General features: G+C 37.1%; 3 protein-coding genes across 5 annotated transcripts; 1 reads left to right on the forward strand and 2 right to left on the reverse strand.

Moving 5' to 3' along the window:
• Window positions 1-6,121: 6,121 nt before the first annotated feature.
• On the reverse strand, window positions 6,122-173,171 carry LOC149822191 (ubiquitin carboxyl-terminal hydrolase 25-like). 3 transcript variants are annotated; one of them, XR_016425999.1, is made up of 10 exons: window positions 172,720-173,171; window positions 171,513-172,002; window positions 170,609-170,684; window positions 170,429-170,521; window positions 70,370-70,456; window positions 69,451-70,268; window positions 64,460-64,582; window positions 28,855-28,975; window positions 28,643-28,736; window positions 28,342-28,478 (listed from the first exon to the last, which is right to left on the reverse strand). XR_016425999.1 is itself a non-coding variant. In XM_089980907.1 (9 exons), exons 1-9 carry the CDS (start codon window positions 172,880-172,882, stop codon window positions 6,158-6,160), a joined length of 1,971 nt encoding a protein of 656 aa, XP_089837033.1. In that variant the 5' UTR covers window positions 172,883-173,171; the 3' UTR covers window positions 6,122-6,157. The 3 variants fall into 3 exon arrangements, 1 of the variants encoding a protein (XP_089837033.1); XR_016425998.1 differs by having other exon boundaries at window positions 28,643-28,739; XM_089980907.1 differs by lacking the exons at window positions 28,643-28,736; window positions 28,855-28,975 and adding an exon at window positions 6,122-6,168 and having other exon boundaries at window positions 28,369-28,478.
• Window positions 173,172-199,954: 26,783 nt separating this feature from the next.
• On the forward strand, window positions 199,955-229,562 carry LOC149822192 (Transketolase family protein). Its single transcript, XM_089981473.1, has 4 exons — window positions 199,955-200,267; window positions 200,419-200,519; window positions 200,918-200,961; window positions 228,295-229,562. The coding sequence occupies exons 1-4, from the start codon at window positions 200,150-200,152 to the stop codon at window positions 229,265-229,267; spliced, it is 1,236 nt and encodes a 411-aa protein (XP_089837599.1). The 5' UTR covers window positions 199,955-200,149; the 3' UTR covers window positions 229,268-229,562.
• Window positions 229,563-256,207: 26,645 nt separating this feature from the next.
• Window positions 256,208-256,966, reverse strand: LOC149822193 (uncharacterized). Its single transcript, XM_089980227.1, has one exon. The coding sequence runs from the start codon at window positions 256,964-256,966 to the stop codon at window positions 256,208-256,210; it is 759 nt and encodes a 252-aa protein (XP_089836353.1).
• Window positions 256,967-288,358: the final 31,392 nt, after the last annotated feature.

Genomic DNA, 288,358 nt, shown 5'->3' on the forward strand with positions numbered 1-288,358 from the left:
TCTTGTTAATTTGTTGATCTTTTAAAATTAGAATAGTTAAGTAATTGTATCTGAGTCCGCGAATTTAGAATTGTTCATTCTTTGATCTAATGCAATAAATCAAAGTGTGAAATTCTGGAATTTCATTTTTTTAAATTTTTTATAGCTTTTTGTTTTTGTTATAAATGGAGATTTTAGAATCCAAATCACAATCCGTAAATTGAATCTAATTTGTCCTTGAGTCCTCTTGCTCTCTCCAAAAATTCATCATGAGGGATTTTGATTTATGGTTGTTCTGAGCTTTTTTTGGTTGTATATTCTGGCATCTCCATTTTCTGCAAGTTTTATTTCCTATATTTTTTCTAGTTTTTTTTTATATATCTGGAGATTCATAATTCCAAATCCAAATCCGTAAAATAGATTGAATTCATAAATGAATCTAATTTTTGCTGTAATTTTTTTATTAATTATTTATTTATTTTGCTAGACTGAATCTGTTAAATATCGAAAGCTATCTGAAATTTGTACAATAATTTTTTGAGAGTTTTGAAGTTGTTGTTCATTTGTTAATAAATCAAGTTCTACATTGAATTTTTATAATTCTCTAAATTGGATTCTCTTCATTCATGTTTTAAGAACATATCTAAAATTTTTTAGAAGGATCTGAATTCAATTTTTAACTGATTTTGTCAAATTACAGAAACCTGTTTTGATGAGAAGTTCTATAATAGCTAGTGGCAGAATTATAATTTCATGTAGCAATTCAAATTAGTGTTGATTTTGCATTTCATGTGTTTTTGTTATTATTTTTATAAAAAATGATGTCATTTGTCGTTTCCATATTATTGAAGTGAAGTGGATTTGAAGTTTAAGTGAAGAAGCAAAGGCGAATAAGCTCAATTTTTAGTTTTTTTTAGAATTTTCAATTCCTAGTTAATTAGGGATTTTTTGGTCACTTTTGAGCTTTGTAATTAATTTCAATTTCAGCATTGTTTGGGGTCTATAATAATCCTTTAATTCTCATTTTATAATTATTTTTAATTAGTTTATTTTTTCTTTTTAAGGCAATAAATAAATTCGCTTTGAGTGGAATACGAAGTTTTATCAACCCATTCATCGAGTTCGATCCCGATTTTCACTACTTATAAGTGTTGGATTTTGGTGACCAACTTTCATAAACTCTTTTCATAAAAACAACCTTTAAAAATATATTAAAAAAGGTTACACCAATTTCATTTTAGTGTACATTTTAATTCAAAGATAATTATAATTAATTATGGACATTGTGGATGTTTGATTTCATTTTGTGCTTGGTTAATTTTTTGTTAAATTTTAAATTCCATAATTGTATGATTGCAAGTGATGTATGAGCAGTAGCATGCCAAATTTTAAATTCAATGAGTTTTTCTGCTATTATTTGTTAAAATTTTAACAAGTATTTCCAAAAAAAATTATTTTCAACACTTCTTGGGTTATAAAAATTGGGGTGTTACAAACTTGTCATTGGAGAAACTTTTTATTAGAATAGCTTATCGTCACCTGCCTTTTACCACATGCCTCTTTGATAAGATTTTCCTCTTCAGCATACCAAACTCATAATTGGAAAACTTTCAAGTTCCAAAAACCCCTTTCCTTTAAGAAAAAACCTTATCTAAGGTAATAAATCTTGGATGAATCTCAGACTTTCATTCTAAAATAACTCATTTAGAGGTATTTGGATCCACCTAAAAACTATAAATAAAGAGTTACTCCCTATTTCAGGATATGGAATCGAAGATCAGGAATATATCTGGAGTTCATTTGTGTTTACTCCTCACTCTATCTAAGTCTTTACAAGAACTAGCCTAGCCAACTTAGCCTAGTCTAGGTTCCAGATCCCTTGTCTCACCTCTTTTTTGGAGCTCAAACCTAGCCGAAGTGTTGCTTGTGCTCCACTGTGCTCGTCAATCGTAGAAAGGGATACCTAAGCGCGAGGTGAGATGTGGTTTTCTAATTTTTGCTTGTATTTTTTTTGTTTTGTGTGTTTAAGTTTTAATAGCCCTCACATTCGTATATTGTTTGTTTTAAGTTTTGGTGGTTTTTGCCACTGAACTCACCTTTTTTTATAGGATTCACAAATGAGGTTATGGATCCCTCCTAGATTTTGAAAAACAAAACAAAGGGTCCTCACTTTGCCCTGCAAGACCTTTCTACGTTGGTGAATGAGGAAGAGCACAAAAGGCACTTCGGCTAGGCATGAGCTTCAAAAGTGGTGAGATAAGGGATCTGGGTCCAAGGCTAGGTCTTGCAGGGCAAAGTGAGGACATAGAGACAAATGAACTCGAGATGTTGAAATAAGGGGCATGTGTAATGCCCAAAGATTTTAAACCCAAAAACACATAAAATATAATTTTTTTTCTTTTTGAATTATCAGCAAAAACTTGCTTAACCTTTTTAGTCAAAACCTCGGGTGGGTTACAGAATGATCAATCACAATAATACTGAATTTAAGGCAATTAATATTTTCTAAAATGATTTCATTCCATAGATAGAGTAATTTACAAAATTTGGAATAACAGTAATGTTTTCTAAAATAACTAGTGAAGTTTATCCAAAAACTCAATTCCTAATAAAGGAAAATGATTGGCTCTTTGATGCCACCTGAGCTTCCCGCAACTGCTCTATCTCAGCTACTCAGTACCTAGAATTGTTTTAGTAGGAGGTCATAATAGCCCCCATCAGGAATACAATAATAAAACATATATGCATAAAAATATGCATACATGAAATAACAGTTTTTTTATGTAAATAAGCAATTATCAGTGCAGATAAATAGCAGTTCAATATTATATGCAATAATCTTACTCATGCATGATCATTCAATTTATGCATGACCTACCAGTGCAAGTAAAGCAATTATCATAGGGATGAATAACTTATAATTATTTTCATTTATATTTTCTTTCTTAGATGGTGCATGTCATGCTTCACTATATGCACAAAACACTTTCATTTCTCTTTCTTTATATTATGTTAGTACGATGCAAATAATACACAGATTAGAGGCTCTACCCAAGAGTATATTCAATCAATTTGTATCTTATTACCCTGGCCTTTCTTTTCTTCTCTTATTCTCTAGTGAGGGGCAATTTGATGAGAGAGAAACCCCATCACTTGCATCCTGATATATCAAACTTGATTTTCAGCTGAAAACAATCTCACTACCAACCTGTGACACTGGTGTCAGCTATCTCCTTATATCCATGGTAGTGGAAGAAACTCTTTGTACTTTAATAAAATCTCACAGAGCATAGTGTACCCACTTACTCTCTCATTATAAGCTAAAAGAAAATTAATATACACATTCTTTATCATTTGATTAATTCTCTTAACATACATGCTTTAAACAGTAATTAATCTTTTACATATTCAATAGCCTCTAACAAGCACGTATGATTTCATTAACCCATCCTAAGGTTGTCAGCCACCCATTTGAGGCACTAACATATATCAATCCAATTGACTATGTGCAAGGTCAAGAGTCACTCATTTGGGCTCAAGCCATAATAAAATAATAATTGCATAACATGATTTTCATCATGGATATTCTAAATACATACATGCATCATGTCATAAGCATAAACATCATGCTAACATGCATCGTAAATCAAGATTGTACTCACGTATCAAAATTCAATTTTTATTCATACACAGGCTTAAAATTGTGTAAACATTCTTAAGCATGCATATTCAAAAAGCCTGAGTCATATGTACATCAAAAAATCTGAATTACACAAATTTGCTCGTAAACTTAAACATATACATATTTCCATTTGAAACATATTCAAAATATTCACATATGGATAATTTTGAAACCTTTTGCACACATACATATTTTTGCTCGTAAAATCCAATGGTTTCATAAATATATATTTTTCTCATAAAATGTGCAACATGAACAATTTTTTAAACTATATATATGTGTGTGTATTTAATTATGTAAATATGGAAATTCATGCATTTCAAATAACCTAAAACTATGCATGTACATAAGTGATTGTAAACCTACCTTGAACTGAGTGTGGTCTTACAAAAAATAGAGAAATTGCAAAAATACCCTTGGGGATTCTCCTTGATAAGTGCGATATGGATCACACTTTGCAGATGATCCGGGTATCAGCGAGGATACATGTGCTTGCTTTGGATTTTGTGTCACAAGTACAGGAGTGTGTGTGGTCGAGCACCACAAACGGGTCCAATGGCAACAATATAGGCAATTTAATCAAAATAGAGAAGAATAAGGAGGAACTGGGCCTGACCTGCACCACTTGTGGAGCCGAAGAAGCGGCTTAGCCAACTAGACTGAGTATGTGGGTTAGGAGGCAACAGGGTGGGGTCTGCCCACTTCAGTTCTGCCAGAAAACACACTGAGAAAGAGTGAGGCCGTTGGCCACCTGCTGAACCAAAAGGTGTGTTGGTTGCCAGTTGTTAGCAGAAAGCAAAGAAGAAGGAAAGGAAGTCGTCTCGCCACTTACAAAACTAGCAGGTGTGCTAGTGGCTGGTTGTCAAAAAATAGGGAAGAGAAGAAGGATCGGCTGGGGGGTTTGCAGAAAAAGGGAAAATAGAAGAAGTGATGGTGGCTGGGCGGTAGTGGCAATGGTCGTCCGGCCACTGTGTTTACACAGTGAGGAAGAGAGGGTGGCATCCGGTGAAGGAAAGAAGCAATGGAGAAGAAGGTGGTTTGGTTGGCTAGGGCTGGCACAAGGTGGATGACGGTGGAAGTGGTGGTGGTGCAAAGTGGGTTTACATAGTGCTATCCGGATCGGATCGGTCCACATGGTAAATTATTTTTTTTCTAAAACCACTAGCACTTCAATGATCAGCCCTAGCATGACAAGGGACTAATCCAGAGCCAATTTACATATATACGTAGGACAGATCTAGGTATAGATCAGTCCATGCATCGATTTTATTATTTCTCTATTGATTCAATACATTATAGGTCTAAACTTATATTGATTCCACCATTAATTGGGATTGATATTTGGGTTCAAATCTATATGCATCCAAAGTATGTTCATGCATACAAATCCAGCCTACATGTATCAGGTTAGAACCCCCTACCTTGAATGTATCAAAACTGCAAACCATGATATGTGGGCTGGTTTTCGTGCTTCGCGGCTACTCCCTCGCTTTAACAAAGGTCATTTCTTTAGAGAAGAAAATGAAGAAGGTCTCCACCATAGATGGAGAGAGGAAAGAGCAAGGGAGGAATAGAGAGGATTGGAGAGAGTAAAGAGAAGAGAAAAGGCAAACTATTCCTTAAACCCAAAGTTTTAAGATTTCCTTTTCCTTAAACCTTTTCCAGCCCAAGCTTTCCAAAAAAATTATTTCAACTTTCCAATCGCATGTATATTGGTATTTTGTATAGTTTTTTTATCATATAAGATATTTTATACTATAATTACCTATATAGTGGCTTGTCTCATAAGGAGGATCCAGCCATCTAGATGAGGCCCACTAGGGTGGGAGTGACCTTTTTAATTTAAGAAACAAAAACTTAGACACTCTCTAAGTTTTTCACCTAAGGCCCCTTCTTTCCTAAATTTCAAATTGGAATTTTTTCAACTTCTTTGACTTGGTTTTTATGAAAGAAAAGTTTCTAAATCAAATTTTTCAGATTTTTTTATCATTGTTGGCAATGTAGGAAGAAAATTAGGTTGAGCCCACATAAGGAAAAATATTCAACCCATTGGACTCCTATAATCCTATAGATTGTAATCAAGTGCTAACTTTTATTTCATAAAATTAATTAACATTAGATTTTTTTCTAATGTAGGTTTCTTGTAACACCCCAAATTTTGTAACCCAAAAATTATATAAAAATGATTTTTTAAGCAGTTTTATAAAATTGCAGTGAAAATTCAAACGGAACAAAAAATCGATGTGTTACTTCATGGATACATTATTTTACTTCATGGATACATTATTTTTATACATGCGTTAAATTTAAAAATTAAACATCCATAATTAAATAAATATCCATTACATCTCAAATTTAAATAATAATAGTCCATTTAAAATTAAATTATAAATCAAAGTCTTGAGCATTATAGAATGCCTGTAATTCAAAACAATCAAAGGAGTGAAAAAGGCTTGGCTTGATTCCCATTGCAACATCCCGCCATCGCTTGTGAACTTATTTGCTACCTGAAAATAATTAAAATCAATACGGTCAGACAATTAAGTCTCAGTAGGGTAGAAATATTCAAAACACATAAATTAAAATAAGTAGACAGGAATTACTTCGATCTTTCACACATTCAAATAAAACTAAATACATCAGAATTATATGCACAAATCTCTAATATGTCATTTAAGCATACATTCACGAAATCTCTTTCAATCAATCATGCACTTAACTATGAACAATTAAAGATGCATGAACAACTAAAAATGCATGCACTTACCATTGCAGAAGTCGACTGTATGCATGAGTCATTTATTATCTTTAATTAAGTTTTTTTTCTTAGATGATGCATGCCATGCCTATCTAAATGCACATTCAATTAATATTACAGTTCTTATCGATGTGGGTACAAACACATAAAGTAGTCCTAGGTCATGGTCATGGTGCACACGGTATTTCAAACATGATGGCTTTTGTAACGCCTCGAATTTCCAAAACAAAGCTAAGTTACAATTTTCATGAATTTCTTTTTTTTTTTTTGCAGTGGAACTTATAAAAGCTTTTAGCAGTAGAATCAGACGATAATGAGTCGTCAGTTTTAGAAAAATCCGGGCACATTGTAGGTATGTGGCCAAGCAACTCATTGACCACCAAGGTGTTCCATTTTATCGAAAACCACATGTTTATTACAACATCACTGCTTGGAAAAGCAGCATAGGTTCAATAAAAGGAAACAGTACAACTCTGTCTAGAGAAACCCTGGAACTCGATGGCGCCTTGCTCAGCATATCGTCATGCCAGTACAACACCTGAAATCCCCATTAAACGGGGTCAGAACCACTGATGGTCTGGTAAGCAAGCAATCATATGTCCATTCAACTCAAGTATATACGATGACCACTCAGGGTCGCAATCCGTAATAACGACGCTCAAGCCTCGAAGACTTAGCGTATATCGCAAGAGCCTCCTCAGAGCTATGAGTTGAACGTCCACGCAAGTCTTCATGACTTCGCATAAGCCTCTCTAGAGTTGTGAGTTGGAATAACCGCTCAAGTCACTACGACTTAGCCTTGACCTCTTCAGAGTCACGGATGGATGTCTAGCTCAAGCCTTTATGCTTGGCACATCTATATCCTACGAATCTAAGGACAACTATCCGAGCTTCGCTTAATCGTACGAATATCAATGGGATTCTTTCACAATCGGTTCAGTAGTATACCGACCATGACACATTCACAAAGGTTATGCGGGACTGACTCAACAACGTTCATACACGCATACATTCAAAGTATCGTTGTACCTAAGTTAATGCTTTGTTTTGATAATTGCACCAACCTCTGGGCTTAGGGGACTCATATCTGGGCGACAACGCGACGATCTGGGGGTTGATTATTTTATGTATTTTAGATACCCCAGAGGCCTGTTGACCCCATCCCCCTAGTAGGATGGTACAACATACCAGAAAAGATCCTTACTAGGTATTCGAATGCATTCTGCCACTGCAGTAGTTGGGTTCAATCCTTAGATATTTAAAGATAACCACGACCTCCATACCTCTGAGTGACGGAGGCCATCAATGAACTCTATCAGGTTCGGGTGAAATATATGTCACTCAAGGCTGCGTCATCACCATCTTCCTCGGTAAGAAATTCTGAAAGGGGCCTACCGGTCTTACAATTACTTGACGAATATTGCATGCCTATAGGGCAGCCTTTGAGAAGTATGTACCCGACCCCAATCAACCACACGGTTTTCAGCGTGGAACAAAGGTTTTATTCATATGCATGCTTAACACTGCTCTCGGCACATCGGCCTTGACGAGCACTTCACCTCTTTCGGTGGAAACAACACACTCCGGCTCAGCGGCCCTTACGAGTCTAGTTGTCTGATAATTCTCCATGAACATGCACATGACTCGATCTCTACGGATCGGCTACTCGGCGTATTTTTATGCAACGAGCTCAGTACCTTGTCAAGGCGCTACCACTACTTTGGCGGAACGGCTCTTACAAGTATGGTGCCCTTGCAGGTGCCAGGGAGACGAGTCATTCTGACATCGTTCCAACAAACGGCATCGTTGTGCCACTTAACTGGTTCTGGCAACTCTTTTGCCAACCATTCTGTCAGCACCTCCTCTGCTCTACCGGCAGTGGTGTGACGAACCTTTCTACATTGTAGAAGGCGTTCCATGAACTGGGTAGCACTCATGTTACGTTTTTTCTGAGCTATTCTTAGCTCCTTCAGGAATTTCAGAACACTTCCTCTCTTTAACGGAGAAAGCGTGTGTTTTCTTTTATCTATTTCAGCGGCATCTCCTCTCTTTGGTGGGAAATTGCTAAGCTTTAACTCGGGAAATAGATGCGCACCGTTGTGCATACTTTGCATCCATCAAGGTTGCAGGAACCCTGGGCCATAGACAGGCCATACGTAATTGACTTAGTCTTTACGTCAAGAGAATTTTGTCAAAAACCGAAGCATTTCCAATAGGGGCTTCATTCGTCAAGCAGAATCTTGAACGAGGAGCGGTAAGGGGATCGCATTGGCGATTTGGAGTTGATCTCCATTTGAGCGCTCATTTATGCGCCATATATTTAGTATAAGCAGAAGTTTGTGCTTTATACAGCGGCGGCGTAAAGAAATGCATATACTATTGTTCAGGGTGTGTAACTGAACGAAATATTCTACATATATATTTGCAGAAAGCAGGAGCCTTGGTGTCATTCAACACAACGGTGTAAGTAAATGCATAATCGGAAGTGCAGTAATTGGAAATTGCAAAAAGCAGGGAGACTTGGCATCATACGACGCCACGACAAAGGTAAATTATATAGCCTGTGCGATATAGGACGCGTCGGCAGAATCAACAGATATACACCTAGATCTGCATCTAACGATAGTTACGAGGCGAGCGGGTGAACACCGAAGTGTTCTAAAGGACTCAACCAAGAACTAAAGCGAGATATCATTTTGAAGAATGCATATACCGTGTATTTAAATATATATATCCGACAATAGTTACGAGACGAGCGGGTGAACACCGAAGTGTCCAAAAAGGGCTCAATCAAGAACTAAAGCAAGATACTACTTCAGAAAGTATATGCTATATACAAACAATCAAATACTTGAGAGAGATGGATTAATGAAGCGAACTTACTTTAATTCGTGGAAGAAACGACTCTGAAATGCTTTGATGCTTCAAACGAGGCTCGACTTTGAAAAGGATCAACTCTGGACTTGGGACGAAAAAGGACTTGGACTTTGACTTTGAACCAAACCAAGTTCAAGTCAAGTCAACTGGGTTTAGACTTAGGTCAGGTAAGTTCAGACCTAGGTCAGGTGGGTTAGGACCAGGTAAGGCAGGCTCAGACCAGGTCAGGTGGGCTAGGTTAGGTAGGGGAGGTTTTTCTAGAGAGAGAAGCTAGAGAGAGAAGGGGGGTGGTGATTTTTAGAAAGAGAGGGCACCCCTATTTATAGGTTCTGAAACTTGAGCCCCAAGTTTCAGAATTTTCATATTAGTCCTTAGCTTTTTCATAAATTACTTTTGATCTTATCCATCTGACTGTTTGATCTTATCTAGAAGGAATATTCCATAGAATATTCCTTGGAAGGTCCTGGAATATTCTAGAATATTCTAGAATATTTTTTGAGGAATATTTCTGTGGGTCCCACCAATATTTTCGCGGGTCCCGCAAAAAAGTTGAGTTTTCAGCATTTTTTTTCGAAAATTTCTGAGTAGGCCATTATCTTCGTATTGATGTAACTAAGAAAGTTGGCTCGTAGAAATCTTTTAATTTTGATCAGGTAGGAAGTTATGACCTCCAGAGGGTTTGAGCATATATTCGTGAAGATATGAATATCCTAAGTATATTTGGATCATAGGAATCGTTTCGATTCGCTTTACGGTGAAAACACTATTTTTCACTGAAAATGCCTCAAGAATTTATTCAGAGTTGAACTGAAAAATTGCGGGTCTTACATCATTACCCTCTTAAAGGAATTTCGTTCGTGAAATTCAGTTAAGAGTACTAAGCGAATAGCTTAGGATACTTATCCCGCATATTGGATTCGGGCTCTCAAGTGCAGTCATCAACTCTGTGATGCTGCCATCTCACTTTAACAAGTGAAATGACCTTCGACCAAAGCACTTGCTCCCGTCGGTCCACGATCTCAACTGGTCTTTCTTCCACAGTCATATCTTTCCGATGTCGATGTCTTCATGTTGGATGACGTGGGAAGGGTCATGAACGTATTTTCTAAGCATTGACACGTGGAATACGTTGTGTATCTGTGTATACTGCGGTGGCAATGCTACTCTGTAGGCAGTGTCTCCTATCCGGCTCAAAACCTCGAAGGGACCAATGAATCTGGGGTTGAGTTTCCCCTTCTTTCTAAAACGAAAAACACTCTTGGTTGGAGAGACTTTGACGAAGACCTTGCCTCCAACCGCAAAAGTGAGTTCCCTACGTCGTTGATCGACGTAGCTTTTTTGTCGACTCTGAGCAGTCAGTAGCTTCTTTCTGATCATGTGGACCTACTCAGTGTAATGTTGCAAGACAATGGGCGAGTCCAAGGTTCACTCACCCACTTCGTCCCAATGGATTGGTGATCGGCAGGGTTGTTCATACAGGACTTCATATGGTGTCATCCCAATACTAGCGTGGTGGCTATTATTATAAGAAAATTCAACCAACGCTAGATGGGAATCTCAATCACCTTTTCATTCCAGCATACAGGCCCTCAACATATCTTCGAGAGTTTGTATGGTCCGTTCAGATTGCCCATCTGTTTGGGGATGGAATGTTGTACTGAACTTGAGTTTTGTCCCCAGGGCTCTCTGTAAATGCTCCCAGAAGTGGGAGGTGAACTTCGGGTCACGATCAGATATGATCGTGGTCGGCACTCCGTGGAGTCTGACGATTTCCTGAACATAGATTTATGTCAACCTTTTTGTTGAATATCTGGTGTTGATTGGCAGAAAGTGATCATACTTGGTGAGTCTGTCCACAATCACCCATATGAAATCGTGTTGTCTCTTGGATCGAGGCAATCCAACGATGAAATTCATCGTAATGCCTTCCCATTTCCATTCTGGAATCCCGATCCGTTGCATCTTTCCGCCAGGTCGTTGGTGTTCGATCTTAACTTGTTGGCAAATCAAACACTTCGAGACAAACGTAGCCACGTCCCTTTTCATTCCCCTCCACAAGTACTTTCTCTGCAAGTCTCTGAACATTTTGGTACCTCTAGGGTGGATAGTGTACTTGCTACTATGAGCTTCCTGGAGTACTTCTTCTCTTAGCTCAGAGTTATTTGGAATCCAGATCTTTTCTTCCATCCATATTCGTCCATTTTCTTTTAGATGGAAAAAGGTATCATCTTTTTCAGCTCGAGCCTTTAGCTCCACGTACTAGGGATCTCTCAATTGTTCGACTACGATCTGATCAATGATTTCAGGCTGTATTATCAGGCTTGACAATCGTATTCTGCCTGTATCAGCCAGGAATGGCTTCCAGTTGACGAAATCCTCCATCAACTTCCATTGTCTGGTTAGGCTGGCCAGAGTGCCAACAGTCTTGCGACTAAGGGCATCTGCTACAACATTCGCCTTTCCAGGGTGATAGGAAAGTGTGAATTCATAGTCCTTGAGGAATTCCAGCCATCGTCGTTGCCAGATATTAAGTTCTTTTTGAGAAAAGAGGTATTTTAAGCTTTTATTGTCCGACATGACCTCAAATTTCTCTCCATAAAGGTAGTGTCGTCAGATTTTAAGTGCGAACACTACCGCGGCAAGCTCAACATCGTGGGTTGGATAGTTTTTCTCATGAATTCTCAACTGACGGGATGCATAGGCACTTTGCCATGCTGCATCAATACGCAACCCAGACCTGTTCCTGAGGCATCGGTATAAGCAACGAAGCCTCCCTGACCAGAAGGTAAGGTAAGGACAGGGGCAGTGGTATGCCTCTATTTGAGAACCTCAAAGCACTCCTTACACTGGTCAGTCCATTCGAACTTGACTGCCTTTTTCAACAATTTTATCATCGGTACGACGATTCGGGAGAAGTCTTGTATGAACTTCCGATAATATCCGTCAAGTCCAAGGAAGTTGTGGACCTCAGTGATATTTTCTGGCTGCTTCCAGTTTATCACGGCTTCGACCTTCGCAGGATCTACTGTGATTCCATCTTTTGAGATTACATGACCAAGGAACATCACTTTGTCTAGCCAGAATTCACAGTTTGAAAACTTGGCATATAGTTGATTATCTTGAAGGGTTTTCAAGACGATTCTCAAGTGCTCCTTGTGTTGTTCCTCATTCTCTTAATACACGAGAATGTCATCGATGAAGACGATGACAAAAGTGTCTAAGTATGGCTTGAACACTTGGTTCATCAGGTCCATAAAGACAGCATGCGCATTAGTAAGTCCGAAGGGCATTACTACGAACTCATAATGGTCATATCTCGTTCTAAAGGCAGTCTTAAGTATATCCTCTTCCTTAACTTTGAGTTGATGGTACCCTGACCTGAGGTCGATCTTGGAGAACACTCTCGTTGTTCTGAGCTGATCGAATAAGTCCTCAATTCGAGGCAACGGATACTTATTTTTAACGGTTGTCTGGTTAAGCATCTGATAATCGATGCATAACTGAAGGGATCCATCCTTCTTCTTTACAAACAGCATCGGGGCTCCCCATGGTGACATACTTGGTCGGATGAACCCTTGTTTCATCAGTTTCTCCAACTGACACTTCAACTCACTGAGTTTAGCTGGCGCCATACGATAAGGGGCTTTGGATATTGGTGCAGTCCCAGGTAAGGATTGAATTCCAAATTCAACCTCACAAAGTGGTGGAAGTCCTGGCAATTCCTCATGAAACACTTCGAAAAACTCCCGAACCACTTCCAAACTCTCAAGGGATGGGATATTTGAGCCCTCAGCTGAAAGGCTAAGTAGGAAGGCTACACAACCCTTCCTAAGGTATTTTTGTACCTTAAGAGCTGATATAAGTCGCTTTTGTAGAACTGGCTTGGATATCCGGTATTCTATCTTAGGCATTCCCGGTCGTGATAGAATCACCCTGCCCTCTCGGCATAAGATCCTGGCATGGTTCTGGGCTAACCAATTCATTCTCAGAATGACATCGTACTGTACCATATCGATTAGAATGGCATCAGTAGGCAAGTGTTGCCCAGCTATCTCTATATCCAAATTCTTGATGCAATGGATACATTTGGTGCGTGAACCCAACGGGTTGTATACTCCGATCATTTTATCCACCGGTTGCACCGAGGCGTGGAGTTGTTCGGTGAAATCATCGGAGATAAAGGTATGAGTAGCACCACAATCAAACAAGACGTAAGCTGCATGTCCATTAACAGGTACGGTGCCTTCAATGAGGTCACCAGTTTCAACTTGTTCAGTCGTTACAGCGTATACACGACCTGCAGCAGGCCTTTGTTCTACTCTAAGTGGAGGTCGTTGGACTTACATTCGTTGTGGTATTTGTTGAGAGGGTCCGGCAGATCCGGCATTCCTCCTTTGCTCATCTGCAAGCTTCTTTCTGCACTGCCTTGCAATGTGGTTTACTTTGCCACGGTAGAAGCAACCACCTGTGTCACGTGGACATGGTCCTCTTGCGTGATTCACATGGCATTTTGGGCAGTTTGGGTTGGACTGCAGATTGTTTGGAGCCATGTTCTGCCTTGGCCTCACGACCTGTTGAGTAACATTCCCACCTTGGAACCTTTTCTTTTGAAAGGGTTGTTGTGAACCCTGACCACTTGGGAACGTTCTCTTCTTGTTTCCACCATCAACTACGGGCCTCTTTGCTATGATCACTTTTGATCGCTCTCAATCCACTTGTATTTTTGAAGCTGCTGCCACAGTAGTTTGAAAAGTTTGGGGCATGCTGGTGATAACCCGTGACCTTAGCCCTTCTCGCAGTCCGTTGATGTACTTGTCGGCACTTTTTGGTCGGTCTCAAATAACCGGGAGCAGTACCGCTCAAGGTTTTGAAATTTGATGGTATAGTCAATCAGACTCATGCCACCCTGCTCTAATTCCAGAAACTCCATTTTCTTCTTGTTTCTGGAGTGTAACGGGAAGTAATTATCCATGAAAGCTCTCCGAAAGTCAGTCCAAGAAATGACTTCAACTTCCGAGAACTGGATAATCTTAGTGGTATCCTACCACATCCGTGCGTTGTCTTTCAGCCTGTACGTGCCAAAGTTAGTCTTCTTTTCTTCTGGTACTCCCAGTACCAGGAAGGCATGTTCTGTCTCTTTGACCTACCTCTCTGTCAGTTCAGGATCGGCTCTACCGGCGAAGATTGGCGGATCGAGCTTAAGGAATTTTTCATAGGTTATTCCCCCAAGGTTCTCGTTTCGAGATACGACTGGTTCTGGTTTTGTTTCACAGATGGCAGTAACCAGATTGTTGAGCGTTTCCAGCAGGAATCCTTGAGTATGGGACTCCTCGCTCGGCATGGTTCTCCTCGTCGTAGGAGCCATTTATCTATCACATACAAGCAACATGTTTTAGTTTCTCAATGTATATACTTAAGCAAAGCTTTATTTACTTAATATACATCATATTTACACAAGCATCGCCTTAAACAAAATGTCATGCCGCACTGGCAGACGTTAGGCGTTGAGAAACTATATACATGAGTCTATTGACTCCAAAACATTACCAGTCTCTCCTAAGAACTGGATTTATTTCTTGACCCAAACAACCCGAAGTATCATTTGCTTCTACATTGCTTTGGTGCAGGCAGAACTAGTTTTGGCTTGGGCGGCACTTCCGCACTCTCAAGCGAATCTTGTGGGTAGATCAGTGATGTCGGTCCACTTGCCCATTCAGTATCATTATGACTCAGGGAGTCCGAGATCATAACGGGATAATAGGAGTTGTATCCCTCTCCTTGGACATTCAGGCTCGGCGTTTGTGAAGTCGCTCTGTTCCCCCATATAATAGCACTATGATTCGAGGAATCCGAAATCATAATGGGATTATGAAAGGAGTTTTTGCATCCCTCATCCCGACTGTGCAAGCTAGGCGTACATGATGCTTGTTGATAGCCTTGCGATTGACTGAATCCCTCAAGAAAGTTCAAGTCAAATTCTACCAGAGATGGTAGTTCATCTGAAGTTGCTGGGGTACGGCTACTCCCCCTACTGGAGTAATGTGGTCTACTAACACGCGAGGTCTCGTCCTTAAGACCAAGCGATCCCCACTGACCCATATCAGTGGTATGTTTCATTTGGCATTCGTTGGCGGAATGCCCCTTTTCGCCACAAAACTGGTAATCTTGTACCTCATATGGGCACACCCACTCATCGTGCATGATCCCGCAACGATAGCAGTAGCCTCGTGAGTCGTGAGTTGCCATCTATACAAATATGCACCCAGATTAGAACAAGAAGTATAAATATACTTACAGTGCGATATCGTGAACAAGACGGATCTCGAACCAAGTTCCTCAGACTCTTGCTCTGATACCAATTTTGTAATGCGTCGGATTTCCAAAAACAAAGCTAAGTTACAATTTTCATGAATTTCTTTTTTTTTCTTTGCAGCGGCACTTATAAAAGCTTTTAGCAGTGGAATCAGATGATAATGAGTCGTCAGTTTGAGAAAACTCCGGGCACGTTGCAGGTATGTGGTTAAGCAACTCATTGACCACCAAGGTGTTCCATTTTATCGAAAACCACATGTTTATTACAACATCACTGCTTGGAAAAGCAGCATAGGTTCAATAAAAGGAAGCATTACAACTCTGTCTAGAGAAACCCTGGACCTCGATGCTGTCTTGCTCCGCATATCGCCACGCCGGTACAACACCTGAAATCCCCATTAAACGGGATCAGAACCACTGATGGTTTGGTAAGCAAGCAATCATACGTCCATTCAACTCAAGTATATACGATGACCACTCAGGGTCGCAATCCGTAATAACGACGCTCAAGCCTCCAAGACTTAGCGTATATCGCAAGAGCCTCCTCAGAGCTATGAGTTGAACGTGCACGCAAGTCTTCATGACTTCGCATAAGCCTCTCTAGGGTTGTGAGTAGGAATAACTGCTCAAGTCTCTACGACTTAGCCTTGACCTCTTCAGAGTCACGGATAGATGTCTAGCTCAAGCCTTTATGCTTGGCACATCTGTATCCTACGAATCTAAGGACAACTCTCCGAGCTTCGCTTAGTCGTACGAATATCAATGAGGTTCTTTCCCAATCGGTCCAGTAGTATACCGACCATGACACCTTCACAAAGGTTATGCAGGACTGACTCAACAACGTCCATACATGCATACATTCAAAGTATCATTGTACTTAAGCTAATGCTTTGTTTCGATAATTGCACCTCCCTCTGAGCTTAGGAGACTCATATCTGGGCGACAACGCGACGATCTGGGGGTTGATTATTTTATGTATTTTAGATACCCCAGAGGCCTGTTGACCCCATCCCCCTAGTAGGACGGTACAACATACCAGAAGAGATCCTTACTAGGTATTCGAATGCATTCTGCCACTGCAGTAGTTGGGTTCAATCCTTAGATATTTAAGGATAACCATGACCTCCATACCTCTGAGTGACGGAGGCCATCAATGAACTCTATCAGGTTCGGGTGAAATATATGTCACTCAAGGCTACGCCATCACCGTCTTCCTCGGTGAGAAATTCTGAAAGGGGCCTACCGGTCTTACAATTACTTGACGAACATTGCATGCCTATAGGGCAGCCTTTGAGAAGTATGTACCCGACCTCAATCAACCACACGGCTTTCACCGTGGAACAAAGGTTTTATTCATATGCATGCTTAACACTGCTCTCGGCACATCGGCATTGACGAGCACTTCACCTCTTTCGGTGGAAACAACACACTCCGGCTCAGCGGCCCTTACAAGTCTGGTTGTCTGATAATTCTCAATGAGCATGCACATGACTCGATCGATACGGATCGGCTACTCGACGTATTTTTATGCAACGAGCTCAGTACCTTGTCAAGGCGCTACCACTACTTTGGCGCAACGACTCTTACAAGTATGGCGTTGTTGCAGGTGTCAGGGAGACGAGTCATTCTGACATCGTTCCAACAAACGGCATTGTTGTGCCACTTAACTGGTTCTGGCAGCTCCTTTGCCAACCATTCTGTCAACACCTCCTCTGCTCTACCGGCAGTGGTGTGACGAACCTTTCTACATTGTAGAAGGCGTTCCATGAACTGGGTAGCACTCATGTTACGTTCTTTCTGAGCTATTCTTAGCTCCTTCAGGATTTTCAGCAGCACTTCCTCTCTTTAACGGAGAAAGCGTGTGTTTTCTTTTATCCATTTCAGCGGCATCTCCCCTCTTTAGTGGGAAATCGCTAAGCTTTAACTTGGGAAATGGATCTGCACTGTTGTGCATACTTTGCATCCATCAAGGTTGCAGGAACCCTGGGTCATAGCCAGGCCATACGTAATTGACTTAGTCTTTACGTCAAGAGCATTTTGCCAAAAACCGAAGCCTTTCCAATAGGGGCTTCATTCGTCAAGCAAAATCTTGAACGAGGAGCGGTAAGGGGATCGCATTGGCGATTTGGAGTTGATCTCTATTTGAACGCTCATTTACGCGTCATATATTTAGTATAAGCAGAAGCATGTGCTTTATACAGCGACGGCGTAAAGAAATGCATATACTATTGTTCAGGGTGTGTAATTGAACGAAATATTCTACATATATATTTGCAGAAAGCAGGAGCCTTGGTGTCATTCAACATGACGGTGTAAGTAAATGCATAATCGGAAGTGCAGTAATTGGAAATTGTAGAAAGCAGGGAGACTTGGCATCATACGACGCCACGACAAAGGTAAATTACATAGCCTGTGCGATATAGGACGCGTCGGCAGAATCAACAGATATACACCTAGATCTGCATCTAACGATAGTTACGAGGCGAGCGGGTGAACACCGAAGTGTTCTAAAGGACTCAACCAAGAACTAAAGCGAGATATCATTTTGAAGAATGCATATACCGTGTATTTAAATATATATATCCGACAATAGTTACGAGACGAGCGGGTGAACACCGAAGTGTCCAAAAAGGGCTCAATTAAGAACTAAAGCAAGATACTACTTCAGAAAGTATATGCTATATACAAACAATCAAATACTTGAGAGAGATGGATTAATGAAGCGAACTTACTTTAATTCGTGGAAGAAACGACTCCGAAATGCTTCGATGCTTCAAACGAGGCTCGACTTTGAAAAGGATCAACTCTGGACTTGGGACGAAAAAGGACTTGGACTTTGACTTTGAACCAAACCAAGTTCAAGTCAAGTCAACTGGGTTTGGACTTAGGTCAGGTAAGTTCAGACCTAGGTCAGGTGGGTTAGGACCAGGTAAGGCAGGCTCAGGCTAAGTCAGGCAGGCTCAAACTAGGTCAGGTGGGCTAGGTTAGGTAGGGGAGGTTTTTCTAGAGAGAGAAGCTAGAGAGAGAAGGGGGTGGCGATTTTTAGAGAGAGAGGGCACCCCTATTTATAGGTTCTGAAACTTGAGCCCCAAGTTTCAGAATTTTTATATTAGTCCTTAGCTTTTTCAGAAATTACTTTTGATCTTATCCATCTGACTGTTTGATCTTATCCAGAAGGAATATTCCATGGAACATTCCTTGGAAGGTCCTGGAATATTCTAGAATATTCTAGAATATTTTTTGAGGAATATTTTTGTGGGTCCCACCAATATTTTCGCGGGTCCCGCAAAAAAGTTGAGTTTTCGGCATTTTTTCCGAAAATTTCTGAGTTGGCCATTATCTTCGTATTAATGTAACTAAGAAAGTTGGCTCGTAAAAATCTTTTGATTTCGATCAGGTAGGAAGTTATGACCTCCAGAGGGTTTGAGCATATATTCGTGAAGATACGAATATCCTAAGTATATTTGGATCGCTGGAATCGGTTTGATTCGTTTTACGGTGAAAACACTATTTTTCACTGGAAATGCCTCAAGAATTTATTCAGAGTTGAACTTAAAAATTGTGGGTCTTACAGCTTTGGCCTGGTTGGGCATCATTCACCAGTGTTAGGTGAAGTACGTCAAGAGTGAGAGAATTTTCCACACTATCATCTCGATGCATCAGACTTTACTCATGAGATTATGTACCCCACGTTATAGTCTAATATAGAGGGTTCTCTTATCTTCGTGACTGAGGAGAATCAACCTTCTGTGCTCAATTATGATACTCATAAAGTCAAACTAGTATCACTTACCTTCTCCTTATAAGTATTGATCTTTAGTGTTACATGTTTAATCTTTGTAAATTAATTTCTTTTTTATGCAACACTCACATAGGAATCTGATTAAGGGATTCGGCCTCTACAGGGCCCATGGCTGCATATTTTGAAACATACAATTTGGTATCATTGCATATGTCGTTCTTTTATTTCAAACTTAAATATATATACATCATAAAGCATCGAGTTTTTTTACATCTAAATGCATTCAATCATTCACATCACCATCATGTACATGTCAGTCATATAAAAACAGTATGCATGGTTCATTAACATTTGTATTTAATCCATAAGGTAGACTCTTCTGCCTCATTCATTAGCGAGAGGCCATGAAGGCAAGCTACTGCATTAGCACATTATTCAGTTCATGCCTTATAAGTGGCACTTAGTTCCCTACATAAAATTGATTTTTAACAGTTCATAAACTATATAAAGTTCATTTGCAAAAGAACACACAAAATACATAGAATTTACAAGCATACGCTAACCGGGTCTTGGACCGGTTTAAAACTCATAAAAACTTAATCTTATCTGACTGTTACAACGGTTGTAGAAAATTTTTACATCATTGGACAAAGCTGAAATTTTTATAATGATAGAGAATTTTGCCAGCTTTTTTATGCCACAAACAGTTCGTAAAAATTCTTCTGAATGAGGGAGATGTGATCGTTTTAGTGCGTGGCTATACTTTTCTGTTCTGACTATCACTATTGAGTGCTCAATTTGAGGACAAAGCTCAAAATTTCACAAAGCTATAAAATTTTGTTGGTTTTCCAATGCAATAAATCGTTCATAAAAATTCTTTCGAACGAGAAAGATATGAATGATTTATCGGTCAGGTGTTAGGCCAAAAATATATAGTAACGGAAAATATGCATTCGAGTGGACCAAAATAAGCCACCCGAATTCATATTTCCAAAAAAAAATCACATGTTCACATTAAATAAAACCTCAAAACCAATATCACGTTAATTTCTAAACTATCTACCATAGACCAATCTCATTTTCACAGTTGTTAGGTCAGAAAACTGATGTCTCTTCGAACTCTATTTCCTCATAAATGGTTTTGGTATTTTTACAATAAGACACACCACAATGCATATCTTTCCATGACAAAAATAATGAAAAGCATGCTAAGCACCATAGTACATGTATATGAACATTAACTATAATTTCTAACTAAAATTTTACAAGAAATAAGAAAACATTGCATGTATTTCAAGAAATTACATTTTTTATTTCTGACAAAGTCCATATCATGCATGGCCTTATTTTATTTTGTTTTTAAATTTCAGTAATTCAACCATTAGGGGTTGGAATCGATTTCTTTTAGGAGAAATCAGAATCAACCCCCTTAATTAAAAATTCAATTTAAATTTTTATAAAAAATCCCTTTTTAACAATAGCTCGAATCAGGTTCAAAAATCGATTTTTGATAAACACGATTTTTTAGAGGAGTTTTCTTCTGAAAACCCTCTCTAATAAATTTTTTGACAAGCCCAAAGTCAATCCCATGTATCGGGAGTTTGGTATAGGACTTGTTTCTATTACAATCGGAAGAACTCGTGCCTACGAGTTTCAATTTACGTGTAGAGAATAAAAACCCCTTCCTCTTTTGCAAAAATGCTTCCTTTGATTGTAAAAATGAACTTTGTATACAAACCGGTCATCCGCTTCATATGGTGACCACGTCAAGACCAAACTTCACACTCCAAGCACGTGCATAGGGTCACCCTCTCAATTGGACAAGAGAGAAACCAGAAGGTGATGGAAGAAAAGAGAAGAGAAGGAATAGGGAATAAGAGGGAACAAGAGGGAGAAGAAGGCACAAATCCAAGAGAGGCAAATAAAGGGGGTGTGAGCCCCTCTTATGCATTTATGGGGTTTGAGTATTAGGTCAAGGGTTAGGTTAATCTCAGCCCTTGATCTCTCCCATGCTTTTCTTTTCATTCTTCTCAGTCTTTTACCTTCTCTTTCACTACAAGAAAATTGTGGATTAGCGACGACTTATATCCATCGTTAATCTGTCGCTAAACAGTTTAAAAACGGATTAGCGATGGATAGAGGCCATCGCGAATTTTTGCTCGCTAATTAGTGGAAAAACTTATTTGTCGTTAATTCTGTCGCTAATTTGCGACAGATTAGCGACGAACATTATCCGGCGCTATTCTGTCGCTAAATTTTAAAAATAAAAATAAAAATAAAAATAAATGATCCATGTCGAGCGGTATTCCGGCAGCAATAAGCCGGACTTATACTGCACCCGACAGGCATTGCACAGAATGATTGCTCTGCCTCGTCGCCGGACTTGTATCGTCCTCTGTGAACCGGTGCTCTCCGGCATTGCCGTCCTCCGTGAACGGGCGTCGTCGTTCTCCGTGAACCGGCGCCGCCGTCCTCCGTGAACCGTCCTCCGTGAACCATCCTCTGTGAACCGATGCTCTCCGGCGTCACCGTCCTCCATGAACCGGCGTCGTCATCTTCCGTGAACCGGCGTCGCCGTCATCCTCCATGAACCTGCGTCGCCGTCCTCCGTGAACCGGCGTCGTCGTCCTCCGTGAACCGGCGCCGACGTCTTCCAGCGATCGCCGACCGTCCTCCAGCGTCGCCGTCCTCCGTGAACCGGTGCTCTCCGGCGTCGCCGTCCTCCATGAACCGGCGTCATCGTCCGCCATGAACCGGCGTCGCCGTCCTCCACTCTCATGTACATGCTCTCCAACGTGCTCTCTGACGTCGCCTTCCTCCGAAGAAGTCAGTTTAAATCGAGCGCGATCGATTTAAATTTCGAACGGGGAGAGAAGGAAATTTTCGCGCTCGGTTTAAAGCGAAAATTAGCGAGGGATTTAGCGAGGGAATTTTTTCATCGCTAATTAGCGACGGATTAGCGAAAAAAAATCTCTTGCTAAATCCCTCGCTAAAATATTTTTCTTGTATTGAGAATTAGCGACGAAACAATTTTTGTCGTTAATCCGTCGCTAATTAGCGACGGATTAGCTAGAGAAAACTTTCATCGCTATTCCGTCGCTGCTTAGCGACGGATTCATGAAGAAAGTTTTCTCTAGCTAATCTGTCACAAATTTGCGATGAAAAAAATCCGTCGTAAATTTTCGTCGCTAATTAACATTTTTCTTGTAGTGTTTTCTCTCTTTTAATTTCTTTCTTTTTTTTTATTTAGCTTAGGTTTTATAAAGTCCATATATATTTTATAATACATAGGGCACACAATGTTAATGAGGAGGGAATAGGTTGGTCAACCCCCATGGGGTTTCAACCTTTTCATTTCCATGTTTTCAAACTTGCTTGCTTGGCAAGTAAGTTTGACTAGTCCACTTTTTTATTTTTTATTTTTTTCAATGTCACCTTCCACATTCTTCTTGTTGTTCCAGCCTTCCCATCCTAGAAGCACGCTCACCCCCCCCCCCCCCCCCCCCCCCACACACACACACACACTCTTGGGAGGCTTCCCTTGAAATATAGTAAGTTTTGACTTTTAAGTTTCATGTTTGATTTTTGGAAACTTTTAAATACCTGTGATTTTCAAGTTTTAAGATTATTTTTATCTTTTTAAAGTTGAAAAGGATATGCCACATAAGATGGGGCGGCCCACCTATGGACTCCTACAATTTTATTAACTTTGGTTAAATCATATTTTTCATTCCACTTAATTATTTTCTAATCAATTAAATTTGGCATTTTGGATTTCAATTCTTTCAAAACTAGAATTCAGATTTAAGTGAAATAACTCTAAATGAAGTTCAAATTCTTTTCAAATGTATGTGAATGCTTCTAAACTAAAATTTTGGCTACATTCATTATTTATTTTTCTTTTCTAACCAAATTTGGATTCTTTATAAATGACTTTTGAAAAAAAGAATTTCACTAGGGTCGATAAAACCCCTTTGGCATGTGAGTGTATTTCTTGCATTCATTTTTTTTTCTAAGTCTTACATAACCTGTGGTATAACACTTAATACATATCATCATTTTAAATTTATCACATATAAAGAAAATTGTAAAAGTTTATAAAAAAATCTCAAAAAATAGCGGGTATTACATTCCTCTTTTGGGTTTCAAATCTAATTAGGATCCAAACTCATGAGTTAATTATCTGCCATCTTGTGGTTATTATGGAAGCTTGCCTTATCTTCGTGGTTTGGGAGGAGCTACTTTCCGTGCTCAAAACTTAGTTTCACAGTACCTAGAGTTTCGGTTACCTTTTCATTATAAACCTCACTAGAATTAATGTTTGCATAATTACTTTTTTAATTACATTAATTCTATTATTTTTCATGGACACGCATAATGAATCTATCTCTAATATCAGTGTCTTCAATTTGAGCTGCATAACTCAATGCCAGAATTATTTTCATGTCATGCGTGCTACATGCTACATGTAACACATTCACATTTATTTTCATATTCATACATAGGCATTGAAGACCATTCACATCATGCATTTACACAATGTTACATGTCACACACACTTTAATGCATACCATACTTCAGATTAAAAGCGAATATTCAATTGACATTCAAAACAATGCATGAGCATAAGGGTTCCATAGTAAGCATAACATAATCAGTTTTCGATAAAACATGTGCACTGTCTACTTAACTTTTAAATGCCACTTTGACTACATGGATATAGATTTCTCTAAAAAATATTTTTTAATAAAACAAATATTTGGACATTAGTTTCCACTTCTGTTTTTGTTGTATGAAAACTGAATGTTGATGGAACTAGAAGTATGTTTTTAATAACAAAATTTAGAAAGAGTCACTTTTGAATGGAAAACAAACTGTTGGAAAACTTTTGGGCAATAAAGACTCGGCTTCCTTAGTAGGATTGGAATCTAATTAATTGGATTATGTAAAGCAAATAGGACCCTATTAATAATTTGATTCAGATATAACATGCTGTTGCGTCCAAATCCGTTGGATTACCCAACCTGATTATACATAGATATATAATCAGATTCAAATACGGTATTATTGTTTTCCTACCCGAATCTGATTCCAACTATGATTAAGCTAGATCCAATAAGATTGAATTCAGTAAAGCTTATATTTGACCAGAATCTGAACCATTTACATCTCTACCATTCGATGAAAGTTTTTTTTTAATTGGGCAGACCCAATCCCAATGGGGACTGGTCCGACCCATTTTACTTCATTTTTGGGTCTGACATCTGAAACAGGACTGACCCAGTTCTCGTAGGGCCAGGTCTGGTCCATTTCAGTAATACAGTCCCATGACCTATAATCAAAAGAGTATTGTTGTTTGTGTTTTGGTACAGGTCTGATCTGCAAACGGATCAGACCCAAAACAACCATTTTTTCTGTTTAATATATTTTCTTTTTTTTTGTCTGCAACTGACGTCAGATGATGGACAGACCCAGTCCCAAATAGGGATGGGTCTGGTCCACTTAGTGACTCGATTCTGGTCTGATCCGTAAATGGATCAGACCCATGAACCGATGTATGTATAATATATTATATATATATATATATATATATATATATATATATATATATATATATATATATATATATATATATATATATATAGTGTAGCTCATATCAAGACACGACGTTTCCACACAACATGCTTCTTATTCCAAGAAATGGATAGAAAAAAAACAACAAACAGGGACATACAACAACAACTTAAACAAACAACACGCTAAGTTTTGAGAGGAACGCAAGATATCCACCAAAAGGACCTTTCAGTTAAAGACAAAAAGTTTAAGACATTAAACCCATGACTGTTCGATACTACTTAGTGATTTTAGCTCCTAGTTGTATTGGTATGAGATTTTTTTTTTCGTACTTAGAACAAGATTAACTAATAACGATCCGACCCTTATCGGTATTTAGTACAGGTCTAATCTACAAATGGATCAGACCCACGATAAATATATATATATATATATATATATATATATATATATATATATATAGAGAGAGAGAGAGAGAGAGAGAGAGAGAGAGAGAGACTGATCAGTCCTAGCGTTAGTGATTGAAAGTCTCCTACACAGCATCCAGCATTGATCCATAAATAGATCAGTGCTATCCAGATCGGATCGGTCCACATAGTAAAAAAAAAAATATAAAACCACTAGCACTTCAATGATCAGCCCTGGAATGACCAAGGACTAATCCAGTGCCAATTTAGATACATATGCAGCAGTGACGGAGCCAGGGGTGGGCATGGGTGGGCGGTCGCCCACCCCAGAATGAGAAACCGAGGCAAGGGGGGTGGGCATGGGTGAGCCAAGCATTTCTTCAATTCCTTGTTTACCACGACATCCTAGACTTGATTCTCGTCCTCATTATAATTTACAATGACAATCTTCTCATTTGCATAAACCAACATTGAGAAAGGTCAATATCTTAAGAAAGGCTTTGTGTGTGCTCGCAGGTGCACACACGTGTTCTCACTTGTCAGTCACCATTCACCCATATTGCTATCAGCAACATTCTTAGTTGAAAAATAGTCACTCTTTTCAAAAGATCCTGTAAAAATTTTGGCAAAGAAAATTTAAAGACAAATACCTTTTGTCTAGCTAGCTGAAGTACTATGCATCAACATCACAAAACATTTTTTAAAAATTAAGTAAAAACCACACACAAAATAGATACATGATACAAACTACTAAATATGCAATTTGGGTACAAAGAGGATATTTCCTATACTACTTTCACAAATCTGACGGCACATATGTGTTCCACATAGCACATTTGCTAGGAACCAACACATTCCAGACAAAAAAATATAACATTTGAGACTTAAATATTAATGAAAGTTCTAGGCCATTTATTTTCAAACCCTAAAAAAAACTTGCTCGCATGTTATAATTATACGATCCAAGAGCCGATTTCTAAAAAATCAAGCATGGGTGCCCCCCCCACCCGAATTAGAAACCTTGGCATGGGTGCCTGCCCCCCTTGCCTCTGCGAGCCCTTCCTGACAGGGGGCTTTGCCCCACTGTCCCTCGATTGTCGACAGGGGCTCTGCTTTCCCTGCCTCCTTTGATTGCCGGCCCTGTCCCTCGAATAAATGGATAGTCTTTCAAGACCCATAGTATTGTCCTGAGACCCGAAGTCTGCCCACCCAACGAAAAACTTCTGGCTCCGCCACTGATATGCAGGACCGATATGGGTATGGATCAATCCATGCATCGGTTTAATTATTTCTCCACTGATTCAATGCATTGTGGGTCTGAACCAATATGGATTCCGTCATTAATTGGGATGACATTCGGGTTCAGGTCTATATGCATCTGAAGTATACTCATGCATACAAATCCAGACTACAAGTATCGGGTTAGAACCCCTTACCTTGACTGCATCAAAACTGAAAACCACAATGTGCGGGCTGGTTCTCTTGCTTCGTAGATGCTTCCGGCTGTGAAGTTGTTTTCTATTGGTGGACCTATAGTGGAGCCATTATGTATTGGTGATGGAATGGAGTGTTTGATTGTCTCCTATGCAGCCTACAGTAACGATAAGGCAGCCTACAGTAACGATAAGTTATTGTTCACTGGGGGGGGGGGGCTTTAAACGCATGCATGAGATCAAGCCTTTAGAGGAAGACTGTTGCCATTATTTCAGCGAGAATTCAGCAGGGTCGCGAGTTGATGTTGTCTCCAACAACAAAAGGTTGTACCAGTTGGTTTCAGCTGCAATAAAAGGACGTGGGAATTCTACCTGTCAGATTTCTTTTGTCCAATTTTAGGATTGAGTATCTCTTGTAAGGGCACCGTTTTGGCCATGGGCTACATTCTTCTAATGTTAAGCAAGTTTGATTCATTGTATTGGAAGGATAATTGGATACCCACAATGGGGTGATCGATGGTAAATTTTAATCATTCATATTAATAGAATCTGGGAAACCCTCAGCATCTTCTTATGAAACAAATAAAATAAATAAAGATAACTATTTTAATTAATTGTCTTACAACTATAGATGATTACTCTACCTATATTATTTAGGATTTTTTTCATTTTTAGATAATTAATTTGTTTTATTTCTCATTTACTTAGTTTATCATTCCCTCATTTTATTACAATTTGCTCTCTTTCTCAGTCTCTGGTCATGTTTAGAGAGTCGGCAACTATTTCAAATAATTGCTTTACTTATATCATTTAGGGTTTTATCTCCCACCTAAACTTAGTATACAACCCACCTTATCACTCATCTCCTCAATCATCTTCCACAACTAGGTAAGCTCATATACCATTATTTCATGTTCCATATGAATTTTGGTGGATTTCATAATGGATAATCCTGAACTGTTAATTGTGTTTCACTTTTTTAAAGAGATTGAGTTACTGCATATGGATTACACTATCCAAAAGAAGCTTGACTCTTAATTATAAATGTCTCCTGTTACATGATGAATGATGCTGTCTCTCCATGCTCCCATTGATTATAGTTTAAAGGTTAACAGGCGATCAATAGAAGACTTCTAAATTCATGAAAGGAATGATTTATTTTGTACATGATAAATGATCCAAGTCATAACGCATATATGGTGTGCTTTAATTTCTCAGTTCATTTATTTTCATTCTTTTCGGTGCAAAACCTTATGTATGGTTCGTATATCTAACTCCCACTAGTTCATATAAAGGCTAGCATTTCCCACCCCAGGCAGGAGGAATGCATGACGCATAGCTACTTCCATATGACAGCCAATCATCGAAAAATTGCACAGGATTCATGTTCTTTGTTGGTGTAAGACCGTATCCTGACCTTCCACCAAGCAACATAGGCAAACCACACACAAATAAAAAGCCTCTCTCTCATGCAGAAACTTGCAGCCAATAAGAAACCGTCAAACATAGCCATCAAAATCCAAATCTGGGATAAGAAAAGAGAATTTTGGCACAACAAAGAAAACCTCAGATAGTGTCAAAAATGATATCTAACAGATGATTACATTTTGCAAAATATCTCCTCAACCTCTTCCGTACTGCAGAAAAACCAACTGGCACAGCATCGCTCTGGATGAGATTCACAAGATCAATTTTCAATCTTTCTGATGCTGACCTGGGAAATAACATAGCAGAAAAAATAAAAACAGCATATTATGGCAAACCAAAAGAGGGATCGTCAATTTTAAAAACCATAAAAAATAAGTGATTTAATGCCATAAAAAAATCAATGCAAAAAAAACGGTGTGAAAGAAGTGCTTAATGGGTTAGGATGTGTACCAGTGATGTACATCTCAAACCAGGTATCAATGCTGTGAAATATTTCAAAGAACATAATACAAAGTGGGGAAGACACCAGCGGCTATATGCCTTACTACTGCAAGCAAATACAAATGCATAAGAGCTGAACATTGCTACAATGATTGCTGAGGGCTACTTTCTAAAGATGCACTGAAAAATGAGAAGGAAAACAAGGCATAAGGTTAGCTAACCTCAGCATCAAGTCATTGTTTCCCCAACATGAATGATTTTATGCGTTCAAGTAGGTGTGCCTTCAATGCTTGTGGAATTTGTGAATTAAAGGTTGCTTTAGCATCAGATATCAAGAGTGGCCTGAAAACAAAGTGAGGAAGTATATGTTAGATATATGAATCTGATAAGCCATTGATGACTCTTACCATAACAAAAATTATGAGATCATCTCATATTGTAAATTCATAAATTGTTATCTAGAAAGATACAAAGTTAGGCACTTTTCTTCCAAAGCCATTGCAGAAATAGCAGAACATCACCAAAAAGAAAAGTTGTTTTAATCTTTAAATGACAAAGAAAAAGGGAAGAAAAACACAAAAAAATCAGGTTATTTAAAGTTTAAACAAAGAAATACACAACTTTCTGCAGATATTTTCGCTAAAAATCTGATTACTTCAAATTCTCCTTAGAAATTGCTTTCTGATAGTTAGCAATAGTAATATTGGTGAACATGAAAACCCAGTATGTGTTGTACCTGAAACCAAGTATCCACGTGCCTTAGACCTAGCATGGCATGTTGTGAGATAGAAGAATATCAAAATATGCTTACTCTTCATTTTACTTACCCTCCGATATTCTTCAGTGCTCGACGTGATCTCACAAAAATTCCCATTATCTTTTTGTTCTCTCCATTGACACAAAAAATCCATTGGAGATCAAGAAGATGCAAAATGATTGCAGACGCATGTATGAATTTTATATTCTTAGATATTTTAACCACTTGGCTTTTCATACAGTAAACTTCCAACTTCCAATTTTATTATCAATCTTTTTCTTTTACTTCCAAGGTTCCATCAGATCACCTACCTACAGCCTTATGTCACTTTAAAGGACCAAAAGGTAGCAATGAGATAGTCTATGTAACCGGGACACGGCACACGGGTACTGGTACCTGGACACGGCAAATACCGTGTTCTATATTATATTATATTATATATTTTCAATATATAATATATATTTTAGATATATAATATATATTTTCAGTATATATTTTAGATATATAATATATATTTTTTAGTACATATTTAGTCATGTCCCCATACCCACTTTTTTTGGAATTGCCGTGTCGTACCTCTGTACCCGTACCCGCACCTGTACCCGTACCTGTACCCAGGTGACATAGGACATACCACTCATCAAAACTTTACCAGCAGACAGACATTTCCATAGGTTGAGATTTGCATGTAGAAGAATGCAACTAAGTCAAGTGGTGAGATAATATAGCTTGAAGGAAATAGGGGCAGGCAGACCAAAGACTTGGAGAAGACAAGAGGCATGAAAAACTACAGATTGATTAAAGCCTTAGCTTTAACTAGAGATGAACATAGGATAAGAATCATCAAGTTGATCCTGTGTGCCTGCCAGGCAGGCCTTGATAATGAAGATAGTGATGATGGCAGTGCATAAGAAATGAAAGAAATATTGAGGTTCCCCAAATCCAGCCTTGTTAGAGAGTTTGCAACTTTTTTTGTCTCCAAAGACTACAAAGTCATCATCACAGTCAGGAAGTCCAGTTCACTCTGTAGCTTGCTCAGCATGCTTTGATGGCCTATTAGATCGTAAATATCCAGCTGAGAATTGTAATGAAACTAGGAAAAGAAGTGCACACACAAATCCACTATGGGATAATGCACATAAGCCACTAGGGGCTAGAACAAGCACTAAGAGCACATACAAGCCACTAATGGGCTTAGCACTCAACATAAAAAAATATAATTTTATTAATCAATAATGCTCAAGAGAAACATGCTAACACAATGGGGGAGCTCCCATTTAAATAGCCAAAAATAAGAGAGAAGAGGCTAGACCAGCTAGCCGTTGGACTAGCCCAAAAGCAATAAAAAAGGGACCAAAAATAATAATAAAAATAAAAATGTATGAAACTGACCCTAATGGGCAGGACCTATTAAATTATGTAAAAGAATCAAAATGCCCCTAGAGGTTATTCCAAAAGGAGAAATAGCAAATAACAAATAACATACATATATATTATATATGTACATATATGAACTATATATATAGCACCCCCCTCAAACTGATGGTAAAATAATTGAAAGTTTGTTAAGGAGGAAAGAAAAACAATGCATTGGAAAAGTTTTGGTGAAGAAGTCCGCAATTTGATACTCAGATGTAACATAAGGGAGTTCAATAGTGCCCTTGAAGAACTTCTCCCGAATATAGTGGCAATCCAACTCTATATGCTTTGTCCATTCATGAAAGGTGTGATAGGCTGTGCAGCTAGTGTTCTTGATGTTGCAACACATCTTCGATGGAATGGAGATGGTGACACCCATATCTTTTAATAGACTTCTTAGCCAAACGATCTTTATGGTTGTTGTTGTCATTGCCTTATACTCGGCTTCAGTGGAGAAAAGTAACATATTTTGTTGCTTTTTACACCTCCAAGAGATAAGTGAATGACTGAGAAACACACAATAACATGTGAAAATTGTTAAATTATGTATATATAAATATATATATATACATATACTTATATATATATATACATTAGTATATATACGTATATATGTATATATACATAATTATATAGCTTTTTCCTATTTTGTATAAACCAAAAACCCGATAGGGGTGTTTTGGTAATTCCATATGTACTTTTTTGTTTTTTACTTTTCTTTCTTTTTTCCCCTTTTTCTTTTTTCCTTTTTTATTTTCTGTTTTTGCTTTTTGGAACCATAAAGGGGCCCCACCCATCTAGTCGTTGGGGCCCCAACAGTCATATTTATGACCGTTGGGGCTCCCAACGACTAGAAGGGAGCCCCCTTTATGGTCCTTCTAAAGTGCTCTCCTCCTCTATAAAAAGAGGAGGTTCCCCCTCGTAATGGTATGGGTTTTTACACCCTTCTCTTCCTTTCTTCAATAAATCCAACTTATGACTTTAAGTCATTTTCTATATTTTTGAGTTTTTGTGTGTGCACATTTGGTGTTTGTGTTCTTGGCTCTTGTAGTCACTCTTAAAGAGTGACTTTTGCCCTATTGGTGCTTCCGCCTCTTTTTATTACATGGTATCAGAGCTCGGTTGGTGATTGGGCTTCTTTTTTGTCATCTTGGAAAGCGTGCCTCTCAAAGTTTTGAAGAAAGGAAGTATATTTGGTGCCGATGGAACGTGACTCTAAAGTGGAGCTCTCTTTCAAGCTAAATGGGTCCAACTATCTCATGTGGGCCTCCGCTATGGAAAATCATCTAAGAGGTAAGAAACTTTGGGGCTTTGTTATGGGAACTACTCCCGAACCCTCTCTTGTTCTTACCAAAATTGAAAATGAAGTTGAAAAGGCTTTAGATGGCGATGAGCGCATCAAAGCCATTAATGAACATCAATCCAAAATCGAGGATTGGGAAAGTAACCATGCCAAAATTTTGGCATGGTTTATGAACAATGTAGATCTTAAAAACTGTGCTAATATTGCCAAGTTTAGAAGGGCCAATGAAGCTTGGTTTTTCCTTAAGGGTATGTATACCCAAAAGAATCTTGCTCGGCAATTCTTTTGTCAAGAAAAAATTCGTTCCACCAAACAAATGGATATGAGTGTCCGGGACTATTTGAGCTCTCTAACCCCTCTTTGGGATGAGCTTGCCCTTCTTGAGCCCAAATGGGTTGCTCCACAAGATATTGAACTAAGAAGGGAACAAATTGAAAAGGAGCACTTTTTTCAATTCCTTCATGGACTTCGCCCGGAATTTGAACAAGTGAGGGCATCTCTTCTCCATTTAAGCAAAGCCCTACCTATTGAAGATGCTCTTGCCGAGGTATGTCAAGAAGAAACTCGACTTGGCTTGAGCATTAGAAATGATGAGGTTTTGGCCGTTAATAGGCCCGGATCAAATGTTAAAGCGTATAGACCTCCTCACTTTAACAAAAATATCAATGGGCCTAGAAAGGGAATCATATGCCACTATTGTAATGAACCGGGGCACATTAGACCGGTTTGTCCAAAGCTTAAAGGAAAGATTGCCGCGGTTGGAGAAAATTCTCCAAAGAAGGAAGAAAGTACCAAAGAAGGAGATATCAAAGAAACTCTTAATCATATCTCCGAAGTTCTCCAACACCTTCTCAAGTCTTCTCCTTCAACATCCGGAGCCGCCATCGCCTACTCTTCATCACCTCCAGGTATGTGGATACTAGACTCTGGTGCTTCTTTTCATATGACATCTCATAAAAACTCCCTTTCAAATGTTTTTTCCGAACCCATGTCCTCCTATGTTTCAACGGCCGATGGAACGTCATTAAAAATTGAAAGTATTGGAACACTTGACTTCAAAAATTCTCAAAACTTTTTTGTTCCTAAAGTAAGAGTTGTTCCAAAAATTAATTTAAATCTCTTTTCCGTTTCCCAAATCACCGACCATGGATGCCAAGTCTCTTTCTCACCTAAAGATTGCATCGTGCAGGATCTCTAGTCAGGGAAGCTGATTGGGCAAGGCCATAGAAGGGGTGATCTCTATTTTATGGACTTTTTGACGCTTCCATCTAAGTCATCTTGCAATCTTGTTAAAGACAAAAGTATTGGAATTTGGCATGAGAGACTTGGTCATCCAAATTTTGTAAAAATGTCTCTCTTCCCTTTTTTGAACAATACTTGTAAAGACAATCACATGACTTGTAAAGATTGCATTTTTGGGAAATCTAAAGCTACTCCGTTTCCTCAAAGAAGTTATTTTACCACTCGGCCATTTGAACTTGTTCATTCCGATGTGTGGAGACCTTCGCCAATTTTATCTAAAGGAGGTTTTTCGTATTATGTGGTATTTATTGATGACTTCACTAGATTTACGTGGATATACTTCCTAAGTCGCAAATCTGAAGTCTTCTCTTTCTTTAAAGAATTTCATGCAATGGTTAAAAATCAATTTTTGGGAAATCTATCTATTCTTAGGTCCGATTCGGGAGGTGAATATATGTCTAATGATTTTCAAAATTACTTAAAAGAAAATGGAATTTGTCATCAACGTTTTTGTCCCAACACTCCGCAACAAAATGGTCTTGCGGAAAGAAAGCATAGGCACATAATAGAAACTACAAGAGCATTATTGATTTCAAAAAATATCCCAAAATCCTTTTGGGCCGAAGCGGTTCTAACTTCAACATATCTCATCAATAGAATCCCTTCATCCTCTTTAAAAAATCTTTCTCCATTTGAAAAACTTTACAATATGTCTCCCGATTATAAAAGATTAAGAATTTTTGGATGTAAATGCTTTGTTTTAACTCGCAAAAATGATAAACTTTCTCCTAGGGCTATTGAATGTATTTTTTTGGGATATGGCGAAAAACAAAAAGGATATCGATGTTTTGACATAATTAAGAATAAACTTTATATCTCAAAAGATGTCACATTCCTCGAAGAAGAAAATGGTTTTTCGCATCAACCAAATGAAAATATTGACTATTCCTTTTTATTTGACTTGTTACCTCAAGAAAACATCATAGATGATCATATTGATCTTAATGAACCTCTTAATGAAGATCTTGTTGAACATCCAAATAATGATCAAAACTTAGAAGAAAATGCTTCGAGACAAATACAAGTCTACTCTAGAAGGAATGAAAGAAATCCTCCTTGTGCCCTTGAAAGATTTTCTCAGAGTCGATAGAAGAAACCTCTCAAAGAAGATCAAATCGCATTCCTAAGATTCCAAATAGATTTGTTTCTTATGACTTTTTTTCCCCTAATTATCGAGCATGTCTTCTTGCTCTTCACTCCTTTTATGAACCATCTCATTACAATGATGCTAAACAATATGCTCATTGGAATAAAGCTATGGAGCTTGAACTTAATGCCCTTAAAAAGGCGCAAACTTGGGAAATCATTGATCCTCCCAATGGCAAGAAACCCATTGGATGTAGATGGGTGTTTAAAGTAAAATCTAAGAGTGATGGTTCATTAGAAAGATATAAGGCTAGGTTGGTAGCCAAAGGTTATGCCCAAGAGTATGGGGTAGACTATGATGAAACTTTTGCCCCAGTTGCTCGAATGACTAGTGTTCGAGCCCTTATTGCTATAGCTTCTGTTAAAAAATGGCCCATCTTTCAACTTGATGTTAAAAATGCCTTCTTGAATGGTAATTTAAATGAAGAAGTCTATATGGAACCACCTCCAGGTATGAATTTAAATGGAAAAGTTTTAAAAATTAAAAAAGGCTTTATATGGACTTAAGCAAGCTCCTAAAGCTTGGTATGACAGGTTTAGTAATGTATTAATCAATTTAGGTTTTTCTTCTTGTTATACTGACACTGTTCTTTTTGTCAAAAGGACAGGTCCATTATTATGCTTCTGTTGTATATTGATGATATGATCATCACTGGGAATGACAAAAAGGGAGTAAATGATGTCAAGTCTATGTTAAAAGATACTTTTGATATGTCTGACCTTGGTTATTTGAGATATTTTTTAGGAATTGAAGTGGCTTATTCAGCGCGTGGGTACATCTTATCTCAAATGAAGTTAGCTGCAGAAATTTGTACCAAATCAGGAATATCTGATGAAAAGAAAGTGGAGACTCCTGAAGTTATCAATGCGAAACTAAGACTTGAAGATGGTGTTCTTCTTGAAGATCCAACCCCCTACCGTCAATTAATTGGATCCCTCACCTATCTATCCATCACACGTCCAGAAATAGCTCATGTGGTTCATGCAGCGAGCCAATTTCAGCACGCTCCTACTACGGTTCATATGGCGGCCGTAATGAGAATTGTGCGATATATCAAAAATACCATCTCCAAGGGACTCTTCTTATCCTCTTCCTCATCTCTTGAATTGACTGCTTTTACTGATGCTGACTGGGGAGGAAATCCCAATGATCGGATCTCAATTACGGGTCTTTGCATTTTTTTAGGTGAATCTCTCATCTCGTGGAGATGCAAGAAGCAGCAGAAGGTCTCCTTATCATCTACTGAAGCTGAATATCGGGCTATGGAGATGACAACTATGGAGATTGTGTGGCTCAGAAGTCTTCTTGGTGACATGGGCGTTCCCATTTCCACTCCCACCAAGCTCTGTTGTGATAACAAGAGTGCGATATACATTACCAGCAATCACACCTTTCATGAGCGGACCAAGCATATCGAAATGGATTGCCATTATGTTCGAGACGAATATCTCAAAGGGACCATCACATTGTCATATGTCACTTCAGAGTATCAACTAGCTGACTTCTTCACCAAGGCGCTCCCAACTCCACGATTCATGTTTCTTCTTGGCAAACTTTCGGTCTTTTCCCCGTAAAGTTTAAGGGGGCATGTTAAATTATGTATATATAAATATATATATATAATATACTTATATATATATACATTAGTATATATATAAGTATATATACGTATATATGTATATATACATAATTATATAGCTTTTTCCTGTTTTGTATAAACCAAAAACCCGATAGGGGTGTTTTGGTAATTCCATATGTACTTTTTTGTTTTTTACTTTTCTTTCTTTTTTCCCCTTTTTCTTTTTCCTTTTTTATTTTCTGTTTTTGCTTTTTGGAACCATAAAGGGGCCCCACCCATCTAGTCGCTGGGGCTCCCAATGACTAGAAGGGACCCTTTATGGTCCTTCTAAAGTGCTCTCCTCCTCTATAAAAAGAGGAGGTTCCCCCTTGTAATGGTATGGGTTTTTACACCCTTCTCTTCCTTTCTTCAATAAATCCAACTTATGACTTTAAGTCATTTTCTATATTTTTGAGTTTTTGTGTGTGCACATTTGGTGTTTGTGTTCTTGGCTCTTGTAGTCACTCTTAAAGAGTGACTTTTGCCCTATTGGTGCTTCCGCCTCTTTTCATTACAAAAATATGATCATTAGGGTTGTCTCCTTAGTCTAAATCAATATAAGTAATCAAATCAAGAAATGAAGAGGATAAAAAAGCCTTTTAGTTATGTTGCTCTTTAAATATCTGATAATCCTCATAACAACTGCTATGTGAACTGAGCTCTGTTGTGATAACAAGAGTGCGATATACATTGCCAGCAATCACACCTTTCATGAGCGGACCAAGCATATCGAAATGGATTGCCATTATGTTCGAGACGAATATCTCAAAGGGACCATCACATTGTCATATGTCACTTCAGAGTATCAACTAGCTGACTTCTTCACCAAGGCGCTCCCAACTCCACGATTCATGTTTCTTCTTGGCAAACTTTCGATCTTTTCCCCGTAAAGTTTGAGGGGGCATGTTAAATTATGTATATATAAATATATATATATATACATATACTTATATATATATACATTAGTATATATATATAAGTATATATACGTATATATGTATATATACATAATTATATAGCTTTTTCCTGTTTTGTATAAACCAAAAACCCGATAGGGGTGTTTTGGTAATTCCATATGTACTTTTTTGTTTTTTACTTTTCTTTCTTTTTTCCCCTTTTTCTTTTTCCTTTTTTATTTTCTGTTTTTGCTTTTTGGAACCATAAAGGGGCCCCACCCATCTAGTCGTTGGGGCTCCCAACGACTAGAAGGGACCCTTTATGGTCCTTCTAAAGTGCTCTCCTCCTCTATAAAAAGAGGAGGTTCCCCCTTGTAATGGTATGGGTTTTTACACCCTTCTCTTCCTTTCTTCAATAAATCCAACTTATGACTTTAAGTCATTTTCTATATTTTTGAGTTTTTGTGTGTGCACATTTGGTGTTTGTGTTCTTGGCTCTTGTAGTCACTCTTAAAGAGTGACTTTTGCCCTATTGGTGCTTCCGCCTCTTTTCATTACAAAAATATGATCATTAGGGCTGTCTCCTTAGTCTAAATCAATATAAGTAATCAAATCAAGAAATGAAGAGGATAAAAAAGCCTTTTAGTTATGTTGCTCTTTAAATATCTGATAATCCTCATAACAACTGCCATGTGAACTGAAGTGGCTGCATGTTGAAATTAGCTTGCGTTGTGAACTACATGCATTATGTCAAGTTGAGTGACAGATAAATATGTGAGCGATCCAATTAGTTGACGATATGGAGTAGGATCCTCCAATGGAGTGCCATCATTGGCTCCCATTTTTGTGTTAAGCATTTCTTTTCCTTCATTATACTTGTAGTCTCATATGGATTTGTCCTTATCCTCTTCTTCTAAACACTATTATGTTTCCCAAGGTCGACATTAAGTTGACGACTTCAAATTACATTTACTAGAAAAGAGTGATCATGTGCTATATTAGGCATATCAAGCTTGTTAATCAGGTGGATGGATCACTCATGACTTTGCCTCTATGTCACATAGATACGGCTCAAGATACGGGGATACAGCCAATTTTATTAAGTTTTCAACGTAACTAGTATACAAGTGGATATAGAACAGGAGTCAAAATGGAGTATTCATGTGACATATCTCTGTCTGAGTTCATCGCCATTGAGGATGATGCAGAATACAAGAAACCGAAGGTTTTAATACAAAACCCATAGTATGATGAGTGTGTTAAGACTATCAAGAATAGTCAGGATCGGATCGGATTCAGATCCATATCCAATGTGATATGTCAAATGTGTGGGGAGAAGGGTCATATGTGTTCCAACTGCTATTGGCGTTATGCGTTAAAATGTAACATGTAAATACATATAATATATATTTTTTTTTTTTCTTTTTATTCTTTTTTTCTTATTTTCTTTCTTTTTATTTTTTCCTAGTTCATTTTGAACTAGATGGTCAAGATCTCGTCAGATCTTGACCATGCCTATAGCCGTTGGACCTAGTCCAACGGCTACGACTCTTAACTCTTAGGAAGAGCTCTTCCTCTCTTCGCTCTACATTTTGTATATATAGAGGTGAAACCCTCCTTTGTAAAGCAATGCTTCTTAAGCATTTTAGTGTATGAATAAAATATTATTTATTCTCAAGTGTTCTTCCATTTATACTCTTTCAAGGGTCATGCGTGTGGTGTCTCCAATAGACACATATTTGTGAGTTGTTCGTGCATTTGTAGAAGACCACCATTTCATTACATGGCATCAGAGTCGCGAAGACCGTAAATCTTGAAGCACTTCCACCAATTTTTGTGCCTCATTTGCAAAAGGTGTTTCATCACCTTGTTCTTGGCTCAAGAAGATTTATTTGAAAAAAAGACTTGCACTTCAAAATTTGATTTTTTTGTCCTCTCTCTTACTCTTTTATCTACTTCCATCTATTCATCTCTACCCTTGTAAAAGATGGATGACAATGATAAGATCACCATCATACCCATGAAGTTAAATGATACAAATTATGTAATGTGGGCTTCGATTATGAAGCACCACATTTGGGGAAAAGAATTATGGGGTATAGTGGATGGTTCCGATTTGGAACTTAAATTATCTCTTACCAAGAAAGAGGGTGATAAAGAGGTTCCTCTAACAAAAGAGGAAAAGAGCAAGGCATTAGCCACTTATGAAAAGAAATGGAAAAAGTGGAGAATAAGGCATGCAAAAATTATGTCATGGCTAATTAATAGCGTAGACATTAAAAAATGTTCTAGTCTTGATAAGTTTGTGCATGCCGATAAGGCTTAGGAATACCTTAAAAACATGTATTCCCTTAAAGATATTACACGTGTGCAATTTACAAGACAAAATTCGAACAATGACTCAAAAAGACAAAACTATTCGAGAATATTACAATGAGTTGTCCGAACTTTAAGAAGTGTTTGCTCTTCTTGGGCCCAAATGGCATTGTCCAAAGATATCGAGCTTCGCCAAAAGCAACTCGATATGAAACATTTCTATCAATTTGTAAATGGTCTAAGGCTGAAGTTTGAATCCACCAAATCGGCCCTTTTACATCGTGGAAAAATTTCTTCTATTGTTGATACTATAAAAGAGCTCACTACGAAGGAAAATACACTTAGAAAAAGTACTCTAAAAGTTGATGACGACTATTGTGACTAGACCGAAAAATCATACTCGCATTTACAAGCCGCCTCATTTTGGAAGGCAAAATGGTGACTTTGACAAAAGAAAAGTCATTTGTTATCATTGTCATGAACCGGGGCACTATAGGCCTCAATGTCCAAAGTTAAAAAGAATAGAAGAAAAAAGAGTTGCATCTCTTGAATCTGATTCAAAAGATCAAGATGCACCTGTTTCTATGTCTTAATTGATGGAAATTCTTCAACCTTTTCTCAAAAGGGTATCCTCATCAACTGAAGCCTCAACTAGAGTGGTTGTTGCATCTTTTTCCAGACCATGCTTCTTTTCACATGACTCCAAATGTCAATAGTCTATCTGAATGTCTTAAAAACAACTCCAGTGTGTCAAAGGTTTTTAGAGTCGATGGCAATCTCTTAAAATAAAAAGAGTAGGATGTTTTGAAAATTTTTAAAAATCTAAAAAAAATATTATTCCAAAAGTTAGATATACCCCTAAACTAAATTTGAATCTCTTATCTGTTTCACAAATATCTGACTATGAATATAATATATTCTTCTCTTCTCATAGTTGTTGGGTACAGGATCGCCAGTCAGGAAAACTGATTGGGGAGGGTCATAACTCTATTATATGAAGTTTTTGGAATTACCTAAGAATGCATTTTGTTATAATGTTAAGAAATTAGAATTGGATTTATGGCACAAAAGACTTGGCCATCCTCACGTCTAAAATTCAATATTTTTCAAGTTTGAAAAAATTTTGTAATTTGAAAAGGTTTTCTTATAAAGACTGCATTCTTGGCAAAATAAAAAGATTATCATTTCTTAGTAGAACTTTTGTCTCTTCACGACCACTTGAGTTAATAAATTCAGATGTTTAGGGCCCTGCACCAGTTATTTTCAAAGGTGGTTATGCATATTGTGTCATTTTTATTGATGACTTTTCTAGACGTACTTGGATTTATGTTCTTAAACATAAATATGAAGTTTTTGCTAACTTTCAAATAATTTATAAAATGGTTAAAAATAAGTTTCAAAACGATATTTCCATTTTTCGCACAGATTCAGGGGGAGAATTTATGTCCACAGAATTCAAAGACTATCTCAATTTACATGGCATTACACATCAAAGATCATGCCCACATACTCCACAACAGAAAGGCCTAGCCGAACGTAAACATCGACATATTATAGAAACTACTAGGACCTTGCTAATTGCAAATCAGGTTTCAAAAAAGTTTTTCGGCAGAGGCAATCCTAATTGTCACCTACCACATCAATAGGATGCCATCTTCCTCATTAAAGAATATAATTTCAATAGAAAAACTTATCAATGTAGCTCCAAATTATTCTAGATTAAGAGTCTTTGGATGCAAATGTTTTGTTTTCACCAACAAAAATGACAAACTCTCTCCTCATGCAATCTCATGTGCCTTTTTAGGATATGCTGACAATAAAAAAGGCTACAGGTATGTGTCAAGAAATGTATCTTTTTGGCAAAAGAAAGCTTCTTTGAATTAAAAAAATCCAAGGATGTCACTGAATATTCCTTTTTAATTTATTTAACTTCAAAATCCAATGAATGTGACTTTGACAATGATCAAAGTCCGATTGTTGTTGAAAATGATGATGATAATGGAGAGAAAATTCAAAGGGATGTTAGTCTACAATATTCAAGATATAGAGAGCAAAATCTTCCATGTGCATTAAAAAAATACTTTGAAGTTCCACCCAGAAGGACGTCTAAAATTTTTAGACCTCTTGAAAATTTTGTGTCCTACGAATCCTTTTCACCCACATATAGGTCAGACATTGCATTAATACAATCATATGTTGAACCATCATCCTATTCTCAAGCTAAAAATCATATAGAATGGATAGAAGCCATGAAAACAGAATTGGATGCATTAGAAAAGGCCAACACCTGGACTATCCAAGATATTCCTCTAGGTAATAAACCTATATGTTGTAGGTGGGTATACAAAGTCAAAACCAAAAGTGATGGAACCCTGAAAAGGTATAAGGCCCGTCTAGTAGCAAAAGGATATACCCAAGAGTACGGCATCGATTATAAATAAACATTCGCTCATGTGGCCCGTATGACCATGGTCAGAACTTTAATAACCTTAGCCTCTGTTAAGAAATGACATATCTTTCAATTAGATGTCAAAAATGCTTTCCTGAATGGGAATCTCATTGAACAAGTATACATGGAAACCCCGCCTGGTATTAGTATTCCTAAGGGTAAAGTTCTTCGTCTAGAAAAAGCTCTCTATGGTCTTAAAAAGACTCCAAAAGCCTGGTATGACAGATTTAGTCATGTTATGCTTGATATTGGTTTTCAACCTTGTTTAACTAACACTACTTTGTTTATTAAAAAATTTGATGCAAGTATCATTATTCTCCTTCTCTATGTGGATGATATGATCATCACGAGGCAACAAACAAGGAGTTGCAAATATCAAAACTCTTCTTAAGACTCACTTTGAAATAACTTACTTGGGTTTATTAAGATACTTTTTAGGTATTGAAGTTGCTTATTCTCCTCGGAGGTATTTGATATCTCAATCTAAATTTGTTTTTGATATTGTTTTCAGGTCTGGAATTACAAACGATAAGAAAGTGGACACTCCAGAAGTTGTCAATGTTAAAATGAAGATTGATGATGGAGAACTCCTTGATGATCCTACTCCTTACAAAAAACTTATTGGAGTATTTTCCTATATTTCCATTACTAGGCCAGATATAGCACATGTTAACACTGCTAGTCAATTTCAGCATGTGCTCACCTCTGTGCATATAGGAGTAATTTTGCAAATTATTAGATACTTAAAGTCTTCTCTTTCACGAGGACTCTTCTGGTATGCTTCATCGTCTTTAAATTTAATTGCATATATTGATGTTGACTGGGGAGATGATTCCAATAATCGGCACTCAACCACTGGTTTTTGTGTGTTCGTTGGTGAATCATTGATTTCGTGCAGGTGCAAGAAGCAACAGAAGGTATTTCTTTCTCTCTTTCCTTCACTGAAGCTGAATACAGAGCCATGGCAACCACCACCACGGAAGTTGTTTGGCTCAAACGATTGCTATCAGATATGAGAGCTGAAGTGATGCAAGCTTCAAAAATATGATGTGACAACAAAAGTGTCATTTACATTGCAAGCAATCAGACATTCCATGAGCGCACCAAACACATTGAGATGGACTGTTACTATGTCAGAGAAGAATACTTACATGGAACCATTGATTTGCCATATGTTACATCCGAATATCAATTAGCAGACTTCTTCACAAAGCCTCTCGTTGCTCCCAGATTTCACTTTCTCTTAGACAAACTTTCACTCATTATACCGTAAGTTTGAGGGGGAGTGTTAAAATGTAACATGTAAATACATATATAATATATATTATATATTTTTATTTTCATTTCTTTTTTATTCTTTGTTTTTTTATTTTCTTTCTTTTTATTTTTTCCTAGTTCATTTTGAATTAGATGGTCAAGATCTCGTTGGATCTTGACCATGTCTATAGCCATTGGACCTAGTCCAACGGCTACAAATAGAGGAAGAGCTCTTAAGGAGCTCTTCCTAAGAGTCATTGGACCTAGTCCAATGGCTCTATTTGTAGCCGTTGGACTAGGTCCAACGACTCTTAGAAAGGGTTCTTCCTCTCCTCTCTCTACATTTTGTATATATAGGGGTGAACCACTCCTTTGTAAAGCAATGCTTCTTAAGCATTTTAGCGTATGAATAAAATATTATTTATTCTCAATTGTTCTTCCATTTATACCCCTTCAAGGGTCATGCTTGTGGTGACTCAAATAGACACATATTTATGAGTTGTTCGTGCATTTGTGGAAGACCACTATTTCATTACATTATGTTCCTACCTATCAGCCACCTCTAGTGTCAATTTTTGCTCGTTTTTGGGCCCTTGCAGTTGGTGCTAGTCCAGCAAATTTTATGCAAGCTCCCACTAATTCATATCCTTCTTCAATTGTTGGTTCACACAATTTGGAGGCCCTTACTGCTGGTTTCGGGCAGCTCAATTTCCAAGAAAATCATAATCTTGTTGAGAATTCGTGGGTTGTCAATATGCACTCTATGTCAGGACACTCTTCGAGCACCTCTTCTCAAGGCTGGTTCTTGGATTCAGGGGGCAGCACACCATGTTACAGGAGATTTAGGTACACTCTCTCATGCTAAACCTTATCATGGTAATGACAGTGATTACGGGAGATGGAAAACACCACCATATCACTCACATAGGCACAATTGTTGTTCCCACAAGTAAAAGGTCTCTTTCTTTGTTTAATACCTTGTTTGTGCTCAATATTCAGAAAAATCTTATTTTTGTTTCTCAACTTTGTCGTGATACTAATTTATGTGTCTTCTTTTCAACGTCCTATGTTTTTGTTAAGGGAATTCACATGAATCATACGTTCGCTGAGGGGAGAAAATGCGAAAAATCTATATGTCCTGAATGAAGCTCTAAAGCCTCTTTCATTGTTAGTCAGCAATTCGTTGTTTGCATCATTATCAAGTCCAGGAGTTCACCAACAAATTAATGTTTGGCACCGTAGATTAAGTCATTGCAATTCGAGTTTTCTTGATCTTTTACGTAACAAAGGTTTAATTGAGGTCAAAAGAAGAAATTTTTCTTCTTGTGTTAGTTGTCGTATTTGTAATTGTCATGAACTCCCTTTTTTCAGATCAAATAAAGGAGCTTCTTTTCCTTTTAGCTTATTTACTCTGATGTTTGGGGATCTTCTCTTGTTATGTCCCTACCAAAATCCAAGTGGTACGTGATTTTTGTAGATGACTTTACTCGTTTCACCTGAATATATTTTCTGAAATCCAAGGACCAAGTTTTTCATGTTTTCCGTATATTTATAACATATGTTGAAACCGAATTTTCTCAAAAAATCTTAGCCCTACGGAGTAATGGTGGTGGTGAATACATGTCCAATGAATTCACACAATTTTTACTTGATAATGGGATTCGTGAGTTGAGTTGTCCAAGGACTTACCAACAAAATGGTATGGCTGAAGGTAAACACTGTCATATTGTGGAAACAGCCTTGACTATGATGCAAATGCTAATCTCAAGGCCAGTTTGTGGTTGGAGGTGTTTCATACAGCGGTTTATTTGATAAATAGGATGCCTCTATCCAATCTTTGAGGAGAATCTTCTTGTTTTTTGGTGTACGGCTCACATCCCAATTATTCTTGGTTACGTGCATACGAATGTCGATGTTTTTTTCACATTGATGGTTCGATGAGAAAAAAATTATCTCACATGGTAACTTTGTGTCAGTTCATTGGCTATGATGAGGAATATATGGGATATAGATGTTTTGATTATGTTGCAAATAAAGTTGTTATTTCACGGCATGTGTTCCATCAGGACATATGTGGGGTTGTACTATCATCTGCTAACAACACATCGTTGCAGTCCTTTTGGCCATCATCTTCCTGACCAGCATCTTCTGTTGTTAATGCACGGTTATCAGCGCAGCCATGTTTTCAGTTTTTCAAAAAGGTGTACAGCAGAATAAATGAACAGCAACCTGACACGCGTAGTAGGTTGTTGCCCTGCACAATGCCTTAACGAATCAATCCAATGATTCTTATGATGACAAGATTTCTGAGCCGGTTTTGTGTGACACCAGCAGGGCCAGAGTTACCGGAAGCGCCTAGGCAAAAGGGGAAGCGCGAAACGTCGCGCTTCCGAAGCGTGAGGGGAAGCATCCCCCTTTTTTGGGAAGCGCGCTTCCCTTTTATGGGAAGTACGTCCCCCTTTTATGGGAAACGCGCTTCCCATAAATGGGAAGCGCGCTTCCCCCACGTTTCCCCCACGCTTCCCCCTCGCTTCCCCATTTTTTTTTCATTTTTTTCGCTTCCCCTCGCTTCCGGTTCGCTTCCTAGGTCGTTTCCGAGACGGTTCGGAATTTTCTTCTAAGTGGTCCCACGCTTCCCCGCTTCCTAAATTTTTGAAAGTGCCTCGCTTCCCGCTCCCGCTTCCCGTATCGCTTCCCGCTCCCGCTTCCTCGACTGGTAACTCTGAGCAGGGCTACACTTCAGCCTAATTAGTCATATAGTGGTGCGAAGATTCAGCCACCTGTCCATTCCACCAATGACGATCCTGTTCAGCCGCAAGTCTCCTCTACTCCCACGACCAGCAGAGTAAGGCACCCTCCTCACAGATGGGTCAGCTATAAAGCGTTTTCTCTAGATTTTCAGGTATATGCTACTTCACTTGATGATGTTCAAGAGCCATGGTCTTTTGTTGAAGCTAGCCGACATCCAAGTTGGACAGCTGCCATGAATGGAGACAGCAGCCCTTCATGAATGAAATACATGGGAAATGGTTCATCGGCCCGCAAGAATGTTGTCAAATGTCGTTGGGTGTATAAAATTAAACGAAAATCTGATGGCATCATTGAACGTTTTAAAGCCAGGTTAGTAGCGAAGGGCTGCACTTAGGAACATGGGCTTGATTTTGATGAAACATTCAGCCCAGTTGTTCGAATGGGAATTATTCAAATTGTTTTCTCTAGTTATATCCAATGGATGGGATTTATTCCAATTGGATGTTAAAAATGCCATCCTCGGTGATTTGTACAAAGAGGTGTATATAGAACACCCACCTGGCTATCCTGTGGGAGACACTAAGTCCACTGTGCTCAGATTAAAGAAGGTTATAAATGGCCTCAAGCATCACGGGTAAGGTTTGTTACATTCAGCAATATGGTACGGTCTCTTGGGTATGAAAGTAGTCATTGTGACTTCCTTGTTTGTCCACTATGACAAATCTGATATTACTAATATCCCAGTTTAAGTGGATGATATAAGTATTACATGTAATGCCTGTGATTTTTCGAGGAATTTTTGTAAATTTTCACAAATGTCTTTACTTGTGAGAATTTGATAATGATAATATGTATTAGATAATATACATAGATTAGGTCTTGGAATAAGACTTAGAAAAATAAAATAAAATACATCCAAAACGCCAATGATTCTTGTCGACCCTAGTGAAAATTATTTTCGAGATACATTTACGAGAAAACGAAATTTTTAAAAAAGAATATAATTATAATAGACGAATTGTGGTTTAGAAGAAGTTCATATACATTTAAATTATAGTTTTGAAAGAATTGAAATCCAAAATACTAAATTAAGTTAATTAGCAAAATTATTAAAATAGAATGAAAAAAATAATTTAACTCAATTGCACAATATGGTAGAGGTTCATTGGTGGGTTGTCCCATCCTATGTGGACCCTCCTTATTAACTTACAACAACAACAACTACGCCTTCATCCCAAAACAATTGGGGTCGGCGATATGAACCAAAAAAGAAAATCATTCTGGGTCTTCCACATGAATCTTTCTCCTCTAATCATTTTTATCCAATGCCATGTCCTCGGTGAGGTTCAAAGCATTCATATCCTTTCCTATCATCTCCATCCAAGTCTCCTTAGGCCTAACCCGACCTCTTTTAATTAATATATTTTCTCATTTCTCCATCCTTCTAACTGGAGCATCATTAGACCTTCGCTGAATATGTTCAAACCACCGTAAACGATTCTCTCATCTTATTTTCAATGGATGCAATGTCTACCTTCTTACGTATCTCCTCATTTTGAATCTTATCTTTTATTGTATTTCCACACATCCATCTAAGCATACGCATCTCAGCTACAATCATTTTTTGAACATGATGTCTCTTGGCAGCCCAACATTCCGTACCATATAGTAAAGCGGGTCTAATTGTCGTCCTATAAAACTTTCCCTTCAACTGCAATGGCATTTTACGATCGCACAACACTCCAGTTGCACTTTTTCATTTCATCCACCCAACCTTTATCCTATGATTTACATCTCCATCAATTTCTCCATACTTTTGAATGATAGATTCCAAATATTTGAAACAGTCATCCACTGCTATTTCTTGCTCACCAAGCTTCACTACGCTCCCTCACTACTTCGTTGCTTACTAAACCGACATTCCATATATTTTGTCTTACTCTTACTCAACTTAAAACCTTTTGCTTCCAATGTCCGTCTCCATAATTCTAACTTAGCATTAACCCCAGCTCTAGACTCATCAATCAAAACAATATCATCAGCAAACAACATACACAATGGCACATTTTCTTGAATTGATCTCGTAAGCTCATCCATCACTAATAGAAAATAAAAAAGGGCTTAATGCAGATCCTTGATGTAACTCAATCGTTATAAGAAAATTGGTTTAAATACAAAGGTTTTTAAAAGTTACCAAAAACCAAAACTTTAACCCAAAAGTCAAAACTTGCCTATTTGCTTAGGTAAGCCTCCCAAGCTATGTCACATGGATGCGGGTGCGGTTAGGAAAACTGCGAGCAAGAAACAACCAAAGAAAACAATGAACAAGAACGATCAAACAAAACACAAGAAGAATACACAGATTTACGTGAAAAAACCTCTCCTCAAATCCGAAAGAGAGTAAAAAAACACGGCCGCCCAAAGAGAAATCTTATTGCTCTTTTTCGACTGTTACAAGAGGGAAAGAAAAGAGAGAATTTATACAAGGCAAGGGTGACAACCCTAACCCCAACCAAATCGGGTTTGATCCATAAGAAAGTGGGTCTGAAACATAAGCCCAAGAAAAAAGTTCTTCTGGGGGGCGTTGCCCCCCTATAACCCCCCGCCAGGGGCGGCCCCCCTGGACCCCCGCCCGCTGACCGCGCAGCGGGACCCACGCTTGGGGGAACCCCCGGACCCCTCTTCTGAAAGGGCAAAAACTATGAATCAGGCTCCACAACTCATCAATCTCCCACTTGGAGACTGATACAAAAAAAAATCTCCATCTATCGTCTTCCAAACTCTTCTCTGCATCTCTGGAATGGCAGCCCTCCCTCATGCTCAATGAAGGAGTCCAACTGAGGTAATGCACAACCTCAGTTTCTCAGTGGTCACACCCTTTGTCAACATGTTTGCTAGATTCTCGGCACCAAAAATCTTCTCTAATGACAATGTCCCATCATTTATCTTCTCTCGAATGTAATGATACTTAATTGAATGTGCTTTGTCCTTGAAAGAAATATTGGATTCTTTGCAAGGCACAAAGCACTCTGACTGTTATTGAAGAGAACACTTCTAATAGTTCCTTACCAATCTCCTTCAAAAAATTCTTCAACCACACCATCTCCTTTCCGGACTCGGAAATAGCAATATATTTAGCTTTTGTGGTTGAGAGGGAAACACATTTTTGAAGTCTTGACATCCAACTGATTGCGGTGTTACCAAGTGTAAACACATATCCGGAAGTGCTCTTCCGTCCGTCCACGTCTCCACCAAGGTCTGCATCTACAAAACCTTGCAAGTTTGCACTTCTCCCACTGAAACAAAGTGTCATACCTGATGTCCCCTTCAGATATCTCAATATCCACTTCACAACTTCCCAATGCTCTGGTTCGGGATCTGCCATATAACGGCTCACAACTCCCACTGCATGAGCAATGTCTGATTCGGTGCACACCATGGCATACATGAGACTGCTAACGACTGAAGCATATGGGACCTTAGTCATTTTCTCTCGCTCCTCGTCTGTCTTTGGTGACTGCTCCTTCGAGAGTTTGAAGTGACTTCCCAGCAGGGTGTTGTTAAATATATATATGTAAATGAATATATTTCTGTACTGTATTGTACCACTTGTACAGCATACTGTACTGTATTGTACTGTATTGTACAGCATAGTGTATTGTATTGTACTGTATTGTACAGCATACTGTACTGTATTGTACTATTGTACTGTATTATACCACTCGTACAACATATAAATATCAATGGAAAGGGGAGAAGACATTATTGCCGCCCAACATTTTTTTTCTCTCTTCCCTCTTACCTCTCTCTCTATCTCTTGCTACGATAGTAAGGTGACTCCCACATCTGATTTCTCACATGGTATCAGAGCAAAGGGCGTGGTAATCACGATCATCTGGAAGGCCCCTAAGGACCTTGACGTGCGTTTTTGGGCGTTCTCAAGGAAAGTGTTTTTTTTTCTCATCTTTTCTCTGTTGTTTCTCCGTTGAATCACTATATTTCGACGTCGTTTCTTCATTTCCTCATGTCGTGCATCTTTTCCTTCTTACATATTCTGTTATCCCCAATTTTATCAACCCTAATTTCTGTTTTCCCCAAATTTGGGAACCCTCATTTCTCAAAAGTGCCTCTTTTCTCAAACTTCTTGTGATTTCTTATCTATTTCTTGCAATATAGTTGATAAATCGTACATTCTGCACGATTAACTAAAAAAAAAATCGTGATTTCCAAAACTCAAAAATTTTTGTCCGTACGGTTCTGTCCGTACAACCTACGAATTTCTGTCGTGTTGTTTGATTCATCTTTGATCTTCTTCCTTATGGATTCTAAAATCAGCCCCGGATTTCTTTCTCAACTTGTTTCTCACAAATTAACTCATGATAACTACTTACTTTGGAAACGCCAAATTCTGCCGTTTATCCGAAGTCATGGTCTTTCCGGGCATCTGGATGGGGGATCACCCGCCCCACCTATGACTATTACGCAAGAGGTAACTGGTAATGATGGGAAGGTGAGTTGCATTGCTATTCCAAATCCTGCGTATGATGTTTGGTTTCAGAAGGACCAATCTGTGGTTGCCTATTTGACTGCCACGTTATCTTATCGTATATTACAAACTATCTCTGACCATTTTACTACTGCAGAACTATGGAGACATCTTGCTCACTCTTATTCACAGGTTTCTGAATCACGTGCACTTCAACTGAAATGGCAGTTCCAATCTATGCGAAAGGGAACTAAGACCATTACTGAATTTCTAGGGGATATCAAAATTATCATTGATCAGTTGGCCGCTATTGGATATCCTGTTTCTGACAGAGATGTTGTTCAGCAGGTATTGGGAAGCCTTGGGCCCCAATATCGTATGTTTTGCACTGCATTACAGGTTGTCTCTACACTTCCATGCTTTGAGGATTTACAGGCCAAACTCCTACAGTATGAAGTTAGTTTGACTCAAGATCATCTTATTGATGATCCTCATCCTGTCATGTTTACATCTGGGTCTACCTCATTTCGTCCACCTGCTGCTCATATGGGCCGTGGAGGACTCCTTCCTACTCCTACTGCTCCACCTGCCACTAGAGGTACCCGTGTCCCTACTTGCTTCCATTGCAACAAGCGTGGCCATGTGAAAGCAGATTGTTGGCACAACCCACAGAATCGCAACAAGGCAGGGAGGCCAGGACCAAGAGCTGGACAGATGAATGTTAGACAGTTTCAGGGGCAGCCGCAGGGAAATTTTCGAGCACATCAGGGTACTGATCAGGGACAGAGTGCAGGGTTGCCACATGATGTGCAACAAATTCTGATGACTGCATTTAACAACATGAATTTGCGTCAGAATGATGATGGAGTTTGGTATATTGATTCTGGAGCAGCCGCACATGTTACTTCTGATGCAGGTAAACTTTCCAACATGGTTCCTTATATTGGCACTGGCACTATTGTCACGGGAGATGGTTCCCACCACCCTATTTCTCATACTGGAAATGCATCTCTCTCTTTGTCACAATCTACACTACCATTGAAAAATGTCTTACTCACTCCTGTCATTGAGAAAAACATTTTATCTGTTTCTAAATTGGTTGATGAAACAAATTCATCCATGGAATTTACTCCGTCTTCTGTTTGTCTTAAGGACCTTCGAACCAAGAAGATGCTCGCTAAGGGTGAACGACGCGGAAACATGTACGTCTTCGAAGCAGCCCCCGGGACTTTGAAGACGTCATCTACCGTGTCTCCATCTTTTCCTGCTTATTTGAGTCAGTCTTCTTCTGTTATGCAATGTAATAAGCCAGTTTCTTGGCATCGTCGGTTAGGTCATTGTAGTCAAGGGTTCCTTGACAAATTGTCTTCTCAGGGTTTTATTCCCAAAGTCAAATTAGATCATAAGTGTCCTAGTTGTAATGTCTGCAAGAGTCATGTACTTCCCTTTCAAAGTATCAATAAAAGAGCTTCCAAGCCATTTGAAATTATTCACTCTGATGTTTGGGGCCCAGCTCCTGTTTCATCTCTATCTGGCTCTCGTTATTATGTGTTATTTCTTGACTCTTTCACTCGTTACACTTGGATTTACTTTATGAAATCTAAATCTGAAGTGTTCAAACTTTTCAAACAATTCCATGCTCTTGTTCAGAACCTTTTCAATTCAAATATCACTTATTTCCAGTGTGATGGTGGTGGAGAATACATATCTCATGATTTTAGTGAATATTTAAAGGACCATGGCATCACACGTAACTCCTCTTGTCCTTACACTCCACAACAGAATGGAGTAGCAGAACGTAAGCATCGGCATATTGTTGAAACCGCGTTAAGTATGATGCACAATATTGATATTTCTTTCTCTCTTTGGACTGAGGCCTTTCACACTGCAGTGCATATCATTAACAGGTTGCCTATGGAATTATTAGGAGATCAGTCTCCTTATTATTTGCTTCACGGTTCTCACCCTTCTTATGATGATTTGCATGCTTTCGGATGCATTTGTTATGTCCATGTGGATCATTCTTTACGTAACAAGTTTCAGGACAGAGCAGTTCAGTGCAGATTTCTGGGATATGCCGATGGGTATAAAGGATATAGATGTTATGATCCTATTTTGGGTAAGATTAAGGTGTCTAGAAATGTTGTTTTTGATGATGACCATTTGATACTTCTCAGGTATATGAGCAAACTACTTATGATCCATGGCTTTGTGATACTTTGCTATATGACTCTATCAGAGATCCTGTTGTTGATGAACCAATTCAGTTTGAAGCAGACAACTCCATCATCCAGGATGCACCTTCACGGTTTTCAGGTTTGGTTTATGCCCGTCGAGGAGCCCCTTCAACTCCATCTCACGAGGCTCCCCCTCTTCGACGATCCACACGTGAAAGGCATCCTATCCATCGTTGGGTTAGTTACAACAATTTTTCTCTTGACTTTCAGTTGTTTCTAACCAATGTGGCCAAAGAGAAAGAGCCGTCTACTTTCCATCAGGCAGCCCATTCTCGAGCTTGGGTTGAAGCTATGAACGAAGAAATGGCAGCACTTCATGAATGTCATACATGGGATATTGTTCCTCGACCTGTTGATAGAAATGTTGTTGGCTCCAAATGGGTTTACAAGATCAAGCGTAAACCAGATGGTAGCATTGAAAGATATAAAGCTCGCCTTGTTGCACGCGGATTCACACAACAATATGGGCAAGATTATGAGGAAACTTTTAGCCCTGTTGTCAAAATTGGCACCATTCGTGTGATCCTCACTTTGGCACTTCAGCATGGTTGGTCTCTTAGCCAGTTGGATGTCAAGAATGCGTTCCTACATGGGGACTTGAAGGAAGAGGTGTATATGGAGCAACCTCCTGGATATAGTGAACATGATGCGGCTACATGGGTTTGTAAATTGAGAAGGTCTCTTTATGGTTTAAAACAGGCACCTCGGTCTTGGTTTGAGAGTTTCTCCATGGAAATTCAGCAGCATGGCTTTTCTAAGAGTATACTTGATCATTCTTTATTTATGTATAAGAATGATCATGTTACTACTTGGGATCTTATATATGTTGATGACATCATTATCACTGGGAGTGATGATGCACATATTGCCTTGGTCAAGTCTTTACTCATGGCCAAATTCAAGATGAAGGACTTAGGCCCATTGCGATACTTCTTGGGAGTTGAAGTCGATAGACAAGATGATCGACTCACTCTAAGTCAACACAAGTATACTCTTGACATTCTTCACACCACTGGTATGATTAATTGTAAACCTCTCAGCACCCCATCTGTCTTAAATCATAAGTTTAGTGCAAAAGAAGGCCAATTATATCATGATTCCACTTTATATCGCCGCATTGTTGGTATGTTGCAATATCTTACATTTACAAGACCTGACATTGCTTATGCTGTAAATCAAGCATCTTAGTTTATGCATGCTCCCACTGATTGTCATATGGAATGTATTAAGCGTATTCTCAGATATCTGAAAGGGACTATTGGAGATGGATTGCTCTATCACAAAGATGAAAGCTTCACTACAGGACACCGTTTACTTACATATTGTGATGCAGATTGGGGTGGGGACCCTGATGAGCGTAGGTCGGTTTCAGGATATTGTGTTTTTATTGGCCCAAATATTGTCACTTGGAGTAGTAAGAAACAAAAGGCCATTGCTAAATCCAGCACTGAGACAGAGTACAGGGCAATGGCAGCAGGGACAGCTGATGTCACTTGGGTACGGCATCTTCTTCAAGAGTTGAATGAACCTATCTCTTCCTCTCTGCTTTTATGTGATAATCAAAGTGCCATTAATATTTCTTTTAACCCTATTCATCATTGTCGCACGAAGCACATTGAGATTGATCAGCATTTTGTTAGACAAAAGATTGAAACAGAAGAAATTGAGGCTTCGTATGTCAGATCAGAAGACCAAGTAGCAGACATCTTCACCAAAGGATTGGTTAGTCATCAATTTTGGTTACTTAAGGGCAAGTTGAGCATGATTGAAGATCATCCTCAACTTGAGGGAGGCTGTTAAATATGTATATGTAAATGAATATATTTCTGTACTGTATTGTACCACTTGTACAGCATACTGTACTGTATTGTACTGTATTGTACAGCATACTGTACTGTATTGTACAGCATACTGTACTGTATTATACTATTGTACTGTATTGTACCACTCGTACAACATATAAATATCAATGGAAAGGGGAGAAGACATTATTGCCGCCCAACATTTTTTTTTCTCTTCCCTCTTACCTCTCTCTCTATCTCTTGCTACGATAGTAAGGTGACTCCCACATCTGATTTCTCACAGGTGCTTCTAGGCTTTACATCTTGAACTCTAAACATTTCCAACACCTTTTTCAATGTATTTTTCTTGTGATAGGTTTAAAGTTCCCTTCTCTCTATCCTGAGTGATCCGCATACCAAGAATCTGGTTTGTGGGGCCCAAGTCCTTCATCTCAAACTCTTTTGACAATTGTCGCTTAAGTATGTTGATTTCCTTCATGCTAGAACATGCAACAAGCATGACATCTACGTACAAAAGCATAATAATGTAAGACTCACCAAAGCTCTTATAATAGCAACAATGGTCTATCTCGGGTCTTCTGAATCCACAGTTACACATGAAAGTGTCAAACTTTTTATACCATTGCCTTGGAGCTTGCTTTAAGCCATATAGGCTCTTTTGCAGTTTACACACCAAGTCTTCTTTACCCTTGCTTTTGAAACCTTCAGGCTGCAACATATAAATCTCCTCCTCCAAATCTCCATGGAGAAAAGCAGTTTTTACATCCAACTGCTCTAGGTACAAGTTTTCTGCAGCCATAATACTGAGAATCATTCTAATGGTGGTCAATTTTACCACGGGGGAGAATATCTCAGTATAGTCAATACGTTCCTTTTGCAAGAAACCCTTGACTACCAATCTCGCCTTATACCTCTTGCTGTCATCGGGCTCATCTTTCACTCTGTACACTCATTTGTTAAACAATGCTTTCTTCCCCTTCGGTAATTTGGTTAGCACCCAAGTCTCATTCATTTGAGAAGACTTGATTTCATCTTGCATTGCTAACTCCCACTTAACTGAATCTTTCACCTGTATTGTCTCAGAAAAATGTTCTGGCTCTCCAGAGTCGGTCAACAGTAAATAGTGTAAAGATGGAGAATACCGAATCAAAGGTTTAGGTACTCTAACAGATCTCCTCAACTCAGGTGCAACAGTGGTTGGCTCTGTTTTAGAGTCTACCTCGACTGTCTCATAATTATCAACAGGGGTATTTCTGTCCCCTCAGATTCTACACTGGACCTATCTTTGTAAAACACGTTCTCATTAAACGTTACATCATTAGTTCTTATTACTTTCTGGTTTTCCTCATTCTAGAAACGATAACCAAAGTAATTACAACTATATCCAATGAAGTAACATTTTCGGGCCTTAGCATCTATCTTATCCCTATTCTTAGAATCAATGTGTACATAAGAAACACAACCGAAAATTCTTAAATGAGATAAATTTACCTTCTTCCCCGTCCATTCTTCTTCTGGTAGTTTCATATCCAACAGGACTGAGGGACCTCGGTTGATCAGATAGGTTGCAGTATTGATAGCATCAACCCAGAATGCCTTGGGCAAACCCGCGTCTCATGCTCCTCGCACGCTCATTGAGAGTTTTATTCATCCTCAACAACTCCATTCTGTTGTTGTCGGTTCGGAACAGTCCGACTCATTTTAATTCCGTTCTTCGCACAAAATGCTTTGAACTCTGCACTGTCATACTCCCCTCCATTGTCAGACAATAGGCCCTTCACTTTCAGCCCGGTCTCATTTTCCACCTCTATTTTCCACTTCTTAAAAGTGGCAAAAACATCAGATTTATTCTTCAAAAAGTAAACCCATACATTTCTGGTGGAATCATCAATGAAGGTCACATAGTATCGTGAGCCTTCAAGGGAACAAACAGGGGTTGGTCCCCAAACATCAGTATATACCAACTCCAATTTCTCTACCCTCGGTTCTCTTCCGATCTTCGAGAAACTGACCCGTTTCTGTTTGCCTAACACGCAATCCTCACAGAAACCAGTGTGTACAGACTTCAAGTCTGGCAATAGTCCCTTTGATGCTAACACCTTCATCCCTTTCTCGCTCATGTGCTCGAGTCTACAATGTCATAACTTAGCATCTGCTTCCGAACTCACTGAAACAACAATATCTTGGTCGTTATCAGTCATGTAGAGGGTCCCCAATTTTCTTCCCTGAGCAACAACTAAGATTCTTTTCACAGTTTTCCAGAAACCATGTCCAAATACCGTTTTATACCCGATACTATCCAACTGACCTGTTGAGATCATATTTCTCTTTAAACCAGGCATATAACGAAATTATGCAATATCCATTTTGACTCACAAGCAATCCTAATATGCACATCACCCCTACCCATAATATCTAACTGCTCATCATCAGCTAAATAAACCTTACCAAGCTTTTCGACTACGAAGTTGTGCATAAGATCTTTGCACGGAGTGGATTGAAAAGAGGCGCCTGAGTCTAGAATCCACGACTCAATCGGACTGTCCACGCTCAAGATCAGAACGTCCTCAAAACATGTAGTTTCTTCAACTATCGCATGCACGGACTGAGCATCCTGGTTCTTCTTCTTAGGAGCTTTGCAATCCCGCTTTAGATGACCCGTCTTATCGCAGTTCCAATACATAAGGTCACCACGAGATCTCGACTTACTCTTTCCCTTAGACCTTGACTTACCACAGTTTGAACTCTGGCCCCGTTGGAAGTTCCTCCCTCTACCTTCGAAACTCAAGGCAGCGCCTGAGGATTCTCCCGACTCCTTTCTCCGAATATGCTCACTGAGAATCATATCTCAGATTTCCAAGAGTTTCAACTTCTTCTAGCCAGACGAACTGCTCACCGCAGTTACCGTCTCACCCCAACTCTCGGGTAAAGAGAGTAGAATGAAGGCTTTTACCTCATCATCGAAATCGATGCTCACCGAACTCAACTGGCTCATGATGGTGTTGAAATCATTGATATGATCTGTCACAGAAGCACCCTCAACCATCTTCAGATTGAAGAGTTGTTGCATCATATACACTTTGTTAGAGGCGAATGGCTTCTCGTACATGTTTGACAATGCTGCCATCAAATCCACTGTCGTCTTCTCATTTGCAATGTTAAACGTAACATTGCGAGACTAGGTGAGACGAATCACACCTAGAGTTTGCCGATCCAACAATAGTCATTCTTCTTTCCCCATCGTCACTGGTTTCTTTCCCGATAAAGGCTGATACAGATTCTTTTGATATAGCAGATTCTCGATCTGCATCTTCCAGAAACTGAAATCCTTGTCGTCGAACCGATCGATCTTTATCTTTCCCTCTTTCATTCTTGCTTCAACGAACCTTGCTTTGATACCAGTTGTTAGGAAAACCGCGAGCAAGAAACAACCAAAGGAAACAATGAACAAGAACGATCAAACAAAACACAAGAAGAACACACAAATTTACGTGGAAAAAACTTTCCTCAAATCCGAGAGATTGTAAAAAACCACGGCCGCCCATAGAGAAATCTTATTGCTCTTTTTCGACTGTTACAAGAGGGAAACAAAAGAGAGAATTTATACAAGGCAAGGGCGACAACCCTAACCCTAACCCCCCTTCTGAAAGGGCAAAAACTATGAATCAGGCTCCACAACTCATCGGGTGCGGGTGCGGGGGTACGGCACTTTCAAAAAACTTGGGTGCGGGAGTGCGGCAAAAATATAAAAAAAAAAATTATATATATATATATATATATATATATATATATATATATATATATATATATATATAAAATCCAAAAGTTGGACATAAATGACCCAGGGTCAGGTTGACTGCATCGGGTGCGGGTGCGACACGGGTGCGGCACCTAGTTGAAGAGTCTCTGTGAAATAGCTCTCAAGAGGGGGGGGCATCCCATCCGAGACCTTGCTAGGATGGGAAGGCTAGAAATTTTAGAAAGGAAGGAAGCAGAATTGAGAAAAAAAAAGAATAGAAAAAAAAATAAAGTTCGACAAAGCAAGCTTGACCTTAACCAATATGGAAAGGTTGAAACCCCTATAGGAGTGTCAACCAGCCCATATTAATCTAATATGTATGGTATACAATATATCGTATGTATTATATATTATACAAGACATAATATATACTAACCAATGTCTAGTATATAGAGAAAAAAAAACTAATTAAAAAGAAAATGAAACATGAATTTAGAATATAGGAAAGAGGGTTTGAGATTAGATTAAGGGTTGAGACGGCCCTATATCTAGAAGAAGATGGTAGCATCTGGTACAACCAGAGGCTATGAGTGCCAGAGGATCAACAGCTATGGAGGGAGCTACTTCATGAGGCGCATCGAACTAAGTATATTATACATCCAGGTAACACCAAGATGTATAAGGATATGCATAGAAACTATTGGTGGAATGGTACAAAGAGAGAGATTGTGAAATATGTATCGAGATGCTTAGTATGTCAGTAGGTCAAAATAGAACATCAGAGACCTAGTAGAACACTACAGCCAATCGAGATATCTCAGTGGAAGTGGAAAGACAATACCATAGACTTTGTGGTAGGTTTGCCCAGGACACGACACCAGTAGGACACCATATGGGTTATAGTAGATCGACTTACGAAATCGACACACTTCTTACCGACCAGGGTGAATCAAACATTGGAGAATCTAGCAAAATTGTACGTAGATGAGATCGTCAGGTTACATGGAGTGTCTGTCCCCATTATTTCTGATAGAGATCTGAGATTTACGTCAAAGTTTTTGGAACAACTTCAGAAAACTTTGAGGACAAAGCTTAGGTTTAGCACGGCTTTTCATCCGCATACGGACGGATAGTCGAAGAGGACAATCCAGACGCTAGGAGACATATTGCACTCTTGTGCAATGGAATAGAAGGGTGACTAGAATAAACACTTGAAGCTAGCCGAGTTCACCTACAATAACAGTTATCATTTGAGCATCAGTATGGCTCCATATGAGGCTTTATACGGGCGACCCTATAGGTCTCCGGTATGTTGGAGTGAGGTTGATGATCGAGCTATCAAGTCATCAATAGTCCTACAGCACTATACCGACCAAGTGCAATTGATACGGAAGAGACTTCTGACCAATCAAAGCTGTGAGAAAAGTTATGCAGATCCAAAGCACCGTGAAATCACATTTGAAGTCAGGGATCATGTGTTCGTTAAGGTACACCAACCAAGAGTGTGTTTCGGTTTGGCAAAAAAGGTAAGCTAAGTCCGAGGTATGTAGGACCTTTCATCATCTTCGAGAAGATTAGAGGCGCAACTTACATATTAGCACTCCCGCTACAGTTTTTAAACATTCACGATGTTTTCCACTTGTCGATGTTGAGAAAATGTGTCGAACCTGACACATATTATCCAATATGACGAGGTAGAAGTGCAAAAGAACCTCATGATCGAGGAACGTCCGATAAAGATTTTGGACAGACGAGAGCAAGTGTTGTGAAATAAGACTATTCCTTTAGTAAAGGTACGACGACAACACCATGAACTTGAATGTACATGAGAGCCGAAAGCGGAGATGAAAGCGAAATATCCAAGCCTATTAGGTATGTAACCCTAGCCAAATTTCGAGGACGAAACTTTTTTTAGGGGGATTGAATCTAATGCCCATGATTTTTTGAGGAATTTTCATAAATTTTCGCAAATGTCATTATATATGATAATTTGATAATGATAATATGTATTAGATAATATACATAGATTAGATCTTGGAATAAGACTTAGAAAAATAAAATAAAATACATCCAAAACGCCAAGGGGTCCTATCGACCCTAGTGGAAATTATTTTCGAGATACATTTATGAGCTATGTCATAGGGATTCGACCAACCAGGTGCCGCACCTGATGCAGTCAACCCGACCCTGGGTGCGGTCAACGCACCCAGGATCATTTTGGTCTAGTTTTTTAATTTTAAAAAAATGCCCGATAAAATGGGTTGCGGAGGGGATTAGGGCAATTTTTGCCCTAATCCTCCCTTTGTCTCCTCTCTGACTCCCTCTGTTCTCCGCCGACCCCAACGTTGCCGTCGACCGCTCCCGATATGGCCCCCGACTCCCTCTGCTCTCCTCCACTCCTCTCTGACTCCCTCTGCTCTCCTCCTCTGTCTTCCCTCTCTCCCTCTTAGAACGCCGTGGTGTTTGTGCGCATAGCTTGTGCTTTTTTGGGTCTCTGTGTTTGCTTTCTCTTTGCCGCAGCGGAATCGTGTCCCTACTCGGTGCTAACGGCTCAACTGCAAGGTTCCTTATGCATCTTGCCAGAGGGCATGGATATGCAGTTTGGCAGGCCACACTACAACGTTTTGTTGTTGTTGGTTCCCTTGCCGCTATGTGGGCTTTCGAATGTTCAGTATGTGTTGGCTCAGGTGGGGAGTCAAAACAGCTCTCCTTCCTGCACTGATATTTTCAATGTCGGAATCCTGCCAATAGTCATATGCTTGTCTCAAAGATTAAACCATGCATGTGTAAGTATGAACTAATTTAGACTGTGAAACTGTGAATGGTTCATTAAAACATATTTTTTTTAACTAATAAAACTTAAAAATTATATAACATTTTTTTGCCGCACCCCCGCACCCAAGGTTTTTGAAAGTGCCACACCCCCGCACCTGCACCTACACCCATGTGACAGTTTATGAGAAAACAAAAAATTTAGAAAAGAACATAATTATAATAGACGAATTGTGGTTTAGAAAAAGTTCATATACATTTGAAAATAATTTGGGTTGCATTTAGAGTCATCCATTCAAAACTTAAATTATAGTTTTGAAAGAATTGAAATCCAAAATACTAAATTAAGTTAATTAGCAAAATTATTAAAATGGAATGAAAAAATTAATTTAACTCAATTGCATAATATGGTAGAGGTCCATAGGTGGGTCGTCCCATCCTATGTGGCACCTCCTTATTGACTTAAACAAAAGAAAAATGAAATTAAAGCTTTAAATACAAAGGTTTTTAAAAGTTACCAAAAACCAAAACTTTAACCCAAAAGTCAAAACTTGCCTATTTGCTTAGTTAAACCTCCCAAGAGGGAAGGGCGTGTCTCATCCTAGACCTTTCTAGGATGGAAAGGCCAAAAATTTAGAAAGGAAGGGAGGGGGAATTGAGAAAAGGAAAGAAAGAAAAAAGAAAAGAAAAGAAAAGAAAAATAAAGCTTGACAAGCAAGCAAGCAAGCTCGACCCTAACCAATATGGAAAGGTTGAAACCCCCCATAAGGATGGGGGCCAGCCCATATTAACCTAATATGTATGGTATACATTATATAGTATGTATTATATATTATACATGACATAATATACACTAACCTAAGTCTAGTATATAGAAAAAAAACTAATAAAAAAAGAAAAAAGAAAACATGAATTTAGAAGATAGGAAAGAGGATTTGAGATTAGATCAAGGGCTGAGATTAGCCCAGACCTTACCTAATCCTCTTAAACTATAAAAAGAGAGGAGGGGCTCACGCCCCCCTTATTTGCCCCTTTCTCATTTTTTTCTTGCTTTCTCTATTCTCTCCTCCCTCTTGCTCCTTCTTCTTCTTCCTTTTCCTCTATTTTCTTGTTGTTTTTCTCTTGTGCAAACCAAGAGGTGAACCTTCGTACGTTGGTGGAGCAGGTTGAGCATCTAGACGCAACCAACACACGAAACGGACAGCTGGTTCGCTTGTGAAGATCGTTTTTTCTGATCGAAATGAGTGTTTTCGCGCAAAAGGTAGGGGTTCTATTCTCTACACATAAATCAGAACTCGTAGGCACGAGTTTATTCTGATTTCTAATAAAACAAACCTTGTACCAAACCCCCCAAGTGTGGGATTGGTGTTGGGTTCGTCAAAAATTAATTAGAGAGGATTTTAGATAGAAAACCCCTCCCAAAAATCGATTTTGTAAAAAATTGTTTCTTGGATTCGAGTTACTAAGTTAAAAAAAAACAATCTTCATAAAGGAAAATCTAATTTGGATTAATGAAGAGGGGTTGATTCTGATTCTCTCAAGAAGGAATCGGTTCCACCCCTAAAGTGAACGAATTACTTGAAATAAAAACGAATAAAGTTATGTAATTCATATTATGGTCTTTTAAGAAACAAAAATCGTATTTGCTTTAAAGTAGGTTAAAGTATATTGTTTTCTTGCAAAACTTCTAGTTAGAAATTGTGGTCTAATGTTGGCATGATGTTTATCATGTTTTTGTTATTTTTGTTATGAAAAAAGATACATCTTTATGCTTGATATTGAAAAAATACTGAAATTATTTCTGAAAAAAATAGGGTTTGAAAAGACTGATCGATTTTCCAACCTAACAGCTGCGAAAACAAGATTTGTCTATAATAAATTATATGAAAATCATATGCTATTATTTTAGAGATTTTATTTATTGGGTTCATGCGGAAAAAAACAAAAATATGAATTTGAGTGGCCTATTTCTGCTCACCCGAATGCATATTGCCCGCCAATACGTATTTTCAGTCTGACACGCGACTGGTAAATCGTTCATATTTCCCTCGTCCGAAAGAGTTTTGATGAACAGTTTGTTGTGTTGGAAAGCTAACAAAATTTCATAGAAACTGTAAAATTTTGAGCTTTATTCTCGGACTAAGCACTGAACTGTGACAGTTGGAACAGAAAAGTACAAGCGTGCACTAAACCGGTCGTATCTCCCTCATCCGAAGGAATTTTTACGAACGGTTTGTTGCATCGGGAAGCTGACAGAATTATCTGCAACTTGTTAAAATTTCAGCTTTGTCTGACAACTGTACACTTTTTTGTGACAGTTGTAACAGCCAGACATAATTGAGGTTCGACAAGTTCTTAACCGGTTAAAGGCCAGGTTAGCATATATGTATGATTTCTATATGGGCTTTTTAGTATGTTTTTGCGAATGAGTATCATACTACAAATGAATGGCTAAGATAATTTTTATGCAGGAATTGAGTGCCCAATATGAGGTACGAACTAAATGAAGTGTGCATCTACTAATTAGCCTTTATGGTCATTCGCTAATGAACTGGACTAAAAGGGTCCGAATTGTGATCGAATATGAATGTGCAATTGTTTATGAATATTGACATTGAAATGAATGACATGAATGTTAGTGTGCTTCCCAAATCGCTTCCATTTTGTTTCCCTTTTGCTTCTCACTCGTTTCCCCCTTACTTCCCTCTTATTTCCCCCTCACTTCCCCCTTGTTTTTTTTGTCTTATATGTTATTATTTATTTTTTTTGCTTCCCCCTCACTTCCTACTCATCTCCCCTTCATTTCCTTAACGTTTTATTTTTCACTTCTCATTCGCTTCCAAAAAAAATCCAGCTTAATGTGTCACACAGCATTTCCCGTATCCATTTTGCTTACTGAACCAACAGAAAGTCTTCTATGCTCAGCATGGAGTGATTCCTACTCTCCAGGACTAGATTAATCTTAATTCAAAGACAATTTCATAAATTGTCATTTTAAACAAATTACTTACCATGTTTCAATTATTTATATAGTTGCAGACTACATTTTCTCCCACAAGAGCTTTTTGGACTCTTCTAATTTGTTCAGAGTATCAATAACAGCATCCATGCTGAAATAATGAATAGAAGGGAAAACAAAAAAGGAAACAAGAAGTAAATTGACATGAAATTCACACACTGGTCACACGCAAATGGAGTTCAAAACCATTGGACTCTATCATACACAGCTTGCAGCGGGACAATGACATAAAAAACTTCACTGTGCCACCACGAATATAGAACCTGTTGAATATGATTTATAGACAATCACTCATAAGACAACGAAAGCCTGGAACTTTTAGATAATTAGCTATTCCTTGCACAGGAATCCCTCCTGCATTATCAGAAAACATTTCAAGAATTTTCAGATTAGTTACAGGAATTCTAATTTATTGACAATATGCATTAGTGAAACATATCCCAGGCTTGAAACATGGGAAGAAAAGTAAAAAATGGATATTGTAAACGCAGTTTTTCATGTTTGTTGAAAATTGCAAACAGTAAAAATAAATTGAATAAGAGGAAAAAAAGCTCACTTCAAATCCTTATCAGGAATGTTTGCATCTCGCGTACATAACCTCTTTCTGTTGCGCATGAAAGCATACACTTCATCATACCAGCAGTATGTTCGTAGAAAAGAAGATGCATCTTGGCAAAGCCTGAGAAACCACAGATTTATCACCTATTACAAAACATTAACCACTAACAACAGTCAAGATGGAAGAGACAAGGAAAACATTATTCCGACAGTCAACAAATAAAAATGAAAATTTAAAAAAATCACTTTACAAATTCTACCTCATGTAATGATGTTACAGATACAACAACAACAACTACGCCTTCATCCCAAAACAATTGGGGTCGGCGATATGAACCAAAAAAAGAAAATCATTCTGGGTCTTCCACATGAATCCTTCTCCTCCAATTATTTCTATCCAATGCCATGTCCTCGGTGAGGTTCAAAGCATTCATATCCTTTCCTATCATCTCCATCCATGTCTTCCTAAGCATACCCCGACCCCTTTTAACTAATATATTTTCTCATTTCTCCATCCTTCTAACTGGAGCATCATTAAGCCTTCACTGAATATGTCCAAACCACCGTAAACGATTCTCTCTCATCTTATTTTCAATTGGTGCAACGTCTACCTTCTTGCGTATCTCCTCGTTCTGAATCTTATCTTTTATTGTATTTCCACGCATCCATCTAAGCATACGCATTTCAGCTATACTTATTTTAAACCTTTCTCTCCCAAGCATTTCCAAGCCTCGATAGGTATACCATCTGGGCCAACTGCCCTTCTTGATTTCATTTTCTTCAAAACCTCTGCAATTTGTTTCTTTTGAATCTTGGGCATAAAGTCACGATTCATCTCATGAAAAGGAACGGAGAAGTCTCCAAGATCCTAAGCATGACTATCATTAAATAGCTTATCAAAATAATCTTTTCATCTCTCCTTAATCTCCTCATCTTTGACTAAAACCCTTTGCGTTTCATCTTTGATACATCTAACCATACCCAGATCCCTCGATTTCCTATCTCTCATCTTTGCAAGCCTATAAATATCCTTCTCGCCCTCTTTGGTATCCAACTTGTCATAAACCTCCTTATATACCTTATCCCTCGCGTTTCGAACTATTTTTTTAGCTTCCTTTTTTGCTAGCATATACTTCTCCAAATTCTCATTATCACGACTCTTACTTAGATTTCTATAACACTCTCTTTTAACCTTAAAAGCTAATTTGACATCCTCGTTCCACCATGATGTATCCTTACCCAGCGGTGCACCGCCTTTAGACTCACCCAATACCTCATTAACCACATTTCTCATGCCACCCGCTATCTTATTCCACATTGATTCTGAATCCTCTTCGAGACACCAATCAGTTTCCTTAACTATCTGTTCTATAAACATTCCTTGTTTAGCTCCTTTCAGTGCCCACCACTTAATTCTAGGATATATCATATGTCTATCCTTTTTGCGGCATTGTCTAATTCTAAGATCTAAAATTAAGACTCTATGTTGTGTAGCTACACTTTCTCCCGGTATAACCTTACAATCGATGCAACAACCCCTATCTCTCTTTTTAAGTAGGAAAAAATCTATCTGACTTGTGTTACTAGATGAGACTCCCTCTTCCTAAACCAAGTGTTTGCTAAGATCATATCATAGGACAAACTAAAATCTAAAATCCTTTCTCCACTTTCGTTTCTTTCTCCAGTACCATAGCCTCCATGGATACTCTTAAATTCATCTCTACTAATGCATGCATGTCCATTAAGGTCACCGCCGATGAAAATCTTTTCTCCATAAGATATCTCTTATACTACTCCATCTAAATCTTCCCAAAATTGACGCTTAATGGAATCATCTAAATCTACTTGAGGTGCATAAACACTAATAATATTAATAATATTCGTACCTAATACTAATTTAATAAGTAAAATCTTATCACCTTTCCTACGGACCTCAACTACATTATCTATAAAACTCACGACTCATAACAATCCCTACTCCATTCTTATTCCTATTTATTCATGTATACCCAAATCTTATATCCCCAAGGTTCTATCACTTTTGCTTTCTCACCTACCCATTTGGTCTCTTGTAGACATAAAATATCAATCTTTCTCCTACGCATAACATCTACTAACTCTACCAACTTACCAGTTAAAGACCCTATGTTCCAAGTGGCTAACCTAATTTTATGGTCTTTGACTAACTTCTTTACCCCCACCCGTCCAACAAAGTGAGGGAACCCTTGCCTATTTGACACCACCATCTGTAACATGTAATGATGTTACATATGGTGGAAAAAAATAATTTTTCCATGTGTATGTTATTTTCCTTATGTAAATGATTTCAAAACTAAGGGCATACATGTACTTCCTTTAAAACAAAGGAAAGAGGCAAAGCAAAAGAAGGTCCACTTGTGATGATTTCTTTTTGTACTTTTGGCATTTTGACTGTATAGTTTATACTTTCCCCATTAACAAGCATTTGGAAAGTATGATTGTATAGTTTTTATAAAATGATAGTGATATAAGTATCACACAATTTGGACATTAGACCTTTTTTAGAAATTTTGAGATAACAATAACATATTTTGTTATTGAGTCATAAGTTTGCCTTTAAGATGACAGGAATAAAGGATTCTCTTTTAAATTGGCATTGAGTCACTTTGGCATAGGTATGGATCTATAAATATTTTCTAGCCTTAGCATATTCCTTTATTATTCAAAAGTATCATATAGGCCTAGTTCAACTTTCTTAGATTTGTAAAGTATGTGATAAAGTATGTACATTGCTACACAAATTCTTTTATTATCTAAACATTTGGAGTCCACAGTAAGTTTATCAAGTTGTTACTCTAGAATACTTTTGCACTTTCATTGAATGTATTTTTGTGTGTTATTCTCTAATATGAGTGATCTAGAGATTTTCTAATAGCTTAAAAAAAAAGCAATCTAGAGATTTTTCTAATAGGTTAATATCGTTATTGACTGTGACCTTCATTGGTTAAAAGTTTTCTTCTTACCTCCATCAATATATCAATACTTCACACGATTTCACATACCATTTTCTAAACAATTCCTCCATACAGCCTCCTACTGTCTTCCCCTCTTTTCAAATCTTCTAAAGATTTTCTGATTCTCCTATTGCTTCTTGCTTTTGTTCCCCTCTTTGGAAACTATGATATTGGCCACATGAGGATTCAAAATGATCTAATGTTAAGAATATATTTGTTTATTTGTTTATTTGTTTTTTATTATTAATTGTTAATCAACTATATATATTTGACATATTTTAGGGGCTGACATGCACAATCTTATCCTTTCAAAATTCATCCAATCATTGCATTTTGGACAACCGTTCATGGCATTCTAAGGAGCCGATTACTTTCCAGGTACTTTCATGATGCACAGGAGGTTGGTCACATTGAAGAGCCATTAGTCAAGCAAAAGTCCATAGCCACATAACAAAGAAAAAAAAAAGAATTTTAAGATTCTTTCCAGCTGAAGAGAAAGAAGAGGATGTTTTGAAGAGTAAAATGACGAAGGAAGAAAATGAAGAGCAGGAAAAGGGGAGAGGCCAACAATCACTACTCATCAATCCTCAGCAGCCTAGTGATGGCCAGCCATCACCAGCTAATGATGTGTTGGCGTGTGTATGCATGCACACACACACGGGGAGAGAGAGAGAGAGAGAGCTGTTTATACACACACACCTACGTCACATGGATATAGATACAGGAATGGGACACGATGGGGATACATTTAGTACGATATGATAATTTTCAAAAATTAGGACATGGGGACATGGTCGTATACACACATAGATGTATGTGTGTGTGTGAAACAGCAAGTTTGAATTACTATAATTAGAAACATCAAATAATGAAACTAAATTGAAATTGAAATGTAATGTGATTAATGACAAATTTTAAAAGAAAAGGAACTCAAGTGAACAGAAAATAAGTAAATAAGATCATAAAAGAAAATGGATAAAGTTAATGACATTGTTGACTAGTTGTGAAATTGGTTTGACTGTGTCCATGAAGTATCCGAGTGTTGTGTCATGTCGACACAGGATACACATGCTAGGTGAAGTGTCTGTGTGACAGGTTTGACTGTGTCCATGAAGTATCCGAGTGTTGTGTCATGTTGACACAAGATATGCATGTTAGATGAAGTGCCTGTGTGACGCACACATGCACATGCGCACATGGGTGCATAAACACATGCATGCACACACACGCATGAGCACACATGCACACACGCACACATGTATGTATGTATGTGTGCCACATGGACAGTTCACCTAGCATGTGTATCCCATGTCGACAAGACATTTGATATGCCACACCACCATGAATACAATCAAACCTCTATAGGACACAATCAAAACTGTGTCCCTAACTTCTTTTTTTATGATCTTGATATTTTACTTGAAGTTCTTTCTATCTTTTAGAACTTGCTGGTTGCTACAGAAAGTGATTTAGAATGACAAGAAGCTGTTGTTCTTGCACTTTCACAGGGTGAAGCAAACATGCCCCTAATATTTACTAATCATATCTTAGATTTTTTTCCATAGATTTGCACTCAAGATGATTTCATGCTTATGATTTAGATTAAGAATTTTGAATTTATATAATCACACACACACACACGCCTGCGCTCACACACACACACACACACACACACACATGCATATGCACAATGTACAGTTGTCTGCTCATGTCCTAGTTCTACAAAGCTCCCATGTCATACCAAATGTTTGTGTTGTATCCCATTCCTAAGTTTGTTTTCATGTGGCATAGCTCCCTCTTTCTCTACATATAAGCACACACACATCAGACAAGTATTCTTTTTTGTTTTTTGCTATTTTTTCTCTGACTTTTTAATATCTTTCCACATATGGGTATAAGCCAGATGCCCACAACCATCGAGATGAAATTAAGGACTGCTTTGATAAAAGAAATTATGATATTTATTGGAAAAGAGAAATGGAAGAAGATAGCTTACACTTCTTTTAAGTCTAGATCTCTGACAAAATGCTCTTTCCCAGAAAACATTTGTGATGATTTGCAACCAGACTCTTGTCCAGACGAACTGCACAAGCCACCATTACTTGAATTAGAAATATCAGCATCATTGTTGTCATGCACTTTCCAATTGATTTCCATGGCATTGGAGTAGCAATCACTTTTATCATGTGATACTTTGTTGTTTTCCATTTCTCCACATGACCCCACCACATTTTGTCCATTACTGCCAAAACAAGGTTTTTGATTAGTTATGATGCCATTTGTATGCTCTGGTAACAGTGAGGACTTCTCTGCTGTTGAATCCATGTCTTTTTTAGAAAATTTTGTCCCCTCAGCACCAATACTATTAGTTGACAGCACCTGTTTATGCCTTTGAATAGGCAAGCCTTCAGATTTTCTCAGCATTTCCTCAGATGCATTATCATGTATCTTTGAATGACCACTCCCATTTGCATCAACTTTTCCAGATTCAGGAGCAGCTGTTCGTAAAATGCTAAATTTTATTTGCGGCTTCTCAATATTTGATGTGTTCAACAAACCCTTTGCATAATAATTGCCATCAGATAGCACAGATGCTGATTGCTTGTGCATGTAATTTGCTTTTCCAATTGCTGAAGCTTCTTTCCCATTGCAAGGACCGACTCCATTACCATTAGAGGTGAGAGATTTCATGACTTTTGGCCTTTGGTTAGTCCGGACAAAGAATAGAATATACACTTTTTCAGATAGAACCTCCTCTACAGTTGCAAGTGTAACATGAGAGTCATTGCAGCAATACCAACATCCACTAGCATCCTGGAAACAAGTTATAAAAGAAAAGAATCATTCAGATAAAGCCGCTAAAGTGGATCTAGCATAAAACATCTAAAGCAATATAACATAAGAAAGTACCGAACCTTGATATATGCATAATAGTGCCCAGATTCTGGTGAGTATCCTGAATGCACAATGCTGCCAAAAAGATTGTATTCTGGCCATGGTTCCTGCATCGATGGGTAATCAACATCAAGCCTAACCAACTTACCACATGAACCACAGACAAGAATCACATGACCAAGGAAATAAAACAGGCACGTGCAATGTATCACACAATAGATACATTAGGCAGAAATTTAAGATTGAGCAATCAAATTTGAAGATTAGCAAAAATTTAATTCTATTTTAATATCATAGAACAATAGAAGTTCTAGAAAAAATTAAAGTTGAATTTCAAGATTCTTACACTATGATATCACTCAAAATCCTTAAGATAGATGGTCAGTGCTTGATGAATGTCAAGATGAGTCAATCAATATTATTATTATTATTCTAACTCAAGCAAAGATAATAAAAAACATGGGAGAATTGCAAGGCCATATCAGGAGAGTTCATTGGAATACAACATACATTATTAGTTCTAAATGCATGCACAAAAAGTCAAACAACAAGAAGAGAAATCAAAAGAAGCCTAAGAATTACATAGTATAACCTTAAAGGTGATAATATAAAAATTTGAGAGAACACAATAGAGAAAGAAGCTTACTCAAAATCTCAGTGCTTGATGAATGTGAAGATGTGTTAATCAATAAATTTATTATTGTTTTTTTAACTTACTCTAGCAAAGATAATAAAAAACAAAGAAGAATTGCAAGACCATATCAGGAGAGTGCATCATACATTATTAATTTTAAATGCATGCATTAAAAATTAAACAACAAGAAGAGAAATCAAAAGAAGCCAAGAATTACATAGTATGACAGACACATTACAGCAAGAAGATTTAAACCATAGTCACAAATATTAGTATCGGCTATATCTCGGCAAGGATATTTCTCGTGATATTATAGGTTTGTTGATAAATCTCAGAATAATGTTGGGGCTTAAAAAAATAAAAAAATATATAAAAACAACGAAATAAGTAAGAAAATGACATGTTTAGATAATAAAATACATATATAATAAAAGGAATAAGTAAAAAATGCAAAATAAAGAAGAAAACACAATTAAGGTGTAGAAAATAAATAAAAACATTAACAATAATTGATAATATTGTGATATTTTCAAAATATTGTGATGTTTTATCTATAATATCATTTGCTGAAAATACATCGATAATATCGCAATATTTTGAAAATATTGCCGATATATGTGACTATGATCTAAACCCAGTAGAAGATTTCAATTAACTTCAAAAGTAGAATAATGTACAAAAACATGCAGAGTGTTTCACGTATTAATAAGCACATATTCAATGTTCCAGAAATTACATATCACCGCCTAGGTTAGAAAAAAACATCTCAAAAAAAATCTTGAATCATGAAAAATTGCAGGGCAAGCAAAAATCAAATGAATCACTTTTCTTCCTTGCACTGAATCAAGAAAGAACTGCATTACAATTGGATGAGGAGCACATGGAATTTCTTCCATAGGGGGACTTTGTTTGAAACGACCCCAAACTGACCCTCAAAAAAATTTGAAAATTTTTCTTTTTTAAAAAATTGCGAAAAACCTCCCAAGGACCAGGGGTGCATTACAGATTTAATATACCCATTTCATCAACCATTCAAAACATAAAGTTAATTTAAAACTATAAATTGAACTTCATTTATTCAAATCAAATAAGTCAAAGAGAGTTCAAAAGTTCAAAAAAATCAACTCCATTGCATCCCATACACATCAGAACCCGGGTCACCAAGTCATAAACCTTGAATCCTCCAGCCAGCCAGTCTCTCTCATCACTGAGCCTCCGTGCCTGAAAAACATGTTTAGAAAACGGGTAAAAACCAAAGTCCTCGTACGAATTCCTCTAAAAATTCAACAGTAAGTCAATAGTACAAATTGAATCATGCACAAAATTAAGAGAAAACCGCAGGCAATAATTCATCAAAACTAACTTACCATTCAAGTAGTTCAAGTAAGGATTTAACAATTTCAAGATAAATCAAATATTCAGGAATGCATTAAACTAATGCTAAATAACTTCTTAAATCAAATATTCAGGAATGCATGAATAACTTCTTAAGTTAATTATCAGAGTTGCGTTTGCATGAATGTTTCTATTAAATGCACACAAATTTAATTTTCACTTTCCTTAATACTCAAAAACGGGTATAGTTCCCGAGGTTTAAGGTAGTTCTTAGTCATAGTTTAACACATAATTTGTATTTAAATTATTGGGTTACAGACTTGTTCCCCGACCGATATTTGGCATCAGCACTTGTTAAAACATATGTAATAATACCATAATACCCGATAGGGGTATTATGGTCATTTCACAAAGTACCCCATAGGGGTACTTATTTTGTTTCTCTTATTTCACTATTTTTTATTTTTATTTTTATTTTTAAATTTGTATTTTTTGGATACCGAAAAGGGGCCCCACAATGGAGTCGTTGGGGCCCCCAACGGTCACATATGTGACCGTTGGGGGCTCCCAACGACTCTATTGGGAGCCCCTTTGGTCTCCTTTTCTTATAAATAGGGGGAACCCCCCATGTATATAGTATTTCTCTTGAGAGCTCCTCTTCAATAATAGTGATATTATTTTTCATGTGTGTAGCTGAGATGCGGATGGATGTGTGGAAATACAATAAAAGATAAGATTCGGAACGAAGAGATACGTAAGAAGGTAGGTGTTGCACCCATTGAAAATAAGATGCGAGAGAATCGTTTACGATGGTTTGGACATATTCGGCGAAGGCCTAATGATGCTCCAGTTAGAAGGTTGGAAAAATGGGAAAATATATTAGTTAAAAGAGGTCGGGGTAGGCCTAGGAAGACTTGGATGGAGATGATAGGAAAGGATATGAATGCTTTGAACCTCACCGAGGACATGGCGTTGGATAGAAATGATTGGAGGAAAAGGATTCATGTGGAAGACCCAAAATGAATTTCTTTTTTGGTTCATATCGCTGACCCCAATTGTTTTGGGATGAAGGCATAGTTGTTGTTGTTGTTGTTGTTGTTGTGTAGCCTTTTTATAAGGCCTTTCGTATATCCCTTAGTGGATTTTCTCTCTTATGCTTGTTGCATTTGTCTGTGTGGGACATAGTGAATGCTTTAGCATTCTTGGATTCTTCCGCATATTTCATTACATGGTATCAGAGCCATACGATCTTCTAAGGTAAAATCGTGTATCTCTCTATTTTTTTCTCTCTCACCTCCATTTTGTAGCAATGGAAGTCAAGATCGATCTATCATTCAAGCTCAATGGAAAAAATTACATGATGTGGGCATCCGCAATGGAGAATAATCTCAAAGGGAAGAAGCTTTGGGGTTATGTAATGGGGACCATTCCGGAACCCCAACTTAAGCTCACAAAGATGGAAGAAGATCAAGAGAAAGCACTTGAAGGCGATGCTCGTCTCAAGGCTATTGAAGACTATCATCATCAAATGGAAGATTGGGAGAGTAACCATGCAAAAATCCTAGCATGGTTTATGAATAATGTGGAACTTAAGGTATGTGCAAATATTGCTAAATTTCGCCGAGCAAATGAAGCTTGGTTTTTTATGAAGGGTATGTTTACCCAAAAGGATCTTGCAAGAGCTTATTTTTTGCAAGAAAAAGTGAGAACCACAAAACAAGGTGACATGAGCATACAAGACTATTATAGTGCTCTAAATCCTTTGTGGGATGAATTGGCTCTTTTAGAGCCTAAATGGGTATCTATGGAGGATGTGGTACTAAGACAAAAAGAAATGGAACAAGATAGATTGTTTCAATTTTTATTTGGGCTTCGTCCCGAATTTGAACAAGTTAGATCCTCACTCCTCCATAGATCCACGTTTCCTCCCTTAGAAGAGGCTATTGCCGAGATTACTCAAGAAGAGACTAGACATAATATGGGTAAAAGCATTGATGAAGTTCTTGTCGTATCTAAACCCGGCAATCATGTCAAAACATACAAACCACCTCATTTTGGTAAGCAAGGGAGTGGTGGGAGAAAATTGATTATATGTCATCATTGTTATGAGCCGGGACGTATTAAACCCGTTTGCCCAAAGCTAAATGGAGCATTCAAGCCAAAGGTGGCTTCCGTTGAAGAATCATCCACCAAAGAAGATGACGGCAAAAACGGGGATCTCAAAGATACTCTTGGACAAATTTCCTTGGCTCTCCAACAAATTCTAAAGGCTACTTCTTCCACCTCCGGTGCCGCAATTGCCTCATCATCACCTCCCGGTACGTACTCTTGGATTTTAGATTCCGGAGCTTCTTTTCACATGACCTCTCATGAAAATGCATTAACCAATGTGCACACCAATTCAAAAATGTCTTGTGTCTCTACGGCCGATGGAACCTTTCTCAAAATAAATGGTGTTGGAACTCTTGATTCTAAAAATGTTCAAAATTTTCTTGTTCCAAAAGTTAGAATAGTTCCAAAATTAAATCTTAACCTCTTTTCCGTTTCTCAAATAGCCGACCATGGATGTGAAATATCTTTCTTATCCCAAGGGTGCTTTGTGCAGGATCTCCGGTCCGGGAAGCGGATTGGGCAAGGTCATAGGAAGGGAGACCTTTATTTTATGGATAATTTAATGCTTCCAAATACCTCATTTTGTACTTATGTCCAACACAAAAATATTGAAACTTGGCATAAAAGACTTGGACATCCAAGTTACTCTAAAATGTATCTTTTTCCTTTTGGACACAAGTTTTGTAAAGAAAAAGATATCAATTGTAAAGATTGCATTTTTGGCAAAATGAAGTCTACTCCTTTTCCTATTAGATCCTTTGTGACAACAAGACCTTTTGAATTGGTGCATTCCGATGTTTGGGGGCCATCTTCGGTTCTATCTAAAGGTGGTTATTCATATTATGTTACTTTTATTGATGATTATACTAGATATGTATGGATTTATTTTCTTAACTTTAAATCGGAAGTTTTTAACTTCTTTAAAGAATTCCATGCAAAAATTCAAAATCAATTTCAAAGTCAAATATCCATTCTTAGATCCGATTCGGGTGGAGAGTACTTATCAAATGATTTTCAATCATATCTAAAACAACATGGCATTTGTCATCAAAAATCTTGCCCAAGAACTCCTCAACAAAACGGTCTAGCGGAAAGAAAACATAGGCATATTTTAAAAACCACTAGATCCTTACTCATTTCTAAAAATATTCCTAAAAATTTTTGGGCCGAAGCCGTGTTAACCTCCACCTATTTAATCAATAGGATGCCATCTTCAAAATTGAATAATATCTCTCTTTATGAAAAACTTTTTAATATGACACCCGACTACAATCGTCTTCGGATTTTTAGGTGTAAATGCTTTGTTCTTTTACATAAAAGAGATAAATTGTCACCTAAAGCAATAGAATGTGCATTTTTAGGATATGGTGAAAATCAAAAAGGCTATAGATGCTTTGATCATAAAAACAATAAGTTATTTGTCTCCAAAGATGTAACCTTTTTAGAAGATGAAAATGGATTTGACTAAAGGGCTCCCTTCCTATGGCCCTGCTCCTCGCTTCTTGTTCCTTCTTGGCAAACTTCCGGTCATTCCCCCGTAAAGTTTGAGGGGGGGTGTTAAAACATATGTAATAATACCATAATACCCGATAGGGGTATTATGGTCATTTCACAAAGTACCCCATGTTAAATATGTATATGTAAATGAATATATTTCTGTACTGTATTGTACCACTTGTACAGCATACTGTACTTTATTGTACTATTGTACTGTATTGTACTGTATTGTACTGTATTGTACTATTGTACTGTATTGTACCACTCGTACAACATATAAATATCAATGGAAAGGGGAGAAGACATTATTGCCGCCCAACATTTTTTTTCTCTCTTCCCTCTTACCTCTCTCTCTATCTCTTGCTACGATAGTAAGGTGACTCCCACATCTGATTTCTCACATGGTATCAGAGCCAAGGGCGTGGTAATCACGATCATCTGGAAGGCCCCTAAGGACCTTGACGTGCGTTTTTTGGGCGTTCTCAAGGAAAGTGTTTTTTTTTCTCATCTTTTCTCTGTTGTTTCTCCGTTGAATCACTATATTTCGACGTCGTTTCTTCATTTCCTCATGTCGTGCATCTTTTCCTTCTTACATATTCTGTTATCCCCAATTTTATCAACCCTAATTTCTGTTTTCCCCAAATTTGGGAACCCTCATTTCTCAAAAGTGCCTCTTTTCTCAAACTTCTTGTGATTTCTTATCTATTTCTTGCAATATAGTTGATAAATCGTACATTCTGCACGATTAACTAAAAAAAAAATCGTGATTTCCAAAACTCAAAAATTTTTGTCCGTACGGTTCTGTCCGTACAACCTACGAATTTCTGTCGTGCTGTTTGATTCATCTTTGATCTTCTTCCTTATGGATTCTAAAATCAGCCCCGGATTTCTTTCTCAACTTGTTTCTCACAAATTAACTCATGATAACTACTTACTTTGGAAACGCCAAATTCTGCCGTTTATCCGAAGTCATGGTCTTTCCGGGCATCTGGATGGGGGATCACCCGCCCCACCTATGACTATTACGCAAGAGGTAACTGGTAATGATGGGAAGGTGAGTTGCATTGCTATTCCAAATCCTGCGTATGATGTTTGGTTTCAGAAGGACCAATCTGTGGTTGCCTATTTGACTGCCACGTTATCTGATCGTATATTACAAATTATCTCTGACCATTTTACTGCTGCAGAACTATGGAGACATCTTGCTCACTCTTATTCACAGGTTTCTGAATCACGTGCACTTCAACTGAAATGGCAGTTCCAATCTATGCGAAAGGGAACTAAGACCATTACTGAATTTCTAGGGGATATCAAAATTATCATTGATCAGTTGGCCGCTATTGGATATCCTGTTTCTGACAGAGATGTTGTTCAGCAGGTATTGGGAAGCCTTGGGCCCCAATATCGTATGTTTTGCACTGCATTACAGGTTGTCTCTACACTTCCATGCTTTGAGGATTTACAGGCCAAACTCCTACAGTATGAAGTTAGTTTGACTCAAGATCATCTTATTGATGATCCTCATCCTGTCATGTTTACATCTGGGTCTACCTCATTTCGTCCACCTGCTGCTCATATGGGCCGTGGAGGACTCCTTCCTACTCCTACTGCTCCACCTGCCACTAGAGGTACCCGTGTCCCTACTTGCTTCCATTGCAACAAGCGTGGCCATGTGAAAGCAGATTGTTGGCACAACCCACAGAATCGCAACAAGGCAGGGAGGCCAGGACCAAGAGCTGGACAGATGAATGTTAGACAGTTTCAGGGGCAGCCGCAGGGAAATTTTCGAGCACATCAGGGTACTGATCAGGGACAGAGTGCAGGGTTGCCACATGATGTGCAACAAATTCTGATGACTGCATTTAACAACATGAATTTGCGTCAGAATGATGATGGAGTTTAGCCGCACATGTTACTTCTGATGCAGGTAAACTTTCCAACATGGTTCCTTATATTGGCACTGGCACTATTGTCACGGGAGATGGTTCCCACCACCCTATTTCTCATACTGGAAATGCATCTCTCTCTTTGTCACAATCTACACTACCATTGAAAAATGTCTTACTCACTCCTGTCATTGAGAAAAACATTTTATCTGTTTCTAAATTGGTTGATGAAACAAATTCATCCATGGAATTTACTCCGTCTTCTGTTTGTCTTAAGGACCTTCGAACCAAGAAGATGCTCGCTAAGGGTGAACGACGCGGAAACATGTACGTCTTCGAAGCAGCCCCCGGGACTTTGAAGACGTCATCTACCGTGTCTCCATCTTTTCCTGCTTATTTGAGTCAGTCTTCTTCTGTTATGCAATGTAATAAGCCAGTTTCTTGGCATCGTCGGTTAGGTCATTGTAGTCAAGGGTTCCTTGACAAATTGTCTTCTCAGGGTTTTATTCCCAAAGTCAAATTAGATCATAAGTGTCCTAGTTGTAATGTCTGCAAGAGTCATGTACTTCCCTTTCAAAGTATCAATAAAAGAGCTTCCAAGCCATTTGAAATTATTCACTCTGATGTTTGGGGCCCAGCTCCTGTTTCATCTCTATCTGGCTCTCGTTATTATGTGTTATTTCTTGACTCTTTCACTCGTTACACTTGGATTTACTTTATGAAATCTAAATCTGAAGTGTTCAAACTTTTCAAACAATTTCATGCTCTTGTTCAGAACCTTTTCAATTCAAATATCACTTATTTCCAGTGTGATGGTGATGGAGAATACATATCTCATGATTTTAGTGAATATTTAAAGGACCATGGCATCACACGTAACTCCTCTTGTCCTTACACTCCACAACAGAATGGAGTAGCAGAACGTAAGCATCGGCATATTGTTGAAACCGCGTTAAGTATGATGCACAATATTGATATTTCTTTCTCTCTTTGGACTGAGGCCTTTCACACTGCAGTGCATATCATTAACAGGTTGCCTATGGAATTATTAGGAGATCAGTCTCATTATTTGCTTCACGGTTCTCACCCTTCTTATGATGATTTGCATGCTTTCGGATGCATTTGTTATGTCCATGTGGATCATTCTTTACGTAACAAGTTTCAGGACAGAGCAGTTCAGTGCAGATTTCTGGGATATGCCGATGGGTATAAAGGATATAGATGTTATGATCCTATTTTGGGTAAGATTAAGGTGTCTAGAAATGTTGTTTTTGATGATGACCATTTGATACTTCTCAGGTATATGAGCAAACTACTTATGATCCATGGCTTTGTGATACTTTGCTATATGACTCTATCAGAGATCCTGTTGTTGATGAACCAATTCAGTTTGAAGCAGACAACTCCATCATCCAGGATGCACCTTCACGGTTTTCAGGTTTGGTTTATGCCCGTCGAGGAGCCCCTTCAACTCCATCTCACGAGGCTCCCCCTCTTCGACGATCCACACGTGAAAGGCATCCTATCCATCGTTGGGTTAGTTACAACAATTTTTCTCTTGACTTTCAGTTGTTTCTAACCAATGTGGCCAAAGAGAAAGAGCCGTCTACTTTCCATCAGGCAGCCCATTCTCGAGCTTGGGTTGAAGCTATGAACGAAGAAATGGCAGCACTTCATGAATGTCATACATGGGATATTGTTCCTCGACCTGTTGATAGAAATGTTGTTGGTTCCAAATGGGTTTACAAGATCAAGCGTAAACCAGATGGTAGCATTGAAAGATATAAAGCTCGCCTTGTTGCACGCGGATTCACACAACAATATGGGCAAGATTATGAGGAAACTTTTAGCCCTGTTGTCAAAATTGGCACCATTCGTGTGATCCTCACTTTGGCACTTCAGCATGGTTGGTCTCTTAGCCAGTTGGATGTCAAGAATGCGTTCCTACATGGGGACTTGAAGGAAGAGGTGTATATGGAGCAACCTCCTGGATATAGTGAACATGATGCGGCTACATGGGTTTGTAAATTGAGAAGGTCTCTTTATGGTTTAAAACAGGCACCTCGGTCTTGGTTTGAGAGTTTCTCCATGGAAATTCAGCAGCATGGCTTTTCTAAGAGTATACTTGATCATTCTTTATTTATGTATAAGAATGATCATGTTACTACTTGGGATCTTATATATGTTGATGACATCATTATCACTGGGAGTGATGATGCACATATTGCCTTGGTCAAGTCTTTACTCATGGCCAAATTCAAGATGAAGGACTTAGGCCCATTGCGATACTTCTTGGGAGTTGAAGTCGATAGACAAGATGATCGACTCACTCTAAGTCAACACAAGTATACTCTTGACATTCTTCACACCACTGGTATGATTAATTGTAAACCTCTCAGCACCCCATCTGTCTTAAATCATAAGTTTAGTGCAAAAGAAGGCCAATTATATCATGATTCCACTTTATATCGCCGCATTGTTGGTATGTTGCAATATTTTACATTTACAAGACCTGACATTGCTTATGCTGTAAATCAAGCATCTCAGTTTATGCATGCTCCCACTGATTGTCATATGGAATGTATTAAGCGTATTCTCAGATATCTGAAAGGGACTATTGGAGATGGATTGCTCTATCACAAAGATGAAAGCTTCACTACAGGACACCGTTTACTTACATATTGTGATGCAGATTGGGGTGGGGACCCTGATGAGCGTAGGTCGGTTTCAGGATATTGTGTTTTTATTGGCCCAAATATTGTCACTTGGAGTAGTAAGAAACAAAAGGCCATTGCTAAATCCAGCACTGAGACAGAGTACAGGGCAATGGCAGCAGGGACAGCTGATGTCACTTGGGTACGGCATCTTCTTCAAGAGTTGAATGAACCTATCTCTTCCTCTCTACTTTTATGTGATAATCAAAGTGCCATTAATATTTCTTTTAACCCTATTCATCATTGTCGCACGAAGCACATTGAGATTGATCAGCATTTTGTTAGACAAAAGATTGAAACAGAAGAAATTGAGGCTTCGTATGTCAGATCAGAAGACCAAGTAGCAGACATCTTCACCAAAGGATTGGTTAGTCATCAATTTTGGTTACTTAAGGGCAAGTTGAGCATGATTGAAGATCATCCTCAACTTGAGGGAGGCTGTTAAATATGTATATGTAAATGAATATATTTCTGTACTGTATTGTACCACTTGTACAGCATACTGTACTGTATTGTACTACTGTACTGTATTGTACTGTATTGTACAGCATACTGTACTGTATTGTACTATTGTACTGTATTGTACCACTCGTACAACATATAAATATCAACGGAAAGGGGAGAAGACATCATTGCCGCCCAACATTTTTTTCTCTCTTCCCTCTTACCTCTCTCTCTATCTCTTGCTACGATAGTAAGGTGACTCCCACATCTGATTTCTCACACCCCATAGGGGTACTTATTTTGTTTCTCTTATTTCACTATTTTTTATTTTTATTTTTATTTTTAAATTTGTATTTTTTGGATACCGAAAAGGGGCCCCACAATGGAGTCGTTGGCGCCCCCAACGGTCACATATGTGACCGTTGGGGGCTCCCAACGACTCTATTGGGAGCCCCTTTGGTCTCCTTTTCTTATAAATAGGGGGAACCCCCCATGTATATAGTATTGCTCTTGAGAGCTCCTCTTCAATAATAGTGATATTATTTTTCATGTGTGTAGCCTTTTTATAAGGCCTTTCGTATATCCCTTAGTGGATTTTCTCTCTTATGCTTGTTGCATTTGTCCGTGTGGGACATAGTGAATGCTTTAGCATTCTTGGATTCTTCCGCATATTTCATTACAGCACTATCAATTGAAACATTAGGCATCAGCACCTAATGACGAGACATCAAGAACATCAGCATCCATTGATGTCACTTTCTTGGTATACCAATAACTACAATTGAGTCAACACGACCACCCCTAGGCAAAGTGGTTGAAAGTTTTCTACAACTATGGTCGGGATCATGAACCTCACATCGAGTTCTTAGGGACAACAATTGCACATGGTGTTTTAGTATCCTCATGGTCCCCTACGACCGTCATCCAAGATTCTCACACTGTCAAAGGGACATCAAGTAAGAACATTATTTCATTGTTTTGTCTCTTTTATCGTCTTAATCAATTAAAAGTTCTTTACACAAGAGCAGTTATGCAAATCAACAGGAAATAACAAATTTGTGCCCTTACCCTATCAATTTATCAGTGTAATTAATTTTAGAAAAACCAATATTTTCATAAATCATTTTGCAATGCATAAACAGTTTCGGTAACACATGAGCAAGACATGCTCCTAGCCTCCATAGGCCCATCAGTTGTTTACACACAACCACTAATCAATCTCATAAATTATTCATGTCGTTGCAAAATTTCAGTGAACACAAATCACACACAGATATACAAACTTATGTTCATAATGCACAATCATCAATGCATATTTATAGTAAATGAATGAATGCAATCTTATCAAATTCATCACATTAGCCAAAACCCAACTTTTAAAATCGACTAGTTCCAGCATCTATTCATCTCAGATTTAGATGAATATCCAACACCGATCAGATTCCACAATTTTCAACAGAAATCATATTTTCAAATGCATTGACTGCAACCCCATGCAAATCACAACACAAAGACGAATACAGCGATAAGCATACATATGTATGTATGTATGTAGCAATATATAATATATATATATATATATGTATATACACAACAATATACCATACCTGCCGTTGCTGCATACATATATGAGCAACAAGCATACCATATGTTGTTGTTGCATGCATATATGCAGCAATAATACTTACCGCCAACTTGCTGTCGTTACACACGTATGGACAGAAACATGCTGACAGCGTGTTTGCTGTTCACTGCACAAGTGAGGACAGCAACATGCTAACAGCATGTTTGCTGTTACAGCACAAGTGTGTACAGCAACATGCTGACAGCATGATTGCTATCACAGCACCATTGCGAACAGCAACATAAACGAATGGCCAAATGTATAATCAGCAACATATATGGATCGCACATGTATGAACAGGTATATTCAGCAACAAGTACAAACAGCTACATGCATGAACCACAGCATGAATGGGCTACATGCATGTATGAACAGCAGCTATATGCAGGAACTGCAGCATGTATGAACTGTAATGAAGTATGCGGAATTATAACCCAAAGATGCAAAAGCATCAACTAAGTCCAATAATGGACAAGTGCAAAGGCACAACGAGCATTCAAGCAAGAAGTCCACGATGGGACAATACAAAAAGCCTTAAAAAGGCAATGCCAACAATTAAAGAATACAAAACTTTATTAAAGAGAGCTTAAAAGCTTAAGAAAAGGGGGAACATCCCCTATTTATACCATGGTTGCCAGTTGAGGAAGCGAGAGCGGGAAGCGATACGGGAAGCGGGAGCGGGAAGCGAGGCACTTTCAAAATTTTAGGAAGCGGGGAAGCGTGGGACCACTTAGGAGTGATTCGGGAAGTGTCTCGGAAGCGACCTAGGAAGCGTCTCGGAAGAGAGGGGGAAGCGATAAAAATAAAAATAAAAAATACAAAAAAATTGAAAAAAATAGGGGAAGCGTGGGGAAGCGTGATGGGAAGCGCACTTCCCATTAAAGGGAAGCGCGTCCCCCATTAAAGGAAAGTGTGCTTCCCAAAAAAGGGGGACGCTTCCCCCCACGCTTCAGAAGCGCGACGTTTTGCGCTTCCGAAGCGCGCTTCCCCTTTTAGCTAGGCGCTTCCGGTAACCCTGATTTATACACATCAAATGAGGAGAGAGAGGTCATTAGGAGCTCCCTCATAGAGCCGTTGGGAGCTCCCACCGGTCATATTTATGACTGTTGGGGCCCCAACGACCCCATGATAGGGCTCCAATGCAATAAAAAAATAAAAAAAGGAAAATTACATTTTGAATAAATATAAAACCCTAAACTAGAAAAAAAGTTGATTTTAGAAACTATTTAGAAAGACAAAAATGCCCCTATCAGGCAAACTTAGACAAACTAGACAATATAATATAATATATATATATTAACACCCCCCATCAAACTTACCGGAAAATAACCAAAAATTTGCTATGGAGAAAAATAAAGCGAGGAGCAGGAAGAGCTTTTGTGAAGAAATCCGCCAACTAATACTCTGATGTGACATACGGCAATGTAATAGTTCCTCTCAGATATTCATCGCGTCCATAATGACAATCTATCTCAATATGTTTAGTATGCTTATAGAAGGTGTGGTAGCTTGCGATGTAAATTGCACTTTTATTGTCGTAGCACATCTTCGAAGGTGTGGAGATGGCTATGCCCATATCACTGAGAAGACTCCGAAGCCACATAAGCTCAATGGTTGTAGTGGTCATTGCATGATATTCGATTTTAATTGAGGATAGAGATATTTTATGTTACTTCTTGCATCTCCATGAAATCATAGTCATCTAAGAACACACAAAAACCTATAATTGAGATTTTCACCTCAATCAGCATCAGTATAAGCATATAAATCAAGTGAAGAAGATGAGGATAGAAAACCCCCCTTGGTTATAGTATTCTTGATGTATCTAATAATTCTTAATACAACACTCATGTGTGCGGTGGTAGGAGCACGTTGAAACTGACTGACGGAATGAACTGCATGAGCTATGTTTGACCGAGTGATGGATAAGTATTTGAGAGACCCAACAAGTTGGCGATAAGGAGTAGGATCATCGAGTAGAGTCCCATCTTCCAGCCTTAATTTAGCATTAATAACTTTTGGGGGTTCTATCTTCTTATCATCTGAAATACCATCAACAGCAAATTTCATTTAAGAAAGGATGTACCCTCTGAGAGAGTACGCAACTTCAATACCTAAAAAATATCTTAAGAAACCTAAATCAGACATGTCGAAGTTTTATTTTAAAATATTCTTAATGTAACGCCCCAAAATTTCAAACTTGCGAACCTTTCAGAAAACATGGAAGAGACTAGGAAAAATCGCTTTCCTTCAGAGTTTGTTTATGAAATCAACGGAAGACTATTCTTTTGTTAAATTCAGAAAGAAAAGCTAACAACTTTGGGCACGTTAGCTAAAAGAACCAAAACTCACAAAATTCGGATATCCCAAGGAAAATCTGTTACAAAACCCAAAACGTCCAAGACGCAAGCTAAGAGCAGGAAGAAGAAGTCTTGAAGTCATCTTGTTATCGCGTCATCGCTCGTGGTGTACCTAAACAAAACTTGTACACATAGAATGGGTTAGTTTCGCGAGAAACTAGTAGGTGCACAAGAGAGACTACAAGAAACGGAATTAAGTACATTTAATTTAGTATGCTAAGCAGTTTAAAGCAGATATGCAGTTAAACAGGTAAGTAGTGCAACAGGGTAAACAGTGCAACAAGGGTAAGTGGTGCAAGTAGGTAAGCGGTTCACGCAAGTAAGCAGCGCAACTGTCAAAACGTAGCAAGACGATTCATTTGATCGCAAAATATGAACTACCACGCAACAAGCATGTTCTCGTTCCTAGAACGGGGTCTCTGCATCTAATCATTATCAGGTCATCGTTTATCGCTCTCACTACTTCTAACAAATGCTTTGTCCTGAACCACCTTAAATTATTCTCATCTCTCAAGGCCTTACGCGGTCAACTGTCACCGGTTATGACTCAGTAAGGCGTCATACTTTCTCAGAAAAAGCCCACTCTTCTATAGAAGCTCCAAAACATGATCTAAAATCAAATAAAGATCTGATTCTCACATCTTAGTCCTACATGAAATCATGCTAAAACAGAAAGTCAAAAGTATAGATTCATAGTTGGCTATGACAAACAATCTCAGAAGATCATCACAACTCACCATAACTTTTTATGATAAGCAAACACACAAGTTCCACGTCGGATCGCTCGATCCGAGAAATATACGACCTCACAAGGAAATACCGCCCTTGAGGGTATACCTGGTCTTGGATGACACACTTCCTCACAGGAGTTCACCGTCTTTTCAGCTACCCGCTCTTGGACAATGTACCTCCTCACAGAGATTCTACCGCTCTAGCCAGGTCACCTGATCTTGATCATACACACCCTCACAGAGAATCCTTTGGGAACCCGGTCCCCAACAAATGGCATATGCAATGAAAACTATTGCGATACACACATCAACACAAATAACCGCTCTCATGGTCTATATCCACTATAATAATCAACAAGATCAACATCGAATCACCTAGTCTGGGAAATGTATAACCTCACAAGGAATTCCGCCCTAGATGGTATACCTGGTCTTGGACCATACACTTCCTCAAGAGTTCACCGTCTTTGCAGCTACCCGTTCGTGGACAGTGTACATCCTCACAGAGAATCTACCACTCTAGCCGGTTAACAGGTCTTGATCATACACGCCCTCGCAGATAATCCTTTGAAGATCTGATCCTTAACAGACACCCTACTCGATACATGCATCAATACAATCGACTGCATCGAACCATCGACCGCCCTTGGGGTCAGTAGCCACCAATATGGGCACAAGATGTATCAGCAATATGCATCGTATCACTTCACATGGTAAAACAAAACACACGATCACCCATTCCTCCAATAAGGTTCCATGAACCATGAATATATTATCGCATACTCTCGTGGCACATCAATCATGTCACACAGAAGCATATAATATTACGCATTGAAATATTGCCACAAGGAACATTGCAATCCTCAAATAGGACCTCAAAGCATGCATAAACGACACATGAGAACACGCAGATATGGCAATCCAGCTTATTCTATAAGCGAAGAGTAACTAACTCTATCCGATAGCCAAACAAAACAACTGAATAAGACAAGCACTTATAAAAATGCTCGCGATACATACAATTATCATCAAATGGCTCAGTCCATCAACAAGTAATTAAACTAATCGTAAGGCATCAACCATTGCATCGCAAGCCATTCATAAGTTATACATAATAAGCAATCATACGGCAGCAATTATATCACAATATGTAAGCAACTTATAAGACAAACGACCACATCAATCCTAGTTGTCACCAATTCGTAGATTACGAGCTGTATGCAATCATATCAATCATAAGAGATGCAAGCCAACAAGTGTTACGCTACAACAAGCACCAAGCAGTTCGACCAAGGGGTAAAGTAAATCGCATGCTATTATGCAGCAACTGGCATAATGCTATTATTATAAGCACTTAACTAGTATGAGAAGCTAGTTATTACTCAGCAAAGAACTGCGTAAGCAGTTTAACCAAATAGAGTAACGCCTTCACAGACGTGCATAGCTCAACGAGTAGCATACTGAACTATCGAGCAAGAGAGCAATCAACCAGTGTGAACAGACTTTATGTTTCAATATTACTAGCCTGCGGGTACGCGCAGGCAAAACGTAGAAACAACTGAGACTAGTTCGGGCATCTGTTATTCTATGTATTTTCAATAACCTGAATAGCTAGTTGAGTTCACTCCTAAAGGAACGGCTTTAGTTGAGAGAGGATTCCCCAAAGACAGGTAAGCAGTGTCACGGATGCATCCAACTTCTGCGGAAGTGTTGAGCTAACTATTGTAGCCCCCTTTCCCCTAACTCCAATGACTGGGGAGGCTGGATCATTGCCCGTGAGGTGGTTGTTAACAACCTGTCCATTGGAGTTTTGTACAACTTTGTCCTCTCCCTTGACAGACAACCAAAAGCGAATGGGTGTGTTAGGAGTTGCTTAACTAACGACTCATTCTATGTTGTGGTCTTTAAACCACTCCAGCATCTTGCCTGTGAAGGCGAATAGTACCATTTTATGTGATTACAGCATTGTGCATTTAGCACTATTCGAGGTCGCACGACTGTCTCATCCGATCATCGCAGTACTAGCGTGTAGTGCACGACTACAAGTACTCTGGGATAAAAGGGGTATAGCTCCTCAATAAGAGTCTCGTCAAAAGTGTTTCACAAAGATGTAATGCTTCTCAAACTATACTTTGACATTCTTTATCTTTTGAAATAGCCAGCAACTTGTGCCAACATTTGGCTTGTGATTTTCTAGAATCTCATCCACTATCAGGATATCTACAAGCCTTGCATGACTCGATATCAGCCTCGATAGACGGGATACGGGTTTCTCAACAGAACCCCTGCTAATAAATTCACTCGAACCCCAATTCGGGATCACCCGAGATATACTGAATAGACAAACAGAATCAGCCAATCACATCCTTCCAAATGCTTTGATTTGGGCAGTCTTTGATGCTTTTGCGCAGCTCCCTAAATCTCAAGTCTACTATGCAGGAACTGCGTACACAAAGAGCCAGGATCCTTGCGAGGTATCCCTCTCCTTAGATGAAGATGTATCGCTAGCTCCCGACTGAACTCTTGTCATAGGAGGGAGAGTGGTAGATGTCTCTTGCATCCTCCACGAGGATGCCTCAAAAGCGTATGCAATGAGCGAAAACCTGAGCGTCATCTGTAATAGCAAGGCAGTAACAACACATATGCAAAAGCAAGAGCCTGGGCGTAAAGTGCGACGGCAAAGTAAAGACTTTAAACAGGAGTGCAACGCAAAACCTTTGCGCAATGCGGGACGGCAAAGTAAAGACTGTAAGCAGGAGTGCAACGCAAAACCTTTGCGCAATGCGCGACGGCAAAGTAAAGACTGACAGAAAGTAAAGGACAAGGATCGCGAATCCACGTCCTTGAGTTAAATGCATACTCGTATAAATATATATATTTCTATATATATATTTATTTAATGGTCCTTTTTAGTTAATTAAACTTAATTCAATTGTCTAAGCCTTTTGTGCAATCTTCCCCAACCTTGGAGAGTTAAAAGCTTGCTTGCGTCTGCGGGTGTAAACGATTGACGGCTCAGGTCACGGAGCACGAACGGGATCCGTCGTACAAGCTGCAAAAGTGACGATCTTAGCAAGCTAACACCAAAAATAGAAGGTCAGGGACACTATTGTCGTCCTGACGTGAAAGAAGCAGAGGCAGGGGCATCGTGCTCTTGCGCACATGCTATCAACGCAAGAAGCAGGGGTAGGGGCTGCGAGGCCCTGCTGACCTGCTATCGGCAATCTACAAGGAGGCAGGGGGTTGCACCCTTGCTTGAAGAAGGCAACGAGAAAGGCCGAGGCGTCGCCCTGCCAGTCAGAAGAGTAAAGAGACAGGGGACCTGTTAGAAAGTGACTTGGAATACATTGGGTTCAATAATGAACCCATACTTATGCACGTGGAGTGCAAATATACCCATTAAAGGGAAACAATCATAAGCACATAATGTGCTAACACATAAAACCCATAAAAAGGGAAAAATATGACATAAAGTCATAAGTTGCATATCATTGAAGAATAATGGAGAAGGGGGTAAAAACCCCATTACAATGGAGCATAAGCTCCCTCAAGAATTCAAAATACAAAGGGGAAATCCCCTATTTATAAGCATGAAAAGGGACCACCTTGGGGGCTCCCAAATGGGATGTTGGAGAGCCCCCAACGGTCACATTTGTGACCGTTGGGGGCTCCCAACGTCACTTTTGGGAGGCCCCCAATGTGGTACGAAACCCAAAAATATAAAAAACAAAAAATAAAAATAAAACAAAAATTACAATGCATATTCCAATTGAAATATGCGTAAAATGCTTATTTACAAGAATACCCTTGAGGGTATTTTAGGAAGATAAAATATATATATTTATATATATATATAAATAGAGATATGTATACATATATATATATGTATACGTATCTTTATATATATATATAAATATATATATGTACATTTAAGGATCAACATATTTTAACACCCCCCCTCAATCTTTGCGGGGAAACGAAAAGATTGAACAAAGGGCAAGACTCCAAGAGGCTCCGGCAAGGATGCAATGGAACTTAAAAAGGCCTTCCTCCTATTGTCTTCAAATTTCCCGAACTATCCAGGGTACTTCTCTTTGTCCTATCTCCAAGATCCTGTGAAATAACAACAAAGAAACAAGTAAAACAAATCTTTATACTTTTATTCAAATGGAACATTTCTAACTAGCACAGGTTAAAAGAGATGCAAATTATGCAAAAATGACCCTAAAGTTTCAAAATCATATATCATGTTTAAAACAAAATGAGCGGAAGCAAATTATGCAGAAATAAATTACAAGAATGCATAATGCATTCATAAGGTCCAACATTGGACAAATATAACCCCATAATGGGGAATAACAAAATGGTCCACTAAGGGACACCACAATAAGCCTACGAAGAGGCATGATATACATAAACATTATTGAATGAGGGCCCAAAAAGGCCATAAAGAGCATATACATATACTTATCATGAAATGAATTAATACTCAAAGAACTCTTTAATGAACATGCTTCAAACATGTAATGAAGTGCCAAACAAGATAAACAAAGTCTCCAAGCATACTTTAGGCAAAATAAACCCAAGAGTTCACAAGGTTTTAAAATCATTTATGAAAGACATACTTAATACACATTTTGCATATAAGGGTGGCAAAAACCATAAGCACTTAATATATAGATTAAATGCTAAGAAATCAACTTGATATGCATATCAAAATTATGATTTGCTTGAAAAACACAAGTCATGAATGAAATTTTGCAAATTTCAACAATAGTTTATCCATTACAAGCATCTTCCTCATTAGTCCTCCAAAACCCATAAATCAAGTGTATAAGCTACTAGATCAAGAATATAAAGCCATTAAAGGCCAAAGACACACACAAAGGTGTGTAAAAGAACCTCTTGTCTACATATAATAATACTTGAAATAAGTGCATCTACGACAAGAACAAGAGAATACATGCCAACATGGACTAAAAAGTATCTCTTGTATACGTAAAAGAATACACTTAAAACCAAGTATGTTCAGCTACTAGAACAAGAGTAATAAGCCAACCATGGGCTAAAACATAATACATCTCTTGTCTACATATGATAGCACTTGAAATGAGTGAAATAAGTCAACCATGGGCATACATCTTAAGCGACTAGAACAAGGACACAAACGCCAACATAGGCTAAAAATCACACACCATGGTGTGAATCAACGTGCCTTGTCTACATATAAGATCACTCAAGACAAGTGTGTTCAGCTACTAGACCAAGAGAGCAAAAGCCAACAAAGGGCTAAAAACACACGAAGGTGTAATAAAATTCTTGTATACATATGATAACACTTAGATAATGGGCATAAAAGGAAAAGACTTTTGAGGCAATAAACTTGTAATGAAAATAAACCTCGAATGAAACAATATTCCTTTTAAAAAAGAATACTCATAATAACATTTTGGAATAAATGCAAGTAAAATGTATCTTCAACAAGATACTACAACCGATAAAATAATATTCTTTAGAACAAATGTGTGAACATACACACCAAGAACACTTTAGAATACTTGTGCAAAATCACAAGAACACAAAATCATAAATGTGCAAATGCACTCATAAGATTCATAAACAAGAAAAGGTTGAGCAATAATCCCAAAACCCTTGATTTTTAATATACCTTAAAACATTTAAGGTTTTAATACACCATATGTCCATCACATTTACATAGAAGCATCCATAATATCAATGGCAACAAGAGAAAAAATGAGTGACACACTCATAATTAGAGATCATACAACAAATCATTTTAGAGAACCAAGGTGCCCATAACTCACCTCAACAACCATCTATAATATGAAAGGTGGACAAACTAAAATGATATAACACGAGGTGCCCATAACTCACCTCAACAAACATCTCTAATATAACAATAATAAGGCCAAATAAAAGATGCATTAAATAACATGTGATGGACAAATATAAATGCCACAAAAAGGCAATAAACACTTAAGGAATCATTTTTCAAAGAAAAGAAGACCGATTAAAAAATTGAATCAAAAAGTCCAATAATCAATAATGTGCTTTATAACAACAATTTTGCATAAACACAAATTATGCTTAATCTTCAAACAAGTCATTTATACCAAAAAGGACTTATTAAGCAATAAACACAACAACATAAAGAATTCATCAAGACAATCAAGCTTTTAATCAAAGAAATCATAAGAACTGTAATGGTTCACAAAGAAGGCTTTAACACAATACTCAAGGAATGAATATTTAAAACACTTGAAAATTTATAAATTTGAGATTAAATCCCATACAACAATTTTTAAAAAACCTTTGATTGTGATGAGATATGCGGAAACATTCAAAGTGCTAAAAGCACTTACAATTATTTAAAAAGGACTCAATATCTAAATTCATTATATTTTTCACAAAAATAAATATGCATAAAGGCTCCATAATGCAAAAATGTCTACGAAGAGACAATACACATGTGAGCACGAAAGGCTTTATAAAAGATGTGCACGAAGGCACTCATACAATACTTGAACAAATACACACCAAGGTGTAAACAAACATGCACTAAGGCATGTATTTCATAAAAAAGAGGGAATGCATACAAGCACAAATATTTGAGAAACAAATGTGCACAAAACACAAAAATACACAAAAGTGAGCAAGTATGCACTTTATAAAAAGAGCAATGCTTGAAATTCTCAAACTTTAACAATTGCAATTAGGGACAAAAAAAACCATATTATGGCCAATGTAGGCATTTTTGAAAGATATTATTAAAAGGTTTCGAAACCTTATGAAAAATACAAACCAACAAGTTTATAAAGTTGAAAAAATGAAATCATTTATACCAAAAGGATGCAAAAGATGAACTATGCACTCTATGTAGTGTGAGAAATTCCTTTTAAAAAATCTTTCCTAATGGTTTATCATAAACAATTTTTCAAAAAAGAAACATTGAAAAACTTTTAGGAGTTCTTATAAGTTATCATTAACAAGAACTACTTTAGGATTCAACAAAGATTTTTAGATGTGAGAGATTTTCATATAAGGATTATATCAAATTTTTCAAAAATTACACTAAAATTCATAATAAAAAGAGGAACTCAAATCAAATTAGGGTTCATATGAGAGTTAAGAAATTTTAAGCAAAGATCATTACTTTAGCAAGAAATCATATATATAATTTTAAAAATTAACTTATAGGTCAATCATGAGATAGTTATGTAAGAATTATAAATCTCACATAATTGAAGGTAATTTAAAAAAACATAAATTGCTATTATATGCGATGAGTAGTTCGATAAACACAAATTATATATTTGAACAACAAACGAGTTCACCAAATTTGAGGGAGATAATTTTAAAATATACGAGCACACGAAATGTGAAAAGACATAATTCAACTATCATAACCATTAAACGAACAAACTATATGCAAGAAACATATTTTCAAATGCATAATACTTTAAGAAAAGGGATACATACCGAATAACTTCAAAGCAAAAAGGAAGAGCAATGAATACTTCATCATTTCTTGAGCGACACGCTTTCCGTTGCACCAAAGGATAACCCCATCGTGACCTCGCTCTGATACCATGTTAGAAAGTGACTTGGAATACATTGGGTTCAATAATGAACCCATACTTATGCACGTGGAGTGCAAATATACCCATTAAAGGGAAACAATCATAAGCACATAATGTGCTAACACATAAAACCCATAAAAAGGGAAAAATATGACATAAAGTCATAAGTTGCATATCATTGAAGAATAATGGAGAAGGGGGTAAAAACCCCATTACAATGGAGCATAAGCTCCCTCAAGAATTCAAAATACAAAGGGGAAATCCCCTATTTATAAGCATGAAAAGGGACCACCTTGGGGGCTCCCAAATGGGACGTTGGAGAGCCCCCAACGGTCACATTTGTGACCGTTGGGGGCTCCCAACGTCACTTTTGGGAGGCCCCCAATGTGGTACGAAACCCAAAAATATAAAAAACAAAAAATAAAAATAAAACAAAAATTACAATGCATATTCCAATTGAAATATACATAAAATGCTTATTTACAAGAATACCCTTGAGGGTATTTTAGGAAGATAAAATATATATATATATTTATATATATATATATATATATAAATAGAGATATGTATACATATATATATATATATATGTATACGTATCTTTATATATATATATATATAAATATATATATGTACATTTAAGGATCAACATATTTTAACAGGACCAAGCCCCTACCCGTTCGCACAAAGGGGGAGGCAGGAGGCTTCGCCCCTTCCTACCAAATACGCAAAGAGGCAGTCGAACAAGTAAACAAGCAGGGGGCAAAGCCCCTGCCTGACGCCCGAGAAGAGGGAGCAGGGAGGGGGCTTGGCCCCTCCCCTAAACAACGAGGGTGCAGGGAGCAGGTAGGTGAGCTCAACCCCTCCCCTGCCATAACAAGAAGCAGGGAGGGGGCTCGACCCCCTCCCCTACAGTAAAAGAGAGCAGGGAGGGGTTCGACCCCCTCCCCTACCGTAACAAGAAGCAGGGAGGGGCTCGGCCCCTCCTGCGTACTACGAAGGCAGGGAGGGTCGAGCCCTCCCCTACGAAGATCGAAGGCAGGGACGGCTCGAGCCCCTCCCTGCGATAAACAGAGGTAGGGAGGGTCGGACCCTCCCCTATGCATCGAGACAGGGAGGGGGTTCGACCCTCCCTGGTAAAAGAAAAGGCAGGCAGGGGGCCCAAAACCCCTGCCGGAACCTTTCTTACAGACGACAGGGGTTTTACCCCTGCCGACCTGTCGGCAAAGTGGCAGGGGCTTAAGCCCTTTCTGGACGGCTATCCCTTGCCGTAACGGACTGACAGGCAAGGGCTTTTGCCCTTGTCGATCGACTAAAGGAAGAAGAAAAAAGGGGAAGAGGAGGCAACAGAGGGGTACGCACCTGGGCTGCCAGCGGTAGGTGGCCGGATGCAGGGCGAGAACGGAGGGTGTCGGCCGAGAGGCCATCGACGAGCCCTCGAGACGGAGGCGGCAAAGGTTGGTGAGGCGCAGCCGACAGCGAGTCTGGGGGGTCGTCGGGTAGATAGGCGTCATCGGCGAGGTCGCAGAGGGGAGGTTGTCGCCGGCGAGGGTGGGCTCCAACGGTGCTGTCGTTGGTGGTTGTGCTTGCCGACGACGGCGAGTCAACGCGTGGGGAAAGAGGGCGAGTATCGGGGAGAGAGAACGAGAGAGCAAAGAGGGGAAAAGGGCATACCTAGGGAGGCTGTCGGAGAGGAGCTCACCAGAAGGAGGGGGTCGTTGGTGGTGGTGCTCGGCAACGCATAGGAGAGAGAGACGAGAGGGCGAGAGGCGGTGAGGGGGGTTTCGTAACCCTTCTCCTGCCTGCCTCGTTGTCGCTTAATGACAGCAAGAGGCAGTGGCCTCGGGTCGGGTCCGGGTCCAGATCCGACCCGAATCTAAATAATTTTTTTGTGTGTTTTACACTTAATGTCACTGATTCCTTATTTATCACTTCCAATGATAATCATATCATCTACAAAAGTAAAAGAATAACAACCATAGAACATGTACCTTTAACAAAAAGAGAAGTGTCAATATAACATAAACGAAAGCTCAGATAAGTCATCACATTACTAAATTTATCATGTCAAGCTTTTAGAGCTTGTTTTAGACCATACAAGACTTTGTTAAGTTTAAGAATTTTACCTTTTCCAATGGAAACCCCAATGGAGGATCCATGTAAACTTCTTCATTTAATTCACCATTTAAAAAGGCATTTTTCATATCTAGTTGATAAATGGGTCATTGTTTAATAGATGCAACGGCTATGAGAGTCCTAACACTAGTCATCCTAGCTACTGGGGTGAATGTTTCTTCATAATCAATACCATACTCTTAAGAGTATCCTTTAGCTACTAGCCTAGCTTTGTAACGTTCTAGATACCCATCGCTCTTAGTTTTAACTTTAAAAACTCATCTTCATCCTATAGATTTTTTTCTATAGGTAATGGCGTTATTTTCCATGTTTCAGCTTTTTCAAGAGCACTAAGTTCTAAATTCATAGTTTCAACCTATTATGAAAGAGTTTTTGCTTCATTATAATGAGATGGTTCACGATAGAAATGTAATGCAATTAGACATGACCTACATTTTGGTGTTAATGTATCATAGGATACAAATCTATTTAGTGGGTTGAAGATGCGATTGGATCTCCTAAGGAAGGTTTTCTCTAAAGTTGAATTTTGAGAATATTTTTCTAAAGCATTGAGAGGATTCCTTCGATCACGCCAAGTATAAGTTTGCATAGGTTTATCAATAATATCATTATTTATATGTGGTTCTTCTTCCTCATTCTCATCATAATTTTCATTGATATTTGGGAAAATATATTAGTTAAAAGAGGTCGGGGTAGGCCTAGGAAGACTTGGATGGAGATGATAGGAAAGGATATGAATGCTTTGAACCTCACCGAGGACATGGCGTTGGATAGAAATGATTGGAGGAAAAGGATTCATGTGGAAGACCCAAAATGAATTTCTTTTTTGGTTCATATCGCTGACCCCAATTGTTTTGGGATGAAGGCGTAGTTGTTGTTGTTGTTGTTGTTGTTGTTGTATTTAGGAAATTATCCCCTGTGTCATTCAAAGAATCATCACAAAAATTCAACTCTTCTTGGGGCAAGAGATCAAATAAAAAAGTATAATCATCTTCATTGTTTCTTTAGTCTTCTCAAAACCATTTTCATTTTCTAAAAAGATTACATCTTTAGAAACATATAGTTTGTTATTTTTATGATCAAAACATCTATATCCCTTTTGGTTTTCTCTATAACCCATGAATACACATTCAAGGGCTTTTGGAGACAATTTATCTTTTTATATGAAAAAACACAAAACACTTACAACCAAAGATCCGCAACCTATTGAAGTCGGGTATTCTTTCAAATAATTTTTCATAAGGAAATATGTTTTGTAAGGATGATGAGACCATTTTATTTATCAAATAGGTTGATGTTAGAGCGGCCTCAGCTCAAAAACTTTTTGGAATATCTTTAGAAATAAGTAGCATCCTAGTCGTTTCTAAAATGTGCCTATATTTTCTTTCGGCTAATCCATTTTGTTGGGGAGTTCTAGGACATGATTTTTGGTGACAAATTTCTTTTGATTCTAAATAATTTTGAAACTCATTTGATAAGTATTCACCACTCGAATCGGATCCAAGAATAGAGATGTTGCGTGAAAATTGATTTTTGACAATCATATGAAATTTGTAAAAAAAAGAGAAGACATCGGATTTGAGATTAAGAAAGTATATCCATACATACCTAGTGAAATCATCAATAAAGGTAACATAATATGAATATCCTCCTTTCGATATGATGGGAGAAGGTCCCTAAACATCCAAATGCACTAATTCAAAAGGTCGCTTAGAGACGAAGGTTTTATTTGGAAAGGGAGTTGATTTAATTTTTTCAAAAATACAATTTTTGCAAACTAATTTTTTCTCATTACAAAATTTTTCCCCAAAGGGAAGAAGATACATCTTAGAGAAACTTGGATGCCCAAGTTTTTTATGTAAAGTGTCAATATTTTTATCTTAGACATAATTACAAAAAGAGTTAAAAATGAAGATTTAAATAGTTCATGTAGTAGAGATCTCCCTTCCTATGGCCTTGCCCAATCAGCTTCTTAAACTGGAGATCTTGTAAGAAGCAACCCTTAGATGAGAAGGAGATTTCGCATCCATGATCAAAAATTTGTGAAACGGAAAGAAGATTTAAATTTAGTTGTGTAACGACTCTTACTTTTGACACAAAAAGGTTTTTAGAAGAATTTAAAGTTCCAACACTTTAAATTTATAAAGATGTTCCATCAGCAGTTGAAACATAAGAGGTTTTTGAATTAGTGCATAAGTCAGATAAATCATTCTCAAAAGGTGTCATGAAATGAGGACCCCGAATCAAGGATGCAAAAAGACATACCTAGAGGGGAAGATGTGCTCCAATTTGAATTAGTGCATATGTTGTGGATTTGAGAATATGTGCTCCAATTTCTTTCACAACAAGATGAACTAGCAGGCTGCAATAGCAATCTTAATACAAGACATTGGAGAAGACGTGTTTCTGATCCAAATGTTGACCACCATGTGATAGGATCTATATTATACTCTTCTCTCGCAAATAATGTTGGTCCATATAATCCCGAAGATGAAAATTTTCCAAACTCTTGTGTGATTTGATGTAGAAGATATGCTTCTGGAAAAAGTCTTGTCATAAACATATTTTTATGTCTTGATATCTTTGGGAATAAATTTGGAGGGACGCGACCAATACCACCAGCCCGCCACTTATTTGCATAATATTTTGGATTAAGAAAATGTGTCATGCAATGCAAAGGAGTGTTGCTCTTATCCCATCTTCTGACTAAAATTGAATGAATATGATTAAAAAATTCTGAATCATCCAATGTAGGATTTTTTTCTTCATGCTTGAAAACTATAGCTTGTATTTTTTTAATTATATTATCCCACATTTCATAAACTCAGTGAAGCATGGGCTCATCCTTATCAACTTCTCTTAACATTTGCTAAATAGGTTGCGTAAATTGAAGGAAGTAAAACACTTTGTCCCAAAACTCATCATCAAGAATGAATTTTTTAATTTCTTGAGTCTTGATATCATCATCACCACGATAGAATGTTCAGTTTTCATCAGTCGCCGTGTTAATCAAAGCATTCTTCACTCTTTTAATCATGTTCACCATCACAATGATGGACACAAAACGTGTTTCAGCGACCTTCAACAATTTCAGGTCAGAATGCCTATTAAATATAGCATTAGCACGAGGGTGGTTAACAACAAAATTCCTAATGCTTTTGATATTTCTTTTTAAATCTTCAATCCATGAATATAAAGCATAAGCTTATGAATTTTCTTCTTTTTTGGGGTTACAGATACTCTTTAGGGCCAGATTTAAGTCGTGTGCTACACAGGGAGTCCAAAAAATATGAGGGTACTCACTCTCCAAACTCAACGATGCACTTTTACAAGCTAGAGCGTTGTCTGTAATGATTTGTACCACTTTCTGATCACACACTTCTTTTATGACTTCTATAAACAATCCATTTAAATACTCTGCATTTTTATATTCCCCAGATGCGTCAACTGCTTTGAAGAATATTGGGCCACTAAGCGAACAAGCAATGAAATTGATCAGTGGACGCCTTTGAATATCTGTCCATCCATCAAACACAATAGAAACTCCATTTTGCTCCCATGAATATTTTTTAATCTCCAACAACCTCTCCACATTTGCCCTCTCTTCTGCAAGAAGTGTGGTTCGTATTTTTTCTGAACTTGGAGGCACATAGTCACTCAAATTACAATTTGCCAAGGATGTTACTAAATCCTTCCAATAAGGATTTTTAGCCGCATTAAATGAGAGTGAACTAGAATAAAAATACCTCCCAACTTTTCTATCCAATTCTTCTCTCCCATATGTATTGAATGTTGCTTGTATCGTTCATCTACCTCCTACATTGACTTTTTTTTTTCAGCATCTTCTTGATGGCGTGCAAATGGCACACTAACTGCAAAAGAATCGGCCATTGCCTTTCTCTTCTCATATTCTTCTTGTATTTTCTTGTATTGTCTTCGCATTGCCTCGTCAACTTTTCTGCATCCTAAAATGTCATATCCTGGTATCTTCAACAAATGAGCCTTCATGTAAGACCCAACAAAATCTCTTTCGCAGAGCTTGCATCAAAATCTCTTGTTTTCACCACCTCCTTCTCCAGTTTTTGCAAGTTTATCTACATATAACCATAGTGGCCCCACATCATCAATCTCACTACAACTATCAGCAAAACTCACATGTTGGGATGAGGATGACGCAAGTCCTTTTCCTTTATCCATCATTTTTATCCTAAAAACATAAAAAAAATACATTCAAATTTTCAAAACAATTATACGGACATTATCTTGATATAAAAATATATATAAAATCAGGAGCAAGGAGGGGGGATATGCCCTTCCACTGCCAAAAACAGGGAGGGACACAGCCCCTCCCCTGAAATAAGAGGGAGCAGAGACGGGGGCTTGACCCCCTCCCCTACCGAAAATAGTGGGAGCGGGGGGGGGGGGGGATTCAGCCCCTCCCCTACCGACCCAACAAGAGAATAACACTACAATCAGGATACGCACTCCTTCACTGCCCATCCATTTATGTTAAAACGCCTGATTTCAGTGCATTTCGGCTTCATCGGAGAGGATTTGTGAATGGTGGTTGAATTCTTTTAGAAAATCGTGTTGTTGGTGTGATTTTGTACTCTTTCTTCTTGTCCCCATCTCTCTTTTTTTTTTTGTTAATTACAAAATATGAGCTTTTTGGTGTGTTAGGGCTTGGTTTTTCTAATTGTGAAATTTGTATATGATATTTTGGTTTTTGTTTTTCATTTGTTTCACTGTTGTCACCTACCTATGAATGCCATTTGTTCGATCAAATGCTTCTGTGAAGAATTTCATCCGTTTTATCACATTTTTTTTAGAGATGACTCATCTTCACTCTTTTTCACTGATTCAATAGTTAAATACTTTATTCAAATAGTAGATTTTGTAAAAAGGAAATACAATGATATTTAATTTGTGACTGTGGTTTAAACTGTAAATTATGCTCTATTTTAGTGTGTATTCTTCATCTAATTTTCATGCCTCACTGGTTTATGTTTGATACATAGTTATGGTCTGCAATCTTTGCCATGTTTAGTTTAGCCGTGTTATTTAGGAAGCATTCCAGTGAAGAAGCTACCATTACCTGCTATACAGGTGAAGTCGCTGTCATAGGTTGGAATTGGCAAAACACAAGTACAACTTTCAACGTATTGGCCCTCCACTGCCCATCCATTTCTGTGACTATGAGCAACATTGTCAACCATCTGAAAGACAAGTATGAGCTAGATATCATGAACTTGGTGATGGAAAAGTTGTTCATTCTTCAACGGTGCATTCAAACTGTACTACAAAAATAATAACTCATTAGAAATTATTTAGATGGAACAACATAAGTAGCGAAGAACATCAGTTGCAAAACGTGTGTAACGTAAGAACATCAATCTTCCTTCTCTGATATGATGTTCTGTGATGTAAGAACATCAATTGCAATCTTGCAGACCGTGTCTTAGCTGAAATGACTAGCTCTCTTCAACAAGTATGTTTCTTCATCAATGTCAAAATGTGTGCATTGCTATAAATGAATTTTGTTATGAGCTTGACATTATGCAGTACCTCCTTTGCAATCAAGAGGATCCCAATCTCGTCCAGCATAGATCTACATAATAAGCTGCACAATGAGTTCAAAATATATTTTTATGTTCTTCTATAAGCTTTTCATGCACAACTTGCATATAATCAGTCATGTTGAAGTCATAATCTGCACCACATATTTTAGAAATATTACCCAAAATTTGAACATTTTTTCATACTTGGATCCAGTTTGAGATCTATATTTGCAGCTAAAATCTATAATTTTTTGATGAACTTTCATAATTATATCTAATAAGTCACTGATTAAAGCATTTATATAAAAAAATATGAATTTTTTTTTTTTCAAATTACTCAAATTTTAAACATTTTTTTTTCAAATTACTCAAATCTATAGCCGAATTTAAAATCCATAATAAACATGTTAAAACACTCGTATGGTTAAGCAAATCGAGCATACGATCCAAAATGAAGTAATCCAACCCATTATCCATGACTATCGAAGTTGTTTGCACATTGTCATCAAACTACGAACATTTGGAACACAACATTCGAGTACGGTCCAAACAAACATTGGACTTGGTACAATTGTTACAGAACGAACAGAACCAATGTTTTGTTCTGTCTTTTTTGTTCATTTTGTTCAATCCTGGCCAAACCATCAAACATACCCTAAAGGACTAAGAGTGCTAAAACAATCACAAACAATCATGTCCCCTTACTTAATGGTACGTATTTTTTCTTGGAGAAAAAATTGTCTTGCAAGATCTTTTTGTGTATATATACCTTTCATGAAAAACCATGTCTCGTTTGCCATGCAAAATTTAGCTATGTTGGTAGATATCTTGAGCTCAGCATTGTTCATAAACCATGCAAGAATCTTGACATGTTTACTTTCCTAATCTTCTATCTTGGATTGGTGATCTTCAATAGCTTTGGTGCGAGTATTTTCTTCTAGAGTCTTTTATTGTCCTCCTTCCATTTTGGTGAGCTTGAGTTGTGATTCCGAAATAGAATTCATCATGTATCCCCAAAGCTTTTTGCCTTTGAGGTTATTCTCCACGGCGGATGCCCACGTGGTATAATTGGTATCATTCAACTTAAGGAGAGATCAATTTTATGCTCATTATCCATAGTGACTTAGAAAGAATATGGAAGAGATTCCTGGATCACAATCTTTCAATGATCACCTTTAACAAGACCAAGAGCACAACTTGGCAATGATACCATGTAATGAAGTATGGAAAAGCATCAACTAAGTCAAATAATGGATAAGTGCAAAGGTACAAAGAGCATTCAAACAAAAAGTCCACAATGGGACAATACAAAAAGCCTTAAAAAGGCAATAACAATAAGTCAAGCATACAAAACTTTATTAAAGAGAGCTTGAAAAGCTTAAGAAGAACAAGGAGGAACATCCCCTATTTATACACATCAAATGAGGAGAGAGAGGCCATTGGGAGCTCCCTCGTAGAGCCGTTGGAGCCCCATCGACTCCATGATTGGGAACCCAATGCAATAAAAAAAAAGAAAAAAAAAGAGAAAATTACATTTTGAATAAATATAAAACCCTAAACTAGAGAAATAGTTGTTTCTAAAAATAACTGTGAAAAGATGAAAATGCCCCTTTCGGGAAAATTTAGACTATATATATATATATATATATATATATATATATATATATATATATATATATATATATATATATATATATATATAAACACATGAACACCAACATTCATGAACCACGTGTACGGTTGCGGGAGCGCTTAAAGAGAGAGAGAGCACTAGAATTGAGAGACATGTTTCCAAAGAGGAGAACACTATTTATACACAATAGAGAGAATAGATAGTGCTCAAAGAGTGAGAGAGAGAGAGAGCACTAGAATTGAGAGATGGGCCTCCAAACGGCTAGATTTCTAGCCGTTGGGAGCAAGTCAAACAAAGTTGGCTTGGTTTCATATAATAAATATTATATATATTTATATACAAAAAATGTATAATATATTATAATAAAATAATATATATATACAACAACAACTACTACACCTTCATCTCAAAACAATTGGGGTCGGCGATATGAACCAAAAAAGAAAATCAATCTGTGTCTTCCACATGAATCTTTCTCCTCCAATCATTTCTATCCAATGCCATGTCCTCGGTGAGGTTCAAAGCATTCATATCCTTTCCTATCATCTCCATCCAAGTCTTCTTAGGCCTACCCCGACCTCTTTTAACTAATATATTTTCTCATTTCTCCATCCTTCTAACTGGAGCATCATTAGACCTTCGTCGAATATGTCCAAACCACCGTAAACAATTCTCTTATCTTATTTTCAATGGATGCAACGTCTACCTTCTTACGTATCTCCTCATTTTGAATCTTATCTTTTATTGTATTTCCACACATCCATCTAAGAATACGCATCTCAGCTACACTCATTTTTTGAATATAATTTCTCTTGGCAGCCCAACATTCCGTACCATATAGTAAAGCGGGCCTAATTGTCGTCCTATAAAACTTTCCCTTCAACCGCAATGGCATTCTACGATCGCACAACACTCCAGTTGCACTTTTCCATTTCATCCACCCAACCTTTATCCTATGATTTACATCTCCATTAATTTCTCCATACTTTTGAATGATAGATTCCAAATATTTGAAACAGTCATCTACCGGTATTTCTTGCTCACTAAGCTTCACTACGCTCCCTCACTACTTCGTTGCTTACTAAACCGACATTCCATATATTTTGTCTTACTCTTACTCTACTTAAAACCTTTAGCTTCCAATGTCTGTCTCCATAATTCTAACTTAGCATTAACCTCAGCTCTAGACTCATCAATCAAAACAATATCATCAGCAAACAACATACACCACGGCACATTTTCTTGAATTGATCTCGTAAGCTCATCCATCACTAATAGCAAATAGGAAAGGGCTTAATGCAGATCCTTGATGTAACCCAACCGTTATAGGAAAATTGGTTTAAATACAAAGGTTTTTAAAAGTTACCAAAAACCAAAACTTTAACCCAAAAGTCAAAACTTGCCTATTTGCTTAGGTAAGCCTCCCAAGATATGTCACATAGATGCGGGTGAGGGTGCGGGTGCGGGTGCGGGTGCGGTTAGGAAAACCGCGAGCAAGAAACAACCAAAGAAAACAATGAACAAGAACGATCAAACAAAACACAAGAAGAACACACAGATTTACGTGGAAAAACCTCTCCTCAAATCCAAGAGAGAGTAAAAAAACACGGTCGCCCAGAAAGAAATCTTATTGCTCTTTTTTTACTGTTACAAGAGGGAAAGAAAAGAGAGAATTTATACAAGGCAAGGGCAAAAAACATACACCACGGCACATTTTCTTGAATTGATCTCGTAAGCTCATCTATCACTATAGCAAATAGGAAAGGGCTTAAAGCAGATCCTTGATGTAACCCAACCGTTATAGGAAAATTGGTTGTCACCTCTCCACAAGTGCGGACATTGGTTATTACTCCTTCATACATATCTTTAATTATACTAATGTACTTGAGAGAAACACCTTTCTTCATCACTGTCCACCAGAGAACGTCCCTAGGTACTCTATCGTATGCCTTCTCCAAATCAATAAAAACCATATGCACATCTTTGTTCCTCTCTCTATTTCTCTCAATAAGTTGTCTAAGAAGATGTATAGCTTCCATAGTTGATCTTCCAGGCATAAAACCAAATTGATTCTCCGATATTATGACAACCTTCCTCAACCTAGACTCAATCACCCTCTCCCAAAGTTTCATAGTATGACTCATGAGTTTTATAACATGATAGTTTGTGCAATCTTGTATATCACCCTTATTCTTATATAGAGGTACCAAAGTACTCTTCCTCCACTCATTAGGCATCTTATTTGTCCGTCAAATCTTGTTAAAAAGAATTGTCAACCATTCTAAACATTTTTCTCTCAAGCATTCACAAGCCTCGATAGGTATACCATCTGGAACAACTGCCCTTCTTGATTTCATTTTCTTCAAAGTCTCTACAATTTCTTTCTTTTGAATCTTGCGTATGAAGTCACGATTCATCTCATGAAAATGAATAGAGAAGTCTCCAAGATCCTGAGCATGACTTCCATTAAATAGCTTATCAAAATAATCTTTTCATCTCTCCTTAATCTCCTCATCTTTGACTAAAACCCTTTGTGTTTCATCTTTGATACATCTAACCATACCCAGATCCCTCGATTTTCTATCTCTCATCTTTGTAAGCCTATAAATATCCGCATATGCTCATACATATACGCATATGCTATACTATATACACAAGTATGTATATGTACAATTTAACAAGAGAAATCCTACATGTTCAAAATGATATTGTTGAGCCAGGAGATCGGTAAGGATTTGACATCTAGTTGAAAGATAGTTTGGTTATGATAGTTTCTCTGAAGAACACCAAATATTTTTAATTGAAATAGTAAAACACGTTGAGCGCAAATCTTATAGTAGAACCTGTCCTAATTTAGTATAAAAAACCCATAAATTATTTTGAAAATTTTAGTAGAACATGTCCTAATTTAGTATAAAAAATCTCAAAATTTATTTAAGAATTGACTCTATAAATGAGAGTAAATGGACCGAGATTTTGACATAATGACTGCATTTTAAATCATAAAGGAAATCCTAAGGGTTTAGGAGAAAGCTTTAGGAAGTCCTATAAATTCATACAAATGACCAGATGAGTCCTACAGGTTTAGGCAGCGTAATTTCAAAGCCTTTGAAAATTTTGACAATGCTTCCGCTACATGTTATCAAATTTTTTTATGATAAGCGAAGATTTTAACAACCTAACGGCGTAATATAAGCATATTACTCAATTTAAGCAAAGGGACACACAACTAGGTGGAGGTTGTTTTGTACTAAATTGTATTTGTGGATGGAAAGTTGTATTGAATTATAACTTTGTTTTTAAAGCCTTTTGCAATTGTTGCCAGAATCGTGATGTGAATCGTGGGTCACAATCAGATATGATGGATAATGGCACTCCATATAGTAGGACTATCTCTTCGTCATACAGATCAGCCAAGCTCTCCAAAGATTAATTAATCCTGATAGGTAGAAAGTGTGCAAATTTTGTCAGACGATCTATAATAACCCAAATTTCATCATGTTGTTTACAGGTTCGAGGTAATCCGATTATAAAATTCATGGCAATATTGTCTACCACTCTGTAATCTCCAAAGGTTGTAATAAACCACCTGGTTTTTTATGTTTTATTTTTACTTTCTGGCAGGTGAGACATTTTGATATGAATTCCGTGATATCCTGTTTCATTCCATTCCACCAAAAAGTTTGTTCTAAATCATTGAATATTTTAGTACTCCCAGGATGGATAGAGTACTTAGATTTATGTGCTTTTGCCAATAGTTCTTATGGCAAGGCTTTGTCATTTGTTATTCACCACCTATCTATAAATTTAATAGTTCCATTATCATCTCAAATAAATTTGGATTCGTGTTGTCGAGTAGTGGTCATAAAATTTTCAAACTCTGGATCTGATTTGTGTAGTTGAGTGATTTTATCAAAAAATTTAGGTCGCGCAATTAGGTTTGTGCATTGAATTTGCCCTAGTTTTTTTAGGAATGGTTGCCATGCTATAAAATCCTCCAATAATTTTCAATGTTGGCCAATTAAACAGGAGGCTGAAATTTTTCTACTCAAAGCATCTGCAACAACGTTGGATTTTACTGGATGATAATTAATGGAGAAATCATAATCCTTCAAAAATTTCATCCATCTTCTCTATCTTAAATTTAATTCTTTCTGAAAGAATACATACAAGGCTCTTATGATCGAAAAATACTTCAAATTTCTCACCATAAAGATGATAGCGTCAATTTTTTAGATCAAATACCATAGTTGCTAGTTCCATATTGTGGGTAGGATAATTTCGCTTATAAATTTTTAATTGTCTGGAGGCATAGGCGATACACAGCCTAGCCCAATACCAGATGCATCAGTATATACAACAAAACCTCATGATCCAGACGATAATGCCAATACTTAGCGGTGACAAAACCTGACACGACCCGCCAACCCGCCTCTTAGGCGGGTTCGGGTTGGGCTTAAACTAACCCGTTTAATAAACAGGTCGACCCGCCTAACCCGTTTATTAAACTTGATGAGGTTACTTGAAAAACTCATCTACATACAATGGGTTTCTTGCCATTGGGTGGATCAATGATTTCCCAAGTTTGTGTCCTTTTAAGTGCATTAAGTTTCAGTTCCATTGCTTCATTCCAATGAGCATATTGTTTAGCATCATTATAATGAGACAGTTCATGAAATGAGTGAAGGGCTAGCAGACATGCTCGAAAATTTAGAGAAAAAGAATAATAAGAAACAAATCTATTTGGTATTTTAGAAATATGATTTGATCTTCTTTGAGAGGATTCTTCAATTGACTCATTTTGAGAGAATTTTTCAAGGGCACAAGGAGGATTACTTTTATTCCTTCTAGAGTAGACTTGTGTTCGCCTTGGTATATTTTCTTCAAAATGATTTTCTTCAAGAGTTTCACTAGATTCAACATGATCATCTATGACCTTTTGTTGAGGTAACAAGTCAAATAAAAAAGAGTAATCAATATTTTCATTTGGTTTATGCGAAAAACCATTTTCTTCTTCTAAAAATGTAACATTTTTTGAGATATAAAGTTTGTTTTTTAATATGTCAAAACATCCATAGCATTTTTGTTTTTCGTCATATCCTAAGAAAATACATTCAATTGCCCTTGAAGAAAGTTTATCATTTTTGTGAGTTAGAACGAAGCATTTACATCCAAAAATTCTCAGTCTTTTATAATCGGGAGACATATTGTAAAGTTTTTCAAATGGAAAAAGATTTTTCAAAGAAGGAGTTCTATTGATAAGATATGTTGAGGTTAGAACCGCTTCGGCCCAAAAGGATTTTGAAATATTTTTTGAAATTAATAAAGTTCTTGGGGTTTCTATTATGTGTCTATGCTTTCTTTTCGCAAGACCATTTTGTTGCGGAGTGTTTGGACAAGAACGTTGATGGCAAATACCATTTTCTTTCAAATAGATTTGAAATTCATTGGACATATATTCGCCTCCCGAATCGGATCTAAGAATGGATAGATTTCCTAAAAATTGATTTTTAACCATTGCATGGAATTCTTTAAAGAAGGAGAAAACTTCGGATTTGCGACTTAAGAAGTAAATCCACGTAAATCGAGTGAAGTCATCAAATAAAGACCACATAGTACGAAAATCCTCCTTTGGATAAAATAGGGGAAGGTTCCCATACATCAGAATGAACAAGTTCAAAAGCCCGAGTGGTGACATAATTTCTTTGAGGAAATGGAATAGCTTTAGATTTCCCAAAAATGCAATCTTTACAAGTCATGTGTTTGTCTTTACAAGTATTGTTCAAAAAAGGAAAAAGAGACATTTTTACAAAATTTGGATGACTAAGTCTCTCATGCCAAATTCTCATACATTTGTCCTTTATAAGATTGCAAAATGACTTCGATGGAAGAGTCAAAAAGTCCATAAAATAAAGATCACCCCTTCTATGGCCTTGCCCAATCAGCTTCCCTGACTGGAGATCCTGCACGGTGCAATCTTTAGGTGAGAAAGAGACTTGGCATCCATGATCGGTGAATTGAGAAACGGAAAAAGATTTAGATTAATTTTTGGAACGACTCTTACTTTAGGAACGAAAAAGTTTTGAGAAGTTTTAAAATCAAGTGTTCTAATACTTTCAATTTTTAAAGATGTCCCATCGGTCGTTGAAACATAAAAAGATATGGGTTCGAAAGAGATATTAGAAAGAGAGTTTTTATGAGATGTAATATGAAAAGAAGCACCGGAGTCTAGTATCCACATACCTGGAGACGATGAAGAATAGGCGATGGCGGCTCCTAATGTTGAAGATGAAGAAGTCTTGAGAAGATGTTGGAGAACTTTGGAGATATGATTAAGAGTTTCGTTGATATCTCCTTTGACACTTTCTTCTTCCTTCTTTGGAGAATTTTCTCCAACCGCGGCCACTTTTCCTTTAAGCTTTGGGCAAACTGGCTTGATATGTCCTGGTTCATTATAATAGTGACAAATCACTCCCTTTTTATATCCATTATTTTTGTTAAAGTGGGGAGGTCTATATGCTTTTACATTTGATCCGGGCCTAGTAACGGCCAAAACTTCATCACTCTTAATACTTATGCCAAGACTAGTTTCTTCTTGGCATACTTCGGCAAGAGCGTCTTCAATGGGTAAGCCTTTACTTCTATGGAGAAGGGATGCCCTAACTTGTTCAAATTTCGGTCGAAGACCATGGAGGAATTGGAAAAAATGCTCATTTTCAATTTGTTCTCTTCTCAACTCAATATCTTCCGGAGCCACCCATTTGGGCTCAAGAAGAACAAGCTCATCCCAAAGACGGGTTAAAGAACTAAAGTAATCACGGACATTCATATCCACTTGTCTAGTAGAACGAATTTTTTCTTGACAAAAAAATTTGTCTAGCTAGATCCTTTTGGGTATACATACCCTTAAGAAAGAACCATGTCTCATTGGCTCTTCTAAATTTAGCAATGTTGGCACAACTTTTGAGGTCCATATTGTTCATAAACCATGCCAAAATTTTGGCATGGTTACTTTCCCAATCCTCAACTTTGGATTGATGGTCATTGATAGCTTTGATGCGCTCATCGCCATCTAAAGCTTTTTCAATCCGACTTTCAATTTTAGTGAGAACAAGAGAGGGTTCGGGAGTAGTTCTCATAACAAAACCCTAAAGTTTCTTACCTCTTAGAAGATTTTCCATAGCGGAGGCCCACATAAGGTAATTGGATCCATTAAGCTTAAAAGAGAGTTCTACTTTAGATTCGCGCTCCATAGGTACCGAATAGTCTTTCTTTTTTCAAAAGCTTGAGAGGCACACGTCCCAAGACACCAAAAAAGAAGAGAAGCCCGATCACCAACCTTGCTCTGATACCATGTAATGAAAAAGGACGGAAGCACCAATAAAGCAAACCACTCTTGAAGAGTGATCTCAAGAGTCAAGAACACAAACACTAAAAGTGTATACAAAACCCACTAAAGGGAAAAATGACTAAAAGTCATAAGTTGGATATTATTGAAGAAAGAAAGAAGGTGAAAACCCCTTGCAAATACAAGAGAAAGCCTCATTTATTTATAGAGGAGGAAACCAAAGAGGAGGGACCACAAGGGGGCTCCCATCTAGTCGTTGGGAACCCCAACGATCATAAATATGACCGTTGGGGCCCCCAACAACAAGATGAGTGGGGCCCCTTGTAGTCTTAGAATATGCAAAACAAAAAAGTAAAAAGAAAAAGAAAAAGTAAAAAAGAAGAGAAAAGGAAAAAGGGAAGGATTACATAAGGATTTACCAAAATACCCCTATCGAGTATTTGGAGAAAAAGAAAACAAAAAAGAAAATATGTATCTATCTATCTATATATATATATATACTTTAACAGTTGGCACATTCGTGAGCCCAAATGGCATTACTAAGAACTCATAATGGCCATATCTAGTCGTGAAGATTGTCTTCTGAACATCATCGGCCTTGATGTGCATCTGATAGTAGTCTGATCTTAAGTCAATCTTTGAAAATACCTTGGTTGGCATCAGTTGATCAAACAAGTCATCAATTCTATGTAAAAGATATTTGTTCTTTATCGTTACCTGGTTTAACATGTGGTAATCAACACATAATCGTAACAAACCATCTTTCTTTTTCACAAATAGGAAAGGTACACCCCATGGTGACACATTAGGTCTAATGAATCATTTATTCATCAATTCTTCTAATAGATTCTTTAGCTCGGCCATTTGGGCTAGAGCCATTCGATACGATGATTTCGAAACTGAGGCAGTTCTAGATATTACATTGATAGAAAAATCTATCTCTCATAAGTGGTAAACCTGGTAACTCCTTCAGAAAAACATCCTTAAATTTATCAGAATTCTCCAGAACGATGAACAAGGAACTGCAGAGAAGAAAGATAATGGGGCTGCAACTGCTCACGTTTTTCCTTATTGGAAAAATCGTGATCTGTTTCTTTAGTTTATAAAACAAAACCTCATACATGGTACTTTACAGGTAACTCTAATAGGTTACAAGAATTTACAAGTATGCCCCAATATTGGCTAGATATGTTACAAGTAGTTTGGATCCGGATCCGGATCCAAACTTAAATACAAATACAAATGCACGATATCTGCCCTGTCTAACAGTCCCCCTCAAGTTGTGCATGATTTCGAATCATGCACAACTTGCTTTTTAGGAACCAAAAATGACACTTTGTGAGTCCCTTAGTGAACAAATCAGCCACTTGGTATTCTGTTCTAACATAATGAGGCTCAATCTCGTTCTCTTCAATCTTTTGCCTGATAAAATGTTGATCAATCTCAATGTGTTTGGTCTTAATGTGATTAATAAGATGAAATTCCACTAGAGGGGGGTGAATAGTGAAATACGATAAAGATCGATAAAATAAAATAATCAGGCAATAAGGCACAACACATAAAACACAGAATTTATACTGGTTCGGTCAATACCCAGACCTACATCCAGTCCCCAAGCAAACCACTTGAGCTTTCCACTATAACATCCGAGTCACCGGATAAATAGTACAACACCCTCTTCCTCAGGGGTCTTCTTCTCTCAACAGAGAAGGGGCACACCCTCTTCCACAGAGGTCTTCTTCTCTCAACAGAGAAGGACAACACCCTCTTTCACAGAGGTCTACTTCTTTCAACAAAGAAGGAAAACAGTGAATAACAGAGTTACAATACTTCCTATAGAACCTTCAGAATGATATGAATGCACGAATGAAGGATTCTCAGAATGTTCTATTTGTCACTCAGAGGATACTCTTTGTCAAAGAGCTGGACTTGACTTTTTCTCTTTTCTTTCTTTTCTTTTTCTCTTTCTTTTTCAAGGCTCTCTTTTCAGATATCGAATAGGAATTTTTCTCGTTGTAAGCTCACATGTCCATTCCATGTTGAATAGTTTATTTGAGTGTGTTTATATAGCTTTCAAAAAAGTAGTCGTTATATTTTGAAATCGTAGCCTTCTTGAGATGTGAAATCATATGTCATTTCAAAAACATCTTTAGAGAAATTCGAAAAAGTCTTTTTCCATAAAAGTAAAATATAGGGTACACTAGTCGTTGTAATTTTTTAGGTAATACATATTTTATGTAAAAAGTCTATTTCTTAAAGTAGTACATTGAACGTTGGATTGTGGTTTTGTCTTTATTCTAATTAATGATTTGAGGTACATAAGTACTTCTTTACTTTAAATGAGTGTAAGTACAATGAGTGCTTTGAGATATTTATTTGTACATAGTCATGTCAAGTGTTTTCTTTATGTTGTGGTTTTTAAAGTCTTCAGAGAGAATGAGGACTACAAGAAGGTCGACATTCTTGAGAAGGATATTTTAACAAGGATTTCTTACAGGAGGTATTTAATGCTATACAAAGAGAATGATGACTTCAAGTAAGTCGACATTTTATGGGTTTGTAAAAAGGTAACTAGAGTCTTTTCAAAACCTTTATTATATTTGTTTTCTTTGTGTAGCCGATTTTCATGTTTTGTCTTTTACCCATATTTGAAATCATTTCTTTAAAGAAGGTAACTAGAGTCTTTTCAAAAACATATTATATTTGTTTTTCTTTATGTAGCCGATTTCATGTTTTGTCTTTTTTCTACATTTCTTTTCATGTTGTCTTGTATATGATGTAAGGTACAATTATTACATTTTGAAATCATGTCAAAATACCTTTTTCATAAAGGGTTGTAAGAAGGTACAATTATTAGTTTTCAAAAAGGAGCTTTTTGAAACTATCGTATACTTTTATGATATAGTTTTTATGAATGAGTATGTAATATGCAATATGCATGTTCCTGAAGGTTCTGTTACATATGACTCTAAAGAAGAAAAAAATCTTCATCTTGAGGTAGCCGATCTCTTCAGTTGATCTTTAGGAATGCATGGCTCATCAAGTTTTTTCTTCAAGGAGTATGATTGCACTAGTTGTACTTTGAACAGGAAGTCTCCATCCTTTTTGGGTGAGATATCCTTGCATCAAATACTCGTTAGATTTATGGCAAAACATATTCAGTCATAATACAACATTTTTCAAGAGGACATATTATCATATCATATAAAATCAAATACGACAGTGTATCATATTATGTGACATCAAAACAGAGTTTCTCAACATAAGATTAAGAGATATTTAAATAGCACTTTGGTTGTCACAAAGAAGAAAGCAACTAGCAATCGGTTCCTTTAATTCTGTTAACAAATGTCTAGTCCATGTTACTTCTGCCGTAGCAGCAGCCATCGCCCTGTATTCGGCTTTCGTGCTAGATCTAGCCACTGCCTTCTGTTTTTTACTACTCCAGGAAACAAGATTGGCACCAATGAAAACCCCATATCCTGAAACTGACTTTCGATCATCAGGATCTCCAGCCCAGTCTGCATCTGAATAAGCAATGATGTCATGAGAATTATTCACGGATTTGCTTTTGGTATACAAAAGTCCATCTCCAACAGTACTCTTCAAGTACAGCAGTATCCTTTTTACTGCATCCATGTGCCCCGTCCTTGGCTCATGCATGAATTGAGAAACTTGATTGACTGAATATGTGATATCGAGCCTGGTAAAGGTGAGATATTGAAGCATTCCCACTAGACTCCGATATTTAGTGGGATCATGATACAAGTTTCCGTCTCGTACACTTAGTTTTTGGTTAATTACACTAGAAGTAGCAAAGAGGCTTGCAATCTTTCATCTCACCCTTTTCTAACAGATTCAGAGTGTATTTATGTTGAGTCAAAGTAAGTTTATTTTTTTTATTATCCACCTCTACTCCAAGAAAGTACCGAAGATTTCCAAGGTCTTTCATTTTGAACCTTTGACTCAGAAGATCCTTAGTTTCTTGAACATGGTTCTCACTGTTTCCTGTAATAATTATATCATCAACATATATCAACAAGAAGGTAGTAAATTCCTTACCTTGAAGAATAAAGAGAGAATGGTCCAATTGTGATCGATAAAAACCATGTCTTTGAATTTCTAGGGAGAAGCTCTTGAACCAAAATCGAGACGTTTGTTTCAGTCCATAGAGTGCTCGATTTAGTCTGCATACATATTCCTTTGAATCTCCTTCTGTATATCCTGGCGGTTGTTCCATGTATACTTCTTCCTTCAAATCCCCATGAAGGAAAGCATTCTTCACATCCAGTTGACTTATTCTCCAACCATAATCTACAGCCAATGAAAGAACTATACGGATTGTGCCAATTTTCACAACTGGACTAAAAGTTTCATCATAGTCCTGTCCAAACTCTTGGGTGAATCCCTTTGCTACGAGAGGAGCTTTGTATCGTTCAACACTCCCATCCGGTTTGTATTTGATTTTGTAAAGCCATCGTGACCCAACAACATTTTTATCTGAGGGACGAGGAACAACTGTCCATGTTTGACACTGGTACAAGGCTTCCATCTCTTCATTCATGGCTTGAATCCATTTTTTGGAATTAATGGCTTTATGAAAATGTCTAGGATCAGTCTCTTTCTCAATCTGTGATAAAAATAACTGAAAGTCCATGGTAAAATTCTCATAACTGACCCATCTTTCAATGGGATGCCGAGCTCTTTCAGATCGCCTAATTGGAAGTGCTACTTATTAGATACTGGAGAAGTAACGTCATTGGATGAATGGAGCGTAGGAGCTTCTTGTTCAATACCATCCGGAGTCAAGGTTGAGTCCCTTTCTCTTCTCCTATAAACTTGTCCAACAAACCTGTTAATCTCTGGAGGATGTTCTATTTCAAGTTCCTGTATGCCACTTTTTCCATCTTGACAGGATATTCCTTGATTATAGAAGGAAGAACACTCAGTGTTTGTTTCAGGAAAAAGGTCTGTACTGAGCCATGGATCATAAAATAGCGCACTCATATTAGTTTGTGCATAAACATGTTCTCTATCTCCAAAATCACTTTCATCAAAAACGACATTCCTAGATATCTTGATTCGTCTGTTGTCAGGATCATAACACATGTACCCTTTGTGATGATCTGCATATCCCACAAATTTTCACTTTGATGCCTTAACTTGAAACTTATTTCGCAGAGAAGAGTCAATATGAACATAACACGTGCAGCCAAAAAATTTTAGTTCATCATAATCAAGACCATAAAATTAGGTTAGCCACTTGGAACATAGGGTCTTTAACTGGTAAGTTGGTAGAGTTAGTAGATGTTATGTGTAGGAGAAAGATTGATATTTTATGTCTTCAAGAGACCAAATGGGTAGGTGAGAAAGCTAAAGTGATAGAACCTTGGGGATATAAGATTTGGTATACAGGAATAAATAGGAATAGGAATGGAGTAGGGATTGTTATGAGTCGTCAGTTTATAGATAATGTAGTTGAGGTCCGTAGGAAGGGTGATAGAATTTTACTTATTAAATTAGTATTAGGTACGGATATTATTAATATTATTAGTGTTTATGCACCTCAAGTAGGTTTAGATGATTCCATTAAGCATCAATTTTGGGAAGATTTAGATGGAGTAGTACAAGAGACATCCTATGGAGAAAAGCTTTTCATCGGCGGTGACCTTAATGGACATGTAGGCATTAATAGGGATGGATTTGAGAATATCCATGGAGGCTATGGTATAGGAGAAAGAAATGAAAGTGGAGAAAGGATTTTAGATTTTTGTTTGTCCTATGATATGATCTTAGCAAACACTTGGTTTAGGAAGAGAGAGTCTCACCTAGTAACATTTAAAAGTGGGGTTAATACGAGTCAGATAGATTTTTTCCTACTTAGAAAGAGAGATAGGGGTTGTTGCATCGATTGTAAGGTTATACCAGGAGAAAGTGTAGCTACACAACATAGAGTCTTAATTTTAGATCTTAGAATTAGACAATGCCGCAAAAGGGATAGACATAGGATAGATCCTAGAATTAAGTGGTGGGCACTGAAAGGAGCTAAACAAGGAATGTTTGTAGAGCAGGTAGTTAAGGAAGTTGATTGGTGTCTCGAGGAGGATTCAGAATCAATGTGGAATAAGATAGCGGGTGGTATGAGAAAAGTAGCTAAGGAGGTATTGGGTGAGTCTAAAGGCGGTGCACCACTAGGTAAGGATACATCATGGTGGAACGAGGATGTCAAATTAGCTATTAAGGTTAAAAGAGAGTGTTATAGAAATCTAAGTAAGAGTCGTGATAATGAGAATTTGGAGAAGTATATGATAGCAAAGAAGGAAGCTAAAAAAGTTGTTCGAAACGCGAGGGCTAAGGTATATAAGGAGGTTTATGACAAGTTGGATACCAAAGAAGGCGAGAAGGATATTTATAGGCTTGCAAAGATGAGAGATAGGAAATCGAAGGATTTGGGTATGGTTAGATGTATCAAAGATGAAACGCAAAGGGTTTTAGTCAAAGATGAGGAGATTAAGGAGAGATGGAAAGATTATTTTGATAAGCTATTTAATGATAGTCATGCTCAAGATCTTGGAGACTTCTCCATTCCTTTTCATGAGATAAATCGTGACTTCATGCGCAAGATTCAAAAGAAAGAAATTGCAGAGGCTTTGAAGAAAATGAAATCAAGAAGGGCAGTTGGCCCAGATGGTATACCTATCGAGGCTTGGAAATGCTTGGGAGAGAAAGGTTTAGAATGGTTGACAAATCTTTTTAACTTGATTTGGCGAACAAATAAGATGCCTAATGAGTGGAGGAAGAGTACTTTGGTGCCTTTATATAAGAATAAGGGTGATATACAAGATTGCACAAACTATCGTGGTATAAAACTCATGAGTCATACTATGAAACTTTGGGAGAGGGTGATTGAGTCTAGGTTGAGGAAGGTTGTCATGATATCGGAGAATCAATTTGGTTTTATGCCTGGAAGATCAACTATGGAAGCTATACATCTTCTTAGACAACTTATTGAAAGATATAGAGAGAGGAACAAAGATTTGCATATGGTTTTTATTGATTTAGAGAAGGCATACGATAGAGTACCTAGGGACGTTCTCTGGTGGACAATGATGAAGAAAGGTGTTTCTCTCAAGTACATTAATATAATTAAAGATATGTATGAAGGAGTAGTAACCAATGTCCGCACTTGTGGAGGGGTGACAACCAATTTTCCGATAACGGTTGGGTTACATCAAGGATCTGCTTTAAGCCCTTTCCTATTTGCGATAGTGATGGATGAGCTTACGAGATCAATTCAAGAAAATGTACTGTGGTGTATGTTGTTTGCTGATGATATTGTTTTGATTGATGAGTCTAGAGCTGGGGTTAATGCTAAGTTAGAATTATGGAGACAGACATTGGAAGCTAGAGGTTTTAAGTTGAGTAAGAGTAAGACTGAATATATGGAATGTCGGTTTAGTAAGCAACGAAGTAGGGATGGGAGTGTAGTGAAGCTTGGTGAGCAAGATATACCGGTGAATGATTATTTCAAATATTTGGGATCCATCATTCAAAAGTATGGAGAAATTGATGGAGATGTAAATCATAGGATAAAGGTTGGGTGGATGAAATGGAAAAGTGCTACTGGAGTGCTGTGCGATCGTAGAATGCCATTGCGGTTGAAGGGAAAGTTTTATAGGACGACTATTAGACCCGCTTTACTATATGGTACGGAATGTTGGGCTGCCAAGAGACATCATATTCAAAAAATGAGTGTAGCTGAGATGCGGATGCTTAGATGGATGTGTGGAAATACAATAAAAGATAAGATTCGGAACGAAGAGATACGTAAGAAGGTAGGTGTTGCACCCATTGAAAATAAGATGCGAGAGAATCGTTTACGGTGGTTTGGACATATTCGGCGAAGGCCTAATGATGCTCCAGTTAGAAGGTTGGAGAAATGGGAAAATATATTAGTTAAAAGAGGTCGGGTAGGCCTAGGAAGACTTGGATGGAGATGATAGGAAAGGATATGAATGCTTTGAACCTCACCGAGGACATGGCGTTGGATAGAAATGATTGGAGGAAAAGGATTCATGTGGAAGACCCAAAATGAATTTCTTTTTTGGTTCATATCGCTGACCCCAATTGTTTTGGGATGAAGGCGTAGTTGTTGTTGTTGTTGTTGTATCATAATCAGGATGTTTCCCAAACAAGACGAAATAAGGGGATTTATTTTCTAAAAGCTTCATGGGCTGGCGATTAATAATGTAAACAGCATAGTGAAAGACCTCTGTCCAGAGTCCTATGGGAGTACGACTTATGTGCATCATGCTCATAGCGCTCTCCACAATGTGACGGTGTTTCCGTTCTGCAACTCCATCCTGTTGGGGCGTATGCGGACAAGATACTCTACGATTTATCCCACTATCTTGGAGATAATTGATAAAATCCCTAGAGGAGTATTCCCCCCCCCCCCCACCATCACATTGGAAATGTAAAATATTACAAGAAAAATGAGTTTTGACAAATGCATGAAAGCAACGAAAAATAGAGAAAACTTCTGATTTTTTCTTCATGAAATATATCCAAGTGAAACGGGAGAAATTATCGATAGAAATAACATAATATTTGTTGACAAAATTAGAGGGATTAGGAGTTGGTCCCCACACATCAGAACAGACGATTTCAAAAGGCCTTGAAGCTCTCTCATTTATTGAATGTAAAGGAAGAACATGACTCTTACACATTTGACAACTTGAACACATTTCATTAACTGAACTAGGAATCAAGCTAGATTCAGGAATAAGACCATCAGATACTAATCGCTCAACAAAGACTTAACCACAATGACCAAGACGTGAATGCCAAGAATCAAGCTTATTACATTTATTCGATGATTGCAAACTGAACACATGAACATTCTTTGACGACATAGACTGAGGAGAGGACTTCAAGGTAGGTCGAACACAAGTAGAAGGATCCTCCTGGAAGACATACATATTTCCCCGGCGTTCCCCTCTAGCGAATGTCTCCTTCGTTTGTAGATCCTTGACATAAACAGAAGACGGAGTATATTCAACGGAAGAATTGGTATGATCAACAAGCTTAGAAACGGAAACAATATTTTTTGTAATATCTGGAGCATGAAGAACATTGGAAAGATGAAGTGGAGATTTAGGCAAGGGAATAGAAACATTTCCAATGTGTGTGATGGGATGGTGTGACCCATCTCCAGTGACTATACTACTTTTTCCAAAATAGCGAGTTAAAGTAGAGAATTTACCCGCATTACCTGTGACATGATTAGCTGCCCCAGAATCAATATACCATACTCCTTTATCATCGCGTTTCAGATCAAGTTCGGACAACGTTGCTAAGAGAAGCCCTTTCACATCTCCACCAAACTTTGAAGAATTATCCTTGCGTCCTGACGAGCTCTCACCCTTTTGAAACTTTCCTTTGTTCTGCGGATTGTGCCAACAGTTGGCTTTTATATGGCCTCGCTTGTTGCAAATATAACATGTGGGTACGTTTTTCATATTATAAAGAGGTGAAGCATTCAGGGTAGGCAATAGTACACGTCCCCCTAGAGTATCTCGTCCTCGTCCTCTGCCACCACCAAAATTATTATCACCACGTCCCTGACTAAAGAAAACACCAGTAGCAAGAACCTGTCCACCAGTTTCATGTGACATCCCCTTCAAAGTCATCTGATATTGAAGTAATTTTGCTTGCAAGTCTTCAAATGATGGTAGATCAGGTAGGCATAGCAATGAAGTCGAGAGAACATGAAATTCTGGTCCCAATCCATTCAAGGTTTGCCTGACCTTGTCTTTATCTGTTACTTCATACCCTACAACGGCAAGTTGGTCACTGATAGTCTTAGCCTTGTTCAAGTACTCCATGACAGACATGGAGCCCTTAGTCAGAAGTTGAAATTCACGTTGAGGAAAGGAAATTCTAGCCTCTGATATCTGAGAATACGTCTTCACTAGTCTGTCCCACAATTCTTTTGTTGAGCATTCGTCTGGAATCCCCACCAATACTTCTTGAGACATAGTAGAGATAATAAAAGCAACTACAGCCTGATCACGTTTCATCCAAATCTCGTATTGGGATTTGGAATTTGTTGTATAGAATCAGCCTCATTTCCATCCGTAGTTCCTTGTTTAATAAATTCTGGAGGGGCTGGGATTGATCCAGTGAGATGTCCAGAGAGACCTTGACTTTTAATAAAGGGAAGAATTTGTCTTTTCCAGATCAGGAAATTCGAATTGGTAAGTTTTTCAGAAATAAGTTGACCAAGAAAATTAGATGAGAGAAATGACTGAGAAGGAAAATCCATGAATAAAAAATTTTTTTGGCGTGTGCAATCACGATGCAATAGAATAAGACTCGTCTCCTATTTTTTTTTACAGGAGAAAGCTCGAGTACTTAACGTGAATGAGAAATCACAGGCCTGGTGTACAGATGTAATCTGATTTCAATTTTTTTTTTATGATTGCACACAACAGTAACGAATGCAAGTAAGGAGCATCATAAATTGAGGATTAGGGAAGAAAAGAAAATCTAAACTCGATATGGAATCGTGAAACTGATAGAAAAGGTTTTTTTTTTGTGAAACTGATTTGACGTAAACCCAAACCAGTTTCAGGGAACAAAGGAATTGTGGATCGTGAATCAGGTTTATCTAGGGAAGAAAAGCCAATCTAAACTTGATATGAAATCGTGAAACTGAAAGGAAAGGAAAGGTTTACGTGAAACTGATTTAACGTAAACCCAAATCAGTTTCAGGAAACAAAAAAATCGTGGATCGTGAAACAGGTTTGTCCCAGACCCAACTGGTTTGAGGGGGATAATGGTTACCGTGAAACTGGTTTGAAAAAAAGACCCAATCCATTTTCAGAGAAATGAAGATTAGGGAATAAATTTAACACAAATCAAAAGGGGTATTCTGGAGAAAGAAATAAATTTAACGCAATTCAGTTTCAGAGAAAGAAATAGCAGATGGGGAAATAAAAGAGGATATTTAGAAAGGGGAAGGCGCAGAACAGTGAACAGGTAGAAAAGAAATAAGGAGGGGAATAAGATCTCTTAGAGACGTACCTGTTGGAAAAACCTTCAGCCCTCGGATCAGAGCTGCTCTGATACCATATCAGACTTCTCCAGAACGATGAACAAGGAACTGCAGAGAAGAAAGATAATGGGGCTGCAATTGATCACGTTTTTCCTTATTGGAAAAATCGTGATCTGTTTCTTTAGTTTATAAAACAAAACCTCATACATGGTACTTTCTAGGTAACTCTAATAGGTTACAAGAATTTACAAGTATGCCCCAATATTGGCTGGATATGTTACAAGAAGTTTGGATCCGGATCTGGATCCAAACTTAAATACAAATACAAATAAACGATATCTGCCCTGTCTAACAAAATTTCCTTACTACTTCCAAATTGTTTGTTTCATAATCATAGAAAAAAATATAACATTAATAAGGTAAACAAAACTTTTGCACCATTAGTGCAGAGATCGTTCATTTCTTTTCAAAATGATATACATAACTGAACTCAATAGTTGGGTAATTAGGTCATTATAACAAGACCTTTCTCCCATGACACTCTAGACTAGCAAAGTGCTCATGCAGTCAATCCATTCCCAAAATGACAACATAATCTGTCATCTCTAGTAAAATAAGTTAGCTAAAAATTTATGTCATTTAATAGACACCTCTATACTAGGAAGATAATTAACACAGACCTTCCTCCTTCCCAGAAGTTACTCCTATGGATAAACCGAGAAGGTCATCGGTGCCATAAGTGAAATGTGATAGGTGCCTAGGCAGCGCCTATGGATTAGTAGGTTCGCCGGCAAAGGAGGGTGGCCAGAAAAATCTTTAGTGCCTTGGGCAGACCGTGAAAAGCGCCTTAACGAAGGCGAGGGTGCTAAGAAAAGTGCACAGTGGTGAGGGGTTCCGCAAACAAAAGAGGGTGGCCAGTTAAGGCCTCTGTTGCTATGGGTGTTCGTGTAAATATGCCTTGACAGAGGCGTGTGTGACTAGAAATGGACTCTAAGAAGTGCATGGTAGTGGGGTCTCCACGTCACAGGGGAGTACCCATATAAGGCCTCTGGTGTCGTGGTTGCACCGTGTGAAGCATCTCGAATACGCTTCAAGGATTAACCTATGCAAGGGGTGTGCGTATGCACGGCCAAGTCACAAGAGAGCTCAGATTTGCTTACCGTGTTTTTAATCGAGCAACACCCCCTACTAGCGACACTCAAAAAGCCGGATTTGTTTGGGCAGAGTTCACCCAAACAAATTGAAACCGTAGGAATATAGAGGTCGGGATTATGAGTCTTTCTACCAAAACAGATCGGAAAAATAGCAGGGTTTGGGTAGAGTTTTCTAGAGAGAGAACCTAGGTTTTAGATGGAGAAAGAAAGAAATTGGGAGAGAAAGAGAGAGAGCTATATAGAGAAGGGGAAACAATATTTTTTAGGAGAGAGAGAGAGAGACCCCTGCTAGGTGTCCTCTCTTGATTGGCCTTCCTGAAAACCATGTTCTGGGCCCATGGTTTCTGGAACATGGTTTTGCAAAACCACTTGTGAAAACCATTGTCATTCAATAGTTTTACAAAAAAATAGTGGGAATTTTGATTATTTTATTATTTCTTTTATTTATTAATTTTATAATTTCTAAAAAACCCATTTATTTTTACTAAAATGCCCTTGGTCTTATTCCACGTAACCAAGTTGCCACTTAGGTTATGAAAATTGCCTTTTTACTCGTTTGTGGTTTGGGCATTTACCTGAGTATGCCCCTGAGGAGGTAAATTATCATTTTACCCTTATATAATTTAACTATTTTCCTGAAAATAACCTTGAGTCATAAAATTACCATTTTACCCTTAGATAAATTGATTCTTTTTCAAAATATACCCCTAAGTTGTTGAAGTTATTGTTTTGTCCCTAAACAATTTAAATATTTCCCAACATATATCCCTGAATTTTGGATCTTGGTTAATATCCAGATTTGTTAAAAATATCCATTTGGATATTGTCCATATTTGTTTAAAGGATCTAGTCACTATGGATTTGGATCAATATCCAAAACAAACAAAGGATTCAAATCCTTATCTCACTTTGATCGAGCTTCTGGACCTCGAATGTCATTTAGATTCGACTCAAATTTAATGGGGTTTAAGCTTACTTCAAAAGTCACAAATCAAAATGAAAGAATTTATTAAACCTTTAAAATTTTCAGGTATTACTTTTCTATCCTCTAAAAATATTTTGTCTTCGAAATTAATCTATACATTTAATCGAAATAGATGGGGATATTTTTCCAGCATCTCTATTTCTAGTTCCCAGGTACACTCTTCAATGCCGTGGTGTTGCCATCGGACTTTGACTAATGAGATTGTTTTATTTCTCAGTATCTTCTCACAATGATTTATAATTTTCACTAGTTCTTCCAGTGTCAAGTCATCATGCACCTCTAGATCTTCATGTTGAATTACATGAGAAGAGTCTTTGATATACTTTTTGAACATCGATACAAGAAATACATTATGTATTTGTGCGCACTGTGGTGGTAGAGCTATTCGATATGCCGCTATTCGAACATATTTCGAAGGCACCAATATATCTAGGACTAAGCTAGCCTTTTTTACCAAACCTAAAAACACTTTGGGTTGGTGATATTTTAATAAAAATGTGGTCTCCAACATCAAATTCTAGCTCATGGCACCCTTTGATCTGCGTAGCTTTTCTATCAACTTTGAGCTGTAAGTAGACGTTGTCAAATCATCTGCAACTGATCCGAAAGGTGTTGGATGGCAATAGGGGATTCAAGAGTTCTATCTCCAACATCACTCCAATATATTGGCAATCAACAAGGCCTACCATATAATGCCTCATAGGGTGTCATTCCAATGTTGGCATGATAGCTGTTGTTGTAGGCGAATTCTGCTAATTTTATATGACGATAACATTCACCAAACCAATATAAAGCACACGCCCTTAGCATATCTACCAGGGTTTTGATGGTCCTTTCAGATTGTCCATCAGTATGTGGATGGAAAGTTGTATTGAATTGTAACTTTGTTTTGAAAGCCTTCTGCAATTGTTGTCAGAAACGTGATCTGGATCATGGGTCACAATCAGATATGATGCATAATGGCACTCCATGTAGTCGGACTATCTCTTTGACATACAGATCTGCCAAGCTTTTCAGAGATTGATTAATACTGATAGGTAGAAAGTGTGCAGATTAGAACATCCAAATATATCAAAAATCCAATATTTTCCAAATTTAGAAAATTTTTGTAATCTTAATGATTTCTCTTGTGAAGATTGTGTTCTTGTAAAAATGAAGAGATTATTATTCAATAATAGAACTTTTGTTTTATCGAAACCACTTGAGTTAGCTCATTCAAATGTTTGAGGTCCAGCACCCGTATTATCTAAAGGTGGATATGCATATTATGTCATATTTGTGGATTACTTTACCAAACACACTTGGATATACTTCCTTGAGCATAAATCTAAAATCTTTTTTCACTTTCAAAATTTTCATAAGTTGGTTAAAAATAAGTTTGAAAACAAAATCTCTATATCTCTTATTGATTGAGAGAGAAAATTTGTATCAAATGATTTTAAAGATTATATTAACTTTCATGGCATCACACATCAAAGATCTTGTCCTCACCTATGTCACGGGACTCACCATAGAGGTTGCCTCACCGACGTCAACACAACGCAACGCGGGTGTGGGTGCGGCATCCGGTAGGGTCAATGTGACCCTGGGTATGGTCAACCCACAACCAAGCTTATCTTTGTCCAAAATAGACTCGATCAACTTTGACCGAGTCCATTATGATAAGTTAGAAAAGGGAGGGGCTCGAGAATGGGTTGGGGTACCTTGAGCCCCCCTTAAGGGTTTCCTCAAGCCCCTCCCAAGGGGTTCCTCAAGCCCCTCGCACCCAATATATATATATATATATATATATATATATATATATATATATATACCCCCTCGCAACCCTGCTCCCAAGTTTTTTTAAAATGGCACATCGTCGCACTTGTACCTGCACCCGCACCAATGTGACATAAGTCCTCACACACCACAACAACAAAAAACATAGGCACATCATTGAAACTTCAAGAACCTTGCTTATTGCTAGCCATGTAAGTATGATTTTTTGGATAGAAGTCGTTTGAACAGTTGTTTATCTTATAAACAGAATGTCATCATCCTCTTACAAAATATTTCACCTATTGAAAAACTTTTTAAACTCTCTCGCGACAATGCTAGATTACACATCTTTTGTTGCAAATGTTTTGTATTAACCAACAAAAATAACAAGTTTTGTCCTTATGCCTTTTTATTTATACCGACAACCAAAAGAGATATCGATGCTACGATCCTAAGACTGAAAAATTATATATTTCTAGAAATGTAACTTTTTTAGAAAAAGTAAATTTCTTTGATAAAGGTTAAGCAAAGAAAGTAGCTGACTACTCGTTTTTATTTTATCTTGGTTCCAACCAAGATATTGATGATTGTGATTGTGATTATGACTTTGAAAATGTCATTGAATCAATAGATAGGGAGTCTCTTGATGACGTACTCGTGATGATCAAACTTGTTTACAATAGTCTAGACGGGGATGTCCAAAACCTCCATGTGTACTTGAAAAATTCTCTAATAGCTGGTAAGAATTCTCAATCCAAACCTCATCTCTGAACCACGTTTGGATCTTCCAAACCCGTTAAACCCAAACCTGAAAAGAGCATTCTGTTGCTGAGATTTCTAGAATTTAGCCCAACTTTAAACCAATGTTTCTCTCAAATCGTACCTAGTCCAAGCATGCAAATTTAACCCTAGTTTAACCCATATGTCCTTAACCAACCCACCAAAAAATCTGATCCAAACTCATTCCCAGCGAGGAGGAATAAATCTGACACCATAACCTGTTTTTACCAAATCTTAGTCAAGAACAAGTCCAGACTCAAAGCTATTTTTTGTGTTCTCTTATTTTTATCTCCCTGTCCTGAAAGATCTTGAACCTCAAATTTTAACCGCACCATTCCTAGCCTATCCCAAAGTCATTTTGTGATTGGTAGTTGAAAAGGAATAAATTAATTTCTAGGGTCTGGCAGAATCTAAACAGAACCATGTCCTCAAAAAAACCAAGAACTTCCAACAATTTTATCTCCCAAACGACAAGTCCTAAAATCTTGATATTTTTACCCAAGCTTGTCGAACGTGTCCTGAAGTTCCTCCTAAATTTTCAGCATTTTATCTACTGTGAATTGGGAGAACCGAATTTTTTACCGAACCTTATCAGCACCACCTTACTTGTTACCTGCATTGACTTTTTGACTTGACCGTAAACCCAATCTAGCCTACCTAACCCTCTAAAACTAACCCAGTCTCACTGAAACGCATCAGAGTTGGCCATAAGCACCTTGGTAGATGATAGCAAATGTCAGCCAGTGAGCATAATCCTTGAAACATTGGGTATGTATCGGTAAATACATTGAACATTGGGTATGTTTCTATAAATTGTTCCTAAAAGCAAATGATAAATTGTATTACATGCAAAAGAGGCACTTGGGAAGTCTAAAGACAAGAGTTTATATATATATATATACATATATATATATATATATATATATAAAGATAGAAAAAAAATTTAATTGCCAAAGTTGAGAAAACATTTAAAGAATGGCAGGAAACAAACAAAAAAGAAACAACTCTGAGCAAGGGGAGATGTGATGAATGTGATATACTTTACACCAAGTTAAATACCAGCAAGTGTATGTGTAATTGCTTGTGGGTGGGTGGATGGGAAAAATATTGGTTATCCTCATAGGTTCCAAACCTCCAAGGTGAAACTCATAGGAGAAGGTGATTTTGACCAAATCTAACCACATGGATGTGTTCAGAAAGGCCAAAATAGTAGGAATTGATCATTGAAGTGTGTTTTTTTAATGTAAAAATATGTTTTTTCTTAGGGTTGAAATTTCAGGCCATTGACTTTTTCAATCTCTAGAAAATTCCACATACACATCAAAAAAACATGATCCATGGGCCAGTGTTCTACTAAACCAAACACGCAGATCACATCTAGAGGGCCAGATCTGCAAAAGGAGTAAAAAATAAATAAAAACATTAAAGATTTTACTAGAGGGTTTGGAGCCCACGAGGGTAGCAAACATTTATATATATATATATATATATATATATATATATATATATATATATATATAGGATGTATGTGCCGACACATAATGAACCCTTCATGTTCAAAAGAGCTCCCTAAAGATGCTGGCGGGTCAGGGACAACAAATTCTTGGAATGAAAGTGGTAAATGTTGAAATAAGATGGCAGACAGTGAAGGGAGAGTATGAGTTCTGCTAACACCAGGAACTAGCTCGACACAAGGATTAACCATTGAGCTTAGACCCTCTAATACCAGCATCAAAGAGATGAATCCCTTGTTTGCCAGAGCCAAATAAGATAGAGGAGTTGCTAAGGATGCCGGTGAAGGGACAACAGAAGTCAATAGAAGTCGCTTTACACACCCCCTCCATCTTACCGACCAGAGAAAGCTGCAAAGACAAGTCGTTGATACGATTGCTTTTACCAGGAGGATGAAAGGAAAAGATTTCTGATGTCAACTCCCTTAATTCCTCCACTATATATACATCTATATATATAACTTCACATTATATGCTGTGTCACATGCAGCGACCTGCTTGACAGCCACCCATCTTAACATTTCTAGAGATGGGTGTGGTGTCCATCTTGAGAAATGTTGAGATGGATGGTCATCGGCAGTGGAGCTGTGTGTGAAGCATGCAGCACCACTGCATAAATGACATATATATATATATAGAGAGAGAGAGAGAGAAAATCTATTATGGTTCTGAACCACAGTACCATATGGTGGTATACGCTTGTTTGCATGGATTGAGCCACCAAATGTCAGATCTAATCCTACACAGTTCCAAATCACAAAAGCCACTAATGAGCACACTCACAAGTGCCACAAAAGGCAAACACAATATGTAAAAATAATAATTTATTGAAACCTCACAAAAATGCAAAAAGCATTCTTAAATACAATGGGAGGGGATCAACCCTATTTATATACAAAAGAAGGGAGAGGAGAGCTCAAAAGAGTCGTTGGAGCTCGCTCCAACAGCTCTTTTTCAAAATCTAGTTCAAAAGTGAACTACAACAAAGTTCTAATTCAAAGAGAACTAGATAAAATAAAATAAAAAGAAAGGAAAAATAAAGAAATAAAAAATATATAGATCAAAAGAATATATATACACATATGTATATATAATACATATACATACTCTCGTATGTACATATATAAATACATATATACATATATATGTTATATATATATACATATATATATACAATTTAACACTCCCCCTCAAACTTACAATGTAACAATCGAAAGTTTGTCTAAAAGGAAGTGAAACCTGGGAGCAACAAGAGGTTTGGTGAAGAAATATGCTAGTATTCTTCGTAGTCTATGCCGTGTTCTTAGGAATATTCATTGGTGACTTATCTCGCTTTATATTTTAAGTGTCCCATCACACTTGGTTTTCACCTTTATATACCCACCTACAACTTAACCTTCCCTAGAGCTTCCAATTCTACCCTCATGGCTTCAACTCATTCAGAATGTTCTTTGGCTTGAGCATAAGTTGAGGGTTCTACGTATGAATGAATTAATGCAATGAATGTCGTGTATTTGGGAAAAAATGAGTCATAGGACACAAACTTGTTAGATTGTTTAAAGATCCTGGATGACCCTATGGTTTGTTCTTTAGACTGATCAGAATATTTTTTCAGGGAACATGGGTGATTTGAATCTCTATGCCTAGAGTATTGCAAATAGTTGTTAACTTTAGGGGTTTGCTCTTTGATGATGCATGAAATGCACATCATTCTTATTCAATATTCATGCATTTTCACATGTTTTTAATGGTTTAGAACCCATGAATGGATGTATTTAGATACAAAGAGGTCTCGGTTTGAATTTCACTCGAATCGAAGTTAAAACGTGAAAAATATCACATTTTTTAGGGTTTTAGATCGGATTTCAAGGTAGACTGGATCAAGTTCCAACCCAAGAGCCTCAATTTGGATCTTGAACTGGACCCAAACCCTAAACAGTCCAAACCCACGTGATTTGAAGAGTTTTTCAAGAATATTTTTCAAAAACCCCCTCTTTCTAACTCGTTTTGGTAGTTTAGTGTAAATAAAACATAGTTTAAGCACTTAGTTAAAATTTACTTTCTACTTAGGAGGTTATTAGAATTAGGTTAGACTAGGGGGTATAAATAGTTAGGAAAAAATGTGATGGGCATTTTTGGGTCTTGAGAAAACCGCCCCTCTCTCTCTCTCCTCTCTTTCTTCTCTCTCCCTCTACCACATGCCCCTCTCTACGAGCGTGTGTCCTGCCTTCTTTTTCTTTCTTTCCTCCATGTTTTTGTATTCTTTGAAGTATTGTTGATTTCTCTTTTGCAGGGCTGCAGATCACGTTGAAGCTTTGCCTCATGGTGTGCCATCTACACCAACTTGGCTAGCCGTCCCTCCCTCTACACGGCTTTCCCTCTTCTACTTCTAACCCTCTACAAAGAGGTGCCAAGGTGGGTGAAGCATTGTAAGGAAAGGTTGCAGCACATCAAAGGATGTTTGGGCGTGCTTCTCGAGATTCACTAACCGCTCTACCTCACCCCCTCCCTCGTCGGACTGCCCTAGAGGTAGGTCTTCCCCTTCTCCTTTCTTTTAGCATAGATCGAGTCCCCTTTAATCGTATCGAGTCATACCCATTCTATATTTTTTATTTTAATTTTCTGATTTGTTTTGACATCAAATCACTATCTGGATTCTGTAATTTCAGTAGTTAAGATCGAGTCTTAGTTCATAGCTTAGATGTTCTTCATTGTAGTTTGTGTTTTTGTGTCAAAAGTGAAAAATCGACTAGACCTAGTCTAGCTGGTTTTTCTAATTTTCATTTTAAGTTTTTGAATTTTTATTTACAGTATTGGTCTGTCTGAGTCTAGTGTTAGCTTAAATGTTTGTTTATGTCGGGTCATTAAATTCATTAAGTTATAAAAACATTGGCTAGATTCAATCTAGCCGATTGTTTGGGTTTGAGAGTCTTCTTTGTGTGTCGAGTTCTGTAATTTTTTTTAGCAGATTACAGTAGTTAAAAATAATGTTTGCAAACCCCATTAGATCGAGTCTAATCAGTAGATTAATGTAAGTAGAAATGAGTCTTATTTGTCATGTTTTTATTTAATCAAAAAGCATTCTTTTTATATTTTGTAAAATCGGTTGTAGGGGCTGCCATCTTCTTCAAAGAGGACGGCAGCCATTAGAGGTCCAGCAAGGTCTTAGGCGTCCTTTGGTAAGTTTAGCAAGTTTAGAAAATTCCTTACTTTGGTCTAGATTCATTGTAATAGGTTTAGTCAACTATTAACTAAATTAGCACTTAAGCTTGTGTTTTCTTTTTAGTAATAGCTATACATGTTTTCCCTTGCATTCCATTCTTACCCTTGTAGTTAATTTAGCATTAACTAGGTCCGCATATAGTTAAATAGTTTAGTTAGCATGCATAATGGTTTTCGAATTTTGAATGGGGGATATTTTGGTAAATGCATAGTTGGGCGATTTTTAGTAAGTGAGAGGGAGGTTCCAAATTCGTGAAACCCAAATGGGAAAGGTTTTGACCGATAAATCTTGTGGTGATCCATTTAAGTAAAGTGATTCAAAGCTTTGAATCACCTTACTTAAATGTCAAAGGTCTTGATTGTAGGAAGGTTTCATTTGCTAAATAGGAGGACCGAATCTATAAGGCAAGCCAAAAATCGTGTGGGCCCTCCGAGGCTGACGAGTTTGGCTTTAGAAGGCAAGTGCCTCCCTAAGGAAATAGTGCATGGGCCCCACCTTAGCTCCATTTAGCCTAAACATTATGCAGTGCCTCTTCCATTTAGGTTAAGTCCATTTAGAGTTTTGAATTTTCATTTCCTTAAATTAGGTAAGTTTTGACTTTGTGTTTGATTTTCAAAATCGTGTAGGGTGTTTAATTAGGTAAATCTAACCTTTGCTAATTAGTAATTAACTCCAGTTAGGTCCCCCTTAGTGCCCTAGTTAGGTAACTAACCCTAATTAGATTAACTAACTCTAGTTAGGTTTAGTTACTTTATAACCTTAATTTAAAGTTAGTTTCAAATTTATTTTTTCTTTTTCAAGTTCATTAGTTAGTTTACATTAGGTTAATTGTATTAAGATTAGATACTTCATTAATTTAGGTATTCTAGTTCATAGTTGTATTCTATTTCAAGTTAGTGTAGCAATTGCATGTAGTTTAGTATTTTATTTTAGCATTAATTTGTTTAAGTTATTGTTATGTTGGTGTAATTAGTTTAATTAATTTTATTTACTGTTATTTAGTTAGTCTTAGGACTGAAAATGATTGTTATTGCATGTGATTAAATATCACAGTGCATAAAATGAATTCTTTTAAGTGAATAGTGCACTGAATTTCAAAACCGGATTTTGCACCGAATTGCACTCGTTATTTTATGTGCAGTTTTTCCGAGTTTTTCTAAAAAAATTGTTCTATTCTCTTCATTGATGTGTTCACTGTCATCAGACCAAAAATCAACTCAATTGGAGTTGATTTGGTCTGATTTTTAAGCGTTTTGCAAAAACTGGATTTTTACAAATTCCAATTTCGGGACAAGCCTGTTTTCAAAAATTTTCCGAACTTAAAACGCCTATATCCGGAGCTCCCGAATGAAGTTTTGAGATCCATAAAATCTGACAGATTCTTGAATCTGTCAGGAAGAGAACAGAAGAAAAATCAGCGAATTCGGACTCTGTTTGGGCATCCAAACAGTCTATTTTCGAAAACTTGTCAGATTTTAATTTTGCACTATATTGAGGGCAAAACCGTTATTTCATCACTTAGTTGATTTTCGATAGTTTTTCTTATTTTTCTGCATATTAGTTAGTGTAATTACAGTAGTTAGCTTAGTTAGACTTAAATTAATTAGTTAGTGAATTCAATATTATCTCTTTAGTTTAATTTTAATTTAATTGCAATTTAAATTTAGTAAGTAATTGTAGAATTGGTTTTACTGAATTTTTAGAAGTAATTGTTGTAAGGGTTCACTAACTTTATATTTTTTGTTTGTTTAGGTTGATAAGTTCAATACAGGTACATTCATATTGAGCGGGAGAAATGCAACTGTAGTGAAAAGACAAAAATGCTCCTAGCGATCTGGAGAAGACTTAGCAACCTGCTTAGGAGTTAATTTTTGTTTTTAATTTGTAACTTAATTAGAATTGTAGTGTTTGACTTAGTTATAACATTTATGATATTAATAAATTGAAATTTTTAGAATTAATTTGAGTATCTTCCCGTTCCCTAAGGATTCGACCCGTACTTGCCACATTCGTGGAAAGTCGGTTTTTATTTATTTGGTTATCGATTTTCCAAATCTTTTAGTGAAAATATCTTTTAAAAATACCATTGCAAAAAGTTCAATCACTCTTCATCAATCACAGCATCATGACCATTGTCAAGGTCACCTTCTATCATATTTCGACCATCATCAAGATCACATTCACAACCATTATCAAGGTCGCATTCATGATCAAAGTCATTATGTTCTGAAACTAAGTCAAATAAAAAGGAATAATCAATTACTTCCTTAGTATTTTCAAAATCAAAGAATTTTTTATTTTCTAAAAAAGATATATTTCTCAAAACATATAATTTTTTATTTTTAAATCTAAGCACCTATAACCTTTTTGGTTATTTGCATAACCTAAGAAGGCACAAAGGATGTCACGAGGAAAAAGTTTATCATTTTTATCAGTAAAAACAAAGCATTTGCATCCAAACACTTTTAGTCTAAAATAATCATGAACTAATTTAAAAAGTTTTCCAATTGGTGTTGTGTTTTGCAAAGAAGATGGCATTCTATTAACGAGATATGCAACAGTCAATGTAGCTTTAACCCACAAATTTTCAGTCCACAATTGGTGTTCTTGGGGTTTTCATAGTGTATTTATATTTTCGTTTAGCTATGGTGTGTGTGGACAAGATCTTTGTTGTGTGATGCCATGCAAATTTAAATATTTCTTAAATTTTTTTGATAAAAAATCTCTCCCTGAATCAGTACGAAAGATAGAAATCTCATTTCCAAACTTATTTTTAACCAGGTTATGAAATATTTGAAAATATGTAAAAACTTTATATTTATGTTTTAAGGAAGTAAATCCACACATGCCTAGAGAAATCGTCAACAAAAATCACATAGTATGTATAACCACCTTTAGATAAGACTGGTGTTGAGCCTCATACATCTGAATGTATTAGCTCAAGCGGTCTAGAAGAAACAAAGGTTCTTTCATGAAATAGTAATCACTTTATTTTCTCAAAAATACAGTACTTATAAGTAAAATTTTCAAAATTACAAAATTTTTTCAAACTTGAAAAATATTGTAATAGATACATGAGGATGGCCCAGTCTTTTATGCCACAAATCTAAACCTAATTTTTGAACATTCTAACAAAAAGTATTCTTGGGTATTTCCAAAAAATCCATATATTAGAGGCTTCCTTCTCTATGGCATTCCCCAATCAGCTTCCCTGATTGGCGATTTTGCACTCAACAACAATCAGAAGAGAATGAGACATTACATCTGTAGAAGGAAGCAGCCACCTGTGTAGAGAGAGAGAGAAAAAAAAAAAGAGAGAGACGGCTGCACAAAAACTTACTTTCGTTATCTCTCGAGTAGGGCTTCTCTCTATTATTAAATAGAGAGAGGCTAAAAGACAAAATTACAACTAAGTCCTTATGAAAACAAAAATTCAAAACACCTCTAATATAAAAGAACTTTAACCTAAAAACCACCTATTCTCAACACTCCCCCTCAAGCTGGAGCATAGATATCAATCATGCTCAGTTTGTCACAACATTTTGAGAAATTTGGCCTAGCAAGAGGCTTTGCAAACATATCTGCAACTCGGTCTTCCGACTTTAGGTATTTGGTAGTGATATGACCAGCTTGAATCATATCTCTTACATAGTGGCAATCAACCTCAATGTACTTTGTTCTCTCATGAAAGACAGGATTGTTGGATATATATGTCGTCGCTTTGTTATCGCACATCATGGACATTGGAGAGGAAAACTTCACCTGGAGATCATGAAGAACAGTGCGAACCCACATCAATTCAGCAGTTGTTTGGGCCATAGCCCGATATTCTGATTCTGCACTCGACCTGGAAACCACATTTTGTTTCTTACTTCTCCACCAAATCAAGTTGTCTCCCAAAAACACACAGAATCCTGTGGTAGATTTTCTATCTACTATAGATCCAGCATAGTCAGCATCAGAATAGGCAACTATCTCCAGTAGTTCCACCTTTCCTGAACCATAACCCCTTTCCAGGAGAGGATTTTAGATATCTAAGAATCATTATGGTTGCATTCCAGTGTACCTCAGTTGGTTTGTCCAAAAACTGGCTAACTTTGCTTACTGCTAAAGCAATATCTGGCCTGGTCACCGTTACATATAATAGCTACCCTACTAGGGAGCGATAGCTTTTGCTATCAACTGGTTTTGACCCTTCTTCAAACAACTGAACTTTATGGTCCATGGGAATATTTGATGGTTTAGCTCCCAACATGTCTGTTTCCTTTAATAAGTCAAGAACATACTTCCGTTGAGACAAAACCATCCCTTCACAGCTCCTAGAAACTTCTATACCCAGAAAATACTTGAGTGAACCAAGGTCTTTTGTAACAAAGTGTTTTTGAAGATGAGCCTTTGTGGCTTCAATAGTTTTCACATCATCTCCTGTAAGAATGATGTCATCCACATATACCACCATAACAACTATGTCAGAGTTAGTTTTCTTTATAAATAGTGTATGATCTGTTGCTGATCTATTAAAGCCAAAGCTTGACATCACTTCAAACAACTTTTGAAACCATGCACGAGGACTTTGTTTCAAGCTATAAATCGCCTTTCTCAATCTACACACTTTCTGACACTCCCCCTCAACCTCGAATCCTGGAGGTTGTTGCATGAAGACGGTCTCAGATAGATCACCATATAGAAATACATTTTTCACATCTAATTGGCACAGACTCCAACCATGCTGAACAACAACTGAGAGAACAAGACGGATGGTACCCATCTGTGCAACCGGAGAAAAAGTTTCAAGGAAGTCAATACCATATGTCTGAGTATATCCTTTCGCTACTAATTTGGCCTTCTACCTTTCAATAGAACCATCAGATTTGTACTTTATTGTATACACCCATTTACATCCAACAATGTCAGCATCTGCTGGGGAATCAACTAGATCCCATGTATGCTGAGATACTAAAGCATTCATTTCTTCTTGCATAGCCAGCTTCCAGCGATTATCAAGTTCTGTCTGTTGATAGTTCAGAGGAATGGTTTCAGCAGATAAGACTGAAATAAAAGACTTCATCTGATTTCCAATTCTGGCATCGAAGACAAAATGAGATATGGGATATACGGTACATTGTCGTGTCCCCTTTCGTAGAGCAATAGGCCTGTTATCATCATCCTGAAGATCACTATTGTCAGTAGAACTTACCTCAAGAGAAGAAGAAGATGAAGGCTCTTGCGGAAGTGGAGCTCTACGCACATATACCAATGGAGGATTATTAAATCTGGAAGAGGATGGAGTTTGGTTCGGTAATGATGGCACAGATTCCAAAGGAAAAGGAGGTATAGGTAATGGAAAGGACTCAGCTGGATCAACCTGCAACGGGGAACCAGAATTAGAGTAATATGGAGAGGATTCCAAGAAAGATACATCCGCACTGACATACTCTCGGCGAGAAATAGGATCATAACATCGATAGCCCTTTTGATTTTTTGGATAACCTATAAATATGCATTTTGTAGCTTGAGCGGCTAATTTATCACGGTCAGGGCCAAGTTTATGTACAAAACAAACACTTCCAAATATTTTTGGTGAGAAAGAAAAAAGTGGAGCATTAGGTTTTAGGATATGTAATGGAATTTGATCACCCGCAGAAGACGAAGGCAAGCGGTTGATCAGATAGCAAGCAGTGGTAATCGCATCACCCCAGTATAACGCAGGAACATTGGATTGAATCATAATGGTCCTGGCAACATCAAGCAGGTGCCGATGTTTTCGCTCAGCCACCCCATTTTATTGAGATGAATAGGCACAAAAAGTTTAGGGTTGGATGCCATGATCTTGGTAAAATTGTAACAGACTTTTTGATTTAAACTTGAGAGCATTATCAGTGCGAACAATCTTGACAATAGATTCAAACTGAGTTTTTATTTCAAGAATTAGGGGTTTGATAATACTTGGAACTTCAGATCGTTCCTTTATTAAAAATACCCATGACAATTTAGAGAAATCATCAACAATAACAAGATAATAACGACACTGAGTCCTAGTAGGAATCTTACTAGGACCCCATACATTTGCATGAAGAAGTTCAAAAACTTTATTACTAGACTGACTCTGACTCGAAGGGAACGAGCTTCGATGATGCTTGCCCAACTGACATGCTTCACACTGAAATGATGTGATAGAAGGAATCTGAGGAAAGACCGACCGAAGCTTTGACAATGAAGGATGACCAAGACGACGATGCCACTGAACAGAACTGAATGAATGTTCCACTGCAGCATGAACAGTACCCATTGGATGATGTAGGTAGTAAATTCCATTTTCTTCATAGCCTCCATCAATCTTCTTCCCCGTCATCAAATCCTAAAAATGACAACCCATTGGATCAAATATTACTCTACAGTTTTGTTCTTTTATAAGGCAACTAACAGAGAGTAAACTTTGAGGAAAGTTTGGAGCATGAAGAGCATTTTTCAACTGTAATGAGGAGGATATAGAAATATTTCCCTGACCAACAACCAGGGAGAAACTCCCATCGGCTAATGAGACTCCAAGTTGAGCCTTAATATCCCTTAGATCTGAAAAAACATGTGAATTTCCACACAAATGTCTGGATGCACCAGAGTCAATAACCCACTTACTATCAGTCGGATGAAGATGATTTCTGGTTGAATAGGCAACACCAGCTACAGGAGGGGTGGAACTCAAAGGTCGAAGAGCTATCAGCTCATCATATTCCGCACGACTAAGGGTGATACTACTTTCATTTGCAGAGATATTCTCTTGTACATTTGTTGCCTCGATAGTAGTAACATTTGCTTTAGGAGTATATGACTTTGATGAAGAAGAGGTTGGCCGACCATGCTTATCCCAACAACGATCTTCTAAATGTCCAGATTTTCCACAGAATGTACATTGAAGCTTTCCTCTGCCTCCCATACCACGTCCACGTCCTTGTCCTCTGATATTCTGAATATTCCACACCCATAACCAAATGAGACAACAAGAGCAGATGACTGAGTCACAGGCTGAGATTGTGGCACAGAGATCGCAAGTCTACTCAGACGATTGTAAGCATCAGCAAGAGTGGGAACATTTGATCCAGTCAACATTTGAACTTTTGCAACAGAAAAATATGAAGAAAGACCGGTAAGAAAACGAGCAACCATGGTTTGTTCTTGATGGTCCTTTTGCTTCGAGCAACAAAAAGGCCAGTGAGCATTAAGTCTTTCAAACGCAGCTTTGACAGAGGCATAGTACTGGGTCAAGGTCTGATCTCCCTGTTGCAAATTATATATTTCTTGTTCGACTTGCAGGATACGACTCACATTCGTTTCTTGTGAGTATGTATCACGAAGATTGTCCCACATCAGTTTGGCAGTATTACAGTAGATCAATCCATCTGCAATATGGGGTTCGACATTATTCATGATCCATGACATAACTATGTCATTATCTTCATCCCAAGTAACATATTTTCCCAATTTCTCAGTGGGTTCGCCTTCCAACAGAATATGTTTTCGACGATGTCCAAATACCGACATCATAAAAGTTCTGGACCATCTGGCATAGTTGGTTTCATTCAACCATACGGAAGAACCATACGAGAATGGGTTGGCAAACGCCTAATACTCCCCAATATGTTCCATTTTAGAATCACATTTCGAATTTTCAGCCATACTGCTCATTTTAACAGCAAGTATTCAAGTGGAATTTTTCAACACTGTAAGAAATCAGTCCTGCTGAAAAAAAAACCACAACCAGCAGGGAATCACTCCTGCTGCTTTCACGACAGAGGGATATCTTGAACTAACACAGCATGAAACAAAAACTCGACACATTAGGGAGTCACTACCAGTGTTGTACCCAAACACACCACGATAATATTCAGTTGCAACGCAGATGATCACGCCAACTGTTGTTCCCAAAACATATAAGGCATAACAGCCAATAAAACTTCAGAGGACAATAAAAGAGATCAAACATATCTCGATCACACGTAACAAGTATAGGAACTAAAATTCAGAATCACGGCAGGCACTTAATCAGCACAAATTCATAATCACGACAGGCACTCAATCAGCACAGAAAAACATGAAACTCACGGTTGGCACGCAGCAGCACATAGACTTGTTGCGTGACCCAAACAGCCAACAGCACAATCAACACAGCAGGAACAGCCAGCAGCATAAATAGCACAGCAGTCACGGTAGGCACGCAACAGCAGGAACGCAACTAGTCAATGTCCAAGAAATCACGACAGGAGAAAAAACTCCAGATTCCAAAATAAAAAGGAGGTTACGGCTCCAGGAAAATCCTCGTTGGGAGTTCCATCCTTAGATCTGACGACAGATCTGGGTAACATCCCAGATCTGTTATCAGATCTTCCACAAACGCTGAACAGCAAACCTGATTTCACGCAGTCAGGGTTTTTCTTTCTTCGTTGGTGATGATGAGTCTCTCGTGATCACGCTCCCGAGATCGAGTGCTCTGATACCATGTAGAAGGAAGCAGCCACCTGTGTAGAGAGAGAGAGAGAGAGAAAAAAAAAAGAGACGGTTGCACAAAAACTTACTTTCGTTATCTCTCGAGTAGGGCTTCTCTCTATTATTAAATAGAGAGAGGCTAAAAGACAAAATTACAACTAAGTCCTTATGAAAACAAAAATTCAAAACACCTCTAATATAAAAGAACTTTAACCTAAAAACCGCCTATTCTCAACAACATCCACAGTCGAAAATTTGAGAAACTGATAAGAGGTTTAACTTAATTTGAGAATATATCTAACTTTTGAAATAGTAAAAATTTTGGAATTTTGCAAAATATTTTCAAAATTTTCAAGTTTTATTTAAAGAGATGTACCATCAGCTATAAAAACATTTGACACACTTGAGTTACTATGATATTCAAATAAAATATTACTATTAGAGGTCATATGAAAAAAAAAGGAGAATCAAGAAGCCAAGGAATTTTACCAAGGTTGGTGAAGGATGAGACTGTTGTAAGAACTGCAAATTTTCAGGTATTTATTTAGATATATTATAATACAAATTTCATAATATTGTAATTTGAGCCTGGGATCCAAGTCTCGGATCCGGGACCCATAAAGAGATCTTTACGTATACTTATCTCGTATAAACTTACATGTATATATATAAGTGCAATAATTTAAATTAATTGAATTATTCAAGTGATAACTATTTAAAATAGTGTGTAGATGGGTCTGGGATCCACCTTTAGGATCCATATATCCATATACATATATTACAATATATATAAAATCATAATAAAATAAAGAAAATCATTTTTTGGTTGAATCCACAGTTGGACCCAATCGGATCCAACTCGTTGATCCACCGTTATTTGCGTAACTGGGTCCACATTTTTTTAGCCCGAATCCAAATCCTGAGTTGGATCCCGGGTTGCGGGGTTCGGACCCGGACCCGTTTTGTGCCTTATAAAGCAAAGAAAACAAGAATCGTGCCTAGGGCACGATTCTTGCAAATATCAAAGGGGAGGAGGGGGGGTTACAGAGGGTGTAACCGACCCCTCGTTTCTCGAAAAAGAGGGGTGGGATTCGGTGTGATAAAAGGGGGTGGAGAGGGTCTCGCCCTCTTCACTCGACCCTCTTTTTCTCCCTCTCTCGTGTGTTCCCTGCTTTGCAGCAGCCGACGACGCCGATCGATCCAGAGCCATCGTCGCCAACGACCTCCCACCTGGGCATCTGCTCCACTCTCGACGAGTGAAGCCCCCTTTTTTTCACCTCCTTCTCGTTGTTCCCGATCGCCCCTAGCTCGGCAGCAGAGAAAGCGACATCAGCCGACCCTTCTCTCGCAACGACTGTCTCTGATTACCGGAAAACCAACAAAAGAGGTACGGTGCTTCTCTTGAGTCTAGGCGAGGGATCGAATGTGGTTTCGATCCCGTGTAATCCTTTAAGATGAGGGTCCATGGGAACCCTTTTGAGTAATACAGGAACTACATGTGTTCTTTGTATTTTTCTGTGTTTTTATTGTTTTCCAACAAGAAAAATACATGTTGGGTCATTTAGGTTTCGTGGGTATTGGCTGATGGACCAATCGAACTCGGTTCGGTTGGTCGGTCAGGCCTCAACCATGATAGCAGGTCCAGCCGAGCGATCGGCTGGGCATGAAATCAAACAAGAAAAAAAAACACTGCGCATTAGGGGGCGACAGGCCCAGCCGATTGGGTGGGTGGGTGTTGTGTTAGCAGGGCCCCAGCCGACCCAGTCAGCTGGGTGTTGTGCACCTCTTGGATCGGGCCATAGCAGGCCCAGCCGACTGCTGGCCTGTGACTCGAATGATTCAAAAAAAAACATGGGGGCGAACCATGGATTGTTCCCCCATGGCCTGATTTGTTTCCTGTCTTGCTTACTCGCCTATTTTTCCTTTCTTTTGTTTGAAAAGAAAGTCTCTGTGTATGATAACGATTCTAAAAGAACGGACTTCATTTTGTTGAGATCTTAGTTTGTGTTTAGACAAATTTCATAGATTCAATTTGGGCATCGTGTCTGAGTCGGATTCACGTTCTTGGTTGGATCCGTATTCTTGGACTGGATTTATGTCAGGGCATAAAATCCATAGTCGTGGGAGTTCAAGCTGATTGTGGTTTCACCAAGGAATGGGTGTATGTGAACCAATGTTGGATTGCCAGTACACAGTTCAGCATGTGTTCTATTTAAAACTTAACTCCGTATATTGGCCTGCGTAGTTTGCCTTGTTTTCTTGTACGGAAATCACACTGGACTGATAGTATAGTCCATGTCCTTTCAGAATGAAGTTTTCACTGGAGTTGAGCTTGAAGTCATGTTATCCTTTCACACTCTTGCTTCCTTTATTCTTTTTACCTGTGCTTGAATATTACTGAATTAATATCTTCATGGCATAGTTAAATCAGAAAGAAATTTGTAATCTGTTTCATGTGAAGAATGACTTGCTTTTGTTGGCCTGTAGTACAGATGAACAAAGAAAAAGGGAATCGACCTTGTTGTCCATAATACTAATTCCATTCGTGTGAAATAGATGGAAATATTACTTATGCCTGAGATTTTTCAGTTTTGTTCCTGCAGCATACGTATATAGTTGGGTTGGTTGACAGGGGCTAGACTAAGTTGGATATTTAAGCTTGGAGGATGTTAGGTCTGGGGTTGATCAGCCCGACCAACTTCCCTAGCATATGCAGAAATTTACACTTTTGCCCGGTGAATATGTAAAATGTTATATTAGCATTTCATTGTATTGATTGTGCAATCATGAATGTGATCATTGATCGGTTATTGATATTTTTGTGAGCATGTATGCTTGATGAGAATGTGTAATGAATGTGCACACCTACACACTCAAAGAAGGTATGCATTGGTGAATACACGTATGTGATGTAGGTAACACACATAGTAAGGATGCATATGATTGAGAAATGACACTCTTATGTTTGGGTCTATTTTTGCATGAGTGCACACGCATTTGGCACTTTGGCCTAGTGTTATGAATGAAACACTGTTTTGGTTTTGTTATGTGATGCATCGATGGCCTAAATGGACCATCATCGGCCTGGAGAGCCGTGGGTTTGATTTCTTTTCATATATATTTTGATTTGCATCACTTAAACCACACAAGTTGGTATGTCACACTACTACACTGCTCTAGTTGTCCTCACGGGCTGGAGTCTCAAGAGGATCCTCGCAGGGGTGGATGCGAGCTTTTATCTTTATTTTTACATATGATGTTGCAAAACTTAAAGAATTGACTCTTAACAAAAGATAATAATTAAGAACAGTGTAATATACGTTCTGAGATCTCGCATATGAACAATGGGGATCTTAGAGTTCCGATCTTAGGGAGACTGTGAGAATACAAAAACTCTGTGTGCATTATTTTGTCCCCTGAACCCGATATTAAGGTTCCTTATCTTGACCACGGTTTTAGGGAGAGTCTGTCACTTTACCTGGGGGTGGTGTGTTTGTCACAACTGTGATTGTTTTTTGTACCAACGAAGTGGCACATGTGGGCATGGAGTGTCCCTTGTGTCCCCGACATTAGATGTGGAGGTCTAATGTTCCGAAGGTGATTCGGTCGAGGGCTAAGTTGGAACCCAGTAATAAAATACAAATTATGTGCTAACCGACCCTGGGAACCTAACTTAACCTCGGGGATTGTACTCGTTTAATGTATCCGCGGGCAATGATAATTAAAAAGAAAAACTTAAAGTTGTATGCATTTAATAGGGTATGCATATAGAAAGGAATAAGGGAACTTAAAGGTAAGATAATAAAAGGATTCATGCATTGAAAAGAAATCATGCATTTTCCTGTTATCCACTAGATCATGCATATTTGAATTATTCTCTAAATCATGATATGATGGTGGGTGTATGTTATTTACTTCCTGAATGCATACTAAAAGACTTGGTTACTTAGTTCTTGCTATATGCTATTGCTTTATTGTTCCTTCCTAGTGAGTATACGAAACATGTTGCATGTGTGATTTCTTAAACACTGTAAATTGTTATATATGTACTCACTCAAATTATTACATGAAATCTTATCAATGTTTTTTGTGTCACCTGGTTTCTTTAGAAATAGTCGTGCTCAGAATTTCGGTTCTGACACCCTACTTTGTTGGTTTCTTTACAAATAGCCGTGGGGGAAAGAACAATTGAGTCCCCAATAATACTCCAATATTATATGGAACAAATCCAAAAGATCCAGAATAGACTCTGTGTTGCTCAAAGCCGATAAAAGAGTTACGCGGATCAACGACATAGAGAGCTAGCGTTCGAAGTGGGAGACCTGGTATTTGTGAAAGTATCGCCAACCAAGAGTGTTTTTAGGTTTGGCAAGAAGGGAAAGCTCAGTCCTCGATATGTAGGGTCATTTAGTATATTAGAGAGGATCGGCAAAACGGCATACCGAGTGGAATTACCTCCTCAATTCGCAAACATTCACAATGTATTCCACATATCGATGTTGCGAAAGTATGTACCAGATCCCTCCCATGTGATACAATTCGAGGATCTGCAAGTACAAGAGGACTTGACGGTAGAAGAGCGACCCGTGGAAATCATAGATCGTCGCGAAAGAGTGATGAGAAATAAGACCATCACATTAGTTAAGGTTCGCTGGCAACACCATGGGCTCGAAGAATGTACCTCGGAGCCCGAAGAAGCAATGAAAGAGAAATACCCTGACCTGTTTGTATCTAACTTGTAACGAATTTCACTGAGATAATTCTTTTTAGGGGGAAAGGATGTAAAACCCGCAAAATTTCGACAATTATCAAAATTAATAAAGGTTATAATTCTTGAAAATGGATACGATAAAAGGATGAAGAGTCGATCCAAATGGATCAAGCGGATCCAGAAATCGAATTCGAATATTATATAGGGATTCGGACCTTGGATGGAGTCGAAACCTACTTGAAATTCAATTTCAAACTTTCAATTTCGATTGAAATTGCAGAGCACATCTCTTAAGTTTCATCTCTTGCGAATATCGCCCTCAATATGACCATATCTTATTGATATGCGCATTTCAGTAATTCACATGAAATAACGAGTTTTTTTCCTCGTTTGGGTCTCAAATTTGGGGATTTACTAGTCATAGGTATAAAGACTTTGACTTATAATTTCCGGAACTGGATTCCTCATAAACAGTGTTCACGCCACTTTGTATGTCATACTTACGCGATTTCGAACATCGCTCATCACTGAAGTAGTTTTTGGTCGCAAAGAAATGCAACCAAGTAAGAGTTAGCGCATTGGGATGGTGGGTTGCCTCAACAGGAAGAGAGTATGGTTGGAACCCCGTATACACCAGAAATTTTTAGAAAACGCTATTTTTGTAAAATGCGTCAAAAGTGGATAAAAAGGTTATTGTTGCAAGGTATTGCAACGAAACACAACCTGGTGCACTGGTGGGGCTCATTACCCCTTAGGATAGAGAGCTCAGTTCGAATCCCCGGGTACCAATAATCAAGAGTTTTTGCAAAAAGTTAGATTAACATTTTTTTTTGGAATTCTAACAAACAGGGGCGTTTCACCTTCCCATTTAAGACGACTTAAATGGGGAAGTGGTGGCGCCCAAGGAAAGAAGGATGGGCGTTTTTCCCAATTGAAAAGCCCAACCAAATAATTAATGAAAAAAAAAAATAAAAGGGGAAGAAAACCTTGGAATTCGGATGGTGGACTGGGGGGTTACAAAAATTGAAATTATGAGGAGGCTGGGAACGGATGGTGGGCTGGAGTTTACAAAAAGGGGCCTTTGGAATTCGCCCTCCTCTCTTTACTCTCACGAATCCCCCAATTTCCCCTAGCAAACATGTTATCTCCCACCTCAGGCTTTTCCCCTCTCTTACGCCTATTCTCTCCAGCCAGTCGTGCAAGGGTTGACGCCATCCACCATTGATTCCGGCGAGGAGCTCGCACGTGGGTACCTGACGTCCGTAAGGAAGAGTGCCATACCCTCGGATTCGCAGCTTCACGAGGTAGGGATACACTTCTCTATATACGTGTGTGGTATCTTGTGACCTAGTATGCACAAAAATAAAAAGGTATATAGCATATCTAAGTGAATGTGTATTCATTCGTTCTCACCGAAATTAGATCTATGTAGTTATAATTAAGCACCATAATCTCATTCGTTTTGGTAAATATACATGGGATGCAAGTTTGTTTTTCAATCTGATTGTAGTCATCATTCTTGGTGGTTCGTTACGCAAAGAAAAAAAAATCTGGAACAGAAACTACAGACCTCGAAGTGGCGGGGTACGTTGTTACACACCCCAGCCTGCATAACCACGACAAGAGTCCAAAGTACTCGACTTTAAACTTCTGGTTTGAATGCCTAGGACGGTGACTATTTCCCTACCGTAAGACTAAGGTCTGGTTCAATTAACCAGCACGTTTGCTGTTAAGGATTAACAATCAACCTGTGCGCCTTTAACAGTTGATACACAACCATCATTGGGGAAAACCTTGAAGTTAACCTATATAGGATTAGTCTCTCATTTTGGATTAACAGAATTCAGTGTTGATTTCATAAGGTTTACAGCATACAGGAGACAACAGACAAAATAAATATATATAGACTAGTATCACGATTTAATACAGCGTCGATTTCTGTGTACAAATTATTTTGTGTATGCAACCTTAGGAATTCAGCTGCTCTCAGAACATTCGGTTATTGGAGAAGATATGACCATACGCATAGACAGACTCAGTTTGTATATAGATGGAGTCATCTGGATTCAATAGAAAGTTCCATCGGCCAAGTCCCTAAATGATTCAACGTTAACCTCTAAAGAAAACAAATTGTAACGTTGAGACAGACATGATAAGATTGTGAAAACATGCAAGAACTGGACCCATGAATGGTTCACATAGCTGAAGACACATACGGTTATATATATATATATATATATATATATATATATACATACTCTGACCCGACCCTAGTGGTCGGTCTGACTGGTTAGCATTCAGCCAACCAGGCCTACTGCCACAGCCGTGGCGGTGATGCTGCTGATTGTGGGTAAAAACAAGTAGAAATTTGGCCTGACAGACTGGGCTAGTAGACCTAGGCTTACGGTTGTACCCGTAGCAGCAATGAGCAACCCCTACAGGTGCCTCCGGTCACTGTTCGCTGGAGAATCAAACGGGATAAAGGATTACTTCGCTACCGGTTGTAGTTGCAGGCTGCAAATGGATCCACTGTATAATTTACAGCAAGCTCACTCACCCGCTATGGCGTATTAGGGGCAGAGATTTCATTTTTTTTCTGTCACGGTGGATTATTCCAGATAGCGGATCCCCATTGGGACCTACGCAAAATCTGATGTGAATTTGATTAATTGGGGCTAAGTCGTTGGGACTAGTGGCTGTCGCTGCTACCTTCTCACATCTTGGTCCTGGACAGCCTTGATGGCGACCACGTGGGGGGATCCATGGTGGAATGCATATGGTAGTGAGAAACAAAGGAGCTGAAAGGCTCGCTCACCCGGAAGGGGTCGTAGGGCATGACTTGAGTGTATAACTCAAGATAGAATTATATGTCAAGAGGGATATGTGAGTCCGGTAAGCTGACCGATATAAGAAAACTTTGTCGGGTTATCCATCCATAAAATATATGATAAAATAAAGAAGAAAAGTTTAATGAGAACTAGGTATACCGAAATGGGTATATGTTACCGGCTTCTCATTGGGTTTCTGGGTACACCATGGCGGTATATGTTACTGGATTCCCGGATTCTGGGTACACTGGATCACAGTGTATGTTACCGGATCCATGGTCCACTTTGGAGAGAGTGGGTGGTACACACTCCGTGGGACATTTTTTTTGTGAGAGTGAGGCGTCTCACCTGGTCCCCAGTCCTCGAAGTTAGGAGACCAGGACTACCAGTGAGTCCTATGTGGTAGGTCTGAGTCTTCTGCAAAAGAGTTATGGGTGCATCCAAGGTTAGTTCTTGCCAATTGGAGATCTCTCTCGGTCGAGCACCGTGCCCCTTTTGAATATCTGTACGGCTAGTTATACAGGTTGTAAGTAATGAACCCCCGTATAATCTCGGCCCGCTACGATGTCGAATGCTTGTGCGTACCCACAGGGTAATAATGAAACGAAGATTCAAAACAATAAATGTAGTCATAACTAATGAGACAGATAAGGGGTTCAAAGAGAACAAAACTTAGAAAATTGAAATCATTGGATTTCGTACTCAAAAATCATATTAGACATGATAGCCTTAGAAAGAAAAGTATTTTTACATAAGTAATAAATCTCTGTTAAATCATAATCCACACCTACATGTTCACGTGACACTACACATGCATTTAGGACTGTATCACTTACTCAGACAGCGGTAGTCTGATTCCTTTGTGGTTTACTGTTTTCAGGTGAAGAAATAAATGAGCTATCAGAGTGAAGTGGTGACTTCGTCGAGGCAGTCATGGCACTACTACTTCTTTGTTTAATGTTTCTGGATATTTGACCTTGATGTAATAAACTTTGCTATGTTGGAATAAGATTGCAGTTCTATGTAGCTCCCCATTGGTTTAATTAAATTCCTTAAAAAAATCGTTTAAAATTTCATAAAAAAATTAAATGGGGTGTTACATAATTGCCCGATCTAGAGGCAGCAAGAACGGAGTTATCTTCATTCTTCAAAGTATGCCCTTTAAGTCTATTCTCCTCCATAGTTAAACTCTTCAATAGTGTCAACAATAGAGGGAATTTTGCCTATATGTAGGAGTGTTAATTTGGTGCTTTCAAATTTCGGTCTCAATCTATTTATGAATTGATAAAAATGTTTTGCATCAAGTTGTTTTTGGCAGAGCCCAATGTCTTGAGAAGAATGTCACTTAGGAGAGAGAACTCTTCCCAAAGTTCAGACAAGGCATTATAGTATTCTCTAATACTCTTGTCTTTTTTGGTCATAGTACTACAAACTTTGTTTTGTAAATTGCACACATGTGCAATATCTTTAAGGGAATACATATTCTTAAGGTATTCCCAAGCATTATAGGCATGCTCAAATTTGGCAAGGCTACAGCATTTACTAAGATTTGCGCTATTGACAAGGCAAGCCATAATCTTGTCATCTCCTATTCTTCATTCTTTTCAGTTTCTCTCATAAGTGGCTAAAGCCTAGGTTTTTTCATCATCTATGAGAGGTATTTCTTTTTCGCTTTCTACCTTGGTGAAAACTAGTTTAGGTTCCGGATGGGAACCATCCACTAGTCCCCACAACCCCTTTCCCCAAATGTGGTGCTTCACAATTGAAGACCACGTTATAAAATTAGTATTGTTGAGTTTCATAGGTATGATGGTGACTTTTTCATGGCCATCCATTATCACAGGGGTAATAGAGATAGAGAGATAGAGAGGAGAAAAGAGAAAAAAAATAAAGGAAAGAAGCAAAAACATGTGCACCACACCAAGAACAAGAACCATGAGCCACTATTCTTCAAAAGCATGATCACACGACCATTTGAATCACCAAAGGGCAAGAGGTACTTTTGTTGTTATCAGAAGCACGAAAAACGAGGCAGCAATCTTCAAGGATTAATGAGCATCCAAGCTCTCATACCATATAATGAAACGAAGTGTGCATAAATACAATGCCACTAAAGGGCTACAAGGTGCACAATCACAAAATCCACTAATGGTCACACTCACAAATGCCACAAAGGGCAAACACAATATGTAAAAATAATAATTTATTGAAACCTCACAAAAATGCAAGAAGCATTCTTAAATACAATGGAAGGGGATCACCCCTACTTATATAGAAAAGAAGGGAGAGAAGGAGAGCTTAAAAGAGATGTTGGAGCAAGCTCTAACGATCACAAAAAGAGTCATCGGAGCTTGCTCCAACAGGTTTTTTTGACTAGTCAACCTAGTGTTGACTAGTCAAACTCTAGTTCAAAAGTGAACTACAACAAAGTTCTAGTTCAAAGAGAACTAGATAAAATAAAATAAAATAAAAAGGAAAAATAAAGTAAAAAATATATACATCAAAGGAATATATATACATATATACACATATGTATATATATATAATATATATATACTCTCGTATGTACATATATAAATACATTTATATATATATATATCCCAAAACGTATATTACACTGTTCTTATTCATTATCCATATGAGATATCCCAAAACGTATATTACACTGCTCTTATTCATTATCTTTTTATTAAAAGCCAATTATTGAGTTTTGCAGTTCCGCATGCAAAAACAAAGCAAAAGCTCGCATATTCCCCTGCGAGAACCATCACGAGACTCCAGCCCGTGAAAACACATTGAACAGTGCAATATCGAACAATAATATAAAATATGATTTTTTTGATGCATTTAAACAATTAAGGAAAGAGCGAACCAAAACTCAAGGCTCTCCAGGCCTGTGATGATTCATTTAGACCATCGATGCATTGTATGCGAAAATCATAACTTGCAATTTATGCAATGAGGTCAACATGCCTCCAAATGCACATTCATTCAAACCAATTTAACAATGTGCATGAGTTACCATAATCATATGCATGTGTTCATCATCCACGTGCAAGTGCTTTTATGTAATCACTTAACACACATGCATTCATCCATAATTCATAAGTACATGAAACATGTCCCATCAATGTAAGCACAGGAAACCTTTTCATGCGTTAACATCCACACACATGAACATAACACAGATTTAGCAATTGAAATTTCAGGGCTGCACACATTCATATCATGTATGCGCCTGTACCAAAATAAGACATCTCATATGAAAGATCAGAGAAGAGAGAAGGCTAGATGACAGCAACAAGAGAGGAAAAGGTAATAGGCTGCCTCCTCTAGGTTGATCGCATTGTGTATAACAGGTTCTCAGTAAAGTTCCATAAATGCCTTAGCATACATCAATGCCATAATGTAACAGATCCCATTGTTAGATATTACCAAAAATATTTTCAACATTAGAACTAACACCACCCCTTCAAGGATCTTAGTAAACAAATTTGTCATTTGCATAATCTCTAAATAAAATTTTAGCCTAAAGCTCACCTTCAATCTTTTTTCGAGCAAAATGTTTGTCCAACTTTATGTTTTTAATCTTGTCATATTAAACCGGTCTAACAGATTTAAATTGTACTTCTATCTTGTTACTTTAACCTGGATTTACTGATATTAAAATTGCACATTTTGTTGTAGCATAGACAGCAGATATGTGTTCACCAAGTATTATGAGATGTTGTAGATATAAACTTCTAAAATTACAAAGGCCATAGACCTATTCTCGATCCAAATGTTGAATCTTCCAAATATGTGTTGCTTCTTGCTACTACATGAAACTAAATGTGACCCCAAATACAAGCAACATCCAAGTATAGACAGTTGAATAGCAGAGAAATAGCTACATGAAAAGTCTCAGTGCACAAGTTATCTTGCAGCCCACGAGGATGCAATATAGCCAAGCTTGTCTCAAAGATGGGCCTATGTTTGCAGTTGACTCCCCGTATTTAATTGGGCAGGAGATTTTGTTTAGTTCTGTGATTTAAAAGGGCATTGTTAAAAGCACTGGAGGTATATTTACTACAACCATTGCTTTCACATGCATCAACATGCATCAAGAAGTAATTCTCGATTTAGGCCTTGAAGCTATAAACATGGAAACTGTGCACTTGTGCTTAATGAAGAAAATCCTATGTACTGAGAAAATCATCCACAAAACTCTTAGGAAATAAGATTTGAAGTCACCTAGTGAAACTCCCCAAATATCTTAATGCATAAACTAAAGTGTAAATGAAGCTATTTCATTTATTCAACTAAACAATATCAAATGACTTTTAAACACAAGAATATTTCAGCATTATCACAAGAATTATCTTCTTAGGACTGAATGACTAACGGCCATTTGAAAAAAAAAAGTTTAACAGCCTCATCATAACGATATCAAAGTCGTTAATGCCACAGCTCCCCTTGGACCTCTATTCTAACCATAAATATTGAAAAAACTAAAATTGGTAATGAAGGACCAACAACACTACAAGAATTGACATAAAGATTTTCTTATCTTTCTACCATTGCAAATGCATGATTCATGCAGGGACCATTGACCACAGCAAGCAAAAGAGGAAACACCATGAGAATTAGATCATCAATGAGCTGGGGCACAAAAATTCTTCATAAAACAAGGCTTCCAAAGTATTTAGCTCAGAGGAACAGAGACACAAGTGAGAGAATCATATGCCCACTCAAGACAATGAAAAACTTGAAGCAAATTTGAGGGAGAAGTTAGTCCCTACTTCATCTTTAGCAACTACAGGCCATTGCTGCAGCTCATAGCCTATCTCTTCCTCTTCCTAAAACTTGGATTAGTGATTCAAAGACCACAAATCATATAGCAGGAAAAAAAGAAGGTATCGTATCTGAACACATTCAATACTTAACAAAAAAAAAAGATTACAGAGATCCTACTATCAGGAAATCCGAACTCCATAATCCCCTTTCTAATAACAATCTGGAACCCCCAAAATAATCTACAGAACCCTACCCCGCATGTTCGACTCAAGACCGATCAACCAAGAACTCCCTCAGTGTATCCCTTTGCTCGGATGTCATAGCTACAGGAAACCCCAACCCACGAACTTGGGTTTTCCGGCAGCCAAGAATCAATCGAGGACCCTCGATTCCCTTTCTTTGACAAACCCTAATCGCATACCTACTTCATTCAAGACCTACAGAAAAAGGTACAGGATCCTACCTGTTCCGGCAAAGGGAGGAGGTCGCTGTCACAGTTGGGAGGTTGTCAGCGTCGATTTCTCCACTGTGAAGGAGCCGGTGTCGATGGTCCCGTTGCCGCGCACGAAAACAAGAAATCGGGGCGAGAGACAGAGAGAGAAGAACGAGAGGGTGGAAGAGAGGGAGAAAGCCAGCGAGAGTGGGAGAGGAGGGTTTCGGGGCTCCTTTTTGTAGAGGGGAGTCCAAAAAGGGAGGGTTGTTACCCTCACCTCCGGCGGCTGAGCATACCTCACCTCACCTCTTACGAGTTTGCAAGTGTTAGGGTTTTGAACCCTAACACGCCCCTGTTCTCGGGTAGCCCCTTATCGGGCTTCTTTTTTTTTCACTTTACAAGGTGTGGGTCGGGTCCGGTTCTGAGCCCCGCGACCCGTGACTCGAGATCCAACAGTAAAGTGGATTCGGGTCCGGTTTTGAATGTGGATCCGATCACGTTATAAAGGTGGATCCACAGGTTGGATCCAAATGGGTCCAACTGTGAATCAAACCCAAACTAATTTTATTTATTTCTTTACTTTTATTATATATATATATATAATAATTTATATAGGTATGATTCTTATGGATCCGGAAAGCGGGTCCTAGGCCCAAAACACATAAATTCTACTTAATTGCATAAAATTTTCGGTTATTACACATGTATCCTTTTTTTAAAACCCCCAAATAGCCCTACACCTACAGTTTTAAGAAAAGTGATGCCTGGGTTGTGACAGCGATATTATTGAAATATATATGAGTTGCCGATATTTTGAAAATATAGCGATATTTTGCCTTTAATATTGTTTGTTCTTTTCACTGCAATAATATTGCGATATTTTCAAAATATCCTAAAGTGTATAAAGATCAAGATGAAAAGTCATGGTCAAGGACGATAAAATTAAAGATATATGGAAAAAGATAAATGAAGAATGGAGGAATACAGTGGACCAAGAGGGCTTAATCAAAAAATGATTGATGGAGTTCTTGTAAAAAAAAGATAAAATAAAGTATTAAGTTTAGATGGTATGCTTATGAAAATTTGAATTTTGATGGGTAGAGTGGGGACTAAACAGTTAGTGAAGTTATTCAATAATATTTTGATTCAAAAAAAATAACTAAAATCAATGGATGAGAAGCTTGATCCTTATATAAAAGAACAAAAGGATCTTCCAAAATATTCCAATCATCAACTTAGAGCTCCTACTATGAAACAGTAAGAAAGAAATGCAGAATAGCACTGAAGCAAACAATCATGTCTCAAGAGGAAAAAAATACTAATGGTTTCTATTGAACTAGAGAAAGCTTATGATACTGCTCCAAAGAACTAATTTAGTCAATACTAAACAACAAAGAGGTCCAATATGAAAAAATTGCAATCATTTAAAATATATATTCTGGTGTCGAACTGCAATGAGAAATACATGCGAAGAGACAGGTACGTTCCCAAATCCCAATTAAGAATGAACAACAATAAAGATTGATTTCAAATTTCATGCTTATTGGCATTAGTCATGGATGAACTGACATCCTTTATTCATGTTAAAGTCCCATGGTGTATTATGTTTTTCAAATATGCCATGGTACTTATTAGCAGGACCAGAGAAGGTGGATACAAAAACCAGAACTTTGAGGAATAACTTAAAGAAAAAATGGTAATAGTTAAGAGAATGAAAACAGAATATATAGTGATAGTTTAGTGAAAAGGGTGTGAAAATCTCTATAAAAAGAGATTTTGTGTATAAACACAATACTAGAAACACAAAGTGTGCACAAAGGCACAAAAGGAGAACTCTCACAAGTGCACAAAGGCACGGATACAAATGCACGAACATAAAAAATATCAACTTCAATATCTTGGGTCCCAAAAAGGAGGCTTTACAAAAGTGTAAAAAAACCTAAAGGGGGGCACCCCTATTTATAAGAGCATGGAGACTTGGGGGGGGCTCCAATACACATGTTGGATCCCCCACATGTCACATCAACTAAAAAGAAAAAGAAAAATACAACAAAAAAATTTGTAAAAAAATGTACAATCATATTCTTAAGAATATGCGTAAAATATGTGAATTCACATAAATACCCTTATCGGGTTTGATATATATATATATACATAAAAGAAAGACTACATTTTAACACCCCCCCTCGAACTTGGTGTGTGACAACCGAAAGTTTGCCAAGAAGGAAGTTAAATCTTGGAGAGCAGAGTGCCTTGGTGAAGAAGTCTGTCAATTGATATTCTGATGTAACATAAGAAAGGTCAATGGTTCTTCTTAAATATTCTTCACGAACATAGTGGCAGTCCATCTCGATATGCTTCGTCTGCTCATGAAATGTGTGAGTTTTGGCAATATAGATTGCATTTTTATTATCACAACATAATTTTGTAGGCCCTAGAACTTTAATATTCATATCTCCCAACAAGCTTTGAATTCAAACAATCTTCATGGTGGTAGATTGTGAAAATATCTCAAAAAAGAGATAAAGTGTGCGATGAGCACAACACCACCAATGTGCACAAATGCACAAGAACACTTAGAACAAATGTACACAAAGGTACAATAAAGAAACTCAAATGCACAAAGGCATACAAAATATAAAGAATTTTATTGAGAAGCTTGGAGAACAAAAGCTCCAAGAAGTAAGTATTACAAAGGGAGAACTCCCCTATTTATAATGAGAAAGGAAGCCTTGGAGGGGCTCCACTAGCTGTTGGAGCCCCTCCAACGGTTAGAATTCTAACCGTTGGAGAGGCTCAACAGCTAGTGTTGAGCCCTCCAAGTTGACTTTGAGTCAACACAAAAAAAGGACAAAAAATGAAAAAGAAAAAAGAAAAAGAATAAAAGTGAAAAAGCAAAAAGAATTACAGCATATTCATAATTATGAATATGTGCAAAAGGTGAATGACTAAAATACCCTTGCGGGTTTTACTAGAAAAGAAAATAAACAAAAAGAAACATACATATTTACATATATATATAAAGATAGATACATATACATATATATGTGATATATATATGTATATGTATCTCTCTTTATATATATATATATATATATATATATGTAAATATTTACATAAAGAGAGATACATTTTAACACCCTCCCTCAAACTTAGGGCACAATGACCGAAAGTTTGCTAAGGAGAAAGTTGAATCTTGGAGAGCAAAGCGCCTTGGTGAAGAAATCTGCCAACTGATATTCTGACGTTACATAAGGAAGGTCGATGACTTTTTGTAGATATGCCTCTCGGACATAATGGCAGTCCATCTCAATATGCTTTGTTCGCTCATGAAACGTGTGATTCTTAGCAATATAGATTGCACTCTTATTATCACAACACAACTTTGTGGGTTCTTGAATTGGAATCCCCATGTCTTGCAACAACTGATGAATCCAGACAATCTCCATAGTTGTAGACGCCATGGCTCGATATTCTGCTTCGATGGATGATAGAGACACCTTCTGTTGTTTCTTACATCTCCATGAGATCAGGGATTCACCTAAGAAAATGCAAAAGCCTGTAGTGGAGTGACGGTTATTTGGGTCACCTCCCAATCAGAGTCAGTATATGCAATTAAATTCAACTCAGAAGAAGAGGAAAGGAAAACTCCCTTGTTTAAAGTTCCCTTTAAGTATCTGACAACTCGGAGAACGGCACTCATATGAACGGATGTAGGAGCATGCTGAAATTGGCTTGTAGTATGCACGGCATGAGAGATGTCCGGCCTTGTGATGCTAAGATACATTAGAGATCCTATAAGTTGCCGGTAGGGGGTAGGATCCTCCAAAGGTTTCCCATCATCGATCTTCATTTTTTATCCCACAACTTCAGGGGTCTCACAGATTTTATCATCAGTAATACCTGATCTGTCAAGAATCTCACAGGCAAGTTTAGTTTGAGACAAAAAATAGCCTCTATGAGAGTAGGCTACCTCGATACCAAGAAAGTAAGTCAGATACCCCAGGTCTGACATTTCAAACCTTTCTTTTAAAGTGGTTTTAATGTTTCTGATGCCCTTTATGTCACTACCTGTTATCAACATATCATCAACATACAACAGTAAAATCACAATTCCTGTAACAGACTTTTTGACAAACAGAGCAGTGTCAGTGTAGCATGAGGAAAAACCATTTTGAACCATTACATCATTAAATCGATCATACCAAGCCTTAGGGGCTTGTTTTAAACCATAAAGCGCTTTTTGCAAACGAAGGACTTTCCCCTTTGGTACGTTCATACCAGGAGGAGCATCCATGTAGACTTCTTCATTAAGATCCCCATTTAGAAATGCATTTTTAACATCCATTTGGTAAATATTCTATTTTTTAATAGATGCAATGGTGATCAAACACCTTACAGTAACCATTCGTGCAACAGGAGCAAAGGTTTCTTCGTAATCGATGCCGTATTCTTGACTATATCCTTTTGCGACAAGACGGGCGTTATATCTTTCGAGAGTGCCATCACTCTTGGTTTTGACTTTAAAAACCCATCTACATCCTATTGTTTTCTTTCCTTCTGGAATACATTGAAAAACCCACGTTTTGGCTTTGTTGAGGGCTCTAAGTTCGTTGTCCATGGCATCCCTCCATTCAATCATTTCCTTAGCTTCATTAAAATTTCTAGGTTCTTGATATGAGTGAATGGCACTAAGGCATGCCCTATGTTTTGGAGAAAAAGACTCATAGGATATAAATCTAGAAGGATTTTTCCTAGATCTTTCAGTTCTTCGAGAATTGTTGGAAGATTCACTAAGATCACTATATTTCTCTATTGCACTTCTAAAAGTGCCTTTATCTCTATGAGTATAGGTAATGGGTTCATTTATCATTTCTTCTTCATCATGAATGGTTTGAGGAATACTTTCACTTATATCCTCATTCTCTTTTAATTCATCATCGCTACAAAAATCTTCATTTCTAGATAATAGTTCAAACAAAAAAGAATAATCGACATTATCTTCATGATTTTTGTGTTCTTCAAAACCACTTATGTTTTCTAAAAAGGTTACATTTCTTGAAACATATAGTTTATCATTTTTAATATCATAACACCTAAACCCTTTTTGAGTTTCCGAATATCCCAAAAAAGCATAAGGAATAGCTTTGGGAGATAATTTATCATTCTTATCGGTGAGAACAAAACATTTACAACCAAAAATCCTTAACCTATTGTAGTCGGGTTCTTTTTTATACAAGATTTCATATGGAGATATTTGATTCAAGTTTTTGGATGGGAGTCGGTTGATGAGATAAACCGATGCAAGAGCCGCTTCGGCCCAAAATCTTTTTGGAATTTTTTGAGAAATTAGTAAAGTTCTTGTAGTTTCAATTATGTGTCTATGTTTACGTTTGGCCAACCCATTTTGTTGGGGAGTTTTGGGACAAGACCTTTGATGAACAATCCCATTATTTTCAATATAACTTTTGAAATCATTTGAGAGATATTCTCCCCCGGAATCGGTTCTAAAAATGTGTAACTTACTATTGAATTGATTTTGTATTAACATGTGAAAGATCTTGAAAGTAGAAAAAACCTCATGTTTATGTTTGAGGAAGTATATCCAACTATACCTTGAAAAATCATCCACATAAATAACATAATATGAAAAACCTCCTTTAGACACAACGGATGCCGGTCCCCATACATCCGAATGCACAATTTCGAAAGGTTTGGTTGAAAACATAGTTCTTTGTCCAAAAGGTAAGCTTCTCATTTTACCAAGAATGCAATCATTACAATTGAAATTGTCTTTACATAAGGTTTTAGCAAAATGTAAATACGAAAGCTTGACAATATTTGGATGCCCAAGGCGTTTATGCCAAACATTTATATCCTTATGTTGGGCAACATTACAAAAAGAGGTTTTTGGAATTTGAAGAAACTCCATGAGATAAAGATCTCCCTTCCTAGAGCCTTCCCCAATCAACTTCCCGGACCGGCGATCATGTATCCAACATTTATTTGATGAGAATTTGATATCACACCCATGATCCGATAGTTGAGAGACGGAAAGCAAATTTAAATTTAGTTTTGGTATAAATCTAACTTTTGGAATAAAAAAACCTTGTCTTTCAAAATCACCAATTCCTTTTATTTCAAGAGAAGCCCCATCCGCGGTGGAGACAAAAGAGGGTGACAAATTTTTTTAGTATTTAGAAAGTGAAAAAACATTTGGAGTCATATGAAAGGATGCACCCGAGTCTAAGAGCCAAAGAGTCTTACCGGGAGGAGAGAAGGTGGTCATGGCGGCTCCGGAAACGGATCCCTTGAGGAGTGGTTGAAGAGCTTCCATGATTTGATTGAGAGCCAAAGTAGCATGATTGGAAGTAGAAGGACCTTCCTCCTTGGTTGATTGGAAAATAGTAGACATAGCCACCATCTTCTTCCATTTAGGGCATACCGGTTTAATGTGACCCAGTTCTTTGCAAAAATGGCATATGATCTTACTATAATCTCTCCTTCCATAATGCCCACCATTTTCTCTTCCTCCTTGATTTTTGTTAAAATGAGGGGGTTTATAGATTTTAACATTATTCCCCGGTCTTGAGACGGCATAAGCACCCTCATCCTCATCTTTAGAGGGGACGGCCAACACACTTAGATTGGTTTTATTCATTCCCAATCTAGTTTCTTCTCCACTTAATTTGGTAAGCACATCTTCCAACGGAGGGGAAGAGAAAGAAGATAAGAGAGAGGATCTAGTTTGTTCAAACTCGGGTCTAAGCCCATTTAAAAAATTGAAGAAATGATCTTCTTCTAATTGTTTGGCTCTCAATTCAATAGCCTCACCACTCCATTTAGGTTCTTGGAGGGTAAGCTCATCCCAAATAGTGGATAACTCGGCGAAATACTCTCTAACGGACATTTCTCCTTGTTGAACGGTTAAGGCCTTCTTTTGGAGATAGTATTTATGGGACAAATCTCTTGAAGTATACATTCTTTCAAGATATTCCCATACTTGACATGCCTTTTTGAACTTTAGAATATTGGCATTAATTTTGGTCTCAACCGAAGAGAAGAACCATGAGAGTATTTTGTAGTTTTTCATTTCCCATTCTTCATGCTTCTTATTGTAATCTTCAAAAGCATTTTCTCTTTCTTCTCCCTCAAGAACCTTGATCTCCCCTTTGTCAAGGGTAGTAAGTTTTGGTACGGGTTCGGGAATAGTTCCTTGAACATATCCCCAAAGACCCTTTCCTTTTATATGGGCCTCCATATTCCCGGCCCATACATGATAATTCGTTCCATTCAATTTGAAGCCAAGAGAGAAGTGAGAATCCTTTTCGCCCATTAGAGAGGATACAAAGAGAAATAAATGCGTACCACAATGCGAAATGAGTCCCTTCTTGATGTAGGAAGCTTCCAAAATATAGAATGAAGAGCCGAGTCTTCACTTCAACCACCACAACTTAATGGCACGCTTTACGAGGTATTCCAACGAAGAGAAAAGAGAGCACAATCTTCTTTTCCTTTAAGCCTAGCTCTGATACCATGTGAAAATATCTCAAAAAAGAGATAAAGTGTGCGATGAGCACAACACCACCAATGTGCACAAATGCACAAGAACACTTAGAACAAATGTACACAAAGGTACAATAAAGAAACTCAAATGCACAAAGGCATACAAAATATAAAGAATTTTATTGAGAAGCTTGGAGAACAAAAGCTCCAAGAAGTAAGTATTACAAAGGGGGAACTCCCCTATTTATAATGAGAAAGAAAGCCTTGGAGGGGCTCCACTAGCTGTTGGAGCCCCTCCAACGGTTAGAATTCTAACCGTTGGAGAGGCTCAACAGCTAGTGTTGAGCCCTCCAAGTTGACTTTGAGTCAACACAAAAAAAGGACAAAAAATGAAAAAGAAAAAAGAAAAAGAATAAAAGTGAAAAAGCAAAAAGAATTACAGCATATTCATAATTATGAATATGCGCAAAAGGTGAATGACTAAAATACCCTTGCGGGTTTTACAAGAAAAGAAAAGAAACAAAAAGAAACATACATATTTACATATATATATATATATAAAGATAGATACATATACATATATACGTGATATATATATGTATATGTATCTCTCTTTATATATATACATATATATATGTAAATATTTACATAAAGAGAGATACATTTTAACATAGATGACATGGCTCTATACTCAGCTTAAGTGGATGAAAGTGATACTTTCTGTTGCTTCTTGCATCTCCAAGAAATTAGTGATTCACTTAGAAAAATACAAAAACCAGTGGTAGAGTGACGGTTATTTGGGTCACCTTCCCAATCAGAGTCAGTATAAGCAATTAGACTTAATTCAGAAAAAGAAGATAGAAATACTCCATTGTTTATTGTACCCTTTATATATTTGATGATGAGAAGAATGGCGCTTATGTGAATTGTGGTAGGTGCATACTGAAATTGATTGGCAACATGTATAACACGAGAAATATCAAGCCTAGTAATGCTGAAATACGTTAGGCATCCAACCAATTGCCTGTAAGGTGTGGGATCTTTTAGAAGAATGTCATCAATCTTCATCTTTGAACCCACTATTTCAGGAGTTTCACAGACCTTGACATTTGTGATTCCAGATTTGTCAAGAATCTCACAAGCAAGTTTAGTTTGAGACAGAAAATAACCTCTGTGAGAATAAGCGACCTCAATTCCCAAAAAATATGTCAAAAAACCTAAGTCTGACATCTCAAATTTTGAAGTCAAGATAGATTTAATACTTTTGATTCATTTAGTCTCATCTCATGTTATCAACATGTCATCAACATATAACAATAATATAACAATTCCTGCATCAGATTTCTTTAACAAACAATGCAGTATCAGTGTAACATGAAGAAAAACCATTTTCAGTCATTACATTGTTAAACCTATCGTGCCAAGCTTTGAGAGCTTGTCTCAATCCATAGAGAGCTTTACGAAGACAAAGAATTTATATTTAGGAATTTCCATACCAGTTGGAGCATCCATGTAGACTTCTTTATTAAGGTCTCCATTTAAAAAGGCATTTTTTGACATCCATTTGATAAATAATCATTTTTTAATGAAAGCAATGGTGATGAGACATCTGACAGTAACCATACGAGCTATTGGAGCAAATGTCTCTTTATAGTCAATCACGTATTCTTGACTATACTCTTTAGCTACTAGACGAGCTTTATACCTCTCAAGAGATCCATCACTCTTGGTTTTGACTTTTAACACCCATCGGCATCATATAGTTTTCTTTCCACTGGGAAGCATTTGAAATTCCCAAGTGTTTGCTTTCCTAAGAGCTTTGAGTTCACTCTCCATGGCCTCTCTCCATTTAATACATTGTTTGGCATCTTCAAAACTTTTCGGTTCAAAATATGAGTGAATGGTACTTAGGCAAGCCTGATATTTAGGAGAGAAAGAATCAAAAGACACAAATCTAGAGAGAGTTTTTCTAGTTCTCTCGGTTCTTCTAGGGTTTGAATCATGTGTGGAGATAGATTCGCTAGGTTCACTATATTGCTCAATAGCACTTCTAAAGGTGTGTCTATCTCTATGAGTATAGGTGATAGGGTCTCTGTTTATATTTTCTTCTTGAGAGAGAGATAGTAGGGTTAGAGTTATTGTTGATCTCGACCACTTCATTGTCATTGTTATATGTTGATTCATCGTCACTAGAGATATCATCTTTAGATAAAAGATCAGAAAGAAATGAATAGTCGGCATTTTCTAAATGAGATTCATTCTTTTCAAAACCACTATTATTTTTCAAAAATATTACATTCCTTGAGACATATAACTTATCATTTTTAGTATCATAACATCGAAACCCTTTTTGGGTTTCGGAGTAGCCAAGAAAAGCACAAGGAATGGCTTTAAGTAAGAGTTTAGCATTCTTATTTGTAAGGACAAAGCACTTACAACCAAAAACTCTCAATTTATTATAATCGGGTTCTTTTTCATATAGAGTTTCGAAAGAAGAGATTTTATCTAAATTTTTGGATGAAAGATGATTAATAAGATAAACTAAAGCAAGAGCCACTTTAGCCTAAAAAAAAATTGTAATACTTTGGAAAATAAGAAGGGATCTAGTGGTTTTAATGATATGCCTATGTTTCCTTTCGGCTAACCCATTTTGTTGTGGGGTCTTAAGACATGATCTTTGATGGACAATATCATAGTCTTCAAGATATTTCTCAAATTCATTGGAAAGATATTTGCCTCCGGAATCGATCATAAATATCTTTAAATTACTATTAAATTGATTCTTAATTATCATATGATATGATTTAAAGCATAAAAACACTTCATGTTTATGTTTAAGAAAATATATCCAACAATATCGAGAAAAATCATCCACAAAAATCATATAATAGGTAAAGCCTCCCTTGGATATGACGGGTGTCGGTCCCCAATCATCCGCATGAACAATTTCAAAAGGTTTTGTGGTAACCATAGATCTTTGTTCAAAAGGCATACTTCTCATTTTTTCAAGAATACAATCATTACAAGAGAAAGTACTTTTACAAAGATTTTTAATAAAATGCAAATAGAATAACTTGGTGATGTTGGGATGACCAAGCCTTTTGTGCCAAACATTTATGTCTTTATGTTGGGCTACATTACAAAAAAGGGTTTTAGGGATTTAAAGAGAATCTACACAGTACAAGTCCCCCTTCCTAGAGCCTTCCCCAATCAACTTCTCGGACCGGTGATCCTGTATTAAATACTTATTAGATGAAAATTGAATGTCACATGCAAGGTCCGAGAGTTGAGAGACGGAAAGTAAGTTCAAATTCAATTTAGGTATAAATCTAATTTTAGGAATAAAAAAATTTTGAGTTTCAAAGTTTTCAATCTCCTTAATTTCAAGAGAAGTTTTATCCGCGGTTGAAACAAAAGATGGTGACAAACTTTTAGAATATTCGAAAAAAGAAGAGATGTTTGGAGACATATGAAAAGATGCACCCGAATCTAAAAGCCAAGAAGTTTTACCTGGAGGGAAAGAAGTGGATACGGCGGCACCGAAAATAGCTCTCTTAAGAAGAGGTTGAAGAGCTTCCATAATTTGATTTAGAGAGAGTTTCACTTGTAGATTCTTCTTTTTGTGGTTGAGATGTGGTTGCCATTAAATGTAGTTTCTTCCATTTAGGACAAACTGGTTTGATATGACCAGGTTCCTTGCAAAAGTGACACACAATTTTGCTATAGTCCCTTGTTCCGCCTTGACCACCATTGGATCCTTGATTTTGGTTTTTAAAATGAGGAGGTTTATATGTCCTCAAGTTGTTGTCGAGCCTAGAAATGACATTAGCTCCATCACATTCATCTTGATTTGTGGGCATTGCAAGAACACTTGGATTTTGCTTGCTAATGCCCATACGAGTTTCCTCTCCACTTAACTTGGTAATAGCATCTTCAATGGAAGGAAATGTGAAAGAAGATAGAAGAGAGGACCGAATTTGTTCAAATTCGGGTTAAAGACCATTTAGAAAGTTAAAGAAGTGATATTCCTCTAATTGCTTGTATCTAAGTTCAATAGCTTCGCCACTCCACTTTGGCTCAAGCATAGCATGCTCATCCCAAATAGAGGATAATTCGGCAAAGTACTCACGAATAGACATCTCATTTTGTTGTAGGGTCAAGGCCTTCTTTTGAAGATAGTACTTATGAGATAAGTCTCGTGAAGTATACATCTTCTCAAGATAATGCTAAGTTTCAGAGGCTTTCTTGAATTTGATGATGTTGGCATTGATCTTGGTTTCAACAGATGAGAAGATCCAAGATAGGATCTTGAAGTTTCACATTTCTTATTCCTTATGTTTCTTTGAATATTTTTCAAGAGCCTTTTGTCTTTCTTCTCCTTCAAGAATTTTTATTTCTCCTCTTTCAACCATCGTAATTTTTTTTCGAGTTTCGTTATCGAACCTTGAACATATCCCCAAAGCCCATTTCCTTTAATATGAGTTTCCATATTTCCGGCCCATACGTGATAATTGGAACCATTGAGCTTAAAGCCAAGAGAGAAATGAGAGTATTTTTCACCCATTACAGAGATAAGATGAAGGAGACAAATACGTACCACAAAGAGATTTTAACTCTTACTTGTTGTAGTAATCTTCTAAAATATTTGATGAAGAGAAGTCTTCACGCCAATCTCGAAAAAATTCAAGGCACACTTTTTGAGGCACTCGATATTGTGAAGAATCACAAGATTTTCCTTTCCAAGCAACCTTGCTTTGATACCATGTGAAAATCTCTATAAAAAGAGATTTTGTGTATAAACACAATACTAGAAACACAAAGTGTGCACAAAGGCACAAAAGGAGAACTCTCACAAGTGCACAAAGGCACGGATACAAATGCACAAACGTAAAAAAAATATTGACTTCAATATCTTGGTTCCCAAAAGGGGGGCTTTACAAAAGTGTTAAAAAACCAAAATGTTAGAAATCCACCACCTGTACCTGCATTGAGAAAGAGAGAGAGAGAGGGAGAGACAAAATGCAAGAACTGCGTCAGTCACGATTTTTGTATGAAATCGTGACCTAAAGGAATACATTTATAACTTTATTTTACATAGTAATGGATCTGGGTCTGGTTTATCCAGACCCGATTAAGAGTAAACGTATACTCTGTACACGATCTTTACATTACATGGATCGGGTTGACTCGGGTTGGGTCCCGGGTCTCGGATCCTTTTCACATTTTTCACCCTCCCTCAAGTTGATCATGGTTTTGGACCATGAACAACTTGCCTTTAAGCATCCAAAAACGATCCTTGATTAACCCTTTGGTAAATATGTCTGCAACTTGCCTTTCAGTACTGATAAATTCAGGCTCAATCTCTTTTTCTTCAACCTTCTGTCTCACAAAGTGTTGGTCAATCTCAATGTGCTTAGCACGACTGTGATGTACGGGATTGAATGACATGTTGATAGCACTTTGGTTGTCACATAGCAAGGTAGTGTGGGAGATCTTTCCTCCTACTTCAATTAGTAGATGCCTGATCTATGTGACTTCGGCAGTAGCAGCAGCCATGGATCTATATTCAACCTCAGTGCTTGATCTAGCGATAGCCTTTTGTTTTCTACTGCTCCAAGAGACTAAATTTCTTCCAATGAAGGCACAATATCCTGATGTAGATCTTCGTTCGTTAGGATCTCCTGCCCAGTCAGCATCACAATATACAGTAAGCTTGTGCTCATCTTTGCCATATGATTGTGGTGAATATATCAATCCATCCCCAATAGTCCCTTTCAGATATCTAAAGATTCTCTTGACGGCTTCCATATGTCCAGTACGTGGTACATGCATAAATTGAGATACTTGATTGACTGAATAAACGATGTCAGGTCTAGTGAATGTGAGATACGGTAACATTCCTATTATGCTTCGATACCTGGTGGGGTCATCACACAAATCTCCATCATCAGCGCTAATTTCTGATGAAGCACACTCGGAGTTCCTAGAGGTTTGCAGTCTTTCATGTATGCCTTGCTGAGAACGTCTACGACATAAATTAATAATAGAGTGGTCACAGTCTGATTTTTAAAAATAAATAATGAGTGGTCCAGCATGGAACGTGAAAATCCATGTTTCTGAATCTCTAGAGAGAAGCTATCAAACCAAGAGCGAGATGCTTGCTTCAGACCATAGATAGCTCTGTTTAACCTGCACACAAGGGTTTTACAGTTTTGTTCTTGATATCCAAGAGGTTGCTCCATGTATACTTTCTCCTTGAAATCTCCATGCAAGAATACATTTTTCACATCAAGCTGACTCAACTTCCATCCATGTTCAACAGCTAGAGAAATAATAATTCAAATTGTTCTCATTCTTACAACCGGACTAAAGGTCTCATCATAGTCTTGCCCTGCTTCTTGAGTGAATCCTTTTGCCACAAGCCTTGCCTTATATCATTCAACAGTTTCATCTGGCTTGTACTTTATTTTATAGACCCATTTACATCCGACAATATTTTTGTCAGGTGGTCTGGGAACAACTTCTCAGGTTCCACATTCATGCAAGGCTTGCATTTCATCATTCATGGCTTCTACCCATTTGGTAGAAGTGACTGCCTGATAGTACATAATGGGCTCATCTTCCTTATTGAGGGCAGTTAAAAAGAGTTGAAGATCCAAGGAAAAGTTGTTATAGCAGACCCACATGTCAATAGGATGTCATATGCGGTTTGATTTTCTGATCTCAAGAGTACGAGGAATTGGACTGGTGACTGAGACATAATCTGAATGACTTGATGCTATCGGTCTATGTCTGGAATAGACAATGCATTTATATCTACCTGGTACTTCCTCTGCATTCTGTGATCCCAACGTCCCAGTGTTCTCAAACATCTCTTCTTCTTGTTGCACGCAATCTGAGGAACACGCTTCATTGGGGCTAGCAAAAAGTTCTGAACTTAGCCAAGGATAGTAAACTTCAGTTGACACGTTCGTTGCGTCAGCTTCGCGATCAAAATTTTGTTCATCAAAGACAACATTTCTTGAGGTTCTGATGCGTTTGTTGATGGGATCATAACACCTATATCCTTTATAGTCATCTGCATATCCCACAAACCTACACTTCTTGGCCTTGTCTTGAAACTTGTTTCTCAAGGACTGATCAATATGCACATAACAAACACATCAAAAAACACGCAGATCGTGATAACTAGGATGAGCTCCAAAAAGGCAGTGATAAAGAGACTTATTTTCCAGAACAATCATAGGTAGTCTATTTATCACATGTACGGCAGAATGGAAAGCTTTTGTCCATAGGTTGATGGGAAGATTACTGTCATGAAGCATGCTCATGGCACTTTCAACAATATGCATATGTTTTCGTTCAGCAATCCCATTTTGTTGAGAGGTGTGAGGGCAGGACACCCTTCTTCCTATTCCGTTATTTGGGATAAAGGAAATAAAATCACGGGATGAGAATTCCCCACCTCCATCACATTGGAAAAATTGAATGGACTTAGAAAATTGATTTTTGACCAAGGAAAGAAAACTTTGAAACAAAGAGAAGACTTCTGACTTATTTTTTATGAAATATATGCAAGTGTATCGGGAATAGTTATCGACAAAGATTAGATAGTATCTACTCCGGGATCCAGAGGCAATCGGGGCGGGTCCCCATACATCAGAACAAATTATCTCAAAAGGTTTTGAAGCTCTCTTATTAATGAAATGGAAAGGCAATACATGACTCTTGCATGAAAGACAACTGGAACACTTATGATTGCTCTCATTCCCATTGAGACTTTCTTTTGGAATGAGATTATTAGAGACAAAATTTTCAATAAAATGACTCACACAATGTCCTAATCGACTATGCCACAAAAATGGCTTATTACATTCAGAAATACTAAAAACATTAGCATAAGAGGATGAACATGACTCTAATGAAGGCTTCGAATTCAGATGAACAGGGCGAACAGCATGACATGGAGCTTCTTCAAAGACATACATATTGCCTCGTCTCTTTCCTTCAGCGAATGTTTCCCTCGTGCGTAGGTCCTTGACCTGCACAGACAAGGGAGTGAATTCAACTGAAGCATTATTATCATCAATAAGTTTGGAAACAGAGACAATATTTTTTTTGATGTCAGGAGCATAAAGAACGTCAAAAAGAGTAAGAGTGGAATATGGCATGGGGATGACAGTTTTTTCAACATAAGAAACAGGATGATGGGATCCATCTCCAGTGACAATCTTACTTTTTCCAAAATAAGGAATAGGGTTAGAAATTTTACCTGCATCGCCTGTCACATGAGTTGCTGCCCCTGAGTCAACAAACCAAGTGTCTTCATCACTCTGCCTTAATTTCAACTCTGATAAGGCAGATATCAGCAGATCTTTAATCTCTTCAATGTCTCTGGTATTTGTGAACATTCTTTTGGTTTCCGTTTGTGGACCCTTTCCTTTATTCTCTGGATTATGCCAGCAATTTGCCTTGATATGCCCCCTTTTGTTACAAAGGAAGCAAGTAGGAATGGATCTTGATCCCTGCGCATGAGCTAACATGTTTGGAGTGGGAAGCAGACCACGCCCTCCGTGTCCACTTTGCCCTTGTCCTCCTCGTCCCCATGCTCTACCATAAGACACTCCTGTGGCAAAAACTTCTTGAGAATTTGGGTGAATGTGAGTTTCTTCAGAGTCATTTCGTACTGGATCAATTTGGCCCGTAGCTCATCAAAGGTAGGAAGAACAGGAAGGCACAATAGTGAAGTGACTATCATATTGTAGTCAAATCCCAATCCGCTCAGAGTTTGTTGCACCATGTCATTGTCACTAACAGCACATCCTATAACTGCAAGTTGATCTGTGATGGTCTTCATCTTGTTCAAATATTCTATGATGGTCATGGAATGTTTTCTTAGTAACTGAAATTCCCTTTTTAGAAAAAACATCCTGGCTTGTGAAACCTGTGAATACGTCTAGACCAGTCGCTCCCAGAGTTGCAATGTTGTACAATTGTCGGGAATGGCAACAAGGACCTCTTGGGATAGGGTTGAGGTGATGTATGCAACAACAGATTGATCTTTCCTTTCCCAATTGAGAAATTCTATATTTTTGACATATACGATCGAACTCGCACCTTGATCATCTTTCTCTTCTCTCTGAACAAATTCTGGTGGAACAGGGATGGTTTCATCCAAGTGAACTAAGAGACCTTGGCTCCTTATAAAGGGAATGATTTGTCTCTTCCAAATCAAGAAGTTAGAGTATTCAACTTTTCAGAAATGAGTTGGTTGAGAAAACTTGAAGAAATATTTGATAGAAGGGAATAGGGATCCATAGAAAGTAGATTTCAACAAAAGTGTTCACGAAATGCTCAGTCCCTTTTTTTTTTGCGGCTGTCAGATTCAAAGAATAAGAATAGAGAGACTGAACCTTTTTTTTATGATCTCCAGAAAACTGATATTAAAAGAACTTTTCCACGTTAGATATATTTTCAAGCGAGTAAAAAAAAACTACACGGCAAATATATATTTGAATATGTAGGAATGAATGCGTGAAAGGGATTAGACAAAGGGAGATCGAGCGGACGACAACAGTAAAGGGAGACAAGCAAGCAATGTCAAACATAAAACAAAATAGGGCACATGATTGGTTTGATGTTTCACGTGAATCGATTTCAGCGATTCACATGAAATACAACCCCGCGTTTTTCACGGTCTGGGTTCTCGTGAACAGGATTCACGTGAACAGGATACACGAAAAAAATTCAGAAGAGGAGGGAAGAACGAGAGAAAAATTTTATGCAGACAAAAAATAGCACAAATATTAACTTCAGCAAATAAAATATTCAGATCGAGGAAGAGAAAACTAGTCTGTGTCTTTTCACGTCGGCAAATCCAACTGAAAGTCCACTTTGATTTCAGAGAGAATCAGATCTTAAAGAACAAGGAAGAAAAGAGGAGATGTTGACGGAAGAGAAGGAGACGTTGTCGATCTTACCGGAACTGAAGAACACGAAGGAAAGGGAGAAGAAAACGCACGCAGACGAGAAGGCGATCTCAGGCCAGGCTTCAACACTGCTCTGATACCATGTTAGAAATCCATGTATCCAGACCCGATTAAGAGTAAACGTATACTCTGTACACGATCTTTACATTACATGGATCGGGTCGACTCGGGTCGGGTCCCGGGTCTCGGATCCTTTTCACCTTTTTCACTAAAGGGGGGCACCCCTATTTATAAGAGCATGGAGACTTGGCAGGGCTCCAATGCACATGTTGGAGCCCCTCCAACGGTTAGAATTTTAACCGTTGGAGGGGGCTCCAACATGTGCATTGGGAGCCCCCACATGTCACATCAATTAAAAAGAAAAAAGAAAAATAAAAAAACAACAAAAGAAATTATAAAAAAAATGTACAATCATATTCTTAAGTAAGAATATGCGTAAAATATGTGAATTTACATAAATACCCTTATCAGGTTTGATATATATATATATATAAGACTACATTTTAACACCCCCCTCAAACTTAGGGTGTGAAAACCGAATGTTTGCCAAGAAAGAAGTTAAATCTTCGAGAGCAGAGTGCCTTGGTGAAGAAGTCTGTCAATTGATATTTCGATGTAACATAAGGAAGGTCAATGGTTCTTCTTAAATATTCTCCACGAATATAGTGGCAGTCCATCTCGATATGCTTCGTGCGCTCATGGAATGTGTCATTTTTGGCAATGTAGATTGCACTTTTATTATCACAACATAATTTTGTGGGCCCTAGAACTTTAATATTCATATCTTCCAACAAGCTGTGAATCCAAACAATCTCCATGGTGGTAGATGACATGGCTATATATATATATATATATATATATATATATATATATATATATATATATATATATATATATATATAAAAGAAAGACTACATTTTAACAAAGGGTAGTGAAGAAAATGTTATATATACAATAGGAAACATTGTAAGTTTGTAATCAAACAGCACAATGGTTTTCATTGCAATACAAACTATCCCAGCTTCATTATTTGATGAAAATCAATATATAGGTAATCCATCCTAATTCTCAAGTGAGTGCTCAAATTGGAGTAAAACTAATTACAATACTAGAAGCAACGTTTACCAGCATAAAGCCCTAAAACAAACACTTTTTTTAATTAGAGTAGAAGGTAAGGCATGATAACAAAATTGTACATCAAGTAACTTCTATTTGCTATCGATTAAAGTTAATAGACAAAAAGAAACATATGAAAGTTAAAAGGCAGCATACTTGGCTTGTTTTACACATATGAGCAGAAAGAACCAAATCTTCGTCGAAGGCAATGGCTCGATCAATCTTCATGCCATGTATACCTTCAAATCTCTATGGAAAAGACACATGGAGTAAATAAAGTATCATCTCCAATGGATCGAAAGAAAGAATAGAAGAAAACTTATTTTGCATACTTACTTTTAGTTGAATTACAAGGACATTTGGTGCTCGAAAAATAGACATTTGCTTCCTAGCAGCTGACAATTTTTTACACCTGTCATCTCATTGTGTACAGCATAAGCACAGTAACTGGTGCATATTAACAGAACTAAATAAAAATATAGGAAAGGAATATCTTTGACAATGTGAAATTATCCTCGTCTTAATCATATTATGAAAAACCCACTCTGTAACAACAGCAACAAAAGTTCAAAAGGGCAATTCATTCACTGAGAAATTCTCAGTATACTTTCCAAAGTTCCTCTTTTCTCTAGTTTTTTTGGAAAAATCTAGACAAAAATAAACAATTTAAAAATCAAAAAAGGAAAATAATAAAATAATAAAATAATAAAATTCAAAAATGCCAAAATTAAAATAAATATTTTCCCAAGGTTTCCCCCCCCCCAAAAAATGCATGATATAAATCATGATATTTTCAAATTATCTGACTTTACAGGCGTTAACTTGTCAAAATATCTTTTTTTTGTGGGATTCAAATAAATCTCACGATACCGGTTATTGTGGTTGTAAGTATCTATGACCGATCATATATTAGTTGTTGTTCTCCATTTCAAACTATATGACAAAGAAGATCATTAGGCTTACACACAATGACAGTTCCATCATCTCATAGTTCAATAGGCTCCAGATTTAGTAGATTATGCACAGAGCCTATACAAATTAGTAGAAAGTTGAAAACCTCTAATGGTTCAGAACAAATTTCACTCTTTGTGTAACAAAAACCAACAAATATGTTTGTGTGGCAATGTTTCAATTTACCGAAGAAATAACTACTCAAACTGGTAGAACAAGGAACAAAGCAGTCACATTCAAAGAGAAGCAGAAACAAAGAACAGAGTGGAGGTTTGAAAGGTTTACTCACTTCTCACAGTTGTACTTATTACTCCCATCCAAAACCTCTGGTTGGAAAAATCGCTGTAAGGCTTCTTTCAAAGAACTGCTCTGGAACAAATCCAGACTGATGTCCATTATGTCATCTATCTTATTTGTCTCAGAACCGCAAGAAAGGCACTTCACCTGGCTCTGCAACACTCCCCCAAATATCTCCTTAACTATGGTATTAGGTTCAACTTTTTCAGTCTTTCCATTCGCCTGACCGTTCTGATATGCCACCACATTCCGCACTTTCAACAGCTTCAGGCATGTGTTATGACAAGCATCAATCACGTACCGGAGGAACTCATGAGCATCTTCCTGTCTACCTATCCGGAAATGTTTCGCAAAAATCTGTATCGAGTTCTGGATCTTGGCCGGCGCATCCAAAAGGATCTCAATGCTGAGAGATCGGACTATTCTCTTTTCCAGCAAACAAAATGGGCACTCATGTTTCTTGTTCACATTAGATGATTCGCCTGCATCAGAAACGCGGTTCAACATACAACTCAATGTTTAACCTAAAGAAGAAACAAAAGTATGACTTCCAACACAAACAGTGACAAAGTTCCTTATCCACACTCCAATACCAAATTGAAAGAGAAACAGAAATAATCTCCCCCATTCTTCATAATTTTGGTACCATTACGAAAAGTCGAAACCAAGAATAACTGAGATGACACCAATCACACATGGCAAGAAGCAGAAATTGGCAGGAAGAAATTTTTAATTTTCTTTTCAACGTCAAAGGGAGACTACGATTACAAAAGATATGCGACAACAAGAAACTCCTCATGAGGAAGAAAACATCATGCTCGAGCACCAATAGGAAACTTGAAGAAAAGAAAAAAACAGATTCAACTAGCTGACTGCAGAGAGTAAAGCAAGTACAATAGTGAACAAAGTACAGAAAAATAATGAGAATTAAGTCGTAGAGAAAACAAGGGGGAAAATTCGAACGGTAGATGCTACCATAGAGCAAAAGGGAAAATACTCGAAATCAGGGACGTTGATTCTTTCACATACAATTTCTTGGTGTTAAAGTATAGAATGATAGCCCATCACAAAAAGAAACCTAATGGCAAAGCGGACAATCGAAAAAAATAAAGGAATCGAATCGCAACAAGAACTTGGGTTGGTACTGTCAAGAGGAAAAATAAAAGAGAAGAGGAGAGGAAAAAGGAAGAGGAGCTTACAGATGGAAGAGTGTCGGTTGTTGAGGCAGAAGTTAGCGAGAGGAGGGGTATAGGTGAGGCACTGGAGGACGCTGTTGAGGTAGCAAGAGTTGCCGAGGTTGCGCAGGCCGATGGGAGGGTTCTTCCTTCTCTGGATGTTCATCCACGTCATTTGCAAGGCCATGAACAGCAGCAGCAGCAGCAGCAGCAAGAAGAAGATGAAGAAGAATGAGAAGGGGAAGGGGAGGGACACAAGGGAAATGGGTCCATAAGAGAAAGATAAAGAGAAAGAAAGAGAGAGAGAGGGGGGGAGCTAAGCCTCTCTCTTTCTCCCCCTCTCTCCTTCCTCTTCCTCTTCCTCTTCCTCTTCCTCTTCCCTACGAAGGAACCCGCGAACGGGGTGTGAAGGGCATCAATGAGAGAGGGAGGAGAGTGGGTCGTGAGAAGAAGAAAAAAATGATGCGCGGCCTGGAGCGCTTGATTGGGCCTGTCGTCGCCTGGCAGGCGGAGGCCAATTCCCACGAACGGGGTGTGGTTCGGGTTCCCCCTTATGCCCCAACGCAAAAGGGAAGTGAACAGCAAAACAAAAAAGATCTCCCTCCCCACGTATGCCTTGTTGCCAGTTGTACATACAAGACACCATTGGATACAATAGAAAACCGCGAATAAGATTTTGGGGGGAATTTCATGGACATGATGAAAGTGGTAGCATTCCCTTACGTGGCTTATTTTTCAAGACATACCGCTAGTGTTGTTACGTTTCTTACATTGCACGATTTCAAAAAAAAAAAACTTCTTTGAGCCCTGTGAAAAAGGTTCAATTTAGTTATGGGGGCACCCACGCCCAATATCTATCTAAGATGATGCAAACGTGTAGAGAAGATTCGTACAAGTTGGAGAAGCCTAATTCGACCTAAATCCAAGTCCTTATCCAGTCAGATACGTGCGCTTGACGAGGTTTTTAATATCGTTTATTTCTTGAAATGCATGTGGATCGTACTCGAATATTACAGGTGAAACAAGTTGGGCCCTCGTACTAGTCAGGATTTCCCTCTCTAGTTGAGTGAGGCATGGTATGATACCACGGTGAACCTTTTCCCCATCATTTTCTTTTATAGGGGGTTAGGCCGACCCTGGGCCTTCAGCTTGACACAAGACCCCGCTTACCACATGGGATACCACCTTGGTGGTATTTTTCCCTCATTTTTCTCCTAGACAACTGTCGATAGCTTTATCATGGAAAGTCTGACAGGTTAACTGATAGGCGGCCTGTAAGGTGTGTTATAGCTCTGAGCTAATGAAATTGTTTTCTAAATGTTTTGGACCAAAGGATTGCTCGTTTATGGAAATTTCCAATTTTTGTAAAACCTGTAAATTTTTAAAAATAAATAAATAAATAAAGGAATTGACTCTTTTCGAGTTAAAATCGATGTTTTTATCTTTTATTGTCAATTTTGTGTATTTACACACTCAATTTTATCTTTTTGACCGATAAGGGTATAATGGTTATTTTAAATTATTGCAGAAAATGAAATAGTCAATTTAATCATTTTAATGGGTCACAAAACCATTTAAACATTTTTTAGGTGTTTTGAACTTAACAAGATACCTTTTATGGTTCTAGAATAATTTTGTAACAAGATAAAAAATGTAGTTTCAAAAAATATTTTAATTTAATTGAATATTAACCTTAAAAACAAATTTTTGTCTAAAATGGGTTTATGCGATGAAATGAGTAGTTTACACTAATCAAACTTATAAATTTTGGTATAGAGTTAAAAATAAATTATATTAACTAATAAGGTTAAGTTTAAATGATTTTATTTCTGTCATTATCATTCTTTGTATTTATCTTATTGTTGTTTTGTTTAAACTTTTGGTTTTGGACCGAACCAGACCCAAACCGAGTCTGATCCAGACATGACATAAACCCGTAAAAAACCCTAAATGAGTCTCCTTCCCCATTTTTTTTCTTCCTCTCATGCAGCCAAGTTTGCCCTCTTCCCTTTCCCCGTTCGCAGACCCGTTGAAGTTGTGTTGTCATAGATGCCTCTGCCAACCGACAACCTCTTTCTCCCCTCCTCTCTTCCTTCCCCATTTGCAGACCGTTGGAGCAGCGTCGTCGTTGACCCCTGCCGACCAAGGCCCTCTCTTCTTCTCCTCCTTTTCTCTTTTTCTCCTCCTTCTCTCCTTGTTGGTCCTCTTCTCGTCAATGATTCTTCTCGCAACTAATCTCCCTCACCACGTTGGTCCATCATCGACGAAGGAAAGTACATCATCGGAAGACATTTACGAGCTATTATCACCCGTGGATCTAACTGAGCCCTGGATTTTGCCAGTTAACGAGCTACTCCCTATGCCTCCACCGCCAATGCCCAAAAAAATGGGTGAGTTGTTGCACTATACGAATTTATGTTTTCTTTTTCTTCTATTAGTTTGATTTCTCAGATCACTGCTCTAGTATTTGGCCTTCTCGCTACGATCATCTTCAACATATGAATTGATCAAAAACAAAAACAAAAAATCTTCATCCCCCCAAACATTTTTTTTATGCTACGACGTTTTCCTCCATGAAATGTGTTCATTACCCCATTTTCTGATCATTTTATTCTCTATGTATATAGATCTGATTGATTTGTATTTTTGAACTTGTCGGTTTTTCTAGTTATCGATAACATATACATCCAAATCCATGTTTAGGTTGTTTTGGTCATTTAGCTTTTCACGTATCTGAAATGTTCTTTTGCTTCATCAATACTCCTTACGTTAAGGGCCACACGTAGTGAAGTTCCTTGCACAGGAGTGTTGCAGTGGTGTGGAGTGGAGAAGGTCCTAACCTTTTGCTTTTTGCATGAAGCAGTTGCACTCAAGACTTGAACCATCTCTCTATGTGTTCATGCCAGAACACTAGATAATGACCCTCTTTTCAGTTTAAGTATGTATTAATATAGTATCATATGTGTTTGCCAGTTTGGCATGGGTTTTTTGTTTCAGTTTGTATTCCCAAAGGAATATGGAATTCCTTTTAAAATCGAGTGCATCGGTTTTTGTGCCATCATAAGAAGCGATGCTCCAGATTGCGTGCAATTGTGGGGTCACGCCACACGGTTGTTCAAACTTATTTGGACTTGTTAGGGTAATATTTTTTGAGGTTTGCAATTGGGTTACCAAATTTCGTGTTGATTTTTAACGCTCGTGTGCAAAAGCGTATTTAGATCAAAGTTAATGTTGTTTGTGCAACAGTAGCGCTTTCTTTTTGTGAGAGGGACGAGTAGATCGCGTCGTGTGGCAATTTCACTGGACCTTCAGGATCCCAAGTTTTGTTTTACCTTTCGTCGCATCGAAAATGTAGGATTCCTAAACTAAATTTGTAAATGTTATTCACGTTGTATGATATAAATCTAAAAGTTAGTTTGCACGTACACTGAATTTGCAGCATAGTGACATTGCTATAAACAATTTAGAATTGTATTGCATTGTCTATATAATTGTGTGTTGCAGGTGCATAGCTGAGTAAATTGTGCAATGCATAATGCTAACGGTTGTGGATAAAAATGTCATGAAAAAAGAAAAAAGGAAAAGGCAAATGCAAAAGCATGCAAAATGGGTAAATACATGTGGTAAGTAAGTGGTGCAAGCGCATCATATGTTGATTTCTTCCTAGAATGCATCACTCTCCTCCTCACACACTCACTTACTTGTGGATGGCTAGGACTGTTGATAATTGTAGTCTGGAGACTATGCTGGACATGGTTGTTATTAGCTTAATATTAGAGTGTGTTTGCTAGAGGTAGATGTTTGACATTGTTGTGAAATGAATGGTTGACTATATTGTTGTACTTGAATTTACATCATCAAATGTTTGCATAACATTATTTTTATTGAGCTTGTCATGCATGTAAAAATTGTATCACGAAAACATGTCGGAAATGAATGTATCATGCTTGTGAATAAGATTACATTCTTTTGTATATCGTGTTAATGTGTGCAAGTATGATGTGATGTGTGTTGCATATAAAATAGTGAAATTATATTTGCATGTATAAAAGCTCATGCAAGTGCATTTGGTGTTAAGCATGTTCATATTAAATCATGCATGAAATCATGTTAGAATTGAATCATGCATGAAATCATGTTAGAATTGAATCATGCATGTGAGCATATATAGTTGAATCATGACATGATAGGGTCATCCATGAAAGTGAATACGACTCTGTTATATACATGAATAGAATAATATGATAATTGAATCATGACATAAAATATACACAAGTGATAAAAAATATATAAAATAATGAATAATACTATGATTGTTTTTGTATGTTTATACCATCTTTTATACCATATGGGTTTGAATAATAAGAGAAACAATTAATTAGATTTTTAAGATAACAGTTTCTAGATGCATAATCATATATTGTGAAAATGTAGTAACTTTTATGTTTGCATGATTATTGCATATAAATTTTATTACATGTAAATGAAAAATACATGTTTAAAATTGGTCATGTGATATGACCTGTTGTTACAAGCCAAGGGTTTGGTTGATGCACGTGAGGTGTTTGTGTATGCGAGGCACATAGGAAGGGTCAAGATATGACATGTTCCATTATTACATTTGAATGTAAAGTACATAAATGTTCTAAGATGAGGACATGTTAATTTTATAATTTAAATAATACATGTCTTAGTCATAAGTTAGACATGAGCATGTTCCTTTTGAGTATAAAGAAAGTGAATGATGGCATTACATGATATATTGCACTTTTACTTCACATTGGAGTATGCTATAAACTGTTAGTTTAATTCATTTACGCAAATGATTATGAAATTGAATGCCACAAGTAAAAATGAGAATGATTTTGAGTTTTCATGCATACAAGTGATGTAATTATGAATGTCATGAAATGAATGATGATTTATGTGATTGAATATCATGTTCTTATTATGTTGTAGATTCCCTTGACTCTCATTTCTAAAATAACGGGAATTACACCTAATTGCATTATTTCAACTTGAATTGCATTCTTCAAGTTTAGTTTTGGTTCTTTACGGGCATGCAGTTGATGTCCTACAATATTTACAAATAACCTTATAGAAGATTGAAGTGAATAGCAGGTTGTTGCGTGGCTGAAGGCTCCACTCTTAACTATTATGATTCCTGGAGGGATCAGGCAAATGTTTGAGATAGTTAAAAACTTGTGTATGTTTTATTTTTTGTCTGAATCCTTATATTTAAATATGTGTAATATTTTGGAATGAGAACTTCTTTAAATTCTGTCATTTAATTATTGTTACGTTCTTGCATATGGTTTAGAACTTTAAATATTTATGTAACTCCTTAATTATTTTAAATCTTGATATGTTTTATCTTTCGCATTTCCTTTTTCACATGCGAGAAGCCCTTAGAGTAATGGTTTCAATCAAGTTGTGTCTATGGATGATTCTGTAATGGATGTGATATTGAAAGTCTAATATACACTCACACTTGCGCTGAGGTCGGTCGTCTAGTATTTGAAACAGTTGGAATATGGCCATAGATGAACTTGTTGGCATATTACTTTTGTGAACAATGTGAATTGTTTATATAAATAAAAAGTTTAAATTTTTTCTCAAAATTTGGGGTTTGAGAAACTTTTTTAAATGTTTTTTTTTTTTTTATGTTACAAATTCATATCTAAGAGCATGTATTAACTATCAGTAAATGGTGCATATAAGAAGGAAAAAATATTTTCTACTAATGAAAGTAAGGAACTAATGAGCTAGAAACCACTGAGTTGGTATCACATGTGGTAGGTGGGGTCCTGTGCCAAGCTCAAGGCCCAGGTTCAATGGCCTTTGCTGTAACACCCCAATTTTTATAACCCGAAAAATGGCAGACAATTTTTTTTTAAACCTTTAAATATTTTAGCAAATAACAGTGAAAAAAAAATCATCGCGTCTAAAAGTTGGTGTGCTATTTCTCTTATTCATGCATAACCATACAATTGTAGGGATTAAAAAAAAAATAGATTTTAGCTTGCATAAAATATATCAATGTCCATACTCATTGAAAAAAATTTAATTACTTTTGTCCATTAACATAATATATCACACTCTAAAAAATTTTGTAAATGCAAAGAAAAGGTAGGCTCAATCCCCGTCGTAACCTTCCGCATTAGCATGTAAGTTACTTTTTATTGCCTGAAAAAATATTAAATCATATAGGGTCAGACAACACATGCCTCAGTAGAGTGAGATATATTAAACTTGTAAGACATAAATACAAAACATGAATTTCAGTAGAAATTTCATAGTTTAGCATTTGGAATTAACTGAAATAATTACACAACTAGTCATGCTTATTCAATCAACCAAATTAAACAAGAGAGCATCAATTCATACATTTCAAAAAGTTAAAATGCTTGAGCAGTTAATATGCATGACTTACCATATGCCGAAGCCCTTTAATGCATGCATAAATTCTTTTTTTTTTTTAATTTCTTTCTTAAATGATATATGTGATGCCTGAATAATGGACATATATCTTAAATTATCACTTTTTAGCCTTGTTAATATGACACAGGCTTAGATTCTCATATCAAGACCATAACTCAGGCAGTATTTTACATGCAATGGTGGTTTTAACCTGACCAGGCCCATTCATCAAGACAAAGTGAGGAACGTTAATACGAGAGAGATTCTCAACACATTTCAACCCGATACACCAGTTTTCTTCATTAGTACCTTACCCTCTATGTTGTAGTCTAATGTAGAGTTTTTCCCATAAAATCATTCGAGGAGAGAAAAAACCTCCCATGCTCGAAATATAATTATCCATAAAGTTTTATGCTACTTGTCACTCTGCCAACAAGTATCTTGAGTTTTAATGTCACATGATTACCTGATTACATATATATTTTTCATGCAATATCAAAACTTGAGTCACTTTATGGTCAATTGATGCATTCTTATAAAGCATTGAAATATTCACTTAATCACACTTATAACATAAACCTGAGCATATGAGTAGATAAAATTTTTAATCATTTTTATGCTTCAGTTAGCACATATGCATGTACATGGCCAATGCAATAAAGAACATGAGTTTGAACACCCACATCATTGAAACATCCATATCATCATCATAACATGAGCATACATGCAACCAACCCATATTCGAAATGTAAAACTAACTTGCATTCATCCTTCATCTTAATGTGTAGGCTTTATTAGGCATCATGTCTAACCATTTATTAGTAATTCATGTTTTAGGCATATTTCTGCATAATATCAGACCTACATACATATCCACATAATATATTATGTTCGAAATAAAGAAATTTACCTAAAAAATATGTGAACAATGCATATATCGACTCTTTGTCCAAAGACCGATCTTGATTAGTAAAATCTTTAACTTTATCTGACTGTTACAAAGTTTATAAAAAAATTTATGTTCGGTAAATAGAGTTGCTATTTTCATAATATAGAGAAAATTTCTTCAGCTTTCTGTAGATGCAAACCGTTCATGAAAAATCCTTTGTATGAGGGAGTTGTGAATGTTTTACTATAGACAAAAAATATTATGTTCCGACTGTCACAAAGCTATGCTCAATCTATGAACAGAGCCCATAATTTTATAGTATATGTAAAATTTTGTTAGCTTTCCAACGTAAAAAACCATTCGTCAAAACCTTTCCAAACGAGTGAGATACAAATGTTTTACTAGTCAGGGTTCTGGCTGGAAAACTGTAATTCTGGGTCTATGCATTTTGGTTGGGTAAAACCGGGCCACCCAAATCCTTACACCTGTGATTTTTCTTGCATAATTTTAAAATGAAAATTGCAATAAAATATACAAGTAGATCTGACATATTCAATATGAGATAAATTATACTTTTTCTCAGCTTTTTGGCTGAAAAAAATGCCCAGCTCGTCTATGCTTTGTTTTTTCACGAATAATTTCAGTAAAATACATAATAAATTACCTAAAATATATAATATACATGAAATAAAAATTCAGAAAAATCAATTAAAAAAATCATAAAAATATATACATAATCATAATCTATCAAAAACCATCAAATATTGCATGAATCAAATAATGAAATCTATATTCTTTCTAAATTTACTATTTTTTCTGAAAAATCTCATATTGCCAAAACTGCAATATCTCAATATTTCAACCATAGAAATTCACAAAAATCTTTCAAAATGTTTACATCAGCATGTCCTACCAATACAAATTGATATTTGCAAGAAAATCATAGCATAATTCAAGTATTTGCAAATTTTACAGATTTTTTTCTTAGAAACTATTTTTTATGAAAAAATTGATTTCAAAGAAGCTTATCGTTTGGAAAATACATTTTTTCTATGGATCTTTAGATCTGAGTCAAACCCATAGTTACGAGGGTCTGATCATGGTCTAAACTCATGAAAAGTCATTAAAATCCATATCAAAAACTTTGTTCTTGCAAGAAAAACATAAATCACCTACCTCTTTTTACAAAAACATTTTTCGTAGGATTCGACAATTCTTCTTGCATGATCTGACCAATCCATATTTTCTACCAGCTAGAGAAGGGCCTTACACACCCTCTAGAATTACGTGAAGGTCATTCATGAACTCAAGAAATAAGAAGAAAAGCCCTAAGGGGCGTGAAGAGAGGAGAGCAAAAGAGAATTAACCTTATTAATCCTCCTCATTAGGGCCTCTATTTATAGATGGACTTCGACAAGAGTCTCATATCTAATATAAAAATATATATTTCTTAAAATTTGTTATTAATAAAATTAAAAAATATATTCTAAAACATAATTATTAAATTTTGAAATTACTTAAGCTACAAACGAAAAGTAGAAACTTTTTACCTTGGCTTGAGCTCTAGTGACATGGTAAGCTTTTAAGAAGCCTACAAACCCAAATACACATCAGAATTGGATTTTAAATAGTTGTTTTGAAAACCCTTAAAATATAGATCACCGTGGTGGTCTTAGATTTAACTGTACACATGTGAATTGACAAAATAAATTAGTCAATATCGAAAAATGTTAATTTTTGACCTAGGCATGAAGTTCGATCGATAATAAAATGCTCAAAACAATACCAATTTAGGCATAATTGATTTCGATGTCCTCAAAATATGGAATGTCAATGTCAACTTCGATTTAATAGGTGAGCCACTAATTGGCTAATTTTTTTTTGAAACAATAATGACGTTGTTCAGAGCATCTGACGCTATGGGTCCAATTCAATAAGATTAGATCAAAATCTAAAATCCATAGTCTGAAACCATTTACTTTCTTATTTAGTCCAAATATTTTAGTTTTTTTAATTATTCTTGAAATATTCTTTATAACTTAAGACAAAAATTTATAATTAATTGAAATCAAGAAAGTTACAAATGTCACGAAAAACAAGAATATCAAGAATTCATGATTATAGTCATGAATATACCAATAATTCATCATATATTATTTTAATTATAAAAAAAAAATCCCAGGTTTTACATCTGCCACAAGAGATATCTAGTAGGGGTTTCCCTAACCCTAGTTTACCTTTAAAAAAAAACTAATGAGCTAGCTAATCACATGAATGTGTTTAACATGGTTTGTTTGCTAAGAATGAAGCCTTGGATTATGTTTTTCTGATGAAAAAATCCAAACTTTTAAATTATAAAACGATGAAAAAAAACAAATTCTACTTGTTACTTCTTTACCTTCGTTAGTATCCAATATTTACCCAATAAGAAGGGTGCATCTTTGAATGCTCATAAACAACAAACAAAAATGGTCATGCAACTACATACCATGTGTATGTTTTTAACATTTTAGCAACAACAACCGTTGACCACCACTCAAATTTTTTGGGGTGTTTGCCCTAATGCATGGAAACCACAAATGTCCATTTTTTTATGACTAAAATAAACGACTATATTATCCTTCACAAAATAGATCCTTTGTGACACCCCAAAAATTTTACTTAAAAACAAAATTAATAGTACATCAAATGTCTTCTAATTTAAAACTTTTTTCAAACACTGGTCCCCAAAAAGGATCATGAGATAAGACACAGGTTCAATTTAGCAAAAAAATATTTTTATTCATCCATAATTAAAGAGTTTACACAAGTCATGACTTAAAAACATGAGAGTTTCAATGTAATGCCCAAAAATGTTATAAATTTTTTTGAATAAATATTCTTTTTAAACACAACAGAGTAGCACAATTGAAAGCTGATGCAATTTTGGGTGGGTTACAATAGCACAATTACATACACCTTGGGTTTAAAGGCTTAAAAAAATTAGTGCAAATCAATACTCAATTAAATTCAGAGTTTACAAGTCTTATCCAAATCCAACTTAATAAAAAATATTCTGCAAAGAAGTTGGATTCTTTAAGAAATAAGAACAATAATGATCGGTCTGACGTCGCTGAACAACCAGACATCACACCAACCTATGTATTATCTGAAAATGATTAAAGTAGGGGGATTAATCCACAATCCTAGTAGGTTACACCAAAACACATAAACACAAACATAATACAAATACAAGAGATAATTATTAGCACATTTTCACATAAATAACTAATTCATGTGACACAATATATCAAGATAAGCATATTTTGTATTTTCACAATCAATCATGCTTGTAGTGAAAATTCAAAACAATTATTCTATAATTATAAATTCTAGTAAACAAACAATACATCTTACCCTACAATAATACAGAGAGTGCAAAAATGTCGATGATTCAATACTTGATGTTTTGTTTATGTTTTCTACCTCTAAAGGATACATACTATGGGTTCCTAACTCTAATTCAACCAATCAAATGAAGTGTTTGTTATGCCATGTAATTTATTAGTATCATTGATTAGAATAATCTGTCAACTCTCTTTGAAGTTCTCACTGTAGCGGTCTATGACTAAAGAATCTTCCAGTGGTCCATATACAATCGATTTTGACTCTGCCGAGATTTAAAACATACTACTTAGGTCATGCAGTAGTTTGCCCCCCTACGATTGACGACTAGGGACCAACGAAGATGCTTAGCTCTCAAAAGCAACATCGATCAACCAAACGAGTATACCACCACCCGCTCCAAGGTGGTTCCGAGTTTGACTGAGTCATTAGGTATTATTTAATATTAGACTCATAATTTAATTTCAATAACTCTCAACACATGGGTACACTGGCCGAGTCTCCACCTGGGGGGGACTCTATAACACAAAGTTGTTTTAACTCATTCAAACTGCTCACAGTTTAACCCCATCTCTGGGTGAGCTTGAGCACGCCCCCCTTGAGGCAATTATATGATTATTTGCATGCATATCTAGTATTTTCTTTTTTTGGTGCTCTACAAGCACCAGTGGGTCCCACTGAACCTGGGATCACTCATGAGCCATGTTCATGCTCATATCACATATTCATTATTACCATGCATGCACCATATCATATGCCCACATAAAAGCTCCATATATAATTCAATTGTGTTTATGCTTCATTCACAAACTTAACATATGCATTCATTTGTTTGTCACTCATCATGCTTCATGATGTATAATGCTCATTATTGTATATGCCACATAAATTCTTAATATTCATAATTGTAAAACCCATAAATTTTAGATATTTTATGAGAAATAAAGGCAAATCTTAAGATGAGATTTAAATTGTAATCTAAGCTTTATATTGGATTATGAATGAATTTCAATTAGAAATTTATTCTTAATTGGGTTATGAGTTTTAATCAAATTTAATCTTAATTCGGATCCGATTTAAATTTATTTCAAAATTAATAAATATGTCTTGAATATTATAATTGGATTTTGGTTTGATTCAAATCTAAATTAAGACTTAATTTAATGTCAATTCAAGTTAAATTTTATAATAATTTAAATCTTTGTCGAAATTGAGCTTATAATTTAAATTGAATTTATATATAATACTTGTGATTCTTCAGGGTATTTTCAATGAATAAAATAATATTAATGGTGAATTTTATGAGAAATGTGTGTATGCAAATTAGCCTAAGATGAGTGATAAGAAATATCTTACAAAAACTTAAAGTTGGTTTTAGTGAAATTATTATTCAGAATTGAATTTATAAAATTTAATAAAATAATTAGTAAATTTTATCAAAATACAATCTAGTATGATCATAGACAAATTTAAAATAATTTGATACAAATGTAATGTAATTTCAATAAATTTGAATTCAGTTTTATGAGTTTGAAATCCAAATTATAAAAAAACATGTTAATTAGTATATTAATTTTTAAGGAATGAAAATTGCAAATTAATCAAGCTCTATATTTTAGTAGAGATCCATAGTTGAGGCATCTCCTATGGGGCCTAACCTATGTGGCACATGATGTTAAAATTATTATTTTTAAAGTAAAAATGAAATAAAACATAGGATTTTAAAACTTACCAAAAATAAAGAAGGGAAACTAAGACAAAAGTTTCCATATTTGAAAACTCTTTCAAGGGGGGAGGGGGGTCTCATCCTAGAAGGCTCTCTAGGTTGGGCTGACAAGCAAAGAAAAAAACAATAATATGATAAGTTTGGAAGAAGAAAAGAAAAAAAGTAACAAGTCAATTGCTTGACAAGCAAGCGAGCTTGTTTCTTTTGGAATTTGGAAAGTAGCTAAACAGAGGGGGGCGTCCAACCTTGTGGACCCCTTTGTAATGCCTAAATCTAAAGTAAACCTAGAGTTAGCTAAGTAGAAAAAAATAAGAATAATGCATATAGACATAAATGAATGCTTAATGAAACTTAGAAAGAAAAGTAAAAAGTCATTTTTTAAGGGTTGAGATTTTAGCTCAGCACCTTAGAGAAAGGTAAGAGAGGGAAAATAGGTATATAAGAGAGGGAGGGGCTCACACACCCCTTATTTGTTATTTTTGATACCCTTTTTTCTATCTCCATCTTTCCATCTTCTTTCTTCTTATTCTTATTCTCCTTCTTCTTTCTTGAGTTCATCTCTTTCACAAGGCAACGAGGACCAAACCACATGTCTAACCTAGACCGAGCATAGGGATGCAATCACCATACAAAAGGGAGAAGATGAATCAAGTAGAGGAACCTGTCTTTCAGTTATCGAATTCATTATTTTCACAAAAAAATAAGGGTTTTGTCCTTTACCCGTATATCAGAACTTGTATGCATGAGTTTATTCTAATACTAAATAGATAAACCCTACATCAAACCTCCAATATAAGGATTCAATGTTGGATCTATCATATTTAGTGTAGAAACGGTTTTTGGGATCAAAAATTGCTTTAAAATCTCGAATTGGTCTAAAAAAATTAAACATAATTCGGGCTATATACACATAAGCATGTATACATGTCAAATTTGATATGTATCCACACATATATGTGTGAGAATGATTCTAGTTTAGAGTAATAGCCAAAAAACTATATATCTTTTTATGTATTTTAGCCGTATACGGGCAAATCAGACATAACCAATTAGCCCAAATCTGATGCACGAAAAAGTTTTTGAATGAAAACCCTTCGTAGATCATATTAGATATTAAAGAGGAGGGGACTCATCTGATCTCACAGTGTGGGTTGGTTCAGTCCCCCCCCCCCCCCCCCCCCAAAAAAAAAAGAAAAATAAAAAGAAAAAAAAGAATGAGAATGCATAGGATTATGCAAACCTTGTGAATATTGATTTAATTGAAGAAAAAAAAGTGGAGTTCGGATTCAATAGAGGGTTGCATAATTATTTGTCATGAAATAATTTATTGTTTTTTGTGATTTCTCTTATTTGTGATATATGCTAATAATAAAAAAATAGAAATATATAATAAATAGTTGTGAAAAAGTAAATGCATATAAGTAGGAAAAATACTTAAAACTTTTATGAGGAAATAATTTTCAAGATGATAGATCATTTTCTGGTTTATTGGTTATGAAAATATGGTTTATTTATAAAAAAACTTGTATTGTCAATAGTTGGAATTTTTATAATGTGTATGACATGTTGCTAGTGAAAAATAATGGAAAACTCAAGTTGTTTTGCATGTTTCTTCTCACATGAATGCATATTACCCATTGTTATGTATAATCGACCTAACCCATGTCCAGTAAATCATTCATATCTCCTTTATCTGAAAAATCTTTTACAAACAATTAACTGCGTTGGAAAGCTAACAAAATTTTACATAATATGTGAAATTTTGGGCTCTATTCTCAGATTGTTCACAGAACATTGATAGCCGAAACAAAAAGTATAGGTAAACACTAAACTGGTCGCATCGCTATTGTTCAGGGGAATTTTTATGAACGGTTTATGGCATCAAAAAGCTGACATAATTTCCTATAATCTGTCAAAATTTGAGCTATGTCCAGATAATGTACATAATACTGTGATAGTCATATCAGTAAGATAGTGTTTGGGGGTCCAACGAGTCTCGAGCATGCTAACGACCAAGATAACAGTGAATGTGATACCTTATCGGTATTTGAATAAGATTTTGTTATGAAAGGAATGACACTACAATGGTGATTTTTTGCAAGTCTTGAGTACCCAAATAAGGCCACAATTTGAATAAGGTGTTTGTTGCAGAAAATGACTTTTATTGTAAATTTGTATGGAAGTGAATGGAATGTGAACGTACATGGATGCATCTACTTATGTATGACCAACGCCTATTGATGAATGAATGTTAAATTCAAAAGTGCAAAAATGTGCAATGGTGCATGCCTGTTAATTTACATTTAAAATATTTTAATTCATGAGTCTGAAAGGAGACTGGATCTTTAATTAGATTTACATTGTGAACTTCATGGACTTAATGAACTAAAAAGATTAAACGTGTGCCACTAAAGAACGATGCTTAGAAGGAGAGGGTAAGTGGTACATATGGCTTTGTGAATAATGTTTTTTAGCATGAAAGGTTTCTCCTTCCAGCCATAAAGATAGGAAAAGCCTCCACAATAGACCGCAGAGTCAATTGTTAGAAACTGTAACACCTTTGATTTTGTTTTTGTTTTAACTTTTAAATATGGGTTAAAACCAGTTTTATATTCAGGTGAAATTCGTGAGTCTAAGTTGGCTAAGTAGTATTTTGGACTCATAACAGGTTCCAGGAGATGCTCAGAAGGGTCACGCCCAATCCAGTGGGGGTGCTAAGCACAGTCAGTGTGGCCCATAGAGGTTCAGCGGTGAATCAGGACTATTTTGGATCTTTGATGAGTTAGGTTCAAATCCAAACCTCAGTTTGGATACAATATGGATTTGTATCTTATGTTAGTTATGGATCTTTAAAAAGATTTTGTATTTGTATTTCTTTGTTTAGTTCCTAGATCGAGCCCAAATGGGTATTGGATATGGATCAAACTTTTTTATCTGGATCGAGTTTTAGATCTGAATAATTTTGGATCTGGACTCATGCAGGATCCACTCCAGACTCTAAAGACCTCATTTTGAGGGTCTTTTAAACCCTAAAAGATTCTAGAGATGGTGGGATGCCCCCTAGTGAATCCCCTTAACCAATTAAATTAATTAGTTAGTAATTAAGATAAGTTAATGGTTAATTAATTATTTAATTAAGTGGTTAGTTAGTGAAATTCTAGAATAGGACTCTTATGAATGAGATTAGGTTGGTTTTGATAAGGTTTGGACTCTATGGAGTGGATGCTTCCCCCCTTCCCCCTTATGGACTTTCTAATATAAAAAATGAGAAGGACTCTCTCCTATTATCTTCTTCTTCTTCCTTACGATTTTTCCAACAGCCATTGAAGATTCTCCATGGTGCTAGGATGGGAGACAAAGGTGTTGGTGGTTCCAAAAACACGTTTCAGGTAGAATTCATCATACACATAGCATAGATCGGATGCAAACGCATAAATCATGCATATTACCGATTCTACGGGCTGATCCATGGTGGATCAGATCTTGAACATGTTTGAAAAAGGTTTTAAAAGTGTTTTTAATTCATTATCATGCTTTAAAACAGATATGCAATATCAGTTTTGGTAAATCTATGCTCGAATGACTAAATCGAGAAATCGGGTAACCCAAAATGCATAATTTTGTATTCCTACATAATTTTAAATGATTACATCTTTGTTTTCAACACGAATGGATGTATATTTTCTTTTTTTGCAAGTGTTTACAATATGAATCATGTCTTTACAAATTTATTTTATGTGTTCTATGGTGTTTTCGCAAGCTAGCATATTGAACTAATTATTTTGTGCAGAAATTATGATTTATTTTGATAGTTTAGATTTTAAAGCATGTATCATACTCATATGACATTTATTTATGACTGTATATGGTGTTTAGATATTGTCCATGTGTTGATGCATGATTAAAAATTGATATTCTATGTTTATGCTTGATTTTTCTTGTTTTTTGCATGATTTATATTATAATTTACATGTATTGATTTTCATGTTATATAGTTATATCCTGCGTGTGTGTGTGGTGGGGGGGGGGGGGGGGGGGGGGAGTGTACGCCCATCCCCGTCTCCATCTCTGAATGGGGATGAATTTTAACTTTCGGCCCTGCCTCCATCCCTGTTTCATACCCTTCATCCCCAGTCCAAACAGGGCGAGGTGGGGTGGGGCCTCGCTTTCCCTCGATCCACTGCCATCCCAAAACCCAAGACAAAAATTCTATTTTGCGTGTAGAGCGATTCTTGACAGTTGATTTTGCAAAAAATCTAATAAATCAATAATTTTGAATTAATATTTAGATATGTTATTCACATCATATGAGTAGATTTTAAAAAAATAAAAGAAAATTACTTTTTAATTTTTATAAATCTTGAAAACTCACACAAATCATGAAACAATCAAGATTTTGCAGAAAACTTGGATATGAAATTGTCTCAAGAAGGGCCCGATCTAGAAAATCTAGACAATTCATATGATGAGGTTTTTGACAAACTGAGGTGATTATGAAAGCTAACAAACATACCTTTTTCCAAAAAAAATAGGAGGACAAAATCTCTCTTAGACTCAGTCTAGTGACTACTTTTTTAGGAAGCAAGATTCTGACAGGTTCTTACAATAATAGAAAAACAGTTTTGGGTCTCTGAATTTCCACTGGCAAACAAAATCATTTTTCTGAGATCTACCACTTTGGATTAGAAGTTAATATCCTTTATTATGACTGTGAATTTTTATAAAGTTATATATATTTGTTTTGATAGTCTATTAGACTCGTGAAAAAACATGCAAAATCTCATGTTATATAGTTCTTGATTTTGGATAATAACTTGACTTATGAAATTATTTTTCTAAAATCATGTGCTCGATTATGATATGATATGTTAATTATGTATATGTTAATGTAAAATTTGCTATAAATATGTTGTATGTATGCATGTGGATTGTTTGGGCATGATGGCAAATGAGACTGCATGTTAAATATGAGAATTGAGCATAATAATTAAACCAAATGGTATGCATGATTAAACATGTGTTATTCTTTGAAGTTCATGGTTAATGCTAAATTGATATGAGTCTCATGCATCATAGAGTATGGTATGTGACATGTGATATGTTATAAGTCATGTGAGGCATGCATACATGAGGCTCAAATGCGAGTCAGGTTCGGTGGAATCAACCAATGGTGTGCTTGTGAGTATGTGGTTTTGCTATATTGAACATGCTCATACACACACTTTAACTCGACTCTTAGTTGCTCATTATTAGGGAGCACATGCCTTGAGTTAGATTCAAATGCGTTATGTTAGGACACCTCAATGACTGTAGAAGGTATTGGTTCCTGCCTTATGAGGCCGTAGTTTGAGCTACCCATAGTGGAACTTGGTGCAAAGTGTACCTATTGTAAATAACACCTAATAACTCATTTGTTCTAATGACCTACTTTGAAGAGAGTAGGAGGTACACTCATCGAATGACACATTTTGTGGGCATTGACACCTTTTAGACCCCCAGTCGTTGGTGTAGAAAGCTGAGACTATCAATATATCATAGGTAGACAGTTAGGCTCTACAAAGTAGGAATCGATTTTTCGGACTACTGTTAAGTTTTTCTCTCGGTTAAAGACTGTTTCAGTGAATGTTTGGCCTGACTCTTAAAATCGATAAGTTAATTAAAATACATAGCATAATAAACCCCCATCTGATTGTTGAGTCATAATTAGGTCATGAGTGTATGCTCTCTAAGAGAAAAAAGAAAAATAATGCATTAGATTATGTTTATAAGTGGTTAAATGATTCTTTGAATATTGGCATAAATTTCTATGTGTGTCATGTATAATTTATAGTTTTTGCATATGTTGGTTCTCATACATGTTATATGTCACCTTGTAACTATGCCCTCATGCATGATGCATGACATTCATATTTGCTTTCACGCATGCCCCTATCATGTCATGATTCATCTACACATGCTCTCATGCATAATCCATTTATAACATGCTTTCATGTATGATTTAGTAGATAACTCAAATTATTATGCATAAAATATGACATAGATGATTCAATTTAACATGCATCACACATGCTACATCATAATTCTACATAAACATGATACATGTTAGAACTTATTCATGTTCACACACATGATTCATTCATTTCAACGAATACACACATAATTCATGTTTTAAATATACAACGTGCTTTGCAAAATTATCATTTCACACAAGCATTCACAATAGACATGTCAATCATGCAACATTCATTTTACACAATGCATGCTCAAACATGTATTTACAACAAACACACTTCATATTCAACTATCCAAAATCATGACGAGCATGATCTCTTTAACTATAATAAGAAAAACACTTCTATTCGCACACATTCAAATCACACTTAGCATGATCTCTGAACTACAGTCGCAACAACCTTAGATATCTACAATTAAGTGGCATGTGTGCATATAACGATGTGGCATACAAGTACTTTTATTTTAAAACATTCAAATCATGCTTAACATGATCTCTAAGCTACAGTTACAACAGTCCTAGATATCCACAACTAAGTGAAGTGTGTGAGCATAAAGGTGCTGCTTGAAATAAATAAAATTTATTGTGAGTTGCATTTGCACTACATACTTAGCACAAGTATTTACCTAATTTGAATTTTGCATTACTTTCAATGTGCATGGCTTTTCTAGCCACAAACAATACTTAGCAATAGGTATTACTTATTTTCTTTTTCATACTTGCAAATCAATTAACACAATGCAATATACTTAGTGAAGTGTGTGAGCATGAAGGTGTTGCATGCAATAAAATAAATTTATCGTGTAATGCATTTCACCCATGTACTTACCACGGGTATTTACCTAGTTTTCAATTTTCATTATTTTCAATATGCATGGCTTTTCTATCCGCAAGCAATACTTAGCAATAAGTATCATTTGTTTTCTTTTTCATACCTGCATATTAATTAACATAGTGAAATATATATAACTCTAAGCATTTATGCTACTACAACTAAACTAATAATTACAATCAAGCATATTCTATTTGCCAATACAAACTATGCACGTCCACATGAAAAGACCGTAATAGCGATGTTCGTGTTAATGTGGTTAACTATGCCCACTCACGCACTCTAAAGTGCATATTTATTATGCAAACTGCGAAATCAAAAGCATATTTACGTGTATAAAACCTATTTTGAATCAAAGTTTTAAACATGCATATCCAACATTTGAAAACGATTTTGAAACCTTGTTCGAAAACCACATTCAAAATTGGAATTCAATCTCACATGGAATTTCACCGAACACTTAGCGTATGACAAAATTCTCAAGACATAATCAAATTTTATAATTATACAACATGCTTAACAGTGTTAATACGCTACACTAATCATGTTGATAACAAAATCAATGCATTTGCTATTTTTTTCATACAAAATCATCGAATTAAGCATTTCTAAACATAATTTGCTATATATAACACTAAGTTACGATACTTAAGCAAAGTATCATTAAGGCATACTAGATTAGTACCAAACAACAATAATTTATATTTTACAAATTTAGTTTAGGAATCCTACCATTGGGATATGAAGAAAAAATAGTGGAACTAAAAAAAAAGTAGGAGGTCCCGCACAAACTGCAACAGATTTGCCACATAGGCAAAACACCAAATACTTGGTACGTGACATGCAACACCAAGCAAACCATAAGAACAAGGTTAGCTAGGCATCCTCTCATAGTGGGAGAGTGCTACGGTGCTACACCCATAACGATAAATTCATTGAAATATGTTTTCACACATGAGCTATAAAAATTATAATACAAACCGATAACCTAATTAACGAAAAACCATAAAATAATATACTAGAAATCTAATACATGGTTGGACAACTGTGTTGGGCATCTCCACAAGTTTGCATGTTGTCCAAAGCATAGCCGCAATGCTTGCACAAAGATCTAGGTACCCGATTCTAATGGAAATATCGAATTCTCTTGGAAACTCATTTCAAAACAAAATTTTCAGAAGAAAAAGGTGGCTAAACTGAAGTGACCTATGCTGCTATGGTTGACAAGGGTGTTGTTAGCAACCAGGCATGATTTCCAATGTTGGGAATTGGGCACACAAAATGAGGCAATCAACAAAAATGAAAATCAACTAAAAATCACTTACATAGTAAAGTTGATAACTAAAAAAATTAACTTGATGTATAATACATACCTCTGTCCGCTATCAGGTGTGGGAAACAAGTCTAACCTGCTGCGCATGGATCCCAATGTAGGGAAACACACTTAAAAAAACAATTAAGCTAGATTAGACAAATCCGCTAGAACAAAATGACACCGTGACAAGCCTGTATATCCACATACAAAGAAAACTAAAAAAAAATCATCGAAAACTAACCAAAAAGTATATATATATTTAATGTCTGACCATTTGCTACTTTTCGAAATGCACATAGAGGAAGATGAAAAGACATTTTGATTGAGTAATACGGTGAAGATTCTCATAGCAAGAGGGCATGATACTTGCACAGTGATCAGAGAGAGCAAATGAGAGAAATCCGATCAAGTTTCTACCAATCTGACTGTTCCCCACTCGAGCAATGCAAGATCAAAGAAAAAAATCATAGGAGAGAAGAGAGAGGAACACTTACTCCAAATCACACACAGAAAAACATGAAACACCCTCAATAGCAGTTGATCTAGGGAAATCGTAGAGAGAATACAAGTTGAGGATGATCAGAGTGCATATTGAGGATGATCAGAGACAATCAGTTGAGGGTCGATTGTAGAGAGTGCTTGCGAGATAGAGTGAGGGTTTTAACCCTCTTATCCTATTTTGCCTAAGTGATGGCTCAGGGAGCTTCAACGAGTCCTTCGGCATATGGCATGTTTGACGGTTGGACAACAATCGTGAACGACATAAATAAGAGGGGTTCAACTTGTAAAAATGAGTGAAGGAAATGCAGAGGAGTGAGGCAGTGACTCTGTGTCACACTAAGTTTTCGACAAGAGAGAAATGAGGGAAGAGGGAGATGAAGAAGGAAGAATGGAGTGGAGAGAGAGGTCAACGATGGGGACGTCAACTGGGTCTGGATAAAAAAGAAGAGAAGGGGTTAAGGGGAAGCGTTGGGTGCCCTAGTGGGCCCCATCCATGGATGGCTTTTCTCCTTGTACGCAAATCCAAACTAGGTCCAATTTAAGACTCGTTTGGTGCCAACCTAAACAACTTCTAAAAATAATTAAAATTTAGAACTTAATTAACTAATGGAAATTATTTTTATGCAATATTTGTTTAAAAAAAAGAAATCACAATTAGAGTAGCATGTAATATGTGTTTGATTGCTTAAAACCCATAAAACTTTATGTTTGATTCAATCCATTTGGATCCAACATGTATAGAGTTCATATTCATTTTAAAATCTCCAAATATTTTTGTAAATAGTTTTTTACCTCCTATTACACTAAATAATTATACTAGTACTAAATAGTTTATAATTTTTATACTTTTTCAAAATAATAATAATTATTTGATTAAAATATTTTTCATAAATTGTTTTATGGTCAAAATATCTTTTTTATTTTTTTCCAAAAACCATTAAAATGTATATAGTTAAGTTCAAAACACCTCAAAAAACACTAAGATGAGTTTGTAACTAGGGATGGCAATGGACCAGGGCAGGGGACAAGGTCTCCACCCCCGCCCCGTCTCAAGATTAGATCCTCCATCCCCACATAGGGATAAATTTTAACCTCCACCTTCTCCTTCATGTCCTCCATCCCCGGTTCAAACAGGGATGACGCGGGACGGGTCCCCGTTTCCCCGTAGTCTATTACCATCCTTTAGAAGGATTGGGGATGGAGCATGGCGGGGATCGTGGTGGGGCAGGGAAAAGTCTAAGTCCATCCCCGCCTCTATTCTCGATCGGGGATGGATTTTAACCTTTGTCCTCGCTTCCATCCCCATTTTATACCCTTCACCCTCGATCTAAACAAGGCGAGGCGGGGCCTCGATTTCCACCAGTCCATTGGTTTTCATGATAATTTAAATATTTAGCAATAAATTTTTTAAATGACTATTTAACTTTATTGATCACAAAGAAGTAATTGAGCATTAAAATACCAATAATTGATATCTAAAAGAGAGAAACACATTTTTAACTTGAGAATAAAGCTAATCTCTTTATTTATTTAAAATCTCAAATTTACAAGTTCTAGTTTCATTCATCCAAATATAACTTAAAAAATCAAAGGGTATAAAGAGATCATTATTAACTTTATTAATATGCTTACAAACTTATCATCAAGTATTCTTTCATTTCTTAAATACAAGTTATTCACCATAATGTGTCGATAATACATAATTGTTCCCTTGCGACTTACATTGTACAGTTGCGCTTAGAGTCTGTTTTGCTTTTGTTGAGTCTGATATAAGTTGCTCGGCTCAGGTGAATCAATACTCTGAAGGGGCAGCTTGTATACCTAAACTGTAATAGCATGCGAGCAAAATTATGAATGAAGTAAATGTGTTGAGCTTTCTTTTGTTCACCCTCGTCGTGATTGCTTCTTGTGATTGGAATTTCTCTCCCTCTACTCTCGCTTGCTCTTTTGCACTCTGATTACAAGCTTCCGCGATTGGCAAGCGAGCTGACTAGTAGGCTTGCGGTAGCGAGGAAGGACCGTCGCGCCGCGCTGACCCATTGAAGGAAATGGACCCGTGACAAGTGGTACCAGAGCCTCTTCTCATGATGGGGAAGGGACTTCAGAGTCATTGTCGACATACACGCCGACAGACTACGATTTGTGAGCAAGACATCGTGGTGCCTTATCAGAACTTGCGCAACACCAAAGGCAAAGTAGTTGTCGAAGCTGAGGAGATGGGTTCACCTCGGGGCCAAGAAGAGTTGGCTGTAATTGTTAACAAAGTGTTGGAATATGTGACTTCGCATGAGGAAGCGATTTCACGTGCATGTGAATCATTCAATGGACTGAATGATGTGGTGGCGAGCCTGCAAGAGCAGATAACCTTATTAATGGGTCATGTCACTTCGATGATGACTACATCGGCCGACTTGCAGACTGAAGTAGGGGAGCTTTGGTTGAAGAACCGTACGTTGCAGCGGATGGTGACCTTAAATAGCGGAAATGGTGAGAGGCCATAAAGGATTGATGTGCCAAGACCCAAAAAATTCAATGGTTCTCGTGACAGCAAGGTCATTGAGAACTTCTTGTTCCAAGTAAAAGACTACTTGAATATCCAGAATGTGACCCTTGAAGATTTGAAGATTAAGGCTGCAACGGCCTTACTTGATGGAGATGCTATCGCTTGGTGGAGGCGAAAGCACAATGACATGGAGAGGGGTCAATGTATGATATACACTTTTGATGACTTCAAGATGGAATTGCGCAACTACTTTATGCCAAGAAATGCGCAGATGCAAACTTACTTGATGGTTCGTGAACTCAAACACTCTAGTTCGTTGCAAGAATATATCAGAACGTTCTAGAAGCTTATGCTGGAGTTACCCAATATGCCATAAGACGACATGCTCAGCTGTTTCATTGTGGAACTTCAGCCATGGGTACAGTTTGAAGTAGAAAGGAGCAACCCCCGTATTTTGGAAGAGGCATATGTGGCGGCCGAATGCTTAGTTGACACTCAGCGTAAGCCTTTCACCCCATCAACCAAAGTCAGAAAGAAGCCTGGCCACAGAGGCAATAAGGGTGAACAACGCAATGATAATGGTGAGGCGTCGACACTCCATCAATCCGAAAAGAAACAGAACTTCACAAAGCATAACAACAACAACAAGGGTGCGATTGTGACATGCTGGTTCTGCGGTGATAGACATATCGTCAGGCAGTGCCCAAAGCGCCTCGTAAAGGACAACGAGCAAGCCAATGCTGCATATGAATAATGCAATGATACTAAATGCAGTGATACTGAAGTGATGCAACAGAGGATAAGGGCCATGCGATCGATTAACGCAACTAAAAGTTGCGCGGCTAAGAACATGCAGGTCAATAGGGAACTTATGTACATAGAAGTCATTATGAATGAAAAGTCTACTTCAGCAATGATAGACTCCGGGGCCACACATAACTTTGTCTCACGGGAAGAGGCAGAGCGGTTGAGCTTGAAAACTGGGCCAAAGCAGAAGACCATCAAAACAGTAAACTCTGAGGCCAAGCCCATCCTTGGTGAAACAAGAGATGTGGTTACTTAAGTGGGGAGTTGGGTCGACAAAGCCAACTTCTCTGTGGTGCTCTTGGACGATTTCAAGGTGATTCTAGGTATGGAGTTTCTGCGAAGCCATAATGTTATGATACTGTCAAAGTTTAACACATTGACGATCATGGTGTGAGACCTGTCCCACACGGTGCAGTGCCTTACCCAGAAAGACAAGTCTTCAGTGTTATCGACAATGCAACTGAAGAAGGGTGTCAAGCATGGGGAGCAGACATTCTTAGTTGCAATGCGTGCAGATGAAGGGAAGGTAGAAGCAGCAGTGTCGCCGACCCTAGCCCCACTATTGGAGGAGTTTTGGGGGATGATGTCTCCGGAATTGCAAAAGCGTCTTCCGTCAAGACGTGAGGTCGACCACAAGATTGAGTTGACATCGGGAGTGAAGCCTCCGACAATGGTTCCATACCGTATGAGGCCAACTGAACTGAAGGAGCTGCGCAGACAGCTAGACGAGATATTGGATGCTGACATTGTTCGTCCATCAAAAGCCCCATTTGGTGCCCCAGTCCTTTTTTAGATGAAACATGATGATTCCAAACGATTATGTGTGAATTATTGTGCTTTGAACAAGGTCACGGTGAAGAACAAATACCCATTGCCACTGATAGCGGACTTGTTCGATCAGCTAGGCAGTGACCGTATCTTTTCCAAGCTAGATGTGCGATCGGGTTACTGGCAGGTGAGGATTGCTGAGGGTGATGAGCCGAAGACAACTTGCGTCACCCACTATGGTGCGTACGAATTTCTAGTAATGTCATTCGGGTTGACAAATGCTTCAGTCACGTTCGCGACTTTAATAAACCAGGTCTTCTACCCTTACTTAGACAAGTTTGTGGTAGTCTACCTGGATGATATTGTGATCTACAACAGCAATATGGAGGAACATGTCGGGCACTTGCGAACAATGTTTCAGGTGCTGAAGGAGAATGACCTCTGTGTCAAACAAGAGAAATGTCTCTTTGGGCAAAAGGAGATCAGCTTTCTTGGCCACATTGTGGGGCGTGGTGCGCTGCGTAAGGATGAGCAGAAGATAACGACCATCCAAGAATGAGTTTCGCTAAGAAAAGTATCAGAATTGCGGTTGTTCTTCGGTTTGACAAACTATTATCGACGTTTCATCGATGACTATTCCCTCATTGTTGCGCCCCTCACAAATTTGTTAAAGAAGAATCAAGTATGGCTCTTGACATGAGCGTGCCAAGATGCCTTCGATGACTTGAAAAAAGCCTTAGTGAGGGAGCGAGTGCTGCAACTGCCTGATCATTCGAGACCCTTTGAAGTCCACACGAATGCCTCAGACATTGCCATTGGCAGAGTTATTATGCAAGATGGTCATTCGATTGCATATGAGAGTCGCAAGCTGAAAGATGCAGATAGACGTTATACAATGCATGAACGTGAGATGACTACCATTGCGTATTGCCTCAGGACCTAGCGACACTACCTTTTGGGTGTTGAGTTCGTTGTGAAGATGAAAAATGTGGCTACGAGCTATTTTCAGACGCAAAAGAAGTTAACACCTAAACAAACTCGATGACAAATATTTTTGGCTGAGTTCGACTTTGCCTTGGAGTACAAGGTTGGAAAGACCAATGTTGTGGCGGATGCCCTGAGCCATAAGGCTGAACTGGCAGCTGCGCGTGTAGAGCCTTCAGAAGTGCACGTGGAGGGCACATTGTTGAGCTGCATTCGCGAAGGTACGCAACAAGATCCGACTGCACAACACCTTGTTTCTCTGGCGCAGGCAGGGAAGACTCAGAGATTTTGGCTACAAGATGACCTCCTCGTAACAAAAGGGGGCCGCGTCTTTGTGCTGCGGTGGGGAAGCCTTCGCCGACAAATACTTAAGGAGTGCCATGATACACTATGGGCCGACCATCCTAGGCAGGAGCGAAACGTTCTTGGGATAACATCTCCATGGACTTTATTGTTAGTCTGCCGAAGGTAGAGGGCCTTAGTTCTATTTTGGTTATGATGGATCGTTTCTCAAAGTATGCCACCTTCATCCCAATTTCCAAGAAGTGCTATGTAAAGAAGACTGCAGAGTTGTTCGTAAAGCATGTGGTGAAACACTGGGGTATACCAAAGAGCATTACGAGTGATCGCGATGCTCGCTTCACAGACAAGTTCTGGCGTGAAGTATTTCGGCCACTTGACTCTGATTTGCTGTTTTCAACAAGCTTCCATCCGCAGACAGATGGGCAGACAAAATGCATCAATGAGATACTTGAGCAGTACCTTAAGCACTTTGTTAGTGCCAATCAAAAAAATTGGGTGACGCTCATTGATGTGACACAGTTTTGTTACAACCTGCAGAAGAACGAGTCTTCAGGCAACATCATCAAATCATGAGCGTCATTGCCCTCATCTGCCTTATCAGCTTCAGCTGTGGACAGTTGGGATACCAGCGCCCCATCAATCAGATGATCAGCTATTGGTTGGCTTCTCGTCACCCATCAATCAGATGATCAGCTATTGGTTGGCTTGTGTATGCCAAGTGTTCTTCGTAGAACTGTGGGAGGAGTTGGAGGAACAGGTGGCCCAACAAGGCGTTAGAAACAAAGTTTAGCTTGGCTTTGGGTGCTCCGCCAGAGTACGTGTGCCCTTTTTCCCCTTGGAGAAAGAGAGAGGAAAAGAGCGTGGGTATGTGCGCACGCGCTGCCGCTTAAGAGATCCCCACTCTCACAACTTCTTGTTCCACTCCATCCATTCCTTCTGTCCTCTCTCTCCCTCTTTTTCTCCGGATTCAATCTCTTCCCCCCAGGCCTTCTCGCAAAGCGGAGCAGAGATGGCGTCCCTTCAGGGGTTGGTGGGGAGCATGGTGACGCTTTCATCCACTTCACATTCCTTCAGTTCCAGACGAGCACATCACCACCTCCAGATGGGGCTTCTCACGCAGCGCCCAGGTTCCTCACCCTCTCCCTCACTGTCTCTCTTTTTATCCCTTGTTCTTTTCTTTCCTTTGTGCGTTGCTTCCCGTGTTTGAGAAAATCTCTTTCTTTTCGAATCTGTTTAATTATTCGTGCAAGGGTATCTGCTTGTTTTATTTCTTCGCAGATCTGAGCAGAGGTTTCATAACAACTAGAACTGATGCGAAACTGCTCGACGGAGCAAGTGGAGATAAACATGCACTGAAATTGATCCCGAATGCCGTCGCGGTAAGATTAGATCTGTCTTTTCATCTCACGGTGGTCTTTCCTTTTCAATATGACAAGGCTACGAGCACACCATCCTGGTCTTCGCTCATTTATCTAAGGGAAAATTGTTGAATCCAGACGCCACTTCTGAGTGTGAAGATGACTCTCGCCATCTGCACTTCTTACTATATACCCTCTCAATAATTTTTCTTAGATAATGTAAATCTTGCGTTCTTTATTTTCTATTCGAGGATTTATTTGCGATATTCATTTTTTTCCCATCCATATGTGCATGAAATTTGTACGCAGGTGAGGATATTATTTTTTTTGCCCAACAGAGGAGATTGTTTCTGCTTGAATATTCCTTTTCTTTTAATATTCAAGTTCTCCTAATTGCGCACGATCTGTGTTTTTTCTAGGCAAAGGCTGAGGCTGCTTCGACCTCTGCAAGTGCTAAATCAGGGTAGCTGCCTTGTTCTATGGTTCTAGAGAGAGTTTTTTCAGCTTTAGTCTTTTGATGATTGATGTCAAATAGCAATCCAAATATGTCATGCATTTCTCATAGCTTGGTTTATTTTGTAGATGAGTGCTTTGAAGTTGGTGGACACTACGTATGCTTATAATACACTACGCTGCTATATTTTTGCCTTGGAGATTCATTCACAATTTCACATTATGCTTGTGAATAGTAATTATTTTAGTGACTTTGAATGCTGAAATCTTTGTTAAAACTTGGATATTTCATTGTCAGCCATTATCTAAGTGAGGAAGGTTGTACGTCATATTATTCTAAAGTAACTAAACTTTTATGTAGCAAAGGCTAATACTAAGTTGAACGAGTTTTATTAACATATTCAAACTTCAAGGAACTATTTCCAAAAATAAATTTTCTCTTGTTTTAAGTTAGGTGCCATATGCTCATTTGGTTCCTCTTTGACTAATTTAAGTATGGGAATCCTATGAGCAATGATCTTCAGTTCATTACACGTTCTTGGATTTGCCTCTCTCTTGAACCAATAGAAGAGTTATGCCCACCTTTTGGGTCAATTTTTTGGGATTTCTGTGTGGTAGGATGTGCAAAAGGGAATAAAAATATGCAATCTAATCATCAGATTGTGTATTTTCTTGCATACATTAGCCATGCTTTGGATTTATATATTCAGATATTTTTTGGATCTATGTTTAGATTCTGCTCTATTCCAATCTGTTTGAGCTTTTCACACGTGAAGACCTTGATTTAAATTTTTATTTTTCTAATCCTGCCTTACCACATATACTAAATCTTTGTAACCTATTAAGATCTATACTCATATTCGAATTTACTGAGCAAAGTTTTGGATCTGAACTTGGATCAGCATGATCCATTACATTTCCAATCATTTTTCATCCCTAGCACCTAGTAAGGGACAATAAAGGGTTGGACATGGATATGGTCAAGTCAAACAACCCCATGGTCTAGCTATGATGAAGAAAAATGACTCTCAACCATTGTTGGATATAATGGTCTAGCTATAGTATATTATTTTTTAATTTCTGTCAAAAGCTTCAATTGCAATATTACCTTCTTCCTGTCTTATTGTATTTGCCAGAACTTTGGGGCTACAAGGATACTCAGACGTGGTTGAAGGAATGCGAAATCCATATCCTGGATGATCTTTGTTAGCCTAGTGGGCCAAAAATGGTCATCATGATAGAGCATTATCCTTTTCCGACATTTTAGGCTAGATTATCTTCCTTCGTCGAAATTACATAGTGTACCTAAGGATTATAAAGTTGTTTGAGGATGTGACTATTGAATATGAGACTTGCCTAAGATCAAAATATTATGAAATATCTTTTCATTCTAGTCAATCAAAGAGTAAAACCTCATCTGAAATTGTTCATTAAAATTTGCTGGGTCATTTCTTGTCATCTTTGGCACTGTTATAGTTTCGAATTCTATTTTCTTTTGTTGCTATTTTAGTTTTTTCACATGGCTACACTTTATTTAATGAAATCAAAAGATAAACTAGAATTTTGTATTTCCTATTTATCACAAATTGATTCAAACTCATTAGAATGCTTCTATTAAAATATTGTACTCTAATAATAGGAGATAACATATCTCTTAGTCACGTACAAGCGTGACTTCACGAACACAGTATCGAGTCATAAACCTCATGCCCAAATGATTCACAGGAAAAGAGTAACAGAAGGGAACAATGGATTTCTTTCATAGGGAACTAATAGCAAAGGTAGCCATGCTAACTTCAAGGTTAAGCCTCATTTTTCTTCCAAAATCTCAAGTCAATAAGAGTGAGGGGGAGACTAATGCAGATTCTATTTCATGAGTCTCATGCCTTTATGTGATTCTTTTTGGCAAGCAATGGAAATGAATGCAACCATGTAAAAGAAACTAAAATTGTACTAAATGTTAGAAATAAATAAACTAAAAAACTTGATTATGTATGTTAGAGTGGTATAAGTGTTTACTCCAAGTAATTCAACCACCACTGCTGAATTCTTTCTAAGCCACCAGTTGGAAGCACTTCAAAGGATACTTCAAAGTCAAGTATATATCAAGTTTATCAACCTTGATCTTCATAATGAAAATGATTATGTGTTGCCCATCCCGTACATCATTTTGTTTCTTAGCATTCTTTGTCTGATCTAAGGTACTTACTGCAGACAATGATATCCATTCATATTAGTAAGACAATTGATGAAGCAATCACTAATCCCAAATGGAAAGAAATAATGGTGAATGAAATGATAGCTCTAGAAGAAATGAGACCTGAGAATGGCTTCTCCTTTAAACAAGAATGTGACTTTTTGGATTGTAAACAGGAATATGGTTGATTGTAATTGAGTGTGCATTTTGAAGCTTAAACTGAATGGGTTGTTGAAATTGAGGTTGATTACGTCCTAGGAAGACATGGATGGAGATGATAGGAAAGGATATGAATGCTTTGAACCTCACCAAGGACATGGCATTGGATAGAAATGATTGGAGGAGAAGGATTCATGTGGAAGACCCAGAATGATTTTCTTTTTTGGTTCATATCGCCGACCCAAATTGTTTTGGGATGAAGGTGTAGTTGTTGTTGTTGTATCAGAAGACTTTATGCTGGTGATGAAGTTTAGTTCCATGCATGTATTCCTTGCTCTTGCAACACATAAATCTTGGCCATTGTTTGAGATAGACATGAAGAATACCTTCGTCCATGGAAATACTTTTAGGAGATATGCTTGAGTTCACCTCTTTGCTTCTTGCCTAAGTGAGAGAAGAATGAAGTGTGCAAGCTCAAAGAAGTAATTTTTGAGATAAACAATCTTCAATGGCATTCAACAAATATCAAAATTTTGAATATGCAAAATGTTTTAGTAATTATACTTTGTCAAATATGGTGAGAAGATATCCATCTTAATCTCCTATGTAGATTATGTTATAGCAGTGTGTTGAGTGTTGAGAAGTGTAATATGTGTTTTACTTTCTGTTGGCTATCCCTTGTTTTGTACATATTATTATATAAGGGTATTCTTGCATTCTTTCGTTTGTTTGTTGTAGAGTCAACCATTTTTATCTTGTAGTGCCATAGAGGGATTGATCCTTATTTCTAGTTGTAACTTCTCATTCTTTCATCTAATGAAGTTTCTCTTTGAGTGTTTTTTCTGTCTTATGCTTCCTCTTTCTTGATTGACATTGAGCATATTCAAATGCTATAATTGTACTTAGATGTTTGGCAAAAGGCTTAGAAACATTATTTAGTTTAAAGGTTAAGAATAACAAGATCCTAAAAAGGAATTGTTATATCTTCAATAAAATATGTTCTTCATCCTTGTGAAGACCACTATATCAAGGACAAATGGCAATGGATATTTATATGTTTTTTTGTCTCCTACACTAGCTTGGTTCTGTGGCTAAGGAGCCATGATAGTGGAAGGGTTGACCACTACATAAGCTTCAGCTTCCATCCATTCAGAATTATAACAGTCTACTCTTTAATCAACTTTCTCAGTTATGCTTTTTTTGGTTCCCACACTATCTTGGTTCTGTGGCTAAGGAGCCATGATGGTGGAAGGGTTGACCACTGGTCCACTACATAAGCTTCCTTCCATTCAGGATTATAGCAAGCTACTCTTTGATCAACTTTCTCAAGCAAGCCTGATTTATAATGATCGAGTGCCATTGGTTCGTCAGTCCAAACAAAAGTATGATTGGATAAATTGACCCACACCATAGATGGAGAAATTAAGGATGTTAGGATGAACCAAAAGTTCATTGTTTAACTTAGTTACCAAACCATCATCCAGCATGACATACCTTATGCAATTCGTGTGGCAACATGTCATGCATGTCCTTTCTCAGAGATGACTAGGAACTGCACTTTGAGATACTTCATAAAAACTTGGAAACGGAACACTTCATGTTTATCATGGACATTACAATATTGAGACATTGATGCAAATTGAGCTGGTTGTATAGATTTTTACATTGGGATTATGCATTTGTTGAAGATAACCTAGTTTGTTGGAGAACAAACAAGATCTTGCATATTGATAAAGTGCCAAATCAAACTATAGGGCTATGGTGAATGAGATTTGTGAAAGGCTTTGGTTGAAAGTCCATCCTTAGCTGGGTGCAAAGTAAAGTTTCTCATGAACTTGTATTGTGCTAATAATGTTAAAATGTAAACTGCAATATATATATATATATTATTAAATATTATTATATTTTCTTTTATTATTTTCTTTATTTTCTTTTTTAGCATCTAGTTCAATAGAAACTAGATATTTGATCCAGTCAAGTTCCTGTTGGAATTTGACTGTGCAAATAGCTGTTGGACTTTAGTCCAACAGCTATAATAAATGTTGTTGGACTATAGTCCCACAACTATAATAATAAATGCTGTTGGACTGTAGTCCAACAACTATATTAAGAGACGTTGGAATCCAACGTCTCTTTTGGAGAGCTCAAAATGAGCTCTCCTCTCTCCCACTTTTTTGTATATATAGGGGAACCCCTTCAATGTAAATAACCATGCTTCTTAAGCATTTTGTTCATGAATAAAGTATTATTTATTTTTCAAGTGTTCTTCCTTTTATACCCTTTCAAGGGTCATGCTTGTAGTGTCTCCAATAGACACTTGTTTGTGAGTTATTTGTGCATTTGTTGAAGACCACCATTTCATTACATGGTATCAGAGCTACGAAATCCTTAGATCTTGAAGTGCTTTCGCCTCGATTTCCGTGCCACATTTACAAAAAGGTGTTTCATCACCTTGTTCTTGGCTCAAGAAGATTTGTTTGAAGAAAGGCGAACTTGTGCTACAAAAAATTTTTGGTTTTGTATCCTCTCTTATTCCTTTGTCTACTCTTTTTCTTTTCTTTTTATTTTTCTCTCTCTCTCTCCTCCTATTTATTCCTCTCTTACCCTTGTAAAAGATGGATGACAATGAAAAGATCACCATCATTCCTATGAAGCTAAATGATACTAACTATGTAATGTGGGCTTCCATTATGAAGCACCACATTTGGGGAAAAGGTTTATGGGGTATAGTGGATGGTTCCGATTTGGAACCTAAACTATCTCTTACCAAAAAAGAGGGTGATAAAGAGGTTACTCTAACGGAAGAAGAGAAGAGTAAGGCGTTAGCCACTTATGAAAAGAAATGGAAAGAATGGAGGATAGGGCATGCAAAAATTATGTCATGGCTCATCAATAGCATAGACATTAAAAAATGCTCTAGTCTAGCTAAGTTTGAGCATGCCGATAAGGCTTGGGAATACCTCAAAAACATGTATTCCCTTAAAGATATTGCACATGTATGCAATTTACAAGATAAAGTTCGGAGAATGACTCAAAAAGATAAAACTATTCGAGAATATTATAATGAGTTGTCCGAACTTTGGGAAGAGTTGGCTCTTCTTGAGCCCAAATGGCATTGTGCCGAAGACATCGAGCTTCGCCAAAAGCAACTCGATATGGAACATTTCTATCAATTTGTGAATGGTCTAAGGCCAGAGTTTGAATCCACCAAATCGACCCTTTTACATCGTGGAAAAATTTCTTCTATTGTTGATACTATAGAAGAGCTCACTATGGAGGAAAATAGACTTAGAAAAAGTACTCCAAAAGTTGATGATGACTCCGTTTAGCTGTATCTAGACCGGGGAATCATACTCGTACTTACAAGCCGCCTCATTTTGGAAGGCAAAACAACGACTTTGATAAAAGAAAAGTTATTTGTCATCATTGCCATGAACCGGGGCACTATAGGCCTCAATGTCTAAAGTTAAAAAGAAGAGAAGAAAAAAGAGTTGCATCTGTTGAATATGAGTCAAAAGATCAAGATGCACCTGTGTCTATGGCTCAACTGATGGAAATCCTTCAACCTCTTCTCAAAAGGGTATCCTCCTCAACCGAAGCCTCAACTGGAGCGGCAGTTGCATCTTTCTCTGGTCCAGGTAATTTTCCTTGGCTTTTAGATTCTGGTGCTTCTTTTCATATGACCCCAAATGTTAATAGTTTATCCGAATGTCTTAAAAATAACTCAAGTGTGTCAAAGGTTTTTACAGCCGATGACACATCTCTCGAAGTAAAAGGAATACGATGTTTTGAAAATCTTCAAAAATCCAAAAGATTTTTTATCCCAGAAGTTAGATATATCCCTAAACTTAATTTGAATCTCTTATCTGTCTCGCAAATATCTGATTATGGATGTAATATCTCCTTCTCTTCTCATGGTTGTTGGGTACAGGATCACCAGTCAGGGAAGCTGATTGGGGAAGGCCATAGAGAAGGAGGACTTTATTACATGGATTTTTTGGAATTACCCAAGAATGCATTTTGTTATAATATTCAGAAATTAGAATTGGATTTATGGCACAAAAGGCTTGGCCATCCTCATATGTCTAAAATTCAATATTTTCCAAGTTTGGAAAAATTTTGTAATTCTGAAAATTTTTCTTGTAAAGACTGCATTCTTGGCAAAATGAAAAGGTTACCATTTCTTAGTAGAACTTTTGTTTCCTCACGACCACTTGAGTTAATACATTCGGATGTTTGGGGCCCCGCACCAGTTATTTCCAAAGGTGGTTATACATATTATGTCATTTTTGTTGATGACTTTTCTAGACATACTTGGATTTATTTTCTTAAACATAAATCTGATGTCTTTGCTAACTTCCAAATATTTCATAAAATAGTTAAAAATAAGTTTCAAAATGATATTTCTGTTTTTCGCACTGATTCAGGGGGAGAATTTATGTCCAACGAATTCAAAGACTATCTCAATTTACATGGTATTACACATCAAAGATCATGTCCACACACTCCACAACAGAATGGCCTAGCCGAACGCAAACATCGACACATTATGGAAACTACTAGGACATTGCTAATTGCAAATCAAGTTCCAAAAAGTTTTTGGGCTGAAGCGGTCCTAACTGCCACCTACCTCATTAATAGGATGCCATCTTCCTCATTAAAGAATACAACTCCAATAGAAAAACTTGTTAATTTAACTCCAGATTATTCTAGATTAAGAGTCTTTGGATGCAAATGTTTTGTTTTCACCAACAGAAACGACAAACTCTCTCCTCGTGCAATCCCATGTGCCTTTTTAGGATATGCTGATAATAAAAAAGGCTACAGGTGTTTCGATTTTCAAAATGACAAATTATATGTGTCAAGAAATGTATCTTTTTTGGAAAAAGAAAGCTTCTTTGAATTTGAAAAATCCAAGGATGTCACTGAATACTCGTTTTTAATTGATCCAACTTCAAAATCCAATGAATGTGATGTTGGATGTGACCTTGACAATGATCAAAGTCCTATTGTTGTTGAAAATGATGATAATGAAGAGCAAATCCATAGGGATGTTAGTCTACAATATTCAAGACGTAGAGAGCAAAATCTTCCATGTGCATTACAAAAATACTCTGAAGTCTCACCTAGAAGAACGCCTAGAATCTCTAAACCTCCAGAAAAATTTGTCTTATGAATCTTTTTCACCCACGTATAGGGCCGCCATTACATTAATACAATCATATGTTGAATCATCATCCTATTCTCAAGCAAAAAATCATATAGAATGGATAGAAGCCATTAAAATAGAATTGAATGCACTAGAAAAGGCCAATACTTGGACGATACAAGATATTCCTCCGGGTAAGAAACCTATAGGTTGTAGGTGGATATACAAAGTCAAAACCAAAAGTGATGGGACCCTGGAAAGACATAAGGCCCGTTTAGTAGCAAAAGGATATGCTCAAGAGTATGGCATCGATTATGAAGAAACATTTGCTCCTGTGGCCCGTATGACCGCTGTTAGAACTTTAATAGCCTTGGCCTCCATTAGAACATGGCCTATCTTTTAATTAGATGTCAAAAATGCTTTCCTGAATGAGAATCTCGTTGAAGAAGTATACATGGAAGCCCCACCTGGTATTAGTATCCCTAAGCGTAAAGCTCTTCGTCTAGAAAAAGCTCTTTATGGTCTTAAATAGGCTCCAAAAGCCTGGTATGACCGATTTAGTCATGTTATGCTTGATATTGGTTTTTAACCTTGTTTAACTGACACTGCTTTGTTTGTTAAGAAATCTGATGCAGGCATCATTCTTCTTCTTCTCTATGTGGACAATATGATCATCACCGGAGGCGACAAACAGGGAGTTGCAAATATCAAATCTCTTCTTAAAACTCACTTTGAAATGACTGACTTAGGTTTATTAAGATATTTTTTAGGCATTGAAGTTGCTTATTCCCCTCGGGGGTATTTGATATCTCAATCTAAATTTGCTCTTGATATCGTTTCCAGGTCTGGAATTACAGATGATAAGAAAGTAGACACTCCAGAAGTTGTCAATGTTAAAATGAAAATTGATGATGGAGAACTTCTTGATGATCCTACTCCTTATAGACAGCTTGTTGGAGCTCTTTCTTATCTTTCCATTACTAGGCCAGATATAACTCATGCGGTTCATACAGTCAGTCAATTTCAGCATGCTCCCACCTCCGTGCACATGTGAGCGATTTTGCGTATTATTAGATACTTAGAATCCTTTTTTTCACGAGGACTCTTCTTGTCTGTTTTATCTTCATTAAATTTAATTGCATATACTGATGCTGACTGGGGAGGTGATCCCAATAATAGACACTCAACTACTGGTTTTTGTGTGTTCCTAGGTGAAACCTTAATTTCGTGGAGGTGCAAGAAGCAACAGAAAGTCTATCTTTCCTCCACCGAAGCTGAATACAGAGCCATGACAACCACCACTATGGAGGTTGTTTGGCTCAGACGATTGCTAGAGGATATGGGAGCTAAAGCAACGCAAGCTTCAAAGATGTGCTGTGACAACGAAAGTGCGATCTACATTGCAAGCAACCGGACATTCCATAAGCGCACTAAACACATTGAGATGGACTGTCACTATGTCAGAGAGGAATACTTACATGAAACCATTGATCTGCCATATGTTATATCAGAATATCAATTAGCAGACTTCTTCACCAAGCCTCTTGATGCTCCCAGATTTCACTTCCTCTTAGACAAACTTTCGCTCATTGTACCGTAAGTTTGAGGGGGAGTGTTAAAATGTAAACTGCAATATATATATATATATATATATTAAATATTATTATATTTTCTTTTATTATTTTTCTTTATTTTCTTTTTTAGCATCTAGTTCAATAGAAACTAGATATTTGATATTGATCCAGTCAAGTTCCTGTTGGAACAGGAACTTGACTGTGCAAATAGCTGTTGGACTGTAGTCCAACAGCTATAATAAATGTTGTTGGACTATAGTCCAACAACTATAATAATAAATGCTGTTGGACTGTAGTCCAACAACTATATTAAGAGACGTTGGAATCCAACGTCTCTTTTGGAGAGCTCAAAATGAGCTCTCCTCTCTCCCACTCTTTTGTATATATAGGGGTGAACCCCTTCAATGTAAATAACCATGCTTCTTAAGCATTTTGTTCATGAATAAAGTATTATTTATTTTTCAAGTGTTCTTTCTTTTATACCCTTTCAAGGGTCATGCTTGTAGTGTCTCCAATAGACACTTATTTGTGAGTTATTTGTGCATTTGTTGAAGACCACCATTTCATTACAAATAATTGGAGGACAAACTAGATCTTGCATCTTGATAAAGTGCCAAATCGAACTGTAGGGCTATGGTGCATGGGATATGTGAAAGGCTTTGGTTAAAAGTCCATCCTTAGCTGGGTGCAAGGTAAACTTTTTCATGAACTTGTATTATGCTAAAATCGCTGTTCAAATAGCTGAAGCTCTACTTTACCATGAAAGTGAACATCTATTCAGCTCTTGTAACTCATGTCATTGCTCTTTGTGAAACTGTTTTGTGATAGCGCCTCAACTATGTTACACTGTTTAAACTTATTACGGGCTTAATCTTATAATGATCCACACTCATGACACCCTATATCTAGGGATATCTCTAATGCATTGAATTGGACTCAACCCATAATGTTGGGGATACGAAGATGCTTCCAATCATAAAAAAATCAAGTGTATCAATGACTAGAACAAGAGCATAATCATAATGCCACTAAAGGGCTAAAACAACATTTCTTGTCTACATATAAATGGGTGCAAATAACTCACCACATTGAAGAACAATATCTCTTGTCTACCTAAAATGACACTTAAAACAAGTTTATCGACGACTAGAAAAAGAGTATAATCTCAATGCCACTTGTGGGCAAAACAAACATACAAAAGTGTGAATAAACATATCTTGCCTACAAATAATGACACTAAAAAAATGAGTGTATCAACTACTAGAACAAAAATATAATCTTAATGCCATTTATGGGCTAAACAAACACATAAAAGTGTAAACAAACATCTCTTGTCTACATATAATGATACTGTTAGATTTTCATCTGTACCTGCATTAAGAGAGAGAAAACAGAAAAAAGGGAGAGAGAGAGAGACAAGAAGGGGAATGCAAATATCGACTGCGGCTGTCACGATTTCACTTAAGAAATCGTGACCTAATGTTGTTAGTATTAATATACTTAAGTATACAAAGTGGGTCGGGTCGGGTTTGGTGTAATATCCGAACCCGGATACAAATATAAAACACTTATGCACTTATACAAGAATGAACTCGAGTCTGGGCAGGTGAATAGTGGATTCGGGTCTGGTACAAGATCCAGACCCAAAACACTATTAACCTTTTTCACCCCCCTCAAGTTGATCATGGTTATGGACCATGCACAACTTGCCTTTAAGCGTCCAAAAACGATCCTTTGTTAACCCTTTCGTAAATAGGTCTGCAACTTGTCTTTCAGTATTGACGAACACAGGCTTAATCTCTTTTTCTTTGACTTTCTGTCTCACGAAGTATTGGTCAATCTCAATGTGCTTAGCACGACTGTGATGTACTGGATTGAATGGCATGTTTATAGCACTTTGATTGTCACATAGCAAGATAGTGTGGGAGATCTTTTCTCCTACTTCAGTCAGTAGATGTCTGATCCATGTGACTTCGGCAGTAGCAGCAACAACAACCATAGATCTATACTCAGCCTCAGTACTTGATCTAGCGATAGCCTTTTGTTTTCTACTGCTCCAAGAGACTAAACTTCTTCCAATGAAGACACAATATTCGGATGTAGATCTTCGTTCATCAGGATCTCCTGCCCAGTTTGCATCACAATATACAGTGAGTCTATGCTCATCTTTGCCATATGGTTGTGGTGAGTATGTCAGTCCATCCCCAATAGTCCCTTTTAGATATCTAAGGATTCTCTTGACAACTTCCATATGTCCAGTACGTGGCGAATGCATAAATTGAGACACTTGATTGACTGAATAAACAATATCATGTCTAGTGAATGTGAGGTACTGTAACATTCCTATTATGCTTCGATACCTGGTGGGATCATCACACAAATCTCCATCATGGACGCTAAGTTTTTGATGAAGCACACTCGGAGTTCCCAGAGGTTTGCAGTCTTGCATGCCTGCCTTGCGGAGAACATCCACGGTGTACTTGTGCTGAGTGAGTGTCAAGCTATGAGTCTGATTATCAACTTCTACACCAAGAAAATAGCGTAGAGCTCCAAGATCTTTCATTTTGAACCTCTGACCTAGTAAGTCTTTTACTTCTTGGATGTGGACCGCAGAGTTTCCTGTGATAACAATATCATCGACATAAATTAATAATAGAGTGGTCACAGTCTGATTTTTAAAAATAAATAATGAGTGGTCTAGCATGGAACGTGAAAATCCATGTTTCTGAATCTCTAGCGAGAAGCTATCAAACCAAGAGCGAGATGCTTGCTTCAGACCATAGATAGCTCTCTTTAACCTGCACACATGGGTTTTACAATTTTGTTCTTGATATCCAGGGGGTTGCTCCATATACACTTCCTCCTTTAAGTCCCCATGCAAGAAAACATTCTTTACATCAAGTTGACTCAACTTCCACCCATGTTCAACAGCCAGAGAGATAATCCGAATTGTTCCCATTCTTACAACCGGACTAAAAGTCTCATCATAGTCTTGCCCTGCTTCTTGAGTAAATCCTTTTGCTACGAGCCTTGCCTTGTATCGTTCAATCGTTCCATCTGGCTTGTACTTTATCTTGTAAACCCATTTACATTCAACAACATTTTTGTCAGGCGGTCTGGGAACAACTTCCCAAGTTCCACATTCATGCAAAGCTTGCATTTCATCATTCATGGCTTCTACCCACTTGGTAGAAGTGGCTGCCTGGTAGTACATAGTGGGCTCATCTTCCTTATTGAGAGCAGTTAAGAACAGTTGAAGATCCAAAGAGAAGTTGTTATAGCTAACCCACCTGTCAATGGGATGTCGTATGCAGCTCGATTTTCTGACCTCAAGAGTGTGAGAAGGAGTTGGATTGTTGACTGAGACATGATCTGAATGGCTTGATGTTATCGGTCTCTGTCTAGAATAGACAATGCCTTTGTATCTGCCTGGTATTTTTTCTGAATTCTGTGGCCCCGACGTCTCAGTGTTTTCAGACATCTCTTCTTCTTGCTGCATGCAATATGATGAACATGCTTCACTGGAACTAGCAAAAAGTTCTGAACTCAACCAAGGGTAGTAAACTTCAGTTGGTATATTCGTTGCATCAGCTTTGTCATTAAAATTTTGTTCATCAAAGACAACATTTCTTGAGATTCTGATATGTTTGTTGGTGGGATCATAACACCTATATCCTTTGTAGTCATCTGCGTATCCCACAAACCTACACTTCTGGGCCTTGTCTTGAAACTTGTTTCTCAGGGACCGATCAATATGCACATAGCAAACACATTCGAAAACATGTAGATCATGATAACTAGGATGAGCTCCAAAAAGACAGTGATAAGGAGACTTATTTTCCAGAACGACCATCGACAATCTATTTATCACATGCACGGCAGAATGAAAAGCTTCTGTCCATAGGTTGATGAGAAGATTGCTGTCATGAAGCATACTCATGGCACTTTCAACGATATGTCTATGTTTTCGTTCAACAATCTCATTTTGTTGAGGAGTGTGAGGGCAGGACACCCTTCTTCTTGTTCCGTTATTTCGAAGAATAGAAATAAAATCACGGGATGAGAATTCCCCACCTCCATCATATTGGATAAACTGAATGGACTTAGAAAATTGGTTTTTGACCAAAGAAAGAAAACTTTGAAACAAAGAGAAGACTTCTGACTTATTTTTTATGAAATATATTCAAGTGTATCGAGAATAACTATCAACAAAGATTAGATAATATTTGCTTCCGGACCCAGAGACAATTGGGGCGGGTCCCCACACATCAGAACAAATAATCTCAAAAGGTTTTGAAACTATCTTATTAATGGAATGGAAAGGCAATACATGACTCTTGCATAAAAGACAACTGAAACATTTATGACTGCTCTCATCCCCACTAAGGCTTTCTTTTGGAATGAGATTATTAGAAACAAGTTCTTTAATAAAATGACTCCCACAATGTCCTAACCTACTATACCATAAGCATGACTTATTACATTCAGAGATATTAAAAACACTAGCAGAAGAGGATGAACACGACTCTGATGGAAGCTTCGAAATCAGGTGAGAAGAGCGAACATCATGACATGGAGCTTCTTCAAAGACATACATGTTGCCTCGTCTCTTTCCTTCAGCGAATGTTTCCCTCGTGCGTAGGTCCTTGACCTGCACAGAGAAGAGAGTGAATTCAACTGAAGCATTATTATCATCAATAAGTTTGGAGACAGAGACAATATTTTTATTAATGTCTAGAGCATGAAGAACGTCAGAAAGAGTAAGAGTGGAATGTGACATGGGAATGACAGTCTTTCCAACATGTGAAACAGGATGGTGGGATCCGTCTCCAGTGACAATCTTACTTTTTCCAAAATAAGGAATAGGATTAGAAATTTTACCTGCATCACCTGTCACATGAGTCGCTGCCCCATAATCAACAAACCAAGTGCCTTCATCACTCTGCTTCAACTTTAACTCTGACAAGGCAGATATCAGCAAATCTTTAATCTCTCCACTGTCTCTGGTATTTGTGAACTTTCTCTTGGTTTCTATCTATGGACTCTTTCCTTTATTCTCTGGATTATGCCAACAATTCGCCTTGATGTGCCCCTTTTTGTTACAAAGAAAGCAAGTAGGGATGGATCTTGTTCCCTGCCCATGAGTAAACATGTTTGGAGTGGGAAGTAAACCACGCCCTCCGTGTCCACTTCGCCCTTGTCCTCCTCGTCCCCGTCCTCTACCATAAGTCACTCCTGTAGCAAAAACTTCTTGTGAATTTGGATGATTATGAGTTTCTTCAGAGAATCCCTTCAGAGTCATTTCATACTGGATCAATTTAGCTCGTAGCTCATCAAAGGTAGGAAGAACAGGAAGGCACAATAGTGAAGTGACTATCATATTGTAGTCAGATCCCAATCCACTCAGGGTTTGTTGCACCATATCATTGTCACTAACGGCACACCCTATAACTGCAAGCTGATCTGTGATGACATTTATCTTGTTCAAATATTCCATGATGGTCATGGAATCTTTTCTTAACAATTGAAATTCTCTTTTTAGAAAAATTACTCTTGCTTGAGAAACCTGCGAATACGTCTGAACCAGTCGTTCCCAGAGTTGTAGAGCTGTACAATTGTCAGGAATGGCAAGAAGGATCTCTTGAGATAGGGTTGATGTGATGTATGCAACAACTGATTGGTCTTTTCTTTCCCAATTGAGAAACTCAACATTCTTAATGTACATGATTGAACTCGCCCCTTTATCATCTTTTTCTTCTCTCGGAATAAATTCTGGTGGAACTGAAGTGGTTCCATCCAGGTGGCCTAAGAGACCTTGACTCCTTATGAAAGGAATAATTTGCCTCTTCCAGATCAAGAAATTTGAGGTATTCAACTTCGCAGAAACAAGCTGGTTGAGAAAACTTGAAGAAAGATTTGATTGAGAGTGATAGGGATCCATAGAGAATAAGAATCAACAGAAATGTTCAACCCTCGTTCAACTCTCTTTTTTTTTTTCGGCTGTCAGAGGATCACAGACTGTTAAATTCAGAGAATGAAGGAACTTGAACTTTAGAAGAAGACTTACGCAAAAAAAAATCACACGTTAAGTATTCCTTTTTTTTTTGTTTTTTTTTTGCTGGTACAGTAAAGAATGAGGGATTATAATGCACAACAGACACAAGGAATCAAGAGAAACATTATAGCATCTGATTATAAAGAGAGAAACTTTGGAGAAGGTAGAATAAAATGGAATCAAATAATCAATAGGGATAAATTTAATGACTCACGTGAATCAATTCACGAGTTTAATGGCTGGGAGAAACTTGATGCCTCACGTGAACTGCTGCTGTCCATCCACAATCTGGATTCACATGAATAGGGTTCACGTGAATCGCAGATTCACAAAGGGAGAACTCACGTGAGATGTGAGTACACAGGAGGTTGCAGAAAGAGGAACAGACAGAAAAAGAGGAGACGAAGGAGAACAGAAAGAGGGAGAGAAGCGAAAACCTCAAAATTTCTGATCTTTGTCACGAGCCAGAACCCTTTTTTTGCCTCTAGATGGATCTACGCTCTGATACCATGTTAGATTTTCATCTGTACCTGCATTAAGAGAGAGAAAACAGAAAAAGGGAGAGAGAGAGAGAGACGAGAAGGGGAATGCAAATATCGACAGCGGCTGTCACAATTTCACTTAAGAAATCGTGACCTAATGTTGTTAGTATTAATATACTTAAGTATACACAGTGGGTCGGGTCAGGTTTGGTGTAATATCCGAACCCGGATACAAATATAAAACACTTATGCACTTACACAGGAATGAACTCGAGTCTGGGCAGGTGAATAGTGGATTCGGGTCTGGTACAGGATCCAGACCCGAAACACTATTCACCTTTTTCAGATACTTAGATACAAAGTATAATAAGAGAAAATGTAAGAGGTAAACAGAACGTGTAATGAAAACAAACTAATGCCATAAAGAAGAATAAGAATAACAATTTTAACAATCTTTTGAAACTCTATGGTTTCAAAAAGACATAACTACCATCACAGAAAAAATAAGATATCAAGCTTCCAATACAATAGCAATGACATATAAACAAATGAATAGTAAAACATACTCATAGAAATCGAAGTCAGTCACCTACCAGTTAGAGACATACCTATACTGACAAGATGACGTGAGGTGCATACACAACTCACCCCAACGGCTAACTCATATTTCCAACAATAATGAGTTCAGAGGCCAATCAACCATCAATCAGACCCAAGGAAAATGACAACACATCACCCTGAAAATCTAGACTAATAAGATGACATGAGGTGCACACATAACTCGCCTCAACGACTAACCTTGACCCAATAACTACAAGGCCAAAGTAAATGATACATCAAACAAAGTTTTGTAATGGACTAAACAAATACCATAACATTGCATCAAAGAACGCATGACAATAAATTTCAAATAATGTGAGTTCGAATACAATAAGTGACTTGAAAATCATTACTTCAAATCAATTTCAATAAAAATGATTTTATCACATGCAAACAAGGAGTCAATTGTCAATATATCATAAATCTTGTGCAAGCAAAGGCAATCAAGATTATATAAAAAGCAATAGGGAATGACCAAGGAGCTATCTTACATTAGATCATAAGTCCACTAAGGGACCGAAAATAAATATAATAAAGTAAAAGTAGTGGAAGCACAAACACAAAGATTCCAAGTACCACCAATCACTAAGAGTCACAAGAGCTCAAAACATAAAAATGTGCTAGTTTTTTAGAAGAAAAAAGGCCTAACAAAGAGGCATATACACATATAGGGATTCATTAAGAGCACATCATGAATGTTTGCCAAGAGATCATATAAAATATGTAAAACAATGCATTCAAGTACATGATAATAAAGCTTGTGCATGCAATCCAATATAAGTTGTAAAATAATCACAAAACCTACTTGTGTCATATACCCAAGAATATAAAGCTAGAGATAATATTCCATCAAATACAAAAAATCACTCCTTAATCTCATAAATTTAAAACATCGAAGATTATATTCGATCAATCAGTAATCCTTTACAAAATAATTTTGCACAATAAGATGGTTTTAAATATAACAACTTAAAGTTAAACATAATAGCGCAATCTCATGAGACCCTATAAAACATGCATGATATTTCTAACCAATTTATAGCCTCTATGGCTCAATGAGTAAATCATTCAAGAGTTTAAAGCATATTTTTTTGACATAGAAAATTCACATAATATATCAAGAATCATGCTTTGAACTCAAAAAGCATGTAAACATATTCATACGATGATGGAGAGCATACAATATTAAGGAGTACAATAATATATTAAAAATATCATGCATATCACAAGCTAAAATTCATCAAAACATCGTAATATTAAAAAATCACAAGAAAATTTGTGTGAATACACACTCATTAAACGCCATGTAAGGAAGAACATATAATAAAATTGAGTATTTTTGCAAAACATGAAAAACATATAAGAGTTTTTTTTAAAACCACATACTTTTTGCAAATTACACTTATATATATATATATATTATGCTTACACAAAACCATATGTCAAGTTACAATAATTTTTGCAAGTTCTACTTTCAATGAATTTACGAAAAACATATTCATTTTAAAATAATTTCATTTTAAAAACATATGCCATAAAGTCTTGAATCCAAGCCATCTAACAAGTCAGAATTTTTCTTTGAAGCATGATTACAAATAAGACTCCAAGACCATGATGCCTTGCTTTGATACCATGTCACGAAGTGGTGCGGAATCCAAGTCACTCCAAATCGTAGGCCAAATGCCAATAGAAATGTATTTGAATACTAACAATATGCAAACTTGATACAAGTTGTTTGAATAAATGATTTCATTCATAATGGATAATGAAATACATAAAAAAGTAAATACATAAGATCCTCACTACAATACACTAAAACACACACAAAAAAGTCTAAAACTACCCATTACTCTCTCAACATACAAGGCACACTCCCAACCCTTTTTATAGAGAAGAGAGGGCGAATAGAGGATGATAGAAGAAGGGAAGAACCATTCTAGCCGTTGGAGAGGATCCAACGGCTAAAAATACAATCGTTGGTCCCTCTCCAACTGTTATATAAGTCAACTTTAGTTGACTTAGTCAACCAAAGTTGACTATAATATATATATATATATATATATATATACTGTTAAAATGTAAAACTGTACATATATGTATATATAATAATATTATATTATTATTATATATATATAAATACATTTTTCATTTCTTTCTTTTCTGTAATTTTTTCCTTTATTTTTATTTTGTCTTTATGTCATCTAGTTCAGTTTGAACTAGAATGACTGTTGCTAGTCAAGTCCTGTCCAGACTTGACTAGCAATAGAGCTGTTGGACTGACACAATCCAACAGCTCTTAATAGAGCTGTTGGACCGACACATTCCAACAACTCTAAATAGAGTTGTTGGACTGTGTCCAACAGCTCTATTGAGTCCTCTTTCAGCTGTGTATATAAAGGGGTGCAGGCCCTCTTGTATTTTATTCCAATGCTTCTTAAGCAATTGGTTTTTCATATCAATAAAGAATACATTTTTATTTTTATTTTCTTTCCAGTTATACCCTTTTTAAGGGTTATGCTTTAGTGTCATTCTTGACACTTGCCCTTGTTAATCTAAGCTCGTGTTTCGAAGATCCCCATTTCATTTCATGGTATCAGAGCCGCAAAAGTACTAAATCTTGAGGAAAAGATGCCTCGGTTTCCGTGCCCGTTTGCAAAAGTGTTCGCCACTTGAAGAGAAGTGTTTTATCACTTCATTGGAGAAGATTTCACATCTTGTTGTATTGTTTTTTTTTCTTCTTTCTTTTTCATTTTCCTTCTTGTTTCTCTTCTATCCCTATTCTTTCTCTCCTTGTAATCGATGGATGACAATGATAAAGTCACCATCATGCCTATGAAACTAAGTGATACGAACTATGTAACATGGGCTTCAATCATGAAGCACCATATATGGGGAAAAGGCTTATGGGGGATTGTGGATGGTTCCGATTCGGAACCTAAGCTATCTCTTACTAAAAAGGAGGGAGATAAAGTGGTCCCTCGGAAGAAGAGAAAATCAAGGCTATTGCCTCATACGAGAAGAAATGGAAAGAATGGAGAATATCTCATGCGAAGATAATGTCATGGCTTATCAATAGCGTTGACATTAAAAAATGCTCAAGTCTTGCCAAATTTGATCATGCCGATAAGGCATGGGAATACCTTAAGAATATGTATTCCCTTAAAGATATTGCACACGTGTGCAACCTCCAAGAAAAAGTTCGAATGATGACACAAGGAGACAAAACTATTCGTGAATATTACAATGGGTTGTCCGAACTTTGGGAAGAACTTTCCCTTTTAGAACCAAAGTGGCATTGTGCCGAAGACATCGAGCTTCGTCAGAAACAACTCGATGCTGAACATTTTTACCAGTTTATCACTGAATTAAAGCCGGAATTTGAAACCACTAAATCGGCCCTACTTCATCGGGGAAAAATTTCTTCTATTGTTGAAACTATTGAAGAGTTAACAATAGAAAATCGTCTCCGGAAAGGTTCTTTAAAAATTGAAGATGATTCCGTTTTAGCCGTGTCTAGACCAGGGAATCATGTTCGATCATATAGGCCTCCTCACTTTAACCGACAAAATGGTGACTATGATAAGAAGAAAGTTATTTGTCATCACTGTCATGAACCGGGACACTACAGGCCACAATGTCCCAAACTTAAGGAGCTGAGAGAAAAAAGAGCTGCAATTGCTGGATCGGAGCCTAAAGATCAGGATGCACCAGTTTCCCTGGCCCAACTAATGAAGATTCTTCAGCCTCTCATCAAAGGTGCCTCTTCCTCATCTGAAGCTTCAACCGGTGCAGCAGCCTCATCTTTTTCTGATCTAGGTAAAATTTCTTGGCTTCTTGACTCTGGTGCATCTTTTCATATGACCCCAAATAATCAAAGTCTATCCAAATGTGTTAAAAATAAAACAAGTGTGTCAAAGGTCTTTACTGCTGATGGGACTTCTCTTGAAATAGAAGGAATAGGAAATTTTGAAAAAATTTATAAAACAAAATTTTTTTTTATTCCAGAAATTAGACATGTTCCCAAATTAAATTTAAATCTTTTATCTGTATCTCAAATTTCTGATTATGGGTGTAATATTTCTTTTTCTTCTCATGGTTGTTGGGTACATGATCGCCAGTCAGGCAAACTGATTGGGGAATGCCATAGAGAAGGAGGACTCTATTACATGAATTTTTTGGAAATGCCGAAGAAAGCTTTTTGTTATAATATTCAAAAAATAGAGTTTGAACTATGGCATAAGAGACTTGGTCACCCACATATAGCCAAAATCCAACATTTTCCAAATCTAGGGAAATTTTGTAACTCTGAATCATTTGATTGTAAAGATTGTATTCTCGGCAAAATGAAAAGATTACCATTTCAGACCAAAACCTTTTTCTCTTCAAGACCACTTGAATTAATACACTCGGATGTTTGGGGTCCTGCACCAGTAATTTCTAAAGGAGGATTTGTTTACTATGTTATTTTTGTCGATGATTTCTCCCGACATACGTGGATGTACTTTCTCAAACATAAGTCTGAAGTATTTTCATACTTTCAAACTTTTCATAATATGGTTAAAAACAAGTTTCAAAATGATATTACTATTTTTCGCACAGATTCAGTGGGAGAGTTTTTATCTACAGATTTTCAAAATTATCTTAAATTGCATGGCATCACACATCAAAGATCTTGTCCTTACACCTCAACAAAATGGACTGGCAGAACGAAAACATCGCCATATTATAGAAACCACTAGGACTTTATTAATAGCAAATCAAGTCCCGAAAGACTTTTGGGCAGAAGCTGCCTTAACTGCCACCTATCTCATTAATAGGATGCCATCTTCTTCGTTACAAAATATCACTCCCATTGAAAAACTTATGAACATTTCTCCAGACTACTCTAGACTAAGAATATTTGGGTGCAAATGTTTCATATTTACTGACAAAAATGATAAACTTTCCCCTCGTGCGATTCTCTGTGCCTTTTTAGGATATGCTGAAAACCAGAAAGGTTATAGATGTTTTGGCTTCAAAAATAATAAACTATATGTGTCTAGAAATGTTTTCTTTCTTGAAAAGGAGAGCTTCTTTGATTTTAGAAAATTAAAAGACGTCACTGAGTACTCTTTTTTGCTAGATCTAACATCAACATTTGATGAATATGACCTTGACTGTAACTTTGATGATGATCAAAGAATTATTGATCTTAATGTTGAAAATGAAGAAGTTCATAGGGATACTAGTATTCAATATTCCAGGCGACAAGAGTCTAATCCTCCATGTGCACTTGAGAAATATTCTAACATTTCAACTAGACAATCCTCCCGAATCTCGAGGCCTCCAGGAAAGTTTGTATCATACGAGTCTTTCTCACCCACATATAGGGCAATTATTGCATTAATTCACTCATATGAAGAACCATCCACATATTTTCAAGCAAAAAATGATATCAAATGGATAGAAGCCATGAAAGCTGAATTAGATGCACTTGAAAAGGCTTCTACATGGAATATTCAAGATCTTCCTCCAGGGAAGAAAACTATAGGATGTCGATGGGTTTATAAAATTAAAACCAAGAGTGATGGTACTCTTGAAAGATATAAAGCTCGTTTAGTAGCCAAAGGTTATGCCCAAGAATATGAGATTGATTATGAAGAAACCTTTGCTCCGGTGGCTCGTATGACTACTGTCCGAACCTTAATTGCCTTAGCTTCTATCAAAAAATGATCTATTTTTCAAATGGATGTCAAAAATGCTTTTTTAAATGGAAAGCTAGTTGAAGAAGTATATATGGAACCTCCTCCTGGTCTAAGTATTCCTAAGGGTAAAGTCCTTCGCTTAGAAAAAGCTCTTTATGGACTTAAACAAGCACCAAAAGCTTGGTATGATAGGTTTAGTCGTGTTATGATTGATATTGGTTTTCAATTCTGTTTAACTGACACTGCTTTGTTTATTAAGAATTCTGATGCAGGGATCATTGTGCTTCTTCTTTATGTGGATGATATGATCATCACCGGAAGCGATAAACAGGGAGTTGAAACAGTCAAAACACTTCTTAAATCTCATTTTGAAATGACTGATTTGGGCTTGTTGAGATATTTTTTAGGCATTGAAGTTGCTTATTCTCCTAGAGGATATTTATTATCTCAGACTAAATTTGCTTTTGATATTGTTTTCAGGTCTGGTATTACTGATGATAAGAAAGTTGACACTCCAGAAGTTGTTAATGTTAAAATGAAGATTGATGATGGAGAACTTCTTGCAGACCCTACTCCTTACAGACAGCTTGTCGGGGCACTTATCCATTACCCGACCAGATATAGCACATGCTGTTCATACAACAAGTCAATTTCAACATGCTCCTACTTCTGTTCATATGGGAGCAGTCATGCATATTATCAGATACATCAAGTCCTCTCTTTCACGAGGACTTTTCTTATCTTCCTCCTCTTCTCTTGATTTAATTGCATATACTGATGCTGATTGGGGAGGTGATCCCAATAACAGACACTCAACCACTGGCTTTTGTGTCTTTTTAGGGGAATCATTGATCTCGTGGAGGTGTAAAAAGCAGCAGAAGGTATCTCTCTCATTCACCGAAGCTGAATACAGAGCCATGACAACCACGACCATGGAAGTAGTTTGGCTCCGACGACTGCTTAAGCAACAAAGGCTTCACAAATGTGTTGTGACAACAAAAGTGCGATCTACATTGCCAGTAACAGAACATTCCACGAACGCACCAAACACATCGAAATGGATTGTTACTACGTCAGAGAGGAATATCTACACGGGATAATTGATCTGCCATATGTCACTTCAGAATATCAGTTAGCATATTTCTTTACAAAGCCTCTCGCTGCTCCCCGATTTCACTTTCTCTTAGACAAACTTTCGCTCATTGTACCGTAAGTTTGAGGGGGAGTGTTAAAATGTAAAACTGTACATATATGTATATATAATAATATTATATTATTATTATTATATATATATATATATAAATACATTTTTCATTTCTTTCTTTTCTGTAATTTTTTTCCTTTATTTTTATTTTTTGTCTTTATGTCATCTAGTTCAGTTTGAACTAGAATGACTGTTGCTAGTCAAGTCCTGTCCAGACTTGACTAGCAATAGAGCTGTTGGACTGACACAGTCCAACAACTTAAGAGTTGTTGGACTGACACATTCCAACAGCTCTAAATAGAGCTGTTGGACTGTGTCCAACAGCTCTATTGAGTCCTCTTTCAGCTTTGTATATAAAGGGGTGCAGCCCCTCTTGTATTTTATTCCAATGCTTCTTAAGCAATTGGTTTTTCATATCAATAAAGAATACATTTTTATTTTCTTTCCAGTTATACCCTTTTTAAGGGTTATGCTTTAGTGTCATTCTTGACACTTGCCCTTGTTAATCTAAGCTCGTGTTTCGAAGATCCCCATTTCATTTCATATACATCCATTTTAACAGGAGGCAACCTCTTTGGCTCCCGGTACACTCCTTCAAATTAGTCGAACAAGGATTGTAGCTTTTCTAGTAGTTGGCATGGCCCACCCTCATCATGCAGGCCAACTAAATGTAGCATGCAGGCACATGGGTTAGCTTGAAATAGGTAGACTGCATGCTTCCCATCTATGCTTCATGGGACAAAATTGGGCCGGGCTTTGATCTCTGCTGCACATCCCCCATGCTCAAATTGAATGCTCATTTTTATGAAATCTCGTCGCTTTCCTGATTCTCTTGAGCCACCGCATTTTCCGGCATTATGTCAGCACCCTTCAGGGTAAAGGAAATACCCCACCTGAAATTTCTCACATTGCACCTCTATCTCTACATCAAAACACTTCTATTTACTTCTTAGCTTGCTACCATTATCGACTATCACATCAAATGTGGGTTGTGCATGCATGTGGATGACCATCTTTTTGGCCTTGGTGTTGCGAACAAGTTTATGCATAGTTCCTGCATCTACTAAAATCAAATTTAGAGCGATTCTTTTAGCATACTGGTCACCTGCATGCTTGTGGAAAGTGATGCTCGCCAATGTATAGGACATCACAAGCGCCTTGCCATTTTCTTCCAATTCTTAAGTTTATTCTTCATTCTCTATGATGCCTCTATCCTTGATTACATATTCAATTCCTTGCACCATTTTCGGGTTCTATTTATCATCACAATTGTAACATAGCCCCCTTCTCCAGTGTTCCACCGTTTGCTCCAAAGTCACTCTTCGGTATTACATTCATGGGCACCATGGGTGTGTTCATGAACTTGCCCTTCAAATTAATTGTCTTTAGGTCTCTAACCACTTGAGCCCAAGGCAATTCCCTAGTGCACTGATTGTTTAGCAGCTATGGGGCTCATCTATGCACCTGGAGGTGCTTCTCCTCCACAATGCAGGTGATGTCAAAACATTGAGCATTGTTTTCCAGTTTTGTCACCTGCACCTTCGCCATGATATCTTCGCGCAGGCCTCCTATGAATGAGATGATTGGTACTTCTCGAGCTTTACTTTCATCATATTGCTTAAATTCTGAAATTCGGCTTGGTATTCATGTATGTTTTGCTAAATTTTAGAAAGAGGTAATTGAAATGAGGTAAGAAGAAGGCTCAAACCAGATAATCAGAACTCCGACAACTCCTTTCCAAGTTGGTTCTAGTTTGACCATCATACTGTCTGTACCACTTCACAAGTTTGTTGCCAAGATAAAACAAAGTGAGCATGACAGTTTGGTTGGTTGGGGTATTTTGATACTTGAAAACCTAGTATGCATTGAAAACCGAATAAGTGGATCCTCCCCAACAAATGGAGGAAACTTTGAGCTCACTGTGTGCACCTACACAAGCCTTCTGGTGATCTGGAACCTTCTCTTTTATGTTTCTTTTCCAGTGGTGTTCTGCTGGTTTGCTCAATGCTATGATCACCATCTGGTTGGTTAAATGTTGCAATGAATCTTGGATTTCTTCAGGCCATTGTGTGTTAACTCATGGAATGAACCTTTTTTTGAATCTCTCTCTTAGCATCAACACATCCCGAGATCGTGCTGCTTTGATACTAACCAATGCATTAGTTTGAACTCAGACAGTAATGCCATTGGCATAGGCCGAGGCTGACCACTCCCTAGCTTGGCTGAGGGTCAAGTTATCACCAAGTGTTGCTGGCACCTTGGGGCTTTTGGTGATTGGGATAACCCCCCAACTCAACTCCTTTGCTAAGGAAATCAACCATGTCACTGTCTCTAGAATGTGTGCAATTGACTCCAAGGAAGGTTGGCTCATCCTGGTCTGCGTCTCCCTCTAGGGAAGACATCATGAGAGAGAGAGAGAGTCCTAATTCAATAAATTCCTTCTCTTAGAAGTAGAAGGGCCTCCATTCCATTCCATTCATAGCATAATCTCGTCAGTACTGTTCTTCCCTTTTATGACTCAACTCTAATGGGTTAACTGGACTAAAAGCACTAAGACGACCCACTCCAAAAGGCCCTAACTACAAGATCAACAAAGCTACTGAACTACTTACATCAAGACTACTCCCATACGCTTAGAACAAACCTACTGCATAAGCAATTTCAGGGAAGTGTAGCTGCCTCTTTAGCACAGATACTTGGAAAATTACTGGAAGACTCACAGATATCCTATATTGGCTGTCCATGACTTGCAAAGTCAACCACCATTGACACTCTTGTGCTAGGGAGCCTTTCCACAGCCATGTGTGCATTTTATTGATTATAGTGTGCAGGTCCATCTTTTCATAAATCCATCATTTCATCCAGTATAAATGCATATGCAAAGTATAATCACATAAGTAGGGCCCAGATCACGAGTTTTTGAAGTAACCCAATGCCACACATACTTGGGAAATTATGGTTAGCATGGATTTTGAGGTTTTCAGAAAACCACTTTAGTAGTAAATTTTTAAGAAATCCATCACTCTCACATGTCTACAATGAGGTTAGATTTATGAAGCAACCATGTATCATAGGCTCTTCGACAAAAATCATGGTCATCATGGATTGCCCTCAGAATCACATACCTCATGTTTTTCCAAGAAACCCATTTTTTGGTGAACAATTTTTTCCTCAACCTGATTAATATTAGTCACCTTTTCAAATTCTTGGTGAGGCATGCGATGCAATGGAAGTGCTGACACCTAGTGGCTTGATGTCGGCATTTTGGACACAAAGGATAAACATGTACTTTGACTGAGGTCTCTCTCTTTTACCTTGTCCTAATTACATTAAGTGTTGCATTATGTTAACCCCTGGGTCTGGACTTTAAATCCCATTAATGCCTGTAATTGGAAGGGTTTCTTTAAGCTCCAACTTTAATACATGGAGGAACATGCATGACACAATTCAATGCATGATTTACTACTTTGTGAATCTTTGTATGCTTTGACTTGCATGACTGCCTATATTGTAGAACTCAAAATATGATATAACCAATTTGTGGCTCTGTTTTAAAGGAGGGGAATCATCTTAGCTAAGCAAAGTTACAGATCCTCCTCCATGTAGAAAGTGTATGTGCTCTATGCAATTAAAATGTTCAAGTTTCTATGTTTCTTAGTAGAAGAAGGCATACCTTCTATCTTATTTTACTAGGCATTAGATATAATTGAATCAAATGTGATTCCTATTGAAAGCATATCTTTTGGATATGCATAGGAAACTGGAATACTCTATAAATAAGCTATAGGTCGGACTTACATAGTCACAAAAAGTAAGCAGTGAGAATTCTGCGAATCACACTTCATGGGAAAGAAATCTGCTCAGTTTTGCATTCAATGACCATCTGCAGGTCCGATAGCCATTGTGAGGGCAAATGATTTGCTTTCTTTGTTACATTTATCTTCTAGAGCCATCTCCATGGACATAGAGGTGTCAATGGACCTAGGAAGTATATAATATCATGGTGATGTATCTGTAATTTTTTCTTCAGCAGATTTTTCTTAAAGAATTTCTGGTTTGATTAAATTTTATTTTATAAATTATGTATTTGCTTATTAAAAGCTAATTTATGGTCTGTTAACTGACCTGAGTTTGGCATGTTGATTTTTGCTGCATTATTGTGGCTATATAATTTCTTTAGCTCTTGTTTTATGCTGATTATTTTGCGTTTGTGATGACCAATGACTTCTGCATTGACAGTCACGAGCTTCTCCTATTTGAGGCCTTAAGGGAGGGCCTAGAAGAAGAGATGGACAGTGATCCTCGGGTATGTGTTATGGGAGAGGATGTTGGTCATTATGGAGGATCATACAAAGTCACCAAGGGCTTGGCAGCAAAGTATGGTGATCTGAGGGTACTTGATACTCCAATTGCGGAGAATTCTTTCACAGGCATGGCTGTTGGAGCAGCAATGACAGGCTTAAGGCCAATTGTAGAAGGAATGAACATGGGCTTCCTTCTGTTAGCCTTCAATCAAATATCAAATAACTGTGGCATGCTTCACTATACCTCGGGGGGACAGTTTACTATTCCCATTGTTGTCAGAGGACCAGGTGGTGTTGGCCGGCAACTGGGTGCGGAGCATTCTCAACGCCTTGAATCATATTTTCAATCTGTCCCTGGTCTCCAGATGGTTGCATGTTCAACTCCCTACAATGCAAAGGGTTTAATGAAAGCTGCAATCAGGAGCGAGAACCCAGTTATATTATTTGAGCATGTCTTGTTGTATAATCTGAAAGAGAGAATACCAGATGAAGAGTACATCTGCTCACTGGAGGAGGCAGAGATGGTGCGGTCTGGGGAGCATGTTACAATTCTTACGTACTCACGCATGAGATATCATGTGATGCAGGCAGCAAAGACTCTTGTTAACAAAGGTTATGATCCAGAAATCATTGACATAAGGTCGCTTAAGCCATTTGACCTATACACAATTGGGAATTCAGTAAAGAAAACACACCGAGTTCTGATTGTGGAGGAGTGTATGCGGACAGGTGGGATTGGTGCCAGCCTTAGAGCGGCCATAATTGAGGACTTCTGGGACTATTTGGATGCACCCATAATGTGCTTGTCATCACAGGATGTACCAACACCATATGCAGGCCCCCTGGAGGAATGGACTGTGGTTCAGCCAGCACAGATTGTGACTGCAGTTGAGCAGTTGTGCAAGTAATGCTTTATGATAGTAAGTTTTGTCAGTCATTTAGCTTAACGATTATTGGTACTTGTCTGGTCTTGAGCAAGATTGAGATCCATTCCGAGGTTATTGTGTGGCTGTTTATGATGCGCTGTGATTCTTTTGGTTTGTGAAGTTTCTTTGTGTTGATGAGGGGTTTTAGATTTTGGCAGAAAGATCTATAATTTCCTAATCTTAGTAATGTTAGTGAACTATTTCCTCATTTTGTAGTGTTGGAGAAAAATGCTTGTCATATTGAGAATTCATTTACCTGGCTTGCTTGCACATTTTATGATTGGTTTCCTTCTGTGGCATTCATGTCGCATGTTTCTCTGAATAGTGTTTAATAATATTTCAAACTGAGAAATGGATAAGATGCAACTCTCGTACCACTAAACCATACATGAACATCGAGTTGAGGACCCAGAATGTTATTTTTTGATTGGATCCCAGTTGGCACCACAATATCAGGCTCAAGTTTCACACTCACTTTTTATGGTGGTACTCTTTAAGATAACATACATTTACATGCAGTTATCAAAGAAAAGGTGAGTGAAACTAGATCGGGAAGAGCAAGCCAAACAGGAAAACAGTCACTAGCTTTGCAACGCAAAGAAAGGTCAGTCATGTAAGAGTGTCAAAATCTCAGTGTTAGCTCTGAAAAGAGGAAAAAGAGTTTGTGTAAACTCTCTGTAAATGAGTTTGTCTTTTTAGCTCCTGTTGGCCTTGGTGGGAATAGCTATGATGTGCTTTTCTTGAAGTGATCTTGGCATTTCTCAGTGAGTTAGCATTGCTGTCTTTCCTTTATCGGTGAGGCATGTAGAATTGCAGTCATGTAATTAGGACGGTTTTTCTGCTCGGTTGGAGCAGCACCCGCATTAGTGGTGGTGGTGTCTCGAGCTCTTCTCATTGGTGGAACCCACATCATTGAGATTGGTTATGGAATCTCTGCTTCATTTCTTTTTGTTGGTTAGTTCTGTGTTGGTTTGTCAGTCTAGGAACATCATTGGTATTACAAGAAATCTCTCTTTTCTGGGAAGTCGGTTTAGACGGGCAATTAAAATTTTAAGGCATTCTTTGGTGCAAATGCATTAAAGTAATCAAACTCTGTTCGTATTTAGCTGGTATCAAGTTAGGTCCGTTACTAACTTAGTGTACCATTCTTGCTTGGCCTGTATGATACCTTCTATTCATCTTCATATTCTGCAGATGACGTTGACACCTTGCATTACAAATTTGCCTTCTCTTGACAAAGTTTTCCTGTTTTCTTTCCCGGATAATATTTGTCTTTGCTATATAATTTTAATATGGAAAATGACTATTGTATGACTAATTTGACACATTTTCTAAAACGCTCTACAATTTTTTATATTCTTTTCATGTTGAAAATCACAAATATTTGGATTTAAAAAGACCTTTTTAACTTTTGCACATGCAAACTTTTTTCTAAATATCTGACCTTTGTGCAGAACAATCTTTCTTCTCAGATCGGTATCTCTTCGATCCAATGTTGAAAACTTGGTATTTTTACAGTTGGAAAGTTGAGACACAAGACTATAACTTTTATGTTTTGAGTTAGAAAAGAAAACCCCTCTAGGGTTGCCATTTCTAAGTTTCAAAACTGGAACAACCGAACAATCTTTAGAAGATGTTTTGACCTATAAAATGAAGGATTTTGAAAAAAGAAAAAGAAATTAGACATAAATACTTTACCAACGACACCTAATTCATTGCAAAATAATGAATGGGCATTGAGATACAACCCTGATAACGTTCTTAAAACAAGAGATAAATATGCACGATTGTGCTTTTTCTGTATATTCTATGTTATTTTTTGGCTACCTGTATCAAAAGTATGAAAAAATAGCAAAATGAGAAAAGTAAGACCGGGACGTTAGCTTTTCAACACCACCAAGATCACTTTGATCTAATGAGTGATTGATGAGAAACGTCCTCTATAAGATAGACTGTTCAATATAAGGATGAAGTGTAAAACCCTTAACTTTTTGATACTTTATGAGAAATAATAGTAAATTATGGTTAAAATGTTATTCAAAATTAAGTTAAAAATTTAATTATAATTCAAGTATTAATTTGGATTCAGAATAAATTTCAAGTTGAGAATTTATTCTGAATCAGAGTTTTGATTTTTATCAGATTATAATTTAAGTTTTAAATACTAGATGGGATTCAAACTAAGTGTGTATTTTAAATTTAAAGTTTTATTGAATTTCAATTTTAATTTCAATTTCTTAAGCTTTATCAATCTGAATTTTGATTTGAGAATTCAAATTCAGATCGGATTTGAATTTGAATTAGAAGTCTTATTGAATTCTGATTTTAGTTTCTAGAGTTTATCGAAAGTAGATTTCGATTTATGAGTTTAGGTCGGTTCTACATTTGAATTTAGATGTAATACTTGAGAATTTCAAGGTTTTTTTCTGAAATTCTTGGATTTTAATTACAATTCTCAAGTTCTAGCCAAGAAATGCACTAGAGGGTTTGTAGGGTTTAGAAGAAATTAAAAATATTGAAAAAGAACCCTTGCACACCCAAGGTCTCAGGGACCACATTTAGTTTCAAAATTTTCAAAAATTATTTCTGAAGAATTCGAATTAACCCTTAAGAAATATAAATAATTTACATAAATGGATGTTCATATTTGAATTTGTAAAGATTTAAATTTGAATTTAACTGAAATTCAAAGTTAATTTAGGTTTAAATGATATTTAGAATTTAAGTACAATTTAAGGTGAATTTGAAATTTTGAATCATATTTTTTATAAAATTCAAAATTAGCCTTAGTGGAATTAATTAAAAATAAATGATTTAAAATGTTTAAGACTTAAAAAATATATTAATAAAATTCAATTAGGCATGAATTTACTTAAATTAAATGCATTAGTATTTTATGAGAATTTTTGAATTAATTTATGAAGCATTTTAATTAATTTAGAATGAATTTGATTTGAATTTCATGGAATGCATTTCAAAAATTATTTGAGATTTATAAAATGGTAGAAGTTTATAGGTGGGCCATCCCTTTCTATGTGGCATCCTACTTAAAGTTGTAAATTGGTAAAAAAAAACTTTGAAATTAAGGTTAAATTGAAAAGTTACTAAAAAACCAAATAAGGGTTGGAAAAGTCAAGACTTTTCAAAAATAAAAAATGAGCCCCATAGGGGGGGCGTCACTTTTGGAAGACCCTAGAAGGGTCCAACAAGGGCTGGACCCATGAGGAAGTAAAGGAAAGAAAGAGAAGAAAAAAAAAGGGAAAGAAAAAAAAACATTTAGTTAGTCAACTTGCTTGACAAACAAGTTGAAATTGGTGTTTAATTTTGGAAAGGGAGCCAACCATGGGGGTCAACCAACCCCTTCCCTATAGGTTAAGCATTATATAAAATACATAGTATACTATATAAAATACATAATATAACACTTAAACTCTCTCTCTCTCTCTATATATATATAGAAAATAGATTTTAGAAAAAAAAGTGAGTAAACTTGAGAGATTTGAAAACTAACTCAAGATTAGATCAAGGGCTAAGGTTAGCCCTAGGCCTTGACCTAAGGTTAGCCCTATTTTGCTTCTTTAGGATTTTTCTCCAAGTTCTCTCAAACCCCTCTCTCTTTCTGCCAAAACCCTCTATTTTCTCTCCTTTTCTCACCCAAGCCCATAGCATTTTCTATCTTGGGTCTACAAGAGAGGCCTCCATGTGATTGAAAAGGGCTTAAGGAGGGTGTATACAAGGTAGTAGTGTGCATGGATCGACCGGATTGTGTGAAAAGATCCATCGGGTTGCGTAAGAGCAATTCTTTTTTGACAAAAAGGTAGGTGATCTATACTCTTCATGCGAAATGGAATTCGTGGTATGAATTTCATGGGTTTTTCATGAGCATAGACCTTAAACAAACCCTCACACACATGTGTTTGGCTTAGGACTATCAAACTATGGAAAAAGCATGTTTTTTCAATAGAAAAACCATCTTGAAACCACACTTTTCTCCAAAAATTGGTTTCACTAAAAAGAAATCTGTAAATTTTGAAAATACATAAATTATGCCATGATTTTTCTGCAAACATTGATTTGAATTAGTAGAATAGGTTGTAGATATTCTGTAAAAGATTGGTGAATTTCTATGGTCAAAATTTTGAGATATCACATTTATAGTCATATTGGGGTTTTCAAAACAGAAAATGGTAATTTAGGAAAATTATGAATTTTATAATTAGATCCATACAATTTTTAATTGTAGTTGCTAGATTATGTTTATGTAGATACCCTGTGATTTTTGTAGTTTTTTTGAATTTTATTTGCATGTAAATTTCATGATTTATTTTATTAATTATATATTTTTTAAATTAATTTTTGAGAAAATAATGCATGTGAGAGGCGCGGCGATTTTTCTGGCCAAATAACTGAGAACAAATATGATTGATCTCTTTTAGAGTAGATCAGACTTAGTTGTGTAGTTTCATTTTAGTTTTTAATTAAATTTATGTCAAATAAATATGGGTGGCCTGGTTTGTGCCCAACCGAATGCATAGACCGAAAATTACAGTTTTTTCGGCTACACATTCGACTAGTAAAACACTCATAATTCTGTCATTCGAAAGAGTTTTGATGAGCAGTTTGTTGCGCTGAAAAGCTAACAAAATTTTCAATCTTTTGTGAAATTTTGAGCTCTATTCATGGTTTGAGCATGGTTCTGTGATAGTTGAAATAGAATATGACATGTCTGTAGTAAAACAATCGTAACTCTCTCACACAAAAGAATTTTTATGAACGGTTTGTGACTATGAAACACCGACACAATGTATTATGATCTGGAATAATTTTAGCTCTGTTCATTGACTGTAAATTTTTTTGTGAACTCTATAACAATCACACATAGTTGAGAGCTTCACAATTTAGAGTTGGTCTGAGGGTTCGACCCCGACATATGCGTAGTTGTCTATGTTTCATGTAATTTTACGTATGATCATCATGCATAATGTGTCTGCATATACATGTTTGATTTTATGCAATGTGTGATGTGTCTACCATATAACAGTGAATGAATATTGTAATGGTTAAACATGTTACCTAAAGGGGGGATAAGCATTAATTAAGGGACCGAAGGGTCCAACATGTAAAGTACAATATCAATCTTAAATGTTGGTTGTGGCCGCATGCTTGAACATGTTATCATGATGATGATGTCATTGATAAGGATGTTGATGTTACAATTATGTGGATGCATTAAAGACATGTTCTTTACCACATTACCCATGTACATGCATATGTGATTGTCAAAGCATGAAAATGTATGATGTGTTCATTTATGTATATGAACATGTTTATGTTTAAAGACATAAATGAATGAATGTTTCACTGTTGTGTAAGTACATCCATTGCTCTATAAGGGGCCGAATCCTCTTTATGGATTGAATTATGATTTCATGAAAGATATTAAGTAATCAAGTAAACAATGCAACATCTCAAGTAAAAGATACTTGCGGGGAGAGTGACAAGTGGTATAAAACTTCATGGGTTAAGTAAGTTTCAAGCATTTAACATTGATCCTCCCCTCCCATGATTTTATGGGAAAACCTCTACATTAAACTGCAGGGTAGAGGGCTAAGAATATTCATGAGATCTGATGCATCAGGATTAAAGGTTTTGAGAATCTCTCTCGAATTATCGTCCCTCACCCTGTCAGTAGTGAAAGGTGCTCGACCAAGTCAAAGCCACCATTATGTATAAAAATACCCCTACACCATGGCCTTGATCCAGTTTTCAAGCCTGTGTCATACCAGCGTGGCTAAGAAGTGAAACCTAATATGTAAGTTTATTTGTTAGGCATAACATGTATTATTTAATAAAGAAAATATAATTAAAGATATAAAATAATGCATGCATCAAAAGTTTTTTTGCATTTTGTAAGTTCATGCATATTGATTGTTGATGCATATTTAATGTTGATGCATCTTAATTGATTTGAATAAATGAATTGGTGCACACTTGTTTAATTTTGTAAATTAAAATTTTAAATTATGAAAAATATGATGAAATTCATACTTCATATTTTATTTCACAAGTTTAATATATTTCACTCTACTGACACATGTTATGTTTGACCCTATATAATTTAATTTTTTTTAGATAATGAATAGTGGCTTACATGTAAAGGCGGAAGTTGCAATGGAAACTGAGCCTACTTTTTCTTTGCTTTCACAAAAAATTTACACTCAGATTTTATTTTTAGTTAAATTCAATTCAAGGACAATTATAATTAATTATGGACATTGTGGACATTTGGTTTTATTTTATACATGGTTAATTATTTATTAAATTTTAAATTCCATAATTATATTATTGCAAGTGATTATATGAAGTAGCATGCCAAATTTTAGTTCCGATGATTTTTTTGCTGTATTTGTTAAAGTATTTAAAAGGGTTTTTAAAATTTTTTCACCATTTATCGGGTTATAAAAATTAGGGTGTTACAACTTGGTATCAGAGCGTAAGGAAAATATAACTCAAAGCTCGTCTAATAGACCACCATTACTGTAAGTATGTTATTTTTTTGTTAGTCTTGATGTTATAATTTCTTGAAATTAATTTTATTTTTATTAATTATCATAAATCTTGAATATAGATGATTAGTAGGGTCGTCAAGATAAATCTTTTATTTATGCACTGCTTTGAAAATAATTTTCTTAATTATTTTAGGATTTGATATTGAATTTTGGGGATGAAATTCCTTTTTTGGAAAAATAATGTAATACCCATAAATTTTTTATAATTATTAAATATATAAATAATAATAATAATAAATCATCTAGAATCTCATCGATGAATAACCCCAATTAAATTTCGAGGACAAAATTTCTTTAAGAAGGGAAGGATGTAAAACCCTTAACTTTTTGATACTTTATGAGAAATAATAATAAATTATGGTTAAAATGTTATTCAAAATTAAGTTAAAAATTTAATTATAATTCAAGTATTAATTTGGATTCAGAATAAATTTCAAGTTGAGAATTTATTCTGAATCAGGGTTTTGATTTTTATCGGATTATAATTTGAGTTTTAAATATTAGACGAGATTCAAACTAAGTGTGTATTTTAAATTTGAAGTTTTATTGAATTTCGATTTTAATTTCTTAAGCTTTATCAATCTGAATTTCGATTCAAAAATTCAAATTCGGATTAGATTTGAATTTGAATTAGGAGTCTTATTGAATTCTGATTTTAGTTTCTAGAGTTTATCAAAAGTAAATTTTGATTTATGAGTTTAGGTCAAATCTAGATTTGAATTTAGATGAAATACATGAGAATTTTAAGGTTTTTTTCTAAAATTCTTGGATTTTAATTACAATTTTCAAGTTCTAGCCAAAAAATGCACTAGAGGTTTTGTAGGGTTTAGAAGAAAATAAAAATATCAAAAAAAGCCCTTACACTCCCTAGGGTCTCATCGACCCCATTGAGTTTCAAATTTTTCAGAAATTATTTCTGAAGAATTTGAATTAACCCTTAAGAAATATAAATAATTTACATAAATGGATGTTCATATTTGAATTTGAATTTAATTGAAATTCAAAGTTAATTTAGGCTTAAATGACATTTAGAATTTAAGTATAATTTAAGATGAATTTGAAATTTTGATTCATATTTTTTTTATAAAATTTAGAGTTTGCCATAGTAGAATTAATTAAAAATAAATAATCTAAAATATTTAAGACTTATAAAATATATTCATAAAATTCAATTAGAATGAATTTTCTTAAATTAAATACATTAGTATTTTATGGAATTTTGAATTCATTTATGAAGCATTTTAATTAATTTAGAGTGAATTTGACTTGAATTTTATGGAATGGATTTCAAAAATTAATTGAGATTTATAAAATGGTAGGAGTCCATAGGTAGGCCATCCCATCCTATGTGGCATCCTACTTAAAGTTGTAAATTGGTAAAAAAATAAATAAAATAGCTTTGAAATTAAGGTTAAATTGAAAAGTTACTAAAAAACGAAACAAGGGTTGGAAAAGTCAAGACTCCTCTAATGCTCGTTGCCTCGATCCTACTGCACTTTCAGACTAGACTCGGAGAACTCATCTCTTCGACATTGCTTGGCGTTATTCTCTTTCCCGACCTTGTTTGAACTGTGGTGAAATGCCATTGCTTTCTGCAGAATAAATGAATGATTTAGACTGAAGGATTTTAGAGAGAAATAGAGATGATGAAGGAGATGTCTAAGGACTTGGAAAGAGACAAAAATTCTGAATAGAATTTGGAAGACATATATGAAGAAAAGAAGTTTGACAAGATTTGAGCATTTGAAAAATTGCAGGCAGGATCAAAATAAGGTTGGAAGTTCGAGATCTAGAGGAAAGGTAGGAAAAGGAAAATCACTTGGACTTTTGAGAAAAAATATGAGGTTTTGAATATCGTCCAGGGTTTTGATAAAATTATTGAAAAAATAGATGAAATTAGGAAAATGATGTAAAAGGCAAATAAAAGAGAAATAATAAATAAAAGAAGAATGCATTCAATCATATCCTGCACAAACAAATATGCACATTCATCACTCCCTAAGAAGCAGACTCTAAATGCATCAATTTTGAAATAGCTGTAGGAACCTAATCCTGACTCTAAGCTTAGATCATTTGTATCCAACCATGCTATGCCGATATACTCAAGCCAAGGCTCGACGTACGTGGCATAAAAATTTATCTCCACTTCTAGGATTTTGTTTTTCCAACATCCTTGAGCGCCTGTCGATATACGTTGGACTATGGCCCTTGGTACGTGGCAAGGGGCATTAGCCCAAATGAGTGGCCCAATTGTGAGGCTTTGTCCCAAACTATGGTTCTGAAAGAGAGCCCAGCAACGTGAAGACCGGGTAGACGTAGGTGGAGTGGTTTTTGAAATATGAGCACATGCAAGCAAACATAGGGCTCTAAGTCCTAAAGAGATAGAATTTTGAAATATTTAAAGAAATAAGCATTGTTTTCATACAATTCCTAGATTGAGGAGTGTTGTATTTTAGACCTAAGTCTAAGTGAGCATGCATAATTCTCCTCAATATGGTCCTACCAAACCATGCCTAGTCTACATGCAATCTATGTCAGCTAAGTTCAAGTCTAGGCTCCTAGGTTCACATGATATCAGAAAATAAAACTGACAAATTGTAGGGCACAATTTTGATAATTTGAGCTAAGTCAAGCACACAATTGATCAGGCGAAGATAGGTCCCATCACGGTCGCCAAACCTGTTATCATCATAAAATTTCCCCCCTCCCTCTGCGAGAGTGAGAGAAACGATTCTGCGAGTCAAACTCGACCAAAGTTTTGAAAATGGTTTTGAAAATTACTCGCTACCGTTTTTGAAAATTTATGGGAAAATTCTGTGGAATGGGATCCGCCTGTCGGTACGAGGTTCAACCATTCCTGGCGCCTTTACCAAGAGTAATTGAACCAAGGATCAAATAGGCACTTTGACTAAGTTAAATTATTTAAATTATGCTCTATTTTCCTAGAATGCACAGAGAATCAGGCATGTGCTATGGAATTTTAAAAAGATGCAAGCTTTTGAGAAATATGATGTTTGCTTCTGATATCTAGAAAATGCTTGGAAAATGATTGAGAATGGAATTCCTTAGAAAATCCTTGAATTTCATTGGAAATCAGAAATTTGCATTGGAAAATGAATTCTCAGGAAAACTTGAACTTTGGGAAAATCGATTTTGAGATTTGAAAATGAAATTAAAAATGTGAAAATCTTGAGAAATCATGATTTTAACTCGGGAAACACCTTGAAATCTCATTTGAAAATTTAGAATTCTGAGAAAATCAAATCTTGAGAAAATCTTGGAAAATCTTAAGAAAATTAATTTCTCTGAAATGGAATTGGGAAAAGAGTTTGAAAATGATGTAAACTGAATGAATGAATATGAATTTGAAAGATATTTCATTGAGGAATTGGGAAATCTTTTTGAGTTTTGAGAAATGCAGTGCATTTTTTAAGTTAGCCTAAGAGTGTAGGCTGAATGTGGCTAATACGAAGATCACAAATCTTGGTTTTCTCCGTATTCTGACTATGACCATAAATACGAATCCCACCAAGTTTGTAAACTACATAAGAGCTTGTGCACGTGCCATTCGTGTCAACCATAGTGATTTTGGGAAATGTGCATATGCATGAAATATTAGATATTGAAATTTGCAGGAAATGTATATTCAGACTAACCCTAAAAACAGAATGAAGCTCGAAAATAGATTTTTTTGTTATTTTTTTAAGGTGGAAAATAGCTAAAAATACTAAAAAATCAAGATTTTGCCTAAAATGCTAACTCTAAATTAGATTTCGGGTACTAAACTTCCATAAAAAAATCCCAAATTTTATGGGGTGACATAGTACAATTAGGAAAATATTTTTTCCTTTTATACATTCTGGTTTTGACTTATGGTCGGAGCTGGACAGCTCCGGCAAGTTGGATCAGAATCCAGCGACTCAAGGATTTAGGGTAAACAAACAGGTTTCAGGAAACAATACGGGAAAAATAGCAGACAAATGGTAAAATGACTGTAATTGTTGAAAAATAACCTTGACAAACAGAGGCAAATTTCATCTTTTTACATAACTGAGATTCAGGTTACGGTTTGGAAATAAGCATGCTGTTATCAGAGACCTAGATCTCTCGAATTTTTGGGTATTGGAATCTGTCAGACAAAAAGATAATTTTAGAATAAATACTTGGACAATCCCAAAAATTCTAAAATTTTGCAAAAATGATAGAAGAAAAGGTTAGGAACAACTTTTATGTTGAAAGTTTTTGCATTCAGGCTACGGGTTAAGCGAACAAAGCACATTAGAGTCAGTCTATACCCTGACAAGGAAAAATCGAGGTTTTCTCAGAGGTCTGAGAAAATCGATTTTTAATAGATTCCAAATCTGTTTATAAAAATCTCAAAATTTTCATACAATTAGTAAATTTTACCATCAATCTACTGTAATTTTTAGAGGGAGATTCAAATCTCCCACAGGGTGATTTTGGGTCATAAATTTTGCTAAAATGGATTTGGAATTTTTTGGAGAACAGAAAACCTGATTTAGGATTTGATTTGTTTGATAGGGTTATGAAACCCAAACGGATCTAGATTTTTAGTATGAGATCATAAAAAAATAAACTTAACTTCCAAAAAAAAAATTGGGATTTATTGAAACAAAAATCTATATAAAATAATGACTGCAACTTATGCTAAAATTAACATCTACAAGTTTTATTACGAATCTTAATGACATTAAATAAACTACTAATAAAATAATAAAACTAAATTAATGAGACGCCTAAAATGCATATTTAACATGAATATAATGTTTAAAATAAAGAAAAACAGGTATATATGAAGTTGACTTGATATTGGCTATTGATAAGAAAGGATCTGGTCCATAGATCGGACGAATCCTTTTCCTCGATATAGCCTCATAACATGAGACAATCAAAACATTAACCTATAGGTTTAACATAAAATAATGATAATAGGGGTCTTACCTTGGGATCTTGATGCACGTTGGAGACGTAGTTGCAACTTGCTGGGAGTTGAAGGAGATTGAAGATGATGGATGCTTTGAAGATGGCTATGTGGTTGCGCTATTGGAGGCTGAAGCCATGGCAGCAATGGCTGCAACAAAGGGGAAGCTGGAGGAGGTGTTGTGGTTGCAATGGTATTTGGTAGAACGTGCTGGAACTATTGCAACTTGGAGGTGACTGGAGCTGGATCAAAGGGGCTGCTCCTTGCTGCTGGAAATGTAAGATGGTAGGGTGGCTGGGCATGAGTGCTAGCAGGGCTGCACCTGTGCCAATGGAGATCCTTCAAGGTGGAGGAGGCTGTGATGAAGGAGGTTGTAGGTGTTGCTATGCCACCTCGGTGTGGCTGGAGGTTGAAGATGGTGTGGATCCCTGATGGAGTTGGTTGAAGGTGCAACAATGAGGGCTGCAGCCAAAAGAGAGAGAGAGAGAGAGAGAGAGAGAGAGAGAGAGAGAGAGAGAGAGAGCTCCCTAGCGTGAAAGCCTTCTTTTGGTTTTTTAACTTAAGGCCAAATAAGATTTTTTTCTAAGTTTTAAATGGAAGTAGATTTAATGATAGGGAAGCAAGGGTTTACATGAATGGGCTGGGCAATAGGGAAAGGAAGGAAGGGAATAAAAGAAGGGGAAGAAAAGAAAGGAAAGAAGAAGGAGAAAGGAAAAGGAAAGAAAAGAGGGAAGAAAGAAGAGGGAAAGGAGGAGAAGAAGAGGGCTGAAAGAAATTCATGTGAATGAGAAGAGGAGGGGAAGAAGAAGAAAAAAGAAGAAAGGAAAGAAAGGAAGGAAGAAAGAAGGAAAAGAAGGAAGAAGAAAGGAAGGAAAAGAAAGAAGAAGAAGAAAGGAGAGGAACAAAGAAAAGGAAAGAAGAAGTAGAGGAAGAAAGGAAAGAGAGTGGACTAGAAGGGTCAACCCCCTAGTGGGTCCCACTTTAGGTAAAAAATAAAATAAAATAAAATAAAATAATGAAAATATTTTTTTTTCTTTTATATACATATATTAAAAGGAAATTGCAAATGGATGGGCCATTTCAGAGTGGGTCCAAATTCGAAATTTTGAAGATTAGAGGGGTAAAATAGTCTTTTCAGACCTGAACAAGTTCTTTGCTTAATTTGCCGGCCCCGCTGTAGAGAGACCGCGATGTTTGGTCGGCGCTGGCCCTGCGGCTCGGATGACGGTCTGGTCTCCAGCCAGGCGTTTTGTTTTCTGCAACTAGGTTGCAGATCTGGGCTGCAGCCAGCCCTATTGCGGAGCAGGCCTGACCATGGGCCAGACCATGCGGCATAGGCCGCAGGTCTGACCAGGTCATGCAGCGGTGCTGCTCGCATTTTTTGCTCCCTGCCTGCGGCATAGGCCGCAAGCTCTGCCTGACCTGACTCAGCCCTGCGGCATTGGCCGTAGGCTCCCCTGTTTCCATCCTACGGCATAGGCCGCCGATTTCTTGTTATTCAGCCTGACCCGATTCTGCAGCTCGAGCCACATGCTTGATTGCTCCCAGCCCTGCGGGTTCAAGCCAGTCTGTCCCTGCCTTGCGGCATAGGCCGCAGGCCGAGTTCCTGGCACTGCGGCACAGTCTGCGGAAATTTAAATTTTTTTTTTGCTGAATCTTAAAAGGGCCAGGGTTCATGTGGGTCGAGACATTTTAGCAAATGGTTGGAGCCACGGATGAGCCAGGCATTCATGAATTTATTTTATTATATAGTTTATTCATGAATGTGTATGAATATGATATAATCGTATTGATTATGAGATGTATTTTTTAAGTACTTTGGAAGTACTTACTCTATGTGTTAATTTTTTTTAAACAGTCATAATACAGTTTAGGTAAATATAATTATCTTAGGGAAAGTGGGAGATGATTGTGAACGTAGTGAGCTTTCGATTCCACGCCCTGTGAAAACTATATGTTATCTAATCGTGTGATTATGACTGCATATAGATGTGCTAATGATTAGATCATAACATGCTTGAATAACATTTTTTGCGCATTGTTTTACTCTTATCTAAAAGGACATGGCTGCACCAAGTAAATAAATAATGGACTTGGCATGAATTGAAAAACTGAATGGTGATAATTATGATATATGGCATAGAAAGATTCAGTTTACACTGAAGGAGGCTGAGGCCCTGAAGGCTCTCAACCATACTGTGGAACGACCTGAAATTGGTACTGGGGCACAATCTCGTAAGGATATGGAAACCTATGAGAAATGAAAGCGCATGAATACTGTTGCGCATGTCACCATGCTATGTTCTATGCAGGATGACATCATGTGCCAATTTGAGCATTATAAGACTGCTCAACAGATGTGGATGGCCCTTAAAGATAAGTTTGGGGGAACATCAGCCACAAAACTAAGGAGGTTGACCATCAGGTTCGATTCATACAGAAAGTCCCCTCAGCACACTATGAGCCAACATCTCAGGGAGATGGCAAACATGATTAGAGAGCTCAATAGTGCAGGGCATACCCTTACAGATGAACAACAGGTCCAGGCTGTGATTCGTTCTCTGCCACACAGTTGGGAACATATGAAAATTAATATGACTCATAACGAAAGTATTAAGACTTTCGATGATATCGCCCGTCATGTAGAGCTGGAAAATGATCGCCTTGATGCGACTCAACAATCTGGCATGAGGGCATATGTGGCAGAAAGTTCGAAAAAACAAAAATCTTTTAAGAAGAAATTCTATGGACCAAGAAGGTTCAAGAAGGGTAATAAGAAGGGACAAGACAAAGAGCAAGAAAATAAGCCTTATCAGCGCTCTGGGAAGCGTGGGAGCAAGAAAAATAAGGCAAATGCAAAATGCTTTAAGTGTGGCAATTTGGGTCACTATGCTCGTGAATGACATGAGCAGGAGAAGGTACATTTTCTTATGACTCCTGTTTTTTGTGCAAATGTTTGTAGTTGTGCACTGATTATTGAATCTAATCCTATGTGGATTGTAGACTCAGGAGCCACTGATCATGTGACCAAAGACCGCACAAACTTCGTCGAATATAGGAAGATGCCATTTGGTTCGAAGTGGTTGTTCCTAGGGAATAACACTAGAGCAGAAGTCAAAGGAATCGGGACTTGCAAATTGGATTTGCGAGGAAGACGATCTCTATTATTATATGATGTTCTGCATGTTCCAGAGATTCAACGAAATTTGATTTCAGTTTATGCTTTGTCTATGTTAAACTATAAACTTGTGTTTGAGGATGTCAATGTTGACATCATTTGTGGACAAACTTTAGTTGCTTCTGGTTTCTTGATGAATGGTTTCTATGTGTTGGACACAGAACTTATTAATTTGAATGTTAATGATGAATGTTTTTCACTTGTTTCAACTGCTAATAATATGGATGTGGATGTATCTGTATGGCATGCTCGGCTTGGACATATAGGGCAAAAGAGAATGAATAGGCTCGCACGAGAGGGTCTTTTGGGATCTCATGCGAAGATTGAAATGCCTATATGTGAGCATTGTCTTGCTGGAAAAGCAACTCGATTACCTTTTGGAAAGGCAATTAGAGCAACCTATCCTCTTCAATTAATTCATTCAGATATATGTGGGCCAATGAATGTGGCAACGAGGCATGGAGCTTCATATTTCATCACTTTTATTGATGATTATACACGATTTAGCCATGTGTATTCAATTACGCATAAATCTGAAGCATTGGATTGCTTTAGATCTTTTATGAACATGGTAGAGAATCAACTTGATCGTAGGATCAAGGCTTTGAGAACAGATCGTGGACGTGAATATCTATCCGAACAATTCAAGGAATTGTGTGATGATAAAGGGATAGATAGACAATTAACTACTCCTCGAACTCCGCAACAAAATGGTGTTGCAGAAAGGAGGAATAAGACCCTCTTAGAGATGGTCAGGTCCATGATGGCGCAGACAAATTTACCTATTTCCTTTTGGGGTGATTGCTTATTAACTGCCGCTCATGTATTAAATCGTGTACCATCTAAATCTATTTCTTCAACTCTCTATGAATTGTGGAAAGGCAAATTCAATACCTCGTTGTGAAGCAAATCCAGTGTAGAATTTGAAAATTTGAATTTGAAAGAAATCCAAATTATTTTCTCGAGAAAATATTTCCAAATTTAGACTCTCGGGGGTAAAAATGTCAATTTTAAAAACCCAGGGTTTGAAATTGATTTCTGAAAACTTTTAAAACTCAATCTGGATTGAAATTTATAAAACTAGAGTTCTGACTTCAAAAATGTAATGAAATGCGATGAAATGTTATGAAATGCTGAGGAATGATATGAAATGATGAGAAATGACATGAAATGCCATGCGAAATGTTGACCCTGAATAAAGGATTTTGGATATTAGACCCCGATTGGCAGTTGTACCAGTTCAAAAAGTGTTAAAATTGATAAAATTTGCAAAATGATTCAAGAAATGGTTTTCAGACTCTACTGGGTCAGAGTGACACTAAAAATTAGGGTTTGAGCTGGATTGAACTGGATTGAGCTGTGTTTTAGAGTTTCAGAACTCAACTGGACTGACCAGACACTGACTCAACTAACCTTTCCGACTAAATTTTTAAGAAAAATTATCATTTTTAGAGAAATAACACAGAATGGTCACTGGAGTGAAATGAATTACGAATCTGAGCTGGGTTTGAGCTAGAACAAAGGTCAGTAGTACTGAGATGAACTAAAATCAAAGCTCGAACACTAGCTCAATTGACCAGACTCAGCTCAATTTCAGCTGAAAGAGCCGAAACAGGCTAAAATGGGCTCCTGGACACTTGGAAATGGTTTTAAACAGAAACTAGAGCACTTGCACTCATGGTGAGCTCAAGTTAGACTCTGGGAAATATGACTGACTGTAAATGACTGACTCAGAGACAATTAGCTTGAATTTAAGTCAGAAATGAGCTCATTTCTAAGGAAATGATCCCATTTTGGCAAGAATTGTCAGAAATGAAAACGGTCTGTTCATTGTGAGCTTGGGTGAGCTTGAAATGACTGATATTCTAACTGTTCTGAACTGACCAATGAGCTTGGTTGACTCTGAATGACTGGGGTCCGAGATGACCTAAGGGTAAAATGGTAATTTTTCTAATAAAAGTGGGTAAAATAGTAGTTTTCTGACACAGACTGGGGGTTTGACTCCTACACTGACCTAACAGGGTTGGCACTGCATGAGGAGGCTTTTCTGAGCATGGATGAGGAAAATTTGGGGTGTTTACAGATGCCCCTCTTTGCTACTAAGTCGACTTATGAACGAGCTTAGTGGCAAAGAAAAACACATCAAATTTGGGCTATAAAAATGCCCTAGTTAGAAGGATCTGACTAGTTATGAAAATTAGCCCTGATGAAAAATGGTAGATATGGAATGAAGAATGAAGAAGAAAATTTTACTTCAAAGAAGTGAGATTAAGGTTTTTCCCTTAACCTGGATGGTATGAAAAATACCTCGTGTAGAAACGAGGCTCAGGCTTGACCCGATAGATCTTTGCGGGCTTCGACACGATTGAAGGATTGATGACTAGTTTCTTTATTGATTAGAAAGATATTCTGAAATTTTGGGAAAAGAGTAGTATTCAGAGAAATTCACCCATTATAAAACAAATTACGCGAAATAGAGAAAATAACAACAACAAATTTCGAAGACAAATTGTAAAGAGAGGAGAAGGATGGCATCCAGACCAATAAGAAAAATCGGTAATTTTATTAAAGACTTGAATGGAATGATAATAATAAAGGAAATAAAATGAAATGAACATCGTCCCTATAAAATGCAAAAATCAAAAGAATAAAATAAAAAAGAATGACGACAAATGCTTTTAGTGGGTCCCCTTGATAAAGACAGTATTCTTATGAGATCTCTTGCCCATGAATCTCAATCCTGCTCTGCACAGGTGATGGTCAGGGATTACTGGTTTTAGTCGACTGTCTCCATTCTTGCCCAAGCCTTTGAAAGGTTGATAGCCATGCTTAAGTAAAAGATCAAATCCTTTCTTGGCTTTTACAAATTGCGGGAACAAATGATGGTCTTTGAAAGTATTATAATCAAGACGACCTCCGATCTTGAAAAAATGTGGTCCTTGCCATCAGACCATTGTTGCAGTATGCTCTGTCGATTGTGCTTCCTCTTGCTTTAACATATTGAGGCTTTCACTGAGAATAACCTCATCATTTCCCCTGATGCTAGGGATATCGACTGTGTAGGTCGGTCTGGGAATCATTGGTTGTGGCAACCTCTCTTCTGGATCTTCCCCCAAGATCGTGGTGATCATGCTGCCTTTAGACCATTTAATGCACTAACGAAAGGTAGACAATACTGTATTTGCATTATGAATCCATGTTCGTCCCAATAAAAGATTATATGTTGGTGGCACATTGACAACATGGAAAAGAATTGTATGAACCGAATAGTTGATGAAGATCTCGAGGAAAATCTTTCCCTTCGTTGTCTGTCCATGATTATCAAATCCATAAATAGTGCTGGGATCAGGGAGATATTCTTCTTCCTTTAATCTCAGGGCCTTGGTAGTCATCTCTAGACAAATATTGAGGCTACTGCCTCCATCAACAAACACATGGGGTATGGTCATTCCTTTGGTTCTGACCACGATATAAAAGACATTGTTATGGAAGGCATGACGCCTTCGTAGGTCCTCGTCAGAAAAAGTGATTAGAGCATTGGTCATGGCCTGGTTAATGATCTGAGCCATGTCTTTCAGAGTTGTGCTTGGTTTCACTTTGATCTTCTGTAACAAATCATCTAAGACCTGCTGATGCTTGGAAGAGGCATGCGCTAATTCGAGAATTGATACATTCGAGAGAGCTGTGATTAGTTGGTGGACCAGTTTGGCGCTTTCACCAGCTGGTTTGCTCTTTTTTTGAGCAGCCTTTATGAAACACTTAGGAAACACTGGAATTCTTATGGCAACTTTAGAAGATGCCCTAGCGGACTCTGTTGAGACATTCAACTTACTGAAAGCTGAAACAAGGTCCATCTTTTGGGTGCTAGACTATGCCTGATGCAACACCAATACCTGATGTTGGATGTGGATATCCTCACCTGAGCATGACTGAATATGCTCCTGGGGCTGGAATGGCTGGTCAAATATCATTGCTGCAGAATGTTGAAGAAATGGTTGATTTAAAATGGCCATTTTTTCATCGTCGCCACCTTCTACTAAAAGGTTCTTGTCAATGCAATCTTGAATTATATTTTTTAGAACAAAACAGTTCTCAGTATCATGTCCCACGGTTCGGTGGAACTTGCAGAATCAATCTTTCATCTTTTCCATGACGATTGGTGGATCAACCACCTTCAAGAGCTTGATCATTTCACTGGTAAGCATATATTTGAGCACAGTCTCTAGTGATTGATCCAAAGGGGTAAACTTTCTGTTATAACTCCACCCTTCATGCTTAACCTTTAGTTGTGATTTTGGTTCCTGTTCAATGGCTAGCGGAGGTGGTTTGCTATTCTGTTGGAATGACTTACCCTTCGGCTCATTCTTGCTAAGATTCGAGCCTACATAACTGAATGATTTTCTCTCACTCTTTTGATGGTTCTTTTCGTGGCCTGCATCAGTGGAGTAAGTCAAATGAGCCTTCTTCTTTGACTCCTGCTTACTGTTATTCTTGGATAGAGTGATGCCCTCACACACTCCATTTTTCATGCCTAGTTCGAGTCATTCGGCTCGCTCTGTCAATTCAATGAAAGTTCTTGATGGAGAGGTAGAAATTAGGCCCCTTAGAGGTTGTGAGAAATTATTCAAGATCACTGACAATGTGTGTCCTTCTGATATCAGATCCCTCATTTTGTTGCTGGCAAATCTCTACCTGTGAATGAAATCACTGGCCTTCTCGTTTTCCTTCTGCTTGAGGCTGCAGAGATGACTGAGGGTTGGTAGCGCCTCTGTGTTGAATAGGAATCGTTCAATAAATAAATTGACCACCTTATCGAATTCCTTCAACTCAATGGGATTGTTAAGTTCTGAATACCACTTACATGTTGTTCCCTACAGATTGTGAGGGAAGCAAAGGAATAGAGCTCGGTTGTCTCGCTTGAACTTGGTATATTCAGTAAAAAACAAGGCGAGATGTGCTTTAGGGTCGCCAGAACCATCAAACTTGATGAATTTTCTAGGGAGATTGTCGAGACTGTCATCCCCGTCTAATCCACGGGTCTGCAGGTCCTTGACCATTTTGACTATGTCTGATCAGGGTCATTAACAGACTGATCCTTGGATTTATAGGCTGACCCTTGCCCTTGAGTCGACTTTCGAAGTGCCTATTGAATCTCATATTCTTCATCGGTATTTCCCACTGATTCAACTTCATCACAAGTGTCTTCATGGTGACTCTACTTTTTTTAGATTTTCATATGCTTTTTCATTGTCCGACCCTTAGCCTTTTTCATGGCTTTGCCTGAACTAGCCCCTGTTTGCTTAGTCTTTTTCATTATCTTCTGGAACAATGCATACATCTAAGGATCAACATCATCATTGCCTTGCTGGCTCTGATCCCTAGGAGATCATGGAGACGACATTTCCTGTTCAGATACAAAAGAGTGATCGATATACTGGATAAATGCGGTCTTCTTGCTGGATCTCGTCTGAACCATGTAGGATTGCAAATGCTCTCTGCAGAATAAAAGGGGCAATTAGATTGGAAGAATGGCTTGAGGATAAAACAAATAGGGGAGAAATATTTGATGAGAGTTAGGTTGACAATTTGAAAGATATCCCATTACTAGGGATTGGGTCATCACTGAAATCATGAAAATTGCATTGTTATTCTTGTAAAGGAAATAAACAACTAGAATATACCTTGTTACCTAGGCGAGGTTGTCAAACCATAATAAAAAGATTAACTATTGAAGAAGAATGATTTTATTAATAATAGACTTGACAGAGAGAGGGCGGACAAACAATTTTCCACCAGTCGTGATAATCAGAAGATACTCGAGGACCAGAAAAAAAAGTAAGAGTGACAAAAGAATCCCAACTATGCTTGGCAGAATGGTATGCTTCAGACCACTGAGCAGACTTCAGATCGAATTCTGGCATAATGCCTGACAATAATCGAGCCTCAATGTGCTTCTACCTCTGTGAGAACTGCCTGACACGTCACTCTGGTTGGTAATAAACGAAGAAGAAAAGTCTGAGTAACTTGAATCTTTTGCCATATGCATAGGTGTATCGAGGGAGTGACTCTTGATGATCGAAGTAGTCTCACACGATTTCCTCTGCATGAAAGTTCTTGATCAAAAATATGTACCGAGAAGTGGGTAATGACATCTTGCTGTTATATCTGAATGAGCTGGCTCGAGTTGGTACGTGCCGACGGAACCAAGATTGTAGTGCGTAGATGCACCCTTCTACTAAGATAGAATCTTTAAGCACAAAACAGGTCAATCCATGGTATAAAAAGGGAAGCGCGACCATGGTGATAGAGAGACGGTTGGTCTGTCGTCTTTCTCATCTTCGCAAAAGTTGTACTATTCTGATATCAATATAGTTTTATCCGTCCTGGAAGAAGGATAGTACTACTGTGCACAAGACCATCACATGCTGAATTCTTTCTCGTGCTATTTAGGATAAGGAGTCAACTTCTTCAAATGCTTTATATTGTTGGTATAGCTCAAACAAGTCGACATATTGGCTCTCATATGCCTCTATCAATAGCCAAGATTCGTGTCCAGTCATACAGGCTAAAGCATCTCAGAGATCAAGCCCCTTGACGTTGATCAGAAATTGTTGCTCCATGGGATCATCTGGCTGACGAGCTGATTCAGGCAGACCTATGATATCCGAAGTCCCATTCTACGGAATTTTCCCGCATTTTAAAAATGGAGGCGAGTTATTTTCAAAAATCTTTTTCAAAGGTCAGTTTGATTTGCAAAAGTTAAAAATTTTGCGATGATAACAGTATGATTTTATGAAACATAGCTTTTGTAAATAGATGGCTTTGTATGATAAATCATGTAATATGAAATATGCATTATGCATCCTTCTGAAGGTTCTGTTACATATGACTCTAAAGAAGAAAAAAAATCTTCATCTTGAAATAGCCGATCTCCTTAGATGATCTTTAAGAATGTATGGCCCATCATGCTTTTTCTTCAGAGAGTATGATTGCACCAAGGATTGTACTTGAGCAGGTTGTCTCCATTCTTTTTAGGTGAAATAACCTTGCATCAAATACTCGTTAAATGTATGACAAATCATATCTAGTCATAATATAACATTTTTCATGAAGGCATATCATCATATTATATTAAGGCATATATGACAGTATATCATATTATGTGTCATCGAAACATAGTTTTTCAACACAATTATCTATGCATACGTATATGTATATGCATGCACACGTATTCATATATATATATATACTTCATGATGATATCCCTAAGTTTTAATTCAAATGCATAAAATTAATTGAAATTTTCACCATCGAAGATTCTTATACGAGCAAAACTATTTTATCCTGCATAATTGAGCAAAGAATGTATTTTTAAAGAAATTATGGGTTTTACCGAAATTCGGATAAAGCATTTCAAAAATCCTATGCAAAATTTTTAATAAAACATAATTTGAAGTTTTGTTCATGTTTGTGGCTCGACTCGAAAAGCTTCAACCTAGACCCTAGTTGGGCGTGTTTGACCAGCTAGGTGGTGGCTCAACTATAAATACCTTGAGGTTCTTCCAAAGGCTAGGTGCTCATTGGCCATAAGGGGCGGCAACCCTATGGCATTTTTGTAAAGCAAGTTAAAGAGTTTCAAAAAAAAAGTAGGAAAAATGCTCATTGGTCACAAGGGGCGGCAGCCCTGTGACATTTCTGAAATTTTTTTAACCATGGAGGGCATAAAGGACTTTAGTGAGTGGCATTTTTGAAAAACATTTAAAAAATTTCAAACAATATAAGCCTATAGGGGGCGTGGTAGGCATACTTGAAATATTTCAAGTACGCCCTTGCCTAGATGGATGTGTAACAGCCCCAAACCATCCATTTTTGAGATTTAATCTCAGCCACCCATTGCAAAACCCTAGCATTTAAATACTTTTGAGAAGAGGAAGAGAGAGAATGCTAGATGTTTTTGTCTCTCTCTCCCTCTCTCCCAACTGTGAGCTTCTCCCTTTGTGTTTTGTTGTAGGGGTGGGTACCAAGCTAGTGACTCCCCTCTACACCTCAAACAAAGGGGAGTCGTTTTCCTCCTTAATCATCCAAAAAGAAGAACTCCACACGGCTAGGTGAGATTTCTGGTTGTTCTATGGTTGCCATTTTAGAAAAATATAAAATTCCTAACATGAAGCAAGCTTCTCTAATGCGTTGTGCAAACGGGAGCTAGGCGGATTTGGGAAGTCCAATAAGTTCTATAATTTTGATGTTTGTTTCACATTGCTCACACACACATCAAGCTACTTTGTTGGTAAATGTTTTGATGTCATGTTTCCTTGCTTCCTCAACTTTTCGTTCATAAGTATGCATGGTGTCGGCATTTTTCTTTCTTGTGTGGGAAGGGCCGGTAACTTAGGGATCTTGCTAGACGGTATAGGGTTTCATCCTTGATGCATTGAGGGCAAAGGAAGTCGGTTCCAACACCCCCAGCCAGCAGTCGTTTATACCAGAATTATTTTTGTTGGTTTATTTGATGTTTTTTCTTTTTGTGTGTTGCGGTTCTAACCAAACCAGAACCTGCAAGTCTGAGCCTGTTTGTGCTTGGGTTATGCTCTGCCATGGCAGCAACTCAGCCACACCTGGACCGATTGGGTACAACTTGCAACCGAGGTGGCCCTGACACATTGGCGCACTGGGTATCGAGTGCCCCTTTTTTTTCATAGGGGTTGCAGTCGGTTGTTGTTGGGTCAGTCCCGATGCAAACCAAGTTGTACCATACCTCAGCCTGGCTGCACATCAGCACGACATGACCCTGTCCCTGCCCATGCTTCCTCTATTTCCCCTGCAACCCGCAGCATGCAGGCCGTGTGGCTATATGTTCGACCAAACTCTGTAGTCCTAGCTGCAAGCTGGTTGTAGCGTTGTCTAGGGTCAGATCAGGCCAAGCTCCCTGCATGTGTGGGTGCTCGTGTTGTGACAGGTCTGGGCCTGATCCTTGACCAGACTAGTCACCCTTCAGACTCCCAAGAAGGCCTCCCTTCTTGCTTCAGACCTTCTGCGCACCCTATTTGGGCACACTGCTTGTTGGAGCAGCATGGGACCAGTTGTTGTCCGCACACAGTAGCCTTCACTGTCCTTTACTGGTGCCCTCCTGGATCGATTCGCAACATGCAACAACCCTAGTTGTTGTGGCTGCATGCTGCTGCGAAACCAGCCCATGTCCGGGTCTGCAGGGTGCACCTAATCAGTTGTCCTACCGATTTCCCTCTTTTCTGATCGGGTGTTGTTGCGCTAGCATGCAAGCATCACTAGTTTGGGGTGTCGGCCAGGCGTTGGTGCTGCCCTGCAGTGGCAGCCACCCAGGCTTGCCGGGACCAGCTGTTGAGTCTACAACCATGATGGTATCGAACCCACTTTATCCCCACAGTGGCGACACTTTATGGTAGTGCCTCCGCTTTGCAGTCTCCCCGCTGTTTTGATCTTTGTGGCAGCGCTATGCTGCTGCAGTTTTCTGTAGTTACGCATAGTGTGGCAGCACTATGTTGCTGCTGGTTTGTTGCTCAAGTGAGCAGCTCCCTGCAGGCTGCAAGATTTCTGCATCTTTGACACCGTTTGGCAGCGCAACATTGGCTGCAAATTCATGCTTAGTTAGATGTGTAATGCAACATTCGGTTTGCTGAAAGGGAGTACATGTGTATTGCATTTTGGGCAGCAATTAGACTGTGGTTGTAGCTGCGGCAAAATGAAATCTAGGCAGCATCTAGCTGTTGTCAATTCTTGGTGCTTGTAGGCCGCACTGTGTGTGCCACAGCCTACCGCAAGAAGCACGCATCGGGTAGCACCTAGCTTGCTGCTGATCTCCCACAAGAAATCTCCGTATGGCAGCACCATGCTTGCTGCCATTTTTCAACAGAAACGAAGTTCTAGGGCAGCCCATTAGTTGCTGCAAATTTCTAGTGATGACAAGTCCCGTAGAAACACCTTGCTCGCAACATCGAACCTACGATTTTGGCAAGCATGGCAGCATTCCATCGGCTACAGTATATGATGTCTCGTGTTCCGCATGTTTATAATTATGATAGCATAATAGTTGTTGCATTCTTTTCCTGCACATTTGTTACCTAAAGGGACAACATGTATGCTCCGACGAATTTCGTATATTCAAACTCAAAGAAATTTACATTGTTCAGTGTGATAAGTGAACCGACATGTGACACATGCACTTCTCGCACATCTTGACACGAGTACGATAGTATGTCATGTTTTGTTTGAATATTTGGTCTTGGATATTTATGAAGTGCAATGTCAATACTCACACAATGTTCTAATGGATCATCTGAATAGATGCTTTGATGAAGTGGCATCATTCCAACCTAAAAATGTATTACAACATGTTTGAGGAATTAGAATATAACACGTGCACCTCTCACCTCTTGACAAGGTAGAGCATTGCCTACGATGTGCATGTTTGGACAATTCAAGTGTCAAAACTTTTGGCGGTATGCGTGATTAGTTTGATTAATCCACAAGCACGATTGGCACATCATGTCACTGAACAAAAAAAATGTATATTGATCATGTTTGTCATCAAGTGTCGTAAAAGTTATTATCGTTCCATAACATGCAATATATGTTTAATTAGATTCATGCATGTTTTCACACGATGCATGTTATACACTCAATACTTGATTTGTTTTGAAATTGCAAAGGGGACTTGGGGCACATTATAGGGGTATTGTTGTCTTTTAAGACTTGTTGAATGTTGTAACTCCATGGCGAGTTATGTGTGGGCGATGAACCCACCTCGTGAATCGATCTCACTTGTTTAAAAATGTCACCCACCCCTAAATGATGAATGTTGTTGTCGCCTTCACCGGCAAAGTAATCCTATGGGTTTTGTTGTGCTAGAGCACGTGAATGGGCGGTCAAGTCCTCATCATGTTGCTCATGTTACCTTATGGGGAACATAAGGCTAGATAAGCCTAAGTACCTCGGAAGGAGGGAATGTTGCTAAATAAGTCTAATTATGATAGACCGCTCGGTTGCCCATTCACAAAACAGTTCACCTTGAAGGGTGTGGATTGAAATCTGTTACCTGTGCGAGATTCTTTCGCATACCCAAAGGGGTAGTTAGAACAGAACAATTAAACTAACACGTTAAACGTGGACTTATGAGTTTGATGGTTTTTGTCATAGTTAATTACTTGCTTACTTGCTCAATTACTAAATTGTTTAATTGCTTAACTACCTAATTACATTGGTTTATGAATCTAGATGCATGCTTGTTACACAATGAAATCACTCACTACTTAGTATTAACTATGTGATTAAAGGTGTATATCTCTGCTCATAGTTATAATTGCTAAAATGCACATTGTTGCAATTGAATATTAATTATCAATCACGTAAGCATGCTAGCCGCTTGATAATGTTCTTACTGCTTATATTTGATCATGTTGCTAAAGTGGTATTTTTTCTGCTTACTGTCTCTTGCGTATAGTTGCATTTGTCAATTATTGCAAATGTTTCTAACTGTTTCATCACGTTAGATTTACTTATGCTTTTATATTGAATAACCATGTTGATATTTGCACATCATGCTATTACTGTTTATGTTTTCATAAAATGGTATGTTGTGGATATTATCTCACCAACTTTCAAGAGTACTGACCCCATTTTATGGCGATGCAGATGATGATTACTAGTGGTATAATGGCATCAAATGTACGACAAAGAATTGAACCCACACTTTGGACTTTTGCGATCTTGGCAGTTGGTTTTGGGGAAATCCCTTGTTTTGAGAGACATTTTGTAAAATAAATGATGTATAATTTCTTTTTGTCTCATTTTGTAAACCAATGGTAATGAAATGTTTTTTCTTGTTGTTCACTCTGTAACCCGCTCAGAATTTTCAACTGTTTTTTCCTTATGGTTTTACCGCTTGCGCAATACTTCAAAAGAAAAAATTTTCTCTAAAAACTAAGGATTTTTTAAGTTGGGATTTTGGAGCGTTACACAATCCCCTTGAGGTCCGCTACTAACCAACCTATTATCAATTTATATTGTTGCAAGACCTCAATAAGTTGATTTTTTTATTCATTAGTAAGGTTTGTGGCAATTATAGTCGATAAAGTTTGGTCCTTACCCAAAAATGCATACTTAAGCGAAGTCGATAGAGGCTTTAGCTCAAGCATTGGTAGGCTCTGAATAGAGGGTTTGGCAAGGGCTTCTGCCAAGTTAGGAAGGGGTTTGAATTTTTAGCCTTGAAATGAAGTGTTGGGATAATTTGAAGCAATATTCATCGCAGCATCACACACATCATCAAACTCTGACTCTTGTGGTGGATCGGATTGCTCCCATTGCGGATCATTATCATCCACATGGAAACATTCGTCATTTTCAGCTAGTCTCATGGCAGCATCAAAGATGTTTAATCGCATCTTTTTGTTGCCAAATGAGACATCCATCACTTCAGTACGATAATTAATACAAGCATTGGCAGTGGCAAAAAATGGTTTGCCCAAAATGATGGGGGTTTGGCAGATGACATCAGTGCCTTCCATGTCCAAAACAATAAAATCAAAGAGAAAATAAATATCCTCGACCTTAACTATCACATCCTCAAATATCTCACGAGGGATCTTAGTAAACCTGTCGGCCAATTGTAGGATGATCGAGGTGGGTTTTATGTCCCAAATCCCAAAAGTATCATATAAGGAACCTGACAAGATGTTTACATTGGCCCCAAGATCGAGCAAAACATGCTTGATGGTTATGTTTCCTATAATACAAGAGATGATCAGTACCCCTGGATACTTGATCTTAGGTGGAGCTTGGTGCTGAAGCACCAAGCTCACTTGCTTAGTCAAGAAGATTTTCTTGGGCAGAGATCTTGATTTTCTTTTCTGCGTACAAAGTTCTTTAAGGAACTTTGTGTAAGCATGCACTTGCTGGGTGGCATCTAACAGAGAAAGGTTGATGTAGACTTTCTTGAATAATTCAAGCATTTTCTGCATCTATATCCTTGTTTGTCAAAAGCTCTAAACTTTTTAAAGGCTTGAGGAAAGGTGATGCAGTGTATCCAGAGAATTAGAGCAGTAAAGACGAGTTGGATCCTAATCCAACTCTCCAGATAAGATCAGAGCAACGTTATCAGAGACGATCCAATGCCATTAAGGACTTTTCTTGTCCAAGTGGATCCTTGGGGTAACTATTGTCCATCGATTCTACTATTTTGATGTTCGATTCCATTTTGCCAATCTTGGAGTCATATTAGATGTTCTCGCTTGTTTTATTTTTTTATTTTTTTAAGTGTCAAATTCTATGGATAGGGATAGTTCTAGTACCCTATAGGATCTTTTGGTGGCACTAGAGGGTGTATGGGGTTGCAGGGTAAATTTTTTTTTACCTTATTAAAAATATTAGGCTTTTTGTTTCGGGTCCAGTTCATAAAGTATTTGATTCTTACCCAAGATCCAACCCATTTGGGACCCTATGTGGTGCCACCTTGAGAGGACAATTCTAGTCCTCATTTGACTCAGCCTTGACTTATGGTTGTTGAAGAGATTTAATGGCTTAATTCAAAAAAATGTCATTTCATTGGCCTTGGGGGCGAAAGCTTGAGGAAGTGCTCTCCCTCTTTATGAGGTCTCTTCCTTAGGGCTTACGAACCCTAGGGGTCGACCAAGAGGAGGATGTTGTTATTATTTTGAAGAATTTTTTTTTGGAAGGTGTTGGTGATGGTGAAGGTTGTTGTCTCAAACAAGGGAAGATTTTGTGACGTTTTGGAGGTGGTTGTGTGTGAACAAAGGGTGTAAGCCTTGGTTGTTGTACTGGGATTGTCCTGGGCGTTGTAAACATCGTGTGTGGTTGTTTGATCATGCATACATATTCATATTTTATTCATCTTATTTATGCATGATCCATGATAAAATCATTTTAAAAACTCATTTTTATCGTTAGTTTTGAGAAAGCGCATTGAATTAGAAATTATCAAAAAATCATGTATTCCAAGGCTTGCCCTGCATTTTTTGTGCTTTATTTAGTTTAGAAATTTTTAATTAGTGTTTTAATTAGTTTAGAAGAGTTTAAGTAGGAGTTCTAATTGGTTTAGGAGAGGTAGTTTTATAAAACATGTTTTTCAAAAAGGACTATTTAGAAATTATTAAAAATTTGTTGGACCTATTTTGAAAAAATTGTTTTAACCTAATTAGATTAGTATAAATAGCATGTTTTCATTATGGAAAAAAGTTTTTTCCAGCAGCTTCAAGCCCTCCTCTCTCTTGCCCCTTCTCTTCTCTTCTTACTCCCTTCTTTTCTCTCCTTGTTGATTTCTCTGCCTCTTCTTCCTCCTCTTATTCTTCTTGCTTCTAGCCTTTCTCGCCGTCGGCAATACATTCTTTTTGTATGAGAGGTACTTGCTTGCAGCTGGAATTAGCCACATTCTCTTCTCATCCAATATGTCAGAGGCGATCCGCGACGATTTGCTTCTTTCTCCTCTATTTCACGTAGCTTTAGTTTTGCATTGCATAAAGCATAGCATTGCATGTAGTTTTGTTAGATCATTGCATCATTTGCATATTAATCTAGTTTAATCCATATCTTGCATCTGGAAAGAATAAAAAAAAACAAAAATATATTTCATTCTTTATAGTTTAGCCATTTCTTGATTTAAACATTAGATAATCTTGATTTAAGTAGATTGTTAGTTTTAACATAGGGTTTCATATATTTTCTCGATTCTTGGTTAGTTCTAAATCAATTTAGGTTAGATCTAGTTTAAAATAAGTTGTTTCATGTTTTTTTATTTTGTTTTTTTCTTGATTCATTAAATAGTGTTTTAGTGTTTTTTTATTATTTATCTGATATGCTTTCTTGTATTCAATTAGCATTTTTTTTAGAGTAGCGTAGATTAAAGTTAGTTTGTTTTATTTTATTAGTTAAATAGCAGTTTCTTTTACTTCCAAAAAAATTTCTTTTCATAGATTAGATTAGAAATAGTTGTTTTATGCAATCATCATTTTTTTATTTAGAGTACTTTTAAATAGTCGATTATCTTTTGTTTTTGGTAACTTGCATTTGTTATCATCGCAAAAAATTTTCCCCTCCCTCTGCAAGAGTGAGAGAAACGATTCTGCGAGTCAAACTTGACCAAAGTTTTGAAAATTAGTTTTGAAAATTACTCGTCTTCGTTTTGAAAATTTGTGAAAATTTTTCGTGGAATGGGATCCTCCTGTCGGTTCGAGGTTCGACCATTCCTGGTGCCTTTACCAGAGGTAATCGAACCAAGGATCAAATGTGCGCTTTGACTAAGTTAAATTGTCTAAATCATGCTTTATTTTCCTAGAATACACAAAGAATCAGTCATGTGCTATGAAATTTTGAAAAATGCAAGTTTGAGAAATATGATGTTTGCTTGGAAATATTGAAATATACTTGAAAAATGATTGGAAAAGAGCTTTGAAAATGAAATTCCTGGGAAAATCATTGAATTTCATTGAAAATCAGAAATTTGCATTGGAAAATGAATTCTCAGGAAAACTTGAACTTTGAGAAAATCAATTTTGAGATTTGAAATTTCTTTTCTAATGAAATGGATTTGAGAATCTTGAGAAAATCAAGAAATTCATTGGAAAAAAATTTTTGAAATGGAAAATGGATTCTCAGGAAAATCAGATCTTTGAGAAAATCGACTTTGGGATTTGAAAATGAAATTGAGAATGTGAAAATCTTGAAAAATCATGATTTTGAACTTGGAAATACTTTGAGATCTCATTTGAAAATTCAGAATTCTGAGAAAATCAGATATTGAGAAAGACTTGGAAATTCTTGGGAAAATCGATTTTTTTTAAAATGGAATTGGGAAATGAGTTTGAAAATAATGCAAATTGAATGAATGAATGAATTTGAAAGAGAATTTCATTGAGGGATTGGGAAATCCTTTTGAGTTTTTGAGAAATGTAATAAATTTTTGAAGTTAGCCTAAGAGTGTAGGTTGAATGTGGCTAATACAAAGATCATAAATCTTGATTTTCTTCATATTCTGACTATGGCCATAAATACGAATCCCACCAAGTTTATAAACTCCCTAAGAGCTTGTGCACGTGCCATTCGTGTCAACCATAGTGATTTTGGGAAAAAAATGCATGAATGATATATTCGATATTGAATTTTTCAGAAATTAAACTATATGCAATGCAATCATATTCTAAGCTGAAAAATAACTCTTATTCCAAATATTACATTGCTTTTTACATTGAATTGAAATAAAAGAATAAAAGTTAAGTCTTCTTCTTGAATGTTCCTGCAAAACTAGAAAACATGTTAGCACAGAAATGTAGGTTTTTTTGAATTTATCCAAAAATATAAGAAATTAACGGATATTATTCAGATATAAACCCAAATTTATTCCTCCCTTTGATATAAACATGAGAAATAATGACTAAATTTGGAAAATAAACTTGGAAATTCGAAATTGGTTCAAATTAACCAAAATACCCCTGATGACCTTGAAATCAGGGTTTTCTAAAAGAATTTTTGTACAATTTAGATTTTTGAAAATAAAATGAAATAAATCAAACATAATATGATGATATGCATGAAAATTTGGAAAATTAAAGTTTGAAATTTCAAAATTTAGGTCAAAATGACCAAAATGCCTCTGATAACAAGACTATGGCCATGAAATCAGGGTTTTCTGAAATAAATTTTGCAAAAATGAGAAATTGAAATGCAAATGACATTGAAATTAACCCTAATATGACATAACATGCTTATTTACATGATAAAAACCTTAAAATGGTGAAAATATCATAAAATATCGAATTTAACTTGATTTTCACCTGATTTTTGCCTCTAAATTTAAAATTAAACTAACATACAAAGCAAATAAACTTGGAATTGAGTAGAATTTGGCATGGACACCTAAACTAACCCTAGTAATAGAATAGAATCCGAAAATATATTTTTTTGATATTTTTAAATATGGAAATTCAAATAAAAACCCTAAATTTTGTGATTTTCGCCTAAAATGTTAACTCTAAATTAGATTTTGGATACTAAACTTCCATAAAAAATTCCCAAATTTTATGGCATGACAAAGGACAGTAAGGCAAGTTTTTTTTACACTTACATATTTTGGTTTTGACCGATGGTCAAAGCTGGACAGCTCCGGCAAGTTGGATAAGAATCCGGCGACTCTAGGATTTAGGGCAAATAGATAGGTTTCGGGAGAAAATGTGGGGAAAATAAAAGTTAGATGGAAAAATGGCTGGAGTTATGGGAAAATATCCCTGACAAACTGAGGAATATTTCATTTTTTTACAGAATTAGGATTCAGGTTACGGTTTGGAAATGAGCACATTGTTATCAGAGACCTAGATCTCTGGAATTTTTGGGCATGAGAATCTGTCAGACAGAAAAGATAATTTTGAAAAAAATACTTGGACAATCCTACAAATTCCCAAATTTTGGGAAATGACAGAAGAATGGGTTAGGAACAACTTTCATGTTTAAAGTTTTGACAAACGACTTATGGATTGAACGGACACAACACATTAGGGTCGGTCTATACCCTGAGAAAGAGAAAGTGAGATTTTTCCAAGAGTCTGAGGAAATCGATTTTTAACAAAGTCCAAATCTGTTTATTAAAATCTCCAAATTTTCAGACAATTAGTATATTTCAGCTTGAATCTACTGTAATTTTTAGGGGAGGATTCGGATCTCCCATGGGGGTGAATCCGGGTCCTCAAGTCTGCTAAAATGGAGTTTGGGTTTTCGAGGAGGGTAAAATCTGATTTAATATTTGATTTTTGAAATGGCACTGCAAATGTCAAATCAGTCTATATTTTTTATAGAGAATCACAGATCAACAGAATTGAGTATCATAAAAGTTTTAAGATTTATAAAAGAAAACTCACGCATGAAATAACGATTGGATTTTACATAAATTAAAACAAAACGATAAACCAATAAACATATATTAATGAAGCTAATGAAATAGAACATGGAAGTGCTTTAAATGCAATTTCTAAAACATGCATCCTACAGGAAACTGATAAAAGAAAAAAATTTCACAGGGAGGTATAACATTTGCTTGATGTTAGCTTTCGATGAGAGGGAATATGATCCATCCGTCGGGTGGAACCCTTCTCATATGTAGCTTTAACATAAAAAGAAAAAAAATCTCTTTTCTTTCTTTTGCAATATAAACTCAATCCTAAGCTAACCTTTTATATCAGATTCATTAAAAGAAAAAGATGAAATAGGCTTACCTTGAGTTTATTTGGATTGGTTGAGGCTACTTCAAGATTTGGATGAGGAGCGCCAATGGAGAGGGTGCTACACTTGTTAGGCGTGAAGGAGGAAGTTGTGCTAGCGGTGGAGTTGCAGCCATGTAAGGGGCAATAGGGGCTGCTGCCAAAGAGATGGAAGTGTTGGCTGGAACTTTGCTTGAAGAAGTTGCTTTGAAGATGGCAGCTACAGTGCCAAAAGTGGTTGTAGCCACAAAGGAACCGGTGGGGAAGAAGATGGACCGGCTGGTGCTCCCCTTGTAGTGGTTGCAACAAGATCGAAGGTGGTGGTGGAGGTTGGTTTAAGGAGTGGTTGTTGGGCTTCAAGGTTGAAGAAGTTGCAGTTGGGTTGTGTTTCATAAGATAAGAGAAAGAGGGAGAAAGAGAGAGAGAGAGATGGGAGCACCCGTATGTTTTTTTTTAATAAAAAGGAAATGCAAATGAATAAGCCATCTCAGAGTGGGCCCATTTTTCAAAATTGAAATTCGTTTTGAGAATCATAGGGGTAGAATAGTCTTTTTAGAAATTTTCTGGACAAAACAAGCTATTTTTTGTAGTTTTTGAAATGAGCTCAGAATTTAAAGTTTCATACCCCATTGCGAAGCAAATCCAGTGTAGAATTTAAAATTTTGAGTTTGAAAGAAATCCAGATTGTTTTTCTCAGGAAAATATTTCCAAATTTAGACTCTCGGGAGTAAAAATGACAATTTTGAAAACCCAAGGTTTGAAATTGATTTCTGAAAACTTTAAAACTCAATCTGGATTGAAATTTATAAAACTGGAGTTCTGGACTTCAAAAATGAAATGAAATATGATGAAATGCTATGAAATGCTGAGAAATGATATAAAATGATGAAAAATGACATGAAATGTTATGCGAAATGCTAACTCTGAATGAACAAAAATTGGATATTAGACCCCGATTGGCAGTTGTACCAGTTCAAAAAATGACAATATTTGCAAAATGGTTCGAGAAATGGTTTTCAGGCCCTACCGAGCTAGGGTGACACTGAAAATTAGGGTTTGAGCTGGATTAAACTGAAATGAACTGGATTGAGCTGGGTTCTAGAGTTTCAGAACTCAAATGAACTGACAAGACACTAACTCAACTAACCTTTCTGACTAAATTTTCAAGAAAAACTGCCATTTTTAGAGAAATGGTACGAAATGATCACTAGAGTGAAGTGAATCAGAGATCTGAGCTAGGTTTGAGCTGAGATAAAGATTGGTAGTACTGAGATAGACTAAAATTAAAACTCGAACACTAGCTCAATTGACTGGATTCAGCTCAATTTCAGCTGAATGAGCTAAAATGGGCTCCTAGACACTTGGAAATGGTTTTGAACAGAAACTGGAGTGCTTGAACTTCTGGTGAGCTCAGGCTAGACTCCGAAGAGTATGATTGACTATGAATGACTGACTCGAAGACAATTGGCTTGGATTTGAGTGAGAAATGAGCTCATTTCTGAAGAAATGATCCCATTTTGGTAGGAATGGTCAGAAATGGAAATGATTTGTTCATTATAAGCTCAGGTGAGCTTGAAATGACTGATATTCTAACTGTTCTGAACTGACCAATGTGCTTGGTTGACTCCGACTGACTGGGGTCCGGGATGACCTTGGGGTAAAATGGTAATTTTTCTAGTAAAAATGGGTAAAGTGGTGATTGTCTGACACAAACTTGAGGTTTGACTCCTACACTGACCTAACAGGGTTGGCACTGCACGAGGAGGATTGTTTGAGAATGGATGAAAAAAATTGGGGGTGTTTATAGAGTTTCCTTGAGAATAGGTGAGATTATTTATTTCATTATTTTTTCTTTGTTGGGTATTGTTGTAGCTTGATAGTCATTTGATTCAATTAGTCAAAGTAGGTATATCATCCACATTAGTATAGTTAATCTTATTAGAAAAAAAAGAAAAAAATAGAATTTGTGGAACATAATATAGTGCTTTCATTCTTGCAAGTAGCCCATTTAACGTAGATTCAATTGTTGTCTTCCTTTATCATTTAGTAATTTATTAATTTCAGAAGTAGGTTAGTCAAAGTGGATTCATTGTTTATGCATTAGTCCAGCCTAACTCTTGACGTCAATCTTGTTTAGTAGGAAAATAGTCATAGCTGATTTTTTAGCTAGAGTTTTCTTCAGAGCGAGTTAGGTTATAGAATATAGTTTGTTTTATTCCAGATTTTTGTTGATGATTTAGTTTGAATGTCGTACAACATGTTTCATTATGAGTCAGTTGGTTGTTAATTAATTTTTCTATCTTACATTTAGTTTAGTAGTCAGTTTTACTTAATTCCTGTTAATCGATTAGCATTAGTTTCTTAATTAATTTTCTTGCTTTAGTTCTTGTTGATGTTATTACTTGTTGATGCTAGATTAATTAGTTAGTTAGTTTATCATGTTCAATTGATTGTGTTCTTCATCTTTTAGTTTAATTAATTTCTTGATTTCTTAGATTAGTTGTTATTAGGTTGTTAGAAATTAGTTTCTTGATTGATTAGTTAGTTAGGTTGTTTTGCTATTTTGTCTTTTAGTGATAGTTTGTAATTAGCTTGTTTGTATTTTGATAGGTTGCTAGTTTCTTTTTTGTTCTTTACTTAAGACTGTTTAGTTTCTTTTTCCTTGTTCATTAACAAGGATTGTTTAGTTTCTTTTCTGTATTAGGTTTAGAACTACGTTGTTTGCAAACCCTAGATACCAGCCTACCTTTCCTGCACGGCCCACCTATTAGGATACTTTTAGAGGTGACTGTGCACGATTGGTACCGTGCTCATAGTTTATTTTTTGCATAATATCTATTTGGGTGCAAGTGTGTGGTGCTTGTTTGCTATTTTTGTATTATTTTTCTTTTGCCTGCTTTGTGGTTTGGACGCTCTGCACATTAGGTAGTTAGAAAACCTTTTACTTAAGACCGTTGTTGCACCGGTCTACTCTGAGGTGTATGCAAGGGTGACGCTCGCTTGACCCCGAGCTTGCAGAGATTGTCGAGGAACCCGAGTCCCTTATTAGGAGAGCCCATTGATCTGGCCCCATGGCTTAAGATCAACAGTTGACCCATCCTCTTAGGAAGTAATTCACTCCCAATGCTTACACTCCAACCTCCTGCATTGCGAGACCCGTTGTAGGAGCACCACAGTTCGAGATAAAGGCCATCATTATATAAATGTTACCATATTTCTATGGCTTGAACAACAAAGACCCCTACCATCATCTCGATGAGTTTCTCGATATCTGTTCTATAGTGCGGATCAATAATTTTGGAGATGACACGTTGAGGTTGATGTTGTTCTCATTCTCTCTCAAGGACAAAACCAAGCATTGGCTGAAGGTCATCAATATTGTTAAGATTACCACTTGGAAACACATGCAGCATGAGTTCCTCAAGAAGTATTTTTCAATTGGTAAGATGAACCAGTTTTGTAAAGTTATTATCAGTTTCTCTCAGATTGAGAGAGAACAATTCCATGAGACTTAGGAGAGGATGAAAGATCTTCTCCGGAAGTGTCTCCACCACCAAGTGCCCCATTGGAAATTGGTGAAGTACTTTTATGATGTCCTGGCCGAGAAGGATAGGAAAATGGTTGATTCTTCATGTGGAGGCACATTCATGCTCAAGAGCGAGGATGAGGCATGGGCCTTATTTGAAATGTTGAGTGAAAATGCTATGCACCATGCCATGTCCTCACGACTTGATAGGACCTCACATGTTCCTAGTGGTCTTAAGAAGGGCGAGATTTATGAAGTTGGGTTTGAACATGATCTGAAAATCAAAGTGGACCAGTTGACTAAGAAAGTTGATCAATTACTGGCCAACCCAGCTTCATTAAATCAAGTAGAAAAAGTGTGTGAGTTATGCGCTAACCCTGCACACTTTGTTTCTGAGTGTCCGACAGCACCACTCTATCTTGAATTCGTTCAGGAGCCAGTGAACACTGCCCAAGGTTTTGCCAGACCGGTGCATGATCCTTATGCACCTACCTATAACCCAGAATGGTGAAATCATCCAAACTTTTCATGAAAAAATCCATAAGAGTCACCCCACATGCCTCCTCAGACGCAGCACAGACATGGTAACCTCCCACAAGGTTACCCGTGTCCCACATTTTCATAGGCCCATCCTCAGCTTAGTTTGCTTTCTCCTCAAGAGACTACATTGAGCCCATCTTTTTAGGAGAAGGTGCTTGAGGACTTTTTTGACATTAAGGCCAACCTCAGTTCACACATGCAGTCGATAACGAAGCTAGAGGCTCAGATGAGACAGATGGCTAAGGCCTTGAGCAGGCGAAGCAATGAAAGCCTTCTGAGTCAGTCTGTCATCAACCTGAAGGCTAAGTAACTCATGTATCATGGTCTGCACCTAACAGAATCCCACTAAGAGCAGGCCAACTCAGTTATGACAATTCGGAGTAGGAAGGCATCCCACCCTACTCAGGAGTCGACTGGCAAGCCCACTGCCACACCTATTGACCAGTCGATCTCCTCCACCAGGCCCAAGAAGAATGAGCAGGGCCCATGGTTTGTGCATTCTTCGTATATCCCTCGAGCCCCTTTTCCTCAGGCCTTAAAAAAACTACATAATTTTGGCAAGCAGGGGGCACGCATGCGTAAGATGCTTGACATGTTCAAGCAGGTTCACATAAACATCCCTCTGCTTGACGCCATCCAGCAAGTGCCTGCCTATGCAAAGTTCCTCAAAGAACTTTAAACGCACAAGCGAAAGTCAAGATCATTGCCCAAGATGATATGCTTGCCTGAGCGAGTGAGCTCCATGTTTCGACATCAAGCCCCACCTAAGCTCAAGGATCTGAGAGCATTGATCATCTCGTGTGTCATGGAGAACATGACTATCGAGCATGCATTGCTCGATCTTGGGGCAAGTGTGAACATCTTGCCAGGTTCTCTTTATGATACTTTTGGGATTGGGGATCTGAAGCCCATGACTACTATCTTGCAATTGGTTGACAGGTCGACCAAGCATCCATGAGAAATCTTGGAAGATGTGTTAGTCAAGGTCAAGGACTTCTACTTCCCTGGCGATTTTCTTGTTTTAAACATAAAGGGCACTGATATCACTCACCAAATCCTCATTATTCTGGGCAGACCATTCTTGGTCACTGCTCATGCTCGTATCGATTGTTATACTGAGGAGATGGAGGTTTCTTTTGACAACAAGCATTTACAGTTACATATCTTTGATATTGCCAAGACATAACGATTATTTTAAGGTGATAGACGCCACAGGAAAGCAATCTGATCTACAGTTGGATGTGTGTTATGCTAGTCATTCATTTTATGACTCACCATCATTTGAGACTAGTCTCCACGTGGAGACTAAGCTCCTTCATCCCAAGTTTCAGAGTCATCATAGGATACTTAGGGGTAGAGTTGAAGGAAACATAGTGCGCAGTATCACAGATGACACTATTTTTCTTAGAACCCCTTATTGAGCATGACTTCATGTCCATTGATCTCATGGACGTTGGAGGGTCACTAGAGATCCGTCTGACTTAGGATGTGAAACTTAGTGCTTTATGAGAGGCAACCCATATTTGTGATGTACTATTAGTAGTTTTAGTAGTTTCCCTTTTTAGGTAGTTTTCTTCTTTCATGAGTTAGATGTCAGATTATATATACATTGTATTTTTGCGTATTTTTATGAGTTGCATAACAGGTAGATAGGTAGAACCTATGCAGAGCTATTCACATGTCATATCATATAAGGTTCTATAACGTGGATCAGGTGACTTCTACTCATTTTCTCCCATTTATTTTGTTCTCATATGTATTCACTCAGTTTCATGCAAGCATGGGGGAGTGCCACTGAGGACAGTGTCATTCAAGCATAGAGGAGAGTGTAATTTACACACCCAAACTTTTTCTATTTTTGTACTTGCACTTTTGATGATAACTCATAAAAATAAGGCTTTTAAGGAATGTGTTTGATCTTATATGAATGCTTTACATAATCTAGTATTTTTAGAGAATTTTTAAACCCCACGAAAAAAAATTCTGACACTGATCTAGAAAAACATGGTTTTTTATGTGGATTTCAAAGTAATGATTATAAATGCATGTTAGAGTTTATTTTGAATCATAAGTATGAATATGCGCAGTTTATTTTTGAAAAACTAAGCAAATGAACAACAATGAAAATAAGAGCTCAAAAAGTGAAAAGTGTATATGTTTAGTTGTTTGATCTTTTCGTACTCCCCAATAGTTGGGCTTAGACAGAAGTTGAAGTGTTTGATTCCCATGTTGAAAACAATAATGAAGGAAGTCACTTTTTTGTCTAAGTTGATATCTATGGCCTACTTTGTTCGAGCAAGTAGAGCCTGAGGGGTATTTACACCTGCTGCCCTAAAGCCATATGGCTCGAAAGCCACCGGCCCGAAAGCCCGTTACATGAACTTTATAGAGAGCCTAATAGATGTTGACATTGCATATGACAGAGAAGCAAACTATACGTAAAACTATGAAAATTGAAGGTCTGGTGACTCAAGCAATTAAGTCTGAGAGATATTTTGTATCTGGTGCCCTAAGGTTATCTGGCTTGGGAGTCATTGACCCAAAGCTCGTTACACGGGTTACAAAACTGAAAATTTGATATAGTGCTCAATAAAAGAAAGAAAGAAAAATGGTGAAAAATTAAAAATCAAAGAAAAAAAAAGAGCATAAAAGAAAAAAAAAGTCCACTGCTTAGAAGCAAGTTTTGAGAAAACCTGTACAGAAAACATATGAGTGAGGATAAATAAATAATGATATGTATATATTTGATTTTCTGAGAATACAATATAAATGATTATGCTATTTAGAAAAGTAGAAGAAAAGGTTTTATTTTGTGGTGGCATGTAAAAGACTCTAATTATGTTTTGATAATGTAATGACATGAAATATTTGCAAAAACAAACTCCTCAATTTCCTAATGCTTTTTTAAGTTAAATTTTTATGCATACATGATAGAAATGTATGTGGCTAGCATCACTGCAAACCCTCACAATACCTTACTCGTCCACTAGGGTAACCCAGGAGTTGAAAGGGCTTGTTGCATACGCTAAATACAACTGTGATTCCTATGAAAGTGAGTTAAGTTTTGTTTTGATTAGTTAAGTGTTTTTGCTTTTTGTTTTAGTTTGCTCGAGGACAAGCAAACAATAAGCATAGGGGTATTTGATCATGGATACATATTCACATTTTTTTCATCTTATTTATGCATGATTCATGATAAAATCGTTTTAAAAACCCATTTTTATCGTTAGTTTCAAGAAAATGCATTAAATTAGAAATTATCAAAAAATCATGTATTTCAAGGCTTGCCCTGCATTTTTTTAGTATTTTAATTAGTTTAAAATTTTTTAATTAGTATTTTAATTAGTTTAGAAGAGTTTAAGCAAGAGTTCTAATTGGCTTAGGAGAGGTAGTTTTATTAAACACAATTTTTAAAAGGACTATTTAGAAATTATTGAAAATTTGTTGGGCTTGTTTTAAAAAAATTGTTTTAACCTAATTAGATTAGTATAAATAACATGTTTTCATTATGGAAAAAAGTTTTTTCCAGCAGCCTCAAGCCCTCGTCTCTCTTGCCCCTTCTTTTCTCTTCTCTTCTCTTCTCTTCTTCTTACTCCCTTCCTTTCTCTCCTTATCGATTTTTCTGCCTCTTCTTCTTCTTCTTCTTCTTTCTCCTCTTATTCTTCTTGCTTCTAGCCCTTCTCATCGTCGGCAATACAGTCTTTTCGTTGAAGAGGTACTTGCTTGCAACTAGGATTAGCTACCTTCTCTTCTCATCCAATCTGTCAAAGGTGATCCGTGACAGTTTGCTTCTTTCTCCTCTGTTTTACGTAGTTTTAGTTTTGCATCACAAAAAATATAGCATCACATGTGGTTTTGTTAGATCATTGCATCATCTGCATATTAATCTAGTTTAATTCATAGCTTTCATCTAAAAAAAATAAAAAGAAAACAAAAATATATTTCATTTTTTATAGTTTAGTCGTTTCTTGATTTTAACATTAGATAATCTTGATTTAAGTAGATCGTTAGTTTTAACATAGGGTTTCATATATTTTCTCGATTCTTGATTAGTTCTAGATCAGTTTAGGTTAGATCTAGTTTAAAATAGACTATTTCACATTTTTTTATTTTGTTTTTTTCTTGATCCATTAAATAGCATTTTAGCATTTTTTATTATTTAGCCGATATGCTTTCTTGTATTCAATTAGCATTTTTTTTTAGAGTAGCATAGATTAAAGTTAGTTTGTTTTATTTTATCAGTTAAATAGTAGTTTCTTTTACTTTCAAAAAAAAAATTTTCATAGATTAGATTAGAAATAGTCGTTTTATGCAATTATCGTTTTTTTATTTAGAGTGCTTTCAAATAGCCGATTGTCTTTTATTTTTGGTAACTTTTGTTTCCTTGAGAATAGGTGAGATTATTTATTTCATTATTTTTTCTTTGCTCGGTATTGCTGTAGGTTGATAGTCATTTGATTCAATTAGTCAAAGTAGGTATGTCATCCACGTTAGTATAGTTAATCTTATTAGAAAAAAATAGAATTGGTGGAACATAATATAGTGCTTTCGTTCTTGCAAGTAGCCCATTTAACGTAGATTTAATTGCTATCTTCCTTTACCATTTAGTAATTTATTAATTTCAGAAGTAGGTTAGTCAAAGTAGATTCATTGTTTATTCATTAGCCCAGTCCAACTTTTGACGTCAATCTTGTTTAGTAGGAAAATAGTCATAGCCGATTTTTTTAGCTAGAGTTTTCTTGAGAGCAAGTTAGGTTATAGAATATAGTTTATTGTATTCCAGATTTTTGTTCATGATTTAGTTTGAATGTCATCCAACATGTTTCATTATGAGTTGGTTGGCTGTTAATTAATTTTTCCATCTTACATTTAGTTTAGTAGTCAGTTTTACTTAATTCTTGTTAATCGATTAGCATTAGTTTGTTAATTAATTTTCTTGCTTTAGTTCTTGTTAATTTTATTACTTGTTGATGCTAGATTAATTAATTAGTTAGTTTATCATGTTCAGTTGATTGTGTTCTTGATCTTTTAGTTTAGTTAATTTCTTGATTTCTTGGATTAGTTATTAGGTTGTTAGAAATTAGTTTCTTGATTGATTAGTTAGTTAGGTTGTTTTGCTATTTTATCTTTTAGTGATAGTTTGTAATTAGTTTGTTCATAGTTAGTTTATGTTATTTGTTTAGTTTTAGCTAGTTTAATTCTTGTTCTTGTTGATTTATTTTGTTTTTTAGTTATTAGATTTCTTGTTTAGTTTTTGTCGTATTGCTTTGTTTCTTGTAGGAAAGCGTTTGGACGTGTGGTGAGCCCCTTTTCATGCACTCGAAGTGCCCTCTTAGGTCTCCTCAAACCCTCAAAAAGTGCCCTCAGAGGGCAAAAGAAAACATGGCATACACATAGACATAGAAGGAAGGACAAAGGGAAGTAAATCAATTCAAGAAGGGACTAAAAGCCTCAACCATTGAAGCTTTTCTTTTCTTTTTAGACGAGGATTTCCTTTATTTTAATTCATTTGAGTTTGTAATAAGGCATTTTAATTACTTGTTTAAGCCCTCTGCAGGGGCAACACTCTCTTGTTTATTTAGTTAATTAATCTTTTATTTTTCAAGGCAATAAAGCATAGTTTAGATTGCATGTTTGAATACAAAGTATTTCTCATTCCCTGAGATCGACCTAGACTCTACCACTCATGCGAGCCGATTTTTATATTTTTGGTGTCTAGCTTTCACTTGATTTTCATTAAAAATATTATTTTAAAATTTGTTTTCATAAAACTCACACCATTGTTCAAGTTGTTTGTGAACCATCCGTGTGGTGGCTGGAAATTGTGTTTTCGCTGGCTGTAAAATAGATACATCTTCTGCAGCTTGTTCCTCATTTCTTGCAATCTTCTGACTGTTTGTCAAATTTTGTTGTAGGATCATTATTCTAGACTGCATAGTAGTGCTAAATAAACTTTTGATTTGATGTTTAGGTTGAAACATAATTGCTTAACTTGTTAATCTTCTTGTTAAAGCTGAAACTTTCTGCAAATCTGAGATTTCGTTTTATGAACCAGAATTGTGTTTTAGTCATAAGTCTGTGACTAAAACTCCTTGCAGAGTTCAAAAATTTGTTTGGTTTTCCCAAACGACTGAACAAAAATTTATGAACTTTGGCTTGTTGGAAAGTTGACATCCAACCCGTCAACTTTCATGTTTAGCATTTTGTCCAAATCTGTGTTAAGAAATGTCTAAAAATTCTGGCAAATTCATCATGTATTTGTGACTAGTTTCGTTGCTAATAACAAAATTAATCTCTAACAGAGTTTATTTTTTGGGTCATGGATTGCTCAATACTTTTTTGATTGTTAATCTAATTGTAGTTCTGGAAAGATAACATTTAGATTAATATCTTTTATGTTTTGAAGATTGGTTGAATCAATCTTCTACTATTATCAAAAGTTGCTTGTTTTGCTCTTCATGTTAAAATTCCCATTTGAATTCTTGAATAGTTTATCTCAGAAAGTATCTCGATGTATTTTGATCATAAGTTTTTATGTGATAATCCAAAAATTACAAATTTTTATTTGTTGAAAAGATAATATAATTCTGCATAAGTCTTCAATTTGGAGTTTTCCTAAACTTCTTCGGCAGAGGGTCCGAAAACTGTTTTGAAGCTGGCTGACTACAACTCATTTGGGTAACCAGCTACCAGTTAGTCTAGTTCATAGATCTATTCATAACTCCGACTACGCCGATCCAAAATCTGTGTTCTTGGATCTGCTGGAAATGTGTGTCTGTCGTGCATATTTTTCATGTTTATACCAACTGTTGAAACAGATTCCCTCTATCTCAAATCACCACACATTTGAGTCATGTTAGAATTCTCCTGTTATAACTCTTAGCTTCCGCGCGTGGAGATCCAGTTGGATCTCGAATTGTGGATTGGCTTAATTGCTGACTCCACATCATTTTGGTATCAGATCCAAGGTTGTTGGATTTTTTTAATCTGACACGGTCCCCAAAATTTTGACTGTTGTTAGAAATTTTTTTAGGGTGTTGTTTCGCCATGGTTGGGTGAATGGGCGGTAGAAGTTGAAACAAATATAATCCCAAAAATGAAGGTCGAGTCCTTCGATATGAAAACTGTGACCTATGGCGTCAACTCGAGGATTCCAATAGGAGATTAGAGGATCTGAGTTGAAGGATGGTAGAACTTATGAGAGAGCAAAAAAGGCAATCAGAAAGGCAATCTGAGCACGGTCTACACAAATCTCGAGAAACCCATTAATCAAATGCATAGTATTCAGATAGCGAATTCAAGTAGTATAGGCAAGGTCGTGATGGTAGAGAAACTCACCAATCTAGGAGGTTACATTGGGACTCTGGGTTGAGATTCGATATTCCCGAATTCAAAGGAACAGAAACTCCTAAGGAATTCCTGGATTAGATTAACGAGGTTCATAAAATCCTTGAATTTAAAGAAGTTTCAGAGGATAGACGCGTAGGGTTAATTTTTCTAAAACTTAAGGATCGAGCTGCAACCTGGTGGCGCCAGCTCAAACAAATGCGTAGGCATCAAGGACGAGCATCTATTACGCGTTGGAAACACATGAAGCAGAAATTGTGTGCTCAATTCCTTCCACTTAACTACCATCGAGAACTATATCAGAAATATCAAAACTTAAAACAATGTACCAAGTTCATAGATCAGTATACTGAAGAGTTTCATGACTTAGTTGCGTGAAACGACATTTAAGAAAGTGAAGAGCAACTAGTGTCCAAGTATATTGGGGATTTAAACTTCTAATTATAAGACATGTTGAATTTTGTTGAGTGTTGGACGGTGTTCGAAGCTCATCAAAAGGTGCATCAATGAGAAAAGGCTACTCAATAAAAAACTTTAACTAGGGCTAGTTAAGCGGCTAAACCTGCTATGCGAGCCCCAGTGGTCTCTAATGTTAAAGTTGTCCCACCCTGCCGACACCTGAATGCTACTCCAACTTATCTAGCAGTTGAGTGACAAAGAAGGTGCAACAACATCGAGAAATGACTTTGTATCATTGATACTTGAGAGGATTTCAAGTGAGAATTACAAAATCACTTATTGTCGACATACTCTAATTATATGGCCTACAAGAAGATGCTAAGCTTGAGACAAACTGTGTTGATTCATGACTACATCAAGGCCTAAACCCTTATGTTGGAGATCACATATGTGGGTGAGGTGAATCGCCTCATTCATTTAATGTGCATGTCACAACCTTGGGAAGGACAGAAACTTCAAAAGCAAGACCCCCAAGATCTTGCAAGTGCCCTGACAACAGTGGAATAACTCTTTGAGTTTCAATAGAAACCACATTTCAAGGGTAAGCCGCTAGAGAAGATAACTTTTAGGGACAAGAAGAAGAATGATCATCGAGATGAAAAGACATACACCCCACAACAGGATCAATAGGACAATTGGGATTCAATTGGGATTGACGAGATTACTGAAACTAGTATCATAATAACTATCGGACTCAATATGGCAGAGACAAGAACAATCACTTGGATCAAAGTAATGATGATCGAGCTATGAACATAGCTTGTAAAGATGACCCACCAAAAGATCAAACAAGGATGAGTGCTCTAAAGAGGGTAATGGCGCTCAAGGAATCAGATGATGGCATACCTTCATCTAGCAAGGCCTTTATGTATACCGATGTCACTATGAACAAGAAGTCTACTCATGTCATGGTTGATTCGAGTGTCACACAACTTCATCTCTCAAGAAGAGATAAGAGTGGCTAGCAACCCAATGGTGATTAAGGCACTACCATCCATCATAGCACTCTTTTGTCTAAGGATGCCTAACTGTCGCACCGATCATTCGGGGGGAGGGGGGGCGAGACATTGCAAGGTGGGTAGTTTATCTGGGTTTGATGCCTCCTAAAGAGTAATGGAGGTGTGTGAAGGTAGGGTCAAGCATCTATTCTGCGTAATGGTATACAACATGACAGGATACCATCCATAGTAGCAATCAACATGATAGGACATGAATGTTGATGTAGATTGCAATGGGCCCATCAATTGCTACCAGGAAGTGTGAGGATGACAGAGATGGACATTGTCATGCCTTATGAACTGTGAAGAGTGATAAGGCTTATTGTTTGATCCTTGCTATTGGTGTTTTATGTGCAAAAAAGGTTATATGCCCCTCCCCCCCCCCCCCCCCCCACACACACACACATTGTTTGCTATAGTGCATGTTCAGGGGTTCGAATGAGCGCCACATATATAAGCACATGGGGCTCGTATCCTTGTGTGTGTCTGCATCACTTAGCATCAGAGTCTGGTTTGGTTGCAAAGACGTAACTACCCTTTCCTGCCATTCTTGCTATAAAATGATGGTTCAAGAAAATGACAAAAATACCATCTATCTAGAAAAGTGAAATGATGGTTTGAGAAAATGGCAAAAATGTCCTTCATTCAGAAAGTTGAGGATGATGTTAACTCTTCAAAGTCCAAACGTTTCATTTTTGCCCTACGCAGTAAACTTTTTCACCATCTGTTGTAATAGGAGCTCCCTTTGACGATGCACCCTTTGCCATCATCTGCTGCCACCGGACCCTCCTTTGTTGTCGCCTGCTTCCACCAAAGCACCCTTTGTCGTCGTCTGCTGCTGCCAGACCACCCTTTGCCATCGTCTGCTGTCGCCGAAGCAACCTTTGTCATCGTCTGCTACCGTTGGATCACCCTTTATCGTCGTTTATTGCCGTTGAAGCATCCTTTGTCATCGTCTGCTACCGTTGGATCACCCTTTATCGTCGTTTATTGCCGTTGAAGCATCCTTTGTCGTCGTCTGCGCAGTGGCAGCATTATTGCCACCATCGACTGTGTCTACCTTCTAAGTGTTTCTCATCCACTGTCGGATTACCAAAACTCGTATCATTTCGATGAGTTTCGTGTAACATTTTGTTATGCAAACAAATCGATTTATAAATTTGAATGGTAAATCTTACAATGGGTTGTACTATTCATGCTAAATAATGCTTATTTTCATATTGAAACAAATCGATTTGTACCTATCCACCTTCTGGGCGTCGAAAAATAGCTAGCATAATTTGTTCTTATGAAGCAACAATGATTTATATGTTTAAAGCAATAACGATTTAATGAAATTACCATGATTTGTACTTAAGTTTGATAAATCATACAATAATGTTTACATATGAAGCCCAAACATTACAATGATATATACTTATGAAGGTTGTGATTTCTACAATGATTTGTAAGTTTGAAGCAGCAACGTTTTATACATTTAAAGCAATAGTGATGTGTATTTATGAAGTTATCTCGATTTATACTTAATTTTGCTAAATCTTACAACGATGTTTACTTATGAAGCCAAATATTACGACGATTTGTAATGTTGGTGATTGTTTAATGAATGGGATAATTTGTAATATTATAAACTTGGGGGGCAGTTGTAACATATAATGATGCGATTAAATTTATGTGTTGTGTAGGTTAGCAATGTCTAACGCTCATCAGACAAGAAATCCCTCATAGTTCGATTTCATGACTATTACTAAAATGATTTGTCAGTCCAATCTATATAAGCGTTATGAAAGATACCAAAATATAATGAAGATTGAGAATGAAAAAAAATAGACAAAGCGTTAAAATTGTATTATGCAGAGCATTATCCATCAGATATTGAGGCTCAAGAGCAAAAGAAGCATGGAGAAGAACTAAAGATGAAGAAGAAGAAGAAGAAGAAGAATGAATGACAAAGAGAAGAAAAAGCAAAGGAAGGAGGAGGAAAATGAAAAGCAAAGGAAGAAAAGGAAAATGAAGAAGGAGGAGGAGGAGGAGAGGAAAAGGCAAAGGAAGAAGGAGGAGGAGAAGGAAAGGCAAAGGAAGAAGGAGAAAAAGAAGAAAAGGTAAAAAAAGGAGGAGAATGAAAAGCAAAGGCAAATAAAGGAGGAGGAGGAGAGGGAAAGGCAAAGGAAGGAGGAGGAGGAGAATGAAAGGCAAAGGAAGGAGGAAGAGAATGAAAAGCAAAGGCAAAAGAAGAAGGAGGAGGAGAATGAAAAGCAAAGGCAAATGAAGAAAGAGGAGGAAGAGAAGGAAAGACAAATAAAGAATAAGGAGGAGGAGGAAGAGAAGGAAAGGCAATTGAAGAAGAAGGAGGAGGAAGAGAAGGAAAGGCAAATGATCAAGATGGAACAGGAAAGGCAAAGGAAGATGCATCAAGATGAGGAAAAGAAGGAAAGCTGAAGGAAGGAGAAGGAGGATGAAAAAGATAAGGAAAGAGAAAGCAAGAAGCAGGAGGAGGAAGAGAAGGAAAGGGAAAGGAAAAAGCATGAGGAGAAAGAGAAAGAAAGGGAAAGAAAAAAGCAGGAGGAAGAGAAGAAAATGGAAAGAAAGTAAGAAATTGAAAAGCAGAGGAGGGAGCCGAAGGAGCGAAGGAAGGAAAAAGAAAGGCAGATGATAAAGGGAAGGGATGAAGAGGAGAAAAGTGTTACCAAGGTACGTAAATCAATCCCGTCTGTCACAATTCACTATAATAGTTATTACTATGTATAGCAATTAATGTGATAGCAATTACTATGTATAGCGATTACTATGATAGCGATTACTGTGAACGATTTACTATGATAGCGATTACTATGTATAACGATTACTATAAACGATTTGTTGTTATATATATGATTATGTGTAGCGATTACTGTGATAGCGATTATTATGTATAGCGAGTGTGCAACGATTATATTTATAGTGATTACTGTATACAACAACATATAGAAGTACAAATTGGACTAATTTTGATTTGATACAAATAATATGTTATTTTGTGTTACAGGGAGGTCACAAGAGAAGTAGAACACCAGGTGAAAAGCTCAGAGGGCGGTGTCAGTGGCCTGTAGTTTTGTCATGGTATAGACAACTGAGTGAATATCAGAAGGATTGATTGCAAAATATGCACTTCAGTGGCCTTTTGGACCAACATTCTTTTGAAACGTGTTGGAATACCATGACCCACCTGGTAAATAAGTGGAATAATAAGACAAACATATTTCAGTTTGATTCTTTTGAGATCACCATGACCCTAAAAGATGTGGCATGGATTACGGGTCTTAAGTGTCATCGAAGTGATGTCCTATTACAAGATTCAATCTATACCGCAAGGGACAAGTACATGACCCTTCTAGAAATATTGATGAAGGACTGGAGGCAATGTATTTCTGGTGGAAGCAATTTCATATTGATAAAAGTTTATTCTTTCCATAATAAATGGAAAGGCTGGTCCGCTACATGTGCATCTAAAAGAGCTGACCAAGAGTTGCACGGCTTCCTTCTTTATTTTTTTGGTCTTACTTTATTTTCCGATTTGTCTGGTTCGAGAATAAGTTACCGTGCGAGTAATGGTACAAAAACCGTCACAGGGTTTTGGCCATTTGTCTAGGTAATTATTTATTATATATTTTGTAGTTGTAGACTAAGATCATTGAAAGTTATAGTCTTACTAATATATTAATTTTGTAGGTCTGGTTGTGGAAGCATATTGTTGCCTTGCCTCCTCAGTGTGGCTCTGCGATTTGTGGTTTTTCAAAGATCGGTCGGTGGGCTAGAATAAATATAAAGCAAGATAATGCTAAGTTCATTTTAGATGGTTTGCAATTAAATGAGGTAAATGGTTTAAAATCATTTATAATCATTTCGATCAATATTTATCATTCATTAGTATAAATCGTTAAAATGTTTAGCATTCTTAAGTAATTATTATTGTAGGATTTTGTCTTCGTTAGAATCGGTCTAATGTTTAACATTCTTAAGTAATGATCATTGCAGGATTTTGTATTCCTTAGTACAAATCGTTATCGCTTTAGTATTTAACTTTCATTAGTGTAAATCATTGTAATCGTTAGCATTCTTAAGTAATGATCGTTGTAGAATTTTTTATTCTTTAATACAAATCGTTCTAATGTTTAACATTCTTAAGTAATCATTGTTGCAGGATTTTGTATTTCTTAATACAAATCGTTATCGCTTTAGCATTTAACTTTCATTAGTGTAAATTGTTGTAATCGTTAGCATTCTTAAGTAATGATCATTGCAGAATTTTGTATTCCTTAGTATAAATTGTTATCGTAAATCGTTGTAATCGTTATCTTTCTTAAGTAATGATCATTGTAAGATTTTTTCTTCGTTAGTACAAAGCGTTATCATTTTAGTATTTAGCATTTGTTATTGTAAATCATTTAATATATAACATTCATTAGTGTAAATCATTTTAATACAAAGCTCTCATTAGTAACAGTCGTTATAATATATTTAGCACTCATTATTATAATTTATTTTAATATTTAGCATTCATTAGCATGAATAATTATGTATATACCTAAACCATAATTTTCAATGTACAGGTGTGTGAAGATCGTATAGAGATGAGGAGGACGAGGACCAAGAGGTTATTGCTAATGTTGCGAGATTGTCTGGATGCGATATTTGGTTGTTTAGTAATTATGAAGTCGAGTTGCAGCATGGTAGTAGAGTTCTCCTACAAGCTGGCTTGGGACAGTCTACCCCATAATAGCCTGTTGAAGTGAGAAGCAAGGTGAAAAGTGGTAGGGCCAAGAACTTGAATTGGCACAAACGCTTCAGGGAACAATTAGACAGTTGGAACAAAGGAGGTGTTTGTGCCATAGCGTATGATTATAAAGAACGACAATATGACCCCAACTATTTCAAAAAATATTGGGAACCGATGCATCAAAATCTGGAGATTGAGAATAAGTAACGTGAAAATGTTGGTGTGAACACCCCAAATTTTTCAAAATTTTTATAAATATTCCCTTTTTGCCCCTGACCCTTATTTTCTGAGTAAATCGAGTCAATTCCAATTTAAATTCCAATCATTCTTTGGATTTTCTAGAATAAACTCTATTTTTGTATATCTCTGACTTGATTTCGGATCCGGATCCAATATCAGAATCCAAATCTGAGCCTCGTTGTCCAACTTTCAAATTAAAATTACAAAAATATCAAAAATAGTTTTAAATGGCTCGGACAGTCCAACTGGCATTCGTTTGGATTCACTGCTCTATATTTCTCAATTCGAGGTCAAAAACTCAAATGTCTCTTCAAATTCTGGATCAAAAACCCGTTTTTTGAAGAATTTTTTTTAGAGAATAGCCTTGAATTCTCAAAAAATCCTTCTTTGTAAATATTTTCAAATTTTTACAAAAATATGTCAAAATCCTTTTATTTTCTCGTAAATTTTAGAGTCTTATTTCAAAAATAACAAAAAAAATCAGAAGATACCAAGAAAATAAACAAGAAATTCAAAATACAAAGGAAAGTACAAAAACCTCTTTTAGAGAAAGTTTAGAACCTTGTTTTGAAAAATCGGAGAACCCTCCTTTTGAAAAATCACAAAAAAAAAATTGCAACTGTCTCATTTTCTCTCTCTGTCTCATTTTCCCTTTTGGTCTCGCTCTTTCTCTCTCTGCCTCATTTTCTCTCTCCATCTCGGTTTTGCCCTCTGTCTCGTGGTCTCGGTTCCCTCTCCCAATCCCTCTCTCGATCCCTTCCAGAGAGTTCCCTGCGTCTACCACCCCTCGATCTTCCTCCCACAGGCCTCGTCCGCCCATCACCATCGCATGCCTTCTCTTCCATTCATCTCCAATGAACCCGTTCTAGAGCCTTCCTCCCCTCTCTATAAAAGAGACGCAAGGCGGAGAAGCAAGGGCATCGGTTGTTCACATGTTCCCTACGCCTTTCTCGATCCATTAATCACTCATTGAGCTCAGGCATCCATTAATCACCATCCAGCAAGCTTCCTTTGATCATCATTCAACTTTCCCTGGTGTTTCCCCTCCTTTTGATCGATCAAAGACCCTTCAACCCCAGCGACAGTAATCAGAGAAGACGTCTGCAAACCATCTGAACCCCTCTTCTTTGGAAGGATCGAAGAATTTTTTTTAACCACCAGCCATAATAATCAAAGGTAAGTGATCCATCCCCCTCGTCTGTTTTATTTTCCTTGCTGCATTTTCTTTAATCCTTCATGGTTTTTCTTTTTTCTTTTTTCTTTTTTCTTTTTTCTTTTTTTTTATTATTCAAAAGCAACCTTGTATCATCGGTCTGCTTATTGCAGCCTTGACGATACACTTTGCAACATTAAGGTTGCCTCTATGCTCACAGCATTTGAGGCTACATATGTAGGGCCTTCATTATCCTGATTGATTTCTTATTTGATTTTCTGAGAGGTTACTTAAATATCTTTGTTTATTGTGATTTCTTTTCTGAGAATTTCCTTCTCTCGATCCAGTATCGTCACTTTTATTCTATTTTGATATCCTCTGCCTCGTCTCATTTCGAGATCTCTGAATTCTCATAAAATCGATAATTCTGCTAAAATCTCATCATAATTGCATTGTTTTGTTACTTGCCCTGCCTCTTTGTGTGATTGTCCTTTGATTTCCCTCTTTTTCTCACATATATACATTTTATCATGGCAGAATGTTCATCCTTACTGTAGCATAGGTGTATATTTTCAATTCTGCAGTTTCGTGGTAAGCATATGCTTATGCTCTGGTACAGTATAAGCCTGTGCTTTCAGTCATGGAATTTCAGTATAACCCACGTTTATGCTTCGCCATAGCAAAGACGTGTGTTTTCTTCCTTTGTGGTTTGCTAACTGCGTCTGAACATAAATTGCCAAAAGGGGCCTCACCTGGCAGAAAATGGTAAGGAGGTTCGATCATACTAGGTATTGTCTTATACTACTCTAAGATGAACCCGATGGCATGTTGGGATATCATTTTTTTAATTTTTTTTTTAATGAACAGGTTGACCTCAGATTTTATTCCATTTCTTTCTTAGGAGTCACAAACATATGTGATGAAGCAATGTAGTTATTCCATGTTTAACTTCTTCTTTTTTGTGATTCCATAATATCAGAATTACATTGAAATGCAACTGGTTTTCATTTTTTGACTTTGTACTTGGAAGTTCAGAACACCCAGGTGATGGATTATCTTTGGAAATGGGTAGCATAACCTTGGACTCTTCGTCAGGGATTTTGGAAAAGAAAAAGTCTGATGCCTTTTCATGTTATGTTTGAAACTTGCATTTCAGATACATCGCGTGAAGTTAGGCTCACAGCCTTCAAAAGGCTTTCACGCTTCTTGAGATCAATAGAACCCAGGGTTGCCTATGTTCATTATGGGGAACAGATAGATGGCATTTTTGTTATTTATTGGTTAAATATCAATCTTCATCTCACGTTAATGCAGTTGTTAGATGTTAAAGGGAATCCTAAGTGCATTTGCTACATACTTAGAATAATTTTCTACTGGAACTATATACAGTTTTAGAAGTCAGATGAGTTGTATTGCCAAGAAGCCATTTGCTATAGGCAAGATGGACGTGCAAATTTTTGTCACAATTCTGGGCAAAATTAATTTCCATTATGGAAACCGCATGACATATTAAGAAACAAGAAATATTAATATGTTGCATGGAAGTGTATGTGAAGAAATGGACAATGCTATTCAGGAACTTGATGTCATTTAATAGAGAGGGACCCATTGATCTTTCTGCCTTTGGTAAAGGTGAAAGTTGGTTTGTAATTTATGACAATATTCACTGTTTTATCGTCCAGGTAAGGCAATGTAGTTCATCATCTGAGCCTGTAAACATGAGATGGGCAACAACCGATGCCTTGGTAGCTTCTGGGCTTCTTGAAGAAACTGTCTGGAATTTTTTTGTCATCCCCAGCAACCCCTATGCTTCCTGCTGCTTACAATCAGTCCATTTTGCTTTGCACCACCTATTCCATTGTGTCATTTTTTTTCTGTGTTCCTGCATCTCTCATACTTGGTTACAAAAAGCATACGTTAGATCATTTCGTCAGTTATTGATGTAAATTTCTGTAGCATCCTTCATTGACACACACTCCCAGCCCCTTCACCTTAATAGCAGAAACCCATTTACTCCTTAAGCTTTGAGAGCATGATGCCAGAGTTGATTTGCTAATCGATTTAATGCTTAAGCTTTATGTCTGAAACTTGTCGGTTAACCAATTTACTATTCGAATTTTGAGAGTCTGACATCTAAAATTGATTTCTAATTTGTTTATTGCATTAGTTTTGAAGGATCGATGTCTGCATTTGAGTTACTGTAAATGCCTCTTTCACTTATTGTGAATCATTATTTCTTGCTATTGAAATTTGTTTGCCATGATATTTTATTCCACTTTCTGTAACAGTTTTCCAAAATATTACTGTAAAAATGCTCTTTTCCTTGTAAAATCAGGTTTAAACCTCTTATGGGATCAGTTAATACAATGAATCTCATCACATATTCATTCACCAATGTTGAACGAGTTTCATCACCAAACCTGTAGCATATGATTTCAATTCTGAGCCTTATATTATAATGTGTGGGCTTGGAGAAAATGGTAGTAGGCAAGTTGCTGGTAGTATCGGTGTCATGGATACAGTGGCCAATCTTGTTTGTGATCACATTCAGGCCTCAGATGTTCCCTCTTCTCAAGATACTTTACCAATTTAGACTCCTGAGGCTGAGTCTAGTGCTCTGTAAAATTCTGCCTTTTACAACACCTCGTTGCTTCATTACCCTTGAGCAATCAAAAATAGAATTACATTTCACATTACACTAGTACCCATTTTCATTTCCTTTGCATATATATATAGCTTCAGTTGCACTGTATATTGTCATCATCATTCTCCCACCATCAGCACATATTTTCACTTATGTACACAAATCACCTTTGTATCTTGCATATTTGCTGCACTATACATGAACATTAAACCTATGCATTTTTTTATTTACAGGTTGCATATTGATGTTTTCACCATCACTCCCCCATCTTTTCCAGCCATACCTACCTGTTTCCTATCACTTATGTACACCATTGTATGTACACTCACCCACTACATTACTGCATCTATTAGCTCCCCTTTTGCATCTGTTACAGAGCATATTCATTCGCCCTGGTATTCTCATCCTTTTATAGGCATCTCCTTTAAAAGTATATATACATATTGTATATGCATATTATACATAAATGTTATATATGCATGTTAGGTTTGCATTTCCATGTATATTTAGACTCATACCTAGGCAGGTGTATCCTTATAGGTGCTTAGATAAACATATCCCCATGTGCATTTCCCTTATGATTTGGGTATAATCATATGCATTTTAGCCCTAGCATGTATATATTTGCATATATGTGTCCTTCATTAGCATAGACTGTCACCCTTGATCATATGTCTCTGGGTTTTGATATGATGTTTTCCTTCTTTTTACAGGAAATACGTAGGAAAATGTTGCTTTCCTTCATAAACTAGGAATTTTGATATTTTCAATTTTAATTCCAAGTTTGTAATAGTTAGACATTAATGAGAATTTTTTACATTTTCTGTATTAGATACAATGAATGAGCATTGTAAATATCATAAATGGCTTATTTCATACTATTTTCCCCTTTATTTCTCAAAAATTCATGAATGGGAATACGAATGGCACATGCACCATTTTATAAAAGGTGATTAAATCCTAAGTTGATGATTTGCATCAATGGCCATAGTCAGGGTATGAACAAAACTTAAGGTTTTCATCTTTTATGGAATAACACTGAATCTACATTGGATCCCTCTTCAAAAATCATCATATTTAAAAAAAAAAAATTTTATTAGGGTTTAACTTAAAATTAACTCAAAATATATATTAATGGTCATAGTCAGGATATATTGAGAGTTAATTTCATTTTAAACTCTATAAAAGCACCAAAATATGTTTTATTTTTCACTTGAATTTAAATATGATTACTATATGATACATTCAATGACCATAGTGAGGGATGTATTATATCTTCAATCTTATTTCAATTCATTTAAAGAATGAAATATGCTTTTCAAATTCAATTTCAAAATTCTTTAAATTCATTCATCATTTAGGATAGAATTATATCATATTTTCAAAATTCTTTTCATTTTATTTCAAAATCCAAGTGATTTTTTAGATTATTCTTTAAATATCTTCTTCGTTTCTCAAATCAATTCTTATTTATAAATTCAAATTCAATTCTATCTCATTTCAAGATTCAAAATTCAATTTCAATGTTCAATTTGACTTTGAAATTTCAAATTCATTTTTTCAAAATTCCATTTCCAATTCAAACCAAATTTTAAAGTTCAATCCGACTTTGGAATTCCATTTTCATTTCCAGGATTCAACTTCAAAATTCAATTTAGCATTTCTTTAAATCAAATTTATCCTTTATTAAGTCTTGATTCTCAAATTCAAAATCAAAGTTTTGAGATTGATTCTAAATCTCAAAATTTGATATTTCCTATGTTTTAAATTCAAGATTGGATTTCCAAAATCCAGATCCATCGACAAGTCCCATTTGGATTTTTAAAATCCAATTCCATCTTGAATTCTAGATTTAGAATCCAATTCCACCTCGGATTTAGATTTTCAGATCCGACTTTGTCTCGGATTCCAAACTTTAGATTCAATTCCATTTAGAAATTCCAAACCTTAGATCCAACTCCATCTTGGATCCCAGACTTCAGATCCAATACCATTTAGGAGTCAAACTTTTGGATTCAACTCCATCTTGGATTCCAGACTTCGAATCCAATTCTATTTAGGATTCCAGATTTCGAATTCAAATTCATCCTGAAAATTCAGATTTCAAAATCCAATTCTGTTTTCAAATTCTACCTGAATCTAAGATCCATTCTAATTTCAAACTTTTAATCTAGAATTTAAGTCCCTTCCAAGATTCCATCTCTGAATCCTAGATTCAAAATCAAAATTCAAAGTTCATTCTAACTTTGAAAACTCATCTTCACTTCAAAAATCCTACCTCGGCTTTAAAATCTCCTTTCCCCCTTATTTCTTCAAATTCAAAGTCCATTTTTCAAATCCCTGATTATTCCAAGACTTGGAATTTCAAGTCTCTTCTGCCAAGATCTATTCCAAATTCTAAGTTAGATTCAAAATCTAACTTTTTCAAACCAATTTCAAAACCTTTGGATCATTTCTTCACAACGTTATCACATTTATTTCAGAGTCACTTGAAAAATCTCAAATTTCCAAAAGTGTTTTCTCAAAAGCATACGTTTCTGCATTTACATTGCACAAGCATGATTCTCTGTGCATTTTAGACTTAGGATAAATTCTTAGATGATATTTTAACAAAACAAAAGGCATAAATTTGATCCTTGGTTAGATTACCCCTGGTAAAGGCGCCAGGAACGGTCGAACCTCGTACCGACAAGCGAACCTCGTACCGACGAGCGAACCCCCGTCTCTCCATTTTTCCCGCAAAATTTTCAAAATGGAGGCGAGTAATTTTTCAAAACATTTCAAAATTTTGGTCAAATGAGACCTTGCAAAAGAGTTCCTCTCTCTTCTTCTTTTTCTTTTCTTTCTATCTTTTATTCCTCTCAAAAAGGGAATAGAGGCTATAAAGGAAAAGAGAAAGAAAAAGAGGAACGAGAGGAAAAATTTTGCATGATCACAGGAGTTGGCGACCGTGATGGGACCCGTCTCCGTTCGGTCGAATTTTTGCCTTTTGCTTTGCTTTGATATTATCTAAGTCTTTATTCTACAAATGTCAGCTTCATTTTCATGCAAACCTTAGGAGCCCAGACTCTGTCCTAGCTGACATAATGCATATAGGATTTAAGTATGGTTTGGTAGGACCATATTGAGGAGATCTATCCATGTTCACTTAGACTTAGGTCTAAAATACAACTCTCCTCAATTATAGGGATTGAATGCAAACAATGTATGCAAGTGTATGCTTCTCTTCATTTAAATTCTATCTCTTTAGAACTTGCATTAGAGCCTTCTGGTTTTCTTGCATGTTGAACATGTTTTTGAAAAACATCCCTACCTATATTGTCCTGGTCTTCACGTTGTTGGGTTGTCTCACTGAACCATAGTTCGGGAGAGAGCCTCACAACTGGGCCACTTATTTGGGTTAGTGCCCCCCTACCACGTACCTAAGGGTCATAGTCTGAGGTATATCGGTAGGCGCTCAAGGATGTTGGGAAGCCATTACTTTAGAACCAGTGAAATATTTCTATGCCACGTACTTCGAGCTTTGGCTTGAGTATATCGGCGTACCTTGATTGGAATCAGATGATTTGAACCCTAGAGTTAGGATCAAGGTCCTACAAGTCATTTCAAATATTGCATTTAGAGTCAGCCTTTAGGGAGTGTTGTGTGTGCATCCTTGTTTGTGCAGATGTGGTTATGTGATGTTTCTCGTATTCTCTTATACATATCAAAACCTTTTCAAAACCATGGGTATACTATTCAAAATTTCCCCTAATTTTCATAAACCCAAGTATATATTTTTCCTTTATCTACACTTTTTTCTCTTTTATATCAAATTTTCTTTAAAAACCCTAGAAATCCCTTTTTCTAAATTCCTTTGATCTTTCAAAATTTCCAGGATTTGTATCTATCCTCCTTTCTTCAAGAGTCTATCCGTAAGTCCTGCATTCAATCTAATTCTCCTCATTCTTCTTTTCCCCAGTATCATTCTGATGGCATCAAACTCCCTCGATGTTGTCTTTCCCAGAGATCATGTCTTCTGTCAAATAAAGGATGGATCCTCATATCATCGGGTTATCCAGACTCATCCATTCTTCTCTCGGTGGTATTATTCTTGGTTCGCCACCTTCTCGCGTATGTTCCCAGACCACTTGGATGGTTGTGGATTGGAGATGGTATCAACAGTGGGTAAGCAAACCATCAACGAGAGTCTGATTCAGGCAATGGCAGAACGATGGAATCCACGTACTTGCACCTTTTGGTTTCCATAGGGAGAAATGACTCTGCTAATGGACAAATTCAACGACATCATGGGATTGCTAGAGCCAGCTGGTCAGCTAGATAATCCGGTCGAGCAGCAGTTCCTGATCAACGTCAAGGGATAGATATTCGAGAAGCATTAGTCAGGGCAATAGGGAGCAGATCTTTGCCGCTCACTAAGATCAACGGAAGTCAGTTCATCGAACTGTTCGGACTCTATCGCAAATATGGAGTCTACGAGGAAGTTGA

Source organism: Nuphar pumila, chromosome 11 (assembly GCF_984573655.1).
Source record: "Nuphar pumila chromosome 11, dmNupPumi1.hap1.1, whole genome shotgun sequence".
Classification (NCBI taxonomy): Eukaryota; Viridiplantae; Streptophyta; class Magnoliopsida; order Nymphaeales; family Nymphaeaceae; genus Nuphar; species Nuphar pumila.

What these genes read in the sequence shown, in the direction of transcription:
- LOC149822191 (XM_089980907.1), bottom strand. Translation starts at nt 172,882, where the DNA reads ATGGCCTTGCAAATGACGTGGATGAACATCCAGAGAAGGAAGAACCCT. An exon ending in ATATGTGTAAAACAAGCCAA is followed by an intron (nt 70,457 to 170,428) that starts GTATGCTGCCTT and finishes CCATCGATGCAG; the next exon opens with GAACCATGGCCAGAATACAA. An exon ending in GATCTAGACTTAAAAGAAGT is followed by an intron (nt 64,583 to 69,450) that starts GTAAGCTATCTT and finishes GTGGTTTCTCAG; the next exon opens with GCTTTGCCAAGATGCATCTT.
- LOC149822192 (XM_089981473.1), top strand. Translation starts at nt 200,150, where the DNA reads ATGGCGTCCCTTCAGGGGTTGGTGGGGAGCATGGTGACGCTTTCATCC. An exon ending in GCTTCTCACGCAGCGCCCAG is followed by an intron (nt 200,268 to 200,418) that starts GTTCCTCACCCT and finishes ATTTCTTCGCAG; the next exon opens with ATCTGAGCAGAGGTTTCATA. An exon ending in TGATCCCGAATGCCGTCGCG is followed by an intron (nt 200,520 to 200,917) that starts GTAAGATTAGAT and finishes TGTTTTTTCTAG; the next exon opens with GCAAAGGCTGAGGCTGCTTC.
- LOC149822193 (XM_089980227.1), bottom strand. Translation starts at nt 256,966, where the DNA reads ATGCAGAAAATGCTTGAATTATTCAAGAAAGTCTACATCAACCTTTCT.